This window comes from Bombus affinis, chromosome 16 (assembly GCF_024516045.1).
Source record: "Bombus affinis isolate iyBomAffi1 chromosome 16, iyBomAffi1.2, whole genome shotgun sequence".
In the NCBI taxonomy this organism is placed as follows: domain Eukaryota; kingdom Metazoa; phylum Arthropoda; class Insecta; order Hymenoptera; family Apidae; genus Bombus; species Bombus affinis.
The window spans coordinates 1,760,945-2,049,302 of NC_066359.1; the positions used below are offsets into that span (position 1 = coordinate 1,760,945).

Genomic DNA, 288,358 nt, shown 5'->3' on the forward strand with positions numbered 1-288,358 from the left:
ATAAGCGAGCTGCGTAAGAAAATGAAAATGAACTACGTGTCACGATGTAGGTCATCGTTCAAAATGAATATTTTCTCTAGAGGTGGATAAAATTTTGAATGGGAAATGCGAGAAAAGTGTGTCTGGATGTTTGAAGACTGTTAGCGCAGTGAAAAAGAGAAAGGAAGCAGAGAGTGATTAGGAAAAGTGGGTCGTGGTGTGAAATATTAAATGAGGTATACCACGGAATAAATTAAGATAATAATTGTAAATGAGCCTTTAAGCACATAGTCTTTAACAATACATTTGTCTCATTTGTGAATTTGTATTACAATTTTTCAACTTTTATATCGACGATTATTATATCAACGGTCTTCAATATATATATATATATTTATGTACAGTTTGTAATTAAAGAGCCAGCGACAGTGATAGAATTATTTATCGCTTGAAATTTTATCGGCGCTATAGTGAGACTTGAGTTATTAATCAGTTTTCGGCCGGAACATTTCACATTTGAATATAAAAAATGTAAAAGGTAGCTGGTTTCGAATACTAAGATAAGATTATCTTGACAGTTTTAGCACATGTATAGGATCTTCCTTCGAAAAATAAAATTTACATCTTTTATCGGCGCTATAGTGACACTTGTGTTATTAATCAGTTTTCGGTCGGAACATTTCACATTTGAATATAAAAAATGTAAAAGGTAGCTGGTTTCGAATACTAAGATAAGATTATCTTGACAGTTTTAGCACATGTATAGGATCTTCCTTCGAAAAATAAAATTTACATCTTTTATCGGCGCTATAGTGACACTTGTGTTATTAATCAGTTTTCGGTCGGAACATTTCACATTTGAATATAAAAAATGTAAAAGGTAGCTGGTTTCGAATACTAAGATAAGATTATCTTGACAGTTTTAGCACATGTATAGGATCTTCCTTCGAAAAATAAAATTTACATCTTACAGAATTGCGATTAACATCAAATCAAAGTTAAAGATTTAATATCCTGTCACTTTTAGATGACTTTAAATTTAGGAAATCATTCTAATGATTTTCTGCATATACAAATTACTACCTATACTCTGAAAGATATATACAATACATATTCTTATTTTCCAATGAAGTGTTTTTTTTCTTTTTTTTTTTTTTTTAAATCAGATTTTCCATTTTATTTTCGTAGAGTATCAAGTTCTTCCACTTCGAAAATGAGTTCTAAAAAATATTATTTGATATTACCTATCGGTGTAAATTAATGATTTCCCCCTTGGTATGATAAAACTAGAGTATATTCACCGAGGGGAAAACCTACTAGATATTAGACTCATAAATTTGTTTAAAATCTCCCACGTACTGTCAATTTGCTGTTCAGAACCTACATTGTATCTATTATATCTACATATAATTATACATATATATACGTAACATATACGTATACGTAAATAAATGAAAGATTACATATGATTTATTTTTATATAATTTTGTGCAAAGATTAATTACGAAACTTTAGTTATTTTATTTGCTTGTTAGTTACTTTAACTAAGCTCAAAAAAAGCTACTCATAAGAAAAAGCGAATATTAACAAGTTACCACTTTAATAACATAATATCTATATCGAATATGATACACCGGACGCCAGCCATTCTAAGCCCCACGTTTCGTAAATAATTCCACTCGATTCCTGAACGTTTTATTTGTCATTCCTAAGAGTATTATAACACGCTACACAAATAACTTACAGCGTACTACAAAAAATATTCTTTTAATACATGTATAATATTTAGTCGTGTTGATGTATAAAATGTATAACATTCTTTTAATTTAAAAGTCAAAACTTACTTTTAATAGGTAAAAATTAAGCATTTTTAGAATTGTATAAACTATAACATATTAAAAAAGAAACAGTGAATTTATAACAAAATGCAAGATATATTTGTCAATATTACCATTATATATAAAACATTTTTCCGCATTTTCAATAATTAAAGAAATAATACAGCTGTATTATCAGAATTCATTGATAATCTCAGCCAAATCGTCGACAAAAAATAGGTACTATATCTGCAATATATCCTTACACGTATTATTTTTACAAAGAAATATGTATTTCAATACATTTTTTTAATACATGATGTGTACATAATTTATGATGATGCATCCTATGAGCACATTATTAGAAATAGTTAAAAATGATCTTTTAACCCCGGGCTCTTGTTTAAAGAGCTTAGTGATGCATCTCTTTATCGTTATTTATTATTGAAGAAAGCAAAAGAAGCAGATATTCTAATTTCTAATCGAGTTGAAAGCTAATTTCCTTTAAATTTCTTGAGAAGTGAGTTTACAACGATTATTCCCGCCACTACTCTTTTATTGTAGAAAGCAAAAGAAGCAAGAATTCTGGGTTCTAAGTTAACTACGTATTGTTTGAAAATCGCATTAGTGCAGATAATACCAATACTCTAATGCAATATTTTCGCGCTGGTAAATATAGAGGAATAGTCATTCAAGCCATATGATAATAATAAAGAAAATAGGAAAGATTTCTTAAATGCTAAGACTGGTGCCTCCTACGAGACATCTGGCGACTTTTAGTTGAACTTTCGAAGACTAGTGTGCCCGCGCTTTGATATGCACTGCCGATCATAAGTATTTCAATACTTCTAAATCATTATAAATACCATTTATTGTAGCTTAAAAATACATAGAAAATTTCTTCATAATAATAACATTTAATTTTACGACAGATTTTTAACAAAAAATTATCTTATTTCGTTTGCGTTCTACAAAATTTTGAGATAATTATAAGAAGCTTTATAACGCTGATAATAATTATACTAAAATATATTGAACGATAGAAACAGAAATCTATATAGACACTGTGTAACGCCACTACCCGTCCAGAATGGTACAAATGCTTTTAAAATATTAAGGAAATGTTAATACATTACAAAAAACGACAAATAACAAATTTAATAACACTACTCTAAATAAATATAATAATCTCACGAACATTGCAATTCAATAGAGGTCATTGTACAGCGGTATGCTTAATACACGTCATTATGGATTATTTTACATATTAAACGAGTACCACGTATAATATTGATCTTTAACCTAATAATCGAACTGTTCTTTAATTAAAAGCTTTTACAATCGTGAAATTAAAAGATAATAAATGCAAACCAATTTTAAGTACCGATTGTGATTTTTCCAAATATATATAAGCATGACATAATTCATTATAAGAATTATATCATATGTGCGTATATATAAATCGAATATATCATACGTAAGTATATCGAACTTTAATCTCAAGGGAAGAGCTACAATCTTCGAATTGTGAAGGATTTGTCTTATCGAATTTTTCGAGGAACAGGGAGAAGAGACATATTCAAATTTTAGAAGTGAATTATTTACTATAGATCATAATCAAACAAATAGTCAATTAGTTTGACTTCTAAAAAGAGATGTATCAAATGTAATGTAATTTATTATTATTATAACTTTTAGTTTCCACGATACTTATACATAAGGAGCTGATTTATTTCTTTTAGCCAGAAATTATAATTCATTCGAGTGATTATTTGACGTTGAAAAGGAATACTCGAATATGTAAATAAAGTAATATTTGATAATGTACATTAATATATATGTATGCATATTCACTCGCTACTTGGACTTTCAAGAGTTATAACTCATACAACATACTTCTCTTTTTGCGTTTTACCAGTTTACCAATAGTATACTATTGCGTGATAAAACACGTACTTGACAAATTTTCATTTGTCACTCACAGGGGGTGCAAATTTTACATTTTATATTTTTTTATTTGTATGATGTATAGATAACATGAAAAAGGAAATAGTCCAGGATATTTTAATTTTACTGTGATAAATTTATCACATAAATTTATTAAATTGATATAATTTTCTAAAATGCGAAATATTATATAATAAGAGGATTTATAAATTGGACTATTTAGATTAGAATTAGAGAGTTAGATAATTGATTGATATAACAAATATTAAACTTTAACATTGAAACCAATTCTAAACCACTGAAATTGATGAATAGTAATACATATATAATAAAATATATTGTGCATGGTTATTACTGCAAATTTAATATTTGCAATGTAATTGTATAGATTCTATGTAATAAGAATTACATACAATCGGTCACAGAAATCTACATACAAATAAATTATAAAACAAATATTCCACCAATTTCGTAATTGACACTATACTTGATCAATCATTAATAAGCTGAGGATTATTTAATTTATGGCAGTATGCATAAATAAATATGCAAAGTGTTTACGTTATCAACTTAGCGCTTCTCTCATAGGTGATAAATTAGCGACAAATGTAGCGAGTAATTATTACTACGAGCTCGTATAATAAATGGGTTATGACTATAAATAGGAAAGTAATGATATTTCTTTGATATAATGTTGGTTTTTACTATGCTTTCGAGCTAGTGTTATTCTTGTCCTTATTACTACGTAGTAATTAGTATCACATTTTCCTAAACGATGGTATGCTATTTCTATGCAAATTGCTTTAATCTTCACTCCACTCTGTACAAACTAGCGAAATTTGTTTACATACTTTCCCTTTCGTTTTCATAATTTGCCTGCTGTTTTTATTTGCATATATTTTCTATTTCTATGTTCGCTATAAATTGGACAGTCCCCTTAGCATATTCCATTAATTCCGGTTTTTACTTCTCACATATTTCACACATTTTATTACCTATGTATAATGTTACTTCGCCATAAAATGTCTATATTCAACGATTCAAATTTAGACATCAATACCTCCGTGAAACGCGATAATTCTTCAATTAATCATCAATAGTATTTTTGTATTGCTTTTGAAAACTTTTATAAACTTTGTACCCTAATCTTATCTAGACGCTTATCAAATAATTATTCAGCTATATCATTAATAGAGTAATATATCTTATCAGACTCGAAGTACGTGCTGTACAACCAAAATTTATTCTGTTGTGAAAACTGATCCATGGGTATTTGATTGAAACTTCGCAAAATATTCTCTTGCGATCGACTTACTTACTAAGAATGGAAAGATGACCTTGAGAATGTCTTCGCAGCTCTCACGGTCTTCGACCAAATATTTATTTCATCTTAGCCTTATCTCAACCAAACCAAAATGCACTGGAAAATGTATATACGATCCTTAAGTACTGCGAATAACTTCTTTAAGAAAACAGGAAAAAGAGAAAAAAAAAAAACGCTTTGTCTTGCAACATCATCGTGAACCTAGCACGTGTTCTCAACAAGCGATTGCATAAGGGTTTCGACTTACGTAGAATAAGCTCCTGCCTGGTTGTATCACCTATTCTGGAACACTCTACATGTATATTTAACTAACAAACATGTGCCGATATCGATGTGTCGTCTAATTAATGAAGAAGCGGGATAATTCTTGTTGATATGGCATGTAATAATAGTAATAACTATTGTTACGCACAGATATGCTGTACTATTCACTATATAGAAAATTATACATAACAATTCATAGTTCCTTCTCATGCTCATGCCACATTGTGGATTTATGCTTTTATTCATTTATATGTTTAGGCGTTTATCTTTATCAGCCCTTTTGTTTGCTGGCAAATACTCTTTGTCAACTCCTTTATTCGGTAACAAATACTCTCTCACGCAATTGCTCTTTTGTTTGAAAATAAATATTACTAAACGAAGGAAAAGAGAGATTCAAAAGACTCAGAATCGTCAGTTGGTGGCAGTTCTCAATCATCGTAGCGAAGGCGGAATGAAAAAATCGGGGGAGTAGCCGATATTTCTTCGTATTCGTTGTAGCATCTTTGTACAGTTTATTACAATATTTTGATTTGAGTCATGAAACTTGTTCGTTCTGACGTGGTTCGTTGTAGCATACCTTACTGTAGCGTATTTATAATTTATCGTTTGCAAAATTTTTAATTTTTATTTTAATTTTCTAGATTAAAAAAATATCTTAAAGATTGTTTTCTTCTCTGTTCCAGTCAATAGGCGACGGAGGCAAGAGGAAGTGTAATTTCTTTAACTCTTCTGCGGCCAGCGGATAGAAAAAAGATACTTCAAGATGAATAAAGTGGATTATATGGAGGTCACTGTACCTAATTATTCATATGTCTTCAACTTCGAAGAGACATTCATTCATATGGATACTAAGATATGGATGACAAAGAATTGGACAAACTGTTTTTACTATTGTGGCATTTACATGATCCTAATTTTTGGAGGACAGCATTACATGTCGAATAGACCAAAGTTTGAACTGAGAGGCATACTTGCACTATGGAACACACTGCTTGCAACGTTCTCTATTATTGGATTTACTAGAACAGCACCAGAGTTGATTCATGTGTTAAGGCATTATGGGTTTTACCATAGTGTTTGCATACCTAGGTGATTTCACTTCTGTATCTTTTTCTGTAAAATATTCATAATAGTTTGAATATATAAATATTCATAATAGTATCTATAAGTTAGATATTATCATGGAACCATTTCTTATATTTGATATTTAAAGCTGTTGATATTTTAAAAGTCTTACTCAAGCGTAGAATTCAATGCTTGTATGTACTGCGATCTCGATACCCCCGACATACGAATATTTGAAAAATTTTAAAGCCGGACAGTTTGATCTAATGCTTGCATATTTTCTTTCCAGCTTCATTGAACAAGACTGTGTGTCTGGTTTCTGGACGTGGATGTTTGTCTTGTCGAAGCTTCCAGAACTTGGTGACACAATCTTCATTGTGCTACGGAAACAGCCACTAATCTTTTTACATTGGTATCATCATATAACTGTTCTTCTCTACTCGTGGTTCTCATACTCGGAATACACAGCATCAGCCAGGTGGTTTGTCGTAATGAATTACTTTGTTCACTCCATAATGTACACATATTACGCTTTGAAAGCAATGCGATATAGACCACCAAAGGGGATCGCCATGCTGATCACTACGCTACAATTAGCACAAATGGTTATTGGTTGCCTTATAAATATTTCGGCTCACCAGTACCTGGAAAGTGGCCAAATCGATTGCCACATTACGCGTGTCAACGTCAAACTTAGTCTGCTCATGTACTTCAGCTATTTCGTACTCTTCGCTAAATTTTTCCAGAAGAGTTATCTATCTAAATCTAATAACAAAGTAGGGAAGAAGGTTTACACTAATGGAACAGTGGAGTATGACAAGCTCAAGGTTAATTAAAGCACACTACAATTTTTGAATACTTTTTCTATAGACCCTTTCCAGGAACATTCCTTGAAAACGCTTTTCAATAAGATTTCTTTCAAAGGCGTTGTGGAAATGCATTTCAAGAAATGGCCCTTGAAAATTTTTTTTAGGAGTCTTTGTTAATTCAAAGTCGTAAAAACTGGTTGCAGTAGGGTGAAAGTGGTGAGAGAGATAGAGTGGAAATTACTTGAAGATATAGCACATTGAATTTTACAATAATATTAAATGTTGCACATTGAATTTAGTAATAAATTTCATGATAACTTGCTTAACGCGTGAGACGCGTTAAACACGTTATTATAGAATTAATGAAAGAAGAAGGAGCTTCTCCTTACAGACGTCTTGAAACTTTCATTTGTCTAGGAACGATTTCAAAATAAATTTCTTGGTAAACTTTTTTCTTTACGCTTCTTTATGAAGTTAGCACAAAATTTGGTAGAACGAGGATGGAGACATAATATTTAAAAACATAGTAGGAATGTATCATTTAATATTGAACTATTTAATAATGAAGAAAGAATATTAGATTTTAACGAAATTCGTCAGCAAACAATTGATATATTCTTATTACATTTAATATGTTTGACATATTTATTGTTATGGAAATGTATAAATATGTTGAGATATTATAAAGAATATATAATGATCTGCATACGTAAAGTATGGATAATATTAAAAAATATATATCGTGATCGATATATATTTCGATCTTTCGTAAGAACATCCGACATCTTTTTCCACGTTGCTCGAAAAGAAAAGAAAGCAAACATAAAGAATTGTTCCCAAGTCCTGTTCTACCGGAATAACGATAAAAAAAAAAAAAAACGAATTACTTTTGAAGAAGTCAGAAAGTATAGAGAAAGAAAACCAGAAAAGAAATTTCATTAGGCCTACCTCCAAAACGAGCTAAGATATTCTTCGTAGAAAATAGTAAAACAAGACGATAGGTAATAATCGAAGACCGAAATCGCAATCCCAATTGATGACCATTTAAGAAATGAAAGAAAATAATAAAAGAAAGAAGAGGATTTATAATTACTATTTTCTATCGTGACTATTTTGTGCTGCTAGGAATAATAAAACGGGCAGCTTGCCGACGTCTTTTTACTTTCAAAGTGCAATCAGTCTTATAGAGAGTGTTTACTTTTTTCATTTAGAAATATTTATATCGCATAATTTATTTTATATGAAACTTTTGTACAAATTGTTATTTATATATATATTGATTTATTTAAATCATTGCTAATAAAAACACTTTTGGCATGTCATAACGAACACAACTAGAATTTTTATTCAAGTCATTGGGTGTGATAAATCTTCAAATTATAAATTTAATCAAAAGAAGAAAAGCAATAGTAATGGATTCTCTTTCACATAATTTTGTATCATTAACCGTCGTGGTACGGACAACATGAGCCAATAACTAGGATTAATTGTAAAGTCAATCCACTCAAAGATGTCAAGAATTTTTATTATGTATCAAGTATGTGGTACATGGTATTGTTACGAAAAATATTAAGAGTGTAAGAGTAAGCAATATACCTAGCCACCACTGAACTTTTTCGTTAATTCTTATAAAAGGGATGATTTTTGATTTTATGTATACAATTGTTTATGTCATAGACGAGTCAATAATCTGTAAGCAAGAATTGAATGGATACTTTCTGCAGGAATGGCTGTTCTTTGAAAGATGAATTGTTGTCCGATTCTAGTCGCATAGTCAAGACGAGAGCATTTTTTAGCTGGAATGGAAATTAAATTAACGAATTCAATTTTCAAAACGATTATTCACGCCGCTGATCGACGCGCACTTTCATATTTGACATTTTTTAAACGCTTTCCTTTTCCACATTTTGTATGATACTTGATTGGATGCAACGTTTTCTTCTTTTTGTGATTTATTACATTCTTTTTAATTCCTCAAAAATCGCACAAATATTGCCAATGAAAAATTCGAAACCCTTACTTCGACTGAAGTATACACTAATTTAATGCAGAGACTTTAATTTAAAAATAAGCGTTTAGCTTGTACGAAGCGGTAATAATTATCCCAGTTTGTATATGTTCCTTTTCTAATTGTTTACTTATTCGGTTGAGAATGTCGGAAGGGAAAACCCAGGCCAACGAATAATATTTGATTTAATAGTAAATGTTGCCAAAGCGTTCTTACGTTCGATTCGAATTTGCTTATTTATTTAACAGGATAATATTAAAACGACGACAATGGTACTCGTCGAAAGGTGCGTGTTTCATTTGGTGAATAAAAAGAATTTCATTATTCGCGTTAGGTATTTAGATGCGTAAGTTATATTGTAAACATGATTACACGTGACGCAAGGTGAATAAAGACAAATACGCAAACTAATTTATAAAAAATATTTGCAATGATTAAGAATTTTAATCAAGCATAAAAATATATGTTGTAAACATATATAAAACATACGTATGATTAGATCCCATGTAAATTTTACATGCATGAAATATATTTTATTAACTACGCAATGTTATTTTCATGTATAGAAAAGAAATTAACAAAGTTTAGGTTAATATTATATATTTAAAGAATTTGTTACGCGATTGTTGAGTATTACAAAATATCGTTGAACAAAATTATTGCAAATACTTGCGTTGAAGAAATTTTTCTAGATATCGATCAAGCAGATGATCACTGTTCTTTTGTGTCGATGCTGTAATCATAATCGATTGATTATTAATTAAGATATTAGTTATTTGAGTGTTGCTTTTATTCACTGATGGCGCTGCGATCGGGTTAACTCTAGAGTTGACTTTTCCATAGATTTTTCATAGGGGAATTATAGAGAGAAGCAAAATAACGAAAGCCTCAAATATTTATACAGGTAATATTAAAATTAAGCATTACATTTACTACGTCGCAGGAAAACACTTGTAATTGCTCTATATCGCCGTTGATTGGCGGTAATCGCGTGTAACATTTCAGCGAAATTTTTTTAAACAGAATCGAAAAGAAATAGTTTTTTAGATCGTCCAGAGCTAAATACACAGAGAAGTGTAAAGATAGATTCGACGACCGACTAATTAAGTAAACAGACGAACTTCAGCTTTGAAATTTGAAACAAAAGTAAGATGATGCTTACGATTGAAACAAGTGAATGCAAGCGGAATGAAATCAAAACTTTAGAAGAAGTTCGACGTCAACAACGAAGTACGAAATGCAGAGAAACAAAAAGAGAATTCTGCATGCTTTGATATCTGTTTAAACGAATTCTAGAACCTTCAACTTCTCTCGTTAAGTTATAATTGAGGAATAAGGGGGAAGAAACAAGGAATGTCACAAAATAGCTTCTTTGAGAAAATGAAGTTTCCATATTTTAGCCAAATAGAAGGGGAACAATATTCGGTCAATTTAACTGTATTATTCGTAAAATAAAGTATACGCCTTAATTAGACGTCATAAAGGAGAATGATTAGTAAACTATTAATTATTTTTATTTGTCTTTCGCTCCAATATCTACAGACATTATTCCCTGTTTTCAACGAATATATAAAATCTTTAACGTTATCTTATGGAGAGATTTTGAACGTTGCAAGCATTATGATTTGTTAGTACTGCAGTCCGAGTTCTCACACACAAAGTATGTTACAAAATGTAAAATCACGAGAGATGAACATTCCTTGTTTTTCCTCTTCCTATTTAATGAGACCAATGGAAGATCAGTAAATCCATAGGAACAATCTAGGGAGAAAAATATTTTTTGACTCGATTCGATGTCCTTCTAATGATATAATTTAATGCGCAATGAGAAATAAAAACTGAAGTAACTCATTGAAGAAAAGAGGACGAAAGAGAGAAAAAGTTGTATGTGTGTATGTGAGAAAGGAATAAAACTAGCGTGATGCGAAAAAAAATATCATTGTATGATTTCTTTTTTTCTAAATTGATGTTCGTATAATTTTATTTGTTATTATATATGCTTTTTCTTTACTATACATAAATATTGTATATGAATAATAATAATAATTTATGATGGAAGGTGTGGAAAAGATGTTTATTTTTTAATTGTTGGATATTAAATTGAATTTTCTGATTCAATTTCTTGTCACTACACCAAACTTAATATACTTGGACCTGATCAATTACTATATAAGTGTTATAGACAAAGATACTTTGAAAGTTAACCAGTCGCAAATATGTAGTATTCGACGACCGGTGGTATATAGACCTTGTCGTACGACTCACCAATGTCGGTCCGATGGAATTCGAACTGGTTTGTTTCTTATCGCATCGCACGCACGGCGTTTGAAATTTTATTCACGCGCGCGAGGGAGGAAAATACATTTGATACATATTCGGCAGCGTACTATCGGGTTATGTGGTTGTATGGTTCAGCTGTCTGAGATGATGTGCGACAAAACCCACTAAAACCCTTGGCCACCTTTGCAGCACGGTATAAAATGTGCTACCTTGGGGAATGGATTCCACTTTGAACTAAACAAGTCCGTTTATTTGCATCGAACATTAATATTTGTCCTTCCTCTATTATTTCAGGTTTGTATCACACTGTTGTTACTTATTTTAGAAGCGCGTGCTTACGGTTCTTCATCTTCTCCTTTAACTAATTTGAATTTCCTTTTCTTACCACTCTCGATCTTTCATTATAATTATTATAGTCGTCTTGAAACGATCTCAAGAATGACTAAATTTACATACTTGTTCAAGAAAAATTGGCCAGACTTCATTTAGAATAGCACAAAATAAAATGTTCTAGTTTATCCAGCCTTTGTCCACAATTCCGGTTCGTCTCACTTTACCTGACGTCCCAACTCTTTTCCCGAACGAATCGAATATTCCGTGTCCTGTCAGAAGCAGTAGTAACCAATTTCTTACTTTATTTTTTCTAAAGAAGTATGCGACCTTGATAAACCTTCTTGTCCAGTTGTCTCGCTTGTACTGCATTTCGTTTCTATTGCCATTCATCTTCGACTTCGTTGTCAATTCTATTCCTAATTTCAGACAGGTTCGTTTCTTGATCTTCTGCTTCAGTATAGAAGAACCATGCCGATGTGCGTTTCTAAATTTTTTCGTAAGCTCGTCTTGCTTCTTTCTTATTTTCGCCTTAATATAAATGGGAATCGGTATCGGTAAAACCGAGACCATACGACCATTGGAACGACATCTGTTGCGTGATGCCCGTTGTAGAAATATGTACATATTATCGTATATCGAAAAGACGCATGTTCCTAGTGAGAGGGCTTCAATATTTCTACAACGGATGTCATACAGCGGACCTCGTTTCAACGCTCGTATGGCCTCCGCCAAAGTACGTATAAACGTCGTTCGGGCCTAGCAACCGTTTTATATCATGCTCTAAACATTAATCAGATCCCGAATACTCGAGAGCGCGATTAGTATATATAATCGTGTTCGAGAGGATCGCATAACAAAGCCGTAGATTGGGGTGTCGCATTCCAAAAACGGTAAAAAGAGTTGAAATCCTTTGTTTATCCCTTATTTTTCATCTTATTCAGTTATATGTTCGTGATCTTGTTGATACAGAATAATCAACAAAGTTTGTGTGGTTTTAACTGTGCTTATAAATAAGTTATTGGGTAATATACAGGACAAAACTGAATACATATTTAAAATCGTATAAAATTTAATAGAATTATAAAATATTTCTTTATGTTATTTCATAACTAATTATACACATTGTAATACTATTATACATATTACAGTGCCAAAGGATCGCCGGTAGATGTCCCAGCCTGCGAATCACTTGATAAACTCGAATTTTCATGAATTAACTCCTTAATTAACAAACTTTGAATTTTATTCCTAATTATTAATTTTCGAATAGGATCTAATCGTCTGAGGGACGGTACCAGCGACTTTGCAAAATGCATGTCTTCGTCATCTTGCTCGTGTCTCTCGCATAGGCCGTGTTCGACGAATGCCGGAAGTTTTTTCTTTTCCACCTCTAACATATCTCTTCCAAAGTCAGATAATGTCCTTTTTCTTCCTTTCGAATGGTGGTAGATTGGCGTATTATGGAGACGTGGAATTTCGAGGGATTCCTCAAATCTAGAGCTATGAGTATCGAAAGTCTCGAGATGACGCGGTGGCGTTATCCTTTCAGATGCTTCCGTTGTATCCGCAACTTCTTGTCCCAAATCTTCAGAGTTCGTGTCCGTTTCGGAGTTCAATGTATCCGCGCTGGGTACATTGTCGAAATTGCTCGTCAATTTTGTTAGCACCATAGTGTCTTTTAAAAAAAAGAGCATTTCGAAAAATACCCACTTCCCTTTATAATCGCTCACAGATATACTAGCAGACTCTCCAGAACGGAGCTTCTTCACTTTTTTCAGTTCTCTTTGGAACTGGTCCCTCAAATTTCGCCATTTCGACTTGGCTTCCACTTCTGAAATAAAATACCCTTTTGCCCATTTCAGACAAATTACCTCTTCGTTTGGAATATGACAAAGTGCTGTTTCAGCCATTGCTATTGAAATGTATCTTGCCATTTGGGCACAGCTTCTAGAGGCTTCTACAGACGAGTCGAATGAGTGGCGAGTGGCCAGAATCAGAAGTAACTACTCGTCTTTTTCCCGTCGCACTTCCGGAAGAAGTAGGGGAGAGCGCGATGTCCTCCGTCTTGCACGACCCGTCTGTATGAGCCTTTGAAGCTATAGGAACCAATGTTGACAGTGCGATTAATATTACACAGTATTAAACGATACTTCGAATTACAATGATATAAAGAGAAATTATTTGGGATTAAGTGAATTATCAAATTACGGAAGAACCATTGGTAGCAGCGTTCGGGATGAGAGAAAAATCGTCTACTTACATACTTTTTTAACGATATTATGTACATAAAGAAGGAAACATATTTTTTACATTTTCAAACTATCAGATAAGTACATTTAGACAACTTACTGTCTTTTTTTAATACTACTGCCACATTTTCCCATTCCTTGTCCACTAACACTCGGTTTTTGTAGTTTTCATCCCACCTATTCCATAAAACAGGCCTTTTTTGCACTTCAGAAATCAATAACTGTGCGAAAGTATGCATACTAGACGTCGTGCGTGCGATGCGACAAAGAACAAACTGGTCTGAATCGTCTGAATCTCATACAGCGCAATAGCGCAACCGACAAATACGACCACGATCGTGAATGCGACGTTGTCGCATTGCACGCGGCCGTAGAACGTGCTTCGTTTATGTATTACTACCGCGTTGGTTGATTATTCAGACGACAACAATATCTCACCGCTGTTAGATGTACGACATCAGTTAGTATGCGATTCAGTTAGTGCAGAGCTTCCAGTTATCGAAATTCAGTTGCATATGATTTATATTTTATATGTACATTAAAAGTCTGATATCTGATAAAGTTAACTGCAATATTAAGGTATTCGTAGCGCGACAATATCCCTCAAAAGTAAAGCACGCTGAAACTCGAGATCCCTGCGCTCCGCGCATGCTTGAGATTCTCCCTCCACGAATAAATTTCTTTGTTGTCTGTACTTTCTTCGTACGCATACCAATAGGTCATTTAAAAAGGGATAGTGCGGCAACTTTGGCGCAATTTCGTCGCAACTTAGGGTATAATAGATATATGGCATATTGGGCATTAAAAATACCGATATAATATACTTTTATACATACAAAACTTTCATTCGAAAACGCTGAAGTCCGAGTTGAATTTTTCTTTAATAAAGATTTTTCTAGCCATTTTACATAACATACTAGCCTTTCAACGACTTCGTAGGAACTATTTTTCCGCGATTGATCAAAAAGTCATTTTTGCAGTGGCTTCTTGTGAGGATTATGTGTTAAAACTATCAATTTTAAAAGTCATTCTATTACCCATAAAAGAACAGCAAAATTTATGTTGCCTCCTGTAATCTGACTACATACCATTATCTTTGTATCATAATCATGACCTAGCCAATCTTCATTTAGGCAATGTCTATATTAGCAATAATCTTGCAATAAGGCTATAATCTTGTTTTTTTCGTGCATAAATAAATGATTTTATAAAATTTGAAGTAACTGTTTTGATAAAATAATGTTCAATTCTTCCATTAATCCAAAGTGAGATCGAAAGGGTTAATAAAATATTTGTAAATATTCGGGATATATCAAGAATCAAAGGTTTTAAAACGCGTGATTTAAAAATTTCATGAGAGAACTTCGTGTTATTTCGTTTAAGATTACTTATGGTCATTTTTTGACCTTACGAAATTATGGTACACAAAAACGATGTTATCATATATCTAATCAGTGTGAAAAATTAATTGTATATCATTTTATTAATCTAAACAAAACTTATTATTTAAAATAAAATTGCACATTTTATAAATGAATGAATACGGAATTAAAAGACATTTATTTTACACACAGATATACTAACATAGCTATTAAACATAATAGCTTACTTTTATGAACAAACATATGTTTAACTATTTGTCTTTTAGAAGAACCACAATTAAAATAATATTTTACATTCCTTGAATAAAATTTAATATGATCAATCTTTTAGGTTTGTATATTAATAATGTACAAATATATATATACACTATATATACACAAATACAAAATGAAATATTACATTATAAATATCAGTTATTATATGACAAACCAGCAGTATAAGATTCTTCGTTTATTTTATTGTACACATTTAAAACTATCCTTTTATGACTTAATGTCAAATAATTACTTTTGTGATTTTTAGTTTTTAGTATTTCTTAGATCTTTACAGACTTCAGATTAAAAATATTTCTTAGATCTGTAAAGCTGTAAAAAATACTTTAAATCTAGAGTCTTTTTGAGTTTATATATAAATAAGACTACTTTTCTTTACCCCATTCTTCAGAGACATATCTCAGTAAATCTGTAAGGTTTTCAAATTCAGTTCTACTCTGAGGAGGATCATTTTTTGGTATTTTTGGTAAAATATTTCCAACTTTTAATCGAAACTGTTCGGCAGTTGAAGCTCCAGAAAGCTTCCAAATACCATAAAAAAGTATACCACAACCACCAACTGCCCAAGCAGAACCCCATAATAAAGCTCTTGTAGCAAGTGCTGCACCAGACTCAGGAAGGCCTTTCCCTCCCATGAAACCAATATCAAAATTTTTACTGTCTTTTTTTTTAACTGATGCTAAAGCATTGAAAAATCCAGCCATAACAGATATACCTGCTACTCCAGCCAGGAACAATGTTTCTGAAACATAAATTGATAAAATTGGTAAAAATAAAACTAGGTTATGTATGATATTTCAAACTTTATCACATGGAAATGTAAAATTGTATAAATTTGAAATTCATCTATGTTTGAATTTATTACCAGCGAACTAAACATAAATTTATTCTATACTATTTCCTTAAATTGTAAAGGGTTAATATAAGTTTTGTACTTTTCATATATATCTAATAACCTTAAAATAATATAAAATGAAACAATACAAAAAAATAATACTTTTAAATTGTATTTAAATGTGGATTACGAGTCACTTTAACTAAAGAAGTATTAATATTTGAATTATCAACAATCTAAATTTAAATACATACCATATAATTTATCTTCCTTCTTCTTTGGTACTGCCTCTGACATGATTATTTTTATATCACTTTCTATTTATTGTTGTAATATATCATAATATTGAAATAGTAGAATTAAAAAGGTTTTTCACAAAATTTCGAAGGAAACACAAATAAAACAAGATGCAGAACCGGCACAAAGTTGTTTCTTTACCGGTTACTGTATAAATTATAACTTTTAATAGACATAAATATATTTCGCATTAAATAAATGTATTGCTATTGCATAAAATGCAAAATATACAAATGAAAATTTAGAATTTAAAGAATTAATTAAGTTTAATTTTATCTAAAAGGTCTAGCTAGTTCCTTGGAGCGCTTTGCACTAACAGCACGTAATTGGTGGTTTATAGTTTATGGAGTGAACGATTTTTAAAACTTGCTTATAACTAAAAATCAGGAAGAATGTTTAGATAAAACTAATCTTAAATAATTCTTTACGTTTTAAACTTAAGGCCTTAGAAGACAAAAAGTTTTGCCTAGGAGCCAAAAAAATTTGGATCGTTTCATTTTGCCACCTGTCGATTGAACATAAATATTACATACATATACACATTTCAGACGCAAATATTTCAATACAATATCAATTTAAATTTATATTATTTGAAACTAATCCTCTATTTCTATATGATTATTCAATATCGCAATGTCACTTATTGGTAGCATGTGAAATTGCATTAAGATTCCTTTAGTTGCTACTCTACAGAAAAATGTCACTTTCTTATCTAATGATTCACAATTTATGGAAGTTTCTTTAAAAAGATGTTTCCTTCACATTAAGTAAATTGTTACTTACTTTACAAAAAAGTTCCATTTGTACAAAATTCGAAATTAAAATAAGAAAAATATGATGGAAGGTAGTGTAATAAGAACTATGTTAAATATCGTATAATCGGTGATGAATTTCCGTCTATTTTTAGCAATAATTCCAAGTTAGAGGAATATTTCATGTCAAACCTTATTGACAAGTTATTTTGTTGACAGCTTAAATTGTTTTTTTTAAAGTGCTTTTATGAAATTAATGTTAAATTGATTTTATATATTCTATAGTGTCTACAATTTTAAGAAAATATAAACTATCTGTATTATAATTATAGCGTTATAATTTAAAGATAAAATATTGTAAATTAAATATTTAAAGAAATACATTTTTTCCCTGTATACTTGACATTATTTCTATATATTATATCTGTAATATATTAAATAAAATACTTATATAAATTTGGAGCTGTCTAATATGTATTTTATGTATTTTATATATTTAATATATATGATTTATTGATTATATGTTTATGAATTATATCACTATATGTTCATAATTTTTTTAGGTGAATTGAAGGACAATATTGATAAATTAGTTGAAGAACTGCGATTCGTTGTAAAATCTGAGAAAGAAATTGAAGATATTATTCAAGTGTTAGATTCTATTGTGAATGTTAGCAAAACTTCAATTGGAGGTATTAGCTGTTTTTTGTCTTCCAGTTTCAGTTTAGACTTAAATTAATATTTGGAAAATATATATAAGAATTACTAATTATTACAAAATATAATATTTATTACTTTTGTTTCAAATTATTACTATAAATTCATGAGAAATGCTATCAACTTTGATATTTTAGTCTATAATTTATACTTCTAGTAACAGAAAAATTTTATTTGTTTTTAGAGGCTACTGAATTTACAATAGATGATGTTTTCCTAACCTTATTGCGTCATGAATCTAAAGAAATTATTGCAAAGACTGCTAAAGCAATTGCTGAGATTGCTAAAAGTGAAAGGGGAAGAGAAAAATGCACTACCACAGATCTAGTAAATGCATTAATAGATCTATTAAAAGAGGATCGCGTTGATGTATTGACACAGACTTCCAGAGCTTTGGGAAATATTTGTTACGAGAATGGTAGGGAGCTTTAATCCCTAATGATCCAAATTTTTTTCATGTATGTAGTTAACATTAAAACCATCATTATTATAATATATCACTAATAGTAGTAACACGAATGGTTTTTATCTTTTGATTAATTTATATTTATTGAATATACATTTTTAACTGCATGATGTATCATTAAAATGACTCTCATAAAAAATAAAGTTCCACAAATTAAACTTATAGCAACTTACAAGTTCAATTTATTAGAATTAAATCTATACAAAAGGAAAGACATGTTATAGGTACTGTTAAAAAATAATTAATTTGTATATTAATAAACTAATTTGTAAATTAATATTATAATATCATTATTTTGCATGAAATCTAAGATTAGATGGATATTATTATAACAATATTTACAAAATTATTATAGAAAATGGTAAAAAGTTTGTTGAGGACAAAAATGGGTTGATATCAATTTTGGCAGTATTGGAGAAAAGTATTAAATTGCAAAATGTAGAAGGTGCACCATTTCTTCGCAATGTTGCTGCAGGACTTTTGCTAAACTTTCTTATTGACCGACCGTCTCTTCATACAGAGGTATAATATTTTTATTAATATTTCTCTTGCTTGCTGTATCGTTCTACGATTGTAGCCGTATTAGTATAATTGTCAAACAGTTTACCTTACATGCTTTCTGTATATTATATAGAATATAAAATTTTCATTTAGAATAATTTTGTTTAAATACTAGTCTTTTTTTATTTTCTTCTTAGGCACTGAAACAAGAAGTAGTGCCAATTATCTGCAGTATTCTGGAAATCGATGGAATTACAGGTGGAGAGGCTGCAATGCATTCTCTTTTGGTACTAGGAATACTGAATGATGCTAACATAATATTTTTAGATGAAAGGGTTATGAAAATTTTAATAAATATCTTATCCAGTGATACATCATCAGAACTTTCTGAAATGTGTTTAGAACTTCTTCATGGACAAGCAGAAGATGGTATCATTTTATATATGTTTAATTTAATTATTTACAATAATAATGTAAAATGTTGACTAGTATTAATTCATATTGATATTTTAGAGAATGCCAAATTGATCCTTGCTAAAGCAGGAGTTTGTGAGTTACTGTTAAAGTTGTTGGAAAAACATAGTCCGTACTGTACAGATGAAGAAACAAGATCTGTCTTGAAGATCGCTTGCAACTTAATTGTTCTTATATTAACTGGAGGTATGTTAATTAAAAGGGAAGTAATAAGTACTTTAACTGTATTTTATAAGTATATTATGTGTAACGTAATATTTTAGATGACAGTATGAATTATCTATATGATGAAAGTAATGGTGTTGCATATAAAAAGCTAATTGAGTGGCTCGAAAGTGAAGATAAAGATTTACAAATTACAGCCGTCTTAGCAATGGGCAATTTTGCGCGTACCGATGCTCATTGCAAACTCATGGTTATGCAAGGTGTTCATTGCAATCTTCTGAAACTGCTGCAGAAAAATAATACGGATATAGCTGATATAAGATTTCAACATGCACTACTCAGTGCTTTGAGGAATCTTGTTATTCCCGTGGATAATAAACCTGTAATATTAAAAGATGGGTTAATAAACATTTTGTATTCTATGCTGAATGTTTCATCTTATCCAGTTGTATTTAAGCTACTGGGCACTTTAAGGATTGTTATTGATGGCCAAAGTATGTTAACAGTAGTTTTCACGAACATTTTTTTAAATACATAGAAGAAATATATATTTTGATAAAATTAGCAGATAAGTAAAAGATGTGAAGAATAGGTAGTTTACTTATTATTACAGGTGAGGCTGCCATAGAATTAGGAAAAAGGGATGGTTTAATAAAGAAAGTTGTTAATTGGTGCGAAGTCGAGGAACATCCTGGAGTTCAAGGCGAAGCAAATCGTTTAATCGCTTGGCTAATTAATAATAGCAGGTTGATTAAGTTTAATAAATACATATTTGTAAAATTTACATATCTTATGCATAAAGTTTATATATATTATATGTATGTATAATTATTAATATTTATGTTTTTCATCATTAGAAATAGAGAAATAGCACTTCTAGTAATGGAACATGGAGCTGTGAAGCACCTAGTCAAAATGTTAACAACACCACACGTTTTAATGCTAAATGAAGCTTTAATTAGCTTGATGATATTGACTACAACTTCCCTGATCGAATGTGAAAATCTTCTTCTTGAGGCTGATATAGGAGAAAAACTTTGCACACTTCTTACTACTTTAAACAGTTTAGAAGTACCAATTTTGCATAATGTTTTAAGTCTAATAGAAAATATTCTTAATTTAGGTATTATTGAAATACAATATGAAATTTAATCATATAATTAAAGACACGAAGAACTGATGAAATTTTGCTAAAGCTTTTCTTAAATTTAAATTTCAGATGCCTTAAGAGAACATCTGGGAAAAACTGAATTAATAACATTATGTCAAGGAACAAATCTAATCAAAGAAGAACCAAAACTTAATGAAAAATTGAAAAAAATTTGCAATAAAATTGTGTAATTAAGTAATTAAAGAAAGGGATATTGAAAACGTACAATCATATATATGATACAAACATCAAAAATATGAAACATTCTTTAATTGAAAGAAAATGATCCCTTTTTTGTTCCTGTTTAATGATTAAAGCGATGCCAACATAACGTATGCAGTTTATGAGCATATAGATCAGTCCCCAATTTACATTTAATGTTGAAAAATTATAAGATGTTAGAATTTTTATTATGTATGTGAGTGTATGTGCGTGTGCGTGAGCAACCAAAAATTGTGAAAAGTAACAATAACATTCATATATGTGTAATATGGATAATTAGTTTTAAATTATTTTAAAAAATTAACTTTGCTATTAGTTGTAATGTGAAAAAAATTCATTAGTATATCAGCTAGTTTATAAAATAACTAACTAAAAATAACTAAATATTATTAATTGTTTGGTACACGTATCTATGTATTATACGTGGATTATTTCTTATTTAACTTAAATGTGATAATTTTCTTGTTAGAAAGAAGAAAAGAAATATTACAAGTTTTCAAACGTATATATCAATGTATATAGTTTTAAGAAATTGACCAAACAATATATTTTATGTGATTAATTAATAATAAATCTACAGACCACAATTTCTGATACCTATATACTTTATTATAACCTTTGCTGATTTGTTAAACATATTTCTTCTATATGCAATTATATTTATCTGCTCTAAAATTATTATAGTTTGTTGACCAATACAAATTTCCCGCCATACAATATTTCAATTTCGCGCGCGGCTTCGAACGAATGAGGAACTGTTCTGCTCTAGCTAATCAGGAATCAGCTAGCTGAAGTTTTGGCGCGGAAAGTAATTATACTGTTGAAAAACGGTGTCAAGATGTATTGTCCTTTGACGTGCGTGATTTCAATTACGTAGTGTTTCTGTTACTATTCCATTGTTTTCTACTCCATTGTTTTCCATTGATATTTATCAGATATGTGTAAACAATGCGTTCTTACATAGTAAAAGTTCTATAGCGAAATTTATATCGCTCGTTTGTTGTCGACCATCTATTTAAGTATTAGTGTTATCAATTGCTTGTATTACATTTCTGAGACTGAATTGGAGTGTAATTATTGCTTTATTTTGATATAATTGGCTGAGTTTTATACATTTATTCTAAAGTTTTGGGTATTTTTTGTGTAGATTATTGGTTGATTACGAAGATGACTCCGAAAGGGGAGATACGTATAAATGTGGCAAGCAACGATGACAATTCGACATTTAATGCGAAACATTTGGTAAGGCTTGATTTATTTTAACAAAGATAGACATAAATATGTGTACGTTTATATTCTTTTTTAATTAATTCACGTATGATAGGTATCTAATTAATACACAATATGATTAAATTATAAATAACTATATATAGTTTATTAACAGTGAACGATATAGGTTCATTCAGTTTTTATTATATTTACAGTAGAAATCGAAGTAACTTTTATATTTTGACATATTTTGATCATGAATTCTTTATATAAATATCGTTGTTAAATCAGTATGGACACCTTTTATTATTTTTGTAAAAGATGAACAACACGATCAGGCATGTTTCGATTCAGAGTTAGGCATCACTTGTTGTGTGTTGTCACGACCGTCTCCGGCATGTTTACCTAACGTATTTGATTTTTTGTAAGCATTCTCAAATTTCTACACAGGCCTTGCTATCTGTTATGTAGTAGAAAGTTCCTACTAGTTACTATTAGTTATGCTCTTGCACGGGCACGGTAAATGGATTGCAAACTTTCTTAGTGTTAAGGAATGATAAAGCGGTAAAGTTTTGCTCCATCAACCCCCCAGTAGATGGTGCTTTATCAACCTGTTCCCAGGTGAACGTTCGCAGGACGCGTGCGCGTCGACCTATCACTTTGGTCGTGCGGTGCTTAAGCTTTCGTTGTCAGTAGTGGTGCGGCGGCCACAGTGAGGGCTGGTTCTTTTCGTTGTATCCCGGACAACAATACCGGTAAGCGCCTTTTCATTCTCTTTCAGATTTCCGATTCGTCCTGTAGCCGCTTCGCTACACGCTCTTAACATGCATTCTCTAATTTTTCTTTTCATCATTCACGTTTACAGTTTCCAAACTGTAATAAAATGTCGAAACTTTGGCGGGATAAGGATGCTGCATGCACGATTGTTATGTTGAGGAATTCAGGATTGCTCTTTTTTTTTTGAGGCCCTCTTGGCTCAATAAACACCCCCCACCGCCATTTTGACTCGTCCTTACCGATCGATAGGAAGAAGATAATCGGCGGTATTACCGACACGATGATTGTTTCTTCCCCGCGACGAATTAAAAAAATAATTATCACCTATCGATGGACAGGTGGCGCTTAGGTTTTTTCGTCGTAAGTTGCATCGTCTCAACGGTTCTCCCTCGCGGTCTTATCTAAGATTTAAGTAGGATCTCCTTTGAGTCCCGCTTCGGTAGCTATTTTTTCCTTTTAATTACGCGATCCACTTTGGAGATATTAGCTGCTTAATACGTTGAATATTAGAGTATCTGAATTGCGTGGAATCTCTGTTATCCTGGGAGATATGTTTTACTTAATCTTGTGAACAAACGATTTTTAAGTATTTTTTCTAATGTTCTATGTTATGTTAGTGAATTTTACATTGTATAATATTAATAGAAGATTTTTTTAGACAATTTTTCGATATTAGTTCCAATGGAATGAATTTACTATAATTGAGATTAGAAATTTTTAGTTGGAGAAAATTTTAACAAGAAGTTATTAAACTTAAGAATTTTTTTGGGAGGGAAATCTTTGCGTTTTTTTCGGCGTAATATTCATACTTAATGGGTTTGGCTTCTATATCTTTCTTATTGATTTTAATACATATATAGAACTAATTTGCTTATTAATGTGGGCTATTTTAGCAAAAAGGCAAGTTTCAGGTTCGTGCAGAGTATAAAAATGTCTTACGCTTCCAATAACTTCTCTTTTGTATATAGTAATTCTCTGTGACCAAATAATAATGTATAATAACGAGTATTATGCAGAGTAATCTATTACAATCTATTAGAAGGTAGTATTTTAACCTGGAGATTTTTGATAGCCATCGTTGTATCTATTAATATTTCAAATTATTTTTTAATTATTAATCATTATATGTAGATTTATTATCTATTATCTCCTATACATATGTACAGTATTACTGTATTTTTACAGTATTATTGTTTCAATTTCAAGTTACACACCGGTGGTAATGTAAATACAAGTTGTTTAGAATGTTACACGCGATTATTTTTAAATTTTGTTCCCTCTTGTTTGTCTCTTCAAACTGTTTTTGAAAAAGGAGCAAGACATACTTGTCGTCACTACTTTACACCATACACAAACGCATCTTTTTTTATTAAACAACAGTATAATTAACTTTTCTATGATAATAATTACAAGTTCGAATTTTTTCACTAGATTATAAAAAATATATGTAATATATATATATATATATTACAAATAAAAAAATGTATGCAATATATATTACATGCATTTTTTATAATAATTATTAATTTAGTATTATATAATATTAAGTCAGTATAATATTACTATTAGTAATTATATTTTTTATAATATATGTTATATTATAAAATATTATAAAATATATTATATATTATAAAAAATTATTTATAATATATGTGTGTGTATGTATCATTGTTGTCAATATTGGCAGACAATTTTTATTTTATTAAGGTCATAAAGGCATACAAATATGATGCAAGATTTATTGTTCAATATACTTTCTATCGATACGATGGTACAGTGGAAATTCCACGAGATTTATGTTCTATGTGTCTGTTCTATGTATGCACAGATTTTATGGTTTCGATTCTATCCTATCCTTAATACGTTCAATACCAACTATTTTATCTAATTTTTTCTTGTATTTTTTCGTTTTTTTGGCTCAGTATTTATTTTCATAGAAATTCCCCCTCTTCTTTCCTCCTTTAGTTAATCGATCTGCTTCGAACAAGTATCAGCGAAAATTTAATTATTTAATATGTCTATCTTATATAATGCAGGAAGAAGCTCGGTAGATGGCACTCGGTATAGGGAAAAGAAAAGTACCAACGAATTAACTTGTTTGGCGTTTTTAATTTATTAATGGACATGAATAGAGTTTCACATCGGTTTGCCCAGTAACGGCGGTTTTCATTAGTTCGTTTGATTAATAGGTTATTTCAGAATCAATGCATTGCGTAATGGATCTCATTCAAGGCATATCTCCTTTACCAGTAATGAGATTCACTCCACAAGGTAATTACAATTTGTCAGTTGATGATTTATAGCTCAGAGTCTCGCGGACGATAATCGTCGCTACATGAACCACGCAATATCCAAGTTTCAAAAATGGCACAGCACAAAGAAACATTCGATTTTACAATTTTGTTACAATTTTAGGACACCCTGTATTTTCTAAATAGTCGTGTGTTTGCAACTGCGCTACAGTTTGCAAAATTGTATTGGCAGACAATTGGAGGGAGAAACGAGAAACTTTATTTTCAAATTATAAAGGTAAATTCCATGCTCGAGCAATTGTTCGATTAACCGCCGTGTAATTCGAGAATGTTACAAACGCAGTTTAGGATGAATTTGCGTGAGCTTTTAAACTTTCCTCGTTGCTTTGAACTTTCGATCGAAACAACTTTCCAACTATCTCCGATGCACGCAGAAAACGTTACGTCGACGTATAACGTGATTCATTCGTATGGCCACAACGTCAGAAACGAGGAAGTGCGAAAGAGCGGCGGGAGAGCATCAGTGAAATTGGATAGTTTATGGTCAGCCGCGTCCGAAACAAACACGCTAGAAACATTATCTCTCCAGAAAACTTCTTACAGGGTAACGACCTTAAAATAATATTATTACCTTAGAATAATAAATTCAAATACAAAATAAGAATTTGTTTGTTTAACGTTTCGTTTTCCAGAAAATCGAGGGCAATGAAAATGTACCAAATTTGTACCTAAAAATTTGTACCTGAAATTCTAATAAGACACCATGTAAATATCTTAGAGTATCGCGAAAGTGCAAACATTTATGGCAAATGTGATGGCAAAGTAGTAAAAAGCGAATGAAAACTTTTTAACTTCAAACAGAAATACAAGTGCTATTTTATAAACAAAAGTCGATATTTATATAGCGTGTAGAAGCGTGTTGCTGAAATTGTTAATTAATAACGATAAAACCCGATAAATTAGGGTAAAGTATTACAATGCCAATATTCCATGAAATTGTACTATGATTTACTCTTAAAACAAGTATTTTAACTACTTCACTTACATTTTCTACAACTTTCCCATTACATTTACCACAGATGATATCCTACTTACAGAACAATGTTATATTAGAGTTTCAGGTGCGCAAAGAAGTTCAAATTTGACATTCCCTCATCATCCTCCTTTGACATTGCTGATCGAGTTGCTTTTGTGCACAGTCTGTTCTTCAATCAGTCATACCACGTATCTTAAACTCTCCAGCAACAACGCATTGAAGAATTGTAAGAGTTGCCTGTAACGAAAGAAACTGCCTTCTTCGAGGATATTTCTCTTCCTTGAGCATTTTCAAATATCCATCCTACGATGATAACCGTGTTGTACGACTTTCATTAAAGGTGGCTGCTCGTCACTGGAAACTCGAGATTATTCCAAACTATGTATAACACGCTGTCAACCCCGTAATCCAGCCGTCCAACTTTCGTTGACAGTAAAATCGACGTGCCATAAACTCGTTTCAAACTGTTCTGTCTTAAGACAGCTCTAAGGATGAGGGCGGCGTTAGCTGAGGTAATGAAGCGGTGAAGTGCTTTTCCTCAAGCTCGAAAACTGAAAAGACATTTATCACGTTCTAGATGTTCGTTCTAGACGTTCACGCTGCACCGTGCTTCCCTTTAACAATAGTTCTATGTATCTACTGTATACCTCGCGAACAATACATTAGTTAAAGAGAAGATGGTACGGGTTAATGAAAAGAACATTTGGTAATAGCGAGCACTTTGTACGATATCAATAACGTTCTTCCTTTCTATTGTTCAAACTTTAATACGTTGCAAGAGGCTACTTAACAATCCGGAGTATCGTAAAAAAATGTCACAGACAATTATAGATATTATCGTATGAAAAAACTGCTCAGGACTAAGTTAAACCACTTCGAGTGGTAGATGTATCAGTGAGAAGAATTTCTTTCTCAAGGTCATTTCTCCATGACGATTTTAAAGTCACCGGTATATTTTTTAATGGAACCCCATATTTCGTTATCGTATATATCGATACGTTTTCTTATTCTCTGTACAAAAGTATTGTACTACTGTATTATTATGTACCCTGTACTATTGTAAAGTAAGGTACTTGCTAGATTATTAAGTTTGAGGAATAATTTGCGGAATAATTCTTTGAAATTATGAGAACACACGATGATACTGAATCAAGAGACGAGGCTCTCTCTTTGCAAATATACAATTTTCCTTTTCTTTGTTAAATCGTTCTATGCAAGGTCTCTTGGTTTACGATCATTCGGAATAAAAGATAATACAAATTCGATAGCAGTATCGCGTTACAGTTAGTAGAAACTCGCGACGAGAACTGGGAAAACGATATAGGACAATTTTAGCGTGTTTCGTTTCACAGTTTCGTGCGTGCATCCGTCACGGTTCAAAATTGTTTAGAGTTTAGAAACCGTTGGCGCAGTGTTCTCGCGTGATTTGTCCCGAGCCGTTGTGATTTACAGGAAATCAGAAATCGGAAACGGACAGGAGAGGAGCCATACTTTAAGATTGACGGACCCTTTTCTTTTTTTTTCCAAACGATCACTTGCGTACACGCTGTACCCGGTGAAAAATGTCCAAACTCGTGAGAATACAGCAGTGCGTCGTAAACGCTCCATTTGATCGAATTGAACGCTTGTATTTACTTATTTCAGCCTGACGGGAATTGAACTTGGCTTTACGCGATTCGCAAGCGTACAACGAAACTACATCCGAAGGTGACAACCGGCGTAGAATAAATGTAAATTTCGAGAACTTTTAGACAACTTGATCACGCAGGCCATTTTTTGTTTCTTCGATTACGCGAGTAAATTGGACATTTTTGTTCAAAGGCCTAGATAGTTCAAGGATAAATTTGGATTACGGGCATAGAAGTAGCGTGTAAGTAATTAGTATGACAACACTATTCTCAGTAACACGATATGGTTAATACGATCGATTTAATTGGCCTATGGATGATATACGATACGAAAAGGTACACAGTGGGTACGATTTATTAATGAGGTGTCATCGAGTAACACGCGTATGTATATTTATTCACGTTCCAAATATCTTACAGCGGCGGACTGTAGATACGTTTAGCACGAATATATTTTATATTTATGGAGGAAGTAATAATTGTTTATCATCGGACATAAATTCGCCTGCGTCGTAACGAATACCAGACTCTGACGAAATTATGACGAATTATCAGGTCTTTCAATTTTCCAAGGTTGCTGGCAATTTTTCGAAACAGGATAATAATAAAAATATGGTATTTTTGTACCACAGGATTTTTAGAACGACGCCTTATTAGAATTTTAGGCGCCTCGAGGGACACAAATTTTGCACCTCTCCATCATCCTCCATCATCAGGTACACTGCAACACTGTTAATTGTTATCCTAATTGTTATCAATCATACTACGACATACATTTGAAACATTTCTGCCAAATATCTCTAAATTTTTCAGCGAGAGAAAACGGCAACAAGGAACAGCTCTTCTATGAGAAAAAGATTTTATCTTTATCCTGCGTGGTAGCGAGCGTCTAGTAAGGTGGATTTCGTGCGGGTTCTCTCGCTTTGGTCCTATGTAGCTTTCCTATTGAATGTTTGATAAGAAAGCTGAGCAGCTTGCGACCATTTCAATACGTATATACACGTATCGGGGAAATACGTGAGAAATGGTTCTATTCAGCGTGGCAACGTCAGAGAAACGTGTTGCCAGTGTTTGAAAACGTGCACGATCCGGTTTCGTGGCGAGCAAAGAGGAAAATGGAATTCAGCGGAAACGAGAAGCGTTCGTGAGATTCGACGGAACGAAAAGGTGGCCAGAGTGGCGTGTTCTTCTTTCGATTTTCGATTTCAGAGGCTTCCACGCCCGCTGAAAGTTACTTCTCCAGGAGTTGTAAGACTCGACCAAGTTGTACAATGGGCACAGCGTTTTATTGTTTGAGGTTTTAGATTGTTATTTGTTGGAAGGAAATGTGAAATAATGTCCTTTTCATGGAATAAATTTGCCTGAAATTTCCCTAAAGAATAAATTACCACTGTTCGGTGGATTTCGCTTGAAATCGAATTTACGAATTTCCATCCAAAATTTCACGAAATTCAGCAGAATTTTATAAATCACATAAGTAATTATAAAACACATAAGATCCCGATTAAAGAACCAATAAAATATAAACAATCGTTTGTTATACACAGCGTCTCGGCTAAATGAGTCCCGACCAAACAAAGCAAATATCTAGCTGATCTCATCTAGCCGAGACTCCCTGTACTTCAAAATCTCTTTGTACGTATAATATTAGGTCGTCCGAAAAGTTTCTTTCGTTTTATAAGGAAATAATGGATGCACAATATTTTCCGTTTTATATTATTTTATCGAATTACGTATGATTCATTTTATTCCATCAAAATAAAGAACACAACGTTCGACAGATTAGGTTTCATGTTTGTATAAAGCATCGTTGTGAAAGACGTGTCTGTAAAAGAAAGACACTTTTCGGACAACCTGATAATTGGCGATGGCCAGGCTTCAACGTGCCAGAGCTACTCTCGTACTTGTGTTTTCTTTCAATAAATCACAAACATATCGGAAAGGATTGGAAACTCTCTAGTGCAGTGATCCTGTAGTTTAAAATCACTTGCGCCACGTTTGCAATCGTCTTCTCTTGATGTCGGATAAAAATTTGGTCGATGCTCCGAAAGTTCCGACGATGCTCCAATTACGTAATTCTGTCGTCCTACGCGCGTTTCCATAGCGGAACGGTCGTTCATTTATTTATTCGAAAGCAATAATTAGAATCTGGTGGTTTCGCCTCGGATCGGTTTATGCGGACTTGTTACCTCGTACGAGTCTCCTGTATACGCGCTACATGTCGTATATACGTGCCATATGTGCATATTGGTTTCTGGTTTGTCGGGTCAAAAGTTCAGAGGTTCACTTGCAGCTTGCATGTGTTGCAACTGAATTAGTTGCAGTTGTTGCAACTATAAATACAGCCGGCAAGAAAAATGCTTGTAGCTTTTATTATTCCATTCTGTGCACTACTTTCTGCGTTCGTTCTCTTCGTTGTCCTTCTAGAAGAGTATTTTGTAAAGGAGAACGATAAAATCGTCCCACTCGAGATACAGCGGCTCTTATTAACATGGGGACACCAACGTGTCGCTCTTGATCTACGATTATACGAACCATTTATCGTAGCTTGGAAACACGCGAACAATTTCTTCCCAACGATATCGTCCGACCGTGCAATAGATTTTTAACATATTCCAGTTGCTGAATATTTCGATGATTTATTTCTCGTTAAAAACAGATTATACTTTGATGATTAAACGAAAGGTTTTTCGCGTTTTCCAAACCTGCTTGTCGCTTTGTAAATTTAGTTAAACCGCCCAAATCAGATTATCCTCTTATTGTTAAACGAAACGTTTTTCGTGCTTCAATTAATAAATACTTCGTTGCTTTTTTATATATCTACCTTGCGTTAAATCGTTGAAATTAAAAACCAGATTATTCTCGTTTTAAATGGATGGCTTTTTATAATCTTCTGTTTCGTTTATTTTCGCTCGTTGCAAACACATCATCGTTGTTACCATTTTTTTCGTTCAATAGGAAACGTTTCTCCCGAATTAGTTTCTAGATATTTGCATCAAGTATTAATGTAACTTAAAAAGTACCGATATAAAATTGCACAACTTTATTTTCCTCTTGAGCTTCCAAGCTGAAAAATCTTCTCCTCGTTAGAGTTCCCCCGTCACCGAAACATTTCCACCGGCGAAACTTATCTCATGGGAACGATGTTCTCGTAAAAACATCGCGCTAATTGCATACCATCGTTGGTAAAAGATTCGTTCTTTAAATTCTTCAACAGAGTTAAAGTGCCCTGAAGCTTCCTGTCGCCAATAGGAGGAATATTTCTTAAAACATCTCAAACGTTCCATCACCGTGCACCCACAGAAACACAAAAATCCTTTTCTAATTGGAACAGTTTTGAAGACCAGACGAAGTTCACGCACGACTGTTTTCTCATTTTAACGAAATTTTCTCAGTAGAGAGTTCTGTGTTTTAGCGGATTGTCAGTTAAAAATAACCAAAGACTATTCTGCGTAGATCTTAGAATTCAAAACGTTACTTAGCTATTCCAATAAACCTTCATAAGCCAAGAGTATTTGTAATAAAAGGTATACAGGTGAAATGAAAACCTACAACAGCGTTGAGATTGTGATTTTAAGGGATCATAAACTACTTTACTCAAATACGAAACGACAAAACATTTCTGTAAACGACACAGATATTAACACAGATATTGGAACACCCTTTCATCGTTCTACGTTCGTTAGACACGAAACGTGTAAACGCAACGTGGCACGAACATACTTGGTGACCTAATATTGCCATATAGAATCTGTCAGTGACTTGTCAATCTTTGATTTGAAGCTACGTCTGCAGTGTGTTTTTATTATTCGACCATAGATGGTAGAATATTCAAGGAGACGAGTTCAGCCCGTTGACGGTCTAATAAAATCTCAAATTCCAGAAAAAAAATTATATCTTTTTATGTTCTAGAATAGTTGCGTTTATGATAAAACGCGTGAGAGAACATCTACTTTGGAATAATAGCAAATTTTCGCCGACGCAGAGATTTTGTTTCATCGCAGTTGCTGACAGGAATACGCAAAAGACATAAAATCTGAGTAACGCAGTACAGCAACGTATGGGGAGCAAATTGGAAACGGTTTAAGATGAACTAATTAATTTCAATTATATATGTATATCTCAGCGTAATTAAATTAAATTATAGGTATTCCTGGAATTAATAAGCAGCGGTTCTATTTCAATAGCCGGCAACTGAAATTACTGTGTGAGACTTAGTCTGCTGGAATAGCGGAAGAAGAAACATAGAACGAACTTGTATATTTCATATTTCTGAGTTGCCGCTTGTAAAATGAATACGATACCTCGGTAATCGAAATTTAGGAAAACGACAAGGTATTGGAGTCCGGATTGCAACATGGAGCCGTGTAACCCGTGTTTCTAAATTTATCACGTACGGCGTAATTATTGAAAAAGCACTTCTAAAATACGTTTCATAAATCTCTTACCACGTGAGTTAGTATTTTAGAAAGCGAAAGATTATGTACGTATTTTTAACTGGAATTCGTAATTTTATTAGACTATAAAGTTAATACTTATATGCTAATACCGATAATATAAATACTAATACATTAGTATCACAAAAAGAAAGACATGATCTATAATGTATTATATCTAGACATGATCTATAATTATAAATTGAAAACATGAAAGTATATCTCTATATACCAACATAAAGATAACTTATACACTACAAAGAATCTGTAAACTTCATTCTAAACTCGGCGTTTTCTCCGCAAATAGCTCAGCTCTCGGATGAAATTCGTTTCAAGCAATTTTAAGATGCTTCTATACTCTGCCTCGGTTCTCGATCCATTTTCATCGATTCAGTAGCCTCTGAAAGCAGAAGAGCCCGTATCCTTTCACGGTTCAGCTTCCATAGACATTTCAATCAGGCTCAGTTTTATCCTGCTCAATTTTAATGGATTTCAAGTCCCGTGAAATGTTCCAAAGAACCCGGTTCAACGAATGTTCCGCCATGTTCGAGGGGTTCTTGTTGCTGACGTGAAGTGTTCGCCCTTGCGACGACCTGTTTCGTCCAATGCACCCTCGGGAAAAACGCTTATGTCAGCCTAGATACCGTCGATAATTAAGGAATATTAAGTTTCTTTCGAGCATCGTGAAAGCAGTGATTACACGGACGTTCTAGACGTTTTCTTGTTATCTTACACAGTTACTCGCATTAATATTGATAAAGCATAGCTCTATCTCTGTATTTATTATTCGTACAAAAGACAATGATTTAAATATCGTATTTTAAAGGCGAAAAAAGAGATTTTATTATTAGAATAATTAGTATACTCAAGTCAAGTAATATAACAATGAGTATAATATGATATAATTAAGGAATAGCCACTGTACAATATTACAAGTATTGTAGTTTATATTTATGCATATCACATTATTACTGTATATTATACTCTATATACTGTATTATACTGTATATTATTACTGTATACTATATGCAATGTTATGTTTAATGTATGTTTTAAGGCAAAGGAACCTCCTTTTAATAGACGTAAAGTCTGATATATGATAAAGTATTATTATCATTACTGTTACTATTTTATGAAAACATCAACCATTTATCGTAGCTTGGAAATATGTAAGTTTTCCATCAATAACATTTAATAGTACAGTAGATTTTTAAGCAAGAAATGGTTTTAACTAAAAGGCTCCTTCCGATCATACCTTAACTCTCTTCTATTTCTCTTTTCTTCTTCTTCTTCCTCTTTACCCCTAATTGCGATACGGCCTTCTTCTTCATATAGGTGTACAGTAATGTCTCGATAATTGCTTGAAAATCGGGATCCACGCCCAGCAATTATCGCGTACAGGACTTGGTTCTAAGTATAGATACGGCCCGGTGTTTTGCCGAACGTAAAGAAGAATAGCGCGAGTGAAAGAGAAACAGGTCTGAGAGTCGGCTTGATGGAAAGAAACATATCGTTTAAACAATACTTATTCAACGATGAGACGTTTTATTTCTAATTTTCGTTGAATAAAATTTTTACCAATGCAATCGTGAGATTTTTCTGGTTAAAGCAAAACCAAACACGATATAATTCGAAGCATATTTGCTTATTTAATCAGTTAGCTATTTTATGACGAGTATATTCGTCACGAAGAAATTGCAATATTTTGTGTTATAACGAGCCTTGTCAGTAATAGAATTAAAAGATAAAACAGTCGTTTCATCACAATTTAATTGTATATTATAATAGTCATGCATACTTCGTGTTTGACGAGTATACTCGTCTTTCTTTTAGTGATACATTTTAGGTACACGCTTTTCAATGAGTTGAAATAAAACCAAACACTATATAATTCGAAGCATATCTGCTTATTTAATCAGTTAGCTATCTTATGACGAGTATACTCGTCACGAAGAAATTGCAATATTTTGTGTTATGACGAGCCTTGTCAGTAATAGAATTAAAAGATAAAACAGTCGTTTCATCACAACTTAATTGTATATTATAATAGTCACGCATACTTCGTGTTTGACGAGTATACTCGTCTTTCTTTTAGTGATACATTTTAGGTACACGCTTTTCAATGAGTTGCAATAAAACCAAACACTATATAATTCGAAGCATATCTGCTTATTTAACTGCACATTTTAGTTAGTTATTTTATGACGAGTATATTCGTCACGAAGAAATGGCAATATTTTGTGTTATGACGAGCCTTGTCAGTAATAGAATTAAAAGATAAAACAATCGTTTCATCACAACTTAATTGTATATTATAACAGTCACGCATACTTCGTGTTTGACGAGTATACTCGTCGTCGTTTTCTTTTAGCGACACATTTTAAGTACACGCTTTTCAATGAGTTGAAATAAAACTAAACACTATATAATTCGAAGCATATCTGCTTATTTAACTGCACATTTTAGTTAGCTATTTTATGACGAGTATACTCGTCACGAAGAAATTGCAATATTTTGTGTTACGACGAGCCTTGTCAGTAATAGAATTAAAAGATAAAACAGTCGTTTCATCACAACTTAATTGTATATTATAATAGTCACGCATACTTCGTGTTTGACGAGTATACTCGTCTTTCTTTTAGTAATACATTTTAGGTACACGCATTTCAACGAGGTCGCAACAGCTAACTGGTTAATGACGCTGACTTATTTTCTTCATTAAATATATAGGTAAATGTGATTTAAGGTATATCGTGTTTGGTGTTACTTTAATCAGAAAAATCTCACAAAGACGTTGGTAAAAGTTTAATTTACAAAGTTTTGAAAACACAATATTTTCATTATCGGATTAATATCGTCTCGTGAGCGCTTGAATTCGTATTAAGTTACACTACTCGGTCCTCGAGTTTCGTGGTATGTCAAAGGGAAGACTAGGGCTCCTTGAGCGACAATAGGGCTCCTATAGCGATGGAGATGACAACCAGGTAATTGCGAGGAACGTCATGGCCGACAATTATCGAGACATTACTGTATTTCGTTTTGCTTAAATTTCGCTCCTGTTCCTCCGATATTTAAATCTTTTGTTGCGAACGACTTATGTGTATCTTGGGATTCTATTTTATTTCAGAAGCAAAATATGAAAGACGTATACAGAGGCGATGGAAGATAAATATACCTTGGCGTATCATATAAATGACGTTTCGTGTCCACAAAGTTTAGCAAATATTTTTCATATACTTCACAGTTATCAGGAAATTTCCTGCGGATATTCCGCGATGTACGTACAAACGTTTCAACGTTGAAACTTTCGTGCATTTTATCGTAATATCGTCGCGACAGCGATTAATAAATTATATCCCTTGCTGTTTCAACATTTTTGAAAATTTTATAACACAGAACGTAGATAAAAGCGTTATACAGAAACCCATTAAACACTTTGCATTATGTGTATTTTCAACGTAAGAGAAGCTTCTGAAAATATTGTAAAAATAGTTTAAGTAAACTGTATAAACGTTTATCTAACAAGGTTTTAAACTAAAATCTATTTTTTCAATTTTCAGCTGTTAAATTTAGAATAATTCCGAACTTCTAAATCATAGTGTACATAGCTCATATACGATAGGAGATTATGTTTCTTACTTAACTACACGCTATCGATATGATTGGGCTATATATCATCAGATCTGTACACTGCAGCCATATATCACAGAAGGTGTATACGTCGAGCGTAGATATCGGTGCAATTTCCACTTAACGAGTGCAGTGAAAAATATGCCATCATTATTTGAAACTTAAAAGGTGCTTTTAGCTTTTCATATCTCTCCGCGGAGACGAGGATAGCAAATGGCACGTTGGCTATAAAATATGGAAAGTAAGCGACGTGTAACTGATGGAAACAGGCTACGAGATGAAAGAAACACGTTCTTCGGTGAATTTTGTTGAAATTAATACGCAGATTGATCTGCCGCGTTCGCTGGGGAAATGTGCGATATTTGGGTCACTGATTTCGTGCAGATCTGCCACGTGTTTACGAGTATGTTAATAGAGTCAGCTTTAAATTGTAACGAGTACACTGCGAATTTTTATGCATTTTATATTGAAACGTAAAATTCCACAAGCGGACCAACTATTCAAAGTGGCCATTCAAGTTTGGATTTATAAAAGTGTAAATTATCGCATTAAAAAATCCGCAATCCGCGTAGAAATATCGAACGACAACGTATATAATCCGATTGCGGAACGTCAGATAAATTCTCTGCGGCAACGTATCGTTAAATGACTTGCGTGCTTGATTTAAATTCCAATTGAAACTTAAATATGTTACACGAGATTTCACTGGTTGTTATAGCATTCTGCGCGGTAATATCAGGCTAGCTTTATTGATGTTAAGTGCACTATATGCAAGCCCGCTGCAATCCTATGTAGAAAACGCTCTTCAGCCTGGCAACGAATTTCTCGCGTTATCGATTGTGCCTTGAAATTAAAGCCTTTGTCCTGCATGGTGCGTCACGATGAAACCATAATTAAGTGAAATTACGGCCTAGTGCGGGTGCGTGCCGCCATAATAAAAGAGCAAAAATACACAGTCAGTCACGAAAGTCTATCTATCGCTACCCAAGTCTATCTATCTGACTTATCAGAGAAACTAGAAACGCGCTTTCTCACAAAATCATTTCTATCTACCTAAAGGTACGAACGAGTTAATTTCGCGTGACCAAACTTGATTCTTAAAAGAGGCGTTTGATTTTGTTGCGAGAAGGAACGAAAGGCTGGCTTATAGAGAATCATTGTGCGTGTTATATAATCGTCATTGCACGATTACCATCCTATCAAGGAGCAAGAGGCAATGAATTAGCAGAAGCCACGTGTCGATGAACAAACAGTGAGGCGTAGCATACGAAGATATCGCGAAAGACGTAACGAAAGTAATCGAAGAAAAAGAGAAACTCGACATGGAAAAAGGGAAAATAAACGAACGTGGACAAAATCATGGGCAATGTAAATAAGAAATGACAGAGAAGTGTTCTTGGTAGAGGAGAACAAACGATTGTAACACGACTTCCAATAGGATACATAAGAATAACACACTTGTACTTAATGGAACAAAAGGATCCACCAAGATGCGAAATTTGCCACATTCCACTGGCGATCGAACGTATAATTATCCAGTGTGGAAAATATAGAAATTACTTAGATGCCTAATAAGGCAAATAAGATCCAGAACAAATCTAACAAATCGAATTTGACGCTTTACCGACTGGTAGCCGATTAATCGGTTTTTGTCGCCAACGCTTACCGATCGATAGCCTATTCATAGGCTTTTCATCGCTGACGCTTACCGACCGATAGCCTATTAATCGGTTTTTTGGTCGCCAACAATCTTTCTCATTATTTGAGCAGTAATTTGTTATTTAGTAGTTGTGTCAGTTGCGTTGCTCTGTAATCTCTCACAGTTTTATACCAATTTGAAAAACTTACCGTTCGCGATGAACGAAAAGAATAGTATTGGAGGGAGAGTCTAAACCGAAACAGAGCCAGCGACAAGGAAAATCTGCGCCTGAGCTGCCGGTCGGACGTGCGTATGCTGTTGAACCGCTAGCGGTCGGTAAAGTGTTAACCATTTTAGTGTCGCTAACAACGACATATTCGCTTCTAAACTTCGGCTAGTCTCGGGTTAAATAAAATCTAAAAAATGCAAACGACATATCGTCGTTAGCTACAGATGCGAAAACGATATCGACAGGAAGTTTGGGCTTGTGGTAACAGTTATTTAGGACAATGGTCCTCGATGACTGTTTCAAAAACCGCAATCCATGTCATCATAACTGTTTCCAGTGCCTAGCTGATTCGACCACAGCTGAATAACGTGAAGCTTCAAACGACAGTTACACGAAACAGTTTAACATGGTATTATTGGGTTGGCAACTAAGTAATTGCGGATTTTGTCAGTACCACCTAATGACAACATCCGCAATCACTTAGTTGCCAACCCAATAGTTCTCGTAAAGAGTAGTCCACTGTATAGTTTTGCCTTGTCGCTGGCTTGATACGGACTCCGGAATTGAATTATAACTATGAAATTCGCCGTTGTCAAGGAGAATCTGCGCCTGAGCTGCCGGTCGGACGTGTGTTTGCTGTTGAACCGCTAGCGATCCGTAAAATGTTAAAATGTAAAATACCAAAGATGCGATTAATGATCATAAGCGGTAGATGCGATTTAAATAGGCAGAAAAGAAATTTTCATATTGAAAATGAAACAAGAGGAAGGTTCACAAACGACAGGATTATTTTGCCGATCGGAGAGAATAATTGAAGTTATCTACGCCGGTTGATTGGCATCCGGTAACAAATTCCACTGACGACGAAAACAGCCTGGTTTTCAATAATTGGCACGAAGAAATAAAAATAAAAGGCTGCTGGATCGATGATACCGTGATTCGTTGAAAAGAGAACGAAACGGCGATCGAACGATCCGTGAATTAGCAGCGAAATGCTTGCACAACATTCCTATTCAGTGTGGTTCCAGCTTGTGCTCAATCGATTTATATTTCATTTGTAGCAACCTGCCGGAAAATGCGGTCTCTATTGAAAAACAGTTAGAGGAGAATACGCTCGTTTTTACCTTTTATCATCGCTTTCGTATTTCCATGCGCTGCAGCTAGATTGATCGAGGAAACTTTCAAGGGAAATTATACAGTATAATGGATAAATTGAGGGATAGATGGGGTAGGAATTCGATGGGAGGCAAAGTAGGTGACGAAGATATGAAAGTTTAAATGGTGATCGATATTTTAAATCGACCAATTACACTGGCTCACGAAAGTGTTTAGACGCTTACGATTAGGCTGCTGATTTTCATGCGTCTACGATAAAGATGCAACAATTCACGGAATGTGGTACGAGATACTTGATTTTAAAAGCTTCCCAGAAACAGCAACATGCTTTCTTTTCTTCGATGCGACTAACGTTGAAACGCGATAAAATCGGTAGACACCGTGCGTGTTAATAGACGACTATGCGAAAGATTAAGCGTGCCGAAGTTATGGTAAAAAATGCAATGAACGTGCAGCTGGAGAAATAGCGAAAGCAAAGAAATCTCAAGAATCTTTATTTCTACTACGACGAATTTATAGTTGTTTTGATTAAAAAAAAAGACGTGATATTATGTTTATTTAAATGAAAAATAACAAAGAAATATTTCCTGTCGTAGTATATTAATTTTCTTTGTTTTCTACTCGTTGCACATAAAGCGCATTCTTCGTGATCCCAAGGAAAACAGCGAATACATCTGACCTATTTTTTATTATCGTTGTCTCCTTTGTAATTGTCGCCACGATATATGTAGTTCTGTATCATCGTCGTCGCCAATAACAGCATCATCGACATGCTGCATATTGCTGAAACAAGTTGCAATTGCATTAAGAATGAAATAAATTCAACGGTAGGTCTCTTTCGACCACTCGGAAACAACCACGTTCAACGATAAATCATGGAAAAGTAATATTCTTCAGTTTATCTTCGCTAGAACATTTCGCTATTTAAATATCGCCTATCGAAAGCTTTCAGACACAACGATCGACTGCGTTCGACGACAGATTTCCAAGCGAAGCTGAAATGTGCTTGTCCCTTCGTTTCAACGAAATATTTTATTCTGTCGTCGATTGAGCTTCTCACATACTCGTTGAGTTTCATATTAGGTACAGTCATATATGTTATACAAAAATATGTAAAATATGCAAATTCGAGCTGTGAATTTCCATGGATTTATGGGAAATTTGAAACTGCGAAATTCCACGAAATGCACAGAGATCTGAAGTATAGTGCTGTATAATACCTGGTAGGTGAAACAATTTTTTATCGAGGTTCGATTTTTTAAATCGTATCGTCAGAAATATGAATTTGCATAAAAGTGCGCGTGTAGTGTAGTTATTAGCGAAACCAGTAACTTTTATCGATTCGCTAATGGGTCAAAGTGACCCGACTGCTGTTTCTAGCGTTAATAAATGTAAACTAATGTTTTGTTCGCTTCTTACAAGCCTCGCTAATAAATTGACAAAGTGTTATTTTTTTTGCTCGTTTACACAACCGATGAAAATGCTGCAAAGGTATAAATAGAAAGGCATGAACGAAGTATTTGAAACTTGGCTAAACTGTTGTCAAAGAAATGTATTGTTCGAAAGTTCTATCTCGCGCTTTTTGAAACTTTCTCCGGTGTAGCTTGAAAGAATAAAAAGGAAGGAAGAAAGAGACGAAGTGGGAAGAAGAACAATGAGTCCAGCTAACGGTACTAAAGACACATTCTACCGAGTTTTCTTTACCCTCTATTTCACAGTTTCTTCACTTTTCACTAGTCGACACGCTTTTTATATGCCCCCTTTTGTAGTTGTTTCGCTTTTCTTCACGCTTTTCTCATTATTACAGATTTCTTGAATTTAATATCTATTTAAAATAAGGTGTTGCATTTTCTCTAATTTCTCAGACAAAAATTAATCAACGTTGCTTTACGTATCTCTTGTAATCTATATTTCTTTATTTCGGCAACTTGAATGGGAATTTTCAAATTCCGAAAGTCTCCTCCAAACGAATATTCGCTTTAGAAAAGAGATGGTTACTGTGTACCGTGTAGGTGTAAATTGTCTGGAGTTTTTAACAGTCTTCGCGCAGCCGATTGCGAAAACATTTATTGCTTTCGAGTATTTATAGTTGCTACTATAGATACGTTCGGTTTAATCAACTACGTGAAAAAAGCACGACGCTACGAAACATCGAGTAACTAAAATTTTAATTGTTCTACGATATTCCAAGGAATAGATGGCTGTCTCCTTTTTACAGTAAACGTAGTAATATTGTTAATAGGTAATACAGAGAAAACAGTAGTCGTAACAAGAGGACAAACTTTCAGAAGATTATCATGATTTTCAATATTTGTAAGTAATGTTTATTAATTAATAATTAATTCCTCTTGTTCGTTCGTATCGCAGGCTGGCATTGTCTGGTAGCAGATCTCTCTGCGATTAACACGTTGACTGCCACTCGTGCTTTCAACGAAATCTCCTTCAGGTCACGAGTGCCGCTGTACCAAGCGTACTCTGCTGGACTCCCACTTAACTTAAAATCTCTGCCCTAATTCGTTACAATGTTGAAAAGAAAAATGGAAAACTTATTCCTTGGTGAGCCAAATAGCAGCGAAGAAGAAAGCTTTTACGAGGCTTACACAAATTCGGATAGTAGCGATGAGGAAGAAATCAGATTTCCTAGAAATAGAAATAGAAATGGAATTACATCGTTTGATTCTGATTCGGATATTGATAAATGCAATCGTAGTTATACTGAATGTAATGAAGATACTGTTGACGAGATTTTACAAGAATTGGTCATTGAGGAAGAAGGAAGAACTGATGATACCGAGGAAAGTACAATTCAATTTGGTAAATGGACTGAATTTAGTGGTCGGTAGAAGTCATTTCCTCTTCCTGAAACAGACGATCTCATTAGGCAATTACCTGGCGATGTCAATCCATATCATGTGTTTGAGTTGTTCGTCGATGACGAAATAATAAACTTGTATCAGAAAATTGCAACAAGCAAGGATGTAAATACTAGAAGATTTAGAGAATTATTAGCTGAAAAATTATTAGGGTTGTCTGAAAATACAAAAAATCCTTGCATTTGACGGAGTCAGTATAATATCGCCGTTCGGAAAAATGATTCCGAAAGAAGACACGGCAGAATTTAAAGAAAACAACTTATTGTCCAAATTGTCCCAATCAAACTCACCTTTGTATAGAATGCTTCAAGCTTTTACATTCTAAATAATTTTCTTAATAAATCATTTTCGTATTACTTTTATAACAATTCAATAGAGTTTTATTACTTCCTGTGGAATCTCTTTTCAAATACCTGCGACGATCCTTCGCAAGTAGTCAAATAAATAGTCACCCGAATACAGGTGACGCGACTCAACCAAGAACTTTAGTGTCACCCAAATACGGGTGACACGGTCATACCAAGAGCCCGCGGCCACCCGAATCTAAGTGACACGAAGCCGCCAGAATTTTTCGTCACCCATATTCGGGTGACACGGTCATGCCAAAGCCCGCTGTCACTCGAATCTAAGTGACAACGTTGTCAGAAATTTCTCCGTCACCCAAATATGGGTGACACGGTCATGCCAAAGCCAGCTGTCACTCGAATCTAAGTGACAACGTTGTCAGAAATTCCGCCGTCACCCGAATACGGGTGACGCGACAGTCGACGTGTTAAACTACATTGTCGATTAGTGGATCGCAGAGATATCTGTGCGGTAACTCAGTCGTGCAATTAAGTATCGATGAAACAACAGAGATATTACTGTTATTTGAAATGCTGCAAAGCACCAGGAATTTCCATCTTAAACGAGCCACTCGGATGTGAAACGACTCGTTTCCCTTTTTCTTCGTTGAATCTCGTTAATCAATGGATCTGATTAGAACGGATCGATTTAACCTGGTATAATTGTTCGCCAGAACTGCTCGTTAACCAAATTCCCCAGCAATCTTTCATCAGCACCCTCGAGCATAATAGACCGCCGTCTCATCTGACCTGGATTTCCGACCTCAGCGTCACTCGTGTAATCTCTTGTACTCTCGACACTGAGATCTTCTGTCCACATTTCAATTATACCGCGATAATCATGCTAATGTTCACAATACGTACCAGGCACATCGTCGCATGTCCAAGATTTATCGAAACTAGCGTTTGATACGTAACGCATTCACCGAACAGACGATTTTTCTTCTTTGTAAAATGTATTGAAACGTAGAATGAATTAAAAATGAAACACGCGAATTTATTGCGCGTATGTTTAAAAAAATAAATAATTTACGCACGCTTTGCACGATCATAACGCTCTGCTGCAGGAATTTGTCACACCACGTACTCGTGACACGCTTTTAAGGGCGAGCAGCATCTTTTTATCTTCAACAAGATACTGCACCTCCCAGCTACGCTCGTGATGCGATGGTCTATCGGCTCACGTAGTCTGAATCAGCACGACCGTCAATTTGAGCACTCGCGTTAACTACAAAAATTCCATGTCTCTCCTCTTGAATTTGCAGTTGGAATCTTGCTTCTACCTTAGTCAATGTTAGATTTATCATTCAGAGCGCGTATATACACTTGGTGTATACACTTTGGGACAGTCTGTATCAAATAGAACGACTGTTATCAACATTGGAGACCCACGGTGTTTGGAAGAGTGCAGGTACTCATAGACCTGTCGGTGTAAATGTACTTTTTCAAACTTCCCTTGCAAGGAGATATGGACACTTATTTTTCATAGAATACGCGTTAGTTAAATATATTGGGTTGGCAACTAAGTGATTGCGGATTTTGTCATTAGGTGGTATTGACAAAATCCGCAATCACTTAGTTGCCAACCCAATATATTCATGTATGTATATATATACATATATTTATGTATGTATTTCGTTTTATAAGGAAATTATAGATGCCCAACATTTTGTGTTTCAATCTATCGTTCCGATAGAACAAAACGGATCACGCATGATTCAATAAAATAGTCTAAAAGAAAATGTCGCGCGTCTATTATTTCCTCGTGAAACGAAAGAAACTTTTCGGACGACCTAATACTTATCTACTTATGGGGGTGTCCTGAATTACAATGTCCTAAAACAGTTTTTTTATGATCTTTTTTTAGAAGGGAAAGAAAGAAATGAAGTTATTGAATTTTGAGGTATGATCTTGTACATATTTAACGAATACAAAGAATTTTTTTAAAGTAAAAAAAAAAGAAATTATGACAGATTTCCAAGCCTATTTCATGGGCTGCAGTCTTCAATCGACGGGAAAGATCCACCTCGTAATTCCTGACTGAAACAAAAAACCAAAAATGGATTAAATTATTATATATTTTTCTTCTGGGCGAACTAAACAAAGGCAGAGAAAAGTTTATTTAAATAATTGTTATAGCACCGTAAAGTCTATTTAAAAAAAAAAACACATTTTTTTAAACCCATCAAAATTTTCAATTTCACATTTTTTTCTGCCTTTGTTTAGTTCACCCAGAAGAAAGATATATAATAATTTAATCCCTTTTTGGTTTTTTGTTTCAATCAAGAATTACAAGGTGGATCTTTCCCTCCGATGGAAGACTGCAGCCCATGAAATAGGCTTGGAAATCTGCTATAATTTCTTTTTTTACTTTAAAAAAATTCTTTGTATTCGTTAAATATGTATAAGAGCATACCTCAAAATTCAATAACTTCATTTCTTTCTTTCCCATCTAAAAAAATCACAGAAGACGCTTTTAGAATATTCTAATTCAGGATACACCATAAAACACATGATGCGTCGAGTTTAGCCAAATACAACAAGTGGTCAAAGAGCTGTTAAATCGTAGGTAATACGTTTAGCAGTAATAAAATTTCTTGCTAGAAACTAAATTGTCCCTTAACCATGGCGTAAGCACGTTTCTAAAGTGATTAGTGTGGCTTGCTATGCGGCAAATGGCGAAATAAGGAGAGGCGTCTCTTGCAGTTTGTATTTCTTAAGGGTAGCATTGGCAATTTTTGTTCTCTTCTTTAAGATAAATGTCGATGTAACCAGAGTTCCTTTCTACCTTTTGCTTGCTCCTCTAATTTTACATTCAGTGGAATTTTCTGTTTTTTTCACAATCCCATGGCTTGGCGTTCACGTTGCCGCGTGTGGCAAATTCTATTCAGCATAGATAAATGGAAATTGAATTGGCCAAGTGGATGAAAGAGATGCAGCGCGCATTGTTGACGTTATAAGTACAGACAGTATTATTATGGAAATTCATTTTGACCAAGTATTGCATATTAGCGCAAACTTGGCTAGCTATGCACTTTGATAAATAATTCGAATGCATCGATGGACGTGAACGTTTCTATGAAACCGTATAATTACATCCGACCATGATTATCTAATTAATTAATGAATTAATTTATTATAGCGAGTGGTAATTTTATGCGTTTCGCTGCTTTCCGATATAATACACCGAAAATTTATTATAACGAAGAGCATGACTGTACTAATAATAAATTGCAATTCAAAAGTTGAAGGACCGGCGACTTATCCTTCCTTTGAGACTTAATAATATCCGGGTGTGCGTTTCAATTAATTTCGCATTGAAATACTAAATGAAGTCTGAGCCAGCTGCTTCGTTTCTCTGTTACAGAATCACCAGAATAGCGAAAGAAGAGTAAAGAGATGGGTTCAACGTAATTAACGAGGAAGAGTCGAGCGAACAGGAGGAACATGAGTATGATATTCGTCATTTGACTAGGACCATAAATCAGCAATATAAATTCAGTACAAAGAGAAAGAGAGAGAGAGAGAGAAAAAAGAAAAGTCTAAAAAATAAGCGAAAAAAAATAATGAATGGATTAGAAATTCAGGAAGTTTTAAACTTTTAAGAAGAAAAGGGAAACGAAATCAAAGGGAATCACTTGCAAGGAAAGTACAATAAAGAGGAAGAAGATAAGCGAAGAGGAGTAAGGAACAAAGACAAAGCGAGGACAATCTAGAACAAAGTTACCTAATTAAATTAAAAACCGACATACATTGATTATTAATAGATTTAATCTATTGTACGTATTTCTATTGACGACTGAGAGTATATATATATATATATGTATTCATCTATGTATATTATATATTAAAGATTAATACGAGAGATTATTATGAATCATTGTTAATGTTAAGGGATATTCGATGTTTTAAAATATTAACGAACGAGAATTAGTACGAGCTGTGAAAAGGGAATATTTCGATTTTATGGATTGTATCGTCGATTTAATATTTAATTGAAAACATGCGGAAAAACGAAATAATTTCCTAAGGAAATTCGAAAAGGAGAAAGTATAAACAGAGAAATTATAGGCAGAATAAACGATAAACGATTAAACGATAAAACAAAAGGAAGAGATTAATCAATTTATGAAGAAACGATATTATAGGCGAATATAATTCGTTGTACTTGAGAAATATATAATTGTATATGTAGATGTTAAAAATATACTGTTGTATAGTTGTATAATATCCATGGGGGTCCATGTTTAAAGAGATTATCGAACAGAAGAAAATTTGTTTTCATTGTTATCACTGAAGATAGAAGAGAAATATTAGCAGGGAAAAGAAGAAATCTTGAGAAGGAAGAAGAATCTTTACAGATAGAGGTGATTATTTATTTAGTATAAAATATCTAATATTTCACAGGATGGTAGCTTGTTTATTGCATTATTTTACTGTTTATTATAGATTTGATTGTATAATAGTGTTCTTTAAGTTATTTTATGCCATTTTCCTGATTATTTTTTTACAATAATTTTAAATGAAAATCAATTGAATAATCGAGGCATCGTAATTCTTTTAATAAAAGGTATTTTCTTCTGATTCAATATATCTTTTTATTAATCCTATTTTTGTTAAAACAAAGCTTCGTTTAAAACGATAAATTTATGATTGCCATTGTCTCAGTTGCAAACTTATAAATATATTAAACGAGTAAAATTCAATATGTAAAATTTTAATACACATTCGTAATCGATAATTATGACTTGTGAAGAACAATTATATATATTTGAATTTTATTACTACGAACGATAATTAAGAACAATTAATAAAGTATCGTGAAAATTCCTATTTTATTATTAACATTGAAATATTCTGTTGTCATAAACTTGGATTTTTCATCATTAAAAATTTACTCTCGCAAAATATGTGCCAAGATATAAAACTTGAAATATGATGGAATTGTGTCCACGTTAAAAGTTTACCCTGCCTGCTCATACAACAACCATTTAATCCTTTAATCACTTTGCATTAGTCTGAGCTTTAGAATACCTTCACGAGGGGGAGAATGCTGCTCTGAATTGCGAGGCCAAGGCAACACCAAAATGAATTTGGAGGTGGAACTTATCGCTGGGGTGATTAAGGGTGGGCCACCCCCTAAAAATTTGCCCGCACCGAGGCTCATTAAAATCTTCATCGCTGGAGAACGGAATGGTCTTATCTGCTAATCACATTCTTTTATCGATATTCTAACTTGCTTATGTCTGTTTCCTCTTAAATGACACGTTTTTCTTTAAATACAATTACTTACGTTTTAATATCGCCACATATCACCGTCTTTGTACTTGTTGCTTTAAACAATTTTCCCCTAACTCAAACATTTAATTGTACGATCAGAGATTTGTATTTGACAAATAATTTGAAGGAGAGCAAAGAATCGGGTTGAAAGATTTTCTTGAAAAAGCAGCAGCAGAAAAATGTGTCATTTAAAAGGTACATTTATTTGTAACACGTGTATCCTCATCGTTAATTCATCAGGCACCAATATTTAAAAGATAAATGATATTCATATATTTATAAATAATGCTTCTTCTCTTTTAAAATTCCCATTTACTTGCTTAATACAGGAATGAAACATTTTTAATTCATAGAATTTGTTAATGGATTTTTAAATGAGGAAAGAAGAAGAGAAAAACGTTCACAGAAACTCTGGTCGAGTTTAATTAACAATTTCGATCACGTTTCTAACAAAATTTTTTAATGGTTAATGTGGCTGCAAATAGTAAACGAGAAAGATGGAAACAAGGGAATATTATTATTTCAGATTCTTTCTTTCCAATATTATATTAAACGAGAGAAAAGAAGCTAAATAGGAAAAGAAAAATGTTTGTTGGAAATATCTTTGGTGTCTGACGGGTTAAACCAATACAAAACGCTTTGTTTGTTAATTTATGAAATAAATCGTGCAATATATGTTGGCGTGCATATTTATTTCTGTGAGTCGATGTGACCAATTAATTATTTTCTCAGTTCGTGTGTTCGTCTTTTGATATGCTTGTGTAGCTGTCGATTTTTGTTCACAATTATTTATTGAACCTGTCTGTCGAAAGGGGCTACGTAAACCTTGGCAAGATAATAAAATACAAATTTTCATTCGAAGTATCTAAGAATAAATAATCTAAACGTCATGAATTTTTACATCGAATTTCATCTAACAATAAAACTTAGAAATACCGATAAATTTAATATTTTCATTATCATTTATTTATTGCGTTTATTTTGTTCTATTTATTACATTATTATTGTGTGATTAAGACGATTAACAAATTGAATATTTAATTCTTATAAAAATATAAAAATATGGAACCCATAGGTATACGTAGCCCATCAATTTGCTTGCGTTTTAGACGACGAATGCGTTTCTCTGTGTACATACACGTCATTTCCTTTCGATATCTGTATACTTGTCACGAATGTTGAATGTATTATACATATACGTACATGTATATACACTGGTGTGCAAAAGTATTTGGATAAACAAATGCATAGCGCTGTTCTGTTGAATAATCTGCAATCAAAGAAATTCCATTTAATTCTTTTATTTAAGCACATCTTCTATAAAAGAAAACATTATGCTGTTGTATTTAATAAATACTATTTGTTATTACATGTGTATTGTATGCACAATATGTAAGGATGCCCTCAGACAATTAATAATATTGTCAATGTTTCAAGGTTCTCACATCATTGTATAATATTGACGATACTGTATTAACAATACATATTGATCCTTTTAGTTGAGAGTGTTCAAATATTGACAATATACAGAGTGTTCACGGTATTAGTTCCCAGCGTTTTTCTTGTAAACGATAGCTATGAGGGGAAAGTGAAACCGAGTTGAGAAGAGAGGTGAAACCGAGGAAAGATAAATGCTTGAAAGTGAGCTACACACTCGCGGTAATATCTTTCTCTCAAGTGCAAGAATGCACGTGTATCTTGCAGTTGCACTGCTCTTTTATAAATGAAAACTTTCCTCTTATTTTGCATACATGGAATCCTCTCGTCGTTTTACTAAAAGAAGTCTCAGGGTAACCATGGTTGAAAACTGATTAGTGTGAAAGATATTTTGTATATACATATAATACAATACAATGAAATATAATGCAATATAATGAAATTATACAATACAATATACAATATAATGAAATTATACAATATAATATACTATATAATGAAATTATAAGATACAATATACAATATAATGAGATTATACAATACAATATACAGTATAATGAAATTATAAGATACAATATACAATATAATGAAATTATAAGATACAATATACAATATAATGAGATTATACAATACAATATACAGTATAATGAAATTATAAGATACAATATACAATATAATAAAATTATAAGATACAATATACAATATAATGAAATTAGTAGTAGAATATTATGAAAGACAAGGAAAGACATAACGCAATAATACATTTTGTATTTATGTTCACTTTGCCTTACGTATGACAAATTCTATCAAATTATAGTAAAAACATCTTTTAAACTAACCAGTTATCGACCATGATTACCCTAAGAATTTCTTTCGTAGAACAATCAGATAATTCGATGTACGTAAAAAAGAAGAAAATCTCCATTTTAAAAATTTGCTTATTTCCTGCAATTTGCTTTGCGTGTCACAATCTATCCTGTATATCGATAGTCTGACGGCTCTCTGACATGCCAAAATAAAGTATTGGAGAGAAAATGATGAAAAACTTTTGCACCACACTGTGTATATCCTGTTCGCATGAACCGGTGAAGGCAACGAGGGGAAATTAATATACTTTGTTAATCGTTGAATAAACCAGTTTGTCGATCCGTTCACTTGTTTGTCTGTTTATAAAATTGTCCATTTTTCCCTGCCAGTGCTTTCATTCGATGTTCCCACCTACTTTATTATCGTTTTATTTTATCGCACTCTTCCTTAGTTCTGTTATATGGGGTGAGCTACGAAAACTATTCTGTGCAAAGCTGTTTCAATAAACGTGGATCCGGGAGATGCTTCTTTAAAGAGTTATCGCCGGAGAATTCCCGGTTTTTCAGGATCGTTGAGCTTTTACGTGCGAAGAAAATGAAAGAATGATGTCCAGGAGTAAAGACCATAAAGAAAAAATTCTGTCCTCTACCAGCGAAGAAATAAATCTCGAAGATATTCTCTTTGCTTTTCGTAGAAATTGGCTTTTTCCATTTAAAAAGGAAATTAAATTTATTGCACAGGGATAAAAGAATTGCACAGTCTCGCAGATATTTCGCCTGATTTTTATATTAATTTACTTAGCTACACTTTTTTATGATCTTTGCGACTAGACGAACGAATAAAATCATTTTCAGAGTTAAAGATCGAATATATTATCGGAGGAATATTTCCTATTTGGGGAGAACCGAAAGCTTTATCAAATTGTTCCAAGTAAAATTATACGCGCATATGCTTCTTATCGATGTTTCTGGCTCGATATCTGTTTCACATTCTTTTTTTTTCCTTTTTGGGTCACGCCGTTATAACACTTTTTCTTTGTTTCTAATATTTCCAGAATTTATCGAAGAAAGGAAGCAATTATTGGAACTTGTCGGGCCTGAACTGCAATCGATTTACGACGACATGGGAATCGAGGTACGAAAAACAGTGGAATTTCCTTAATGAATTTTCCTTTGTAGCTCGTTAAACTCTACAATTTAATTCAGTCAACGTTCCTTTGTAGTTTTTACTACTTTTTTCCAGGTAATAGTTTAGAGCTGTTTTATTCAAAATTCATTTAAAATCAGCGTTGATTTGATCTCTAAAGTAAATCGTAACGAAACATATTATTTTCTGGAAAAATCCGCGAACGTTTCAAATAATACAAACTTTGTATTTTATAACGTTAAGGGCATTTCATTCGGAAATAAAGTTTATTATAATAAAATAGTAATAATAATAATAATATTTATTTTTTTATTTATTTTTCTGTACATTCGACTGCACGTTTATGACAAGGAGGTCCTTTCACACAGCCGATTGCTTTCCTCAGTACACATTTTCTTATTTCAGGGATAATTATTCTTCAGCTTTATAGCATACGCAAATGTAGTATACAGATAATAATAATATAATATGCTTGTATATGCTCGAACATAATATCAATATAGCATAAAGTAGTATAATAATATTCAATTGTTCTTGTGGATGTCGCTGGATATCTATTTCTTAAGGGGGTGTCCCGAATTAGATTGTTCTAAAACAGCGTCTTTTTGTGATTTTTTTTAGAAGTGAAAGAAAGATACGAAGTTATTGAATTTTGAGATATGGTTTTATATATATTTAACGAATACAAACAAATTTTTTTTAAGCTAAAAAAAGAAATTATGACAGATTTCTAAGCCTATTTCATGCGCGTCTTGTCGCTGCGGTCTTCACTCGGCGAGAAAGATCCACCCACCAATGTAATTCTTACAACAAAAAACAAAAAACCACAAAAGGATTAAATTATTATATATTTTTCTTCTGGGTGAACTAAACAACGGCAGAACAAATGTGAAACTAAAAATTTTGGCGGGTTTAAAAAAATGTGTTTTTTTTTTAAATAAACTTTTAGGTGCTATAACAATTATTTAAATAAACTTTTTTCTGCCTTTGGTTAGTTCAGCCAGAAGAAAAATATATAATAATTTAATCCCTTTTTGGTTTTTTGTTTCAGTCAAAAATTACGAGGTGGATCTTTCCCGCCGATTGAAGACTGCAGCCCATGAAATAGGCTTGGAAATCTGTTGTAATTTCTGTTTTTACTTCAAAAAAAATGTTTTTGTATTCGTTAAATATATATAAAACCATACCTCAAAATTCAATAACTTCGTTTCTTTCTTTCCCTTCTAAAAAAAATCACAGAAAACCCTGTTTTAGAACATTATAATTCAAGACACCTCCTTAATGTCATTACTATGAAATTCTTAATAAAATTAATTAAAGTCCTCGATCATTTTTCATTTATTTTCTGTTCTTCTATTTGCGTGTTCGAACGACTGATTAAAAATCGAAACACTATAGGTTCTGCTGGTGGATATGCAATACGCAACGAATGTGAATCCTGATAGAAATCCATATTTAGCTGAATACTTTTTCGACGAAATACACGCCGCTTATCAACACTCGAGGGGTTGTTTCTTATTGGTAAGCTTTTGTCAACGATAAGTTCCAAAGAAAAATTTCTTCATTTCCTGCAGAAATTTTATTTGAGACGGAGATGGAAGAGTTATTATCGTCCTTTTTTTTTTTCTTCTTTTCCACGAATCTCATTCCATCTAAGTAACACTTTCACATTGCAATTAATACCTTTTGAATGAAATGATAATTAAATGAAATACCCTTTCGTTTGAAGCTACTAATCGGTGACGAGTACAACGTAGGATGGGTGCCAACGAAGCTCACTTGCGGAACGTACGATGTTCTTTCAAGTCACTGCGACAATATGCAAGAGTACTACGAACGCGACAGCAATGATTGCTACGTTCTAAAGGCTGGCAGGCAAGTAGTTACTTTTTACTGTGCCGTTGCATTGATGTGGAATGCGCGGTTGGTGAAGGCGTGAGCGAGGACAATAAAAAAGAAAGCTGCTTTTATTACTCCGAGTTGACCCACAATTTCCACTGTCTTCATTTTCACTTTCTTCCTTTCTTCTGCTTTACCCCATATTTCCTTATTTTTCGCTTTATGAACTAATAAAATGAATAATAAATGGTAAGTTTCATTGGAAATGATTTTACTTGCAGAACATTCGACTATATCCGAGTAATAACGGAGAATAGAGAATAACAGAGGTAACAGTTTTAGAATTAAAGGGGAGATTCTGATATTAGTTGAAGCGATCTAACAGATGGGGGCGAAGCTCGATGAATCCAAGTTCCTATCACGCAAATCTGAAATCCTCTTTCACGTGTCAACAAACCTTCATCAACTCTATTCTGCGTGAAAGTTAGTTCGATAACTTCGTTTCGACTCCGACTGCCTCGTACTGATCGCGATTCCACTACCTTTACGATAATGTACCTGATACTATAGTTCAGAAAGTTAGGAACATCAGAGTTCAGGAACGATATATAGATTTGAGAATTTCATTTTTATTCGAATAGTTTGATGAAAATTCAGCAAACCCTTAAATTTGATGCTCGGCGTATGTTTATTGTTTTATAATATTTATGCGATCACTTGACAAATACAATTGCCATTTTTATAAAAATTTCGCCTTTTCCTTTCTATTTTCACCCTAACTAATTCTTTTTACCAAGCTCGCTTCGTACTTCCCCTTTTAATAGGCTTCTCGTTTGCCTTTTGTCAGCCCAGTTTTCGCATCTGCTCGAGATTTCCCTGTCGCCTTGAACTTACTTTTCCATCCGTTCCAATTTTCATCCTTCCCTTTCTTTCTTTTCCTTTTTTCCCCTAGTCGTTCCCGTCACTGCTTTCCTAAAGCTTCCACAATTACTTTTCTCTCGGCTGTTCTTTCGCTGAATTCCTGCCGCTTTCTACTGGAAATAATAGGCTCGTACCATTAGCTTCAACCGGCGATTCCATGGAAGAAACGAATAATTTTAATAGAGAAGAGTACAGAAGTTCGCGCTAGCATTTTGTTCCACGTAGCTGCATGATATCTTTCGCCAAGCTTCGGCAAATTTAGATAGAAGATAGGAGTGTGAAATAGTAATGTGAAAAATAATGGAAAATTGAATATAGTAGATATTTGATATTTATGGAGTATCGTCCACGTTGGAAAAAATGAATTAACAGATTAGGAACAGCGGAAGACGATTGGCAGAATTCGGAACCAACGATAAGGTTGGCGTTGAAGAAGGCTGCGGAAGCTGCAATTTCGCAGCAATGTGATGACGAAGAAATTAAGAATATATTGAAGAGCACTGCGGAGAGACAGCTGGAGTACGCTTTGAGTAAGCTACTGATATTAACATATATTTGTTCAATTGCTCTGGTCTGCATTGAATTAGCATCACATGCTTCCCATTGAATTAAAAATTTTAATGTGATTTTATTTTAGGTGTACAAGCGAGTGCAAATTTTTCATTGAAATTCAGTTTATTAAAAAAAAAAAAAAAAGGAAGAATACCGCAAGTTGTTCGATCAAAGTGTTCATCCTTGCTTCCTATACACCTAAGTATAGGACATCTGTTAGGCGTGTGTTAAATTCCATCAGGGAGAAATGTTGTATCTTCCAACCGAGGCTCGATCGTCAGGACATTGACAAAGGAGAATGTTCTGTGAAATTGCTGTCTGCCAACGTTACGCCACACGCTGCTTCTGCGACGGAACACATGGTAACGAATGTTGCTTGGGATGTCCCGTAGCACCAGCTTATTCACTAGATAAAATGACTCGATGATTGGATCTTGCCCGGAGACAGCATTTTTCCGTGATGGAATGCTTCACTTGCCTGATAGATGGCTGAAAGTTACAGCAAGCATTTGCTGTATTTTTTAAAAATGAAACTTGAGTTTCATTGGAAAATTTGGATTATTCGTTTGCACATCTGATAGTTGTGAAGAACCCGTGTATATGTAGTTAAAATTTTAATTTATTTTTATAAAAATAGTTTAACACGAGATATTCCACTAAAACACCCACCTGCTGTTAACGTAATTTGTCAGAAAATACGACATCTCTGCCACGTGATTCCTTTTCTCTCTGCCCTGTCACCCTAAAACAAATTTTTCCAGAGCTGGACGAAACAGGAGATGGTGTAATAGCCGTGACACGTTTGTGGAAAGGCAAGAAAGCCGCCAGAGCAGTGTCTTCGTTGACGTCTTTAGTGAACAGTCGTCTCCCACCTGACAATATAATCAACGTTGAAGTGGATCAAAAACAAGGTGGAATTAATCCTGACAATAGGTCGCACAAGGGTTACCTGGCTCATCTTTGTCGACTTGTGATGAATCGCGTGCAGAATTTGGTAAACGCCTCCATCGAGGCGGACCCGGAAATTAAAAGTAAGAAGAAGATGGTGCAGGAGATCTACGCGGAGAGTTTGATGCATTTGGCACTTCTCAGGCAAATTACACCTTACGAGGATAACGAGAACGTGGAGAAGATCAAGGAGTTTTTGATAGCTGGTGAGATTAATAATAACAATTTTGGTGTCTAATTATGAACAGAGTGGTTCATAAGCATGTCAATTGGCTTTGCTTTAATTTTAATATCATAGTTTTATTATTCGCTTAATGTTAGGTGAATTCGCTAAAACGAAATTCAAATGTAATTCATTACCATCGAATTAAGTTTCAATTTATTCCACTATACCTGCGCAAGCCTTCTAAAGCGAAAGAATTTTTTAACGCAGCAAAGTAATGGCAGAGATTTTAATTGAAACATTTAATTCGTCGTCTCACGCTATCCAGAGGCATAATCCTTTGAACGTTTGAGAATATTAAAGGCAGAGGCACGTGCACGATTCCTCGGCAGAACACTTTGATGTCTGTTTATTAAAGCAACAGCTCCCCTAACACACTTTTCTGCCTATTAATTTCTATCTTACAAGGCAGTTTGCTTTGAACAGATTCCGTATCGTATTACTCGTCTAAATTACAGTAAAGAAGGAAAAACCAAGAGGGTTATATTTTATCCGCGATTTTATGTAGCTTGGCAAGTTGCTTGAACGAGAAAATTAATTTTTTAAAGCAATGAAAAAATGTTTATTATGTTTTTCAAAGTGCATCTATTTACCTTTTACAAGCTATTTTTTTATATTTAACAGGCAAATCGCAGAAACACGGTCCGATATTGATAAAGGGTAGCAAGTATTCTGGAAAATCATCGTTATTGTCAAGAATCTATGCGGATGCCTCTTCCTGGTTGGATTGCACCACGTTTAAAGTGGTTCGACTCTGTGCTTCCACTCCTCGATCAGCGTACAGTCTCGAGTTACTTCGAGTGCTCTGTCAACATGTAGGTTTTCTTTCTGGTTTATTGGACGGGAATCTTCCTAAAGACGCCTCGTTTGATCCGCTTTACCTGAACAATTGGTTGGGCCAAATTCTGAGGCGCATCGAAGAGCAACCAATGATGGAGCAACTGGTGATTCTTCTCGACGATCTTCATCGATTACATCCTCTTGACTGCGATATCGTCGCTGCTCTGTCTTGGTTGCCCTTGAATCTTCCACCAGGTAATTGCCATTGCTAGAATTTCTGAGCGATGGTCACAAATGTTCGCAAAGTTTCAAATATATCATTATATAACGATAATATATACGATATACAATATATAAATAAATAAGAAAGCAAACAACAATCGTTGCAATGCATAAAACGAAACGTACTCTGTTCATTCACTTTAGGAGTGCACTTAATCGTGACTACGGCTCTTCCACCGGAAGTGCTGCGTCTCACCCCAATACAAAAGGAAAGACTACGCAGCAATGAAATTTTAATCGAACTGCAAGATCCGGGTACAGATTTCCACGAGACAGAGAACGTTTTCGACACGTTAGAGAAATTTATAGGTGAAAACGCGGCTAATAGAATCGGTGCCATTTTGGCTTCCACGGAGTATGGTTTATCCGAAACGGAGATTCTCGAAGTGATCATGCCAACCGGAGGCGACGGGCCATTATTTCTAAACGAAGGGCTGTTCAATTTTGGCAGCTGGTGCTTGGTGAGGAGAACCTTCAACGAATATCTCAAGGTAAGTTTCGTTTAAATTTCTCGCATAAAATTTAGAGAACAGATCTTCTCAAAAAGTGAAACGTCTCGACTCGATAATCTTCAAAGATCTTGTTCTTATTTAGAAACGAGCAGAAGAATTGACAAATCCATCATTCGCTATTCACAGGTTCGTGTAATGGGCGGAAGGCTGCTTTTCTCCTGGCGTTATCCGATTCGCGACTTAGCCCGAAAAAGGTACTTCCCCAATCAAGAAACATTGAAAAGCTACCACGGCGAGTTAGCAAATCTCTTCTTCTCCGAAGATTTCGAAGACAAGGATGACAAATCATCGCCCGAAGAGGAAACTCCGAAGAAAGAAACGCCTTTCCAGAGCAGACCGAGGTCGCAGGACACAGCGTACAATATGAGACACGTGGAAGAAGCTTGGTTACATTTATTGAGAGCCGGAGACGTAGAAAAGTTAAAGAAATTGGCAGTCTGCGCGTTTGATTTCCTCTTGGCGAGCGTACAAATGATTTCTGTTAGTTATTTGAGATGTGTTCTCGAGCATTCGAGGAAGTATCTGCTGGAGAGAGATTTGGAATTGGTTTATTATACAGTGAGAAAGTCCAGTGACATTTTGACGAGAGATCCTCTTCAACTTGGGGCGCAGCTAATCTGTTGGCTTAGACCTGTGGCTGAAGATGGCGGCGATTTGGTAAGAAATAGCTGATAATATAATTATGTACTTGAAGCTTCAATAAAATAACACCAAAATATTCTAATTCAAAATGGTAATAACAATAATTACTGCAAAATTGTTTGACCATGAATGGAAGAAAATTTTGTGATTGAAGGTCAGCAGAATGGTTACAGCAGCAATGGCGTGGTGCGATGGTTATACAGCGCCATTATTGGTGCCATTAAATGGGTGGCTCCAACCGCCTCTACCTCTTCAAATTCGCACTTTGTCTTGTCCTCAAGGTGTGAAACTCGTTGAAGCTGCTCCTTCGGGACAACACGTTATCATTATCCCTTTCCAGGGAGACGCTCAATTATGGCACGTGATGTCTGGACAATTGGTTCATACGTTTAAAGGTAACTATTTAATTACTGGTAGCTCACGAAAATATTCGAATTCATAGCACAGAATATTTTTATACATTGTATGCGTTATACGAAACTTCTTGAAATTGTCTCAATTACTTTATTATTTTCGTGCTAGGAATAATGTAGATAAAATAAATTCATATTTCTCGTTAAGATCAAACAATTTTTTCTTTCAATTAACTTCTTCAAAGGAAATGGCAAACAATGCTTCTTGAAATTGTCTCAATTATTTTATTATTTTCTTGCTAGGAATAATGTAGATAAAATAAATTCATATTTCTCGTTAAGATCAAACAATTTTTTCTTTCAATTAACTCCTTCAAAGGAAATGGCAAACAATCTACATTGTAACGTTAATTTGAGCCCTTTGAAGGAGAATAAATTTGTTTCTTTTAAGAAGATTAGCATAGCTTCTAAAGCTTAAAAGTTCTCTTATCGAGGAGGAAGGAGAAGCAACGATGAAAACTCGTCACTTTATATTCAGTTTGGTAATTTGCTGTGAAAAAGCCTCCTTTGTACGTTGTCCCTGAATCTGTATTTGACGAGCATTTAAATAGCAGCGTCGCTTTAATTTGCAATTCAAAATAGGTCAGCTTTTGTGAGAATATAGTTGCATATAATCCAGCCAACGTATATGATACTTGAAGTGCCATTTTAAGCACGCGATATTGCTATGGTATTTTCGCTTTTTCACAAAAGAACGAAGATGGAATTTAATACAAGTCTGGTATATTGATCGTGCGAAATAAGTATTCTCGTTCCAATATGTGGTATCAGCCCGCCAAAGTCAAATATCAAATAAACGGATTTTTATCTGCTACTTAATATTTTATGAGAAATATTTTTCATTTCAGGGCACACAAATCCAATTTCGTGTTTAGCCGTGACACAACATTCGCAATATCTACTGACAGGCTCTGAAGACACTTCAATTATAGTGTGGGATATGAAAGAGTTGACCTTGAAGTTAAGAATCCAAGAACACATTGCCCCAGTTCTGTGCTTGACGTCCGCGCTCAAGAATTCAGTGATTGTCAGGTTCATAGCTTTATCGTATAAAAAGCTCTTTCTTCCTAATTTTTATTAAAAAAAGTAATTGGAAAAATAGGAAAAGATTTCAATTTTCTCTGAGTATTTCTTATTTGTATTAATTATAGATTATTTCCTAAGTTATTTTGTTCCGTATTTATCAACTAACACCAAACCTTCCACTTTCCATTAGCGGTGGCGAAGACTCAAGAATAATCGTCACCAGTCTCCTAACCGGCGATGTTCTCATCAAAGTGGACCACCACAGAGGACCAGTGAAATCCATTCGCGTCGATTCTGCGGGAGAAATTCTGGTTTCCGGTTCTTCCGACTGTACAGTCTGTTTATGGTGTCTAGAAAGATTCACACTGTTAAAAAGCATCGTTTTACCATCCGCCGTGACTGTGCTCGACGTATCGGCCGATTCGGTGTTTCTATTGGCAGCCTGCGAAGATCAGAAATTATATTTGAGATCTTTGGCCACGGGAACTGAGGTTCACACGTTGAGAGGTCATCAAGGTGAAGTGAAAAGTATCTGCTTGGCAAAAGATTGCAGAAGAGCTATTGCTGGAGGAGCCAAGGGCAAGGTTTCTGTCTTCGATATGCACAGTGGACGATTGACGAGAACGTTGCTGGCGAATCCTTCGGCGGATGTTACCGCTGTCAAGGTAAATTATAGATATTGTATTTACGATTTTATATTAATAAAAAGAGGTAGAATCGAAAATGAGTAAATTACAAATAGAGAAAGATAAAGAAGAGGAACAGCGAAATATGTATAATTTTTCACTTCGATCTTTTCGAAAAGGTGACGGAGAAGGACGACTTCCTGATAACAGCCTCCGGTGATCGAGTGGCTTACTGGAGTTTCCGTGGCGAGGAGATACACGCTAAACCCCCAAAATTCGTGAAGGAGGTATCGTTGCACCCACACACTGCTCCCATATCTTGTTTGGATATATCCAGGGACGGAGCAATGGCAGTTACCGGTGGAGTCGATTCTCTCGTAAATCTGTGGCAATTGAATACTCACGAATTGCTTTCCACTTTCGAAGGACATATCGCTAGCGTCACCTGCATTGCATTCTCAGCTTCTGGTTTATTTGTTGCTTCTGGTAGGTCTGTAGATAAAATACAGTAGAGCCTCCCATACATATACGTATATAGCAGATATTACAAACAAATTTCATTTATTTCGTTTGTTTGTATGCTTTTTTTTGCAATACCAGTTTTGCAAATACTACCATAATTTTGTATTGTCTCCAAAACCGAAGAAATCCATTCTTTCTTTCAATCAAAATATAGTAAAGTATGATAGTTCAATAAGCAAGTAACAAAAAATGAAATTGATACAATACAGTAACAGGAAATTAAATTGGAAACAGGTTCTGAGGACAAAACAGTTCGTGTATGGGGTCTGACCTTAGGTTTATTGGTATCGACATTTAGACACCAAGCACCTGTTACTGCAGTCACATCTATGTTTGACGGCCGAAGAATAGTGAGTTCTGATAGAGCTGGTACAATTCGAGTTTGGGCAGCTGATACTGGCACCCTAATCCAATCAGTATGTGGGCCTGGTCGCTGTTTCACTGTTTCTTCCGATATGAGGTATGATATAGTGGCTATAATTAATAAATTGAGATACTTTACTGAAATTTGCTTTCTTCTATTAATTCTTAATATTTCTTGAGTCTTTTATAATACCAATAGTCTCTTTGTTTCAATTTTTCCTATAATGATTGTTATTTGAATAATTTCTTAATAATTAATGAGTGATTAATAATAATAATTGTAATTATAATAAATTAGCAATTGCGATATTTTTAGATTTAATTGTTCTTTTCTTTTCTAAATTTTAGATACGCGGTATGCGGAACAGGAGACAATCAATTAAGGATAGTAAGTTTAGGCGTTGGTCCTGAAGAAAAGTACCAAGTGTCGCATTCTCAAGAAATTACTTGTCTAGTTGTTACTCCAGATTCTCAGTCACTGATTACGGGCTCGAGAGACATGAGTTTGAAGGTTTGGCAGCTCGCTGGCGGCAAATTATCTCAGGTTTATACATATTATAATAATAACTTTAAATTCGTATATTTAATTTAGAAAAGTCTTTAGAAATAAAGAAAGTACAAGAAATTTTCATTCAGGTCCTCGTTGGTCACACGGATCACGTCACTTGCGTCGCAGTCTCTGTGCTCGACAAATCCATCGTAGTTTCTGGTTCCAAGGATGCGAACCTAATCGTCTGGGATATAAATACTGGCAGCGATTTGCATACTTTAAAAGGCCATTTAGGTTACGTAACTTGTGTAAAATTGTCGTGCGATGGAACTCTAGCAGCGTCTGGAAGCGAAGACAAGAGTTTGATCATTTGGGACACGAAGAAGGGCTGTTCACTGAGCAGCATAATGTTACACGTCCCTGTGCTAGGTGTTGAAGTTGCCACGGATATGTCGAGGCTCGCGTTGCATTTACTCGAACACAAATGCATGCCTATTCTATGTTTGCATAATACTCCAGCTCAATATGTGAAATTACCGGATTACGTAGCACCTTGGTGCGATACCAGAGATTTAAGGCCACCTGGACGGAAGAGACCCAATAAGAGATTATTGAAGAAAGAAGTGTCATTGGATAGCGACACGTGGCATAGGAAATATGGCCATCTCACATCAGGTATTGTTGACGAAGATCACATTATATTCAAAATTATATTTTAATTAAACTATTAATTATATTCAAAATTAAACTACTATATAATTCCAGGAGTTTTAACGTCATCGATAGAAGATGGATTACAACGACGATTCAGCGTAAGCGCTTCCATGGACGAAATCAGCAAAGTTGGATTAACGAGCAGTCCATCCGGTTTAGGACCGGAACAAGCTGCACTCGCCCAGTCGCAACACTTTGATCAACTCGAAGCACTTTGGAACAAACAGTCGCCACCTGCTAGACCTCGTGCTCATGGTAGGACTTTGTCAAAGCAAAGTTCTTTGCAAGCTACGCGAATATCAGATTCTGAGGAAGAAGGTGAGCTTAAGAGAATTATTTAATTTAATTAAGGAAAGTTTGATTATTCGTGCCAACAAAACTGTTTGCTACACCGAGGATAGAGATGATAAAATGTCATTAGAAGCTGAGATTGAATATTATTTTTCCCCAGGTGTACCAGACTAAAGCGATACTTTGTTAGAAACTAAACGGACTAAATCCTAGTCGTCGTACTTTCTTCTTTTTTCCACTGTCTTTCTAAGTAACAGAGAAAAAAAAAATAGTAAGTAGGAAAAAAATACGAGAGGAAAACGTCTCTAAGGTAAAGCTCTAAATTACAAATTTCTCGTGTCTGACGCAATAAACGTAAATATATATATATATATATAAATATAAGTACACATATGTATATCATTATTAGTAGAGAAATAAATTAACTTTATTTATTTTCATCCCCCATTCCCAACCTTTTTAGGAATCATTTTTAACAAAGATTATAAATAAATTACTTCGGTGTACCTTACTTGTATCTGACGAAATTATTGTCTTTTATAAATGAACAATAAGAATCAACCATTTTTTGTGCGGAACAGATGTTTGTATTTATCATTTTAATTAAATTATTATTAAATTTAATTTAAACAGAAAATATTTTGGTCCTTGTAAATAATTACCCTCTAGTACAAGAATTGCGGCTAACAGTAATTTAAAATTAGTTTTTCAGTTGTTTTTGATAATAATCCGAAACGATTTGCCATGCTTTTGGCGCCATGAATCCTTCTGGTGGATTTTCCCCGGATTTTGCTAAATCTGAAATAACGGTATATTAATGTTTATTAGTACTGCTTTTTTTTATTATTATTTGGATGTTTCATATAAATGCTTTTATATAAATCTTGTATTTATTTTAATGCGATATTTCGTATTTTTAATGTAATTTACATTTATAGCTGGCAATTTAATTCATTTTTTTTTTCAGACCTTTTTAAATATGAAGTGAAATAAGAAATTGTTTTTTAAAATTTCATTACTAATGATTCATTTCTAATGATTTCATTAATAAAATAGACAAGATAGGATATACAAATCAATTGCAGGAAGATTTAGAAGAAAAAGAAAAGAAACACGTACATGAAAAGAAATATAACTCACTTCGCATTTTAGTTCCTGATATGAAAATAAAATCTTGCGATCGTTCTGGCTCGAAGAAAGCCATTTTTCTTTTTCTACTGTCGTAAGCTGCTACCCTAAACGGAATGATTTCCAGATTCTGAAGACCCGGTGCCATCGACAGTACCCTCGAGCCGTGCGTTCCATCGTACAGATTTCCTAATTTTACATTTAAAGCGACCATTGATTTATCACAATAATGAAATATCAGAATTCCTTCAATATAACAATAAAATTACTTCGCACAATAAATCAAGAATAAAAGCGTACGATTTTTAATTTTTTATGTGAGTAATCTTAGGAATCAAGGGACAAGTGAAATTCGTCTTATCGGAATATTACCGTCCGGGGTTTTAGATTTGTCAGGATGCGGCAAACCCGCGGGATCACGACCAACGATGAAAAAATTTGCCCCAGCCATCATTCTTCCTTTGGCGTGCCATTGCACCTAAAATAAAAATCGCAAATTTTAAACAGTTCTCAAATTTAAAATATTTTAATTGCTCATTAATTTTTTAGGGAAATAAATAATACCTCTGTAGGCCCAGCATAAAGCATCGGGCTTGGGAAAATAGCGAGGATGGTGTCTTCGTGCAATACACCCTCTTCGAGAACACTTTGGTGTTGGTTTATCCGAACTGATAATGGTACGTCGTCTTCTTTCGTCCATCCTCCCAGAGGGTGCAGTAGAAGAACTGGTTTCTTACAACCACGTTCCTCCACGAGGTATCTTCTCGTATCCTGGTATCAATTTGAATAATAATTACATTAAAAAAGAAGAAGAATAGGAATTTTTGAGCAGGAAAAAGTAAATATCGTAATTGATCGGATTTATTGGATTTTCTTTAACCCTCAACTAGCTTGTTATCAAAATAATGAAAACTGAATTAATTTTGCTTCGTATGGAACCTCCTTTAAAGCAAATAATTTTATCTTTTATATTATACTTGAAATTTGTTGTTTTCGATGAGAACTAATCAAAAACCTGCATTAAGAGTGCGTGGCCATTGTGGATCGGATTTCTCAACTGGAAGGCGAAAACAGCATCCGCTTCCATTTCTCTGCACTTTTTACGAATTTCGTTTGGCGTGAGCCTGTACTTGTCGAGACCATCGTTCCACCTAATCCTTTCCAGAACTTCTAATTCTCCTCCAACCAACCAATCGCCCGATTCGTGGATCATTCTGACGTAAGGATGTCCAAGGTCGTTTGTACCAAATTCTCTGCTGCATCTATTGCATTACAATGTTTCCAATTTATTTTCACATAAGAGGAGAACTGGAGAATGTTTGAGAAATAAAAGTTTACTGAAAAAACATAATCGAACCTTTCTTCTTTTCGGTGAGCAAAAAACTCTGGTCTCCTCAGAATTGCGATATCTTTTCCTTTGTACTTCAAGGTCAGTGCCGGTGTATTAGTATAGCTTTCCTTTTGCTCTGTGCTAACCGCAAGCACAATAGGTATCGATTGATTAATCACGTCCCCATTTTCTTCGATAGTTTTGAAATGTTGACACTTGAAAATAACACACACACATGCACATTCTATTTGTTATCTCGTTGAAAAAATCTGCCTCTATTCTACAACTTTTTACCTTTACAAACTTAGTGTTTTATAATTAATATCGTTCAAAGATAGAACTCGTTTCTTAATGCTTAAATCTCATGCAATTCGTTAATTAAATTTTAATTACACACTTGCAAATATTGGTACTCCCTCATGAAACCTGTGAGCGGAGCAGCCCAACCTTCAGCGAGTACTTGAACCCATTGCAAGTCGACCTTACTGATGTGGATATCTTAAATCGAAACATATGGATTTAAGGAATTAGAGAATTATCAAGTACTAATGGAAATTGTTTACATAAAAGCTTATCTCTCTGTCAATTGGAAACAAAAAAAAATTGTCTCTATCTTATCTGTGTGTATTGTGGCAATAAATCTTTGACGTTTTGCACGTAAATTATTTTAGCCAGAAATGTTGCGTGTCATAACATTCTATGACACCACCAAATCTTTATATTTCCGTAATTTCGTAAGCAAATTACATGATGTTAGAAATAAAGAACCGTCCAAGTGTTCTTTAGCCACAGCGTAGTAGCCACTTGTCCAATCAACAAAAGTCAACAAAAAGTGGAATTATTTTGCAAACGAAGGCAGAAGATTAATTAAAATGCAAAATACAGAATTAAGTGAGAAAACACTTGCAACGTACTCGGAAGATTCTCCGCCTCTTTTCTCGCCTCCTCTATCCTCCTCTCGTCGACAAACAGTTCCTGAACCTGGTCTCGAGTCTTGGGAAGAATTGCCTGGGTCCTCAACAACTCGATCACCATCCTCGTCGAGGTCTGCAAATTATGAAGTTCCGTATCCACGATGAGATCAGGAGCTTTGGGCGTTTCATATTCCTGTCCGATGCCTGTGAAGCTTTTAATCATCCCTTTTCTAGCTTTCTCGTAGAGGCCTTTCACGTCTCTGGCTTCGCACGTCTCCATGGAAGCTTTCACGAAGATCTCGAAGAACTTCAAGTTAAAATCTTCGTGTATCTTCCTCGCCAGCCTTCTGTCCGCCTCGAAGGGCGAAACGAAGCTGCAAATGGTGATCACACCGCAATCAGAGAACAATTTCGCTACTTCAGCCGCTCTTCGCACGTTCTCCTCGCGATCTTCTTTTGAGAAGCCCAGGTTCCGGTTTAATCCGTGACGAAGATTATCGCCGTCCAGGCTGTAGGCTGGCAGTCCCTGCAAAAGCAAGTTTACATGATCCTGAAGCGTTTGAAAATTATGGTCCGATCAAGAGTCTGGCAATTTGCAAGTTTCGAGATATGACCATTTGAGAATTTGTAACTTTAGACGTTTGGCCGGATAAAACAAAAAGTTTACCTGAGAAACCAGGTAATTCTCCAACTCGAACGAGATGGACGTCTTGCCAGCACCGGACAGCCCTGTCAACCAAATCGTACAGCCACGGAATTCTTTGAATTTTCCACAGGCTTCCCCTCGTCTCTCCCTCGACACGTGGTGTATTTGTTCGATCACATTGGTCGCGAGAACCTGCAAATATTTCAACGCGGGACGTTTCAAGACGACGTATCTTTTATTTGCTGTTTGAAATTTTCAAGTAAATTAGGAGATCGATACACTTTATCCGACTTTTTAGAGTCATCGAAATATTATTACTGAAAATAATTCATTCGATGGTTGATTATTTTACATACGACTGGATAAATTATTAAAAATACGTATGTTATTATACCCGATTATTCCTCTGTGTATTTCGATTTTCCATCGAAGGCTTCGTATATATCCCCATTATACGCAATATTTGATCATTAAGTTTCGTGCAACGATAAGGACTCTTATAAAATACTAGACGATTGATTCCACTATTTTTAAATGTCCACTGTGCAACGATCTATTCGGTCAATTTGTTTCTTTGCGAATGAAATAAATTCAACTTAATAACGAGATCTAAAACAGAGCCAATGACGTCGTTCGGATGTTCGATTTTCTCACTCGATAAAGAACACTATCGATTGCTATCTATCCAGGCGTGTAGTTCTGCATCGACTGCGCGACTATCGAGCATTTTTGTCCAGCGAGTTCCGTCAAACGAGAAAGTGAAAAGGAAAGTTGGATCGAGTGGGGATCGGAGAATTTTTCACTCTACGTAAGATACGCTAGCGAGCCTCAAGGTTTCCACAATTAACAGATAATCCTCTTCATTTATTATTTCTTATTTATTACTATATTTTATCTGAAGCTTAATATACGACGTGAAACTGTCAGGAATATTATATTGAAAAATGGCAAAAATCTCGAAGGTAAAGAAGTACGAAGTACGTAATTCGATGAAATTTTGAATGAATGTAAGTATGCGTGCGCATAGATATGATGCTTCATAGATGCGTGTCGCGGAGATAGCGAGTTCAGTTTGCCCAAAAAGTTTTGTTTCTTTCCCCGCACGTGCTGGCGTGCGCTCTCTCGCGCTTCCGTGTGCTATATTTTTGCCAGCGACTGTACTCGGAGAAATAGCTTGAAAAATATCGGAAATGAGAAATCATAAAGGGAATTGAACTTTACGTAATACGCTTTACTGATACTTGTCCGCTTTACTTGTTTACTGATACTTGTTGTTGTTTACATTTGTTCACAGTAGAACGACTATTTGAGATTAAATTGTCCTTTAACACTCGGACGTTTTCTGCTCTAATAAAATTACGCTTTCGTCTTTTTTATTAGCATTTGCGAAATTCTAAGAAGACTCGTGCAAAATGGAGAGAAGGTAACCTGTTCTTTTTTCCTCGTTGATTTGGAAATTTAATATAATTTTTCCATTACGTAACGCTTTTTTTGCGAACTTCGTCTACGTATAATTATAACGTAACTGAAAAGAAAGACAACATTTCGGAAGTAGTTATATTATTACAATTACAGATACCGGAAAGACAAGGCGAGTTACTTCACGAAATACGAGCCCACCTGTAAGATAAGAAGTTCACTTCTACAAGCGAACACAAGATTGACCAATTACGTAACGGTTATTAGTAGTTTCATTGTAAAAGACTGTAACACAGACTTTCAAAAACTGAAATACTATGAATTATCTGTTACTTGAATCTGTGATTTAAAGTGTCGTCGCTGTTACGGTTGGCCAAAATTTCATTTACTTATTAAATGATAAATAACAAATTAAAGAAATGTTCTAATATTTTAGTTATGAATGAAAAGACTAATATTTCGGCCGTGAATAAGAATTCAATTTCTTATTTAAATAAAAGTCATCGTCTAACTCAGATATCATTCGCGATTTGTTATACACAAAGCCAGAATTTTTTCTCACGCTCGTCCTATATTCTAGATTTACATATACATATAATAATAATAACAATATATATATTATATATACATAATAACTATAATATAATAATATATACATAATAATAATAATATATATTATATATATTATTATTAATATTATTAATTATTAATTATTAATTATTATTATAAATAATAATATATATTATATGTGTCAGAGATGTAGGGACATCAGGCCTTTCTTTGGAAAGAACGTAGCCACGGTCACAGGATGAACGTTATGTCTAACAGAAGAAGTACCGACGTTGAGGGACACGCTGTATTAACAATCAAGCCCCGGCCAGGAGCAATATTGGCTTTACGCGGGACTGCCTAGTAACGGCGCTTGGAATTTTGTTGATATTCCCCATCAATATGTAATTGACAAATGTGACCGTATCTGTCTTTTATTTTTGCAATCACCTTGGAGAGTTTACTGATATCATCTAGGCAGTCAGTCTGGAAGTAACCTAGCGACTAAGCTAACGCGTCTGCGTGCTACAAAATATATTCTATTGTACAAAGAGTTTTCCCGTTGACCGTAGATTCGTTATTGAACCCAAGAACATTGTCAAAAGCATTCGTTAAATTTATTGTTCGTTAAACTAATTATTCGTTAAACTTTGTAAAGACATATTTATACATGTAAATACAATCTTTATTGTGCATCACGATGGCTAATTCTAATGAAGAATTATCACACGCCCGAAATCCTAACGAAAATTATTAATTTTATTATTATTAACTATTATTATTATATATTATATTATTATAAACTATTAAACTATTATTATTAACTATTATTAATATTAAATATTATTATTAATATAATATATATATTATATATACTATATATATATTATATATATATTATATTATATATATATTATATTATATATATTATATTACTATATTAATATAATATATATTATATATATTATATTACTATATTAATATAATATATATTATATATATTATATATATTATATTAATATAGTAATACATTATATATTATATAATTATATAATATATTATATAATAATATATATGCATTATTATATTATTATTATTATTATTTCATATACTTTTATATAATAATAATTATTGTTATTGTTATTAGACTATCTTTAAAAGATTATTATATTTATCAATGTATAATTACGTGTATTAATCATGTCTACATCGCTTAAAGTAGATTAGGCAACTTAGGCTATCGATTCAAATACGAAGTTGCTACAAACGAGTTTACAAATCATCGATTCGCGCGTGGGTTACACGTTCATTTTTCTTCGCAAATAGAAGAAAAAGAGAACGCGTGAAGAATAATTGGCGACTAGTTTCGCAATAATGCAATTAGCATATTTTCATAAAGTACGTTGATAAATGTTTCGAAATCCTATTGCTGACCGACCAATAAAAACAGGGCAAATAGGTTCGGAATACCTGTAAATGATTTAATTGCTAGAAATATCATTTTATTTAATTTTATTTATTTAATGTCAATGCGAACGTGACGATACAAATGCAATATATTCGGTGTACAAATTATTTTGTCTCTCAAGGAAAGGGAATAGCTTTGTGATCTATTTCTTGCTATCAATTTTTCTCATAATTAATTTGGGATGTTACAATAAAAATTATGTTTGTTAAATTTATGATTTAATGAGAGAAGATTAGATTTCAATTATTCTAACTATATGCAGTTCACGTTTATCCTAAATGCTTCAACGACTGTATTCTTGACAGGGCACCGTAAAATACATTGTTATCTACGTACCAGTAATCTTATTCATCATACTAATCACGTTTATGCACTGTACTTATGTGCTATGGAAAGTGAATTATGTAATAAAACTAAATATTATGTTTTATATATGTTTATAACATATATGGTATAATTAATAAATTATGTTATAATTATATTCTAATATAATTATATTATTACATATATTATGTATAATATATATTATTATATATAATTAAATAATTAAATATATGTTTTATAACAAAATATTATAACATGTTACCATGAGTTTAGATTGCAAAATCCTACAATCGGCAGAGTCGCGCAAGGTGCATGACTTAAGGGCAATGAAAAACTGCTGCTTGCGAAAAGAAAATACAAATAAAACAACGCGTAATAAGCGAATAAAACCTTCAACAATTGCACTGAAAGACATAGAAAAAATGGCAAACTACTTTAGTTTCAATGCATATTTTAATATATATATTAATATATATTATATATATATATATATATATATATAATATATATATATATTATATACGTATATTAATGCATACTTTACTTATAATGCATATTTAAACGGAATGTCCCAACGTTTTTTCGGCGAAACGCTTTGCCATTTAAAACTACAAGTAAAATGAAAACAAAAACACCATGTCAATATAGACTCTTAAACTCTTAAACTCTTATCAAAATGTGACGATAATGAACTTGTTGTTTCATCGACGCAGTATAAGAATATATTTCCATATCCGTTTGATATGTTTGCACAAACTTTAACTTGTTTACTTGTTGAGACCGTTGGTTTGATCGATTGCCCCGAAAATCATTAAGCGATCATCGCGTCAATCAAAATGTCAAGCAAGAAATGTTAGGTATCGTCAAATTAAACGATAAGCCGAGCACAATCCATTGTTTGACCCGCCGAGATCATCAAATATCGCGTCAATGGACTTTTACTCGCGGGCAATTTATACTGGTTAGGAGTTAAAACAAAGGATTCATAAAACAAACAAGGAACAAAGGATAAAGAAGATTAACGAATAAGAAAAAAGGAGCAACAACTTGAAATAGAATTATAACGTGTTAATTTATTCCTATGTAGTATCGAGCAAGAAAGCAGTCCCTTGTCATTTCCTTTTTTTTCATGTGACTTCTTGATAAAGCAAAACTCAGGAGTCTATATTCATATAACGCTTCTTTCTTTCTATTTTTAAGTGACGATAGAATATGCCGGTTAAGCGTTGCGGGAGAAAGCTGGGACCAAAACCGTATATCAAATATTGTTTATTCCTTAATTCGTTTCCTTAAAACGATGCACAAATCGTGAATATTAGAGGCAATCCCAATTGCTCAGCAATAATCTAAATCTAAATACGAATAACTCGAAGAGCAAGAACTAAGGAAAACTCACGTGATTAATTTTCCCATCGTATCCTTTGACTTCATTTTTCTGATCCATTCTTGTCCAAAAAGCTCCTCTTCTATTACTACTATATATATATATATATGAATATATATATATGTATAGTATTATTCGAATTCAACACGATATTAAAATCAAGTGAAACACCAAACTTTCATTCAGAAATCTCTTGAAAATGTAACGAATTAACGATAACGACTCGCGTGGGTGTACTGAGTACCTGGTGACACGTGTTCTTTCATATATCATCGGCAACACGTCGTATATGTATCGCTCGTGAGAGGGGAGAAACGACACATTCATACTCTCTTGCTTTCCCGTTGCTTTTTTTCTTCCACGACCCTGGATGAACGAAAAACTCGCGCCGCTGGAAAAACTCGAGGACAGTGAAATTTCTTGTTTCGTAACTGAAATAGTTCAATGATGTCGACGTTTAATTTTCAGTAGTCAGTGATGTCTGGAAGACAACTTGTAGGTTATCATAGATAAAAGAGTGAAAGTTATATAATGAGTTGAAATTATTCCGATTTATATTGAGATATCAATAATTGACGTCGATGAAACGTAAGGTCACAGTGTCTCTCGTTCTGTTCAACAAGTGGAGAGCGAAGTTGCCCACAAGTCTGTAAGTTGTTCGAACAAGTTTGACGATCTACGACGCGATGCATTTGAGATTCTATCGAAACTGGACCTGATCATTCCGAGGCCAATTTTTTTGAAGGTACGTAGCAAGCAAGGTATGTAGAAAATAAGCTGTCATTCGAAAACAAAGTCTATGCTAAGCTATATTTATACGAATTCTTCTTACTTTATTGTGCTAAATCACGCAACGTCGTTGTTACAAGACGAGCAACAGGTCCGGACGTTTATTGAGTTTCGTTCGTAGATATTCCATGTTAGAAATATTCTGATTCGGTGTAAACGCCGTGCCAGCGTTTATCGAGATTTGTAGGAATAACTGATCGCAACGAATTGGTCATACAACGTTGTTATGAAACAATAATTATTGAATTGTTACAAAGTTTCCCTTTATTTGATGAATATGAGAGGAACAAATTTGTTAGTTTTAGGTTATTTGCAATAGCTAGCAGAAAGATTTTGAATTCGTTACGGACATACTATAGCTTCGAATCTTGTTCCTATTCCAGGTATTGTGGAATATTGATATTCCACGATTGGGCGTTGTTACACGTATAATTCGTGTTAGATTGTAGCAATTACAGTTTTCTTTCATGGCTGTTCTGGGAACTGGATTGTGTGGTTACTTGCAGTATGCATTTTATGGTTCACATTAGTGCAAGTTTAAAACTCAGTTAATACTCCATATATATGATACTATATACACTATATATATTAAAGTTTGTACTCACCTTTACGAGATTATATCTATTAAAGTTTACGTAATGCCTTTAATAAATAAGCCAAGCAAGGACGATACCTATCTACTTGGGTTATTAATTAAGAAGACTTCTAAGTAAAGTTTTCCAGCTACCATACTTTTTAATCTTCTTTAAATTTTTTATTTCATTAGTATCGATGGTACCCTTCGAGAAAAAGTATAAAGTTGCTTAAAACCTGAATTAAACATCGGAAATAAATTTCTCTTTTTTATATTGATTACCGAAAAGCCACAGCAATCAAGGTACCACAAGTAGCCAGCAGCATCGATCTTCTTAGAAATAATTATATAACGCAATAAAAAATGAGATTATTTATTATAAAATAATTATATCAAACGTACTTAAAAAGAGTCTCAATAAATTAGAATAATTTAACAGCATTTTACAGTCTTGTTATTTACTTTTTCGCTGCCCAATCCCACAAAAATTCATGAAAAAACTCTAAAAATCGAAGCCGCAGAAAGATTTTCGAACATTCCTAGAAATGGCCCCATTTTTATCGACAAAATTTTGTCGAAATCTCAATTTCTCGAACTCCTGGATAATGACGTCATTTCCAAAAATTCCAAAAAATTTCATATACCTCTTATACTATTTTATTCTTCTTAGTACTTATTATATAGTTACCATATACTTACCTTAATACTTATCTTAATACTTGCCGATTTTCTCAAAGCTTTTCATCATTCTTTATAAACTTGTTTCTTAGACCAGTGAGGATTGGAAAGGATTTAAGGATCGTGAATGGAAGGATTTTAAACGATTAAACGCTTTATTCATTTGCAAATTAAGGTTAAGTTTTACTTAATTCAATTTAGAAATTTACGATAATTGTACAGTTTTACAATGAATTCATAGTTTTCTGTACAATACATAAATTGTATAATCTACTCTATACATATACATAACAAAATTAGTCAAAATCTGTAACTTTTCATATTATTCTTTTAGGCAATGTTGCTTTGTAACGCATCTAACTGGGAACGAACTTCACAGTTACGTATACTTCTATATGATATCTGTAATTCTTTTTCTAAATTTATCCGTGTTTATTGAAAAAGTGCTTGTTGTTCGACTATTTATTTCGTATTAAATGTATAAACTAAAACGTCACAGAAATTGAGTCTCATAATTTCATTTTGCTTAGGCTTTTTCAAGTTTTGACGGTTGACCATATCAAAAACCTGTCCAGGAAATGGAAGTTGTTCTTAGTTGGGGGGGGGGGGTGTGTCATAAGCGGCAAATGGGCGCAGCCATCCTAGTTTTATAATAATTCGATTTCGTTGTCCGACCGATGAAATTATAACAACTCTTCTCATGCGAAAGTGACAACGAAAAAAGTATACGTGCTCGTGGTGCACTGGTGCTTCGCATTTATTAAATAAAACTGTATATCTATAGCTTAATCTTTTAACAATAAGTTTTTCTTGAATTTAAATAATTGTCTTCGATACAAAATGTTGCCAGTTGGGCCTGCGATTTAATGTTTCCTGAATTATCATCTGCAATCTTGTTTAGATTTTTAGAAATTTTGGAAAGTATAAATTGAATTTCAGATATTAATCTAATTCAATATTCTAAGTTGCGTTTTTTAATTCTGAATCGTAGATTAGATTAAGTTACATCCGTAACTGGTCCTATAAAAAGAAGAAGATAAATTAACTTTATTAAAATAAATGCATATTCTGTGTGGGAAACGGAAGGTTTAGTGAAAAAAATATTGTAAAATATTGTAATGTAGCTGGTCCGAGAAGAGAGGAAGAGGGTTCAAGTCGATTCAGCTTTTTGAATCTTCGCGCACTTCTACAAGCAGTGCATTTAGCGTTCCATGGGCACCAATCCACGTACTTTCTCCCTGAAAAAAAAAACCCAAAATCAAAGGTAATAGCAAGTAACGGTAAATATTATATATATATATAATATTATAAATAAAAATATAATGCGAAAATAAAATTATATAAGATAAATTACATGTTTTAAAAGGTTTAATGTCATGAAGAAGGAAGAGATGAAGATGGAAATAAAACTAAATAACCAGTTAATGATAACTTCAAGTCGATGAAGAATGTTTTCGTTTAGAGTTGGTATTTGTTGAATCGGTTGAATGTAAAGACGTTATTTGCGCAAAGAAAGTTGGATCTGTTGTTATTGTTTTATCAATATATTTAAATACATAATGTCGACGAAATCCTCCGTCGATTTGCGAGCAGAACTCGCTGAATTAGTGAAAAGGAAAGCAGAAATAGCTGTGAGTACTGAAGCAATTGTCAAACTGTGCCTCCTGTAATGTATTTCTATTTTCTTATCAATTATATATTTGGTATAATTGAGATTATTGTTATTGTCACGAGACAGAACAATTTTATTTACACCCAATTACCAGCTTAAACTTTGTAATAAATTGTTTGTATTGACTTTTAGATATTGTAAGGTTATGTCGACCTCTGATTTTTTCATGTTAATAATTAATGCTTTTACTTTCTGGTTTACTTATATTCCTAAACTATCACTAATGTAAAATATTAATTGCTTGTGAATTTCTAATTCAATTTTTAAAATGTACCTAACCTCAATAGTTAATTTTCATATTAGTGAGTATATTCATCATTTGTATTTAGTATGATTTGGCGCATTATATGTTTTTGTTTATTTATCTGATCTATTGAAAAATAGAATAATAATTCTTTTATTTTATTTCATCTTTTGTTTAGTATTAAAGAAAATCTCTTTTGCTTATGTAGTATAACACACTTCTGTATTATTTAATAAACTTGCATATTGCCGGTACTTCTACCATTAAATATATCTTTTAATGTATAAAATAGTTCACACTGTGTTATATTAAAATATGAATAATGCTAATGTTTCTGTTTAATGTTTTAAATCATATTTGTAATAATATATCGATCTCCTTGTTAACATTATATAATATATTAAGAAAAAATTTATCTAAATAGTAAATTAATATTTTAAGTTTCTGATTCTTACCTATGTTACAGAAATATATTGAACACGATTTAAATGAAAATAAAATAATATAGTTATTGCGATTATTGTATAAATTGTTATCTTAACACGAAAGAAAAGCAAAGTTTAAATAAAATTTATATAAGCGTAATTACTATCTTTTTTGGAACATTAATATTACACTTTTTAAATTAAATATTAATATTAATTTGTTTTGTGTCTTTCATAAAATATTAAAATTTTACAGGACACTCTTGCCAATTTAGAACGCCAAATCTATGCATTTGAAGGTAGTTATTTGGAAGACACACAATTGTATGGTAATATAATACGTGGCTGGGACAGATATTTAGCCAGTAATAAAAATACTAACAGTAAAGCAGATAAACGAAATAGGAAATTCAAAGAAGCTGAAAGACTATTCTCAAAATCTTCTATTACCTCTATGGCTGTTAGTAATCAATATTTTATTTTATATAGTGTTGTACTTTGTCAAAATAGACAGAAATGTATTGTTCAAATTATTAATAAGAGAAAATTGTTTAAAAGCTATAGCATCTTAATAAAAGTATATATTTTACACAGAAACTATTACGTTTAATTTCAGTATTATAAAAATATGAGCTATAAAGAAAAACTAATCGCACGGGCATTTTTAAATCTTTATATTGAATGTACTGTTGATAAATTAAAAGTATTACATTTTTACAGGCAGTCAGTGGACTTGTTGAAAACACCCAGGAAAAAAGTAAGGACCTCAATGGATATTCCTGAGATAGTTAATTCTTTAAAGAAAAAAAAAGAGTACAACTTATTTTTCATCCTATCCCTCCTTCCAACTTTTCTTTTTATCCTCTCCTTGGTAATAATTCTTTTTAGTTTTTAAGTTATCCTTGATTATTATCTTTTTCTTTTCAATGTATCGATCAGACTGTCTTCCAAAAAAAAAAGAAAAGAAAGCATAATAAATATCGATTGTTGCAAAGTGCAGTTTATTACACTAACAAAGAAAGAATATTCAAAGGATATTCATTGTTGCTTCCAATTTTTGTGGAGTAATTTTCTTTTCTTATGTATTTAAGTTATAAATAAATTTTAGTTCATTTTTTCGACCTAGTTTGATAATAATTCGTTTTTGAACTTTTCGAAAGTAACTTTTTATCATACGCACTTTACATGTTGATTTTTCTCTGTCTGTTTTCATCTATATTCACCTTTTTTCTGTATCTAATTATAAATAAATTTAATATCTATTTCTCTTACCTGTTTCGAAGTTTTATAAAAAGTTATTCCTCGATTTAACAATTCTATCTGCTACCATTGTCTTGTTCTCCGTGTATGTCAGTAGTAAACTTGTAATTTGCTTTTCTCGTACATGTCGAAAGTGTAGAAGAACGTTAGCTTGAGTATTGTTATCTTTATTTTCTATATTTATCTTTTCTCTGTATCTAAGCTTTAAATAAATCCGTGTTTTCTGTATTAATGTGGGTATAACAGAAACATTTCTTTTATACTCTCAATATACAAGATAATTTTTAAAAGTAATTGTTCACAGTGATGCTTATGAAATCGATCAAAATATGGTAAAGTAACAATTATTTACATTTAAAGCGTGTTGTTTCTTTCACTTTTATGAGAACATCGTTCTTACATGGTATACTTTCATATATACTTGCTATATTTGCTTCTAGATAGCCAATTTTTTAAAGTCGCAGAATGTTAAAGAACTAAAAAATGTATGTTTTGATCGATTAAACAATTTTACACTTTAATTTTAACTTATCGTCCTATTGTTAGTTTCCAGTTTTATTGGTATTTTACTGTTTCCTTGTTAGTGTTATAACTCTAGTGAATGTTAATTGCGATTCAATCTTATGACTTATATGATACATATGAACATTATATGAACGAAGAGTATTGGCACTATAAGTATCAATGGTAATGTGAAATTATAGTGCAGAATGATTTTTCAAATAGGAAATATGAAATAAAGATTTATTTCAAAAATAGTTAGAGAAATAATAGTAACATGTAAATTAGAAATCCTATATCCTCGATGTGACTCAAATATTATAAGTTACGAATCACAACTACTTGAACTTAACTACTATTATTACTACTATTACTACTACTACTATCACATTTGTGTCTTCCAAATGTACCAATACTCTCTCTCTCACGCGTAGCCTTCGAAATTTCTCGATCTTTCCAATAGTTTAATCGATCAAGCGAAGGTATATTTTCATTAAACGACACTCGCGGTTAAACAATTCTTGACTGATTAATTGTTTGACGAATAATCGGTCAATCTGCATCTGGATAAATCATGCACAACTATCGATCGAGTAATCGACTAATTAATTCTTCAGTTCGGTCGATCGTACCACGTGCCGATCGGGGATCGCGGTTTTCCCATTATAAACTTGATTCCAGTTGACCGGTACAGTGAATCGGAGTCGCAGATCGGCAACAGCGGTAGCGAGGACAATTGCAGCCTCGTAAATTCTCATGGAACAGCTGCCAATAGCGGCAATAGCAACGGTAATAAGGAGTCGTCCGGGAAAAACCACTCTGTAACTGGTCAGTATAGCCAGAATGGATCTATCGCCTCTTCAACCGAGATTGCTAGACAATTTGCGAATGGGCACGCGAGCAATGGCAGCTTGGAGCACGTCTCCTTGAAGGAAAACACTGGAAAAGAGCCTTCGAAAAATAAGTCTGGGACCAGCGCGAAAAAGAATAGCAACAAGAGGTCCAGAAATAGGTAGAATAACCTCGAGCCGGTGTAATCTCTGGATAGTCCACGTGAGGACTATCAATGAAACATTCCTTCCTTTTATTCTCATTTGATTCTGTCGATGTACCAGATCTCACTGTTTTATACAATAAGTGCACCACGGAATACTGACTTTTTATGGGAGAGTGAACGTTATAGGCTTATTGTTAACAAATAAGAGTATTAGGATTAGTAAGTGAATAGCAGTTTGGGTAACGAAGGGTGTCGTTTTACCATCCGGATAGAATTTCTATTTCTGTTTCCATAAAGACTATGATTGTAAACCAACGTATATAGTATTGTACAAAGATAAATTTCAGGTTTAGAGATGAAATGATATCAATCGTCTTATTCGGTTAGTTGAACAGTATGTATTACGCTTAAGAGATAATGTAGAATTATGAAATCTTTAGTTCTTGAGATTTTATTTCTTATAATTCCGTGTTTCACCACAAATATCAAATCTGTTACCATTAGTTAAGCTCAGTCAAATTTTGTCATCTCCACTATTTAAGCGTTATAAGAGATCCTAATAATTCGTATTTTCTGTCCCAATTTTAACGATCCGATAGTTTGTTTTATAAAAGATTTGTGTTAGAAATAGTTGGTACATTTTGTTACTTTTATAATATATAAGGTTCCTCGAATGATTTTAATACGTATATAAAAAATAGCATAATATTTGTAGCTGTAGTGAAAATAAAACTGATAATTGCACAAAGAAATGAAGTTGGATGATCAAAGTATTATTTGTGATTACGTTGTGGTAATTTAAAGGTTCAAACTGTTTGTTTACTTTTTTAAGTCAATTTTATTTTTATTGATATTTTACGTAATATATGTTTATCTATCCTTTGCAAAATATGATTATTCACACTTGTAAAATTAAAATTTTAACAGAAAGTATAAAAAAAATTGAAAAATATTTTTTGTAACCACTGTATTTAAATAAAGCATTATTAATAAAGGATTTGAAAGTACCTAATTGAATCATAGATCCGTAGCGTAGATTTTCATTTTATTTTTTTCGACACATTTTTTTTTAATAATTTTAATTAATCAACGCTATATATTCTTATTTGTAAAATTACAAAGTACTATGTTCGTTTATTAATTAATTATTTATTTATAAAATCTTATACAATGGAGTATTTTTCTATATTTTTACTTTTTAAGTCTTGAAACGTCCATTTTCATTACCATTTATTATATTTTTCTTCCTTTTTATACGTTCAAAATATTTGCAAATATTAAGAATATTCCATTGTAATTAAATACAATTAAACAAAAGAAATGAACGCTTCGAAATTTTATCCTTATCAAATCAAGTATAAAATATCGTTTTTGTACGATTTAGATAAAATGTATATACATTACTCGTTGGAAAATTTTTATCATTTTATCCGTTACTTTCGGGTTCTTTTTTAAATGCCTTTGTATTGAACAAAGAAAAAAAAAAACAATAATTTTCAACATGAATTTTTCTCAAGTATTTTAAAGTATTGTTTATCGTTAGAAAAATGTAATTGGATCAAAAATGATCGGAAGAACGCAGTGGGATAACAACTAAATACAAATTTTTATTCGCAGAACATTCGATTTACCTTTAATGAGGATTGGAAATAACAGTTACCGGTAGAAATGCTTTCAAATTACTATCTTTTTTCACGTTCTTCGGGGGTTCGTTTCTGGTTACAACTGCGTTGAAGCCATTATGGTCATCAGCCGTGTAAGTGACTGTTCGAATTGAACCATCCGCTTCGACCACAGAATATTCACCCTTTACCGTGTCACCGTCTCTCTCTTCCCACGCTGACTTAGAATCGCCAGTATATCCATCCAGGACGCCATAATTAAACGAATATCTTGGATGAGTCTGTAGAAAAATGAGATTCTATGTGAATAAATAGAATTATACTTCTTGCGTAAATAAGATTATACTTCCTACATAGTACTAAAACTTCTTATCCTGAAATAAAAAGGTGTTGTTATTTTTATGTTCAGAGGTAGGATCACATTACTTATTACTATGTTTCACGGATAGATCCGCGCACCGCCAAGGAAAAACATTATTGCACGCACTTACTGACTAGGGGAAAAAAGGAAAACAAAAAAGTATCTAGAACTATCGATCGAATCTATTGATTGCCTCTAGAGCAATCTCCTAGTTACTGCCTTTTGTAACTAGCGTATCCGCATGTGGAGGGTGAGCACAAACTCACGTTGCTATCTTCAACAAAAGGTTTCTTATTTTATAATATCATAAGTTTGTATGACAGTTATACAGAAAAGGGCACACTTTACCGAGTCTAATGATAGTCAAATATGTTACGTTATAGAGGACAACATTCAGAATAACTTTTGCCTATACATGTTACCACCGCTTGGCCTTCGTTTCCGAGATATTCATGGAAATCTTCAATTAAATTTAGTTTCCGTTATACTTCACCCTGGCATATAGCTGGCCAAATTTTTACATAACCCAACGTTAGCACAACTTAATTTTTATTCCATACGATTTTGTAAGTGTATCGTAAATTCCAGTGTTAAACTCAGTGTTGATCTTGACAACATATTTCAAGCTCATTGAAATCGGTGATGCGTGTCCCGCTCTGTATAATTATCGTTTTTATCGTATTTCAAACAAATCTATTGTAAATAACATAGCTAAAAGTGTCCTTTACAAATTACCGTGAATTCTGCTTCTTTTTCATTTTTCGTATCGGTCGCGACAACGGCAGACGCTGTTTTAAAAATCGGTGGCGCAACGTATACCAATGATGACGTCTTCGGCAATGGTCTGTACGAGATCGGAGTGGAAACTTTCACATAAGTCGGAAGTATTGGTTCTACTTTGCCTCCGATTGATTTAAGGGCGCACGCCACTGGCACTGCTGCCCCACTCGCGGAGATTGCATCGATTGGCGCGCAAGGAAATCTTCTAAATATCAAACAATCGTTTCATTATATAAGATGATTCTAAAGCTTGATGAATTGCTAGCGGTAGTAATGAAAGTTTGTAAAACTGTAATGGATTATGAAATCTTACTGTTGTAGGACACCAGCAATGATCAGCTTCAGAAAACAACACAAAATCACGATCTGTAAGAGAAAGAAGCAAATTGGAAAGGAAAATATGAACAGAAAAAATGGGAACATCTAAATGTCTTCGTTATTTGCGTATATATGGAAAAGTTTCTTAGATGAAAGGAGTACGAAGGTTCGACGAAGTAAATATAGTGCCGAAGAGAAAGTTTTCTCACGATTACTTTTAAAAATTCTTTTTTAAGTATTCATATATTTTATTTTTATATTCGTATAATGGTGCGATATTATAATCTAAAACGAATTATAAAAATACACAAATTTTCAAATTCGATATGGTACGTTTCTTCACGTTGTCCGATTAATCTCAAATTTTACACAGGTACACAGAGAAAACAAATTCGTTTTTCGAAAAATAAGATGTATTCTAATATACATACATAATATGTGTGGGAGCGCTAAGGAGTTTAGAAAAGTTTAGAAAAATGTTTAATATCTTGGAAGTATAAATATGCGCGAAGTTGTAGCGAAGACGCCCGAGAATCGAACTATCTACCGCGCATGCGCAGATTGGATTGTCATTGCACAATGTCTACTGCAGTCTTAAGGAGTGTCGCTATTCACATTCAGTGGTTCTCGAGCAACGTTTTGAAATAAAAAAACAACCTAAATCTTAAACCTTCGAAACGATTGACCAGATGACTAATAAATCAAACAAAACAATGTAAATGTTTCTTTAACTATAAGAACGTATATCATAGGTCGAAAGAAGTCGAGTCGAACGTGGGAATTGATATTTATATACGTTTCTTGCCGATTGTGAACCGCTACATTAAGCAACCGCACTTTCAACTAGCAACCGCGGGGCCACAAAATAAAAAGTGACCGATACATTTATAAAGATTTATGGAATCGAGTCTTTTTAAGGTAGAGAAGTGCATTAAGATTACATAAGTGCGTCAAACATTTTTTTATGCTCCATTATAATCGTTATTGTGACTTGTTTCTTTTTTTTAAATTTGATAAATCAACTTTTATATCTTGTTATAAAAATATTTATGCATATTCCTTTAAAATGTTTTCTGCGCGTCTCTTCTCAAATTTAAAACGATTAACATAAATTATTCGAAATATAATATGTAAAAAGTTTTATCGAAATAATTTAGTACTTAATATCTATTATTTTTTAAAAATTAATTGTATAAATAGTAATCTTCATTTTACCTTGTCGGTAACACTTTTCGAGAACTGCGACTGCATGTTTAGAGAACTATAAAATCAGCGTTGTGTAATGAAATTTGCACCAGAGATATACTTCTTAGATTTCTTCCTGATTTTCCATTAAAGATTATCAATAAATCACATTTTTCTTGTTTCAAAGAAAAAAATATTCTTGATAATTAATTACATACACATAGAGTCTTCTCAAATATTTGCAAATATTTGTACATGTGTATGCACTTATGAATAGAACTTAAACGAAATTTTAAGGTCTACTAAAACTTTCACGGCGGTCCGTCAAAGAATAGAACTTCAGCATCCAGCTCATCTTTATATACGGCTTATATAAGGTGTTAACAATGTTAAACGATTCTTTTCGATACAAAAGTATTTGGTATAATTTTTAATAGTTGAAACAATATTTTCAAACAAATTTTGCCTTTTATTTAATTACAGATACAATAATTGAATTGTTTTAATCACTCTATATACACGCGAATTTTTATCTATATTGTTCCTATCTTTATGTAAATAAGAAAGAAAATCTAGACAACATTAATAGAGAAAATGAAATTAGAAATTCGCATGATTTATTCTTTATTATGTACAAAATATGATAAATGAGAATTATAGATACTATGGTTCTTATAATTTAATTATGTATATGATTAAATTATTTCAAACACCCGGTATGTACGAGAACATTCACTTACATTGTTTGGATCTCTCTTGATACAAGGGATGCGCAACATGCAACCGTGGGAACGTCATCACCTGTTGAAACTGATGTTCTTAAACTACCAATGCAATAGCAATAAAAAATTTACGATCTCATAATATATTTAAATTATTTTATATGTTTATCTTTACTCTTAAATATCTATTAATACTCAAGTTTGTACTTATAACTCGTTATTCGAATTACATAGAATAAATATTTTTATTTGATTATTTATCAAACCAATATGTTAAATAATATCTTTTTATAGAAAACAGATTTTCTCCTTCTAAAAAGGTGATTTTTTACGATTATTCACGTAATGCCAAACTTCAAATTAAATAACTTTTTTAAAATTAAATAACTTCCTTCAAATATGTTTGATAATTAGATAATTCCCATTTACATTCTGGAAATAATTTTGTATTATAAAATACCAAAGATAATATGAAGTAAAAATATTAATATTTTAGAAAAATTTCAATGTTTTTTAATTCTCAAGTATTTTTTCTATTTTTCAAAATACCATGTGTGCTTTACAAATTTAAAAGAATTTTCTGTATATCATAAATCTCATAAATTTTTACATTTTTTATTATTTACCAGAAACCAGTTTTGCGAAATCAGAAGTTAGATTAAAAAGATGATTAAGAAATGTAGGAAACATTTATTTATTCAATCTCTTTTGATAATTCTTCTACTTTCTTTCGTGCAGCATCAATTTGCTCTTGAGTTACAGTTGGTTCTAGGCCATACTTTTTTTCTTCTTCTAAAATATACTCCAAGTTTATAGCCTTTTGAGCGAAAAATGTCTTTTGCTGTTCTTTTAATTCAGCTTTAAATGCATTTAATTTCTGCTGAATAATACCATCGCAGTAATTTTTGGTCAATTGCCTTAGTGCATTTTTTCTCGACACTGAGCCAGGAACTCTATAATTAGTTAAAAGCTAAAGAATTCATATAATAAACAATTTATTATATACAAAAGTATGCAATATCATACTCTGGTCGAGCTATGTAAACAAGATTCAAACGTTCAAGAAGCCATTCAAACCGTCTATAATCCCATGTTCGCAAATGTGTAAGAAACTTCCTTCTTTTATCAATTAATTCTTTTAGAAATACTTTGGTTTTTACATTTTTTGGATGCTTTTCCAAATATTTTTGAAGATATTGTATTTCACTAGTCATTGCAGCAACTGAAATAATTTATTTTGTTTGAATATATAACTGGAAAACATCTAGAAATTTTTATAAAATTGTATGTGGTAAATTATATATAAATCTAAATTAACAGTAATACTTTCCAAAAATAAAACAAAAGTATATGTACTTCTAACTTCTGCAGAACCTCGATCACAAACATGCCTCTTCACAAGTCCTATCACTCTTTCTCTTTCTAAATTTTTAAATTCTCTTTTTGGTTGAAACTCCAAAGTGAACATTCTTTTTACAATTTCATCTGCACTGCGTTAATAATCAAACAATGATTAATTGTCTATATTAGTTAGACTCTTATTTTGAATAAAACACATGAGATAGGCATAACTAAAGAATATATATTTTTTAGGATACAAGAACTTTAATAAATGTAGTTTTTATTCATTTTTGTGGGATAACAAATTATCTTCTATATAGGACAATACAAATGTATAGTTATTACTTACTCTTGTAACTCTTTCGAATTCTGGTAATAGGCTTTAATATCTGTAGGTTTTACAGATACTTTTACTCCCAAATCACCGGTTTGTCGTGGATCTATGCTCGGAATTTTGGCTGGCCGTGTCCACTTAATTTTATAATCGTCGATAGTTTGAGCCATTCCGCGGCTCAAATAACCTCCAAACATATATACATTGTTCACTCTTGTACTTAATAATTTACAGCAGCTTATTAGCGAATTCATATTTATTTATAAACTAGGTATTGCAAACAATCAAATTAACTACAAATTATAAGTTAATAGATATAAGATATACAATTGCTCAAATATTGTCACTACAGGCTATACACAAATAGAACACACATTGTGCATGAACATGATCATTAGCTAAAAGCAAGTTTCCAATCAAGAATTGAAATTTTACCGTGATGTTCTAATTGAAGTTATTTTTTAAATTACAAAGAGTAGTTAGGCATTCGTATTTAAAATTACGAATAAAACTTTTAAAAATCTTTAATTATTTACATAAATATTTTAAATTCATGAAACTATTACAAATGTGTATGTAGATAAAATGTATGTAGTTAAAATTCTTTTGAAAGATTTACATTTTTACCAAAAAAAACTATATTGAACTACTTGATTATACTAGTATTTTTTACAATTATAAATACATTACATTTCCAAATTTGTGTAATTATCTTTTATAGTTTTCATACCCTCGTTTTATATGAAATTTAAATTCCCGCTTTTAAAAACTGTGTGCTTTCCACATGAGCAGTAATAATGTAAATATGTTACGTGCGTAAATGTGTTTAGTATTTATATTATTAATTATTTTATCAGTGATTAGTACAAATTTACATAAATTCATTTACTGTTAATATAAGTTACTGCATTTCCAGTTAAAATTTTATGAAAGTTTAATACAGACAAAGTATATAATTAAAAATTGTATTGTAAAAAGGTATATAGTTAAAAATTGAAAATACTATGTATTCTTCTAATTTACATGATGTGTATTAATGCAAACCAATGTATATTTTTCTATTTATTAAGCATTAAACATGAGTAATTTCTTTATATAAGTTGAGTTGTTGAGGGATTAAAAATAAAATGTAGTAAAAAAATCACTATATTTACAACGTCACTGTGTAATGAAAGTACAAAGTTTAATTACACATAAAAATTAAAATAAAATTATTTACACAAATTACTTTTATATATCAATCCTGCCTACAATCTCAAACCATTGTCTTAATGCATCACTTAACACAACAGGTAATGTATCCAAATCTCTAAGTATAATATAAAATGGGAATGGGAAATTATCCATGTAGGAACTTATACCCAATAACTTGCCATCTTTGAAAATTGGCATTCTTATATCAAGTATTGAATCCTAGAAAAAATAATACACATGATAAAGAAAGCAATTTTGAAGACTATTAGTATATAACTATAAAAACAACATATAGATATTTGAAAAAGCTTATTTAGTATCTTCAAAGTTAATGAATTTTCGTTAGATGTCTAATAGAATTTAAAGATTTTTCATTAAAAAGTTCAAATTATATCATTTTGTTTAATTATAAATTTTATTAAATGCTCACCTTATTTAAAGGATTATCAACTATTATGAAAACAAGGAAAATATTCAACAATTTAGCTTTCCTCACAGCTGCAGTTACTTTTTCTGTCCCTTCTGAAAATATGCCTCTACCATCAGATAAGATGGTTACCAACTTCGCATTGTCAGAAGAACTGTCTTGAGATGTGAACATTTCCATTATGAAATCAAGTAGTTCACCAATCATTGTCTTCTTTTGCTCAAATTTCATTTCTTGAATTAACCTAGAGGGATGTTTAACTTTAAATAATAATACATTTATTTAATTTCCTATTGCACTTACCTAGCACCACTTTCCTCTGTAAAGTTTTCCCCGAAGGGATGAAGGATATTCACTCGTTCCCCGAAATTGATAACAGCAAGTTGGCCAACCTCCAAATATGTCATAGCTTTACCAATCAACGAAAGGGATTCAAATGCTAATTCCTTTGAATGATTATCAGCCATACTACTAGAATCATCAATAGCTAACACTATTTGATAATCTCTTTTTGATGGTTTTGTGCGTCTCAACCAAATTTTGTCTTTTCGAAATTCGCTGGCGATATAGGGAATTACTTTTCTCATGTTTATACGCTTGCCAGTTCTATAGTCGCCTTTTAACCGGGAGGTTAGTGTAGGTTCTAGTACCAATCGCAATTTTTCTGATAATTCTCTAGCAGCTGATTCTGTTAGGGCACTTATTGAACTCCAAGCATTCGCTGCTTCTATCGAAGATGGTCCTTGAGACCACTGACCTAACATATTTTCGATTTCAGTTCTTCTTTGTACAATATCATCCGTAGAAAGATCATAGGATTCCGATTCCGGCAATTTTGTGTGAATAGTGGATTCGTTTCCTCGTAAAACACGACTTGTTGCCACTGTTTCACCTTCAACTTCACCTCCTATTTCAATTTGTTCCACATCATCTGATTTTTCACCCTTAACATTTGTAGATTTGTCTTTTTTCCTTTCTGATACTTTCTGAGGCTGTTCTTTCTTTATTTCTTCTTGATCTTTCGATTCCGGATCTCTATGCATCTCAATGTCATTGTCTTCCAATTTATCTTCCATCTGATCCTTTTTATCTAAATGTAATTAGGTAATTAGTTTAGACTATATACAGAATATTATCTTTAACTTATTGTTACATTAAGTAATATCAATTTTCGATTTTTTATAGTTAAAATAAAATTATCTTCTAAAAATTAGGGAAATATTAGATAGCAAGTAAATAACGAAATTTTTTCAAAAATAAATAAACTTGGGAAGAAATTTACCTTCTTCTAAATTCGATGCTTGTTTTTTAATTTGTTCTTCAGTTGCAGCATCAAAAACGTAATCATCAAATTTCTCTGTATTCTTAATATGCTCATAAGTTTCACTCTCACCGCCTCCTTCATTTCTCTCTTTTTCTTCTTGACCCTCTAGATCTTGCTGCATTGCAGTGGTTTTCAATTTCTTCACTGAAGATTTGGTATCATCATCAAGCAAACTTCGATTTTCATCGCTTTCACCTGGTTTTTTTCGTTTTGAAACAGGTTTGGGAGATTTCTCCTCGCCAGAGGTAGGAATATTCTGTTCTTGCTTAGATCCAGAATGTCCTTCACGTTCTTCTGTTTGTGATTGACCAGTTCCTTCAAAATAGAAAAACATAATTTAAGAATATATTATGTATAAGATTTAAACAGTTGCAAACTTTAAATCTTTTAAAGTTTTTACAAATATTTTATGTAAATTAAAAATAGTTACTTATAATAATTACTTTAAAGTTTTAGAAAATGGAGCAAGATTACCTTTATCTTTTTTGTCATCTGTACTATTTTCTGTAGGATCTATTTCCATTTGTTCATCATTCAATTGACTTTGTACCGCGTCTCTAGAGCCATCTTTCCTTGATTCAATTTCTTGCGAAGCATCAACTTCTTTGCTTCCTGTGTCAAAACTAGGTGGTGCCTTATCTTCCTCTGTTTGATTTTCCTCTATGTTCTGTTCTTCTGTACCATCTCCTTTATCCTCTTCAGGATTTATAACATTCTCATCCCTCTTTTTATTGGCATCTGCATTTGGATCTTCTTCTTCTTCTTCATTTTCCCCATCACTAGAATCCTGCTGATTGTCCTCTTCAGAATCGTTTCTATTTTCAGATTCTTCATCTTCTTTCTCTTCTGGAATTTTAGATTCCTTCATCTGATCAATATCAAAAGGATCTTCTTCCTCGCCCTCAGGATTATCCTCTTTCATTTCTTCATCTAAATTAATATCTTCTGGAAGTTCAAAAGGTTCTGGTTCTATTTCTGGTTGATTTTTTCCATGATAAGGATCAACCTGATCCTCATTTACTTCAGGCTCTTCAAATTCGTTAATCTCTTTTTTTTGTTCTTCTTTCCTTTCACCATCAGGTTCTTTTTCTGCATTTCCATCTTCATTCTTGTTTTCATCAGTGTCTTTAGCGCTTAATTCTTCTTGACCAGTCTTTTCACCAGTTCCTCTCTCTTCTTTCTCATTTTCTTTATCTTCATTTTCATTGTCTTCTTCTTCCTCTTCATCTTTCCAAATTTCTTCATCAAGTTTCTCTGCATTTTCATCAGTTTCGCCCATTTCTTTGTCGAGATCATCGTCTTCTTTATTATTTTCCTCTTCTTCGCGTTGTTCAAGATCTTGCATGTGACCTTCGAAATTTTCTGACATCTCTATACCTTTTTCTTCTTCCTTTGTATCCTTTTTTTCATTGTCCTTCTCTTCTTCATTTGTGCCTCTAGTTTCATCCAACTGATCCTCCGTTTCAATCCTCTCTGAAACATCTTTTTGACCTTCGCCTTCAGCCAATCCCATTCCTCCCTCGGCTGTACCACCATCTTCCTGATTATCTTCAGGTGCATCCATGTTTTCTGGCTGACAAAATCCATTTGTTGCTAAATCCAGAAAGACGTTTAACTGAAGATAGAGGAATTTGCAAGTTAGGCGGAATGATGCGACTTGTTCGTGAAGATAATAGTGAAGAAACAAAGTATATTGTTCTAGAAGAGGTAGATGTTGCAGAAGTGATCTAGAAAAATAATACAAATCATTAAACTATTTTTAGATGTTAAAAATTGCATAAAATTCTACATTGAGATAATAAAATAAAGATCCTCTATTTTAAAATTATTTTATTATTTACTTTTACCTTATAAAAATGTGGAAGGTCCACAAGCGTGATGATAAAACATACCTTATGCAATTATTTGCAGAATTGACATCACATTCATAAATAATTTGTAATAATTCTCCAAGTATCTGTGATATGGTGTTCAACCGTAAATCTGGAACAATCTTCTTTAATGGTTCTATTAATCCTTTTGTCATTAGATCCTCTTCAAAATCATCTGCAGATTCTTTCTCAGGATCAGTTGTTTCTCCAATAGACTTCTGACTATCTTGAAGTTTCTTTTGAATGACAAGCAGAATTTGTGTAATCAATTTATCCAATTTAGCTCCATATTCTGCTAAATTTTCAGATTCAAAAGAATGTTTTATCGCCGAAGTAAATGTTGATTTGAATAATTCAATACTTTTTTCAATCCTTTGAACTAAGAAATCTAAATTTTCACTGAGTGGATGATCTAACGTGAAGGTACATCTAAGATCAATTAATTTTCTTTTGATTTCATTGATTTCTTCGTAACTTGTTTGCAAAAAGTCAACGTGCTTTTGATGAAACAAGAAGACTTGGCTTGATTTCACAATCTTTCTTGAAGTTACGAGCCACGAATTTAATTTATTTGCCATATTTTTTATTAAATTTAAACTATGTCTCATAGACGCAATTGAAGTTTTCGAAATATTAGCCTCTTTTAAAACGGGAACCGCAGTTTCATTTAAATCAAGAAGATTTTCCTCTGCGAGAGATTCCATTGGACAACTCTCCAAGAAAATTATAATTTGTTTCATAGACATTTGTAATACTTCTAATAATTCCTGGAAATTGTTTATGATTATCTGTAAGTTCCTCTGTGCGGGAATATTAAGTTTTTCAAATTCTACGATTTTGGAAATATTTTCTTGCGTGTCATTTTCATTTGAAGTCTTTTCTACCATGTCTTCTACCATTAGTGCAAGGTTTGACACTTGGATTCTAAATGGAAGAAATCGTTCGAAGAAATTTGCAATCGTTTCTTTTTGCCGATGAGCTAACAATATAAGGTGAACTGAAAGGCCGCGACAACGTTCAGCATTTTGAATATCTAGATTACTTTTCCCAGAACTTAATATACCATCAAGGAAATTCAATTTAATTAAAGATTCATAATAATACTTGTTACAATCAGACCATTGTTCAAGTAATCCTTTATCTACATTTACATTTTTGTTTTTGAATTCAAATCTCTGTATTTCTTGCAGATCTAAAGGCATAGATGTGAAGTTTGTAATTTCACTTTTTCTATTTTTCCAAGTCAAAATACCAATTCTATATGAAATTCCAAGTCGATTTAATGCTTTGAAATAATTTGTCAGTGCCAACTTCTTTTGTTGAAGCATGCTCTTTAACTGAGCTTGTTGCTTACCTTTTGTCAAGGTTTTATCAACTTCCAAATTTCTCAGTCTTTTGCTTTCTTCTAGACTCTCTTCTATGAAAGTTTCAATATCCTTTCGAATTTGAGAATAATTGTTTCTTTCAATAATATTTTCACAGAACTGACGAGTTTTGTGAGTTAGTTTCTCAATCTTTTTTAGTTTTCTTGACTCCAAATTGATTAAGAAATCAGAAGATCGGAGTTCTCTTTTGGAACCTGTTTCCTCTGTCTCTGCTTTTGTCTTCAAGGTCAAATAGGATGCAACATTTAGTCGTAAACCTTTTCGGAACTCTCTGACAAATTTGTGCAATGTTCTACGTGTTTTTTCAGCAGTGTTTTTCACGGACCAATAACTTATATCATTCCATCTTATAATCTTGATGGTGTCTTTCAATTTCTTAGCTATAGGTTCTTTTAAAACTTTTATCTTATTTTGAACATCATTAAGAAATTGGCTATAATATAAATAAATATTCCAGAAAATAGCCAATAATTCTTTCTGTTTTTTTGTTTCTTGTAGATGATTAATATGTTGATAAAAAAGGTAAATTAATTGAAGTCTTGTTTCAAATTCAATCAAAGATGATTCTATCAAGAAACGTTCTAAACTTTCAATCACCTTTTCTTTTGAAACTTTATCAGATTTACTTGCATCTTCTAATTTCTCAGTTTCTTCTAACTGTTCAACATTCTCAGTATCATCTACAAGGTACTGATCTATTAAATTGAACAAAAAAAACCACCACTTTGAAGCTCCAGTTTTCAAATCATCTTCAAGTACTTCCAATGAGTCCCTCCATCTTGAAATCTCAAGTTTCCGCCAACAAAGTATCTTTTCACTAAAAGATACGATAAATTCTGCTAAACTAACATCGAAACGAGCATTTTCTTCCCACTGTTTCATCTTTGTTAGCAATAATTCCACTCCAACCAAAAATCTAGACAAGGAAGAATCGATGGAGAAACTGAGAAGTCTGTCAATTATTAGTTTGATCGAATTTAAGATGGGATTTTCAGGCCATTCTTTTAGAAACCCATTGACTTTTTCACAAAGTCTGTCAAAAAGTGGTTGACACTGCTCAATTTCTGGAATATTAGGGTCTTTATAGAAGTCATAGACTTCTCGATCACTACTTCTATTATCAAAATTGGATTTTTGTGAGATTAATACGTTTAAGCAGCATACTAATTGAGAGGACAAATTTTCAGACCAAGTTTTCACAGAGGATCCTAGCATTTCAAATCTTTGTATCAGAGGTTCAATGAAATTTGGTTCTACATTAGATTCAAAAGTTCCTAAATTATTTTTAGATCTTGAAGAAATATTCATTGAAATAGTTCTTAAATTTCTTTCATCAGGAAAACTTTTCAAGATATTCCAGTGAATTTCTTGAATTATTCTAGCATCCTTCATAGATATCAATTCAATAAAGGATTCCTTATCAGTGGAGATATTTTCTGGAAATTTTTGGAGTTCTGAAAGGTCCTGTTGAAAACCTGGGATTATTTCTGCCAACTCTAGGAATTCCTGTTGATGGCCTGGGAACATATTTTTAAAATCCAACTCCTCTTCTTCTTTCTCAGACTTTGTTTTAAACAAACTTTCTTTTTCTTTCATCTCTTCTTCTCTTTGCTTCTCTTGCTCCTTCCACAAGATTCTTATTTTGAAAAATATTTTGTTTAGTTCTTCCCACAGGGATTCTATATTATTTTTAACCAGAGACAAATTTTCAAGCTCCTTCAATGCAATTTTAGCCATTGTAAACCTGTCTCTCTGAATAGCCTTTGATTTTGATTGTTTTGTTAGAATGAACACTAGTTTTTCTGAAGAGCACAGCTTCACTAAGTTTATGTAATTCTCTTGACACAGGCCAACTACTGGAAAACGCAGCAAGTTATAACAGATGTTACTATTTACGTTTTGAAATTGCATGTTTGAGAGTTCATGAATTAAAATTGATACACCATGATGTAAACTGAAAATTGCAGACATCATTGGCGAAACCAAGTCAGGAAAACCAACCAGGAAATTCTTTTCCAATTTATGAGAGAATCTTTCCAGTGATTTCTTCCAGATTATAGCTTCATGCAACTTTTCTCTATGTGAATCTTGCAACTCCCCTTTTTTAAGTTGTTTAGCAATGTCAGTCAATTGGTATTTTTGTTTTATTATCGATTCAAACGAACCTATATTGCTAGAAAAGTTCTCTATCTCTTCTCTCAAATTTTGGAAGCTTGACATAGGTCTCACTGCCCGAAAGTTTCCAAAGTCTTTTGCTTTGTTGGATGATATTTTCAAATGATTGATTCTTGATATTTTTTGGTCTTTCGACATAGAGGTTCCAAGGATAATAGATTGCAAATTTTCAATACACATTAAATGTTCCAGTTCAGAAATATTTTCTCGTATATATTTTGATTTCAAGGCAATTTTCTGAACTGGATCAATGGATCCTAGATCACTGAAGAGAAATATTTGTAGATAGCCTAAGGTCAACCATCCACTTCCTGTTGTAATGACATTGTTTCCATTTTCTGATTCTTCTTTAAATTTTTGCAGTGAAGTTAGTGCATAAGTTGGTTTAAAGGGCCTATATCCTAAATCATTTTGTTCTTCCATGACTTTTTCCATGATAGACAGGTAATAATTTATGAGAAATCGTAATAGGATAGAGTCGTTGTTGGACATGTTGAATTCGTCCGAGTTTAAAACCAAAGAATTTTTCCATAACAATGTCTGAATCGTTTGCAAAAGTTTCTTTTGGTTCTTGTAATTTCCAAAATTGATTAATTCTCTTTTGCTTCCAGATTTTGAATTTAGAAATAATTCAAAGATTAGGTTGCAGAGGGCTGATTTGTTGACGAAATTTGTCTGAAAGTTGTATAATAAAAATAGTAGATTAGAAACTTAAAAATAGATTAATTAGGTATAAATTAATTACAATTTAATTTCAATTTAAGAATTAAAATATATACTTTTAAACGATTGTAAGATATTACCAAATAATTAAATAAGAAGAAATATACCTGGGAAATATTAAAATCGTTTTCCGTCATATCTTCTTCGTTATCATACCAATGTAAAAGAATATTTGAATTTTTAACAGCGAAAGATCTTTCTGCAAATTCCTCGACAGAGCAGAGCAACTCAGGGAACAAAGAGATCCTTCGTTTAGTTAGCATCTCATTAGCATTCAGAGCCTTCATCAAACTGATCAAACGCGTCGGTATCGTTGGAACTTGCTCGAATTTTCTAAACACGCTTTCGTCGTAAATTCTCCCAAATCCTCCGCAAGCTGTCTCAACAAAATTTCTCGATTCTTCCAAGTCCATAAGATTCTCAGAAATTTCATTGCTCTCGTTCAAATTCTTTTCAAAACTTCGACGTATTTCTTCTCCAATATCTTGCGCAAATTCGTCACAAAATTTCCTCTGGAAACGATACGCGAAGAACAAAAAGAAAAATTCGTAAATTGGCCATATTTTAGCTTCCTCGAAATTTTTATTCGTTCTAACATCACTCTCGTTGATTTCTTTAACTTCTATAATATTTTTGGCCATTTCTTCAATTTCTCCTATATCACCAATTGTATTCGCATTCTCTCGATTATTTCCGAAATTTTCGACACAAATTTCAGCGAATCTCTTTCTGAAGGGCAAATTTTCAGGGGATCCAATCGTGACGATTTTTAATTTCGTTTTCAACGAATCGATCAAATCTTCTTCGGTGATTTCGAGCTTTCTCGATATGCATCGTAATTTTTCATGGAAAGTCATCGAATTTTCGGAAAAATGAGGCGATGGAATGCACAAAACCTGCCGGACTTTCTTCCGAATTTTCCCAAATTTATCTACGTCGATCAACGAGTCTAGATATTTCTTCGAAAAGTCTGACAGATCTTCTTGCGTTTTTGAATCACATAATTTTGCATCGATCAGCGTAAATAGTTTCCTGAAAAATTTCATCAGCCATTTATAATGGACTTTCAGCGACGAGGAGATTTCACGCAGATCGAAGAATGTTCCTTGTGATTTATCGATCAATTCCATCTTTCCCATGTCATGAAATCTTTGGTACCATTTTAAACCATCTCGCAATTCTACGTAGTCCTTGTCGTTTAACGATAAGTTTTCGTTCTGAAGTATCGTTTCGATGATCTTTCCGGAATGTTCACAAATTTCTACGAATTTCGGTATTAGTAGCTCGTCCTTCAACGTAGTTGATATTCTTCCTATGAAGAGATAGGAAATATTTAATAAAATGGATTATCGAAAACTTATATGTACAGGATGATTTAAATATATTTCTTTATAAGTGAATTGAAGGGAATTAAATGTATCTCTTTATAAGAAATTTTGTATATAAAATATAATATTTATATATTTATATTATATATAAATATATAATATTAAATATATATAATAATATTATGTTTATATTATATTATTATTATGATATAAATATAATATAATATAATAATATTTTATATACAAAATATTAAATTTATATATTTATATTATATTTATATATAATATATATAAATATAACATAATACAATATAATATAATATAAATATAATATAAATATTTTTACATTTTTTAATAAATATAATATTTTAATAAGAATAATATAAATGAATTTAAAAATATTTATATTATATTTCTATATAATATAAATAAATTTAAAAATATTTATATTATATTTATGTATAATGTAGTATCGAAAAAGGATGGGATTAGGATAATTTAGATTTGTAAAATTCTCCTAATACTATTTATTAAGATAAATAGAAATAACAAGGATTAATTGGACAGAGAACGATAAATGTTCAACTTGAACTAAAACACAAAAGTCTTATTCCGCTCAAATCACTCTCTATAACTCTCGTCTTCGGCATCCGCACTCGCACGCTCTCGATTCTCAACCCATACTGCGCGCCTTTCGCGTTCGTTCTCGCCTGCGTCTTAACTAACATTGTCTTTAGCGTCTCTTTTGTTTTTTTCCCCGCCCTATAGCGCACGTGTCCCGAAAACGCTCGTGACCAGGGTCACGTAGGCCTTTTAGACGAAACTGTTCAGTTGAAAAGATCGACGATACATTGCTGTACCCAACGACACCGCGGTTCTCGCAACATTGTATACGGTTCGGCCGATATCTTAGGCCTTTTGTCCACGATACTACACTCGGCCATTCCTGACAAATCACATCTGCCCTCAGATGTGCTCATCACTGTTCTCACTATCATCACTAACACCAATGTTCCACCACTTCATGTGGTCGGCTGCGGTGGAAGTCGTGCGCGGTCCCTCGTGTTCGCCTTCTCGTTGCACTACGTAACGGTCATTTCGCAGGACTTTCACCACACGGTACGGCCCAAGGAACTTTGAATGCAGCTTTAACCCAGGACCGCCTTGCGTCCTCTCGATCGCCACCAGATCTCCTGTTTTGTAGACTGTCGCCTTCTTGCGTCTCTTGTTGAACGTTTGTCTATTGCGGGTTTGAAGCTCCTCGATCCGTCTCTTTGCTATTTCACGCAATTGATCCCGTTCTTCCTGGAACATTGCGACCCATTCATCTTCAACTAACTGCCTCATCTGCGGATCGTCCCGCATTCTCATCCGCGTGCCAAACAGCAACTGGAACGGAGTAACGCTAGTGCTTCTGCTGGGTGTTGCGTTGAGGTATTTTTGAGTTTTCTCCAGGTGCTTGAACCACTCGCCTGGCGTTGGTGCAGATAACTTCGTCAACAACGGGATAAGTATCCGGTTTACTCTTTCTACCTGACCATTGGCCCGCGGAATTCCAGTTGTAGTTCGCACGTGCTCTATGCCTTCCTCGTTACAATAGTCCTCGAAAGCACCAGCTGTGAACGCCGTCCCACGGTCAGAGATGATCCTTCGCGGATTCCCGAAACAAACAGACTGTTTTTCCAAGCGGCTGATAACCTCTGCAGAACCCGTTGATTTGGTGGGGTACAACCAGACGAACTTGGTGAAAGCATCGACCACTACGAAGATATGCCGGTAGCTTTTCTTTGTAGTGGGTAACGGTCCAATATGATCGACGTGATACGTGTCGAACGGCAATTCTCCCTTGTCGATGGTATTTAGCAACCCTTCCTTCTTCCCTTGCTTTCTCTCCGCAAGGATACAGTCGATGCAACTCCGCACCACCCTTTCCACTTTCTCGCGCATTCCCCGGAACCAGTAGTCCCTTTTTACCAACGCCTCTGTTTTGGTAACGCCGAAATGGCCACGTTCGTGAGCTCGTCGGACCACTTGGGTTTGCATCGACTTCGGCACGACCAATAGCGGTGTGTCTTCTACTTCTCGATACAAAAGTTCGTTTCTTAAGACGTACCCGTCGGCCTCGTACTGCTTTATGTTGTCTCGGATCTGTCGCAGGTCATCCTCTTGCAACTGCGCTTCTCTCAAACGTACGACTATCCCTCGTTCGTCTTCGTCTATTAGCATGACCTCGGGTAGGGGATTTCGACTCAACGCGTCGACATGCATCATACTGGTCCCGGGCCTATGCTCCACCTTATAATCGAACTCCTCTAGGAGGATTGCCCACCTCGCGACGCGCACGCACAAGTCCTTTTTCCGCATTGTTAATGCGAATGCCTGACAATCTGTAACGATTTTGAATGGAATGCCGAGCAAGTAGACACGGAATTTCTTCAGCGCTTTCACGATGGCCAAAACCTCAAGCTCGTAACTGGTGTACTTCTCTTCAGCCGGTGAAGTCTTTCCGCTCGAGTAATACACGGGGTGAAAAGCGTTGTCCTCGCTGTCGCGTTGCAGTAAGATCGCTCCGTATCCCCCGCTGCACGCATCCGTATGCAGCTGAGTCTCCGCTCCAACGCGATACAGCTTCAACAGTGGCTTCTCGCTTAACGCGGTTTTTAGGCTTCCGAACGCTTCGCGCTCGCGCGATTCGAACTTGAACGGGACATTTTTCCTTAATAGATCTGTTAATGGTCTCGCGATGACAGAATACCGGGGCACAAACTTCCTAAAGTATCCCGCTAAGCCCAGGAAACTCTGAACATCTCTAGCCGATCGGGGCTCCGGGAAATTAGCGACGGCCTTGGTTTTGCATTCAGATGGTTGAATATTACCGCCCTCGATGATGTGGCCCAAATATTCTATTTTCGTTTGTAGGAATCGACATTTACTCCAGTTTACGAGTAGTCCGTGTTCACTAGCAACACGCAGCACTGTGCTTAGTTTCTCTATCCCACTCGAAAAGTCAGTCGACGGCACGATCAGATCGTCCATGTACGTCAGCACCACCCCTGTCGCGATCAACTCTTTAAAAACTGCGTTTATATATTTCTGAAAGACGGCTGGCGAATTGCACAATCCAAAAGGCATTTTGAGGAATTCGTACTGGCCTGTGGGGACTACGAACGCTGTATACTTCCTGCTACTTTCCCCAACAGGAACATGAAAAAATCCGTTCTTAAGATCCAACGTGCTAAATACCCTCGAGCCCTGGAGCGAATCTAGTTGGTCTTCGATCAAGGGCAGTGGGTATCTATCTTTTACTACCTTTTTATTTAATTGTCTATAATCAACGCAAATTCTAGTCGAGCCGTCTTTCTTTTTTACCAAAACGATCGGACTGGCATAGTCGGAATGTGATTGGCGTATTATTCCATCCTCCAGCCACATTTTGATCTGTTTGTCGACCTCGACCTTGTCTTGTGGAGATAGTCTTCGCGGCCTTTCGTAAACCGGAATATCGTCATGCAATATTATGTTCATTTTGATTCCTACTTCGCGCGTTTTCTGTGGCCTATAATTTCGGATTAAACTCTCTACTGCCTGCTTATGGTGCACGTTTTCGATATGGGATAAATCTACTTCACGCGCCCCCGTCTCTATGTCTACTTTAAAAACTTCCGGAATCCCATCGGAGTTTTCGTCTTTTAATCTGAAAATGGAGATATCTCCCCTCCTCCTGTTCATCTCAACGGTATCCAGGAAGTCTGTGCCTATTATCAACGAACGGTGCATCATAGTGTTTGGAACTACATGCACCGTTATATGATATAACTCATCATCTATGACAATATCCGTTGAAAATTTCCCGAGCGTAAGATTGTTCTCGGATCCGATACTGCGAAACTCGATAATTTCCCGAATTAATTTGGGCGCTCCAATTTTGGCATGCTGATCCGCCCGCATCAGGGTTAATTCGCTACCGGTATCTATCAACGCGCTCAGTTCGCAATTTCCAATTCTAACACTTTTACAACCCGCTCGCAGCGACATTTGTGTATTACAAACCTCTTTAGGGGACTTACCCAGATCGCTGCATTTCGATGCGATGTGTCCGTACTCTCTACACTCGAAACACTTAGGACCCTTCGACTTGTTCGGGCAATCCGCGCTTACATGTGCTTTATCGCCGCAATTGTAGCAACGCGTCTTTCTCGCACTTCCACCTTGACTGGGACTGTTGTTTCTCTCAACTCTGGCCGGCTTCGCAACCGACTTCGTCCTTCGGCTCTTCTGCTCCTCGTACGCGATCAGCCTCTTCCTTAGCTCCTTGATGGATGCAGCACCATACAGCATAGATTTATGGACCTCTTCGTCTATTATCCCGTCTATGATGTACTCTACTTTGACTTCTTCCTCTATATCGGCATGACTGGCTATTTCCAGCATGCGATACATGTAGGCCAAGCACGCCTCGTCGCTTTTCTTTCTCGTCCCACTAAGCTTTTGGTGTACTTGCCTACTGTTGGACTTTCTGGAGAACTCTCTGATTAGTCCCTTCTTCAGCTCATGCCAAGTCCTGGCATGGCACTCGAAGCTTGCGAATATTTTCGCCGATCCCCTCAGCAGCTTCCTCGCGTAGACTGCCTTCTGACCGTCGGACCACATACACGTGTCCGCGACTTCTTCGAATGATTCGAACCATCGCTCCACGTTTTCACCTTTGTCACCGCTAAACAATTCTAATGCGTCTTCGACGTCTTTAAAGCTTAACACCGAAACGGTACCTGCCTTTTGGCGATGTTCATCACGGTCCGAGCACATCGCTCGCGTACCTCCTTCGTGTTTCATCACGTCTCTCTCATCTTTTTCATTGTCACTTTCGTCGTCGCTTTCTTCTTCCGACGATACGTTGTCTCCTTCCAGGGCCGCCTGTAGCCGTGCGCGTAGTTCAGATTTTCTCCCTGTGACCTTTAACCCCAAGCTAGCGAGGCGCGCTCTCAACTCCTTCGTCCTCAGCTTCTCGAGGTCTTCGTCTCCATCCTGATCGCGCTCAGCTCTCTGCCCACTCCTTAGGTTTCGCTGATTTACCGATTCCTCATCGCGCTTCGATTCCTTCGAAGTTGATTGACCAGCCTTATACGCTCGGTTCAGCCTGGCCATCAGCACTGACTTCGAGCCTGATATCGGCAGATTCAGACTTGCGAGCTTATTTCTTAGCTCCTCCAGCGTCGAAACCTCTTCAGTCGAAAACTGTTCCTCTTCACAATTTGCCATTTTCAACAACTCTTTTTTTTTTTTAGCACAATTAGTTCCGTTAAACGTGTCGTTCTCTGTCTGGTTTCAATCCCGGACGAGCCCCCAATTTGTAGTATCGAAAAAGGATGGGATTAGGATAATTTAGATTTGTAAAATTCTCCTAATACTATTTATTAAGATAAATAGAAATAACAAGGATTAATTGGACAGAGAACGATAAATGTTCAACTTGAACTAAAACACAAAAGTCTTATTCCGCTCAAATCACTCTCTATAACTCTCGTCTTCGGCATCCGCACTCGCACGCTCTCGATTCTCAACCCATACTGCGCGCCTTTCGCGTTCGTTCTCGCCTGCGTCTTAACTAACATTGTCTTTAGCGTCTCTTTTGTTTTTTTCCCCGCCCTATAGCGCACGTGTCCCGAAAACGCTCGTGACCAGGGTCACGTAGGCCTTTTAGACGAAACTGTTCAGTTGAAAAGATCGACGATACATTGCTGTACCCAACGACACCGCGGTTCTCGCAACATTGTATACGGTTCGGCCGATATCTTAGGCCTTTTGTCCACGATACTACAATAATATAAATAAATTTAAAAATATTTAAGATTAATATTTAATTTAGTATTATTTAAGAATAATATAAATGAATTTAAAAATATTTATATTATATTTCTATATAATATAAATAAGTTTAAAAATATTTATATTATATTTATGTACAATATAAATAAATTTAAAAATATTTATAATATATTTATATATAATATAAATATATTTCTTCCTCTAAATTCTAGTATAGATCTCTGGAAAAATTGCGTAAATTTCTTCCAAATGAATGTAACTGTATCGTAATAAGTTATATTATAATACATATTATATAACAAATATTAGAAATATGGAAATATTCGGAAAGCCTTTATCGACTAACTAAGTGGATATTGGCACAGCCAAAACTAGCAGCTACATAACAATAACAGAAGCACAAGGTACAGAATAGAAGGAAATCTGCCATGTGGAGAACGCGATACAGAAGCAACAGAAGACAGAAACCACGTATTAAGCAAGTGTGTCATAAAGAAATTGGATCAAGCATATTACAAGATAAAGAATGGCCAGAAATAGCAAAGATAAGAAGCATCGAGAAACAAGCATGAGAGCTGACAAATTTCATAAAAGGAAGTCTAAAGCTAAGGACATTATGTCTGGAAGAGTAGATCCAGCTGCAACATCAGTAGTTTCAAAGAAACCACAAACTAGCAAAAATATTGCAATACTGAGATATATTGCAATATTAGGTATTATACTATATTACAATATTATATTTATACTGCTAATAGAAACACACACACACACTATATATATATATATTCCACATACATATCATAATTAAAAATTGTGGTAATTCAAAGCACAAATATATCGCAATATAGCAATAAGTAAAATTCGATATACAAGTTACAAAAATTACATTGGAATACACAAAATATAATTGCGATACATTTGGATACAAGTAGCGCGTTAAAAAGCAAACAAAATTCTATTAAACGCGCGCTTGTATGAACGAAGCTCGAGTTTAAGTCTCACAGCAACAAATAGTATACATACGTACATAAACAACAATATAACGTTAGTGTTTTGCAGTATGGAAAAAGCAATTCCAATAAGCTTTTAATAAATATCTCGCTTCACCTGAGCAAACAGCAGCCGAATATTCCTCCAAGTACATCACACCTTCGTTTTTCTCAAGATGTCTCTCCGTTTGGCAATGCAAAGTTATCAATCGAAAGTACAACACGATAAGCAAATTGTTGGAGGACGTCGGAGGTTCGACGAGATTCAGTGGGATTTCTAGAGCAGATTTCTTCCTGAATAAAAATCCCATATTTTCAACCTGGTTGTAAAGATGCTCATTTATCTTTGCCAACTTATGGAGTTTACTTTCCGAAAAAATATCCCAACTCCAGAGTCGTCGTATCTGCAGGTCATCCAGGGAAGACCGTCCGTAAAAATCGAGTAAAATGTGTTCGAAGAATGCCATTGTGTCTGTGATGGGAGGTCGGTGGAAAAAATCTTGGAAATCAATTTGCCGCGGATCGCCGCTGAAAATGGGGCAAGTTAGAAATATTATATATACTACGCCTGTGATATTGATTTTCAGGCTTTTCGATTTTGTCTTTGATAAAACGAATGATAACGCCAACCATCTATCATATTCTTTTGTTAAATTGAAACTCGTTTACAATTATACATACGCTATCGCTCAAGAGTATTCGCAGACACTCGTGTCTTTCTCTTAGAAGACGTACACCTTTTAATGGCAAAACCACGGTCAAATAAAATTGCAACGATTTCGTTTACGTAATTGCCACAGTTTCGTACATTATAGCCAGATTAAATTGATTTTCGAAAGTCGATACTTTAATGATAAAATTACTTTTAGTTTAATAGTGCGGTTTAGTTATTTAATACTCAAATTTAGTTTAATGACAAAGCTACAGTGAAATAAAACTGCAACGATTTCGGTCTACGTAATTGCTATAGTTTCGTACATTATAGCTCGGTTAAATTGATTTTCGAAAATCGATACACGTGTAATCGCAGAACTGGTGTTTATAATTGTCTATTTCGTTACTTTCTCTATCTTATTAATTACATTAATATTTTATATACAAATATTTATTATAAATATTTATAATTAATTTGTTATAAATTAAATATAAAATTATATTTTAATTACAAGGCATATTAATATATAGGTTTTATACAAGTATATTGTATATTATATTTATTTTATTTTATTATTATTATTTTACTATTACTAATTTATATATATTATATATAGATATTAATATATAATAAATAATAGGTAGGAAGACGTTAGTATAACCAGTGATATTCAAATAGCAAATGCATTAGTCAAGTATATCAGTATATACAGTAAACACTAAAGTAAATATAAATTAAATATAAAATTATATTTTAATTACAAGGCATATTAATATATAGGTTTTATACAAGTATATTGTATATTATATTTATTTTATTTTATTATTATTATTTTACTATTACTAATTTATATATATTATATATAGATATTAATATATAATAAATAATAGGTAGGAAGACGTTAGTATAACCAGTGATATTCAAATAGCAAATGCATTAGTCAAGTATATCAGTATATACAGTAAACACTAAAGTAAATATAAATTAAATATAAAATTATATTTTAATTACAAGGCATATTAATATATAGGTTTTATACAAGTATATTGTATATTATATTTATTTTATTTTATTATTATTATTTTACTATTACTAATTTATATATATTATATATAGATATTAATATATAATAAATAATAGGCAGGAAGACGTTAGTATAACCAGTGATATTCAAATAGCAAATGCATTAGTCAAGTATATCAGTATATACAGTAAGCACTAAAATAAATATAAATTAAATATAAAATTATATTTTAATTACAAGACACATTAATATATAGGTTTTATACAAGTATATTGTATATTATATTTATATTATTTTATTATTATTATTTTATTATTACTAATTTATATATATTATATATAGATATTAATATATAATAAATAATAGGTAGGAAGACGTTAGTATAACCAGTGATATTCAAATAGCAAATGCATTAGTCAAGTACATCAGTATATACAGTAAACACTAAAATAAACTGTTGCAAATTTTAATATGTAATTTAGATTTGCATTCAATCAATTCCATAGAACGTTAGTTATAAGTATAGTTTTATAAAATTCACACATAATTATGACAAGTGGATCAAAGTGTCTGGACACTTATGAGCGATAATGTATATACATATAAGAGCTTCTTTATGTAAATTATTTTATTTATCATTTATCTACGCTTTGCTTTATTTATCAAGCGTAGATATCACATATAAAGTATTACAACGAGTGAAAAAAATAACAAAAGACGTCGACTATTTTACTCCTCCTAAAGCTATTCGTTGACTTTCCTTACCTGAGTTTCTCTAAAGTTAATTTCAAAAGGAATCCTTGTTGCTTGATCATCGCTAGTCTTGCGTTCTTCCTAAAATCGCACATTCTCAAGGTCATTGGATTTAGTTCACAGCACAGACCAGATTCCTCGTCTCCAGCAGTCTCTGACAAAATCTGGTCGACTTTTCTCAAAGCTTCGTGCTTCGACCTTGCGTCAAACGTGCCACAAAGTTCACGATACGAGTTTCTCAACGACTGCTCGAAAGCAAATCCTTTCGACATTTGTTGGACAGTGAACGATGCCACTTGCAACATTTCATTTAGCTTGTACTGTTTATCGAACAGGCTTTCGTGAATTTTTAGCAGCAACCTTTGATGGCTCACGTTCCCCATGCCACAATTGTTTAACAAAGACATCACGTCTAAGGGATTGGTTAGTGCAAAGTATTGAGGGGTCGGCACGCTGATTTCTACGCCTCTGTTTCTCATTGCTCTGTAACAACGCGCAGAAAGATGCTTTTGTACTGGTTTTACATCGGGTTATCGCAAACAAATCTACTTTTACAAAATTGCTACGGTTTGCTCAGAAAATATCGTACAAAGTGAATCTTCCATCTGATTTATCGAGTCGAAGCTTTTACTACGGGGAAATTTTGTTAATGAAAGAAACGAATGGTAACGATGCGGAACAAAGTTTGCAGAGCACAAAGGACGAGGTAGGATATGCCAATCAAATTGCAGTAGTTTGTTTCAGACGGCTGAAGATATGCGGTGCTTAGCGTTGGTGGAAACGAACGCCCACGCGTCTTTGCTAATTCCAACTGTTCCGTGGCGATTGCTATCTCAAGTTTACCTTAAACTGGACAAATTGTAAAGTAGAAATTAAATAATTAAAATAGAGAAATAGAGAAATAGCCGCGAAATAGCTAGAATTCAAGTAAGTTCGTATTAGTTTGATTAAGAAAATTTCCTCAAAAGCTCGACTCATTGGACGGTATAAAATCCCGGTTGATCAATATTTTCCGAGCAAAGCAGAGAAATTTCGGAAAAATAGCATCACAAGGCTTTGCAAGCGATGGAAGGGAGCGATAAATCAGAGTGAAACGTATATAATTCGATAATATTGTAGAGAACATGAAATATCGCACACCTAATGTCCGACGATAAAACGACAAGAACTTTTGGGGCAACCCTTGACAGAACTTAACGTTTCCAGTGCCGAACAACGATATATCGTTGTTAGCAACACTTGCGAAAAGGGCCAACGACGATATATCGTTGCGTATGCGACGGTGCTTTATTATTCGCATCGCGAGACAACTTTATCTCGGAATAAATTTGTAAAACGTTATAAATGGTTGAATTTCTCTGTGGAAGCCCTGCGTGAGATGTTCCACAAATTGAAAAAATTGCTTATGGGTTTAACTTTTTGTTATATTCCGCGATACTTGATACCCAGACTGTGTATACGCCAATGCCATAAGATAGAAATCCGATACGGGAGATTTGCTAGAGGTCGTAGTCACAGGTTTCAGATGACACTGTTTAGAACAGAATATCTCCTTATGTTTCACAAAATAATCTTGCATCGACAGGACGAGAGTACAATTTTTTGCGGGCCTGTGCGAACATGGCGCACAATTTGTAATCTGCGCAATAAAGGATTACACGGTGTTTACGTTAGTGATCATCGATGCCAAGTAAATTATTTGTGTCAGTAATAATAAGTAAATATTACACATTTTCAATAGTCGGGTAACTATAAATGTTTATAATAACGTTAGAATGTTATTTCAGTGATGTTGTACTAGCTCACTTGTTCTGAAGCAAGTAATCCTAACCTATTATTGCGCATCATGGCATTATATTTAGTTTTGTATTTTAATATTAGAAATTGTGTTCCATATAATTGAGAATACAGTATTTATACTTTATACTCTGTTCTACATCAAACTATGACCGGACCACTGTGTTTATAAAAGAAAACTGATTTCTCCATTTTTCCTAACGATTTTGAATAAGTATTATCATTATGATTTTTAACAAGTTTTCAACTACAATTGGCATTAATTTATTCTTCCTTTATCTCTAAGGGGAGAAGCGAACCTTCTCTCACAGGTGGTGTTTCCACATCATTAAATAAAGACATGACACGTAACCACTTATCGCTGCTGGGATCTACCATACTTATGTCAAAATCAGTAGTATGATACAGGCTAAGTTGACCATCCCCTTAGGAGAAGGATCCGCTAGATGTGATCACGACTGACTGTCTGTGACTAACAGTCTCGAGCCTCTGCCCATTTCCCTTTATATAGGTTGCCCCCGAAAGAGAAAGTTTTCTTTTGGGATGGGGAAACCATTCCTTTTTTTATGGAAGGCCGTTGCGCATTTTTCCAAATCCCAGGGTTTATGGCAGGTGATGTGGCCAATATATACGCTTAACCCCTGGACCTTTCTTTACGACCATATACCGCTACATTTCGTGATATGTTCCTTTATGAATTTTCTAAATATCATGTTTACCTTTTTTTGGGATATTTTTCCCAAAATTACAATTATCAAATTACATCAAATTAGTTCGGTATTCCTCGCTTAGGTACAATCTTTTCGTTCAGAAATAAAAGGGTTATTACTTACCTGGATATTTCCCCGTGACGAGGATCCATAGCGAGGAACAACCTGAAGTTCTCATGAGCTTGCACGGTAAACACATTTCCACCTTTATCGACGCCTTTCTCGCCGATCGTTAGAGCGCCGTTTGGTTCTAGCAAGCCATTCAATCGGTCCAAAATTGCTGGGCTGCAGAGATTTACCTGGTCGAGCAGTAACCACGTGCCATTTTGTAGACACTGCAATGGAGAATGGAATTCCCTTATCGGTTTCCTTTGAAGCCCAACGCTTTGATAACAGATTTCATAGAAGCCAATCATTCATATTAAAATGACAACAGAAAATTTGTATTAAAAATAGATAGAAAGCGAAGAAACTATCATTAGAAGCAAAAAGCCATGTAATATAAGAACAAATACAAATGGATATTATTTTATAATGTTTTTAGTGAATGCAACAAGTGTAACTTGGTAAATAGACGTTTTGCAAATAAATTATCTGCAACATAAGTGCTCGATATAGTAAACGTAAATTTAATTAGGTCGATGTAAATGAAAACTTTAACCAGCTACATATATACATTTATAGCTAGTTGGTAGTTTTTGAGGTTAGAGAACAAATCGTCCAGAATAACAAAGAATACACGTTATTACACGTTATTAAAGATAAAATATAAAATAATAAAATAAATGTCTCATTATGTAGTATTGCATCGTTTAGAAACTACACAAGAAACTACAAGAAGACGATAAAAGCAGAGCAACAAACTCTGCATACAGCGAGACATACGAAAGAATTTTGAATTCCACAGCGATAGAACCAACAAACTACCTGACCTTAATGTATACCACTGTCGATAAAAAGAATTATTGGATAGATTAACCGGCAAACTAGGTTGAACAACGGCGATAAGACAAGAAATGAAATATAAATTGGAAGAGAACGTATCATGTCAGCTGTGCAGCACCAGAGAAATAGAGACAGAGGATACAAAACACATAAAAATGAGACCAATCACATTGAGAAATAAGGAATGAACGGAAACAATAACAAGAACGATAGAAAAACAAATGAAAACTGGCAAACTTCGTAAAGGAAAGTACGAAGTTGAAGACCTTCTGCATGAACGAATAAAGAAACGAAAGAAAACGAACACAAACATAATATCAATGACTGACGCACAGAAGACACATAGTAACACACACAGGTTTGTATCATAGTAAACTAAGATGTAAATGGACGAAAGTAATTGTACAAACAATTAAGTAAATAGGCAGAAACCTCGGTACAACGAAGGAATAAAATTCCTTGTTGTTCTTTGTCCCTCAGAGAACGATGCGAATCGAGAGCGACTCATGTTGTTGTTTTGCCTTGGGACATTGACACCGTCTTGACGTACCAAACTTAGCGATAAACAAACTCCGGGCAAAACAATGTCGCCGCTACGTGCAACCGTCGATCGAAGTTGAATTTAAACTTTGCGCTACTCCCCCGACCAGTATAAATAACCGAGCACGATCGTTAAGACAATCAGTCTTTGGAGGAGTCGGTTATCAATTAGTTAATCAGTAGTCAGTTAGTGAGTATCGAGCAATCTTAGAGCGATCATCATTGTGTACGGCAAATAGTTTTAAATATATTGACTACACTAAGCATCAACTCGCCTCATCGCTATATACACCAACACGATTAAACGTACTCCACAAACTATTGGCTTGGCAACTAAGTGATTTTGTCAATGCCATCTAATGACAAAATCCGCAATCACTCAATTGTCAACCCAATAGAAACTCGTAGGATAATTACACGATGCGCGTTATTGAAATACAAAATGAAAGAAACAAAGAGAGAGAATGCGAATATGACTGTAGAATATGAATCTAACACAGTTTTCTGTGCTTTGGTGTCTAAATATCATCGTAAGACAGTGTGTGAATAGAGAAAAATAAAAAAGAAAAGAACTGCTTACCTTCACCAACACGCTGTCAACCCACTCGAATTTTCCACCAGCGTTCAAGCATTTGTCCTTCTCTACAGCAATCGATAGATCGGTCAGCTTTTTCTCGATCTCGTGTAATTCCTGTTCGCAGGAAACCTCGAGCTCTTTCATCGCCGACACCAGCTTCGATAATTCTTTCGTTTTACGTAGGAACTGCTTGGTCTCCGTCGACATGGTCGTTTCCATTGTTTCCTCATCCCCTGAATCCAAACAAAACATTCGTAAACCGAAAATATTTCGTTGGAACGGAGTTTGGCAAAAAAAGAAAGAAAAAGAGGAAAAAAGAGAAAATAGAAGAAAGGAGGGCAGGAACGACGTGGTTTCGTTTCTAGAAACGAATTAACGATGGATATATGGTCTAGCTATGCTTGGTAAATTTGCCTCTCGACTCATTAAAGGTTAGATCTCGATAAGCGAGTCTGGACAGCTAAAATCCCGTAATGAAGTATCATGGTGAAAGTAAAAGGAAAACAGTGATTCATGAGACTAATTCCGCGAGCGCCGCGACGTTTTAAAGACGTTTACTGTTTAAAAGTTACCAACTTAAGCAGAAACTTAAATCCTCGCTTTCCTCGAGAGTGCAAGTAACGAGGAAATAAATTTACACTTTATCAATTTACTTGGTGGTGATGCGAAGCGAGTTTCGGATTAATATTATTCGCAGATTTTCAACTGATTATAAATTAAAAGGCGAGCAATTTATTAGCAGGAAGAAAGCAGGAAGTTAAACAGGAACAAATAGAGAAATTCTAAATTATTCGCTCGTCATTAAAATTCATCTGCAGCGAACGTAGAGACCATTGCTGCCAGCGGTTAATTTCAACAACAATTTTACGCCACTTTCGTCACTACGCTGTGTTTTACAACGAAAATGACAAACCAGTCGAAACGATTTATCGTTAGAAATTGTTATCTTCGATCTTTACTCCGAACGAAATTTACTTTAGTCGAATGAACGTATGTTAAACACTTCACTAACCGCTAGCGGTTCAACAGCATACGCACGTCCGACCGGCAGCTCAGGCGCAGATTCTCCCTGGCGCCGGCACTGTTTCAGTTTAGACTCTCCGATACCATTCTTTTCGTTCATCGCGAACGGTAAGTTTTTCAAATTGGTATAAAACTGTGGGAGCTTACAAAGCAATGCAACTGACGCAACTGAGCAAGGTACCTTAGCACTAAATAACAAATTACTGCTCAAATAATGAGAAAGATTATCGGCGACAAAAAGCCGATTAATAGGCTATCGGTTGATAAGCGTCGGCGACAAAAAACCGATTAATCGGCTATCGGTCGGTAAAGCGTTAAAGTGTGAGAAAAATTTGTAGAGCTAACGTTTCCGCCACGTTTGATATTTAAAAGACAACGGTGATTCCGAATGGATAAGAAGATTTACCTGTAGATATATGTCGAACATTTTCCAAGAGAGCATGGTAACGGGCCACCTCGTCCAAGTTCTCCTTCTTCAACTTCTTTCTTAAGATGCCAATCAAAAGTGTCTGCACACGTTCCAGTAATTCCTCCAAGTGTCTATCGTAATCCGTCTGCAACAAACAAATAACACGAAATGTATCGACTGGAACGATACCAAAGAAGATAATATCCGATCCGACATACGAAATCGGTAAACGTTACTACGAGCTACGAAGTTCAAACGACGAAGATCGCAATTTTTCACCACCGTCGCAGCCTGTAACTGCAACGAATCTACGTGTTTCGTGAATCGATGAATCTCAGCGTATGTACGATTCTGACGCTCAATTTTCATTACAAACTCGGATAAAAATCTGATGAGAAATCAATCTGAAAAATGTAACTCTTATCGATTGTAGATCTTTTAAAATTCTCTTTACGCGTCGTTTGGTAAACTGATCGTAATATAGGTTGGCAACTAAGTGATTGCGGATCTTGTCATTAGGTGGTGTTGGCAAAACCCGCAATCACTTAATTTCCAACCCAATAATTGAACTTGTCAAGAAATATCATGTTGTTCGGTGCGATTTTGAAAAAGTTACATCGCTCTAACGGGTGTCTGGTGGATAATGCGAGCAACAGTAAGAAGAAACACGAACTAATAGATCAGCAGAAAGAATATACGAGCGGTTAAATATTATAACGCGAAAGTAGAGTTTCCATTGGGCAGGATAAGGTACTTAAGGTAGAATGGTACCTTCCTTTACTCTCTAGAAATTGAAAAATGCTTCTCCGCTTCCTTCATTAATTTTCTCCGCTTGCAGCTAAGTGCCTCTCCTCTATAATTGTTTTCTTCCTTTTTGTCCAAGCCACTCATCTCCGATGAACGAAGAAATCAGGAGGGGACTCAACTTTCCATTAACATCTCTGGTCACGCGAAAGGCTAAACTCGTTTCCATATTCGTTTCGATATTCACGACGAAGCAACTTTTAATTCACGTTGAAACAGAATATGCAAACGTTTCCTACTCTCTTCCATAATAAATCTCTCTGCTTATTTTCACGATTAATCAATTTTTACGTCTTTGACGGACGAACCGATTGCTTTCAACTCCTGCGAATTTTCTATTTCCTATTTTTTTGTTTAAAGTATAAATATTACATATCTTTTACACATATTTGTATAATATTTATATATTTAAAATATAAATATAACACAGGTAAATGCGTATGTATTTTTTCTATTTATTTCTATATTTAGAGGAAAATAAGAAAGAAAAACATGGCGTGCGAATAATATGAAATTTATTTATTTATTTCCAACGTTTTACCGAGCAATATGAAATTGTAAAATCCGATCAGGAGGCGTTAAAAAATTATCAGTCAAAGGATTGCTTGATAGTAGATAAAATGCTGGTATAAATTACAATATCAAATTTTCTTTGTTGCTACATTTATTTGTTACACGTTTTTCCTTTCTCTTTTTCTATTCTTTTCCAAAGTCTTCGTTTCTTTTTATCTCCACACACTTTCGTAATATGTTTCAATAAAGATTTTTGGCCGCTAGTACGCGCGGCAAGTTTTAATGGAACGACGAAAAAAACGTTAACGTAAATCGTCATTAGAGGAAAATGTTAGCGCGGGACGTCACGCGTTTCAACTTCTAACGTTGTTTTCCTCGTGCTCGTCTCTCTGCAGTGTCCATTGCAAACGGGATAAACAAGCAGTAGAACAACAGGGGGGAGAAAAGCAACGATAGGGGAAGGGAAAAACGACGGCTGTTCTATAACAGAAGAAGCAGCATGGAGAAATGGAAATGAAAGAATCAGGGAAAGTTGGAATAAAGGTGGAGGGTATAAAAGAAACAAAAAAATTTGCCGTATTAAAAAATAACAGAGGAAAATATAATCTGGAATATTCTGCTCGAAGATATCTCAAATAAAACCGGAGGTAGCGTATTCTTTTCTTTTTTTAATTGTTCGTAGTCGCAGAATACAACTGTAATAAACAACCATCTCATTGTATAAAATTTTCAAGTTTTACAGATTTACAATAAGAATTGTTGGAAAATTAATTTTTCACATAATCAATAGCATCTTTTATGTTGTGTTCGTGTTCGTAGTAGGTGGTGATATCTCTCCTGCTAATGACCATTTTATCAAATTAATGGCTCACAGAATCGTCTAAACCTGATTTGTAATACGATTTTACATACGCGTTCGACGAGTTTTTATTTGACAATTCTAATATCCCTCGGAAGATCCAACGTACATCAATAGGAACATAATGATATCTGGTTTGTCGTGCGGGCAAAAGGACGATCCTTGCAGCAAAAATGGACACGGAAAAATCCATACCATCGAGGTCGACCAGGATGCATCAATCACTTTGATTCGACCTCCTGAGGATAATACCGACGAACATCCACCCGGAAAGACACTCCCCGCTTCCCACGCTCTTCATTTCTTACATCTTCCCTTCGATTCGTTGAACAATCACTTGCGTTTTGTCTGTGACACGTGCCATTTCCATCGAATAGCGTTTCGACTGATTTGAATTTCTTCCCTCGCAAGCTTCTCGCGTGAATTTTACGAAAATTCTGTCTTCATTTTATTCATTTCAACTCGCATATGTACCTGTGTGCGTTACGATTATACAAGGTGGTCTATTCAATTTGCGTAATTGCAATTTTTTAAGGAGCGTTCAGACGATCGATGTTATCGTCGATTTAGAGTTTGACAGCCCTGTCACCCGTATTCGGGTGACAGCAAAGTTTCCGACAGCGCCGTGTCACCCGTATTCGGGTGACGATTATTTGACAACTTGCGAAAGATCGTCGTAGGTATCTGAAAAGACATTCCACAGGAAGTAATAAAACTGTTGAATTGCTATAAAAGTAATACGAAAATGGCTTATTAAGAAAATTATTTAGAATGTAAAAGTTTGAAGCATTCTATACAAAGGTGAGTTTGGTCGGGACAATTTGGATAATAAGTTGTTGTTTTCTTTAAATTCTCCCGTGTCTTTGATCGGTCCGTTCGACGTCTTTTATCTGCGTAACATAGTTCGCACGCGCGTCTAATGCTTCTTCCGGAATCATTTTTCCAAACGGCGATATTATACTGACTCCGTCGAAGACAAGGATTTTTTGTATTTTCAGACAACCCTAATAATTTTCCAGCTAATAATTCTCTAAATCTTCTAGTATTTACATTCTTGCTTGTTGCAATTTTCTGATACAAGTAAGTTTATTATTTCATCATCAACGAACAGTTCAAACACATCATATGGATTAACATCGCTAGGTAATTGCCTATGAGGCCATCTGTCTCGAAAAAAGGAAATGACTTCTGCCGACCACTAAATTCATTCCATTCGCCAAATTGAATCGTACTTTCCTCGGTATCGTCAGTTCTTCTTTCTTCCTCAATGACCAGTTCTTGTAAAATCTTGTCAACAGTATCTTCATTACATTCAGTATAACTACGATTGCATTTATCAATATCCGAATCAGAATCGCACGATGTAATTCTATTTATATTTCTATTTCTAGGAAATCTGATTTCTTCCTCATCGTTACTATCCGAATTTGTGTGAGCTTCGTAAAAGCTTTCTTTTTCACTGCTATTTCACTCACTAAGAAATAAGTTTTCCGTTTTTCTTTTCGACATTGTAACGAATTAGGGCAGAGATTTTAAGTTATCTAAAATATCGGTGGGAGTTTAGGCAGAGTACGCTTGGTACAGCGGCACTCGTGGCCTGAAGGAGATTTCGTTGAAAACACGCCCGACAGTCAATGTGCTAATATGCGTATATTGTCTCAATACGATGTTGACAATCCTTGATATTGATAATGGTGTTGTATAGAGGAATTTTTTATACGCACGCACATTGTGCAGTATTTATTTGTATTTTTGTATTTTGTATATTTATAGAGTATTTTTCATACCGGTGGAGATGTCAAGATTAATTTTATTTCAAATGGAATGCTATATCTTTTATGTAGAAATACAGAAAAATGTTGAATTCTGAGTAAACAGGTATTGACTTTTATTAGTCGTAAAGCTAAAACTAATGGAAAATGCGTAATATTAAGTTGCAGATTCAAATTCAACATTCGAAATGATATCAATTGATATTAATAAATATAATGATTAAATCTGTGGCAATTATTTAAAGAATTATGAAGCCACTTCGCCGATTTCGATGATTTTGAAATGTGTTTTATCAAAGTGGTCAAAATCGTCAAAATTAACGAATCCTGTGTTCTGGTATAAATAATTAGCGACATATTAACACTTAGCCAACTGAATAGGGAGATCTCCTTTTTTGACTTTAGCAATGCGTTTTCCTTTTTTTTTTGTTGTTATCAGTTATTGTCTACCTGCAATTGTTGCCAATTAATTGCGCCACTTTTCTGCTTGTATAAAGTACAATATATAATAAAATACAGCAATTTAGTGGTGTCAAAATTAATTAAGAAGTTAAAGTATCAGTTATGACTAAATAAAGTTATAATCGAACGATACCACACTGTAAAAAGATATTAAAATTATGAATTTTGAATTTCACCTTCAAGTCGTTTTATTTATCTTCAGTCATCTTTAATTTTTTTTAATTTTACATATATTTTTTTTTTCTTTTAATATATACTTTTAATTTCATGTTTTGTATAAACAATATGTGAAATCGTTAAATAAGATCATCCAACGGGGAAACTGCACTCTGAACATTATTTTAACACTAACACTTTACATATATCTATTTTTACCATTAAATAGACGTGTTTTTTTCGAGAGAAACTGTCAATTTATTGTAGGAAATAACGCACGACATAACTTTTAAATAATAAAATAATCAATCGCATATTTTCATTTTTGTATGTAATATAAACAGGAGATGATAGTCGAACAGATCATCCTCACTTTCAATTTGCTCATCTTCGGACGTAGAATTTCGTCCGTCTGAACATTTCTCGCTTTCGATTCGCTCGTTTTCGGACTTGGAATTTCGTTCGTCTCAACACTCCTCGCTTATATTTTCTATGTTTTTCAATAACTTTCTCACTGAACGCGGGCACATATTCTGGGATAAAAGAAAATACAAAACCAACGTAGGGAATATTATGAGATTTGGGGTTAGGTTGCTTCTTATCGTATTTCATTTCTCGTAGGCTTCGATCTGTACTCTGTGACTCTCAAAATGACACTGCCTTTAGATTTCGTTTAGCTACAGAGAACTCATCATGCAGCGAGTATATTCTCGAGAAATATTTCTCGGGAGTGTCCGACAACATTCGGTTGTGTTCATGCGTCACCTCACAAGGACTCTGTCGGACTATTCAAACGCTTACGACGAAACCAAACACATACCGCGTTCAGATGTATGCAACAATAGCTGGTTGGATGTTGTTCGAGTTCAAAGCTAAGGTCCCCGGCAGAGAACTTTAGAAGAAGATGTAAATTTGTGGACCGGTCGCGGTAAACAAGCCAGGCGATGAATTTTCCTCGGTAAAAAAAGAAGCAAAAAGAAGAATTGAGAAATTGATTAATCAGATAACAGAAGAATTTACATAAAGTTAGACGAACGAAAGAAATAACAACGAACGTACAATTTTGAATGAAATTTTGAAACAGGGCTTGATAAGATCACATGAAAATAAATTGCATATTTACGATAAAAATTGTACACTGACACGATTTTGTATGACGACTAAAAATTTGATCGGCGAGTTGCTCGCATTAGATGAAGGAATCTTACTTATTATTCTAGGAGAGTTTGCGGCGGCAGGTTTTTCGGCAATGCTGAGCGGAATGTCACGGATTTCACGAAAATTGCTTTCGAAGGAATTTCCCTTTACGAAAGTTTGAATCACCTGGAATCCCCGGAGATCAAGCTATGAATCAGAAATCACGCGTCAAGAGACAAAGTAAATAGCCTGCTAGCATCGCCACCTTAAAACGTACAAATAGAACGGTGGAATATCCATTCTCGTGAAAATCTCGCGAAAACTGTATTAAAAGCCTTCCTTCCCCTCTGCAAAATCCTTCAAATTCTCTAAGATAACATATTTGAAATTCTTTGAATTTCAAATTGCACGATTAACGGTACGTACGATTCTTACATGACAAGGAAAAACGCCTAATTACGATATGCTGGAATACGAAGGTCACAAGAGAAAATAAATTAAAATTCAATATGTTGTTATTAAACCACCTACGAAGAATCACGCGTTTAAGCAGAAAAATGCGGCAGAAAAAAAAATGTAAAATGGAAAGTTCGTCCTGAGCCGATAAGCGAAGACTGCGTATAATAAACGAAATAACAACTGGAAAAATTCGTAAGAAATATGCAAATCTCCACTTGCATAATTATTCCATCGAATGAGTACCGATCATCTATCAAATGTCCGTAAATGAATTTTTTTCGACTAAATACAATCAACCGTTCAACGTATAATACTTTGAAAAAAAAAAAAAAAAACAGTTTCGACAATCACAGGGTGGGAAAATGGCGACTAAAATTAGTTCCATATGGCGCGACTTAATAAAGTTGAACAACTCTCATATAGCACGAACGTGTCCATCACAGAGTTTTGTTTGGCTTCGACAGTGCGCGAAACGAATTAACTGCGTTGTAGAGGGAGTTGACTGTTCAACGAAGCTGCATTTTCGATATAATATTTTACAATATTAAAGTTCAGCTGGATATTCCTCGACAGCTATTGTATCACACGTGGCATTGTCTATGCTCGATTCGCCACAATAAAAAATGTCATCGGGAACCGATCCTTGCGATAACGATCCAATAAAATTATAGCTCGTACGTTGGATCTAACGCTTTTAATATCTCTTTCTGCGGGAAATTTCGAGAGACAATGTTTTGTAAAATTGTTTGAAACGCGAGAAAACACGCGTCACGTTGTTATCATCATTAAAACGAATATTATTCCGACGACACATTCTGCACAAAGTACAATATTTCCACGTGCTTTTATTTCTCAATGAAGCATCTCTATCAGACTGGAAATGCTTTGCTTTCATAATTCCTCTTTCGTTTTCAAAATTTTCGTGTGAAAATACTACAATATGATACGAAATTTACCATACTTCGATCTCATTATCAGATCGGTGCATATGAAATGTCGTTTTGTACAATAAAATTTTCATTACTTCGTCCGAAATATCGTATATCTAATCAAGATAGTAGGTCGTCCGAAAAGTTTTCATTTTATAGTAACAGAACAGAATGGATCATACGTAATTCAATAAAATAATATGAAGGAACAAATATCGCGCATCTATCATTTCCTCATGGAACAAAAGAAATTTTTCGTACGACGTGATAGAATCCAAATCGACGTTAGGATTCAACTAAAAATTACATTTATAAATCTGCTTGAAATAATCTACGCATGAGAAAGTTGCTTACATGGAAACGTCTTTAACCTTCGTCTAAATGCTAATATTATTTTTCCAGAATCCCTCGTGACATTTTTTCCAAATGTTGGAAATGTTCCCACAAGAAAATTACGTGAATATTTTGATTAACGTCACGATAACGAAGTTTCATATTTTTATTCTAAATCTCTTTAAACATCGAATGTACCGATTCGTAATAAATTTCCTTTTATTTTATCTAATTGATACTTAACGATAGAACACGATTAAACGTGCGATATTAATGCGGCAAATTTAAGTTTCAAAGAAACGTTTCATACGCAGCCAATTTCATCTGAATACGATGTAACAAATACAATGGTGTTTTCACACTTTTTGTAGCCTCTATTGAATCGTTTATGGAGCGCCGCTACGTATTGGACATCCACTTTAATACGGCAACATGAATTTTCCATGAATATTCCGTCCGGAAGAAGGAATTTCTTCGTTATTTAGACATTTGCTTTTAGATTACACACGTTCATGCGCAAAACTGTATAAGAAAAATGCACGGAATGCATACGTACAAATATTCGAGATGCATTAGAGATATCGCGTAGTAATTAAAATACGTTTACAAAAATTGTCTATAAAACGTACACATACGTGTGAACTTGTGGCAGCACTTGACAACAATGTATATCAATATGCCGAAGCAAAGTGCCTAATGAGCCATCAATGTCCCAACGGTCCTTCCGCCGAGTGTTCGAGAAGAAGACGTGCATGGCAACGGTCGCGGACGCCTAACAAACGCGTGAATAGTGGGGATATTGAGGGGCGACTAAAAGAAAAGAATGGAATCCGATCGACAGTTAGCTTCGAAATAGGAAGCGATAAAGTCGAGCTGTAACCGGACAGCGAGATTGACTAGCGAAACTGAGAGCAATACGCGACGCGATCAAAAGAAGACACTTGTTAATAAATATATTGTTGGCCTAAACATCGAGTGATTATTTAACGCACTACACCCAATAACACATCAGAGATATGGCGTAGTAATTATAATACGTTGACAAAAATTGCCTATGAATACGTGCGCACTCCTTCGTCGTTAAATTAAACCGTTAAACATAAGTAAGTGCTACAGTACTTTCGAACTATAGAGATTAGGATGTGAAAGAACAACATGCCAGATAGAGCCAGCCAAAGTTTCGGCTGGACGTGACCCGAAGTGTCCTGGAAATTGCCGTGTAATTTGTCTATATTGTGCAAGAGAGGAAATAAAATAGAAAAATAGAAAAGAAGGAAATGCGAGCAAATGAAGATATAGGATGGATCCAGCGAAGTATCCAAATTTTGTTTCGTGTTAAACCCAATTGCCGAGTTCCGTTCGAATTGATTCAATGCCAAAGTTATTCAGTTGAGAAAAACAGATAAACGATAACCAAGTCGTTATGGAAATAGTTAGGAATAGGAATAAAAAAAATTGCAGGAAACTGATGGGTACGGAGGAACGTGACAATATGAACGCGACACGCAAGTAACAACGCAGTCGTTATTTTTCATAATTATCCGGCAAAACGAATCTGTGGAAAACAAAAGTTGTGGAGCGTTAACGAGGAGGATTTTCAGTCGATCCAATGGATAATGACATTAGCTCTCTGTGCTGTCGCATTATTTTAATGGCAAATTCTTTATTTCGCTTCTCTTTCGCCGGTGTATTCAAGAGCTTTTTAAGATTTAACGAGGACGTGGCCGCCTTTCAATTTTACCGGTGCGAAAACAGCAACTGAAAAGATACAAAATATCGCCCCTGACCATAATTCCCTCTTCTCTGTTGGGTTGTCGTCGTCGCCGAATTTTCCTACCGCTAAAAACCACTCAACAGAGTGCGCAGGATCCAAGTGGCGAATATTTTTGCAATTATTTTGCTGACTTTGCAAGCACAGTGGCTCTTTATTTTTATTCTCAGTCCAAGTAGGCGTGTCTGGTCAAATCTGTTTCTGTTTTGGTTTTCAGAAGAATGGCTTGAAATATAAAATATTATACTCTCGGTTTTAATTAATGAAGACAGAACTTTCTCATTTAATAGATTTTTGTGCTGTCTATTTGGCATTTTGCGCTAGCGGCTACATTTTAAGCGAAATAAAGAGATACGCCCTTTTTACCAGAGTTATTTCTAAAAATTGTTAAGGTTCGGGTCTGAGTGAAAATCGTGGGAACAACGAGTTTCGCAGATGTAAATAACATGGTATGCTTGACATTCTAATTTTTTCGGTGGGGCGTGAGCTTCTCTGGCTGGAAATACGCGTTTCCCGCCCTTTTCCCTTCCCACCATTGATTTTCTACGGCACTGCGGAGACCGCATCTCTTTTATCTATAGCTCAGAGACAACATTCCTTCTTAATTTGTTCCGAATCACAGGATTCACGATCATCCGACGTTTATCCTGCGCTATTCAGACACGGTTGTTAGCTTTTTTCAGTGTTTATCGAGGTTTTACGTGGTTAGTCCATTTAATTAAAGGAAATTAGTTTCCAGTAATTTTTTACTTCGTTTATTTTATTATCTTCTCTATTTCTTTCTATTTTTTTTTATTTCAGGAAATGAAAGATACTATTTTATTCCATGCCAAGTATATTTTGAACTATTTTTCCAAAAAAAAAGAGGAAGTAAAATAAAAAAACAACAGGCAAGAGCTTGTAATTAAATTTCAGGGAAAACGTGAAACAAAATCAAAGTGCAGATCCAAGAGAAAAAATCAGAGAAGAAAAAAAAATCTCTTCGTGTACAAAATGTTACATTGAAATGGATATTTTTAAACATCAAAAGCGTGAAACTCGAGACACCGTTTCAACCATGTTAAGACAAATTAAATCCAAAAAAAGCGAAGAAAAGGGAAAAGCAGAAAGAGAATTGGTTTCTCTTTCTAAAGCGTTTAAGAAAATGGTAATTACACAGAAAAAAGGAACATCTTCCCGATTTCAATGGGCCTGAGATACGCTGTCAAGGACGACACTGTGAACTACTTTTTTCTACACACGCAGCCACAGCTCGGTCCTCGTTTTACCGAGACATTTCCAAAAAAACTTCAATTAAATTTGAGTTCCATTACGCTTCATTCTGGTGTATAGATAGTCGTTCAATTTTTGTATAGTTCAACCTAACCTTAACTTATCGATGCTAATCATCTTCAATATAAATAAAAAAAAAGATAAATCAATGGGTTGTAGATTATTAAATTTTAATTTAGTTAAATGTTAGTTAAATGCTAGATTAATATATTGCACAACGTTGGTACGACTTGGTATTCATTTCACTCGCTTTTGTAAGTGTTCGTAAATTCGACTACTATCGTTTATTATTATGCGCTTCTGTCTATAGCTGAAAACGTTACGCGTTAAGGGCATTTATAGACACCTGCTGACTCTAATTTATTAGTACGTGACGACAGACAAGTAAGACATAGTATAACATTTCATAGATCGATAGATTCACTGAAAATCATTCGGTTGGCAACTAAGTGATAGCGGATTTTGTCATTACCACCTAATGTGAAAATCTGCAATCACTTAGTTGCCAACCCAATAATTCACATTAGCATTATCCAGTAGCCTTCCCATTTTTTTCTTTTATCTATTTAAAGTGGTTTTCTCTCTCTCTCATTAGCTAGTTAAGTTTACATTGGATTATGTAAGGATGCAGCCACCTACTCGACAATCCGACGTAATCGTGACGTAAATTATATCGAAGGTTTCCGCTGATACAGTTTTTCCTCAAAACAATCAACTGGTTTCTCACTGAAAACAGACAACTCACTATCTTTCCATTTGAAGTTTTTTTTATTTGATTTACCGACAGAGTAAGAAATCGCAGAATGAGTAAGCGATCCGTGAAAGCGAGAAACCATCAATTTTTATGATCCAACGAACAGTGACTCGTTTCAGTAGAAGACCAATGGAATACGTACAATGCTTCCTGACTCTGGTTTAGCAATCCTCGGGTGTTACGTGCTGCTCAACCGATCGCTTTATACGATCCGTCGCTATCTCGAGTTCCTCGCTCGTTCTCCGTATTCTCGCTTGTCCCGTTCGAGAACAAAGTGAAACCGAATAGCATGCCAGACTCGTAATGAGCATCTCGTCGATCCTGAGCGTGCGGCTTATTTCCAAGCAAAATTGTATGTCGGAAACTAAGGTCGCAAGCGGCGGTAACATATACAGTAGGACAAGCGCAAGTTCGAACGGTTCGATATTCGAACAATTTCAATTCGAACGAACGTGTCAAGGGAAATCCAGCTTCTGAACTCGAAGGAAAACTGGAAGTTGGAGCAAAGAGACGGACAGTTGCTTGTCGTTGTGTAAGCGTCACGTTGTCGCCTGATCTCTCTGCTCAGGCCGGAATCGGGACAGTGAAATGCAGGTTAAGAAGAAGAAAGAGAAACAAAGGGATGTTTGTCGTTTCGACGCTCGTTCTTGCAGTCGTCGGTGTAGTTCTTCTGTGATTGTCTCAGCGAGCGTACTAAATTTATTTTCTTACCATTTATTAATACGAATTTTAGGGACAGGTATTTGCAATGTCTTATATTGAGAACATGTCGAATGGGAGGGATCGATTCAACTTACGCCATTTCAAATGGGACAATTTAATTCGATGTTCGACCAACTCGAGGCTCGAACCGTTGAACGTCTCCTGGAACGGATAGTGTTCGATGTTCGAGGATCTACTGTATGTAGAGGAAAGTTATTCGGAATGTTGATCTTAGCATGAAATTCGTATTTGAAGGTAATTGAAATCGATGAGGCGTGCCCTTTTGTCTAATTGTTTGTTTAATTACAAAGGAACGCCCGCGTAAAAGCAAAATTAATGTTAATAATATTATATATTATATATTTTATATATGTTATTATTGACATATAATATATTTTATATATTATATTTTTACATTTAATATATCATTTTTATATTTAATACATAAAATATATTTTAATATGTATATTTAAATACATTATATAAATATATTTTAATTATATATAATATTATAATAAAATATATAAAGTATATTGTACATTTTATATTTTAATATGTAATAATATTTTCTCCTATGTTTATCTCATATTTCATTATTATTTTCAGATTCTACATTATTCCATTGTTAATAAATATTTTTCAACCAAGTAACCAGTTGCAAGCTAATCAATTTTATCCGATGGCTAGAAACTCAAGTCTATATTTCATCAGACATCATGATCTCTACCTATGTCACAAAAGAGCGAATTCTTGGCAGACAGTTTCGCGTCAACAGCACTCGCTGGGTACACGTGAGAAAATTTGTCAGGCTGATTCATCGTCTTTCGTTCTTACTCTGCTGCCAGCTATTGTAAGAAAGTGGCTCTTGTTCATTGCCAAAATCCATTCTATCCATGTCCTCGATCTTATTATTATTATCCTCCTGTTTGATAACAATAACGTTATTATTTCATAGAAAATTTCCAACTTACAAACTTCCCTCTCAACTCGGTTTCTAAATTTAAAATATTTGAACAGTTTGCAATTTAAAAAATGGTGACTGGACGTTCTCCTCCTGTTTAGCACCAGAGTTGGTCATCGTTCGAATTGTTTCGAATAAATATTTTCTTACGATAATTATCCTAGGGATAAATTCATATAAGCTGAATATTTTACCTGTGATATAATTATTTCTTATCCACGTTATTTATTATCCATGTTATTAGCAAATTATGTTCTATATTTATTCGAATAACGAATAATAATGGGAATTTGTACAAATATACGCAGACTCCAATACGATTCTTATTGTTAATTTACCAAGAAACAACAAGCTTACCAATTTGGTATCTGAAAAATGTTAATTATAAAAGCCAATGCTACAAGTGGACAGTGAAGCTTGAAAATATATTTTCGTTACCAATTTTATCCTCCTTTATATACATATAATATATAATTTTGATTAAAATGAAACTTTTATTCGGATAAATTTGTACACGAATAATTTCTTATTCGGCTAAATACTTATACGATTGAATCTTTATTTTATTTTTTATCTTTATCCATCACTTGTTATTGGAACAAAATTTTCCCCATATTATTTAGCGTACACCAAAGTAGTATTTTTACTACAAGCACTGGAATATTTAGAGTTTATTGATTTTCCAGTTACAACGAAGCAGATGAAATTTTCAAGAATTCGTCGTTAAATGTTGCTGAACAAGGTGCAGCGTTAATAGCCCATTTTAGGAAGATTAATGGGCTACGTAAATTGCTACGCCATTAGACATCGGTTAGCTAAATGTGATTAATTTTATAACAATTTAATATATAATTTATTTTGATTTAAAAACGCCGGTAGAATTTGTGTAATATTCATCCTGATACTCTTTTGCTTCTGATTTACGATGACTTCAAATCGTCGTTAATTCCGGTAACGCTACGCGATCAACGCTCGATCGGAAGAAAGTAGACGGTGGAAAATTCGTTTCCAATTGGAGAAGTCGCGAGCGAAAAGCAAAAGGTAATCTGCCGATGCGTAGAATTGAAAAACACGGACTACCGGCCGAGTAACAAGGCAAACAGGAAAACGGAAACGAACCCTCGAAAACTTCATTTCCTCCGGAATGAAAATTAATTAATATCTGGCTCTTCCGCGTAACGAGATCTCCATTATCGCCTAAATACAAGTAGCTGAGGAAACTCGATCGTCTTCACGGTTCTCGTTGATCGCTCTTTAATTATTATCAATTTGTGCGACACTTCAGCGTGTCGATTACTTTGCTACATTTTCACCATATTATTACATCTATATACTTATAATTCTATAAAATTCAAATTACCCGCCAATCGACATTTTTAGTTTTGCAGTTATTTGCCAAATAGAATATTGGGTTGGCAACTAAGTGATTGCGGATTTGATCATTAGGTGGTATTGACAAAGTCCGCAATCACTTAGTTGCCAATCCAATACATCACGAGAGAAGAGCAGTAATTTAGGACTTGGAAGATCGATCCTCGATTTGCCAGATAAAATTTTTAGTAGATTTGTTATTAACTATTATTGTATTTAATTTCATTATTGCCAAAACAGACTCGATTTTGCAGAATCGATCGTCTGATTTACTCTAAGGATTTACGTTATTACATATATATATATATATATACATAAATAAATAATCCATATTTTTCAGGCAAGATCAAGATTTATTTAAAGAGAAAGTCAAACAGACTTTTTATTCAGAATAATCCCCCTTGTTTAAAAATCTCTTTAGATTTTGTGTCAATAAGTGTCAGTATATTTGAACGCTATTGACAACTGACGGTATTTCGTATTTCATCGTTACGTTCTCAATAATTTTTATTGAATAAAACTTGAAATATTTATAAACTAATAGTACGCATATATAGTAATATTTTATAATAATAATAATAATAACAAAAATTTTCGACCCTGTTTTTTCAATGATTCCTACGACTCAAACGGTTAAGTCATCATTCAGATTGCTGATGAATTTCGTTTCGAAAGAATGCCATGATCTTTTCACTCGATAAAGTCGTTCAGCTGAGGAAGCACCGTGAAATGGATACACCGGGTGATACTGCGTAGTTTCCCATCTAAGACTCGTTATGATATCTGATTAGTACGAGAAGCAATTTCACGCCACATTTCCTCCTTTTTGCATCTTTCTCGACTTATGCAGATGATTTGAAACGGTTTCTTGCGTTAGCCCGGGCTGCTCCTCGAGCTGTTCTCGCGTTTGTGCCGAATTGTCAGCTGGTTCTGGGCCTCTGGAGCGTTGCTCGTCGATCAAACCGAAGCCTTTAACACTTTGATTGCTACGTTGGTCATTGGTAATCGGAGCGCTTCAACTTCTTACAATTGTAAAAATTAAATGAAAATTGACAGTTAAAAGATTTTGAATATAAACGATAAATAGAAGATACTTTGAAATAAAAAGAGCCTATTGAACAATTACACATTTTTACTAGAACATCGATTAAAAAAGAAATGAGCACAAATCTTGCATTTTATTATAAACACACCTTAAAAAATGTTGAAAATGACAACGTGAGTTCGTGCTCGCCAACCATATGCAGTTGCGCTAGTTACAATAAATAGTAACTAGAAGATAGTTCTAGATACAATCGATAGGTTTAATCGATAGGTTTAAGATGTTTCTTTATTTTTATCCCTAGTCCATGTAAGGAAGTGCAATAAAGGTTTTTCGGCTCAGAACGGTGTGATAGATTTACCAAAGAATAAAATAACAGCTATTGTGATCTTACTTCTAAATACAGAAATAACAACAAAAAATAATCGTAAATGCTGCTTTATAATCATATAACTGAAATTAGAAGTGTGAACATACCTTATTATTATATATAGAATGAGTAAATACTGTTTACTAATATCTTCTACACGTTTCAACAATATATTCTGCACGTTTTGCTTACGATGAAATAACGAAAGCGAGTGGTTTGTTGAAATAAAGGAAGTTATAATATGTGTGCTATCAACTGTGTGAAGAATGTTGTCTTACATCATGAATTTATTATTATTTTGCCATTATATGCTTTGAATAATAAAAATACTCCCGTGGCGCCCTCAGCGAAACATGTGATTTCGGCGTAGCAGTGAAAGTGTTAACACTAGAAATACCACACTAGTCAAAGTGACTGTTTCTACAATTTTATAAACGTGCCAACCCTCGTTTAGGGATTATGGTCGCAGATGAATTAATAATACCAAAAATATATAACATGGAATTCCTTCTGTGAGAAAGTAATAAATCGATAAAAATAGAAATATTCTATTATTAGGTATTTTTTAAAGACCAATCATTTTCACTGGTTTTGGTAGAAATAGCTTCGTGTTAACTATCGGTAGTTCTAGCGTTAAACCGTTTAAAAGCGAAATGCACGCACATCGTACGATAACGATGATGCCTTCACCGAGAACACGACAAATCCACTCGCGCGTTCTCTTCAGTGTCTTTTCCTCGTTGGAATTCGTAATTGTTCGTTGCCATTATTGACGATTACGAATTGATTATTTTATTGGGATTACGTTGCACTGATCTTCGCCAAGCAAAATGTCGTTTATAACAGCAAAACGTGTGAACGAAGGCGAGTAAAGGTTAGTTAGGTTTATTTGAATTGCTCATTCGTAGGTCTGATAATTATTTTAAAAAGGATATAGAAATCACAACGCATGTAACGATAAAAAGGGATAGCTGTCGATCAAATTGAAAATAATTTATCTTCGTTTGGTTAAAAAATTCATATAATGGGCCAGATAATGGTGAAACGTGATACAACGTACAGGACACGTATAATAATAAAGCAAAGCCGAGAACGTACAGTATTTCGTATTTTTATTTTGATCTGCGGAATGAATGTACGCGGTGTACCAAAAATTATTGGCTCATTGCACGCGATGTATTCGCGTGTAAATGAACGAGATAATAAACAGCGAAGGGAAATCGTGCTCGTATATTACTCCTTTCTTTTTACGCTCTTTTCGCTTCATTCCATCTTCTTCATCCATTACAACAGCTAATTTATATCGGTCCATTATTTCATTCCATTCACTTTGTTCACCCTGAAATTATCGCTGAAATTCCGCATTATTCTGTATCTCTATCGAAATTTACGTTTATTTTCAAATAACATTATTTATCTTATTTACGTTGAAATTACGCTGTTTATTATCGTATTTGTATCGATAAATTGAATATACAAGGTGGACGAAATAAAACTGACTGATTCTAATCGTCACCAGCTAATTATAACTTTTAAACAAAACGAAATACAGTGTTTTAAATACAAGTCACTAATTAATATTTGAAAATTACGTATGCAACATAACATCAGACAGATGTTCGCCTCCAGACACTGTACAAAGTGCAGCCCTTTCAATCGCATTTTTCGCTACGTTTCACAAGTCATGTTGGCTATTGTTTCTCCAATAGCAACTTTCTTCAACTGTCGCATAGTGTTTCCTTTATCGACATACGCTTCGCGTTTAAGGAAACACCATAAAAAGAAGCGCAGTTCAATCAGGCGATCGAGATGGCCAACGTCGTCATGTCGATCACCGTCATCCACGGATTGCTTTGACGTAATGTTCGATGCAATGGTTGCGTAAAAGCGGTACAAAAGATAACGTAACGTAGAGTGGCGGAACTTTGAAATCAGTCAGTTACATATCGTCCACCCTGTACATTATATTCGAGCAGAAGCCCAAAGATAAATAAGACTTGCAGGAGGAGAAGAATAGCAAAGCAGTAGAATCAGCGAAGTATCGCGATATACAGGGTGGTTGGTAACTGGTGGTACAAGCGGAAAGGGGGTGATTCTACGCGAAAAAAGAAGTCGAAAATATAGAATAAAAATTTTTCGTTTGAGGCTTTGTTTTCGAGAAAATCAACTTTGAATTTTCGCTCGGTACGCGTGCATTTTATTGCACTCTTTCATACTTTAAAACAATCGAATACGTTAGAAAGTGTTCATAGAAATTTAATTAGAAGAGCAGAAGTATGTGTTTGGCAGAATGGACAATATTTTCAGCAATTTTTGTAATAATAAACTTTGTGATTACTTCATATTATTTCATTATGTATTCCTAATTTTCCGTTACGACAAAAACAAACTTAAACTGCGATAATATCCATCGAGACAACGATCTACAGTGAGATCCGTTATACCGAGCGAAAATTCAAAGTCGATTTTCTTGAAAACAAAGCCTCAAACGAAAAATTTTTATTCTATATTTTCGACTTCTTTTTTCGCGTAGAATCACCCCCTTTCCGCTTGTACCACCAGTTACCAACTACCCTGTATAAATGAAGAAGAACTATGCCAAGTATGCGACAGGAAAAAGTCAGAATCAATTGAATACATCCCAAAAGACTGTGCAACGTATAGTGAACCGACACTAAAAATACGCCGACATAAAGACAGCAAGCAAATTATGACAGCGAACAGAAGACCATGTGAAAAGATCGCGCTATTTCGCGCAGGCTGCACTGACAATTAGTGCAATTTGCTTAGAACGCTGAGACTCAGTTCGGGTTCGATGTGGTATAATAAATTTCAATAATAATTTAACTAATAATCTTACTTTTTGTAGCGTCTCGTCCAGCCTTATATTTCGTCTCTTAACCGAAAATGCTTCAGAATACTCCGAACTAGACCAAAGTTTCTAGACAACTGCACATTGCGATAAGAGTGGTATCAATATATTTTCCTATTGATTCGCCAAAAACTAAAGGTAGCCGCCAGCGTTGCGGGTTAAAAGTACGGAAGGAAGGTTCTATTGAAAATCTGCGAATGGTACGGAGCCTAAGGTTTCTGTTTCTCCACGTAAATTGTTCTTGAAATTTACGGCATTTTAACAGAAACGAGAAACAATTTGAATAATTTTTTAATAATAAATCTATCACTTGGTAGCGGATGGCTCGTCGACTGTCGGGCAGATTACATTTTGAAAATTGCAGAAACGATTTCTCCTCGTCGTCGTTAAAATAATACAAGCCAACTTTCAATAGCTAGCTACAAGTTTCAGAAGCTATCGTTTGATTTAAAAATGTTGTCATTCCGAAGCTCTTCGCGCGTGGTAAGTATCTTTGCAAATTAGTATCTTCTGTAATTAGTATCTTCTCAAATTAGTATCTTCTGTAAGTATCTTCGTTTATGACTATAGACGATTTATATTTAACACAACGTACGTGGCAATAATTTATTTTTGTTGCCAGGATCGACTGCATGTTAAATTTTGATTTTAAGAGTATTAATAAGTATTAATAATATAAAATAAATTTTATGTTGATTTATTAATTAGTTAAATTTATATACTTATATAAAATGATTTTATATTAAATATTAATAATAATTTAACAATTAGATTTAGCAAATTAATGAAAGTTAAATTTAGGAAATAATTTTAATAAAGATAAATTTAGTGCCAGTTAAACTTAATTTGTAAATTAATTTTCTTAATTAATATTTATTTATTGTATATAAATTTAATTAAATTCCTAACGTAAGAGCAACGCCAAGTTTTGTGTTCCGATGTACGAGCAAAGCTCCATGGCAAATGACACGCACAGATACGCGAAATCTACGACTGACATTTGAAACAGATGGTCCGCGCGAAATTACCGTTTTACCATATAAATACGTACCATAGTTCCATCGGTTTCTTTATTCGCCTAATATCTTTTGCTAATAATCTATGCACGAATTTCCAACCATTAATATCGTTTTCCTTTAGTTATTAGTATCAAGAAGGTCAACGATAAATTGTTTGAGCAAATGCTACGATATTCCCCTCGTTTTACCATTTCTTCCGTAACGCTCGCGATAAAGTCTCTTGCCTCAATGATCAATTTACGGCTATTTGGTAAATTTTGTCCATCGAATAAATTGTTATTATTGCGCGCAGAAGGCAACAATTGTGGTGTAATTATTTTACCTACACTCTATGTATATTTAATGTAAAATTGGCAAATATCATTTACAGTGCATGGTATTAGTCGAGTTTCGTATTATTCGAGGCTTAATCTGTTATGATAGGATTTAGCACGCGGCTTATGCTTATGGCGTAGGATTATGAGAACATCAGCGCACTACCATTAAATGCGTTAATTTTCGCGCCAAAATGATTCCATCAACTAATTTAACGAGTATTATATTTTACTACCATAGTTTAAAAAATTAAGTTATTCCTAGGTCGTGTGATCTTTCAGTTTTTAACGAAAATCGAAAATTGTAACTTTCAATGGATACGGAAAAATATTAAACAAGTTTAACCGTGAATTACTGCAAATCTCTCATAATTTCCTAACTAAAGTTAACGTAATGGCGTATAATTGTTACTCCGAAGCTGGCCTAATTTTGTCATAAGCTATATCCATAAATCGAAACTACATACACAGAAAACAAGCAGATAATATCCATGTTATCCAGGACATAGAATAGATGTTGTGACGTCGTTTCTACGCAAGTTCGCGTATAGTCAAGCAGGATACAATGTTCACCAGAAACTGCATACTAAGGTTCTTGCTTGTATACACAGTTTCAGCTGCTGGCCTGCCTGTTCTAGATAATGTAGATACTGCGGCCAGATTCTACTGTTATTGGTTTGCTATAACATAAACCAACGAGTAGCCTCGTATATTGCATCCAGCAAAATCGTCCTTTAACCTGTTAGCTGGACCATTTCTTACTCGTAAACTATACCACCTGACACGCGATTTACTATTCGAGGATTTAGAGTGTCAAACGACGTACCCTGAGCACAGCCACCATAATTATGTTACCGTAGAATCATAAACATTCGTTTCATTGTTATTAATTTATTGTTATTCCAACAGGAGATCTTTAAATAACTGGTACCATGGCGGAGAAAGAACTTGTTAATCGTCGACACGCGGCAAACCTAACCTATCTTACGTGGTTTTATTTTAACTTGTTCGCGAATATTTGGAATCGTTAGGATGCGCGAAATAGCCCTGTTCTTCCAACGTTAAACGGATATTTAAGGTGTACGAGTGAAGTGGGCCACCCGGTATATGGGAGGTGTGCAATTATTTTAATTTGTTCGCGAATACTCAAAATCGTTAGGATGCGCGAAATAGACCTAATCCTTCCAATGTTAAACGGATATTTAAGGTGTACGAGTGAAGTGGGCCACCCGGTATATGGGAGGTGTGCAATTATTTTAATTTGTTCGCGAATACTCAAAATCGTTAGGATGCGCGAAATAGACCTAATCCTTCCAATGTTAAAGGATATTTAAGGTGTACGAGTGAAGTGGGCCACCCGGTATATGGGAGGTGTGCAATTATTTTAATTTGTTCGCGAATACTCGAAATCGTTAGGATGCGCGAAATAGCCCTGTTCTTGCAACGTTAAACGGATATTTAAGGTGTACGAGTGAAGTGGGCCACCCGGTATATGGGAGGTGTGCAATTTTAATCAATGCACTCAAATATCCCCGAAACTAAGCGAGATCCGGTTCGTTTTTCTTCTCGCTGTGTTTTACTGTTTCAAGCGAAATCGATACCAATGTCATGTGCATTTAGTCGATGAAAGGATACCAGGCATCTCAATTTAGAAAAACACGCGGACAAAATTTTGAATATGGAACAGCTACAGAGCGTATAGATCTTTTAATTAGTTAGAAGAATTAGTTAGTTGCATATAAAAACGCCGAGGACGATTCTGTGTCTAACACAGTTTCAGGGCAAGATCGGTGCGTTCCTTCGACTGACGATGAAGCTAACTGTTGGCGAAACGTGAGAAAATCTCTTTTTATTGGATGCGGCCTGGAAGCCTGGAAAGCCTGGTATTAGACGCAGCGTTGAGCGTCCCGAGTTGCGAAAGTTAGCTAATAATGTTAGTGGAATTACAGCGAAACAGGAGGACCGAGATCGCGACTTGGCCCGGAAACTTGATTAATTCTTCATTTTTGCTCGATGAATCGTGGTCGTCGTGAACGTTGACCCCACAGCCTACAGTCTAATAATAAGACGTTCCAGATGCCTGTTCCGCTGAAAAATATCTCTCGTGCGCTGGTATCTTACGTGCCGTTAATTTTTCACGTCGACCGAGCTAAGACGAATATTTCGAGCCGCGAGCCCCCATTCTAATTCACTTGGCGCCGTTTCCACCTCTTTCGGGACAATCAGAGACCCGAGCAAAAAGTATGATCCCCTCGTGTCAGTGGCGGAAGTAACGCCGCTGGCATGTGGAACTACGCGCGATAGATCAAGTCGATTGGTCTGATAGCTTCCGCTTGGCCTTCTTCAAAATCCACGTACAGAAATTCTGCTATCCAACTGAATCATACAACGCACATGCAAATTTTCTCCGATAATTGCTCCAACACTTCCACATCCCGCCTGCAACTTCGTTTGTTCTACATATCGGAAATTTACTCAACGCCTAAAGAAGCTACAAATCGACGTACAGAAATGTTCTTACCACATCGAACAATGTCTGTGTGTGAAGCGTTTCTATATAAAATTGTAGAACGTCTTATATAACGCGCGTACTACGTACGTACATAGAAATTTTCTCTGCTAACTGTTCAAATATTTCCACGAGCCACTGCAAACCAAGTCGACGAGCAACGGCGAAAGCACGCAGCCCGAAAATCGCTCTCGTCGCTCACCTTCACCCTCGTACGTATTCACGCCGCGGTATCCTTAACAAAAGCGGATCGGCTATAACCGAAGGCGTCAGAATTTCTGGCGCAGGACGACGTCGGGTTCGAGGCCCCGAGTGCCACTCGACGAACCATCGGTATCCCTCTGCCAACCCCACTTTCCCACCCCTAAAACGCGCTCGCGAAACAACACCGAGAACACGCTCGAAATACGCGCGCGCGTCGATTCCACCGAGCGGACGCTTCCGTCGTCCCAACATCCATCTCTCTCTCTCTCGCCCTCTCTCTCTCTCTCTCTCTCGGCCTGTGCACCCTCAGTATCAGGGGCTCCATCCACTCGGAACTCAGTGCTCTCTCGCACCCCGAGCCGAGAGTACCGCAGGAGGCCAGAATCGCGATCTCTCGCTCTCTCTGCATCCTTGTTCGTGTCTATTTTCTTTCTCCTTACCCTCTTACACACCCTCGCATTTACATACTCACCTTACCACACGTTCGTATCTCTCGCGTTATCGTATAATCAATTATACATGTAAATATATACATATATATATATGAGCCGTTTAGTTACGAAATCGGTTAACTCCGCGAGGAAACAAACGGAATTATATGAGATAAGCATCGTTCACGCACCAGTGATTTGCCGTTAAAATGTAAAAAGTTTGAGAAAGAGGAGTTAACCACTTTGACCTGCGGACGGCTCGTATAAATATATATATATGCACACACACATATGTACATGTTATACAGATGACACACGGAGACAAAAGTTTCATTGACCAGTGAGAAACGTGGTGGCGGTGGTGAAGACCGGTAGTGGTGGCAAGAAAAGTGGTAGTGGTTGTGAAAGTGGTGGTGGTTGGTAGGGGGTGGTGATACTTGTCGTAGTAAATATGGTGAATTTTCACGGAGACACACCCCCGGAGAAGACGTGACACTAGGGGGATGAGAGGACCGGTGATCAGGCTCGCGGTTGGATTTAAGTCCCGCAGCAAGCGACTGGTTCTTAGACTGGACCGGGTGAGGATCCCTATGAGAACGAGTTTCGTCGCTTCTTCTCTTTCCAGCAAGATGCCAGATTGCGTGGTTATCTGGGTTAATGCTTTATTAGCGTTTTTTCTTTTTCGTTCAGGTTGCGTAGCGCCTTGTTAATTGGGACGATCAAACGCCCATCCACCCATTTTGCAGCTGGTGCTCGCTTTTAGGCGCCGCGTGTATCTATGGGATTCCGTGCACGCGTTAATGGTTCACATGTTCACTCGCGTTTTCATACAACGTTTTCATGATTCATAGAATATACTCTTTCGTGGATCAGGAAATTTTCAACAGCGCGGATCACTTGGATAAGACTGTCAGGTAGAATCGACCTAAAACCATACATTTGACAAAAACTGAACATTCTATGGCGAAATGGGTCTCGCTCTATCGCGGTTCCCAGTATTTTCGCCGAAAATACGTTCAATTTTCAAGATGGTCAACGTTATCAGTCGTTTTGGGCTGATTCAACATTCATTGTCAGCTTCTTTTGTTTACCCTTTGATTTGGGTGGCGTTTTATGCGACTCCACGCACGCGCCAAGATCCAAGGGAGTCAGTTGTTGACCTCTAATTTCATTTATTGTTAATTCTGCGTATTTTGTTTAAGGCTCAATTTGGATGCTTTTTTGATCAGAAATATCTGATCGCGTTTCGTGGACTCCAGGAGAACCGTTTACCATATTTTGAGAAACATAGAGTGACGGGATGATAGATGTTGGGCTATTTAAATGTACAGTATGGAATATTGAAATATGAGGATGTGGAAATTTAACACGTGTCTCTGATTTATCGTGGCTTATATTGTAGAGATCTGTTAGAACGACGCCACTTTCAAGAATAGTCAGTTTTATACGACTTTTACGAACAATGGTCATAAATGGTACAGTTGAATTATTTTAAAAAAATGTTTGATATGCAAATTCTTTCAATTTTACTTAAATCTCTCGACAATACGTATCTGAGTCTTTTTTCTTTCCGTTTGAAAGAATAAATCAGAGACTATGTACATGCCTAAGGGCACAAATTACTGTTGTTTGTAAAGCTGACCGTAATACGAGATTTTGTTTGCTCGAGAAAATGTTGAAAAATCTCGGTTCGTTAGGTGTTTCGTATTAATTGTAAATCCTTTCTCTTCGTCTGTGATAATAAAATACCCGGTTGATTACAGCCTCTTACAAACCGTAACCGGATTTTGGAAAATCAAGCTTCGCTGCTGTTTCGAGCGCCGACTGCAGCAACGGCGTTTCTACTTTAATAGAATTTTCTATGAAAGAATTTCCACTGAAAAGAAGGATGACAGACGATCAGCGTTTTTCACTCTGCCACGAGAAACGTAATCGAATTTTTCCCTTTTCCGTGAATATAAATCATGGTTGATTGGTGTTCCATGTTGTAGGAGATTTCTTTTTTTAACTTAATTCTTTGCAATAACGTTGATCGCTATGATTTATAGAATTAGCGACTTAGTCAAGGTCATTGGTCGAGTTTTATAATTAAAAAAACAAAAATTACTTTGTTTGGAAGAATGTAAATCTCGGAAGAAAAATTTGAAAGAAATATTCGACAATTTCACGATATGAAATATCGAAGAATTTGTAACGTTGTTGTAATTGGGATTTTGTAATTTTTGTAATTAGAAAACATTGCAACGAATGTAATTACTCGTTGTTATATAATGTAATTATTAATTTCTAATTTATCTGCTTTTCCTTTTCATAGTAAAAATAATATTTTTAGTCGGCTTTCTTGCTACCTAGCTTTCTGTATGTAAAAGTAAATTTCTCTTCTCATTCTGGTTATCTGGCTGTGATACTGTTCCTCATTTAGATAGCAAAGACGGAAAGTCTAACGGTATATATTTCTAGGTAAAATGAAACGCTGCCTCTTTCATCTTGATCACGATTCTTTCTTCAACTGTCGAATGCTTGACACGGTTTTCAATATTAAACCTACTGAATATTGGAAAATTCTCTCGTATCGACCATACGAAATTTCCTTAAACGATCGATCAAACATTGTTCTAACCAAAACGTGTTACGCTTCCTTCGCAAGATTAAAAGAATTTCATTTTTTCGCCCGCGAAAGAACGAGGAAAAGGAACGAGATTGAATCGCCTTTGGTAAAAACTAAAAGCTCCTATTTAAGGGGCAAATACCGAGGAAAGAGTCTTACGTTTCATAAATTGAAAAGAAGAATGGAATAAGTCGATTTACCCAGTCTTACGTCTGCAGTAAGAAAAAAGAATTTCTGTATTTAGAATGAAGATAGTATACGCCATTGTTTCGAATTCCTGTGAAAGCTTTTGTTACGATGGACCATCGTGGGTTGTTGACTTTGCGAAATGAATTCCCACATAAAATACATATTAATCCATATTAATTAGAGATTGGGATATATCGTTATGTACATTGCAGGCAGTGGCAAACTGTGGCTCTTCTTCTTGTTAAACTAAATTTCCGATCAGCCGAATAAAAATAAAATAAAATTCTTCAAAAAGAAATCCGAAAAACTGATATTTCGTTTGAAAATTATTTCACACTCGTCGAAACGAACATAAATACGAACATCATCGAGGTTACTAATAGTTCGAAACGAAAGTACGAACACACGAAAATAGAGTTTAGGGCTCACAAGGAAAATTATTTATACAAAAGCTGTCATCACTAATTCATTTATACTGTTCGTTGTATTAATTTGTAATCAACGTTGAAACAACTGTCTGCTTTATTTGATACTACGAAGCAGAAAAAAAATACGTGAATCCGATTACGAGCCATGGAAATGGAAATGGAGGATTTGAGAAACGCCTGGATTCGCAAATGGGCCTCGTTATCCTTTTTCTTATTTCCCTTTCAAAGTATTCAACGCCATACAGAGTTGAACCAACGTTCGATTGGTTTTTGACTTGGGAAAGTGTGTCATAGCTGGTTGGAACGCAGCTTCAGACCTTTGAAACAATTTTCCAGGCCCGCCACAAATTCGATTGCAAGAGCACTCTGCGCTAATTAGCCTTCAAATCGGACTTAAGAGAGCGAGCACGCGTTTGTCATAATTAACCCTTAACTAATAATCGTGGCGGCATTAAGCCATTAGGTCGTTGCCACTCGATATCTCCGAGCTTCAGCCATTGTGTGTTGTTTCAAGGAAGTCGATGGAATTTGATGGGCCGAGCCCATCTTTCTTGTCTATCTTCTTCTGAAACTGTTCTACACCCATTGAATAAATCAAGAATTTCTTTTCAGAAATTTTCTACCATTATAGAATTGTAGGATTACTGTAAAATATTCATTTACATTTGGTATACGTAGAACAATTAATTTCTTGTTCCAAAGAAATTGATAGTATCTGTTGGACCACGACGGATGATATTTTATTATTTTTTAGTAACTAGATGGCCAAAATAAGTTTAAAAAGGGCTAATCGAAACGTAATTGAATGTATAAAAATATCGATCGTATTATTCGAAGTGTGTGCAAGAGAATTTGAAATAGGCAGGCGCGTATGAAATGCACTTTAAAATTGGAATTAAAATAAAACGGTGAAACTTCCGCAATTTATTTGAAAGTTTTAAGTGCCCAGCCAACCCTATACCCTTTTACGCAAGTTTTCATTTTAAGTGAATTAATTCAGCAAGCCGAAAGCTTTGCATTATTTCTAGTAAAACAGAGTACGTAAAAGCGCTAACGTTCGAGTACATATTTCGCGAAATACATTTCCATGAAAAGCAAAAGGCTATCGAAACGCGAAATTTTCCAACCTTCCGATAATCAAGTGACTCTTTAGAGTTTGCTAGTTGCTTCTAACCCCAACCTAACCTAACCTAACATTACCTCATCTAATCTAACCTAACATAACATAACCTAATCTAACATAACCTAACCTAATGACAAAATTCGCAATCACTTAGTTGCCAACCCAATACGTCATCGTCCATAGGTATTGGGACTATCTAAACAATCGTTAAGAAATTATTCTGAGAATTTTAAGAATTATCATTTCGTACGAATTATTATAACAATAATTGTCAACTTTTGTTTCGATAACCTAACCTAACCTAACCTAACCTAACCTAACCTAACCTAACCTAACCTAATCTAACCTAACCTAATCTAACCTAACCTAACCTAATCTAACCTAATGACAAAATTCGCAATCACTTAGTTGCAAACCAATACGTCATCGTCCATAGGTATTGGGACTATCTAAACAATCGCTAAAAAATTATTCTGAGAATTTTAAGAATTATCATTTCGTACGAGTTATTATAACAATAATTGTCAACTTTTGTTTCGATAGTAAAATTAATTTCTTTTCTATCCACTATCTATTTCGATTAATTTTGGCATTCATTTTATCATTTCATATCATATCATGTTGTTATTCAGTTCCATGCACGCTATGAACAATTTTACGATACGGACTCAGATTTTTAGTGATTAATTTTCTTATCAAATTCATTTTGCACTTTTGATGATTAAACAATTTTCGGGAACAATATATAATTACTGCAATTTAGTATATTATTGAAATTTCTGTAAATGTGTTGCACTTTTTCTATGTACAGATATGTTGGATTGTAACTTTAGATAAACGCAAAACTCTAATCGACTGACTATTTGCTTTTGATCATTTGGGTTAATCGTTGCGTTCTACGTTTCTTACGTCGATGCATATTAAATGTCGTTAAAATTAAATTCGTCAAATCATTCAACTTTTCAAACTGTTTCAGAGACTACTTTGTTTCGTTATTCTAAACCCGCAGGACTGGATTTTAAAATTCGAGAGTCTTAAAACCGAGCTGCTACGATCCCTAACGTTTATAAATCTCTTGAAGACAATTTACGCGTGAAGAAACTGCTCAAGTGGATTAGGTCTTTAATCTTTCCCAAATGCTAATTTTACCTTTCCAGAAAGCTTCGTCGCGCTTCTTCCAAGTTGAAGTTCGCGCAAGGAAATCGCACGAATATTCCAATCGTGCGTGAACGTGGCGGTAACCAAGTTTCACGTTGCTGTGAAAAATCTTCTGAACATCGAATGTACCGATTCGTAGTAAATTTCCTCGTACTTAACAAACAAACTTAAAAAAAAGACGATATTTCACATGTAGCAATCTAATGTACGAAAGCTGAGAAATGGCCTAATAGCGGCTATAATAAAATAAACTAATGAGAGGAAGTGTACATGGAAGATACAAATGGAAAATCATTTCCCATCTGATCCATAGTTTGCCAACCAGACGAGCCGAGTGCGACGAGCTCCTTAAATAAAAACTAGTTAAATAAGAAAAAGTTTATCTCGCCGGTTGATTAAGTTCTTTCTGCCGAAAAAGTTTCTCACTTAGATGTGTTCATCACTAGGAAAACGAAGGCGAACTCAGCGAAATTGGAGGAACGATAGGATTCTTTACACCCTGTGGGTCTAATAAGCGAGGAACGCCATCAGATGGAGCTGGAGGGCGCAGTCGAGTGGCACAAGAATGTGATCTTGTCTCCTATGGCGTAGAATATCGGGCGGAATTGCTCTTTTCCATGCATAATTAAGCCGTCGCTGTTAGCGATTTTCCGCAGTTTCCACGTGTATTTTGACTTTAACATCGGCCGGTAAACAGTGCGTGTTCATTTAAAATTTGTATTTTTACACAGCAGAATAATTAATTTTAATAATTAAATTAAACGAGCAGATGCAACTTGAGCAAAGAATTATTTCACTGTGGAAATAATCGTAATCAGGCCGCGGATATTCATGCAAATTCGAGATTGAAAAAATAGAATCTCTGAGACCTGTTACGACGAGCAATATTTTTTAATTTCAACGTAATTTATTTGTGACACATTGAAATCTATTTCAGCAAATATACGAAACGTAAATATCGAAAGATTTATGTATTTTTCTATTACTAGAAAATTCCATTATCTGGACGTTTAATGCTTTTCTAAAATTTTAATAATATTATGTAACACGAAGTTAGACGAGCAAGCTTTGCACTTAACATTCTCAAGAACGTCCACGAGGAAAAATAATTCTCCGTTAAAAAGTAATCTGATATTTCACCGGCAACTAACAGGTTCGACGATTAACGAAAACCAAAAAAAAGGGGAACAACAGGAAAGTTTAACGGTTTATGGACGACGTTAGATAACGCAGACAGGAACGAAACGCAGTTAGCCATGGAAATAACCGAACCATTCGAAATTCAGAGCGAAGACGCGGCGAAATTTATGGGACGAGAATTACAACCTTGTTAGATTTAACGTTGCCGCTTTTACTGTCGCTGTTTCGCCAAACATTTCCACTTGCACCAACGTTCCAGCACATTAGAACGCTTTAATCGATTTGTAGTAACGCTGTTTCAATTTTAACGAATCGTACAAATTAGTTTAACGAATTAATGAATAAAATAGAGGCAGTAATTATTATCTTTGAACCGAATCATTTGCTTACATTATATTTTAATTATTTAGTTTTCATAATTATAATATTTTTAATATAGTTTAGGATAAACGCAACATCTTTCTTTCTAAAATTTCTTCACGTTATCTGCTTGATATTAGAAATATTCTACAAAATTTACATTGTATTTCAATTATTTAGTTTTCATAATTATAATATGTTTAATACAGTTCATCTTTCTTTCTAAAGTTTCTTCACGTTATCTGCTTGATATTAGAAATATTCTACAAAATTTACATTGTATTTCAATTATTTAGTTTTCATAATTATAATATGTTTAATACAGTTCATCTTTCTTTCTAAAATTTCTTCGCGTTATCTGCTTGATATTAGAAATATTCTACAAAATTTACATTGTATTTCAATTATTTAGTTTTCATAATTATAATATGTTTAATACAGTTCATCTTTCTTTCTAAAGTTTCTTCGCGTTATCTGCTTGATATTAGAAATATTCTACAAAATTTACATTGTATTTCAATTATTTAGTTTTCATAATTATAATATGTTTAATACAATTCAGGATAGACGCAACATCTTTCTTTCTATAGTTTCTCCACATCTGCTTGATATTATTCTACAAAATTTCTTCAAATTTCCTCAAATCTTCCTCAAATTTTCTTCATTCACAAATTCTTCAAATTTTGTCAAACGCGTCTCTTTTCACAGAGAAAAGATGTTTCCGTCGGTGTATTACGTTGCGTATTCTATTGTATCATATTACAATCTAAATTGATCGATTGAACGTAACTTTCGTACCAGACGAATATTATCAAAGATAACATTTCAACTGAACGATAAAACTTAATCTAACAATATCGTTGACACTGCAGATCCTCGTCGACCAAGCAAATAACGATTCTACCAATCTGTCTGTCTCTTTATTCACCGCGTTCCTGTTCATCGTGGTTGCAATGATTTTTCCGGTTTTCGTTTCAAGCCGGATCATGACGCCGAGAAAAAAAAAGACAGAGAGAAAAATTCGTGAAAAGGGAAAAACGAAGCACACGAAAAACGAGATCGCGGTTTATTGCGGCAGCCTTCAAATTGCGGCGCGTTAATACGTCGTGGAAATAACAACTTGGCAAGGTGAACGACAGAAGCAAACTAACGTTCCTCTCGTTAATACGACACGCAGCCATTAAATTCATGGAAAAGCGTTTCGCGTAATTTATGCCAGGCCCGTCTGTTTATTTTCCGATGATTCAATCGGAAACTGCCGTGTTCGGTGAAATTTAGTTCACAGTTTCATGCAGTTCGTCATTATTATACTTCCACCGCTGTGTCGTTTTTTCTTTTTTTTCTGTTTTTCCAATTATTCATTGGAAAGTATTGTGTATCTGTTCTGTGATTTTTCAATTGATCTTCTCTTTACAATTTTTTTTTTGTGACAATTGGAAAATATAATTCGCGACATTAATTAAGTGGATGACACTCGTGACAATGTTATATTATGTGACAACTGCTGCACTTTTGCTTCTAACGTGTTTTATTTTTTTAGAGCAATGTAAATTCACCATCTGATCTTTTAATTTGCATTTGAAAAGGAAAATTTTGTCATCATTTATCTCCATTTTGCTGTTTTCATTGATCTATCGCGTTCATACATTTTCTCGGATTTTTTAATAAAGTTGGTCCACTGAAAGGTCTGGTCAAGCAGTTTGCTGCTGTCATTTCACTGGATATATGTTTTACTTTTATTTTTTTCTTCTCGAATATTCGACGCCTCAGATTTCGTCTTGAAATTCCCTCCATTCGTTCCAATTACTACATGTTAAATCTCTCTCCAGGTACCTTTGATGCTCCTATTGTACAATTGTTCTCACAGGTATGGAATAAAGTAGAATTAAACAGTTGTATCTCTATAAAGAGATATTATATATAAAGTTCTTCTATTACATATAATATACTATACAATAAATATTATATTACATAGTATATATACTATACTGTGCAGTATATGTTATATTGTATAGTATATATACTATACTGTGCAGTATATGTTATATTGTATAGTATATATACTATACTGTACAGTATATATTATATTATATAGTATATATGATATACTACGCTGTGCAGTATATATTATTTTGTATGATATATATACAATATATACTACTATATATACCATGTATATCATACAATATAATATATATTGTATATTATATTATATTGTATGTTATTAAATTATATGTATATAGTACATATTATATTGCATAATATATTATATAGCAATATCTCTAACGTTGGCGATAGCTGATAGATGATATTGCAATAGTACACGATATTCCATACGTAATAGTACACGAGTATTGATATTGCAATAGTGATATTGCAATTGCGTACAGTACACATACTATATACTATATAGTAGTATGTATAGTATACATACTATACTATAGTATAGTATGCATAGTACAGTACACATATGTAATATACAATATATATTATATCGTACAGTACACATACTATATAGTAGTATGTATAGTATGTATACTATACTACATAGTGTATACATACTATATAGCATAGTATGTATACTATACATACTACTATATTTATACAATAATATTTATACAATTGCGTACAGTACACATACTATATAGTATATGTATACTATATACTATATTTATACAATAATATTTATACAATTGCGTACAGTACACATACTATATACTATATAGTAGTATGTATAGTATACATACTATACTATAGTATAGTATGCATAGTACAGTACACATACTATATAGTATAGTATGTATACTATACATACTACTATATAGTATATAGTATGTGTACTGTACGCAATTGTATAAATATTATTGTATAAATATAGTATATAGTATACATATACTATATAGTATGTGTACTGTACGCAATTGTATAAATATTATTGTATAAATATAGTAGTATGTATAGTATACATACTATGCTATATAGTATGTATACACTATGTAGTATAGTATACATACTATACATACTACTATATAGTATGTGTACTGTACGATATAATATATATTGTATATTACATATATTATACTATGCAATATAATATAATATATATTATATTGTATTGTGTAATATATTATAAAGTAATATCTCTAACGTTGACGACCAGTTGATAGATGACATTGCAATAAATATTATATTGTACATTGTTATATTATACAGTACAGTATATTATATAGTAATATCTCTAACGTTGGCGATAGCTGATAGATGACATTGTAATAAATATTATATTTTATAGTATACATACAATACGTATTATTATATATACAATGTATACTTTACGGTATTGTATATTACATATATTATACTATACAATATAATATATGTCATATTATATTCTATATTATATTATATTGTGTATTGTAATATATTATATAGTAATATCTAACGTTGGCGATAATCGAAGAGTGACGATATGTGAGAGAACGACGTGTCGGCCATGTAGTGACAAACTAAAAATATGAAATGAATACTTTTTTTTTTATAAAAAACATAAGATATATGACGTTAATACACATAAGATAACACAACGTAAACGCTAATTTATTTATTATCTTCCTCCGCGATATCAACCATGTACATTTCCTCTAGCTCGAATATTTTTGACGGGAAGCAGTCATAAACGGAGGATTTAATTTGCGGTTTGGATTGATGGCGTCGGAATTATTAAAACTGCGGCGTTTTTTTCTCTCATTTCGTTTTTTCCATTTTTTTTTAGATCCAATACCAGCCCATTAGCCCGTCGTTTTAATTCGTTTTTCGTTTACCAGTTTAATTGGTTTTTCGTTTACCCATTTAATTTGTTCATAATGTCCAATAATACAATTTTTGGACGAAGTAACTACTGTGCACGATAAATTTAATTTGCGGCTTAGTCGCTAATAACGGCGTTATTCGAACTGTTGCTTCTTCTCTCCTTTTGTAAATTTACTCTGTTCATTTCCTTGTTCCCTTTACGTCATCTAAAATTGTATTAATCCACTTGCGTCGTGTTTCGTACAATTTGTCGAATGTCGTACGTATCCGCGTGCTCTGCAATTCCTCGAATTATACCGTCGGTGTTAGAAAGTTTTCAAGCCACGTTCGAAATATTCGCCGGAAATTGTGGCAACTTCTTCACAAAAAACAGCATCCAAGCAACTTCGATTGGCAATCGTGGCTCTCTGGAAATTCGGTGTGCGGTTGAAATTGTTTGCAGACCCGGTAACGAAATTACAGGGGACTCGAAAGACGCGCATGCTCGCGCGCAGAACAGCGGAACCGGAAATACAGCGAAGAGAAAGCGCGTCCGATCCGCCGGGGAATTGTCGGTGATTCGATCGCGTGGGAGCTGGTAAAAGTCGTTGGTGAAACGTTTATCGCGTCGTGTAGCATCGTTACTCGCGACAAAGAGGTCTCTTTCGTAGTTGAAAATACCCTAAGCCATGGGATTCCACGGAAGGGAATAAATGGAAATACTTTTCTACGTTCCCCTTTCAGCCAGCTTTATTCTGCTCTCTTACCGAGCGCAAAACACGAAGAAACGTATTTCCAAATGTATTTTAGATTTTAGATTTCGGAATATAGCGTTTCAAAGGAATCTCGAATATCGTTTTAAATTCTGAAGAATTTTAACGTTTCATCGGTAGGCTATTATTAAAATATTATTAAATATTATAATTATAAAATATTATTAATGTTGAAGTGGTCACAACTTCTACGAAAACTCCACATTTGGTCTTTTTAGTTTTCTCAAACGCTGAAGCCATCGACAGCATATAGACAGAAGAATAGCAGGAAGGCAGACCATAAACAGTAGACAGGCGACGTTGGCTTCGGGGTTTTCAGTTATAAGAGAACACTGCTAGCGTGCGGATCTGGACCAACTCAAATTGTATTCCTACTTATTATTACACTTCTCTATTAAATTAAATATATGTATTTTGTACCTTACACTTTATCCACGCGTTTTCTCTCTTTATACATCTAATAACCTCAACAATTAAAATTAACGATAGAAGAAAATAAAGATTCCATGATATTGGCGTGACAAATTCAAACTCGAAAGAAACGACGTCTCGTGTACACCGATCTAGTGACCAAACGTTTATTACAAAATATTTCCGTAAAAATTTTTCATGAAAGAAATCACACGCAGGCTTGCGAATTATTATCCATGAAATAGGTTTGCATTTATGACACTTGTATTTTCCACTACCACCGCTCAATTTCTTCGATTGTCCGCGCCATCCATCCTTCTCCATTAACACAAATAAGCCAACCACTCGACCACAACCCCTAGCCAATTTCAATTTACCACAATGACAACAGGTGTGATAATCGTGATTCAGCCTATTGTAGGAAATTTGGTCGCGTAATATACATGGAATTGCTGGCAATTATTATTTATAGCTGCTGCAATTATTATATATAGCAGACAACGTTATCGAAATTCGTTAACACTTTGACTGCTACGTTAGTCATTGGTGACCGGAGCGCTTCAACTTCTTGAAATTGTAAAAATTGTATAAAAGTTGACAGTTAGGGCATTTCGAATATAACCGATAAATAGAAAATACTTTGAAATGAAAAGTGCCCCATTGAACAATTAAACATTTTTATTAGAACATTAATAAAAAAAAATGAGAAGAAATCTTGCATCTAACGGTGCACTGTGTTTGCATCCATATCTTTGAGAGGTAATCTACGAATATTACTATAAACACATTGTTACGCCCCGAGGCTCACTATAGCCCGTGTTCCTAACCGTCTCCCTTGGTACTACAGTATCGCAGACAGATCGTCTTACATGACCGTCGAGTATACACAAAGTAGCGATAAACGCACAGTTGCGTGAAACAGCGAGTTCTAGAAACATCGATTCGCCTTCGGACCGTTATTTTATCTACACAAAAAAGGTGGCATACGTGATCATAGGCGCGAACGGTTGCGAGACCCGAGCGTGGTGGAGGTCGTCTCCCAGAGAAGACAAAGGACAAAATCGAGGAGCAGTCAGTGGCAAATGAGAATTCAAACCGAACACATCGAGAGGTTCAGAGGAATAAAATCGAGGTCGCTTAGTCACATCGAGAAATATCATAAAATCGGGTCGAATTACAGTTAACAAACTAATTGTATCATTGTTAAACCATTTGTGACGTGTTCATTATAGTTTTAAATATTGTTAAATATACAAATTTATATTAATCCTGTTAATTCAGTGTTACAAACATTTGAACTACCTTTGTTATTCTAATCGAAACAAGGGAACGACTGATTCGCGGCGTCGATTATCAGAATCGTAACGAGAATTTACGTCTCTCGCTGACGCGTTTCCTCGCGATCGCGTCTCTCCACGAACGGTCGTACCACACACCTTAAAAAATAATCGTAAATACTGCTTTATAATCATATAATTGAAGTTAAATGTGTGAACATATCTTATTATTATATATAGAGCGAGCAAATACTGTTTACTAATATCTTCTACACGTTTCAACAATATATTCTACACGTTTTGCTCACGACGAAATAACGAAAGCGAGTGGTTTTGTTGAAATAAACGAAGCTTTGTTATGATACGTCGCTATCAACTGTTACCAAGGCGCCACGATGGTCACCTGTGACCACTAATAAGATAAACGGTCCATTGGGAAAGAATGTTGTCTTACATTATCAATTTATTATTATTTTGCCATTATATGCTTCGAATAATAAAAATACTCCCATGGCGTCCTGAGCGAAACATGTGATTTCTGCGTGGCAGTCAAAGTGTTAAACTATTTGCTCAATTATATCGTAATAATTACATCTAGCTGATTATATCTTCAAAACTCTAAAATATCTTTAACATTTGAACACCTAACGTAATAACGTTTTAACCACGAAACTTAACGGTTGACCTGTTTGAGACGTAAAATTTCTACGGGAGAACAAGCTTTGTTCCGTCTCTGAGAGAATGAAGGAAGCGCAGGGTAAAAAGTCTGCGTGAGATAGTTGTATTAAATTAAGTGCCGGTAGAGTGCTGGCCGAAATTAAGCCAGGGAAAATTAAAATGAGTAAGCAGCCGGCAAGACGAGGCGAGCGAAAAATTCCATTCGCCACTTTATTGCCGCTGTGCTTTGTTCAACAAACCGGCTCTGTTATTACGCTGTAACGCCGCTTCAAACGGCAATCCGGACGACAAATAGCAGATACGCGCGGAAATTAAAAATAGCACGCGAAGCCTACAAAAGTCGATTGACCTTGTAAATTATTGTTTTGTATCGTAAAACGTAGCGAATTTTCTTCGAAACGGACGAAACTTCGTTTCTTTGAAATTGGAATTTGCCGCGCTAGTATCAGACATTCGATTTTACCCTAAAAAGAAGAAGAAGAAGAACATCGCTGTAAATCGGCATTATATGTCAAGAAGATTTAAAAGTAACGAAACTTCGTTATACGTGTGATTTTCTTACGCGTACTTCGATCTGGAAAAAGAAGCGACACCAAGCTTTCTGCAAACATCAAATTAGCATTTAGGGAACGTTAAAGATATCCAACCTATCCAGCGAATTGTTTCAAAGAGTTTTATAAACTAAGATTCTATTAATTAATTAATTTGTATGTACGTGAGGAACAGACGGATAATACACGGTGCAACATTTGATATATCGATAGATTTATTGGAAATAAACTGTTCCAGTGCAACCCATAACCCGTTTATTTGCCTTTTCTATTTACACAAAATTAAAAGCGGTTTAGGATGCGCGGTATAAAAATGCAGCCGCCTACCGCAGAACGAATAAAAAGCATTACGCTGACTACACCGCTGAATTTTTATTTCGTCGCTATTTCAACTGTGATAGCCACATAACTACGTTTCTCTGTATTATGGTCGAAATGTCCTCAATAAACGAATAAAAATACACCATAAAATTTCGTACGAGTGTCGCATTTTAACGTATCATCTAATCCGAGACTAACCGAAATTCAGAAGCAAATTTCAGGATATGAAAACTATTTTTGTATGATATTGGATCATCCGGCAAGTTCGTTCCGATTTTTCAGCAATTTGATCGACACGAAAGACGATACGGAGAAGCTTCTCGCGAAAAAACCTGATAGGTTCTGGAAGGATGGAACATTCGAGTTGCGTGAAAAATGGAGAAAATTGTGCAAGAAAATGACACCTAAATAATTCGATAAATGTACATGGAATGGAAATGTAAATCGGAAGGAACTTTCCGGGCGTCCCAATACCTCGGAAATTAAAACCGATCAGTGGCAACGTACAGCAACAGGAAAAAAAAATCGTCCTCTGTGACATATTTGTAGCTCATTGAAATCTACTAAAAAATATAGATTTTCCTGAAAATCTCCTAAAAAATTTCCTAAAAATTTCTGTATAGTTAGCAAAAGTAACATTTGTAGCGCAGTAAAGGTAGCACGCAGACGCAAGTGAGCGCAAATATGCACAAACGAAGACAAACAAACGAGACAACACAGGGAATATCCGAACAGCATCGTTAACTCGAAGAACCGGGCGATTTCGTTTATTAGTTAACAGCAATTCCGATTCGAATGCACCGCTAAACCACAGTAACGCGTGCTAGCCGATTCTGTCGTCACTCTATCGTCTCTCCCTCCCTCCCCCACTCTGTCATCGTTTATTTCACCCAAGGGAGGGCCGATGCAATCATCCCTCCAAACAAGCCGTCACTTTTCTCGTGCGTTCCTCCGGATTGCCTAATGAATTATCGAGCCACGAGCTTTCAGCCTCCATTGTTTCGATGTCCTGGTTTCACAGAGGTTATTCTCGGCTGTTCCTCTAAAACCGCGATGATTTAAGGGATTTGCTTTGTCCATGATTTCTCCACAATGCCGACACAGTTTATGGAGTAACGGTTTTGCAATGGATAAAAAGCAAGTCGTTTGCCAGCAGGAATATCCGCAGTTTGTCGCAACTAACGCAAGCTTTTCCAATTTTAATACATATAAATTGTCGATTCTTTCGATTTGTGTTCACAACGTCCCAGTGTTTTCAATTTTATTTGAACAGTATCTTAGTCAGGATGTTACTGGCTTATCACAGATAATGTACAACGAGCTTTCTCATTGTCGATTATTCTATGTTTCTACATTTCCAACTGTTTCCATGTTTCCTTTCTCAAACCTACTACGTATACATGTAAATACATATTGAAAACGAAGTGTTCGTTATAACATGTCATAAGTAAAATTTGGAAAAATTTACCAAATATCCAGCTGGACAAATTGTAAAGTACAAATTAAATAAAAAAAAAAAAAAAAAAAAAAAAAAAAATAGGTAAAATAAGTGTTCGCGTTCATCATCCCATTTCGTTAACTGCACATAATGAAAATATAAAATTGAGCGAGAATTCAATCTAGTTATGACGTTCGATCGAAATTGAGAATCCGCCTGAAGGATAAGCCGCCTATTCAAGTTAAATCTAAAACTAAGCAACGAGTTTGAAATTTCCATTTCTTCAGAGCAAGTTCCTGGTGGACACGATCGGTGGATTCTTATCTTATGGCCCTTGACCGACCATCGATCGCGCAGCCAGTCGCCACCAGCCTCCTCTCTCTCTCTCGCTGTCTTAGCACGTTATCTCATTGCAAGAGATGCAGAGGGAGAGCTACCCTCGTAATTGGCCAGGGGAATATCCGTAAAGGTGTGCATCTTCATCAAGAGATGCTTTGACCTTGTTACCCTGTACCCTGTGTTTGCAGCTTCCCTTGCGAATTGCCTTTCTCTTCGTGGCATAAATTGTCGCTAGTAAATAGTAGCTTGTCCGAAAAGTTCTTTTTCTTTTACAAGGAAATAACAGATACACCACATTTTTCGTTTGATATTACTTTTCTGAATTATGCGTCATCCATTTTATAGCGATAGAAGAAAATAATGTAAAACGAGAAATGTCGCGCATCTGTCATTTCCTTGTAGAACGAAGGAAGAAACTTCTTGGACAATTTAACACTTTACCGACCGCTAGCGGTTCAACGCTTATACGCACGTCCGACTGGCAGCTCAGGCGCAGATTCTCCTTGGCGCCGGCTCTGTTTCGGTTTAGACTCTCCGATACCATTCTTTTCGTTCATCACGAACGGTAAGTTTTTCAAATTGGTATAAAACTGTGGGAGCTTACAAAGCAACGCAACTGAGCAAGGTACCTTAATACTAAAGAACAAATTACTACTCAAATAATGAGAAAGATTGTCGGCGACAAAAAACCGATTAATTAGTTATTGGTCGGTAAGTGTCGACGATAAAAACCGATTAATCGATTATCGGTCGGTAAAGTGTTAATACACGCCTAGATAACTGTACTTGTCTAGGACGTCACTTAACACACAACTTACATGGAAGCAACATAGTAGATTAATTGTAGAGAAAATATCGATAGAAAGAAAACTAACAACAATACTTGTCGAAATTTTAAATTCAGCATAGAAAATGAATGAGAAATATACAAGACGATAATAAAAGCAAATTTGGACGCACAGAATGCCATTATGGGGGGCAGCAGCAATGAATCACATAAACTGCAATCGAAAATATTCAGAACGATAGTCAACGCTCCATGGTATGTTAAAAACACGCAACATAGGACACACGCAAGACCTAAAAATATGTCAAAGAAGAAATCGGCAGATAAGCAACAAAATACAAGGAAATGAAATAAAAAGAAGACTAAAAAGAAAACACTCCATTGACCTCATTAAAGAAATAAAACAGACAAACTCGAAGATGGTATCCACACGTTATTTAGGAATAAAGTTAGAAAAATTTAGCAAACGTCCAGCTGGATAAATTGTAAAGTACAAATCAAATAAATAAATAAAAATTGTAGGTCGTAAAAAAAGAAGAAAAATAGTTGGACTGGCGTGAACTCGTGGAACTAACAAAAGCAATAAATACTTAATGGTGTATCGTCTTAGGAATGAACGAATACAGCGGTTCATGAAGGTATTTAAATATTTATAGGCAGTTTCTTTGTGAATATATAACGCGTGTTATATGAATCATTGAAAAATTTCATTGCCACTAGAACGAGACTTAACTGTTATGATCGAGATGCTGAAGTTCCAGATGAACGAACCTGAAAATGTACGCAGACGCTACAAAATATTCGATGCTACTATGAAGATCATACGTAGAGATTTTACAAAGATCATAAACGTATTTAAACTGCCAATTGTTCATTGTATCGACGAGTAATCTTCAGTGAGACTATCTTTCAAGGTCCTCGTGTCCAAATACTCTCGTGATCCAGTGTAAGTAGTATAAAGGAGCGTATAAGGGAACAAGTAGTATAGATAGACGTAGTACGAGAAAAGTAGTATAAATGGATGTATAAAGAAACCAGTAGCGTTTATCAGGATTTATAGTTAAATATAGCAACAAACAATATATACGAACATCACATGTGAGTTTCACCGTGCCACGTCCTTCCCGCGATCCAATTGTATCTTTTCCGCGTTAAAAAATATCTAGTGAACCATGAAAGTCTCTTACAAACAATGAAAAAACACTTCCCAGAACAAATCCACCAGTTACTCAAATCATACCTAAGCAACAGAACCTTTGTAGTAAAAATAAAGGATGTATACTCTGAGGTAAAAGACATTAAGGTAGGGGCACCGCAAGGAAGCGTCTTAACCTATTAGCATCCAAGCGCGGATTAATCCGCGCGCTGTGACTGTCTTCTATCACCATGCGCAGATTATTACGCGATCTGCAACTGTCTTCTATCACCAAGTGCGGATTATTACGCGATTATCACCAACGACCGACCGCGCGCGGTCATAGGGACCAATCAGTTGAACGCCGCAGATGTCTTCAAATGTCTCCTTAAGTAGGGCCATGATGCAAATGGGTTGACCAATATTATACATACTATTCACGGCCGACGTACCAACAACTACTAACAGCAAAATACTGACATTCGCGGACGACACAGTTGTATTAGTCAGGCACACTAATCCAGAAACAGTAGTCACATTACTACAAGAGCGCATCAGAAAAAATAAAAAAATGTCTGCAAGATAAAGAAATAGAAGCCTAGTAAATGCAACCATATTACATTTACGTTAAGAAAACGGAAACCACTAAATGTCCAATTGAATGGTATGCACATAACACAAACAAGGCAAGTTAAATACCCAGGACTCCACTTAGACACACAACTTACATGGAAGCAACATACTAAATCAATTATAAGCAAAATACGGATAAAAAGAAAACGAATGTACTGGTTAACTAGTCGAAGTTCTAAACTCAGCATAGAAAATAAATTAAAAATCTACAAAACGATAATAAAACCAATTTGGGCGTACGGAATACCATTATGGGGGACAGCAGTAATGAGCCACATAAATAAACTAGAGTCGCTACAATCGAAGATACTGAGAACAATAGTGAACGCCTCACGGAATATCAGAAACGAAGATAAACGCAAAGACTTAAAAATACCAACGGTCAAAAAAGAAATCGGCAGGTACGCAGAAAAGTACAAGAACGGCAATTCTCGCAAACCAGGTGGCTACTAAAGCGAGCAAAACTCTTATAGAAAGAAGATTAAAAAGAAAACACTCCACTGACTTCACTAAAGAAATAAAATAGTCAAACTCGAAGATGGTATCCCGCTGGGCGTAGCCATTCGCATGTTTTCTTTTTTATTTGGAATTAATTTACAATCAATTCTCATTGAGAATTATAAATCAATTATTCTGGCATAGTACTATAACGTGAATAATAAATGATTATCGTATGTTTGATTGTAGCCGAATCTAATGTTAAAATCTGGAAGATAATGTCTTTTTAGTCTACGGATCTGATCCGTCGTGTCAAGTAATTGAGTAACTAGCAGGTTTTGGTAGTTGTTAATTCTTATGTTACATCTATTACTGAATTTCTTCTTTAACTGTAGGTATCTTAAGGTCGTGATGTATTGTTTCATTGGTAACATATCAACAAGGTGCATCTATTAAGAATCTTAGTTTTTGATTGGAATCGTTGAAGAATTTCTATGTTGGAATTACTCGCTGTTCCCCATAGTTGGATCCCATAGGTCCAAACAGGTTTTAATATGGCTTTATATAGCATTATTGTAGGATCTTATACTACAATTAGTTTATTTACAATAAACAGATTGTACAGATGTTGATTAATCAGGAAACGATGGTTGTTTAACGTGAACTGATCACAATAACGTATTATAATTAAGACAACTAGATAGTTAATTTGCAACACTCGTCACCACGGATCCAACGCTCTCTCTCACGCGAACCACACTCTCTCGACAACACAATTCGCACTCCCTGACTTCTCAACTGACACTGACTGTTAATTCGTCTTTCTCCCTTAGCGTCCCTTTGTCCTTTGCTTAGCCCCACCACGCACGTGTTCCGCAACCGCTCGTGGCCAGGGTCACGTAGGCCTTTTCCACGAAACTGTTCGATTGACCGACGGCACACTTGGGCTTTCTCGCGACATTATTTATGGTTTAATTTACCTATAATTCTCAATGAGAATTGATCGTGAAAATTCTACCAAATAAAAAAAAATTGTTTATGATTCACCCCATATCTCTTAGGCCTTTTGTCCACGATACTACATTATTTTACTCTGCACGCTTCAGTTGCAACGTCTGCCAATGAGCCAGTAGAATTTTTAAAATTTTAATTTAATCCACATGTTATTTAGCAATTAAGTTAAAAAAATTTACCAAATGTCCAGCTGGATAAATTGTAAAGTACAAATTAAACAATAATAAAAAAAAAAAAAAAATATCTCACGTGTCCAAAGAAAACGAGAAGAATTTGTTATCGGTTTTGTTCGAACCGATACGATGACAATCGTGTCTCGCTAAAATTCCTCTTTTTGTCAAGATGAAAAGAAATATTGGAATATAACAATTCGAAACTCTTGGCAAGTACATATTATATCACAATTCAAATATTCAAATCAAGATTATTCTATTAAAACAAAAAGACAAAAGGAAAAAAAGAAGGATGTTTCGTACTCTGTCTCCTCTCTAATCAGTCTTGGAACTTCATCCTTTAATTCGTCCTTTTGACGAGCAAATTGACGAAGGATTAACTCGGCGCTTCTTTCGTGTGTTAATCCCGAGGGATCGGTCGTTTGGGAGGTTCGCTTTAATTATTTTTCGCGCGTCCCGCTGCGCTCACTTTAAATTAGCAGCGCGGCAACCACTTTTGCCATCACACAGTTTTTACTTCCCCCTCTCTGTCTGTCTCTCTCGCTCTTATGTTTCTGTTTTCCACATCGTCAACATTTTCCCTCGTGAGTGTACACATTTTTAAAGTGAAAAGCCTGTTTGCAGAATTCCAACATTTCCTCGTCGCCTCGGCTTCTCTCTATCAGCTTTCAGCCTCGTGTTTTCGGCGCACCGTTAATTAATTAAAATTGAGCCGGAATCAGTGGCAGAATTAGTCGTTGATAACAGTGAAACTTATACATCTTACTTTTCCTTTTTCACCGCATAGTTACACGTGGAATTTCCTTTTTTCATCAATATTTAGTTTTACGATCTTCACGATGTTTCCCGTTTTCTTCTTTCTCTTCTTCTTCACTTCAGGAAAGAGACATGAATTTGGGAAAAGTGGCACGAAGGCTTGCGGAAACGTGAACCTAACATTAGATACTCGTTGCATTTCGTTATTTTTACGATTTATTGTTTATTCATTCAATTATTTTGAGGAGAATTTTTATTCGCGAAAGAAATTATGAAGAAGAGATGATGAAGATATAAAATATAGAAATAGAATAATTCTAACAGAGAAAAATAAAGGAAGAAATAAATAGGTGTAGAATAATAAAAATTACGGAAGAAGAAAGAAGAAATATATCAAACAAATAAATATATGAAGAAATTCAGGGGCGAACGAAAAGTGGGAAAGAGGACAGTTTTCGTCCATCTTCTTCTCCCTATTTCTGCCGATTCAATTTAAAAACTGACTGGTTTTTTTTATGTGACTCCGCGCCGCAAAATGATCGATGCCACGCGAGCTGCGGATGCGAGCAATTGATACGCAAACAGGTGTTGAAATTGTCAGCTGCTCGTCCCTGTACAAATTTCATCGAAATGATTGCGAAAGAGCGTTAAAAACAATTGCACTGTGATTTTTATTCTCCTCTTCGAGAGCTATCGCGAAAATGAACATACGCTTTCATCGATTAGTATTGACAGCGGCGAATTTCGTCGTTATAACTCAATTGGGGGTCCGTATCAAGCCAGCGACAAGGCAAAACTATACAGTGGACTACTCTTTACGAGAACTATTGGGTTGGCAATTAAGTGATTGCGGATGTTATCATTAGGTGGTACTGACAAAAGCCGCAATCACTTAGTTGCCAACCCAATAATACCATGTTAAACTGTCTTTGTGCAAGTGTAGTTTGAAACTGCACTTCGCGTTACTTAGCTGTGGTCGAATCAGCTAGGCACTGAAAACGGTTATAATGGCATGGATGCTGTATAGTTTTTGAAACAGTTATCGAGGACCATTATCCTAAATAACTGTTACCATAAGCCCAAACTTCCTGTCGATATCGTTTTCGCAACTGTAGCTAACGACGATATGTCGTTTGCATTTTTTATGTTTTATTTAACCCGAGACTAGCCAAAGTTTAGAAGCGAATATGTCGTTGTTAGCGACACTAAAATGGTTAACACTTTACCGACCGCTAGCGGTTCAACAGTATACGAACGTCCGATCGGCAGCTCATGCGCAGATTCTCCCTGGCGTCGGCTCTGTTTCTGTTTAGACTCTCGAATACCATTCTTCTCGTTCATCACGAACGGTAAGTTTTTCAAATTGGTATAAAACTGTGGGAACTAACAAAGCAACGCAACTGAGCAAAGTACCTCAATACTAAATAACAAATTACTGCTCAAATAATGAGAAAGATTGTCGGCGACAAAAAGCCGATTAACAGGCTATCAGTCGGTAAGCATCGATGACAAAAAACCGATTAATAAGGTATCGGTCGGTAAACGTCAGCGCCAAAACCGATTAACTAGCTATCGGTCGGTAAAGTGTTAAGTGTTACATTCGGCACCGTTTCAAGCTCCGTGGCAGGAGAATCAGTCAACGGTCGTCTGTCGACTGATTCGAAGTCCTTAGGTCGAACAGCAACCAAACACAGAGCTGCGGAAACAAAGACTTTGGAGCGAGCCGAAGTGTCGTGCAGATTTTATCGCTGGAAAATTCCAACACACACAGGAAGAAACAATTTACGTATTCTCAAGCTATGAAGTAGAAGAAGCAACGCGATATGTAAATAAGCAAGAAATAGATAGAGAGTGGTGTTACTGTGCGGAATATTAATGAAATTGTATTTAGGCGATGTCGTTTGGCTGAGATATCTGTACCACCCTGTATATCTGTAGCACGGAAGAAGCGCTGAGAATTCAGCAGGAAGAAAGCTACTTTCAAGAAAGTTTAAACGGCGAGTAGCGGCCGAAGACGTCGTCGATAAGACCGGTTGCTATCTGCAACTGTCCAGTCCTCGTGAAAGTTCGCGACTATGCATAGAAGGAGACTTTTCCACCGAAACTCCGCTATTTTTCATCCTCTCAATTCAGGAATAATTTGACGAAAGTTCAGCTATTCGCAAGCACTCGCTACACTTCCGTTGAATCTTCTCACGCGTCGTGAAAACCATGCGCCGTCACAGAAAGAAAGTTGAAGAAATCCTCATTATCGTTTATCTTCGAGTTATTGAGTTTGATCGTACGAAAGCAAGAACCTTATAATCCCATGATATTGAGAATCCGGACGCTGGCAAAGCTTCGATTCGACACGCTCAGTAATTTTGATGGAGAATTAAATAAATTAAAATATTCTTCCCTTATTAGACGTTAAAATTCTTTCTCGTCTTCAGTCAGTTCGCGACAGACAAACGTTTGACATTCTGAAGCTGTTCTCACGCGTCTTTGCCAACGTTTAAACGATGCTGTACCGAAGCACCGATGAAAATGGTTACACAGCTTGCTGATAAAAAGGAAAGGAGATACGTAAGAGACGGGAAAATACTGGTCTCGCGATAGAACACTGGCTTAATTACTTCACCGTGAAGGAATAGACTGCTTTTTATTTCATTTCAACGTTTGAATCAACGTTTCACTCCGGCCAGGATAAGTAAGTTTTTCCTCGACCAAGCGAAGATTATTTTTCTTGCAGAACCCGAGTGGCCGAGACTCGGGTGATTAGGGTGAATTCAGCAGGAATTCGAAACTGCCCGCTCCCATTGAAGATAAACGAGAGCCAACTTCGTTCCCATTATTATCCAACTTGGCCTGAAAGTGTCGGTTTCCTTCTGTTTCCTTCGTTTGCCCTCTAGGGGTTACGAAAATAGCCATTGTCTGCCGATGAGTCTTGGGCAAACGGGCCAACTGTAGCCCGATGACCTCTACAAGTCAAACACCACGAGTTCAGCTTCCAAACGAACGATCGGTAGGATTTTGGCTAATGACGACATCGGATTTAACACATTTTTGGCCACGTGCGATCGTTAACGAGAATATTCCAACAATGATTATTACAGAATCTCCGTTTACGAATATGTATCGGTAGATATGCAAAAAAATACAAGGAAATGATGCAAACCTGCTGGCTACTGAAACGAGCAAAACGCATATAAAAAGAAGACTAAAAAGAAAACATCTCACTGAAACTCAAAGATGATATTCACATGTTATTTAGCAATAAAGTTAGACAAATTTATCAGATGTTCAAGTGGACAAATTGTAAAGTACAAATTATATGAATAAAAAAGAAAAGGAACATGTTAGAAGTAATTCAAATTTTTGAGAAAAGCTCAAAGATGATTTATAAAAAAAAAGAAGAAGAAGGTACCACAAGATGTTCGATCAAAGTATTCCTCGTTGCTTCCTACAACTTGAAGACAAAATGTTGTAGATAAAATTCAATTGTCTGGATACTGACAAAGGAAAACGTCGCTAAAACACACATTGTTCCTGTTGAGGTTGAGGTTGACTGATTGAAGAACGAGTGGATGAATTTGTAATAGAAAAGTATATTGAAATAATTAAAGGTATAATGTATAAGGTAAGCTGATTCAGATCCTTACTCTCTCAGTGTTACTAAACAATGCAACGATAGGGATCAGGTTCATATATTTATAGCAAAAGGACATTACCAAAAAAGTTAAGCTTATAGCTTTGACTAGAGGCTACAGGGAATATAAATAGAAATCTGTTTATTAGTTCCTTTGTTCCCAGACCTTGCAACCCAAAACATAATGTATACTCAACGGTACAATAATGTACACCGCTCCTTATTTAGAATATTTCCGCGTAATAGCAGTCTGCAGGTCATGGATGTACATAAATAAAGATGTAGAGTTTTTCTTGAAGTAGTTACTTCAACAGTTTTACCTTACTCGCCTTATCCGATACCAATGAGATACTAAAGTAATTCGACGATCTTGTCTGAAGACGCAGCATTTTCCTAATATGAAATAAATCAGTTAGCTGATAGATGGCTTAAAGTTAGTTAAAAACCAGCGCCGCGTACTTTGATCGCTGTATTTCCTTTAAAAATAAGGTTTCAGTTTCGCTGAAAAACCGAAACTCGGCAGACACGCTCCTGCGTATAATTTCGAAAATATCAGACTGACAAGAAACGAATGAAACTTACAGATTCACAATTCGGACGGATCACATAGCTTTCGAACATCTTTGAACATTTTTTTTTTTACGTGGTCCCATCTGTTCCGGAATAAAAGTAACATTACACGCGTTAGGCAAAATTTTTGGAAATCTCGTCGGTATCGATACGACTATCGTGATTAGGATTTTCGTAGGCCACAGTACACTTTTTGCGTCTCACGATTCCATTCTGCCGTTTCGATAAGCTCGTCATTATCAGCATGGTTAATCGATTAACGCTCGATTCACCTCACTTCAATCGGAAAGCGTGGCGCCCTTTGTTTGAACACGTGTACTCCTCTGTTCGACGTGCACACTTGTGCACACCGGCCACAGTCGCTGAGCATAATGTTGTTTTTACTTGACCTGAATCCCCTAACGAGTGAACGTTTCGAGCAGAGACCGAGCGTGAAAATTGAATTGATCCTGAAACGGGACGGTTCCGTATTGCCCTTGTTGAGGATCGTGGATCTTAATCGCCGAAATGAAAGTAAAGGAACACTAAGATCACACTTAGAATTTATATTAACCCTTTGAGTGCTGGATACTCGCGGCCTATGCCGTCCGTACGGACGGCGCGCGTCTAGCGCTGACGATCGCTGTGGACGGAATACTTTTTCGTTAGACTGAACTCTGTCGATTGACTATTCAAAGCGCAAATCGTAATAAGTTATAGTAATTCTTTTGCGCGAGATTAAATAATTCAAGAGCGTTATTTTTTAGTTATTTTTAATTATTTATTGTAAACATTGAAATTTACAGTTAACTAGAATTTGGGTAATAAACTAGAAAACAATAAACTAGAAAACTAAATTTAGTAAATATAACACAAGTTAATAATTTAGTTGTGTGTGAAAAATTCAGTGCTTGAGAAAACTAAAAAAACCAGATGTAGAGTTTTCTTACAAGTGGTAACTATTTCAACAATAACAAGGCACTATTGGCATTTGTTTACTGCCGTAAGGAATGCATTTATATTTATTTCACACAAACGTAATAGTATTACTTCTGCGTAGGTGTTCGGAAAAATTGAAAAACCCATACATGCGTCCTTAGTCCATGCTGGGCACTTACAGAACAAGCATATATATGTCCTTAGTCCACACCGATAGCTTTCGCCAGACACCTATATGCGCCCACAGCACTCAAAGGGTTAAAATAGTTTTATATTTATTTAATAAATGATTCACAGGTCTTCGTCGATATATATTTGCACGCGCCTCAGTACTCTCTTTGTCTCACCATCTTCTATACCACACTGCTAACGGAACAGTTGCATTCATCTGTTTTTCGAGACGCTCTACACGCATATACTTCCATACACTTATACTCACATACGTGTGTCACTACTACGCGGCTAATCTAGTCTAACACACAAAAGTATACATATGTGGCAGCAGTTGGCAACAATGCGAAATGCCTAATGAGTCATTAATGTCCCAACGGTCCTTCCGCCGAATGTTCGAGAAGAAAGCGTGCATGGCAACGGTTGCGGACGCCTAATAAACGCGTGGATAGTGGGGATATTGAGGGGCGACTAAAGGAAGAGAATCGAATCCGATCGACAGTTAGGTTCGAACCAAAAAGCGATAAAGTTGAGTTGTAACCGGGCAGCGAGATTGACTAGCGAAATCAAGAGCGATACGCGACGCGATCAAAAGAAGACTCTTGTTAATAAATATGTTGTTGACCTAAACACCGAGTGATTATTTAACGCACTATACCCAATAACACCTCAGATATCTCGATAGCTCCATAAGATTGTTGATTTTCTATGACTTCGGAGAGCGTTCCTGGTCGCACGACTATTTTCATAACCACACTTTTCTACGATTTCTATCATTCACCGTGAACGTTCGTGACTGACTGTGGAATAAAATTTGTTCGACAACGAGTTGTCGAACACGAAAAATGAAAACTTTCGATAGCTGTTTATTTTTGCGACACGCTTGGCTCGCTAGCGCGAGAAAAAGTGCAGGGTTTTCCTTTTCCTACTATACTATACTATTGATTTCATGAATTAACGATCGAATAACAGCAAAATGTGAAGTGTCATCGAAAAGCCAAAAACGTTCAAGGATCAAAATGGAAAAAAGGAGTCTTAAACTGGAGGAACAGTAAAAAGAAGGAGCGATGAAGGTAAAATTCAACCTGATCCGTTTCAGCGGTTTTAAAATAAATATACAGAGTATAGCTTTATAAAAGAGGGAATCTGTGTCCTGAGATTCTTTTTTCATGAACAATTTCACCCGATACGGGTAAGCGTAGAGACAAGGACAATTTTTGTCTGACGATTTTTTTCACAAAGCACCGAGGAAATTGAACTGCGAGAGGCCGTCTTGAATTTCTGTGTACCGGCTTCAAAAAGGATCCGATATCTTCCTGCTCTTAAGGTCTTTTCAGAGTCCTTCAAAAGGACCATAATCGATTCCAGCTCGTTCTTTTTCCCCTCGTTGCATACGACCGGTAACTTCCCGCGATCTTCGATCGTTCGTGTTTAAGCCGATTTCCAATTTACCAGTGCAGTTATTATTTACACACTCGTACACAATAACAATTTTTTATAATAACTATGTATAGGTCCCATTCATGTTACCCAAGCTAAACCTGGTTTCGCGAGGAAAATTAAGTATTTCCGGAATTCTTTCATCGTCGGTTGTAGTACAGTTCGAAATATTTTCTCTTGCATGGCCGCAAATAACAGAGAAACAGTAGGTTGCATTACGCAGGACACCCTGTATATAAATAGTGTAGTGTCGAGAAGGTGGTTCCTTACGTACGATAATGTCGAGAAACCCAAGTATCGACGATAATAGAATCGAAAAATGCGTATTTTAAATGCAAATGTACAGTGCTCGACGCGAAAGTTAGGGAAACGTTGTTGAGGCAAGTTAGGAATCTGTAAATTTTCCATTGCGAACATTACGGAAAGCAAACAATTGGTAAACACTGAAAATGTTAAATTAGACGACAGGTAAATAAAAAGATGTTATTGGCTCGAGAAATGGCGAATGACGAAAGGTAACCATTTCTGAATGTTGTCTTAAACAATATAAGATAACGAAGAAAAGACCGTATGAAGGCGTAAAAGTTTCAGAGTATCGAAACTGCGGCTCGATCTCTCCAAGCCATAGAGACTCGGGGTTGCAGCAAGTTCGCAAGATTGGAAAATTCTGTCAGTCGCGAAATTGCATACTTCGACGAAAGAACAGCGCAACTTTCTATTCCAATGCATTTTCTTCGCTCGTTTCGTTCTGAAAAGAGTTTATTACGATATTTATTTTGCGCCAACTGTACTTTCCAGCGTTGACGAATTTTACAAGATGAAGAGGAATCGTCGGCACCGACACTCGACTCTAAACAAACGTCGCGATTTCTGGCTATAACCGGTTTATTTATCTCTTTGTTTACTATGTAAGATCCTACTGTATTTTTAATTTTCTTTACACTTTGACTGCCACGTCGAAATCACGTGTTTCCCTCGGGACACCACAGGAGTATTTTTATTATTCAAAGCATATAATGGAAAAATAATAATAAATTCATGATGTAAGACAACATTCGTAAACAAAACGTGTAGGATATATTATTGAAACGTGTAGAAGATATTAGTAAACAGTACTATGATTATTTTTATGATTTCGACGAAACATTCGGCTGAAATGGTAGAGGTTCGCAAAGAAAATTATGTTTATGATAAAACAATGGTAGTGGTAGATTACAAGAAAGAAAAATGTGCTGTAGATTTATCAGATCAAATGATAGCATATTCTACACCACGTAGAAGAACCTTCAAGTGGTATATAAAATTAGCTTTAGAGTTATTGTTAAATACATGAATTTCAAACGCGATGATACTCTCTAAACAAGCAACAAAAACAAAGTTCAAGGTATCAGATTTTAGAATGGCACTGGCAATGCACCTTACACAGAGCCATTCACCAGAACAGTCAAATATACTTATTCGACAAAGATTGCCACAGGAAATACAGAAAAAAGAAGGGCAAGCGTACCTGGCACGAAAATTTTGCAGAGAGTGGTATAAAAAAAATGTTAAACAATTAGGATCAAAAATTGCTAAGAATCGGAGGAAAAAGGTGACCACCTATTGTCCAGATTGTATTGATGAGCCACATTTATGTTTAAAGTATTTTAACACAGTGCACCGTTAGATGCAAGATTTCTTCTCATTTTTTTTTATTGATGTTCTAATAAAAATGTTTAATTGTTCACTGGGGCGCTTTTCATTTCAAAGCATCTTCTATTTTTCGGCTATATTCAAAAAGCCCTAACTGTCAATTTTCATTCAATTTTTACAATTGTAAGAAGTTAAAACGTTCCGGTCACCGATGACCACCGCGGCGCCACAGGAGAAACCGTGGCCGGTCATATATGACCAACGTGGCAGTCAAAATGTTAACACTAGAACTACCGATAGTTAATACGAAGCTATTTCTACCAAAACCAATGAAAATGACTGGTCGTTAAAAAATACCTAATAATAGAATATTTTTATATTTATCGATTTATTACTTTCTTACAGAAGCAATTCCATGTTATGTAGTATATTTTTGGTATTATTAATCCGTCTGCGACCATGATCCCTAAACGGGTTGGCACGTTTATAAAATTGTAGAAACAGTCATTTTGACTAGTGTGGTATTTCTAGTGTTAGCATCTAGCGATCTAGCTATCGACCCGGAATTTTCCTGATAACTGATATCGTCATATCGAATGATACGCAGTAAAAATTTGAAAAACGCGCGGCAAGTTGTAGAAAACGAGGAAACTGGTTAATTGGGGTTCGATAAACAAATTGCAGCACCCTTTTACACTTTGACAAGTACCAGTCATTTTCACTGGTATTGGTATAAGCAGCCTTGATGCAAAATTATTTTCAGTTTGAATACATAAAAAAACAAAATAAAATTCAGTATATTATTCTTTTAGTTATCGTTTGCGAAAGTCGCTACATCATTGTGGAAAAAAGATATAACATGAAGTAAAAATTTGAAGATAAAATTGTAAAACCAGTCAATTTGACTGGTGTGGTAGTTCTAGTGTTAACAAATTTAAATTTATATTTATACTCGACGCAAAAGCCCAGTTCTTAAGGGATGAAGCGCTCAATTTCAAGGAAAGTTTGTTCAAGTTTATACAGAGAAATAAATCCGCAAAGCGGTCGACGACCGTCACAAGTAGACGTGTGGCCTTTTCCCATCGTCACGAGAGCTGTCTCAGTCGCCCTGGGCGTAAACTCTCGCGCCGCCCTAGCTGTTTTGTTTCCGATTTAGATGTTTCTGCCTGTGAATACGGAAACTAGAGAGAAAGCCCCGTAAACATTACCCTATGTCGTTACTCGTGAAACGATGGCAGCTAATGGGAAACCTTGTATAAAAAAAAAACTTGTGCCAAAGTAGACAGACGATGGAATAGATTACTATAGCGATAACTAGGCTATTTCTTTTTTTATTTATGCATTTATGGGAAATTTGAAAATATATGTATCAGGTTGCCCCAAAAGCTTCTTTCATTTCGTAAGGGAATGATAAATGCGCAATATTTCTTGTTTTATATTATTTTATTGAATGTATACCATCTATTTCGTTCTATTAAGACGTAGACCACAACGTTTGATACATTAGGTTTCGCGTTTGTGTAAAGACGCATTGTTGCAAAAGACACGAAGTAAAATGTAAAAGAAGATTCATAGTAAAAACGTCCAATACTATAGTCTACTATATTTCATTTAATTTAATAATGCCTTGGTTACTTTCAATAATTTTTTACATTTCCATTTGCCATAAGTGACTCCTCGTACGAGTTTTGAATTTGTGAAAAGGCTATGGAAGCTGTTGGAAACGTAAGTTTGACACTTTGGGAAGGTTAAAGACTTTCGTTTCGCTGGGACAATTTTTTAGTGCGTAAATTATTCAAAAAATTCCAGAAAAATAGATCAAGAACAAGGAGAACGGAAGAAAAAATACTCAGAGAAAATAGATCGAATCCTCAAGCAAAAAGAAGACTTGTCCACGTCGACTTACCATTTTATTAATTCATCTGCTCACAGTTCACGCACGACGATTTATCAGGCCGCGATCCTATTTATTTTATCTTCGACAGACGTTGGTGGGTAAACTAACCGTGGCATCTCCTCTAATTTACATTTCATTTATTCCACGAACGTGGACAATTAACCGTCTGCCGCATGATCTACTCGAAGCAAGTCCACATTCTCGTTATCCAAGTTTGTTATACCTTGTCCTAATGAATTATCCTGAACAAGACACAATTTCAAAAAATACTATCGCCACGTCACACCACGGATTCTTATGCATTTTGCGTCATTATATATTACACAATGCACATAAGACATAATTAGCGTCATTTTATAGATTTCTCGTTACATAATACAACGACGAAAACGAAGAGGAGAAACAACGAAGAAGACGAAGAATGGTATTCTATTCTGAAATATCTTCACAGAAATTTGCCTACTTTGCAAAAGTTAGATTCATAGCAATACACGCGACGATAAAAGTAGCGAATAAGCAAATGGAAGTTCGATGACAAACCTCGGCATTTGCCAATGATCTGGCGTGTGTCACACCATCTATAACCGCAATTGGAGCGTGCAATGTCACCGCGTATCCGGTAATTTGCTCTGGGACATGGCGTAACGTAAATTTTTTAGCATCTCGGCGCATAAAACGGGTCATTCTACGTCCTTCGTCACACACTGACCGCGATTACGGCTCTTACATCAAAGATTATGGATCAATCATCGTCATGGAAATACGCAGTAGCAAGTAACATCATATTTCTCTTTTAAAACAATAACACATCTCATCGAATTTCGCACGATATTGAAATTCAATAAAATCCATTTAACTTTTCCATTTAGATTCCGTTTCGTTAGATAAAAATCTAAAAATGCATAGAAATCGCCAGTCAATTAACGAAAGTGTTACAATTTCCATACATTCGACAATGCAAACATTCGCTTTGCGAACACTATACCTGCGCGATAAAACACACCGTTTTCGTCCCCATACGTCTCATTGGAATGTGTAAATATTTAAATTCCGTTTGTTGCACATTTCTCCTGCATTTTATCGATTCTTGCCCGGCAATCCACTTTGCAGAAATTTTCTACGACCGACTCTAAGCTTGTTTTTCGCTCCGTCGTTAGATGAGCTGGTAGAATGGATTTGCTGAACAGTCATCAAGGATAACTCGCCGGGCACTCTAAAGTAGAATTCATTTAATTCATTGTCTCATATTGCTAATTAAAATTGATGGAATATTCAAATCATGCGACCAAGTCTCCTACGAAATTCCTTTTGCATTAGGATCTTGATTATGCGAGCTAATTATGGCACACGCTGTTTGAATACTAATCGGTTAACCTTGTTTCGCGTTAATTAAAATCATAGTAGCATAGTCTTCAAAGTGTCGAAAGTTCACTGGTGCAAAAATTCTACTGCAACTTTCCAAAGAAGCTGTGAATAAAATATTGCGTTAACGTAACGCTGCTCCTCCACGGGCCGATAGTGAGATCGATCGAACATTGAAGATTTACGTTCAAGATACTAAAGTCTCGCGTTGAAATAACGCTATTAGTACTTTGCTGTTTGTAGTATTTTTGGATTTTCTATAAAAGGAAAAAACGGGAAATGTAAAAGATACGGCGAATTTGAATGGCCGAAATAATGTACATTGAAGTAATTTGCTTAGACAAGCAAATGTGAATAGGAAGATGGAAGTCTTAAAGATTATGTCAGTAAAATTTGAAAAGGATTCAGCAACGTAGATAGGAGTTATGATACATTTGTAAGAAACACGCATTGTAAGTGACTGACAAAGGTATTTGAAGGCGACATATATTATTAAATTATTTGATATTAATATTTTGTTAAACCACTTTTAGTAGCAATAGTGTGTCTCAATCGACGTTCCATACTGTAAACCAATGATTTTGTAAAACTACACTCAACGGAATTCCATATTTCTATAATTTCATCTTTCAATACTTGCTTTTAGATTATCTGGAATTTATTTTATCTTTTTCCTATTTCAGCTTATAAATTTTCAATCGGATTTATGTCTGGACTTTGCTGTGAAGTAATTAACATGTACGGCGTGTTATATACGATCCATTCTTTCACAATTCTAGCAGTATGCTTAGGATCATTATTTTGTTGGAAGTAGAAATCTTCCAATAATCCTAATTTACGGCCACTTTCTTTAACATTATTTTTTAAAATATTTATACACTTATATTTATCAAGTATTTCATCAATAAATGTCAAATTTCCGGTGCCACTGGCAGCCATGCACTCACACAACATGACCGATCCACCTCCATGTTTCACTGTTTGATGTAAATGTCGAATTTCCAATTCCGTATTTGGTTCTCTTCACACATAATGTAGGATCTTATACTACAATTAGTTTATTTACAATAAACAGATTGTACAGATGTTGATTGATCAGGAAACGATGGTTATTTAACGTAAACTAAATACAACAACGTGCTACAATTAAGACAACTAAATAGTTAATTTGCAACTCTCGTCACCACGGATCAAACGCTCTCTCTCACGCAGACCACACTCTCTCGACAACGCTAGCAACACTCTCGACAACGCAATTCGCACTCCCTAACTTCTCAACTAATACTGACTGTTAATTCGCCTTTCTCCCTTAGCGTCCTTTTGTCCTTTGTCTTAGCCCCACCACACAAGTGTCCGCAACCGTTCGTGGCCAGAGTCACGTAGGCCTTTTCCACGAAACTATTCGATAGAAGAACCGACGACACATTGATGGACCTGTCGGCACCTCGACTTTCTCGCGACATTGTTTATGGTTTACCTAATATCTTTTAGGCCTTTTATCTACGATACTACAATAATTTTGACCATCCGAGCCAGAAATGTTGAACTTCGACTCGTCCGAAAAAATGACTTTGTCTCAAAAAGAATTATCTTTATTAATATAGGTTTTTGCAGAAGTCAATCTTTTTTTATGATTTACCACATTCATATATGACTCGTTTCGCGGTAATCTGCCATGAAAATCATTGTTTCATAAGATTCGTCGACGTAATTCCGGGTGAACTTCTTTATGAAACATATCAGCTACCATACTTACGAGTTGAGTAGCGGATGTAGTAGGTTTTTTTTTAATTCGCTAATGATAACCTTTTCCTCTCTTCTAGTCAATTTCTTTGCTCGACCTGATCGAGCTTTGTTTCCAAGTGTTCTCTCATTCTTTCACTTTTTTATCATATAATGTATCGTGCTCTTACTTCTGTTCACAATTCTGGCAATCTCGTTATGTGATTTGCCGTCCTCGTGTAATCGGAATATTATTTCTCTTTCTCACTTTTCTTTCAGACTTTTTGGTATTCGTTTTAAATACTATTGTGCATATTTTTACGTTACTGTTACTGAAACGAATCCTAACATCAAGGGAACGTACCAATATTTTCATTTATCAACGATGTTTACATTCGGTGCAAAGGAAGATAGAAAACTATCAACAGTGTTACAGCATTCGAATACTTTTGTGAGACACTTAACATGAATGTTTCTAGTAAATGTATCATAACTCCTGTCTATATTATTGAATCGTTTTCAAATTTTACTCATGTAATCTTGAGACGTTTCAATCACTATAGATATCAAATTGTTTTAACAAATTAGTTTAGTATACCTCATTTTATTAATTGAAATTTGTAAGTGTAAGCGTTTGAATACTTTCGTGTGCCACTGTATGTATAGTGCAGATAGCAAGACAATTTCTCAAATCTGTTTTCGACATTTTCTCGCGTTACTCGTTCCAAGGTGCGAGCTTCGCACCTAAAAAAGCGTGTTATTTGTCGTTTCGACGAATTTAGTGACGCGATGCCCAAAAGAGACACGATGCTTGTTGGCTCGCGCGCTCCATTTCTATTCAGCCAAATTATCGATTTCATATTTTCCTCCTTTTCTATCGTCGTCCGTCTTGATATTTTTATCTTTGCTTACTTTTTATCACTGAAGAGTCACGTCATATTTTACTTCGTACGAGAAATACAGTTTAGGAAGAATCTTACTTTCTGCAGGTTCCTCCACGCTTTCTATTTTCCTATTGCACTCTGCTGTTTCATTTTTCTATACTTTTCTCCTTTCTTTCTTTCTTTCTTTCTTTGTAGTTCACTCTTTCATCCAATGGATTAATCTTTATAGTCTTTCATGCAGATATCCTGCTTCATCTCTTGTATCTACCTCCTCGTCGCTCTGTTTCCTCTTATTAGTTTCTTCGCTGCTTTAATTAAATTTTATATCCTGCTTCCGCTTGTCTCGTTCCCATCTACCGCTCTATATTATTCGCGTTTCCTTCTCTTCTCTTCGACTTCTCAATCCAAACTGTTACTTTCCTTCCTTATTGTACAGGACATAGCGGTATTGTCAGAAATATCGTCTTTTCTTTGTTAGTTGGCAGATTCCCTACGATACAACCACCTACCACTGAAACTATTATTCTCTTTCAGTAAAAATTCACTCACCTAGCAGCTCTAACTTCAATTTAACTTTGTAATTATTTAATATTATGTTTAATATTGATTTGGCAACTAAGTGATTGCGGATTTTGTCAATACCACCCAATGACAAAATATTAAATTCCTATATTCACGTAATTATATAATGATATAAAATATAAAATGAAAATTATATAACTTAAGAAGATATATATATTAATTAAGATATATAAGATATAATTATATTAAAATATTGGGTTGGAAACTAAGTGATCGCGGATTTTGTCATTGGGTGGTATTAATATAATTATATCTTAATTAATATAATTTAATATATTTAATATATAAATTAATAATATATATTAATATATATTATTATTAATATATAATATATATTAATTTATAATATTAATTTAATATATAAATTAATATAATATAATATTATATAATTATATCTTAATTAATATATATATCTTTTTAAGTTATATAATTTTCGTTTTATGTTTTGTATGATTATATAATTAATTGAATGTAGAAATTTAATATTTTTAACCGCATATACACGGCGTTAACATTAACAATAAATTACAAATATATGAATTTATCGTGGCCACATAATTCAGAAAAATGTGGCGCACCGTTATCAAACGAAGAAACCGAAGTTTGTTGGACAAAGTTCAGAATTTTCACATCGTCTGACCTGAATAGTCAGCAAACATAAATCTAACTGTTTTTGGGCAACACAGAAATTAGTTTCTAACTACTGTGGCAGCAACGACGGTTCTTCCTCGACAATCTTCAACGACGCGATGCAAAAAGCAATATCGTATTACTGTTTATCGAGAAAATCTCGCGACTTACAACAGTTTGCATAGAAAAACAGCATACGGTGTTTTGGTCATTCAAATTCGGTAGAATCGCGGCGCAGAATAAACACGACTGTTAAAAGTACCATTTTCCAACTTTCGGTTTTTCAGCTCTCCACACAGTTATGGATGAGCATTTTTACAAGAAATTTCCTGTTCTTTGTAGAATATAACACTTTAGAATAATCCTTGCCATTCTTATCATTCTAACCTTTATCCTTTTTTTGAAGATAAATATTGTTATTAGCTTGTTTACATCTAATATTGTTATCCAATACTTATATATTAAAATTTCCACTATACAGAATGTATTTGAAATAGATTTAAAAAAACGCAGAGTTAGTTAGATAATTATTTGGAATAGAAATTTCGTAGGAAGACATGTCTGAAAACATTCCATTATCGGTACTTGGGTAGTTGTACCTAAATTGAAATACCAAAAATTCATCAACTAAATTAGATACTAAAAAGTCATGTATTTTATTTGGAACGACTTCGAAGAAGAATTTTGCCAAATTTTGTTACACTAGTTCTGAGACACCCTATGTAAGGTTACGAGCTGTATTAAACCTGGCACTGGCACGGGATAGAGCAAAGGAATTTGGAAGAACGATCGAACCGTGCAGTGGGGGAAGTTCGCGATAGCCTTGAAGATCCAGAACACGTGCTATCCACTTTAGTTAATCAAAAAGTTTCGCAGCGATCGGTAAACGACAACTCATTAGCGTTACCGAGTGTACTCATTTTTTAGTTACAAATACTCGAAACTCTAACTAGACGTTACGTGTATCTTTCTCATTAGTACAGCCATATTACCTCTGGGATTATCCTATCATTTTGTTTATTAAATCACTGTACGCCGCAAGAAATAAAAGTTATTAGATCGGTGCGTATGAAAGTTTCTTTAAAGTTTGAATTTGCCGCACCAATTATCAACTGTATTAAAGAAGAAATTTACCATAAATCGGTAAAAACACGAACCTTCATTATCGCGACATCAACGTATAACCGTAATATCCGTGTGATTTTCGTACGAACCGTTTCACATAGTTCCTTTCTTAATATCGTTAGAAGGCAACATAAATTTCCAATCAAGCTGATGGAAACTAAGTATAGCCGGTAATAATAATCACGTGGTTGGAACCTGTTAACAGGAATCTAACCTTCCAGTTAATAGTAAATCAGTCTTAGAACCAGTCAAGCCTTTAACAGTCGCTTAACTGGCAAGCACCTGGGCTTCAGTCGGATTAGAGGTTGATCAGGTTAGCGATATACACACAGCCAGATAATTATTAATTTCCCCGTTGCCACCTGTGCTCTTTGTTTATTCAATTTCCCTCTATTCCTAAGATATTTAAATAAACTAACGAATATACGTATCACAAGAGAATCGAAAATATTTAAACCATTCTAAATTCTACAAACTTAAAGAAATAATTTTATAATTTTTGTCACACTCGATAAGAGTAATTTGATATTAACGTTTCTTTTTCGATTATTCCTTTTTTCGCACAAAATATAAATATCGAAATAGTATTTACATGCTTAATTTGCTACAATTACCTTATTTATGGCTATTAGTTGGTGACCATTATTTATTTAATTTACTATTAATTAGAAATAATTAGACAATTAATATAGCTGCGTATACTTTTACAGGCCATGCGAAAGATCTATTTCTCTTAGGAAACTTTCTTTTTCTTTTTTTTCCCGAGCTTTTTACGGTGTGTTCTACTAATTGGAAATTTTTTCTTTTATTATTTAATTTGTACTTTACAATTTGTTCAGCTGAATATTTGGTAATAACATGTGAATGGCAACCCCCAGCGGCATACCATCTTCAAGTTTGACTATTTTGCTAATTAGATGTGATTATACATTGTTAGCCATTTTTAAGACACGTCTTGTATCTTGTAATTTGACGAAGTAGCAAAAGTAGACGTTCCATGGTGTTGCGATATTCACTGACTTCAGGACTCTGCTAATACTAGCTACCATCGGTGACCTTCGACGCAGTTCTTATTAAATTATTATTATTATTTAAAAAATACCCCGATACTCCTGTATATTAAAGTAGAAACTTACGGGACATCCTATATATATTCCAAACAAAGTTTGGGTAAACAGAACGGGTAGAATCACAGAAGCATGAAGTTCGTGGAGAGTACGACAAAGTTGCAGCTAAGTCACACCTCGGTTTCGAGAAACTACCCTTGGCGAACGCTACGAATATATCGCCATAGCTGCCCCTGGTTATTGCATCCTCTACGGAGATGTGATAATTAAATAATAAATTGTTTTATCGTCTAACCAACGAATCTGATACGCAATGAGTCAGAAAACTTCTCGAGGATATGTCACAGTGGAATATAGAAAGCGCGTCGTATAAAACTTTCTGATATTTCATTAATTAACATCGTAATAAGATATCACGAATTTCTGTCTAAATCGCATTTATATGAATTCGCATAAATATCCGCTACTTGTAATATTTTTCTACAAATTTCCCATTTACACCTATCGTGCAAAAAAAAAAAAAAAAAAAAAAATCGTACACAAAAAGCAAACACGTCCTTCGCACATTGTTATATCTCCCGTGTTTTAACGCATTTCATCGCAATACGTAAACGTTTTTAAAAGCTTTCGTACAGAAAAATATTACACTCTCTGCTGTTATCTTTCATAGAAAGAAGACTGAAAAGAAAACACTCCACTGACCTCTCTAAAGAAACAAAATAGTCAAACTCGAAGATGGTACCCTCTGGGGGTAGCCATTCACATGATATTTAGCAATTAATACTTTACCGACTGATAGCCGATTAATCGCTTTTTTTGCCGCCGACGCTTACCGACCGATAGCCTATTAATCGGCTTTTTGTCTCCGACAATCTTTCTCATTATTTGAGCAGTAATTTGTTATTTAGTACCAAGGTACCTTGCTCAGTTACGTCAGTTGCGTTGCTTTGTAAGCTCCCACAGTTTTATAGCAATTTGAAAAACGCACCATTCGCGATGAACAAAAAGAATGGTATTGGAGAGTCTAAACCGAAACAGAGCCAGCGCCAGGGAGAATCTGCGCCTGAAATGCCGGTCGGACGAGCGTATGGTGTTGGACCGCTAGCGGTCGGTAAAGTGTTAAATAGTTTAAAGACTATCGATGAAGAGATCAAAGGTGTAGTTACGAGCGCTATGACGATTTCGATAGAAAATCGTTGGTTATGTCGCGGAACAGAGATGCGGCGAATGATTGGGAAAGACGCCACTAACTCGAAACAAGCCGCAACAATTAGATACTGAAGAATAACTGACATGAATAACTATAGTGGATAGGATAGAAACCGCCTTTTGAATAGCTGAACAATGAGATGTGGCGCGTGTAATAGGGACAAGCCAGTGGACGACAATCGGTGCGGCTTTTGTACAAGTAAATGAAATATTCATGGTGAGATGCACGTGAAAGCCAACGTGTCGTATAGCATGGCGCAAAAGAGAATTTATGATATGTTTTCTTAAAGCGAGCGAAACGTTTAATTCGGACAATGGTACAGCGGATTTGTTGTATAAATCGATTCTGGATTAACCAACGCTTCGTTAATAACTTGAAACCGTTTACATACATTAAAATTCCGATAATCGAAACCGATTATTAAAATAAGCTTACGCGCAAGAGTTGTCGATAATAACGCTAATTTCATTGTAAACTGGCAAACTTTATTTAATAAAAACGCTAAAATATTTCATGATAACGAAAGATACCAAGTAATATAGATAAATGAAAGAATAAATAAAACAATAGAACATATGCTAGAATATCTACAAAAAAAAAAAAAAAAAAAAAATAAAAGAGAAAGAGATCAAAAGTTAACAGCACAGGCAAAACGTGGAAATTGGGAAATTCGGGACAAACACTAGGAAATATAATATCACAGAACAGATCCGGCAATCGAAAGCACTTAACAAGGGGCTGCAGGGAAACCGAAAGAAGCGTCAGGTTGGCGATGAGTGGAAGCTAGAGAATAGGAGGATCGTGGAGTGGCTGGAGAAGCTGGAAGAGAAAAGAAAAGCCAGGCTATAAGCAGACCAAAGACAGCTTTAAAGGAAACGAAAGAGTGCGATAAGTAAGGTAATTAGTCAGCAGAGTAAGACAGAGTGTGAATGAGGAGAAGTAGCTTTGGAACTATAGGTTTTTGCAAACCATGTGCAATTCTTGGCTGTCAGGATGAATAAACATATTCTATACTACTAGATATCCCATTTTTCTTCTTTCCCAATTTATCTTCCCTTTTTATCTTTTTCGTCGACAGTCTACCTTATAAGTAACAACCCTTTCTGATTCCCACATTCTCTTGCTCGAAATTTCCTTATTTATCCTCTATCGATTCCCATCTTATTTGTGTCAATAAAGGTACACATCTAGCAACGTAATTAAATTAGTTAATAATAACAAAGTCGTTTGGCTTATTTAGAACGACGAACAGGTAGACTGACAAATGTTTAGTAACCGCTTCAAGGGATATACCAGACGTTAATAAATACAGAAATATATTTATTTCGAGGATGAAAAACAAGAAGTGAGAAAGAGAGCATAGGACAGAAACAAAGTAAAGCAGAAAAATAGGCGCAGGCTGATAGTAAATATGAACGTCCGATATCATCGGCGGAGGAACTAAATTTAGAAAAGCTGAAGCATCTGTTTGGATGTTTCTGGGCAAAAAGTACTGGCTGGAAGCTGGAACATGGCCAGAGATGGCGATCGTACAGAGGTACTGGTTTAAACCGATTTCTTGTCGCAGCCAATCCAATTTTCATTCGTTCGCCAGAAGTTAAACGTATGTACGCGTGTATTTTTAAGATCCGCTCTAAATGGATGAGAATCGAGTTTACTTTTTAATTAACAGGGTATCTTTGGGTTGTTGCTCCAATTACAAAGCGTTTCAAGTTTTAATTATTCTCATCGATCCTCTCTCCGAGGTTATTCCACTTTACGTAAAGGAATACAGCGAATTTAAACCATTGACCGTTTGCTTTTCGCATGTTACATTTTTATGTGAGAATTATCCATATTTTAATATGAAGATAATTCATTATTTAGATTTATGAGATATTAATATTTTAATATGAAATTAATATCTCATTGATACATTCGAAGAAAGATGGAAAGACGAAGAAAATTTTGAGAAACAAAATTTCACTACCGCAAAATATTATTTCTTTTCACGATAGCATCACAAATCTTGCAGATTACATTCGCTATTTTCTCCGTGAACGTGACTTCCTATCTGGCAAAACGGTTCTATCGAATCTAAATCGAAATCTGATGCACGCCCATGTAAGCTACAAGAAAACAAGTGCGCGTGTAAAAAATTCACCGAGTATATTTCACGTTCTAAGTAAACCGACGCTTAACTCGTGCAATTTTACCAGCTATCGTTCGAAATGTTTTCCTCGTACGGATATCAGCGACACATTCGGTAATAACACACGAAGATCATAAAATCAGTCAGACGCAGTCACGTTCCAAATGCAGAAACTTTTGCTCGTCGTTTATTTTACGACACTTTTCCACTTTACTGTGTAAACTTTTCCACGTATCTGTCTATTCTATGCATTTGCTCCTGTCACTTGGCCACATCTGCATCGCCGCATCCTATTAATATTGATAAGACAGATCTACATTTTATCCATCTATGTGTATCCGATGTGTAGTTTCGAATTACCAGCCTCTGATAACAACGCATACATTTGCATGACATAAACTATACTAATAGCTGTCACATACCGATTAGTCCTTTATTATAGCTGGCGTTCGTAATTTGCTTATGATCCAAGTGTTCCACCAACTATTCAAGTAATAGGAAACATACGAAATTATAGAAAGGACATCCAACGATAAAGGATACGTAAACGAGAGATATCGTTCGGTTAACACAAGGTTTATGTAGCGAAACGTTCGGTTAACACAAGGTTTATGTAGCGAAACGTCCGGACAATAGAACATCCGGATAATAAGTCTTCGAATATTTCACTTCACTTCCAAATGATATGAAACTTATTTCGCACGTTGAATGCCATAGGGGTCACCGGTGACCGGCACTCAACTTGGCCATGGGGGTCACCGGTGACCGGCACTCAACTTGGCCATGGGGATCACCGGCGACCGGCACTCAATTTGGCCGCGGTGCAGTGGGGGTCACCGGTGACCGGCACGCAATCTGGCCGTGGCGCAGTGGGGTCACCGGTGACCGGCACGCAATCTGGCCGTGGCGCAGTGGGGTCACCGGTGACCGGCACGCAATCTTGCCGTGGTGCCGTGGGAGTCTCCAATGACCGGTATCCGACGTCCATGGCACCGTGGGGGTCACCGGTGACCGGCGCACCAAGATTAGTAGAAATACATAATTTGAACAAATGTCAATAGTTATAAATTTTGTATTATTACCATTGTTACCACAATGGTGTGACGAAATTAATGCAGTATAAAACATAGAAAAATAGTTTTGTTTATACATGAAATATAAATCTATTATGTGCGCCCCCCACCAGTGGCTGTCGAACATGGGAAAACCCGCTTTTCCCGCGTTTTACATTAACGAAGAATAACCGTAAGAAACGTTTCGACTTGAAAGATGTTTGATGGCAATTAAGGGCCTTGACGGTAAAGTAAAAAATGCTAAATCTTGTGTTCTCTAGGATTATTGAGAGTTCGAATAAGTATGACCGAGGGGACAGTAGGTATCGAGACGTAACAACATAGAACAATTATCTTCGCAACGCGAAGAAACAATATGAGACAATTGATAATCGCAAAAAATAAGTAAATCGAGCGAAATTGCAGTACAGCGCCATGGGGGTCACCGGTGACCTCAGTGAGATAAATTTATTAATGATGATTATACACCGTAGTATATCTTTTGTAGCTAATATTTCAACATTATATGTATCATATAATAAAAAAATTCATCAAACCTTGTAAAACTGGCATGGAATTCAACATGTTAAAAATTGAAAAATCATACGAATCTTAATTTGACCTAATTAATCCGCGTACGAATACTGTGATATATAGAATAGCGTAGGAACGCTGTCACTGTGTATGGGTAGGAAAGTAAAATTCTTCACGAGGTTGCAATTTGATTCACTCGGAGAATGCGAGTATGCTTGCGAATATTAATGCGAATAAGCTGTATAAATTTTGGACACGGCGGTGATTCAAAATTAGACGGTGACATTCGATGAATCGAAAAGAGGGCGTGGCGAAGCCGAGGGAAAGGTTCATTGTCTATTTCGGCAAAGGAACTGACGGAACTGGAGCTATTTAAAATTTTAAAGAGAGCAGCCCACTTTCGCCGGCCAAGTGCCATTTTAAACTTCCCACTTTACTTTCCACGGAATTCCTCTTCCTGGCCCGCCGCTTTCTTGCCCTTTTCCACGGCGAAAAAAACGCCCTATATAAACCAGGAATTTTCTTCTCCTCGCCAAGCGGAAATTTCTTCCTTTCTCGCGGTTACAACCAGCTCTCAAATAAGCTAAGTTCGTCAATGTTTTTCAAAGCGTTCAAAGAACCAGGAATTCTTTTGTTAAACGAGATATGCCATATATACAGTAGCTGCGCAAGCTATTGACACACCACTGCGTTTAATACGACATTTACATACTAATTAATTACGGTATATACATCTAATTACAGTGGAACTCGTCATTATGAGAATATTTCAAGACCCGAAGCTTCAATTGGGTTTCTATTGGGTTGGCAACTAAGTGATTGCGAATTTTGTCATTAGGTGATACTGACAAAATTCGCAATCACTTAGTTGCCAACCCAATAATAATTCTAAAATTCTCAGATCGGAAAATTCTGCAAACGCGTTAATATGAAATGAATGAGCGTAATTATTGTTAGCTGGTGGACAAATAAACAATAAATCTACGATAGATAATATTAAATATACAGTGTATTATGATGTACACGATGTTTAAAAACATGAATATAACGCAGGATGACATACACAGTGAACATTATTGACACGTAAATTCCAGTGAAATTCAATTTCAACTGCGAAATCATGAATCGCGAGTCAGAAATAAATTTTCAAAAATTAACACGTCCCTCCTCCATCCGCATGATTTATCGTCATCCGTAATTTATTTCCCTTTCCCCTTCCCCGTTCATTGTTTATCGTTCCCTGTTCCCGCTGTCATATCGTCTTTCATTATTTATAACATTTGATTATTAGTTACAACATTGAAAACTTGTCTGTTTTTAACAGCCCGATAATTTCTTTCACAGAAAATAATAATCTCTTTAATCCAACAGAGCAATAGAGACGCAGGAATCATCGTGTAAAAATAGAAATCGAATTTCCCGTGAATAGAAATTATTAGATCCCACTTTTATCCTCTTCTTTTATTCATTTCTACGACAAGGTGGCTTTATAAAACGAGTGAAGGGCACCAGAAGGGCTTAAATTCATTCGCCATCGTTCTAAAATCATGGAAGCCATACGACAGTATCCATTCAATTATGCAGTTATCGAATAAAGCAGTCGATCGGCGAGATTCACTCCATTCTCATCGTCATCCTTTTACGAAAATCTCATCTGAAACGTACAAGGTGTCTGAAAATGAACGTAAAAATCTATTGAAACAAGATAACCTTGGGAAATCTAGTTTGTCGAAAATCTAAACGTGATTTACACGATGGTGTATAAAATTTCTTCAAACTTCTTCAAAGGAAACAGAGAGACTTACGGTCAGTTTTCTGACGAGAAATTCTCCTGATTATTAAATATGCCATACGTGTTCTTTACACAATTAAAAAAATATATTGTGTAAATTTACACAGTTTGGGGATGAAAAAATATGCTGTTGGATGACCAGCTCCTTATTCATACCGCAACAAACATCATAGACTTATGCTGCAACAAACAGCCTAATCTCTGTTTCTCCTTCCTCAATCATCCCGAACTTTGACCCTGTTTTCTCGTCATTTCTCCCTCACCGTGTCCTCATCCTCGCCACTAAGCTACAAGAACCACTTCTCCATGGAGAATTGTCCAAGGAAAATTTCGGTACCTCTGAATAAAACCTCTAATTTCGTTGTCAAATTCTCATCATCCGGAATCCAACAATAGGCTGCTTAGATGTCAAAACAAACGAACGGAGGACGATGAGAAGGTAGCTCTTCAGACACCTAAGATTCTAATAAAACGTCATTCCATAAGTTTGCCATCAAATGTGCCACGAACAATTGTACTTTAACACCTTAGGACTTACAGAACGATAGTGAGAATTTTAAGAATATAATACAGATTATGATAACACCGAAGGAATATGATACAAATGTGGCACTTGATGAATTCATAGTCATTTGAACATGCTCCTTAGATGTCAGAACAAACGAACGGAGGACGATGAGAAGGTAGCTCTTCAGACACCTAAGATTCTAATAAAACGTCATTCCATAAGTTTGCCATCAAATGTGCCACGAACAATTGTACTTTAACACCTTAGGACTTACAGGACGATGTTCAGAATTTTAAGAACATAATACAGATTATGATAAAACCAAAGGAATATGATACAAATGTGGCACTTGATGAATTCATAGTCATTTGAACATGCTCCTTAGATGTCAGAACAAACGAACGGAGGACGATGAGAAGGTAGCTCTTCAGACACCTAAGATTCTAATAAGACGTTATTCCATAAGTTTGCCATGAAATATGCCACGAACAATTGTACTTTAACACCTTAGGACTTACAGGACGATGGTGAGAATTTTAAGAATATAATACAGATTGTGATAACACCGAAGGAATATGATACAAATGTGACACCTCTAATTTCGTTGTCAAATTCTCATCATTCGGAATCCAACAATAGGCTGCTTAGATGTCAAAACAAACGAACGGAGGACGATGAGAAGGTAGCTCTTCAGACACCTAAGATTCTAATAAAACGTCATCCCATAAGTTTGCCATCAAATGTGCCACGAACAATTGTACTTGAACATCTTAGGATTGAGGTGGATATGTCGTGATAGGTACTGCTGGTGTATCAGATTTTTGTCTTCATCTGAGTTGCCTTCTTCCCAGTTAGGAATTGTGTAAAAAACCAAACTATGAAACGCGGGATTCGAACCTGGTCTTGAGCGTTCGTAACCAACTGCGCTAACCACAGTTCTACCTTCGTCCGGTCGAAGTTAGGGTCTTTGTGTAGCAAGCCATGGGACACAGAACCCGTTGGAAAGTTTTGCTGTTGAGTGTCGCTACAGGACTTATAGAACAATCGTGAGAATTTTAAGAATATAATACAGAATGTGATGAAACCGAAGGAATGTGATACAAATGTGGCACCTGATGAGTTCATGGTCATTTGAACATGCTACTTTAATACGAGGAAAATGATCTAATGTTCGAAAACGATCTGTGATTCTATTATTAAAGTTAATGATATGAAAACTTAACATGGTGAAGAGGCGCTTCATTGCACGCAGCAGCGTGTGTACGGATACTTTTCCTATGTAGCTTATGTAAGGATTTGTTTGTCGTAGAATCGATGGAAGGCAGGCGATGTAAGAGCTCTAGAGACAAGAGGAGGAAAATCCTGGTATACGGGAATTTTCATGGCTAGCTGTAAAAGCTAGTTGAGACTGTGCATCGGAAAATAGACTCGTAAAAGAGATATCGAAGGTAGAAGACCCGTGTGTGCTGCTGCGTTGTATTTTTCTTTTATGCATGAAAGACGAAAATTCGCAGATGGCACAAGTTTCGAGAAATTCGCGATGCTAGCTGCAAGCTGCGACTCGAGATGATCGGCAACGGGACAACTACGAATTTCTATTTCTATTTCGTCTATTTGCCATGGTAGTCGCGCTCCATGTTTTATCCTAACAATTCATTGATTCCTACAAATTATTAAATAAAATAATTTCCATCGACAAAGTAGTTTGTTAATCCATAAACGTAATACAAATAATGTAATATATGAAATGAAGAGGAAATTTCTAATACATAACATAATTCATGCTCACCCATAAATAATGTAAAATAAAATAAAAGAAGGCAAAACCTTTTTGTAACAAATATTTATTACTTGTAATTTGTAATAAACAATATAATTCATCCTCACTCATAAATAATGTAAAATACCAAATAGAAAGAGACAAAACCCTTTTATAATAAATATTTATTATTTGTAATTTGTAATAAACAATATAATTCATCCTCACCCACAAATAATGTAAAATAAAATAAAAGAAGACAAAACCTTTTTGTAATAAATATTTATTACTTGTAATTTGTAATAAACAATATAATTCATCCTCACCCATAAATAATGTAAAATAAAATAAAAGAAGACAAAACCTTTTTGTAATAAATATTTATTATTTGTAATTTGTAATAAACAATATAATTCATACTCACCCACAAATAATATAAAATGCCAAATAAAAGAAGACACAACCTTTTTGTAACAAATATTTATTACTTTAATTTGTAATAAATAACATAATTCATCCTCACCCACAAATAATATAAAATGCCAAATAAAAGAAGACAAAAGCTTCCGACAAATGTATAACGTTTTACACAATTCGTTAAACTATTTGGCACCATCTAGACGTTTCGGTACTTTCAATCGAAACATGGAACACGTACAACATAGAAAAAAGAGAACGAGCGAATAAACGAATGAAAGGAATAAATCAAAGGAACGAGCAGGCGAATAAATAAAAATTGCTATCTGGCAGCGAGCATTGATCGCAGCTGCACGCGAATATACTCGCGTTAATCGAAGCATTCCGGTTACCTATCGGAGAAGTAATAATCCCGCGAATATTCGTCGAACATCACACAGAGATTTTATCTCCGCCTTATCACCGCACCGCGTTCGGTAGCTAAATGTTGAGGTCGACTGATAGAAGAACGAGTGGACCAATTTGTAATAGAAAAATATACTGAAATAAGTATAGGTGTAGCGTATGCTGATCCAAATCCTCACTCTTACAGTGTTACAGTACGATAGGAAGAAGAAGATATGATAGGAAGCACGTTCACATATTTGTAACAAAGGACATAATCAAAAAGTTAACCTTGGCGTGTGGCTCTAGCTGAAGGCTACAAGAAACAGCAATAGTAATCTACTTATAACTCTTTTGTCTCTAGACCTTGTAATCGAAAAGAAAATTGATATTCAAGGCCACGATAATATGCACCTCTCCTTATTTTGAATCTTTTCACTAAATTCTATTCTCTTCGTAATAGCTGTCTCCAGGTCAATTACAAAAGAAAAGGTGTAGAGTTTTTGCTAAAATAATTATTTCAACGTTAAATATCGTTTCACAACGAGAAGGTAAATCGTCGATTTATTGAAACTACCATCGATAATGGCAGCATGTCAGTAGTCATAGTAGTAGCGTGGTTTATTTTAAAAGTAACTCGATTCGCAATTATTTTCCTTCACTGTCTAATGTCTGTCCAATAATTAGCAAAGGAGGGATGATAAATAATTGCAAATTGTCGGCAATTTGTTCTCCACTACAGAGCTCATACAGATGAATCACACGAGAGCTGAACGAGATACAAATACGAAGCTCTTTGTACTCGCAGAATTCTTTCGGTTCAAACGAGAAGCCGTAAGGGTGGAAGCCCGAGCAGCATCGATGTAACGATCAGAAGGGCGCAAGAAATTTAATCAAAGTAACCGAGACACGTCTTGGCGAGAAATAGAAACCTTAAGAAAGTTTCGTTCGCGGGCAAACTTCTTTTCCAAGTCGTTAACGCAGCCGCTGATTTCCATTGAGAAGGTGCATACCTTGTTGCAAGCTTAAACACCTTTGCATACATTGAACAGTAATTTATGGCGCGGTACAGAAAGCACGCAGCAGTTGGAAATAAACGATATTCTTTCTTATTTCATCAAAGTAAGCTTCTTCGCTGGAAATATTTCTTTGCATAATAAATACGGTTCACGAGATGACTGCGTGTACCACATGGAATGGGTCTGTTGCAAGGGAAAATTATAAGAAAAATCTTCTTCGTAGAAATGCTTCCTCAGGTTGAACATTCATTCGACGACGTGAAAAGCCGAATCTCGAGCAATTCGCCGGATTTTGCGCATGACTCGGAAGTTCTGCAGGTGCTCGGGCCAAGGACGATGCACGTGTCCTTAATTTGCTAGAACCGCAATCCTAAATTATGGTTGGACAGGCTCCCTTGGGTTTATGCCTTTGCTACGGCCATTTATGTCATTGCCATGGTCGCGTTACAACGAAAGTGATCTCCGGATCTCTCAACTCGCTAATTAGGCTTTTGCCTTCTCGTCGACTTTAGGACGAGAAAATTGCAAGATGGAACGCGTATACTGGCGTTTATCTGATCTACAGGAATTCTTTCTACAGAGTTTTTGAAATCACGGAACTCTGAAATTTAGAAACTTGATAGAACAGAGATTCGAATATTTGAGATTTTTGAGATCGTGGAATTTCTCGGATTTCAGTTTTACGATCGCAGATCCTGAGAAACCGAGAATCTTTCGACTTTTTGGAACATGGGAATTCTGCAATCTTGGAATCTTTCCCAAACTTATTATTATTTTATTATATTTCATTTACTCTACTTCCAAACGTTTGTCTTATTTTTCAAAAAGTATTGACTTTCCGAGGAAAGTTAGTCTTCGAACGAAACATGCGGTTCTATCGTAACAGCGAACCATGTTTCAGCAAGAATTTCCTAGTACAGAGCACGGTACAACGAAGTTTAAAGGCTGAAACGTTGAATATGTAACACTAAGCGCGACTACCGTGCAACTTGACGTGTTCCCGTCTTCGAATAGACCGGATGTCGACTACAGTTTCCGTCGGGAATTTCTGAAAAAGCCGTTGCTACGTGAAGAGAAGACGAATAATTGACTTAATCCTTCGATGATATCGCTGACCGAATAAAGCAACGACGTGACTGCAAATTTGAAAATACCAAAATCTTCCGCTGTAAAAGATTTAACACGTTGGTCGCCCAGCGTAATTCGGCTAAGTTCCCCGCGGGACCCAAATCTGACCGACGGCTTTTCGGCTAAAGTATTCCGAGGGATCTCACGGCAGATATCCTAGATCTCTCATTTAGTCGAGAAGCATACTTCTTGTGAGACGCACATCAGTGATTTTTTCATCCTCAAACTGTTCAGTAGACAGCGTGGAAATAAATAAAAAGAATGGAATAATGGAAAAACTGGTATCGACAGAAATGACCAGATGGTCTCATATGCCACTACGATATGGAAAAGCATCAAGTGGTATTCGAAATTAGCTCTACATTTACTCTTAGGAACAAGTATAGTAAATGCTCATATTGTGTATCAAACAGCCACAAACAAAAAGATACAGATAAGAAAATTTCGAGAAATTCTCGTTTCCCAATTGTACGGTGCGTTCTCAGAAAACACTGTGTCTGACAACCATCGGAAGAAAACGAAGAAGGTGTCCCACCATTTGGAGATTCGTAAGAATAAGCAGGATAAGTCTATAAGAAGAATGTACATCCTAGGTTACGAGAAGAAGAGGCAAATTGTCGCACGCCAAGAAGCGAGAGAAAACGTAAAAAAAATTAAAACATATTGTTCGAAGTGTCCAAAATCGCCTCAAATGTGTTTGCAATGTTTTAACGAGTCTACTACGGGCTATGCTCGTAATATTTACGTTTGGCCCGATCATCGTGCTACGGGCTATGCCCGTAACATTTACGTTTTGAACGATCACCGTACTACGGGCTATGACCGTAACGTTTACGTTTGGCCCGATCGTCGTGCTACGGGCTATGCCCGTAACATTTACGTTCGGCCCGATCATCGTGCTACGGGCTATGTCCGTAATTGTAGGTTAAGGGGTTAATTAACTCGAACAAGAAGAGCGTCAGCCGTATTTGGGTTACGGGCGGCCCACGGAAGCAGACCCGTCACATAGATATGGGTGACGTGGCGACTAACGTGTTAACAAAACTTTTACGGTGTCGTGGAAACACGTGCGAAGAAAGCGATACGTTTGGTTAGACGCGGCATTAAAAGTGATGTTGGCTGCGCAAGTGTACGTCGTAATAAATAATTCATAGTGATTTATACGAGTAAATCCATTGCTATTGTATGATATAAATATTTATAGGAGAAGGAGAACGTGTCGTTGCAATGGAATTCAAATACTGTAAATTATTACAACGCTGAGATTGGCCAAATGCGCACGCTGTACCTGCTCTCTAATTATTCTGTTTACGCTTCTCGATGATTGCACAGCCGCAACCACATCACACGTCAGCTTACGTTCGCATCGCTATCATCCATGCGAAGCAAATTTAATTACTTTCAATCGTATTAATCATGCGCAAATAAACTAATCCCTAATCACGTAGATATTAGTAGTACGTGGAATTTTCATTGGGAGCGTGAATTTTTATATGGAAAATATTGAACGTCGCAAGAGGATGCCGATCTGTCGCGACCTTCTCCCAACAACTTGCAATATTTTTGTCAAATTTACAGTTTTCTCCGGCTTCTAAAAAAAAAATCAAATCTGAACGATTTTAAGCTAGTTCTGCTTACTGAAAATTCGTGAAACAGGTTAACTGATGGCGATGATCGGGGCCAATCTAAGATTCGGCATCGGCGCGTCGGGAAACGGGTCGTCGAACGCGACCAAGGTGTTCCAGTGTCATCCAGGTGGTGCAACCGAGGCCACTCTCATCTTCAGCCTCGGCGCCCTCGGCATGGGCGCCAACTTCCTGCTGATGGCGCTGATCCTGGCCAAACGCCAGTTGCGCAGGTAATTCCGATAACACCAACAGCAAACTTTCTAAAAACTCGATGAAAATACGTTTACTAGCGCAACAAAACAGACGGTTTATGAGGAAAAAACGCGCGATCGACCAACGTACGAGGTTCAGCTGCGTCATGAAGTTGCCACATGTTGAGTGGAGAAAAACGTCCTCTCTTTTGTAATAATTAAACAATGTTTACAAAGAAGAAAAAAGGCGCGCGTGATATACCGTGGTTGCTAACGTTAATATTTGGATGACGTTATCTGTGTAATTTGTTGCTTCGCGTAAGAGAAGATGATTTGTGCTGTTTATTCTACGAGAATGTGCAGCATTCGTCGTAGCTTGAAAATACACCAGCAATTGCTTCCTGCGAGAGTTTATCATCTCGACAAATTAATATTTGGACGCTGATATTTACTGCCACTTGTGCAAATGTAGGGACAGCGACAGGCTGAATATCGATGTTGATAAACGTACGTCCAGTCGATGTGGGAAAAACAGAGGAGACGAAAATGTTTCATGCGTTTCAGATGGTCACAGGGGTTGCTGTTTCACCAAGCGATGGTGGATTGCGCTCGAGCTGCGATTTTATTGCCCCTCGGATCGAGCATACTCAACTGTCAGCCGATGACCAAGTGTTCCCTGGTGGAGACAGCGTTTCTGCTGCTGGTGACAGTCTCGACGGTGAATATGTTGACGACAGTACTGAACGACAGTCCGATTTTCCCGGAAACCGACGAGGAGGCAGACCTAGCGGCTCCTTTGCTCATGGATTCGCCTCAGGCAAGTGTTCTTCGACCCTTTTACCCACACGTTTAACTATACATCGTCTAAATTATTATGCATAGGATAGTGTTTGCTTTGAATAATAACGTCACAGTTTACTCCTCTGCGATCTTCCATCTTCTACATTCTACACTCGAACGTAATCGTACGTAAAGTTGTACAATTTGGACGATAAAAATTGACAGAAGATTCGAAGAATTCGAAGCTCCTAAATCCTGATGAATGATAATTAGCACTTAAGTGCTAAGAACGTAACGAAATTCTGGAAAACGTTAATTTCACTTTCAAACTTTCCCTCATTAGTTGCTTAACACTTTACCGACCGATAGCCGATTAATCGGTTTTTTGTTTCCGACGCTAACCGACGGATAGCTTATTAATCGGCTTTCTATCGCCGACGCGTATCGACCGATAGCCTATTAATCGGCTTTTTGTCGCCGACAATCTCTCTCGTTATTTAAGCAGTAAGTTGTTATTTTGTACTAAGGTACCTTTCTCAGTTGCGTTGCTTTGTAAGCTCCCACAGATTTATACCAATTTGAAAAACTTACGTGCGTATGCTGTTGAACCGCTAACGGTCGGTAAAGTGTTAAACTGCAAGTTAGGAAAGAGCGTAGAGTAACAAAGGATAATAAAGAAAAATCGGAGAAAACGAAAGGGAAACAGGTGTCTTGTAATTACGAAGCAATTTGTTGAACGATAAAAGAGGTTCGATGGTAGGAAACTGCCGACGGAAATTCCGATGCAAAGGCACGCGCTCTGGTAATGAAGAAACTTCTGCTGGACAAGTACATTCTAGCGAGGGAAGATTTACAATAGAACGATCATCCGTGGTAATCGGATGACGCGCCGCGCACCCACGCTCCATCGATCGTATCATTCAAACAATCGTAGCGTAGCCGAATCTGTGAATTATCCTACTTGGACGTACGTATCGGTTACTTGTGAATTCAACGCTTCATTACGGAACAGTCGAATTACTTAGATATAAGAAATATATATGTTCGTCATTAAAAATTAAAAAATTAATTTCAAAAAAAAAAAAACTAAACGACTACGAAAAAGAAATTATCATTTAACGATGAAACAATCGATTGCAAACGAACAAGGGAACATCTCCAACTCGGAAATTCTAAGAATTACAAGTCTTATTACGTAATATTTTTGGGGGTTGTTCAAATTCACTCCAAGGGTGAACACTTGGGTGGACACATGACAACTCGTTATAGCGTCGATAAATTTTTTCATCAAAAATAGCTTTCGCCTGAAAACTTTTTTTCTGTCTCTTAGAGTCGAGAAGTTTTAACGGAAAATCGGAAAATAATTGGATTTTCAGAGTTCAACACTTGTATATCGTCTACGATTTCTATGGTTCTATGATTCCCAAAGTCGTATAATTTTTTAAATTTGGCTATCTTTCCTTGCAAGTGAATATTTAATAAAAGAAGGTAAATTGATATTGATAAAATATGTTAATAATATCATTGACAACGTGGCTGATTTCCTAATGACCGAAGCGCAACGCAACATACGTTGAGTCATCATCCTTTAAACTAGTTTAGGAGTTGTGCAAACTTGGAAACCGTGTAATCTCTGGTCTACGTTATCTTCACAGGGGACGCTACTAATACGAGTATTTAAACGAGTTTACAAATCTTCACCAATAATTGGAGCGAAGCATGAAATTTAGATTAATATCTGGGTAGTTGAACGAAACTTTCAACCTCTCCCTTCCTTTGCATTTGTACTAATTCGCACAAATTGCTGATTTCATTCGATGGATAATATTTCCTGCATCACTAGAAACGTTACAAAAGACAAAGAATACTAAAAATTTCTAAAGGTTAGAAATTAAGAATACAAATTATTATTAAAGAATAAATAGGAAAGAATAAAGTGGAAACGTTACCAAAAATACGAAACGCTTGAAATTTCCAAATTTCCAAGTTCCAAACTCGCTGTTACACCCCGAGGCTTATACTATAGGCCGTGTTCCTAACTGTCTCCCTTGGTACTACAGTGTCGCGGACAGATCGTCTTACATGACCGGCGAGATATACACAATGTAGCGATAAGCGCATAGTTATCGTCAAGCAGCGAGTTCTAAAAACATCAATTCGCCTTCGGTCCGTTATTTTACCTACGCAAAAAATGTAACACACGCGATCATAGGCGCGAACGGTTGCGAGACCCGAGCGTGGTGGGGATCGTCTCCAAGAGAAGACAAAGGAAAAAATGGAAGGGCAGTCAGTAGCATACGAGGATTCAAACCGAATGCATCGAGAGGTTCAGAGAAATAAAATCAAGATCGCTTAGTTAAACGAATATGTCGAGGAATATCATAAAGTCGAGTGGAATTATAATAATAAACTAGTTGTATTATCGTTAAATCATTTGTAACGTGTCAATTATAATTTTAAATATTGTTAAAAATAGTAGCTTATATTAACCCTGTTAATTCAGTGTTACAATCATTTGAACTACCTCTGTTATCCTAATCGAAACAGGGGAACGACTGTTTCGCGACGTCGACTATCAGAATCGTAGCGAGAATTTACGCCTCTCGCTGACGCGTTTCTTCGCGAACGGTCGTAATACTCGCAGATCTCTCAATATTCAAATTGTCGAGTCGTTAAATCCCTAAATGTGCACCTAAACTGCCGAACAAGCTCTAATAGAATTATTCCAATAGAATAAATAAAAATTCCAAATTTCCAAACATCTAAACGATCAAATATAGTGAAGTTGGCGAATCTCCAGATTGCGAAACTCCTGGATTCGTAAACACTTGAACAAGTTGCGGAATACCCTTGAGATACAACAGGATCCTTACACGTGTCTCGACGCGTTTTTACCTGGAACCATTCGATAAAGCGAAGCACGAGGTTCAAAGAGCTTTTTCTCCTACAGCCCACAAAATCGAATTCCGCGGATCTTTGGAAGAATTACGCGTTTTCTCCTGTGCATTTTCACAGTCGTGTCTCGTTTAACTCGATCACGGCCTTAAGTGACGACCGGCTGCCTTTGAGGCGGCTTCAAGTTTCTGATCGATTTTAACGAGCGCATATAGCACGTAGGGAAAAGTGTAGAACGCGATTCTCACCATCGAACTTGAAAGCACTGTGACAAAGTGGCACTGGAAAAATTATTTATAGATTTCTGAGTGGATTCTGTCGCGTTTAACGATTAAAACCCTTGCGAATTTATTTGCTAGAGCGTGAAATGAAAAAATCCAGTCAATCTCGGTCGCTGTATTTCTTCTCTCGGAAACAATTGCCAATTTGATTGTACATATCGAAAAATATTGCTCTTTTAGTTGTGTTTTGTTTTATCGCTGCCGTATTTGTGTACAGCGTTAGTCGTAGATATACAGATGATTTTCACACTTTCACGCTTGCTTTTTCTAACTTTTATACAGGGCGTCCCACGTAATTGGGGCAAGCTTAACTCCGAAACGAAAAAAATAGGTGTTTTTCTTATAAAATAATTAATTTAATTTCACGCTATAAGAGACCTGGATATGTATTAGAAAAATATACAGGGTGTCTCAACTGAATATCTGGCTCACGTATCGTTGCATGAAAAAGTTTCTCGAGACAAAGTTACGTGGTTTCAAGCGACACATGTGTGTCCAGCAGTGGAAAGAATCTTTTGTCCATTTTACTTTCTCTACAAGTATCTCGGTATTTTTCTTAAATAGAACTTTATATATTTTTTAGACCAATCGATGTGATTTTTTATTCTCTGTACAAAGATATTACGTTTCTTGTCTTTCATACGCCAAGCTTTGCAAAATAAAGATCAAAACATCTTAGAAACTAAACATTTTGATACTTTTGTACAAAGAAGACAAGATCGATGGATATTAAAATACAGGTTTACGTTTAAATTAATATACCGATGACTTTCAAATCTCGTGAAAAGATGGCCACGAGAAAAAGTTCTTTCCATCGTGACACGTGCCCTTCGAAGTAGTCGCCCCGAGAGGCTATTCCGTACAATCGTCGATAAGGCAAATACTTAGGTGGTCCCGCTTGATTGAGTCACCCTGTATACTTTGCAAAGAACAACGACGATCGCACCTGAAACCTCGGCAGAAATTTAAAAATCAACAATTTAGAATAAGCTTAATAGTTTTTCTATATACATAGGACCTGTTCTTGACATTAAAGTCGATTATGCAAAGTTCGTAATTAAGAAACGAGGTCGAAACGATAACGATAACGAGCGATCGGAATCAATGGCTACGGGATATTGGAATAATTAAAAGTTTGATTAATAGGAGCGATCGTCGGGTCGAATCGGGTTAATCGAGGCGTCGCACGTCGGCAAAAGGTCGCCTCGAATAAACGAGACACGTGGCGATTAATCCCGACACGCCAGCATTCCGTTGCGGACAGTTTACACCGCACTTGTCCGCTGGTTAATTCGTTCTAACAATACGTGTCATGGTTCTATTATATTCTCGGGAACCTTCGTCTTTCTGTCTGCACGAGCCTCTTCCTATTTGCGCTTCCATTCGTTAAATAAGAATCGTTCGATCATGCACAATCTCGTTCGATAGCCTCGGGATATCATCGCTTCACAATATATTGGGTCGCCCGGAAAGTTCGTTCCGATCTACATTTCCATTCGATATACATTTACCGAATTATATAGGTGCCATTTTTGCTTCATTTTTCACGCAATTTGAATATTCCATCCTTCCGTAATCTCTCAGGTTCTTCGGCCAAGAACTTTCCAATATGATTTTTTTATGCCGGCTAAAGAATTAAAAATCGGAATGAACTTTCCGAGCAGCGTTTGACAAGTGTAATATTTTATTAAAAATCGACAAGAATATTTCAAGATGCTTTTAGTAACGTTTTTTAGTGCGATACACTTGAAAACAACTTTCCTAATAGAGAGGTACAAAGCAAAATTTATTGTTTTATTAAATTCCCCAAAAATCGAAACGAACTTTCCGGACAGCGTTTGACAAGTGTAATATTTTATTAAAAATCGACAAGAATATTTCAAGATGCTTTTAGTAACGTTTTTTAGTGCGATACACTTGAAAACAACTTTCCTAATAGAGAGGTACAAAGCAAAATTTATTGTTTTATTAAATTCCCCAAAAATCGGAACTAACTTTCCGGACAGCGTTTGACAAGTGTAATATTTTGTTAAAAATGGAAGAGCATGTTTGAAGATGCTTCTAGTAACGTTTTTTATTGCCATACGTTTGAAAACAACTTTCCTAATAGAGAGGTACAAAGCAAAATTTATTGTTTTATTAAATTCTCCAAAAATCGGAACGAATTTTCCGAGCGACCCAATAGATGCTATTTTAGTTGACCCATCATTCATGGAAACAAAAAATGTCATGAAAGAAGCGCTGAGTGTCATTTTAACAATAGATGCAGCAAGCACGGTTTTATTTAATCGAACCACGCCTCGTAGAAGTCACATACGACGAACGCAGATTATTTTCAACTTTCTAGTCACGTTTATGAATAAAATCTAGTCTTTAAACCATTGGAATTAATATTTCTATTCTCTACTTTTCAGCTAATTTTCAAATAAAATAACTTTTCAATCAAATTCATTTAACTCATAATTATTGTCGTTACGCAACGCTCTTGAACGTCTCTTGGCTACTTTAATGAACTATCTGGAACGTGCTACAGAATTTAATAACGCGTTTTTAATATAGCAATATTAGCTTCTAACATAAAACGCGAAATTTAATAAGACAAAGTGCGTTAGATTGTTCTGCGCGCAGAATTGTTCTGGAATTCCACTCGAAACCTATGCATACAGTGAGGAAAATTTGAAATAAACCAAGTCGTTCTTACGTTCATTTTCCTTTCATATCCTAACAATTCTCTTCCCATTGATTTCTTTCTTTGTCATCCAACACGAGTCTGACTACAAAGTTCGAAGAAAACTGGCGACAAGTAGAAGCGTGTGAAAAATCACACGCCACATTTCACAGCATCCAACAGACGTATCGAGTAGCACAAAGCCTCGTAAAGACGCGCTCTGTTTCAGTGCGTGTTATTCGGCACGTTCATGATATGGTTCGCGAGCATCACCATCAACCTGGGCCCGACATTTTTAAGCGGAGCGCTAGCCGCGAACACGGAATCGGGCCACAATGCACCGAGCTGCCCTCTGGTACATGGCCCATTCCGCCATTACATCCTAAACGTCCTCTGGATCGCCATCAATATGATTTGCGTCGCTCTCACCCTCATCCATCTTCGAAAACTGCACAAAGACCTGACCAAGGCGAACGTTGAAGCGGTACGTATCACTTTTCGCGTTTATTCTTCCAAATAAATGAGCTACTTCCACGCATGCTTCATCCCTTTTGCTCGCTAAATCGCTGCACGAGATCACGTGTTCGCCATTTTCGCGAATTATTGCGATTACACCGGAGAATTGGGTCAAAGTGTTCCTCGGGGAATTATGATGTTTCGCAGATTCGTTTCAGGTATAAAGAGAAAGATTACGCTGCTTTACATCTTTATATCGGGGTTTTGCTTTATGGGTTTTGATTATGGTTATACAGGGTGACTTGAAAGTGCATGTTCATACTCTGGAGGATGGTGCGTGAAGGTTATTAAAACATTTTGACCGCCATGCCGAAATCACATGTTCCGCTGAGGGCGCCACGGGAGTATTTTTATTATTCAAAGCATATAATGGCAAAATAATAATAAATTGAAGATGTAAGACAACATTCTTCCCCAATGGACCGTTTATCTTATTAGTAACAAGCACCTTGGTAACAGTTGATAGCGACATATTTAGCTTCGTTTATTTCAACAAACCATACGCTTTCGTTATTTCGTCGTGAACAAAACGTGCAGAATATATTGTTGAAACGTGTAGAAGATATCAGTAAACAGTATTATGATCATTTTTATGATTTCGACGAAACATTCGGCTGAAATGGTAGAGGTTCGCAAAGAAAATTATGTTTGTGATAAACCAATGATAGTGGTAGATTACAAAAGAAGAAAATGTGCTGCAGATTTATCAGATCAAATGATAGCATATTTTACACCACATAGAAGAACCCTCAAGTGTTATATAAAATTAGCTTTAGAGTTATTGTTAAATACATGAATTTCAAAGGCGATGATACTCTCTAAACAAGCAACAAAAACATAAATCAAGGTATCAGATTTTAGAATGGCACTGGCAATGCACCTTACACAGTGCCATTCACCAGAGCAGTCAAATATACTTATTCGACAAAGATTGCCACAGGAAATACAGAAAAAAGAAGGGCAAGCGTACCTGGCACGAAAATTTTGCAGAGAGTGGTATAAAAAAAATGTTAAACAATTAGGATCAAAAATTGCTAAGAATCGGAGGAAAAAGGTGACCACCTATTGTCCAGATTATATTGATGAATCACATTTATGTTTAAAGTATTTTAACACAGTGCACCGTTAGATGCAAGATTTCTTCTCATTTTTTTTTTTATTAATATTCTAATAAAAATGTTTATTTGTTCAATAGGGCACTTTTTATTTCTATTTATCGGTTACATTCAAAATACCCTAACTGTCAATTTTCATACAATTTTTACAATTATAAGAAATTGAAGCGTTCCGGTCACCAATGGCCAGCGTGGCGTCACAAGAGAAACCGTGATGGGCCATATATGACCCACGTGGCAGTCAAAGTGTAGAAATGTAGAAATCAGTAAACGAAGCGGCGATACATCGATAACTTGCTGAAGTTGCGAACAATTACCGCGTGATGTCTAGGTGATGCATAGCGAATATCATTTTTCGAATACAAGAGAGAAATCCAAACGGCACAATCTCCTCCACAGCACTTTACAACGAAGGATAAATGGAATTCCGATTTTTTCGTAACATCAACGTCTCTTCTTTATTTTGGCTATTTGTGTTAACACTTAGCCAACCGAATAGGCAGATCCCCCCTCTGTGAAGAACATCGCTGCGCGACCAAACATGAAGATCTCCCTTTTTTGACTTTAGCAACGCGTTTTCCTTTTTTTTTTGTTGTTTTGTTATTATCAGTTATTGTTTACCTGGAATTGTTGCCAATTAATTACGTCACCTTTTCTGCTTTTATAAAGTACAGTATATAACAAAATACACCACTTTAGTGGTGTTAAAATTAATTAAAAAGTTACACAACAAGTTATGACTAAATAAAGTTATAATCGAACGATACCACACTATAAACAAATATTAAAATGCATTATGAATGTTATTTTCATCTTCAAGTCCTGTTATTTATCTTTAGCCATCTTAAATGGTTTTAATTTCACCTATATCTTTTTATATTTTTAGTTTGATGTTTTGTATAAACAATATGTAAACTTCTTTGTTTTTTTGATAGTCCTAGATTAATACTAATTATGTTGAGTCCTAATATTAGTCCACGATGCTTGGAAAAATGCGCGATGGACAACGTCGTATAAGTTGGCTTGTCCGAGCGCGGTGCAAACGTATAGCTCGCTGTGGCGCACGCGGTTGGCTAAGTGTTAACACTTACCACTTTTGCATTGTTTTTGGTAAACGACTAAAACAAATCTGACAAGTAAACGCTTCATCGAGAGACAAGAGCTTGCACAGATACCTTTTTTTCGTAGCCGCTTTAAGCGAACGATTTAAAAGAATAGCGTACGCTTTTGTTGTTTGGAAAATAATCCATCGATATAACATGTGTGTTACAGAAATATTACGATAACACAAGTAGAGAATTTGACGTATTGAACGCAATCCATGTCTGACTACAGAGAAACCAAGCTAGCGCCGTTCGTCAGTTCCTCTCTCTCTCTCCTTCTCTTTCACTTCCCGTCATTAATTTCGCGTATCTGCCTCGTAAAGGAACGATACGAAGCGTTACGTACGCGTTGATTTCGGCGCAGCTTTGGTGCACCGATCGCAAAGCGAAAAATATTCGAACGATCCTTTATCGTAGGTAAATACGTAGCTAAAAACGATGCTACGGATGAAAATGTTTGATAATAGCCCAGAGCAGTGTATTTCATTCAACTTTCATGAGTTTCTAAATTCGTTCGTTTCCAAGCTTCGTAATCCTCAAATATCAAAATTTCAAAGTTGCTCGATTCCGCACGATTTACGTCTATAAATTCCCATAACGTGGAAAGCCCGTATAAAGTCGTACAGGGCAGAATAAAACCATAAACCATGTATTATATAAAAATTGCAATATTTTACAATTTAGTCGGATTTACCTGCGATCTTTTCCAACTTCGATATACTGGAGAGGACCATTTAAAAAAATGTAAAACGCCATAAAAAAAAAGTATATCTTAAAAGTATAATATCTTAATCCCATATTAAAATTAAACCTAAAACTCGTATTGGATTTTCTCACTTTACGTGGAAACTCGTTTACGATGCGAGCAAGTGCTTTCACGCTTAAACCAAAGTTTAGTTATAATACAAAATTAAAAGTACAGAAGCGACACTCTGTTTGATGGCATTTTACCTTCTTAACACTTTACCGACCGATAGTCAAATTAACCGGTTTTTTGTCGCCGACGCTTACCGACCGATAGTCTATTCATCGGTTTCTGATCGCCGACAATCTTTCTTATTATTTGAGCAGTAATTTGTTATTTACATAACTTGCTCAATTGCGTCAGTTGCGTTGCTTTGCAAGCTCCCACAGTTTTATACCAATTCGAAAAACTTACTGTTCGCGACGAACAAAAAGAATCGGTATTGGAGAGTCTAAACCGAAACAGAACCGGCGCCTGAGTTGCCGGTCGGATGTGCGTATGCTGTTGAACCGCTAGAGGTCGGTAAAATGTTAAATAGCCCTTTTCGATATGTTGGAGTTTGAGAACAATCGCAGATGTACAGCGTTGCCAGACAATTCTTCCAGAAAGACGAGAATTCTCTGCATTTATTTCTGACTCGCGCACTTTCTTTTCATCTTTCACTGCATTCACCATGGCCCGGAAGAAATATTTTTACACTAGTTCATGAACGTGCAGAAAGAAGCCGACCAAAGTCTAATAAATTTCATCGATAGGAATCTATTAGGCGGTGTAGAACGCTGATAAAACTTCAAAACGTTCTGTATAACACATAAAATACTTTCGCAAGACAGTGTACATGCTAAGTTCTACGAAACGTTGACTCAGAGCAAACACAAAGAATACTACGTCCTCTATAACTGAAACACGGTTTCCTGGCGACTTAACAGGTAGTTTGCTTTATTAACGCAAACGTCAGACACGGTGGCGACTGATTAGGCTGTAATTAGTAGCCACTAATTTCATTTTGTTCGGCAAATTTGCCAATCCGCTTAGCAGTTGAGGAAGTTGTAAGTCAATATTAATAGAAATGAGCGTTCGTTAAAACACCGATGAACAGCGATGACTTGAAGCTGACAGTGGCTTGAAAAGCTAGAATTTTTATTCTCTTCGGTGCAGTGTCAACGGAATTTTTTTTCTTATTATTATCATTATTACTTTTTTCTTTTTATTTTATTTTAGTGTAGTAGTTTTTAAGCGTAATTTTTAAATTCGATTAGATTTACTGCTAAATTTAGAGAACGATTATTTGAATGGTAATGATTAATTTATCATTTTTCTCGTAATTAGCAAAATAGGTAAAGAGGAAGTAATTAAGTTAGTGAAGTAATTAGATTTTCTATAATTTGAAATTTTTGGCTTTAACTTGCTGTCGAAGTAGAATCGTTTTAGTGGAACCAGCAATTCGAAGCATAATTTTCCTTTTCTCTTGTGGTTTTCATAATTTGCATTTTTTTTAATTTTGCGACGAGGAAAAAGTAGTCATTTTCTTTTAACCATGGAATTTCATTTCTCATCCTCTTAGTATTAAATATGAAAGTCGTTTTAGCGTGTAAATTAGAATTTTTTTCGTAGTTACTAAATTCTTTTATATAGCATGATATAGCGTATATAGTATACTAAAGTGTTTAAGTATAATTTGTTTATACAATTTAAACGATTAATTTACAATCTTCTTTTTATGTAACTAACAATCGTAGTAGAATTTTTTCTTCGTCCTTTTGCGAATGAACATATCTCTCGAAATTCTTAACTTTTTTCTCATAATCAATACGATTAATTCTCGTTTATTATTAACAATTTTATTAAATTATTCAGAGTTTGATCGCACTGTGTACAAATATATTTCAGGGATTTGAGATAGAAAACACAAGGATTTTTGCTATCAATCGCACCAACGTAATTTTCCTTCATTTTCTACTGAAAATAATCGATTTTTGTATCAGGTAAAGGTAGCACTACTAACGATTCTCGTGAATACAACGGGTAACCAACAAACGAACGCGGTTCCTGAAAATTCTGCCGCATCTACGAATGGTGGCACGCCCAAGGTAATAACGAACAATAAATCACTCGCTATGAATCTGCTTCTCTTAAAAAAAAAAAAAAAAAAGAAAAAAACGCTGTTATTACGTGTCTCTTCGTAAAACAGTTCCTTAAAAATATGGACTCGCGTATTCAAGATACCATTCGTTGAAGATTCAATTATTTCGAAGAAATTTCTGTTCAGAATGTTTCTTTGCGAATTATCTAGCGTACGATTTTCTCTCTTGTAGAAAGCTTGCCGCATTGAAAACTTTAGAAAAAAAACAAAAAATTCATGCGTTATCCGTTTCTCAAAATGCTATATGAACGTTTGAAAGAAACAACACATAACCTCACATATTCTGGAAATAAAGAACAGACAGAGAAACACGATCGACAATTTTATTCTCCCGCAGATTAAAAATTCCAAACAACTCGCCACATTTCGATAGATCCGGCATCTCCGACATGTAACACAACATTTAAGAAAAGAGAGGATCTTACGATCGTATTCTCTACAAATCAGAGTGATAAAGAAAGAAAAAAAAAAAAAAATAAAAGCAACACCATGCAGAATATTATTTTTGCTTAGATTAAAACCCTGACACCCAATGTTGTACGCACGGCCGGTTCATTTCTCCTGGTAACCTCATTTGCATTGTTCAACCGAGCCACCTCATTATCACAGACAGCCTCTGCAATACGTTTGACAATCGCGAGATATGCTCGAAAGGCAGCTCTAACCTGAGGATGGCTGCAGACGGGTCGACCGACAAGAAATTTTACCAAGTCGCTTCGTGTACATGCAAATTTACAGTCGACTAGCTTAATCGACTAATTGTAAGCGGTCGTTCGGCAAGCAGCGCCAGACGAAGAATCCGAAGGGAGCGGAAGATCGAAAAAGTTGAGTTCGCTGGTCGAACCTGCCACTGAACCACCAGGTCCGGTCAAACGACCGCTTTCAAAATCTAATTCGAACTTGTACGTTCACTGTCGTTTTTTTCGCTCATCTGACTTTATATTATATCAATTTCTCAACTTTACTTAACATGTTGACTGCCGCGTCACCCGCATTCGGGCGACAGCAAAGTTTCTAATGGGGCCGCGTCACCCGTATTCGGGTGACGATTATTTGACTACTTGCGAAGGATCGTCGTAGATATTTGAAAAGATATTCCACTGGAAATAATAAAACTATAGAATTATTATAAAAGTAATGCGAAAATGGTTTATTAAGAAAATTATTTAGAATGTAAAACTTTGAAGCATTCTATACAAAGCTGAGGTTGGTCGGGACGATTTGGACAATAAGTTGTTGTTTTCTTTAAATTCTCCCGTGTCTCTGATCGGTCCGTTCGACGTCTTTTATCTGCATAACATAGTTTGCACGCGCGTCTAATGCTTCTTCCGGAATCATTTTTCCAAACGGCGATATTATGCTGACTCTGTCGAAGACAAGGATTTTTTGTATTTTCAGACAACCCTAATAATTTTCCAGCTAATAATTCTCTAAATTTTCTAATATTTACATCCTTCCTTGTTGCAATTTTCTGATACAAGTAAGTTTATTATTTTGTCATCTACGAACAGCTCAAACACATCATATGGATTAACATCGCCAGGTAATTGCCTAATGAGGCCGTCTGTCTCGGAAAAAGGAAATGACTTCTGCCGACCACTAAATTCATCCCATTCACCAAATTGAATCGTACTTTCCTCGGTATCATCAGTTCTTCTTTCTTCCTCAATGACCAGTTCTTGTAAGATCTCGTCAACAGTATCTTCATTACATTCAGTATCACTACGATTACACTTATCAATATCCAAATCAGAATCAGACGATGTAATTCTATTTCTATTTCTAGGAAATCTGATTTCTTTCTCATCGCTGCTATTCGAATTTGTGTAAGCCTCGTAAAAGCTTTCTTCTTCACTGCTATTTGACTCACTAAGAAATAAGTTTTCCATCTTTCTTTTCGACATTTTAACGAATCAGGACAGAGATTTTAAATTATCTAAAATATCGATGGGAGTACCTAGTAGAGAACGCTTGGTACTGTGGCACGCGTAGCCTGAAGAAGATTTCATTGAAGACACGCGTGCCAGTCAACGTGTTAATATAAGAATTTACATGTATATATATACAATGTGTGTGTATGTTGATATGTCAATGATCGAGCCACTCGACGCCAAATTTCCATTGACACGAGACGACTCGCTAAAATTTCTCGCCGGTCTAACACCTGAGTCGATCCCTCTGCGGCCGCCCTGAAAGAGGAACAGCGTCGACCGGCACAAAACGCTCTTCTAATGTCAGCGCATCTGATTTCGTCGATCCGCTAAAAGGGAAGTATTGCTTCAGAGGAGCGGAGCGGCGGAGGAGCACCGGAAAATGAGGAATTACTTAAAGAGGATGGAGAGGGAGGGCGTGCAGAGGGTGAAGATGTTTCTGGTGGTCACCGCCGCGTACGTTATCTTTTGGGGACCACTGTTCTTCGTCACTCTGGTGAATCATCCTATCATCGGCAATCCAACTGGTTACGAGGTAATTGCGAAATCGCCCGCTAAATGACAGTTTTATGAAAATTCACGCCAACAAGTTCAAAAGACAAAAAGGCCGCACGAAAACAGGTAAAACTGACTCTATTGGTGTTGTTGCGTGACTCTTCACGCTCTCTCCGTTCAGTCAGTTAAACCTCGTTTACATTGCACTGCTACTTTTAGTTGAAATAATGAAACGATCCAACTGATCGAATCCAGCCGTGTAAATTACAATTTGAAACGATTTCTGCACGTTGGACCAGAAATAGCCGATTCTTCTATCTCTGGTCGAACGATCAGAACGTTAATTCTTCCGAGGTAACGCGCTCTTTTTCGCCTTTTTTCGAGATTCCTATCTTTTTACTGGTTTCTCTTATCTCTCAGTCGCCGAGATTAAAGAAACATTATGTTGCTTTTAGTATTAGGGCCGTCTACTTATATCCAGGTGTGTTATGTCGCGGGTTTATGACACCGTGTAGGTGGTTTACTTAAGATTTTAGTTTTAGTTTTATGTTAGCTTCGAGGACGCTCGAGTACTATGCGACTGCCCCTTCTTCGCTGTTCTAAAACTGAAGATATCGAGGTTACGAGGGCTCATTGAATTTCCTGGCAGAAGTGGCGTAACATTTTAAACAACGAATAAACGTCTGAACAACTTATTACAGTCAAAGACATCACTTACAATCTACAGCGTCCTTTTTTCTTATATCCAGACGAAATTCAAATTTTCTACGATTCTTTTTAAGCGTCGTTCACGGTAGACAAATAATCGTACATATTGGGTTGGCAACTAAGTGACTGCGGATTTTGTCAATACCACCTAATGACAAAATCCGCAGTCCCTTAGTTGCCAAGCCAATAATTCGATACAACACTACTGTACACGTTGTAGCTGTTTGCTTAAATGGAACTTCGCGAGAAAGCAAAGAGTAAGACAATTTCGTCATTTATGGATTCTGATTTAACGTCGAAGTCGTGTTTTCATAATTAAATGGATTCAAGTTGGACGAATTTCTGCAGGAACAAGGGCCTCGTTAATTCAACACAGCTGCAATTAAGGCCACCTAACGGTATATCGAATCGCCAAGATTCAACATCTTTAATTGCCGATGATTCTTTGCCTTCGATACGAAATATCGAATTTTTCTTAACGATTCTTCTCGCTAACGATTAACATCTTCCACTCTAATTTCTATTTCCACACGCAGACTAACCGAACGTATAGGAAACGCGTACATTGAAAAACCAGATTTCTCAAAGAATTGGACAAGGGATCGTTTCACAAAGCTACGTAGAATTTCACCAGAGAATCTGGTTTCTGGTTGATCAGTTCACGTTTAGGTAGCCAAGAGCAGGCGAAATTTGATTTCAGAATTAGAAGAAAAATTACTGAAAAATCCTCCGACTCGAACAATGCTACGACACTGTTCTACTGCACTTCTCCTGTGTTTCACGCGAGCAAGCGTCAGTTTCTTTCAAACATCGACGCACAAGCTTTTCTAACGTGACAACCATTCACGAACAACGGATACGCGCTGTCATTTCGCTTCCTGGATGCACAATACGAATTCAAGTTCCATCTTCTCGCTCTTCTGTTCCAGTCACAAAGACCTCCATCTTCTTCTTCTTCCTCTTTTTTTCGCGCGTTTCTCGTCTTTCCACAACGAGATGCAAGAATAAGTTCGCCAGATCAAAGGCATTGATTAATAGCAAACGCGAATGCAGTCAAAGTGAGAGATTATTCGTTGATCGTCAACTGTATCGAAAAAGAGGAAATTTACTGTAAATCGAGTACATTCAAGGTGAAGTAGATCTACGATAAAAATATGAAACACGTTATTTCATACGTATCGTACGAGAATTTCTAAGAACAAAGAAGTAACATTGCGCAAGAGTTCAGAACTGCCATAAGTCAGGACAATGTCGTCCGCCTCATTTACGCGAACACGATCGATTCAGTAACACCCCGTTAAGTGTCTACTTTCCTCTTGCGAGTATTTTTATTCAAAAGCAAGTCGTTTGATCAGTTTCTCTATCAGTTTCCAGTCTTAACCCTTTGAGTGCTGAATACTCACGGCCTATACCGTCCGTACGGACGGCGCGCGTCTAGCGCTGACAATCGCTGTGGACGGAATACTTTTTCGTTAGACCGAACTCTGTTGATTGACTATTCAAAGCGCAAATCGTAATAAGTTATAGTAATTCTTTTGCACGAGATTAAATGATTCAAGAGCGTTTTATTTTTAGTTATTTTTAATTATTTATTGTAAACATTGAAATTTACAGTTAACTAGAATTTGGGTAATAAACTAGAAAACAATAAACTAGAAAACTAAATTTAGTAAATATAACGCAAGTTAATCATTTAGTTGTGTGTGAAAAATTCAGTGCTTGAGAAAACTAAAAAAACCAGATGTAGAGTTTTCTTACAAGTGGTGACCACTTCAATAATAACGAGGCACTATTGGCATTTGTTTACTGCCGTAAGGAATGCATTTATATTTATTTCACACAAACGTAATAGTATTACTTCTGCGTAGGTATTCGGAAAAATTGAAAAACCCATACATGCGTCCTTAGTCCATACCGGGCACTTACAGAAAACGCATATATATGTCCTTAGCCCACACCGATAGCTTTCGCCAGACACCTATATGCGCCCACAGCACTCAAAGGGTATCGTCGTTAGTACAAAACACTGATAAACTGCCCTCAGACTAATTTCAGTTCTTCCCTCGAATCCAAGATATTTCTAATACGAGACACTTGAGAAAAGACGAAAGTAGCTCACGAGTATTCGTAAGAGAAGACAGTGCTGAATTCTTCTTTTATTCGTGAGACAATTTACCGGTGAGCAATGAACTGAATGCATCGAGCGACAGATGAATATGGTCGATGAAATTGTCTCAAACAGCCGAAATTGATCTGGCCAAATTGTCTCAAACAGACAAAAATACAAATTTCTCTAGTCTTCTGATAAATAACACTTCTTCTTCGACTTTCTCACGCCACAAAAGCATTTAGCTTCTTCCCTTCCCATCACTCGATGAATGGCACCTGACATTCTCTGACGTTACTCTAACGTCTACGTAATTGGAATATTCGAGCGATCTTCTCATACGAGCTTAAGTTTGGAGACAGTTTCACGAAGCTTTCCGGGAATATAAATTCAGCAAAAGTTTTAGAAAAAGTTTCAATTTGTTTGCTGATCTACCTAACGAATCCTCGACGCGTCAATTAGCCTAAAGATATTTGTAAACGCACAAACTAGAGCAGCTGCGTTCTAAGATCATGCGAGTTGATAGAAATCGATCGTTTTTACAAACGTGGGCCAACGAAAATTCCAGGTGACTCTACATATCGCGTACGTCCACGCATTCGTGAACCCGGTGCTCTTCCTCAGCATGCACCGCGGCCTACGTCAAGGCCTGTCGGAGTTCTTCTGCGGCTGCTGCGAGGTGATCGCCAGCTGGATTCTGGGTCCAAGCATCCCCGTGGAAAGCGTGCAGCCACCACGATACCACGAACCCATGGAGGCGGTGCCATCGCCGCCGGAACCACCGCTGGTGCAACCCGATGCGTGTCCGGATCTAACCGACGTGGCACTGCTCAAACCACCTTTGCCACCCACTGGCAAACATTTACTGGTATTTCAAAGAAACGCTTTCTCGCCACTTTCTACGTTTTCTATGACAGTCATCGTAGAATAGCATCGCGGAAAGAAGGTCACGTTGCTTTACGAGCTGCTGATACAACTTTGTTGCTTACGAAACGATCAAAGAACTGGCTGCTATGCAAAAATTGTAGCTTTTCGCTTGTTAGAGAAGCTCTGCGCTCATTTTCTCTGCTTATTCGCGTAGACTACCGTGGATTTTCATCTGTTCGTGGGAAATTTGTTGATGCAAAAATACGCGTAAAATGTCGAAAACACGGTACTCGTTGTAATATTCGCATAATTCGGTCGGCTTACACGACGTTTCGTTTCTGTTGATCTATTGGATTGGCAACTAAGTGATTGCGGATTTTCTCATTAGGTGGTATTGACAAATCCCGCAATCACTTAGTTGCCAGCCTAATAAATATGAGTTTGCGCAAAGGAGTATTCAATTTTCCTTTATTTCTTATCTTTGTGTCAAATGATTAAAAGTTTGTCGAGTATTAGGTACACAAACAGACGATTGCAAGCTTCCAGCGAAACTGCAAGTTTATTTAAAAGAAAATACAGCAAGTTCTTCTCGATCAAAGTATTCGCCATTGGTTTCTTCCCTAACTTCGAACCATCCATCAGCCAAGTGATGGATTTATATCGGAGAAATGCTGCGTCTTCCGGCCGGGATCCGATCATCGAATTACTTTAGTATCTGATCCATTAATTGGAGATAGGTATTTGATAAGGAGAGTAATGTCTGGCGACTAAAGTAGCTGCTGCAACGCGTCTCCAACAACATTCATTACGATTTTTCATCGCAGAAGCAGCGTGCGATCCAACGTTGCAATGGTTTATTGAGTTGGCAACTAAGTGATTGCGGATTTTGTCAATACCACCTAATGACAAAATCCGCAATCATTTAGTTGCCAGCCCAATAACAGACGGTTCAAAGTTACAGAAAACGACAAACAAATACTTTGATCGAACGATTTGCGGTATCCCATTTTTTAAATAAACTTTGAGTTTCGCTGAAAATACTTGGATTGTTCATTCGTATAGCTAATAAACGATTTTTCAAAAATAATTTCGTTCTAATTTCGTAGTACAGCAATCGTTTAAGAAGAAAAAATATTAGAAAAAAGTAGCGATAGTAGCAAGATACGTACACTCCTCGCGAAAAAGATAGCCCGGGTGTGTTGTCTTTAATTTCTCAACGACGCGTGTCAAGTTTTTCGTCTGTGACGTATAATATGAAAACATTCTGAGCTGAGAATATGCGGTTCGTTGAAAATAATTAAAAATATTACGAGGTTTAGTGTGTAACAAAAAAATTGTTTTATTCTAAGAACGAAATGATAGCACACTCTGTTAATACGTTTAGAAATTGCTCAGTAGATCATGATCTATCAACGAGTAAAGATTATAGTACAATATTATACAAATGTGTAAGTATGGGAGGCGGAAAAAAAATTAAACGAGTCTGAAAAAAAGCAAATTCTTGAACTAAAACAGCAACAGTTATTAGTAGCAGAAATATCGAAAGTAATAAGAAGAAGTCGTAAAGTAATACAGAATTCCTTAAAAAAAGTTAAAGATTATGGCAAAAAAGAAAAATACTGGTCGGCCGTCATCGTTATCTGATCGTGATAAGCGAGCAATTATGAGCGTAGCTTCCAACTGGCAGTTAACGACGAAGCAAATAATGAAAAAATCTAGTGTTAGTGCCGGTGTTTCGAGTGTTCGTCGAGTTCCACTATCCTGCAAAGATATTAAGAGACTAAAACTGAAAAAGGAACCTTCCTTAACAACGAAACACAAAGTAGAAGGTTTACGCTTTGCAAAAGAAATAGTGCGTTGGAAAAAGAAACGGAGAAGGGTACTATTTTCAGGCGAAAAAAGATTCAACTTGGATAGTCCTGATGGGTTGCAATATTATTTTCATGACATAAGAAAAGAGACAATGTCAGCAATTCAACGACAAATGGGAGGAGGCAGCGTGATGGTTTGGGCGGGTGTCGGTTATTTCGCCAAGACAAGTATCAAGTTCATCAATGTTAGAATGAATAGTGTCCGACACATAAATTTAATCAAAGAACAAATAAATAATCATGCAGAAAGCATTTCTGGATCTGATTACCTGACCTGAGCTCATAATGTTTTCATATTATACGTTACAGATGAAAAACTTGACACGCGCCATTAAGAAATTAAAGATAGCACACTTGGCCTATCTTTTTGGCGAGCAATGTATCTGCTGTATGCACAATTTCGAGCACAATTGCAAGCACGAGAACAGCATGCAAAGCAAACCACCGGTGACTCTATGATGTTCGTCATTAATAAAGGTGTCCTTCTCTACACTTTCTGTTTAAGATTAACTAATCGTAATTAATCGCGGAATTAAACCGTACAGGACGACGTTATGATCGTACCGCCGGATCCGTGGACTCTGGTTTCAAGGTCGAAAAGCACGTCAAGCGTTTACGAGGAAGACATTAGTAGAAGATCGAGCATTTTGTTACCGCCGGCCCCGAAAATAACCGACTCGGAAGTGAACGTCAGCCCAACTAGCAGCGATCTACCTAGTGAATAAACTTTCTTAACATGCTTCCTTAAACCAGCAAGATTCAATTACAGAATTCCCTTTCTTTCGCGAACTTGGTTCATTGCTTTGCTTATTATGCATATCATTTGGAAAGTTTCAACGAGAAAATTTCGAAACAATTTCATTACGAATTACGTAAACGTTCGTCCATAGTTTGTACGTTATTTTATTTTATAAAGCAGAAAATTCCTGTTAGATGGAAAAAGACAAATTTTCCTTGCAGTTGTTTCAAATTATACTAACGAGTTTTTCAACAATTTCCCTGGAAAATTCGATCAAATTATGTTGGAAATAGGAATACGATATTTTTGAGATTTGAGGGAAGATACGTTAAAAATTGTTTAACAAATGCTTCTTCCAACAGAGAACAAAGTGTAACACGTTAACAATTCGAAGATTTTCGAACGACAAGAAGAAGAATGTTTCGAGAATTTTATGTAAATTCTTGTTTCAATTATTTTTAAATCTAATCGAGGATAGATTGTGCGTGATGTTATTATTATATTAAAAATTAATAATTAATTTTTTAATGTTAAAATGTTTGTAAAGAGCTCTGTAAATTTGTGTAAAAATGTCTTTGATTGAAGTTGATCCATCGCATGTTACACTACGCACGCACAATTGCGCGATCGATTGTCGCGAAATCTGCGAAACTAATCTATAATTTACATTTAAACAAATCTCTAATTTATAAATTCCTCGCGTTACAAAATTAATAATAATTCGAGTATCGATGAAAAATCGATAACTAAACGGAAGAAAATAAAAATTTGTATGTCGCTAGTTGCATTGTCGTAAAATCTCTTCGATCGAATTATTCGATTCTTATTGTCGTGACCATACTTGGCGTATCTTTAGTCGTACGAGTAATATAATCATTAAAAAATCAAGAAACAGTATACAGTAGATATTAAATGTCAGTTAGATGAAAAATAAATACTTGGTGTATAAGAAGACGATGGAAGAAATTTTTATCAATTTTCAGAAGATACTTGTCATTCGTTTTTAATCGATGGTATTGCGAGATAATTTTGTAAAATGATCATATTCGTCAGCGATGATGAATTTGATGAAAGAGCAATTTAATGTTTGTAATGTACGAAAAGCTGCAATAAACGTTCAATTCGTCCTTTGAAAGAAATATCGAAAAAATGCTGAATAGTATACGTTTAATATTAAAAAGATACTTAGAATTTCTATAAATTCCTATGAATTCTCCGAAGCCGTTCCAAAAACGACCAAAGATATTTCCAAAATGAAATTTGTCCAATTTACTAAAGAGATATGCACGTACGCGCGATATCTTCGCAGCGCTGAAGAGTAGAACTCCATGATGTCGATCGACTGACAGAAGATTGCAAATGGACAACAACCGAGAAACTGAGTTGTCCACTTGCAAATTCCTCTTCATAGGCTAGGAATCCTCTTCGAAACACGCAAACTTTCCAAGACACGCGCGAAAATGAAAAGAAGAAAAAGAAGACAAATCCGCGGGACGTTCACTTTCCGGTCGTAACAAGCAACCTGCATCTCGTAACGAGATACAGGCGCGTAGAAACAAGCGAAGAGATGGAAAGACAAAGGAAAATCGTTGCCAAAGAGGTTCTGTAAAGAACCGTTCAAACAATAATCTTCGAAGATTGCCAAAACTCGAGAAGAAGAGATAGGAGAATGATCGTTTCGCCAACGTTAAGCACGTTTCCATGTAAAACTTCGCTTTCTAGACGACTCTGTTTAGATAACGCTTTATTCAATGAAACTAAAAAATCAATGAAAATAAAATAAAACGAAGTAAAGTAATGGTAAAATGAAACGAAGCAGAAGCGAAAGCGACGCGAAGAAACAAGCTAGGGATTATTTAAGAAAAGTAGAAAAGCGCAGAATGTCACCGACAAAACATAAATAGTTCCTTAAATTGTGAATCGAACAGAGCATTAGCTGCACCAATTAGCGATCAATTAAGCGATTAATTAGGGATACGTTAGATAGTCTGCACCTTCGAATGAGCTTTCCATTAAACTGGGGACTCAAAGTGATCGAGATTTTGCCTCGATTATTACTATTATTATATATATATATTATTTACTATTACGATTATCCTTATTATACACGTATTATACAGATAATTATATACAGAAGGGGAGTCGCATGTGCGCATATACAGGGTGTCCGATAATTAAACGCTGTTCGTAGCGGTGTCGAGCGTGAAATTGTTCGATATACGATGTATAATGGTGAAACTGTAACATGATTTTCGTTGTAATTAGACTCTTCGTTTAACGGATATTTGATATATATATATTGTAAGATCTTATACTACAATTAGTTTATTTATAATAAATGGACTAAACAGATGTTGATTAAACAGGAAACGATCGTTGTTTAACGTGAACTAACCACAATAACGTATTATAATTAAGACAACTAGATAGTTAATTTGCAACACTCGTCAATGCTCTCACTCACGCGAACCACACTCTCTCGACAACACATCTCGCACTCCCTGACTTCTCAACTAACACTGACTGTTAATTCGTCTTTCTCCCTTAGCGTCCCTTTGTCCTTTGCTTAGCCCCACCACGCACGTGTTTCGCAACCGTTTGTGGTCAGGGTCACGTAGGCCTTTTCCACGAAACTATTCGATTGACCAATGGCACACTTGGGCTTTCTCGCGACATTGTTTATAGTTCGCCCGATATCCCTTAGGCCTCTCGTCCACGATACTACAATATATATATATATATACTGTACTGTCTGTTTTCGTTTGAAATATTCTTCAGCCATGAATAAATGTTTAATTCGTGAATAATGGAATTATGTATTGGAATAAAAGACTGTACGACTCTGTATTGACAACTTCTCATTTACTTTTTTCGATGGTAAGAAATTAACACGTTCGTGACTGTCGAGAATATAATGATGACAGAAATTCGATATAAAAATTTCAGTTCACGGTATATCGAAATCTATTTATCAAATGAAATTTATGAAAATTAGTAAAATTTTAGATTTGTCAAATATCTGCAAGAAACGACACTTTTCGAGAAATGTTGTCAAAGTGAAACGTGTTGTCAAAATGAAAACGTAATGAGAATAAACTAGTCACTCTGTATATGTGTATATGCAGATAAATATATACCTATACATATGTATATATGTATATGTATGTATATATTATATATTTTCTATGCAAAAATTTAGGGATTTCCGGACGTGCGTTCTCTGAGCTATTTTTTCTTGTAACAAAAAAAAAAAAAAAAAAAAAAAAAAAAGAATACATGTTTTAATGCATGAATTTCTCGTTTGTGATTAAAGATATCTTTTTTTCACTTTTCTCCAGTAAATAAAAATGTTTGGAGTTTGCTGAGAAGGAAATAGAAAAACAGCGGTGGTTTTAATTTAATGGAAAATTTACCAGATATTTGTACGCGAGTTCTAAACAATTTCCATCGAAAATGAGAACGAAGCGTTTTATTGGGTTGGCAACTAAGTGATTGCGGATTTTGTCAATACCACCTAATGACAACATCCGCAATCACTTAGTTACCAAGCCAATATTTGGTATACGACCTTGCATAACGTGTCTGAGAATTTTGTAGATTTGTATTATATTTAATTTTATATTACTTGTATTGTAATTGAATTTTATAGAAATATTATGGTCGACGTTTTTTCCATTTTTTAACGTTGCCAAACGTATATTTCCTACTTCTAATAAACAGTTGAGACAAAACCAACTGTATTTTCCCTCATTTGCTGTATTATTCATACCAGGAGCAACTAAATCTTTAGTAACTGACGCTGATCGAAATTATTAACGACGACTGTTCGACGAAAATTTAAACAAATATTCACCTAATCGTTGCAAATTCTAATTTGAAAAAAAAAATCTTGGAACAGTACAAGCCACGATATATTTCACTATAATTAACAGTTGATAAGCGTAAAAAACCTTTTTGATCGAAATCTCCTAAAGTACTCAAAATATACAAAACTTTAAAAGCATACGAAAATCAGCAACATCGGTTCATCCTCAAAAAATTAGAAAAATTAACGATCAATTTCTACGATACAAAAATCACGAAAGCTTCTCATTCTGCACGAATAATTTTCGTAGATGATTTTAAGAATTTGCATAAATTGTATCGCAAGAACCACCTAACCGCCAAGAAATGAATAAATCGTTGAAATATCTAAGAATTGCGATAATGAAGGAACGGTAGAACACGACTCCAAATATTTCGTTACTGCGATTATTATTTTATTTTAATATTACTAATATTATAATTATTATTTTATAAATTTTATATATTATATATAATAAATTATTTATAATTTAGCAATATTTACGTGGCCAACTGCTGCTTCTTACGATGTAAACTGCGAAAAATCGGTATCATTCGGAACGCAATTCTAGCAATTGCGCGTCATCGCGTTGAATATTTCGATAATGGATCGAACGTAATACAGAATTCATAATATAATTACCACGCAACGCTGAGAATCCGTGCATTCGATCTACGAATGCAAACTGCGATAACTAGAACGTTTATCGGTCGAAATCCTCGAATATAAACTCCATCTGCCTTGCGATAGCGTCTTCACATTTCCAGCTTCCTATACACAACAGTGTCGATGCTAACAAGAGAAAGAGAGAAGAGAATTGCACAACTCGTGACAGTTATAGACCTCTGGTGGGATAATTTCTCACCCAACTATAGCAATAGATCGAGAAATTGTGGCTTGCAGATTATATCACGTGGGTAGAACAATTACAGAAACAAACTGGTTCCAGTGAGAACAGTTTGCAATTTCGATCGAAATCATCTGCCGCTCTTTCGTTTGTGGTAGAAAAAGAAGAAAAGAAATAAAAGCGAAATTGAAAACCGTAATATTTATTGGGAAAGTTTGCAGGATGAAAATTTCTTTATTATCCGTTATATTTCTCTGTTTCTATAATTCGTCACGTAGTTCTTGCTTTGGAAAGAAATTTTCCTTTTTTTTCGTCGATGCCGTCGATCGATACGCGTGGAAGGAAATTTAAAAGCGAGAAACGCTGGATATACGCGAGCTGAGCCGTAATCCAGCAACATTCGAAAGACGAAAGAAATAAAGTCCGGAAAATCCCTGAAACAATGTCAATTTCTCTGGAAAGACTTTCGTAGGAGAAGGCGGAGTAAACTTACGAACATTACTCGTAAAGTATGTCTTTTAAAAATTATTAGAACGTGAGTGTTAGCCAGAACGACGATAGCGTTAAGGATAATTAGTTTAAGTTGATGGATAAACGGTGCCTGGCAGATCGATAGATATTACGCGAAGATCGTGTGAAAACATTGATTGCGATATTTGTATCGTTGATTATACAACAATTATTTGCGTTTATAATATTATAATATTACGACATCGATGTTACTAAGCGTGTAAATAAAGATAGGTTATCTTTGACAATGGCGATATTTTTTAATCTTCCTCCATTTTAGAAACTTCACAAAGGTTGTGATGGTATTGGTGGAACAAAATAATTGTTTAAAAATAATTATTTAATTGATACGTCATGTTGCTCGCGCTAGCTGCACACGTTATTTTGATATTTCGTTGGATTTAAATAGAAGAGGCCCGAGTGGCAATGAGCAACAGGAAAAGTTGCCCGAAGCGAGACTAAAAGCTAGAAGCACTTCAAGTCGTCGGGTACAGACGTTATATTCCAGCTTCTGCGAAAGAAATCTCATTGATCCTTTGGTGGCGTGCGATTACCTGGCCTCTCGAGTCTGACAATGGTGCTCGTCCATCAACTTATAACAGTAAAGACTCCCTTTGGGGCGTTTAATTTCAGTTCTTCAAGAATAACATTAGTTATACGACGAATAGAAAGAAAATAGTACGCCAGATACAGAGCCAATGGAAGAATAGAAGAACTGAGATGAAACGACTAAACAAATGGTACAAGCAAATCGAGTAGAACGTTAACGACGCGACCATAAGAAGATAAATGATAAAGAAAATAAAGAAACAGAGTAAATAAATTTTCTCAATGCGATTGTAATAGATTTGAACGCGCAAGCAAATTAATTCAAAAAATTCAAACACGCCGTTTGAATATTTATTAGAGGATGTAACGTGAAATGCATTGTAAATTAAATTAAATTCTTCCACGGCTATACCATACTCCGTCATTCGTAAAATCGTGTTGAAAAATCGATTTGTACGAAAAAGTCGCAATTTCAGTTTCGGCTCAAAGGGAAAAGTTCCATTACACTACTGCGGACGAATCGATGCACCCATAAAAAAATCCTGTCGGCGGAGAACGGAACTCATTAAACCATGCAAATTTTCCCCCTTTTATTTTTTCCTTATTTTTATTCGAAACGGAGTTGGTCCGGTTGCTGAGATCGCTCTGTGCATAAACGAGTTTAGAAAATTTCGGTCAGATCGCTACTACTTCTACTTAAGCAAGATTGCTGCAGCAAATTTGTAAGCAAGAAGCTTACTTGATTTAATTAAAAATTTCAATGTTATCGCTTGATACATTTCCCCTCCTTGTATGTAGTAAATGTATAGTTTTGTTTTTTTAAAAATGATATAGTTTGAATAAAGTTTATGTCACATTGATTGTAAAGTTATTAGACAATAAAAAGCAATGAAACCTGAATTTGATATATTACCAATTACATTTTATGTCATAAATCTACTTCATGATCGCGCATGAAGTAATGTAAATGTCAAGAGCTCATTTATTTTAATTATCTTGTCTACCAGAGCTGAATTTACTGAATGTTAGTTTATTAGTTATAAGGTATTGCTATTTAACATCTACGCTGGAAGCAATGTTGCTTCTCTTCCTAACATTACTAATTAAATTTCAAAATATTTTTTCATACCGTATTCGCATAGTTGCGATTAATGGACAGAATTTTCTGTCTTACGAGAGATACATTAAACGTGCAATAAAAAAACATATTACTTTTATAAAATAACTTACCTGTTCGAAGCCGCCTAAAATTTCCGTAGTATCCATCGCAGAATTGACGACGATCGATTTCAGCTTCCGCCCGGCCAGATTTGCAAGAAGATGTACGAGACTGGTCTTTCCGGTTCCAGATCCACCGATCTGTTACAGAATTGATACATATATTAGTTAACAAAATGGTATATAATTAATATTTGTAGCATTACGTAATTATATAAATTGTATAAGAATTATTTAAAAGAGCAGATAAGTCGCAAATAATTACTCGATAGTTTGTTCGAGGAAGTTAAATCAGTTTGCAAACTACTTACGAGAATGGCCATCCAATTCATGTTAACACACTGCGCGAGTCCCTTGAGGACAGTTTTCTGCTCCCTCAGGAGTAATAAATCATCGTTCTCGTACACTGCAGAATCGCTGCGATCCAATATTTCGTCTCCTAAAAAGACCTTTTCTCTCGTCAAGTGGACTGAGTACTCTGGATCTGGTAAAGGCCAATCATTTTGTAAGAAAATCTTATTGTATATCTCGATCACCTGTAATTAAAAAACATTTAAAAGTTAGATAGAAGTTTATTTCATCATATATTGTAAGAAATACATTGTAGGATTGTAAAGACATGAAATTTAATTACACAGCAAATAATATTCTCGTGAATTAAAATTATTGATATTATAAATATTAAAAACATTACGTTATATATGTCTTACATTTTTTTTATCTTCATTTGTCCTCATTCTATCAACGTAAATCAGTTGAGCGCCATTTCCGGGATTGAAAATCTTTTTTGAACTCTTTTTGAAAGCTGCCATGGTTATTTCACACCACCTAGTGACATCTCTAAGGTTCATTTCCCAAGGTGATCCCGAATGGCCCCAAGTAGTTCCAACTTGAGAGCTCAATTCTTCGTTAAACTGAATCATCTTATCGAGTAAATCTTCTGGTAGCTCCGGAAATTGAACATTTAAAATGAATTTTAGATCCCTCTGTTCCAGAGCATCTACAAAAACCTAAAACAGCAAAAGAAGCAAAATCATGAACTGATATATCTGATAACTCTACATTTAATGATCAAGAAAAGATGGATCATTATATTTTTATACGACTTTTTCCTAATATTATTTATTATCATTCCCTTATTATAGCAATATATTTGTTCTTCTATTACTCTTTTGTTTTGAATATAAAAAGAACTTACTTGTGTAAAACGGTTCAAGAATGACTTTGGAAGCCCTCTTCTAGCTCCACCTTGACGAAGAGGATTTTGACAACCAAATAATCGAGTTCCTGGCTTTACGATGAAAGACATTCCTAATTCCGGGATGTAAACTTCACCACGATGATCGAGACATGCGTTTAATCCTTCAAGAACCGATTGGGATGCAAGATTCAATTCATCCAGAAGAATCCAATCCCCATTTTTTAGAGCTCTTAAGAAAGGACCATCCCTCCATGAGAATTCACCAGGCTTCCCTCCTTCCACTGGTAAATCCGCTCCGAATAAATCCGAAATATCCTACGTAATATTTAAAAATTTTATAATAATAATAAGTTTTAACATTTTGGTTCAATTGAATTCTTTTCTTCTTTTTTTTTACAAAAGACTCATAAACGACATTTTAAGTTTTATAAAATAAATGCAATACATTAAAGCTGATGATACTATAAAATTGCAAATTTAATATTCCAGTATATAGAAATAGCAAATCATCTTATTTTATTCAGTTGAATTACTTAATAAATTATATAATAAAGAAAGAAGAAGGAATAGTTACCGTTTGATCGCTTAAATTTAATCTAAGAAGACGATGTCCAGATGCTCTGGCAAGTGCAGAGACTAAACTAGTTTTGCCAACTCCTGGACTACCTTCCAATAGTATTGGTTTCTTTAATTGCAAAGCACGTAAAACTTTCAGAGTATTCATTTTTGTAGTTGGGCTTGCAAAAGCAAATCCTACATTGCTTGGAATTTGTACATTTCCCTTCTTAATATAAAATGGATGTATTCCAAATTTATCCTTATAATTGTCGACATCAAATTCTTCATTGTTTAATATTAATTCAGATTTTAATGTACTCTGTATTTGTTGTTTAATAAATTTCAATGCAGAATCCTTAAAACTTTTCAACTTCTTTGAACTAAAATAATTTAAAATATTTCAGTAAAAAACTAATCAATATAATTATAATTAACTAATATGTAATGATTCATTAAAATAGAATTTGATTAAAATTTTATAAAATCTAATTGATAATAATTCATAGCACTTACTTTTCTGCTGCAGTTAAACCAGATCCAAGCCCATCGATATAGCTTAAAGCTGCACCATGGAAAAAAGCATCCCCTACCCCTAAATCTTGACAAGAATTAATAAAATTCACCCATGTAAGGATATCTCTGACACTAACGACAAGCTTTTTTCCTATTTCTGTAGTTTGTATCCACTTTATGAATTCTATTATTGCTGCAGGAACAGTTTCCTTGTATTCTTTATGTAGATTGTGTACCATAATACACTTGAGATCATCCAATGAAACACAACCTTCGCACCAAATTTCCGTGAATCTATTCCTAAGAGCTGGTGAAAGTTCTTTTTTGCCATAATCACCACCAGGATTCATTGTACCAACGAAAATGAAATTTTCATGTGCAGTAACTGTTGCATTTTCTTCAGTTGATGGCTTTTCAGCAATTAAAAGTTTACGTTCAGGTTCTAGAAAAAATTAATTAATTCTAATATTATTTAAATAAAACAATCCTAATTAAATACCTGTTATGTGATTAAAAACAATTCAAGATAATAAATTACCTAGAAGAGAGTTCAGTCTTTCAAGTACGCTATCGTCCGCCAAAGAGATTTCATCTACTAAAAAGAAGCCTCCATCTTTCATAGATTTCACTAAAGGACCATCAACCCATTCGAACAATTTCTGATTTTCTCTATGTTCTCTAACTGGACGGAGACTTCCAAGAAAATCAGAAGCTTCTGTATGCATATGGCAGTTGACAATACTAAGTTCTTGTTGTCTAATTACAGACAATAGTTGACAAACTGTAGTTTTTCCACCTCCTGTTTCACCAATTAAAAGAACTGGCTCTTTAAAGTCACAGGCTTTCGAGAGAAGTACTGCCATTTTGCGCATTTGATATGTCCAGACTACATGTTCAAATCCTGGAATCTTCTTTGACAAAAGAGATTCCAAGATTGGCTTAGTCACAGTAGAAGTTTTTTCAGAGAGTGAAAATAGAGCATCTGGACTAACATCTCTTTTTAAATGTTTCTTTAGCACTTCTATGATTTCTAAACATTCTTCTGAGTGACGAACTTTTGAAGAGAGAACCAAATATCCTTCGTCCGCTAAATGTTGACTCCAATCATACAAAGTGCCTACAATATCGGGTGCCAGGTGATATCTTTCTGCCCAGCGAAACAAATCTCTAAGGGTTATGAACCCTACAAAAAATGGAAAAATTACCTTCTTAATATTTACTTCTTAAAAATATTTACTAATAAATAATGCCTTAAGACAATAATATACCTCTTTTTCCCGCAAAAGTTGCAGTACCCTTTCTTCGTACTTGAAGTTCTGTCATTACATTGATTACTTGCTTGCAATATGTTTCTGGCATCTTACACCTTTTGTGTAGAATTATTTGGAGCTCTTTAGGTGGAATTTCATCAAAATGTAACTCGACAAATCGATTTCTAAATGCACGTGATAATACCTAGTAAGAAATAGAAATAAAAAATCACATGAAATACTAACAAGAAATTATTTGTTATAGACCAATACATTTATTTAAATTGGATTATTTGTTTATAAAATATTACCTTTCTTCCACCATATAAACCTGGAGGGTTTTGCGTAGCAAAAAGCATGAAATTATCATGTGCTTTTACAATTTGTTGAGTTTCAGGAATAAACAACTCTCTATTATCATCAAGAACTCTATTCAAAGCTTCTAAAACATCACTAGGTGCTAAATTTAACTCGTCCAAAATTATCCAATATCCTGAAGAATATTAAATTATTTCAGAGGTATAAAAGTAAATAATTGAAACATATAATATCATAATAAAAAGGATAATCAAAAATTAAATTCATCGTACCTCTTCGCATAGCGTCTACTAGAATACCCTCTTTAAAAACTAACTTTCCTGAAGAATCAGCTACATAGGTACCAACGTATTCCTGCAGGTCTGTGTGTTCATGATTATTAATTCGCACACAGGTATGTCCAGAAGCCTTCGCTAAGTATGTTATCAAACTGGTCTTTCCTACTGAAGTATCCCCTTGCAGTAATACAGGCATTTTACCAATAGACACTACTCGCACTAAGTCTTTCAAATTTTGCTTCACTGTTTCTGTGAGGATATACTAAAATCAAAGAAGATATTAAAGTTTTACTTATTTTATCTTTATCTTACTTTGCCTACAAAATCTGTTTTTTTTGTATATACATATTTAACATACTGCTTAATTTTTATAGCAATGAAAGCTAAAAACTTCTTAATAGTAAAATTCTCTTTAAAAGAATACAAACTTACATTTTCTGGAATCTGTGGCTCAATATCACCTCTAGAGATCCAATAACCCTCAAAGCATATAAAACTCTCAGCATGACCACGTGGCCTTGGAATTGGAGTTCCAATAACAGCACTGGCAGCTTTTTCTCCTAAGATAGCCTTTACAATCATTCTTTGTACTATTGGGTAAGATTTACTATCTAACTGTGTTAGAAAACTTAAACAAAATGCTTCATATAAGGATCTCATTATATTTCCACAAGGATTCTGTGCAGATACACTTAGAGCACGACATAGTGTTCTCAAACTGTAATGTGGCTTATGCCCAATTCCATCAAGAAGACTGGTTTCTGCTTCTTTCCTGACACTTAAGTAAAATTTGACAATATTTTCAATCTTTTCTGGTGGCAGATTTAAATCATTCAGATATGAACTTATTAGAAGTTGTAAGTCTGATTTTTCTGTGAGTTCATCAACAAAGAATTCTGTAAATCTATTCCTCAGACCCATGGGAAGATCTTTTTTCCCAACATCTGTTGCAGGATTCATACAAGCAAAAATTGCAAAGTCTTTGTGCCTTTTAATTGGTTCTTTGTCTCCACGCTCTAATAAAGATAGAGATCCGCAAGATCCTTCTAATAAACCAGAAAGACATTCTAATGTTTCTGCAGTAGCTAAATTTATCTCATCTAACAAAACCCAATCTCCATTTTTCAGTGCTTTGACTAGACTACCCTCTACAAATGAAAATGCTAAAGAAAACTGACTTTGCACTTGAGACTGAAGTTTTTCTAATTTCTCTGCTAGTTTCTCCCATTTCTTTAAAACTTCTACCTCATTTTGATTTTTTGTAGACGTCTTCAGTCTTTTCAAAGCAGCACTAGTGCTATGAATCATTAAAGTAATCAACATCTTCCACTTTCTTCCTTCAAAGCAACGCCCAATATGATTTAAATATTTTAAATTTGGTTCAATTGCAAAATAAGATCGAAATAAAATCTCGAATTCTTCGCGAATTGGGAGAATCAAAAGTTTAAGATCTACCGGTTTGTAGCCACCAAGTAAATCTGTACTTTCACTCTGTTGGTTCATATTTATTACTATCAACTTGTGGCCTGTTATCTGCGCAAGGTATTGTACGCAACTTGTTTTCCCTGTGCCAGTTTCTCCAACTAGAAGAACTGGCTCTTTCTGTACAATACAGCTAGCTATTCTTTCCAAAAGACATACAGATGGTCTTGTATAAGAAAAATTGGAACTTCTAGACTCTATTTTAACTCTATCAGCTTTTTTTATCTCTAACTTTGCTCTACCAACAATAAGACATTCTTTGTGGAGATTTACAGATGGTTTATGTACTTGAGAAAAAAATTCTGCTTTTGTTTTTACAATACCTAATTTATGTGCCACAGCTATTGCCAACTTTAAACGTTGTACTGAAATAAAAAAATAACAACATGATTCATCACTTATGAAATTTCTTTATAAGCATTTAATTAATCATTAATCATTCAGCAATAATAGATATTTTTATAAAGTATACTTTACATACCAGAATTAGGTACAGAGCAGCAAAAAACATCTAAAGCATCTTGAAAAATCTTCAGGCCTGAAGCAGGTGAGGATACATCAAAATCAACTACAGCTCTAAAGCACCACTTAATCAAATCCCTGGTAGAAATTTGTCTAGTATTCCTTACACTATTCACAATGTCATCTTCATGGTTTCCAGCAGAAAACAATAAAAACACATCAACCATTTTTACAGCTACTGTATGCAATATTGGAAATAAGGTTTGGACAATTGTAATGAGTTCTTTCTTTGATAACGACTCTATGTTAACACATGACCACTGTTTCTGCATTGGCATTTGAAATGATTTTTGTGTTCCTCCAGAACTCAATCTTCTAGTAACAAATAACTGAAACCCACTTTTCACGTGTATCAAGTCTCTGTATCCAGGGACTGATAATGTTTTAGTTTCTATAAGTTGTCCGATAACGCTAATAACATCTGTCGCAGCGCAGTCAATATCTTCTAAAAGCAGCCATTTGCCAGATGATACAGCTTCAGTCAATACTCCTGGTTGCCATAAAAATTCTCCAGGAATATCAGTACATCTGTACATTCCTAATAACATTTTAGAATCTGTTTGATCACCTAATTGCACTTTTGCAAATTTCTGTGCATCGTGACCAGTAGCTTGAGCTAAAAACTCTATTAATGCAGTCTTTCCAGAACCAACTGCACCTTGTAAACATACACATTTATTGGAAGAGACTGCCAAAGCTAAATTTCGTAAATTTTGCCGTGTAGATGGTACAGGAATTAGATTTAATTCATTTCTATTTCCAGATTTTTCAAATATTGGAAGTAAAATTCCTCCAATGGAAACTACAGAAGGTACATCAGGAATTCCATCTATTTCTTTGGTATCTTCACAAGTTATATTATTTCGATTAACTTCTTTACTTTTAACAAAGTACTCTTGATTGTTAGAAACAAAATCACTCACATGAGATAGATAACAAGATTCTGACATTCCTAATACAATAGCAATACAATTTATTGCTACCCTGAAAGATAATTAAAAATTATTCTTGTATATTTTGTTTTGACTTAAGACACTTTTTTATTTTACTTATTTAAAACGGAATTTTATCAAATTTATTCCCAAACAACTACTCCATTTAATAAAAATCATTGGATTAAAATCTTTTCCTATTAGTAATTTTATTGAAAATATTAAAAGGAGATATCATATTTTTTAGTTTCATATCTTACCATCTAACACCTTCATCTTCATGAGTCAAATATTTATAAAATTTAGACCAATTCCACGCATATTTAAAGTGTATTGGTGCACTACATAGAATATCATAACAAGCAGTTACTAAATCATAATCAGATACTTTTGTGACAGATATTACTCTTTGCCTATTACGTCTCTTTAAAGGAGGACCACGGTCAACTTCTATAAATTCAAATGGAGCTGGATTTACATCAAAATAATGTAGAACAAATCTGTAATAAAACAATATTCATTTACAAATCAATTTCAAATTTTATATCATTTAAATATATCTTATAATTATTTTCAATAGAGAACTGTTGGCAATAATTATTTTTTAAATAATTAATAATTTTTTATTTTTCCGTAATTGTATATTTGATTCGTAGAAAACATATTTTACACTACTGAATATTGCTATAAAATAAACAAGACTTTCCCAAACACACTTTTCAACGTTACAGTTTAATATAATTATGCTATAAAGTATACAAATTTACATACTACTAAACATAGACGACTATGCTTATATATTTACGAAATAAGAAAAAGATTACTTGTATATGTCTGCACTAAATTAATAATACAACTAAGAAAACAACACAGAATACTGTGTTACAAACACCTTTAATTTTTTCCAAATATATTTTACATTTATTACACATTTCATCAATTGATAATTCTAAATTTAAGTAATAAAAAAAGTATAATACACAGAGTATCAGAAAAATATTGTTTGTATCCTGTAGGATATTCTCCAACCTGAAAGATTCAACCTAAAATGTTATGGAATATGAAAGAATTATAATGTTGAATAAAGTACTATTCAACCTAAAATATATTGCCTATAAGTAAGAGAATATAATTTCATGATAATATTTTCGCTGTTAATAATCACATATTAGTGTAAAAGAAATATATATATATACATACAAAATAACATAAAATATAAAGTATTCTATGTAACATTAAAAATACATACACTAATATATCCCGATTCTTGGAAAGTAATTTGGCTAAGATAACTGAATTTAATTTATGAATCAAATCTTCGTCATCAAAGGAAATTTTATCCATTGAAATGCTTTTCATAATTAATGCTGACAATAATTGTGGGAAACATTCTGCTACATCCTCTGTTGTTTCTGGATTCATTAAGAATTCACATAAAATGTCTAAAATTTGTTTATGCTCATCCTCGCTTGGTTCCTACAATAAAATTACACAATGTTATGAAATAAGATTAATGAAATATATTTTGAAGAATATAACATTATTAAATAATGAAAAAGTAAGACACGTGATACATTTTAATCAAAACTCAATTTAAAAATAAACAGTAATTAAAGCATTAGAAAAAGTTTTGCATTTTCTATAAATTTTGTCATGTTTATTTCGCGTATAAAATTAAATGAATGAATAAAATGAACATTGTATGTGTTACAAATAAACACAGTTTGAAGGTACATTATTTTCATCCATTTATTATATATTAAAAATTAGATGAAAATATTACTAAAATTCATAATTACTAACAGTAACCTACAATGTGAAATTTATACAATAAGAAATAGTAATAGCAGGGAAAAATAAGAACACAGATATTGATAATTGTGATATTAACAAACGAAAAGAGGATATTTAAAATATTTCAAAAAGATGTTTCTTACTTACTTTGTCAATTCTAAAAAATGAGAGTTTCTGCACATACTTTTCGTTTCGTTTAATAAACACTGACAAACTTTGTGAAAACATATTTGAAAAACTAGAAATCAAGTTACACGTGCAGTGCCGGATAAATATTGAAATCAATGCGTAAGCAACCACGTGCTTACAATCAGTAGCCAATGTTCGGATGTTCCTTTTTAAGGCGTACAATTCCTCGACTCATAACAAAAAAATTCCCTAAATTACTTGCGGTTTCTTAAAGCTAAAAACCTACCTATCATATGTTTGCTATCATTATGAAATATAAGATCAAGTATGTAGTTAAAATTTGAAGCTAAAAAATAATTGCAATGATTTCAATCGTAAATTACGTATCATTAATATAATTTGCTACAGGTAGAAATAATTTCATATAAGCAGATATTAAGAATTTCATGATTTATAAATTACCAATGAAAAGTTAAATATTAACTTTATTTCCAAAATTCAAATAATATACATTTTTTAAATGTATATAAATGTTTTTTCATATGTCTTTATTGTAAAAGAAGAAAAGATGTCCATTAAGTTGCTTTAACAGAAATAAAAATAGTATCTTTATATATATAATAGTATGTTATAGATGATTTTGAGTATTATTTTGTTATAGTGCTTAAAATAAGTGCTATTATTATTATGTATTTGATATATGAAAAGTGGCAATTTTAATTAATTTAGTTTTTCTAATAAAATTGATATGTTTTGTTATAATATTATAGTATAAATCTTATCATCATATATATGTAACATTGTTATAATACAATTAATATTTTCAACTTATAGATCATCTTCAGACTATATAACAAGAATTATGCATAACTATTTGAAACAATTAGATGAAACAATAATAAAAGGTAATAATATGTAATCTTTTAACCACTTGCAATGAAATTGTTTTTATATATATATAAATTGGCAATTTAGACGATGAAATTCAAATTAATTCTTTTATCATATGATAAAATGTAAAATTATTTTATTTGCAAGAATAAATATTTGTTTCTGTGAAATTTTCAAACCACGCTTAGTACTTATTACACAATTTAAAATTTAAGATACTTAAAATAAATAAGAATACCTATTTTATATATAAATCAAGTTTAATAAAAAATATACAAGGCTTAACTGTAAACACATGTTCTGGACAGTACAAAAGTTGTACTTTTAGAATGTCTCTGTACAACTTAATAATATAAATCAGAAAATCTCAGGATGTGAGTTAAATTCATCTCGTAACCTCCTCTCAATTGCAGGTAGAGATAGGTTATCAACCTGAACGTTAAAGCTGACATAAACAGCTATTGAAAGTTTCTTTGAAAGTCTCTTGGCAAGACTGGTTGAAAATTCATTGGCAATTGATCCCATAATCTTCGTTGTAAGTGGTTCCTTTTCGTATGGTGATTTGATTGCGAATGACAAATCATTCATGGCATTCTCATTATAATCACCTACCCACAAATAGAGGGAATTTTCCATTTTAATTACATGACATGAGATTGACAAGTCACCGACTTTTGCCACAAAATCGTGAAACTTAACGTCACAATCGCTATTCGTTATTTCTTCTACTTCTGACTGATTTTCCATGTTTTAACTATTGTTCAGCTCGTTTGTTTTTGATTTCAGATCTGCTGACTACGAGTCTATTTACTCTACAGGCGAATCAGTGGAACTAACACGAAGTACAATTTTCAACCGATAGATAACGCTACCATGCCCAAAATAGCGCATTTTACATTAAACGAATGTAATTAATTAATTAAATAATTAGAACAAAATATATATATATTTTCACACTGTATACATAAAAGACTTTTCCATAAGGGGGATATACTTTGAAGAATTTTCCCTGTTATCAATTGAATAAAAAAGTTAGAATTAAAAGTTAAATTAATTAAATTTTGCCAGCGATAACTACCCTAACAATTATATTTTACTCGTTAATTTATAATTTAATTTGCGATTCTTTTTAAATATAAACACATACGCCTTTTTGCTATATGAAAAATTGAAAAATTAACAGGGTTTCAGAATTGAAATAAAAATAATATCTCATTTCTACAGCAGTCTACGCTTGGTATAATAAAAAAGTCAACGATTATGATAATTACAATATCTACGCAAGAATGAATTCTAAAATTAATTCTAAACTATGACTTTAAAATGTTTTCCCATATGTTCGTACCATAAGACAGAAGACACAAGAGGTGAGTGTTTTTAAGTCACCCGTTATATCTAGCGAAGCTTATTGATATACCTGCAGCAGAATCACCTGCATGTGCAGTGAGCTGTATACCTAAGCCTCTAAACGGTCGCGGCGCGTATAATTTATGAATTATTATTTTGTACTATAATGTTGGCCCCACTGTACGCGCGGCTGTTTCAAGCCGCACCAATGGGGAGTCCCATCTTGTTGGAAACTGAGATAAAAAGCACCGCCATTGGCGTAATCTCTTCAAAAACCAGAAGTTTAGGATAAATCTACTAAAACGATACATCTTTACCTTGAAATTGAATTTTTTTTTTTTTGCCAAATATGTACATTGTTTTAAATGTTATACGAATATTATAATTATTCCGATTTCCGGTATTTCCATTTATTTTACCTAGTGGTTTCAGTATCTTTTCATAATATGGATATTTCTTCGCTTCTCAGAAAAAAAGAAAGATCTATCCTTGCGAAATAATTCTTATATTCAGCAAGATAAGAAGTTCTGTTTAAATCCTGTATTATAATCATCCATCACGAATAATGTGATGTCCAATTAATTCTGAATTAATTAAACAGTCGCACGTTTCAACCGATATAACTAATTCACGATTTCAGTAATTGATTTTGAGTTTATTAATAACCTCGAGGATCGTATTTAATTAGAAATGTATTATGTACATTGACTCAGCAGAAGTAGTCTCTAATTTATTACGTATTTTACATGAAACAGACTCTACATTGTGTTACATAAATTGCATATAATTACGGCAATCTTATCTAATTATCCAAGATCCATAAAGTTGTTTATTCGTATCACGACGAAGGAACTAGGGAGAAGGAGATTGTAAAACACAGGAGGAAAGAAAGGAAATTATTTGAATTCCCTTTTTTTTTTTGTCATTTCTACGAGGTATTTGTCATTTCAGATAAAATTCATAGCTTCCATACGAAATCCGTATGAAATGTATCTGGATAACAGAAAAATTTTATTTTCCTTATAACAGTAAATTCCGTATTATATTTTATTTCGAAGTAAGAAATCAATGATCATTAACACTTCTACCTTTGGATATTATGCTTATAATACGAACGGTATTCGATTCTATTTATCGACTTAAGTTACAGGTAATTTAATTAATATCTTTGCTTGTATATCTTATACATGGCAGAATCAAAGTATTGATTTAAAAAGATATTCATGCTTGTTACGTCGTACAATTAATTTCCTTATTGCTCTTGTTAACTGGTAATTTTCGATGTTCCACGGTGTTTCCCTTTATTATTAGTAGACATAAAACGTTAGCGTCGATAGAACATAGAAGCTCAAAGCAAATAATTATCTACGTGGGATACATATAATTACATATATGTATTCTACTTTCTTTTTTATGTATACTTCCTTACTGTGTTTTTTTATCTACCAACTTTTTCCCATTGAAGATAGATGGTCTCCCGAACATTTCTACTTTTTTCCTTATCTTTGTCCTACAAGGCCTGTATTTATGGAAATGGGAAGTGCTATATCAGATCTTTACAAGTACTATGCTTTTGTATCTTTCTATCCTTTATGTTATCATTGAAAGAAACGAAATAATTCTCCAACAAATCGTTAATAATATATATCTTCTCATAGTTAATTATATTCTATCCATATTTTATGAAACATATGTACACGTATACGTAGACATTTAAAACTGTATTTTCTGGCAATGGAAAAGCCAATAAAATTGATTAAAATTATTTTCATTTAACTTAACATTCATCTTAAGTTTTATCAAACTGTGTCGTTGATATTGCTAAAAAAACATACAAATTGCGCCAACGACGAAAGCGCGCTGAAAACGCTGGTTTTCGTCCGATCTCCAACGTTAAGCAGCGCGTGACACGGCGAAGTACTAAGATGGGTGATCGTCGCCCCTTAGGAATTCTGTGCGTCGTTGGTACCACAAAAATAACATTTTACTTCTTTTTAGCAGATATTAGAAAATGTAAACAAAGAAGAAAGACCCGTTTTTCTGTTGAAAAGAAATCGTTCGCGTATTTTCAAGGTACGCTAGGTTCATATCATAAGCAACGCGTTATTCAAGTCACTCCCTCTGTTGCAGTGAGTTGTCGGCTATTCAAATTTCAAGTATTCTAATCTGTCTTCTCACCTACGTACATATATCTACGTACATCGCATCTCGTTTCGATAACGAGAGCAACGTTTGTCTAGCGAAGAAGTTGGAACTGTGCGTATCAAGAGAATTAAATGACAATAAGTCGCAAGAACCGTGAGTATAATTCGTTTCCTTGCTCATGTTCTCTCTAACTGCAGCATTCCGTCAGCTCCATCTGTAAGTGTCTAAACAAAACACCCTCTTGTAGAAACCAATAAACTGACTGTCTTAGAGAGTTCTTCATAGAGTGCGTATATCAAGGCGAGTAACAGCATATCGCTTCTGACCCAAGCCAAGTGGTTGTCCGACGATAGAGGGGAGGATGGGCCCCTGGTGCTGCTCGTTGCCCCACCCGTGGATATTCCGGTCTAACCAAACAAGTATCGCCTCTGTCGGTCGGTATCTCGACCCGTAGATCGGATCGCGATCGATAGTTACGCCAATGGGTTGAAACGAGGCAGCAGAGAGAGAAAGAGAAAGGAGAAGAAGAGAGGAGAGCGGCGGCCGATGGCGCGGCAGGTAGAGGCGAGGGTCTCGGCCCGTGTATACTATAATTACGAGTAACTCAGCCACATTTGCGTTGATCCGACACCTTAAAGATAACATTTAGCGGCCCCTTTTATCTCCGCGGCAAACAAACCAATTTATACCTCAGCTCGCTTTGTGCCTGGCTCTGTCTTTGTTTTACCAACGCTCAGTCTCGCTCTCCTCCTCTCTATCGCCGAAAAAAACCCCGCCCCGAACTACGAATTAGGAGCATCCTTCTCCTCCTTTTACCATCTTGCTTGCTCTCGTGCCTCTCCTTTGCTTCCCTTTGTGCTGCTTTCTTTCCTTGCATCTTCCTCCTCTTCGTCTTCGCCTGTTTCTTCCTCCGCTATTTTCCTCTTCTTCTTGTTCTTCGCTGATTTTCGTCTTCTTCTTCGCCGGCTATTTTGCTCGTGTCCTTGATCCTATTCTAGGGTCTTCGTCGCCTTCTCGCGCTGCTGCCTTGGCCGCTCGTTCGTCCTGGTTTGTCGGTGGTCGTTAGATTTTGGTACGAGCGTCTTGATGTAACTCTTGATGTCCCGCTGTTCTTCTGTTTCTTTTTTGTTTTCTGGTATTTCGCGGAGGAATTTCAATTTTGGTAGCAATTACGGCGGAGTTTCTTTCAACCGGTCTTTATGCGACCTCAACTGGATGAATGAGTGACCGGTTAATCCAAGGATACGCGTATATTCCAGATACGCGCCAGATGACACCTGGAAGAAAAGACGCTTAAACACAGACTCCTTTCACTTCCTAAACACCGTAAGTATTACGTTGACATACCGTAGAAATATTTTTCACAATTTCTATACATTGATGCACACGATTAAACTTTCCAGTCAAAATTCGCAAGTACATGAACATCGGTATCTCGTTGATTTTTTAATCGTCTCAATAACGTTTACGTATACCGTTACCAGAGAAGAAGAAAAAGAAGAAGAAGAAGAAGCGAAATTTGGACGAAGAAAACCGATAGAGTGGCAGATTGTACGGAGAGGCGTGCAGTGGAAGATTGAAATTAATCAGCTCTTGGACGGATCATTATTTCTATTATCCTGCGTTTCGCTCTCAGCAAGTTTCACAGCGAAGGACAGCGGACTTTCTCAAATTTCACGTGTATTATTTACTCAATTGGTCACGGTTCTTCCCTCTCGCTGGCCTTCTTAATAGACGGCCAGATGGAGTTAGTCAATGCCTAATGAATTACTTATCGCTGAGGGAGGATCGGGGCAGCGAGAAAAGGGCGAGGGAGATTTGATTAATGATTATAGTTGTTCGGTTAACATCTGAGATTCCGCTTTTTTCTCCCCTGCTGTATTATTGGCTTCTACTGTAAACTTATTAACCTTACGTTTTCATCCGTCCTTCCTTTTGTATGTTTTCTTTGTGAATGATTATATATGGGAGGCAGGCTCGGGTAAATTTGATTTCTAATACAAATAAAAAATAACTACTCGAAAGAAGGGATCGTTCGTTGCTTTTAACTGAAGAAACGACAGAGGGAAAAATATCAATCGTTTTGTAGCGAGCTATTTAATAGCGACATAATTATAGAAGCAAAAGCAAGAGCAACATGAACAGGCAAATTTATATAAGCGAAAATTTATCGTGGCTTTTTTTAACAAGAAGATGCATAATTTATACTGATTATGTAGTTTGATGCTGCGCACAGAAGGATAAGGAAGAGGAAGGAGGAAAAATTAAAGAGCCGATCGAGGTCGTTAGAGATACAATCTCCGGAATTGCCGATCAAAAGCTTGAAATCAGATCCCACGGTTGTGATTATGGCGTCATGAGCGGTAATGGGATCGTATCAACCTGAAATTTTATTACTTTCAATATTTGCCACGTCCGCAATCCCACGTATCCCAATTTCCCATTTATTTTCATCTTTCGTGCATATTTTCCATTTTTAAGATACACGTCGCTGCCTTTCCAATTCCATGATATTCCAAAATATTCGTAAGATAAAACGACGCTATAATAATAAACACGGAGTGTTGTAACGCGCTCCCTTCCTGCCGTGACATAAAACGATAATAAAATGTAAGATAGTTTATCGATCGACAGGTTGGCGCTTCTTAGATGCCCATCTTTTCGCTGCCCTTCAACAACAAATTTTATCTCGCGATATACCGCGATAGGATTCTCATGCCGAGCCTTCCCACTTGCAATTTTCTAACCGATTTATATTCCGTGAAAAACAATTAAGTGGCTGTATATTTCTCAACGACAACCGTAAATTTCAACACGTCGCTACGAGGATAGATGGATTCACACTGCTACACAGTTTTGTACTGCGTGTTCGTTGTTGCGGTAGATACGCAGAATATACTTAGCTGCGCGTCGCAAGTTACCTGTTTAATGTGAAGAAATATCTACTACGTGGCCGAATCACAAGATCACGATGTATTAGGATGGCAACTAAGTGGTTGCGGATTTTGCCATTAGGTGGTAATGACAAACCTCGCAATCACTTAGTTGCCAACCCAATATAAATATGTAGGGCGCGATCTGTACGAGTCAGGCGGACAAAAAGAAACGGAAGCTCCGGCGTATTATCATGGAGCGCTGCAGCTTCCTAAACCCTCGCCAAAGAAACCAGCGAAGGAGGAAACGCAGAGCGTGGCGGTAGGCAGAAAAACCTTCGAAACGAGGAGTGAAACAGGTGCCAAGAAAACACGTTCGCTCGTGCGCTCGCGCGTGCAGACATTAGTCGCCACTGTCGGCAGTCGCGCGCCCTCGTGAAGGTGCGTTTTCACCGACTTCTGCGGGCGCCTTTTTTCCCTCCGCTTTGCGAATATTCAAGCGCGGACGAGCGTTGTTTCGTTGCCCGGCGATCGCACGTCGAACCGGAAATCCAACGTCCGAGTGCTGTAAAGGCTGGTTCATACACGGCTACAGGTTTAATCGAGCAAGGCGGGCGAGCGGAGCTGAATTTAGGCTGTTGATTCGCAGAAAAGTAACGTTTTCGTCTTCGTCCACGGCGATCCTGCAACGCGAAAAGCGTCAATTCAACTCGCTGCTTGAACTTACTTAAACTACTGGCCGTGTGTGAATCAGCCTTAAGGGCGCTGCAATCGCGCGATTGGGGACCAGACCGAGTTTAGATGACTTTGGAATCGTTGTAGACGAGTTTGCGAACAGATTCGTGAAATTCGATAACTGTTTACGGTATAACGCTATCGCCGCTTTGGTGTAAACTCGGCCTGAGAAACCTTTGGATGTGGAGAAGTCGCTGAAACACAGCAACGAACTGCTACACGTAGCGAGAAACACGTCGATGAACCATCGAAAACAGTGTTCTCCTCTTATGTGATCCAAGCTCGAACGAACGAAAGCAAATGAAAAAGACAAAAAGCGAGCAAGAAGAGAAGAAAAAAGAGAAGAGATATATAAGAACCTTCGAAGAGACTGAAGAGTAGAGCGAACAGATAGAAACAGAGTAAATGCTACAGCTTAGAGCGAAGAAGGATAGGACGAGGCCAAGGGATAAAAAAAGAAAAAGGAAGAGCGTGTTTTCGAGCGGAGAAAAGGATCAAAGGAGGCTGAGAAGAGAGCAAGAGGCGAGAGACTGGAGGATCGAAGGTGTTTTTCGGGGCGTGGCGAGGGCCGCGTGATTACCAGGAGGATCGGTTAGCGCGGTGAGAGTTCAAAGCATCAAAGAGGCCCGACCAGCGAGAAATTGCTTAGGATTCATCTGCCGGCACGGGACCCTCCGGACGCGTTTCGTTCTCTTCTCTTCTCTTCTCTCCTCGTTCTCTATCTGTTCTGCGGCCGGGGTATTGTGTGCGTACCAGGCGTCGGGGGAACCTTCCCCTGCGCCTCTCTGCACCTTTAACGGATTGCCCTTTAACTAACGATCGAATGCCTTTGCAGGAATACGCCTGGCACCTTGGACCGCGATCCGACTCTGCTCGAGAGCACGACTCCTTCACCGTGATGGGCCTCGCAGCACTCGCGGCGGCAATATTTTTGGAGATCGCTGGATGGATGGATGGAGTTTGTATAGACCATCGATATTGCCACTTGGTTCGCTTAGGGGCGATCGTTAGGTAAGACGAGATGATGGTTTGCTTCGTGACACTTTGCGGTCGCGATTCTTGGTGAGAAACTCAGATTCAGAAAAAGGACGATTAGCGATGAAGTTGACCCGATGAGTGATGAAGGATTTTAAAGGCAGAGGATACGTATGACAACGTTGTGAAGCTTTCGATGGAATTGCACCAGGTGGTCAACCAACCCAGATGTTACAACTTATTTTTCAGAGAGCGTAGGTTAGCTAGGAAATTGAAAATATTCAGCCGTTGACGAATCGTTGAAGAGACTTTCAACGCCGAGGAAGCAAAAAGAAGCAAGTGTTCTTATAAATATGAAAACGTGGCCGTTCATTAGCAGTGCCACCTAGCGGCTAATTTTATGAAACTGCGTAGACAAAATAATAAAACCATTGAAAATATTGCAAGATTCCATACTAATTCTAATTCTATAATTCTTGTAAGTGTCACACAAGTATACGATAAATTACAATTTATCTATTAAACTGTCATAAGTTACTATGAAGAGATACTGTTTGAACTTCTACACGTAAACATTGCGCACAGAGCTGTCAATATGCGAAAATACAATGTTCATTGACAGTTACAAAATACAAAACCAAAGTATAATACTTTTTACGATACAAGGACATTTCGATCGGCATTCCATCGCTGATATTTCGATTCAGCGACTATTCTCGTCGCAGGGAATACGAGTACCACACGACCGCATTCTCATGTTGAAAAATTACGACACATCAAACGGAAGCTGCACGCTAAGCGCTCGTAACTGACGAAGAGTGTCATCTCGACATCGAAATGAAAGAAATTCGTTTCAGCGTCGGAAGGTTAATTTCGAATTTGGTATAGAATGCAAGAAGCCTGTTGCAACGCTAAATTAGCGAATTTTTCGGAAATAGCTACGCTTTAAATTAGAAAAAAAGCAACAGGTTGCAGGAAAACTTCGGGCGTTTTAATCTTTCAATTTTTAAAAAGTTCAATTTTCCAGTCATTCGAAAAAAAAAAAAATAAAACGAAAATAATTCGACGAATTCCGGTGATTATCGCCATCAAATTATCCTCAACTGTGTTACTTTCGTCTCAGTCAAAATATTTCGATCTGTCGATCACATACGAATTTTCTCCATATGCTTTACAAATGCTTTCCACTGTTCCCGTACCTGTAATTCCTCTACGACACTTTTAAAGCACGGCCACGTGACGAACACGCGTCTTATTGATAGACATTTTCGCTTTTAACAATAGTTTTAGCAACTAAGATACGCAGAGCGCTTGAAATTTACCTACTCGCGAGTACGACAAATGTACTAAATAAAGTTAGGGAACTAAAGAACAAGGGACTAACCGAGTAAGAATTATGAGCGAAACGATACAGAGACATCTGTTCAAAAACGCACGAATTTTCCATTCAACGCGATATACGTAAATGGATCGTTCAAGTGAAACACTTGTTTGCGTAAATTCAGACAAATAGTTTCTACAAAGACTAATTTTCTTACACGTAACGATCAATAATTTTTCCATTGTTCGAGTCTCTAAGAATCTTGACAACTTCTCGACGATTTTTTCACATCAACTGGGGTTTGCAAAAATTTTCACGAGACCCAAACGCTTGTGTACGAATGTGCGCTAAAAGAGGGCGCTGTTTCGTTTCGAGGATCACTGGGATTTCGGTCGAAATCTGCTATATGCCAGAGGATGCTCACTTATTAGGTGCTTTATATTCTCGCGAGGATTTGCCGACGTGCTTTAAAACGGTAATCAAATTTCATTATTGGCTTCTTTACGTTGCCTGTTTTATTTTCGGACGGCTACTCTTTAGGCTACGTGGAAACTGGCAATAGTAGGACTTTGCTGATGGAATGGAATCTTCCATTGCTTGATCTCTGATTTATTTTACTGTTCGTAGAAATGTTTGAAGAAGCGAACTTTTTATGGAAATGGACGAACCGTAATTGAAAATGAGAATGTTTAGCGGTATAATAAAATCCTTACGTTTATTTTTTCCTCCAACTCTTTATGTTCGTTTATTTTTTTCGCGTCTTTTATTGATCTTAAATTAACGAAGAATTGATCGATAGAATTCTCTCTCGTTTGCTTCGAACGTTTTTCATACGACTCGGTAAATTCAGCCAGAGAAATCGATTCTTGGAATATAAACGATTTCGAAATTAAAGATACGCGTTAAACGAAATAGCGTCGTTTATTCTCCTTACAAGGCAGATGTTTCAAAAGAATAACCTACGATTAATACGAATATTTGAGGAGTTTTATTGATTTCATATTTCGCGAATGTGCTGAAACGATAAGAAAGAAGGCTGGAATTCTCAGGGTATTAATTACGTTCAATTAAGCCCGAGGATTCATTACTTTGTTGCATTCACACGACAGATTCTAATTACGCGAAACTTTTCCCAATTTAATCGCTCGAGCAGGAGCTGGCCTCTTCTTTAAACACCTTGTAATTATATACCGAAAATAAAATCTAAAAATCGTCCGTTAATTATCGTCATTCCACTTGAAAGTGTTTTTAGCGACATGACAGTTACGTAATTAATACGATTAATTAAATATCAAAACGAACGTTTTCTTAATTATACCTTTGATACCGTACGACCACGATCAAATATTTTCTCTTTAATTTCTCTTATTCGTATCCTCCGAGAAAAGGACGAAATTAGAATTCCTAAATTTCAAGTAACTTCACGTTCTCTCTGTGTGTGTTTACTTTCAGAGTTTCAAGGTACCTCATCAAAGTTATAAAACTACACTTGTACCTGATAGATTTTCAAATTCGATTTTCCCGAAACCGAGACTGCAATTGGGACAAATTTTCTGCCACGTTCTCCACTCGTTTCAATTTCACAAGTTTAAAAAAACAGAAAACAAGAAACGTTTCTGTTGTTATTTCTTTATTTAGCTTTTCAGCACTTAAACTCGCCCTGCTCGATATTACTATATTCTTTTGATAACTGTATCATCACGTAAGCGTTTATTATATATTCGATAAAGCGCCTTCTTTATGATATTCAACACTGGTAACAACATCGATCGCGCTTTTTTTTTGGTTTTTAGGTTATCTTCTGCGCTCCTCGATATTATTACTTTTAATAATATTTTCAATAAAATAATAACTATTTATCGTACCTGAACTCATAACCTATTGTTATTTCTGTATTTAGAGGTAGGACTACAATAGCTATTAGTTTATTCTTCGGATAAATCTATCACACCACTCTGAGCTGAATAATCTTTATTACACATTCTTACATGGACTAGGAATAAAAAGAAAAGAATATCTTAAATCTATCGATTATATCTAGAACAATCTTCTAGTTACTATTTATTGTAACTAGCGCATCTGCATACAGATGGCGAGCGCGAATGCACGCTGTCATTTTTAACAGTTTCTCATGTAATCGACGAATCTGTGTCGTACGATCGAGCTATTATTGGGTTGGCAACTAAGTGATTACAAATTTTATCGCTAGGTGGTATGACAACATCCGCAATCACTTAGTTGCCAACCCAATATTATCGCGTTACGTTTAGATCGACCTTTGGTTGTGCGTGCTTTTTTAATGACTTTCTATTTGCCTGACTTTTAATAGATTGATATCGATACACTGAAAATACTCTGTAACATGGTATTTGGAATAGCAATAACAGATAGACACGTTGCTCGATATGATTGATTTATTCATAGGAAAGAATCGGTTTGCAGAAGCAAGTGTTAATTTGGAAAACATCAGCGTGACGTTGACACGCTATAAAACACTTTATAGTTGAGGAAGCTCGAAAGTCGTGAGTAACGGTGAATTGCAAGAGCCGGCTGAGTTTAATTCACGTCACAGTTTTCACGACTTTAAATAACCTACCTTGCAGCCTGAAACCTCACAACCTACCGTCTGACGTCGTGTAAGTTGGACCGAGCAAACGAGAAAATCAAACAAACCGATACTCGTGGAAATATTTTTTCTGCTTGTGTAAATCTAAAATAACGTGTACATTTATTTCGGAAAGATTAATCACAGTCGTGGATACTTTTTAAAATAGAACAATTCTTTTCAAATTGGACCAAACGACCGACGTGTTCCTCGAAACTACGAGCATCAGTTTGCTGGATGACGCGTAGGAAAAACATTCTGAGAAAATTGCGATCGATCGGAATCGTAAAGATCGTTCTTTATTTTAAAATTTAAGCAACGCATTTTACACAATTATGTCGCGATTCGCGGATTACAGATCGGCGGATAATTCTCTTCCGATCGATGTTTAAAACCCTTTGAGTGCTGTGGGCGCATATAGGTGTCTGACGAAAGCTATCGGTGTGGACTAAGGACATATATATGCGCTTTCTGTAAGTGCCCGGCATGGGCTAAGGACGCATGTATGGGTTTTTCAATTTTTCCGAACACCTACGCAGAAGTAATACTATTACGTTTGTGTGAAATAAATATAAATGCATTCCTTACGGCAGTAAACAAATGCCAATGGTGCCTCGTTATTCTTGAAGTGGTCACCACTTGTAAGAAAACTCTACATCTGGTTTTTTTAGTTTTCTCAAGCACTGAATTTTTCACACACAACTAAATTATTAACTTGTGTTATATTTACTAAATTTAGTTTTCTAGTTTATTGTTTTCTAGTTTATTACCCAAATTCTAGTTAACTGTAAATTTCAATGTTTACAATAAATAATTAAAAATAACTAAAAAATAACGCTCTTGAATCATTTAATCTCGTGCAAAAGAATTACTATAACTTATTACGATTTGCGCTTTGAATAGTCAATCGACAGAGTTCAGTCTAACGAAAAAGTATTCCGTCCACAGCGATCGTCAGCGCTAGACGCGCGCCGTCCGTACGGACGACATAGGCCGCGAGTAGTCAGCACTCAAAGGGTTAACCCCTTGAATAGAATAAGACAGAGAGAATATGCTGAGAAAAACGAGCTTGAAAATTTCTCGCGTACGTCTGAACTTGGCTAAGTAGCGCAAACTACTCTTTCATCAACTGGAGATTGTTCTAGGTACGAAAAAAAGCTAGATAATAACATTTACTTGTTTAAGGCCTCATTTTCGAGAAGATAAAGTTCGATGGACGATACATTTAAAAATTTGTTTTTCTCGAAAACAAAGAATTTTATAAAAGAATTTTATTCTGAATTTTCGATTTGTTCCAAGTTTCAAGTATACTCGTCACATGCTTAAGTTCGATTTTCTCGGAAATTGAATTTTCCCGTCCTACGAAAAAATTGTTTTCTCTCTTTTTGACTCATTTTTACATCATCAGTCGCGACATAACTCTTGAAAACGCGTTGTTTAAGTTTCCCTTACAGGCTAGAAAAGTTGTAAAGAAAATTATCCCTTGTTTTTCTCTTCGCCATCTCGATCAATCGGAATTTTCTGAAAATTATTTTATCCAGTAAAACAATTGTTCTAACTTCTGAAAAACAGCACGTCGTTTGATCCGATTTCAAAAAATTTTTTTATTTATTTTTGTCATCTTAAAAAAGTATAATACAACAGCTTAATTCTATGCCATGAAATGTTGTCAAATTCAACCACCGTGCGCACTGAACATTTGTTTAAATTAAATGCACGTGTTTTCGTTAATTAGACGAGTGCACGTTATCTGGTTATCAGCGTCCGGTAGCCATCGCCCGGGATCCTCGTGTCGAATTTAAATGGCCGGTTCTCTTCTTTCAAGCGTCTGTTTACGGCTGTTGTACACGGCTCGTGCTCGCCAGATGAAAAACCGATAGATCTAGCGGTAAACGAGTGAGGAAAAAACGGAATACATACAAATACACAGAACATAGATATCTGTTTTGAAAATCAGAGAACGCAGCCAACGATTCGTTGTTCCTCGGGCTTCCTGTTTGTTTGTTTGCCCGTTCCGCGTGCCTGTTTGTCTAATTAATATTAATAAGTTCTTATCTTTCTTTTTTCTTGATCCTCTAGCGATAGCTATATTTAGAACACACAGGAGTTTTGTTCCAAGTTAAAATGTAAGGTATTACGTGGGAAGAATATTTAACATGTACACTGTGTATATATAGACATCTCGGAATAGCGTTGCCTGTTAAATTACTTAACTTTAATCATTTTTCATCATCCATAATTCATCGAATTTCTCGAAACGTAATCCACCGTCTAAGAATTGTTATTTCAGTTTCTACGTCAAAGATTTTTCTAATTTTCCCTGGCTATATATAACATCTGTTTCTTCACGGTCGTTGAACATTTAGGACGATATTGCGATGCTCTTATTAAGTCTGTGTTAAATGGATTTCTTCGCACTGCACTCGGGTTAAGAACAGCTATTTACGTGATATAATTGAAAAGAACGATAGTTTGATGTCGTGTTGTATGCTGTGATTTCTTCCGATACCAGCGCGATCTTATGTACACACGCATTAACCTATGATCATTGTAATCGGGAAACAATCAACTTTGCTCGTGCTAACTGGTAAGATCGTAGAAAATTTTATTGTTAGGTTATTCATTTTCATCGTTCCGAGTATTTCTAAACACGCGATCATCTGTTTTTCTATGCAAAGTTTTTGTTGAAAATGACAACGTGAGTTCGCGCTCGCCCTCTACATGCGGATGCGCTAGTTACAAAAAGCAGTAACTAGAAGATCGTTCTAGATGCAATCGATAGACTCGATCGATAGTTTTTAGATGCTCCTTTGTTTTTTCCTAGACCATGTAAACGTGTGCAACAAAGGTTTTTTCGGCTCAGAACGGTGTGATAGATTTATCCGTGCAATATTGTAATAACTATTGTGATCCTATCTCTGAATATAGAAATAACAACAGTTTTCTATGTAAGTTTGTCGAGATTTTCTCGATAAATAGTAATATTGCTTTTTGCATTGCGTCGTTGAAAATTGTCAAGGAAGAACCGTCGTTGCTGCCACAGCAGTTGGAAACTAATTTCTGTGTTGTCCAAAAACAGTTGGATTTATGTTTGCTGACTATTCAGGTCAAACGAAGTGAAAATCCTGAACTTTGTCCAACAAACTTCGGTTTCTTCGTTTGATAACGGTGCGCCATATTTTTCTGAATTATGTGGCCATGATAAATTCATATATTCGTAATTTATTGTTAACATTAACGCCGTTTATATGTGTTTAGAAATATTAAATTTCTATATTCACGTAATTATATAATAATACAAAATATAAAATGGAAATTATATAACTTATAAAGATATATAAGATATAATTATATTAAAATATTGAGTTGGAAACTAAGTGATTGCGGCTTTTGTCAATACCACCCAATGACAAAATCCGCAATCACTTAGTTGCCAAGCCAATATTAAACGTCGAACTTTTTGGATAATAATTACAAACTTAAATTAAAGTTAGAATCGTTAGGTGAGCGAATTTTTACTGAAAGAGAATAATATATATAAGATATAATTATATTAAAATATTGGGTTGGAAACTAAGTGATTGCGGCTTTTGTCAATACCACCCAATGACAAAATCCGCAATCACTTAGTTGCCAAGCCAATATTAAACGTCGAACTTTTTGGATAATAATTACAAACTTAAATTAAAGTTAGAATCGTTAGGTGAGCGAATTTTTACTGAAAGAGAATAATATATATAAGGTATAATTATATTAAAATATTGGGTTGGAAACTAAGTGATTGCGGCTTTTGTCAGTACCACCCAATGACAAAATCCGCAATCACTTAGTTGCCAAGTCAATATTAAACGTCGAACTTTTTGGATAATAATTACAAACTTAAATTAAAGTTAGAATCGTTAGGTGAGCGAATTTTTACTGAAAGAGAATAATATATATAAGGTATAATTATATTAAAATATTGGGTTGGAAACTAAGTGATTGCAGCTTTTGTCAGTACCACCCAATGACAAAATCCGCAATCACTTAGTTGCCAAGCCAATATTAAACGTCGAACTTTTTGGATAATAATTACAAACTTAAATTGAAGTTAGAGTCGTTAGGTGAGCGAATTTTTACTGAAAGAGAATAATATATATAAGATATAATTATATTAAAATATTGGGTTGGAAACTAAGTGATTGCGGCTTTTGTCAATACCACCCAATGAGAAAATCCGCAATCACTTAGTTGCCAAACGAATACAACGAGTTCGACGTAGAGAACAACGTACAGCGATTATGAACGTACGCTTGATCTATCAAACGATCGATTTTATATTATGCACTTGGAAGGTTCGTTGAAAAGTAGATCGTGCGGAGGCGTATTTTTATAGAAAGTTGATAGCAAGGTAGAGTCTAATTACAGAGAAATTTGTTTCCGATTTAAGAAGATGTTAAATATTTACCTTTTGCTATCTCGCCTGCCGAGCAAATTATCTTCAAGCGCGCAGTAAATTATATTCTCCGTTTGCGACTTCTTTTTTCGTGTTTCTTATCTCGAGAAGCCTCATAACGAAAGAGCGTTAGCTTCGAGGCAAACCGACGAACAGGATGGCCGATGGTCAGTTACCAAGGCAATGAGCGTTGTCCGCAAACATAGCAAAGTAAATGCATATATTTATTTAATAAAAAAAAAAAGATTGACGCGTATAAACGTGCAATTAGCGTTAAAAAATAATAATAAAAAAATCTGCAACTCTTGGACACTTCGTACTTAGAAGAAAATCGAAAAGTATTGGGATAAGATCGAGATGCTGATAATCGTGGAAATTTAATTTAATTTAACAAATTAATTTCAAACATTAAAGCAGCAAATTATCAGAGTAGAAATACTTGTACAAATGTTTTGTACAAATTTCTACTTGACGAGTACTGTCGCATCTCAATGTGTAGACACTCGGCTAATCGCGTTCTCGCTACCAATAAACCACAAATTCATTGAAACGTTAGAATCAATAACAGCTGTGGATAACGTTTTATACGCGCGTTATCGTATGCGCTTTGCATATTTTTCCGTATTTTACGTGCACGAATATCGCATGTATCGCGCGCATAAGCATTTACGATCTAATGGTAACAAGGATATCGACGTAATTCGTGTGTTTCGTTACGAGCCAGCCCTTGTTCCCAACCGTCGGTGTTTTCTTTCCTCTTTACAGCTCCACGTGAATATACGTACGTATAGAGTACCGATCCATCGATAACGAGAATAAAACAAATATCGGAAACGAGCATGTTTATTTTAGCTTATTATTTCTAATAATCGAAGTCAATTTCCTGACTGGAACTCCTCGCAGCTCTCGTTTTATTTAGAATTTTGCGTTTTCATTTGTATATTTTATTTCTGATATTCTAATGTTTCTTACTGAATTTATATTTTCTTATTATTTGTTGCTATTATTATTGTGTTAACTAAGTAATAAGCGGTAGTACAGAAGCATAGATAAGACGTATTATAGTAATCTTTCTTTGATACAGTGTTGATTCGTGTTATTTGTACTATTTCTTTGAGTCTCACTGCTAGCACTTTACGTTACATGGTCCCAAACGAAGACACGCTATCTCAGTTCTCTCGACAAATTACTCCAATTCTCACTGCGCTCTGTACGAACCAGTGTTTTTACAACCTCGTCCAACTTAGCTTCCGTGATTTTCTATTTTTCTTATTTTTATTTCTATATATCTTTAGTTCAGGTTTGCTACACAGTGTTTTCTTCTGAATTTTTCCTGTCACAAATTTGCCACAGTTCTCTTTCATTTGTGTATTTGTCTACCTTATTCATTCTACTGATTTTCATTGCTCCAATTGTCATTGCACTCTGTGCTAAATGGTACATATGTTATTTTTATTTCTATGTATCTTTGGTCCAGGTTTGCTACACAGTGTTTTCTTCTAAATTTTTCCTGTCACAAATTTGCCACAGTTCTTCTTCATCTGTGTATTTGTCTACTTTTTCATTTTGCTGATTTTCATTGCTCCAATTGTCATTGCACTCTGTGCCAAATGGTACATGGTACCATCTTTGGTCCAGGTTTGCTACACAGTGTTTTCTTCTGAATTTTTCCTGTCACAAATTTGCCACAGTTCTTCTTCATCTGTGTATTTGTCTACTTTTTCATTTTGCTGATTTTCATTGCTCCAATTGTCATTGCACTCTGTGCCAAATGGTACATGGTACCATCTTTGGTCCAGGTTTGCTACACAGTGTTTTCTTCTGAATTTTTCCTGTCACAAATTTGCCACAGTTCTTCTTCATCTGTGTATTTGTCTACTTTTTCATTTTGCTGATTTTCATTGCTCCAATTGTCATTGCACTCTGTGCCAAATGGTACATGGTACCATCTTTGGTCCAGTTTCGCCATACAGTGTTTTCTTCTGAATTTTTCCTGTCACAAATTTGCCACAGTTCTCTTTCATTTGTGTATTTGTCTACCTCATTCATTCTGCTGATTTTCATTGCTCCAATTGTCGTTGCACTCTGTGCCAAGTGGTGCAGTCTATTATTTTTGCCACAATTCGCCTGTTATTTTTATTTTTAAATATCTTTGGTCCAGACTAGCTATTCATTGAACAGTGTTTTAGCAGTGTTTAGCGGATTTTTGCCTGTCATATACTTGCCACAGTTCTCCTTCATCTGTGTATTTGTCTACCTCATTCATTCTGCTGATTTTCATTGCCCCAATTGTCATTGCACTCTGTGCTAAATGGTACATATGTTATTTTTATTTCTATGTATCTTTGGTCCAGTTTCGCTATACAGTGTTTTCTTCTGAATTTTTCCTGTCACAAATTTGCCACAGTTCTCTTTCATTTGTGTATTTGTCTACCTCATTCATTCTGCTGATTTTCATTGCTCCAATTGTCGTTGCACTCTGTGCCAAGTGGCGCAGTCTATTATTTTTGCCACAATTTGCCTGTTATTTTTATTTTCAAATATCTTTGGTCCAGACTAGAACATTCATTTAACATTGTGTTTGCACGTGTTTCATCCATTCTGACTTTTTCACATATTTGCCACAGTTCTCCTTCATCTGTGTATTTATCTACCTTATTTAGCCTATTGATCTTCCATTGCTATCTTCTTACCTTCTCAACGTCATTGTGTAATATTGACAATGTTATATCAACAAGACATATCGATCTGTTTCTAGTTGAGAAACTTGAAATATCGACAATCCAAAGGTATCCTTATTTGTGCTTCCTGTTGCATTTATTGGGTTGGCAACTAAGTGACAACTTTCTCAATACCACCTAATGACAAAATCCGCAATCACTTAGTTGCCAAGCCAATACCTCCAGTTGAGCATCATCGATCATCAGGCTTGGAAAATGATCGAGAAAGGAAGAAATCATTTCGACTATGTTGTAATCTTCATTTTATCAGAACAACACGGTAGAGAAAGTAATTTCATAGAAATACAGTACATTGTCGATGAAATAAATTAACACGGAGCGAAACCAATGGAACATTTTCACGATGTCAGCGATCGAATTCTCCATCCGTCGGACTCGGTTTCTTATCGAGACAACCAGCAAAATTTAGAAATCTCTTTGCTGTAAAAAGCACTCGTGTCGTAGCAAACCGCGTGAAAGGTTTTTCGAAAAATATTCAACGCTGTCGCCCAGTAAAACGATCGTAAGTTTAACAAAAATAATAGTCAACTGGTGGAATTTTCTTGTCCGACGGCTGCTTTCACCGCGATATCGTTGCGTAAGCGAACAAATGGAACTTCTTTCAAAGGAATAGTCGTGATACGACAAGAAATATTCGATAAATCGATGCTCAGCCGATTAAAACGATTTTAATCTTCTGCACTTACTTCGTTACATCCACGTATTCTCACGTTTCGCGAAGCTTCCCTCGAATAAATAACCATCGTTATGTCTGCTTTCCATTGAATTGCTGTTCGTTTAACTTTATGCAAATTTGAAAATAATTACTTTTGTCTAGCGCGTTAATCAGGATTATCATTAAGTATAGAATCAATGGTTTTAATTTTTCATTATAGCGTCACGTTATTTTTATACAATTATCATACATTTACATGAATTCTATGCTATTTGTTATTTATAAACGTATTATTTATAAATGATACATTTACAATTTATTTCTCTTCGTTCGTATAACTTTTTCTCGCTCGTACAGTATTCTAACGACGAAAAAGTGATTTTTAAAAAGTATTTCCTCCAAATATCGCCATGCAAAGTATAAGCCAAATAAAGCAAATTAACAAGTATACAGTTTCAAGCCGAATGAAAATGTGTGAAAGATAAAATACCGAAATGAGAATAGGAAACTTCTAAGTAAAACGACAAGCTCGAAGGAAAAGTGGTGGTTTTATTTTGAAAAAGAAAATACGAGCAAGGGGAAATGATCATCTTGGAATATTCAAACTAACGTTCCGCGATAAAGCCATACAATTATAAAGAATAAATAATTCTAGTAGAAGAAATCCCCTTGGAATATTAGAGTTTCTAGCATATTATAATATTATTTTTAGAATGTTCAATATAATGTAGAAACTATACGAAATAACAGTGTACGATGAGAAACGAAACAAAAAGCGTCGATTTTATTGGAAAATTCACCCCTTTAGAATATCGCCATTTCTCACGTGATTAACAAGTTTCTCTCGCAGAAATATTTTTATCGCGACTAATTACACCACCTGGTACAAAAAAAAAAAAAAGAAAAAAGGAAAAACGAGTATGGTAAATGTTTATTACGATAAGTTTAGCGATATCCACAGTTTTCCTTTATTTTTCAAGCCGATGATTCAAGCGACTGGTTATCCAACACACAGGGTGTCTCGTCCTTAGAAACTAAGCTCTGATAACACGCAGCTGACGTACGTTACCACTCGAACATCTATGGACGCTTATTTATTTCTCACCGCGTATAAATCGATTAGAAAATTGGGAATTAGAAGGATTTTCCTTACGGCAGCTACCGTACAATATCACGACGCGATCAAATTTCACTTTCCCTGGCCAGATTGTGTCTCTTTGTATTTACAAAGCGTGTTGCGCTAAGAAATTAAAGTATTTAGCACTGGAACTGCCGATAGTTAACACGAAGCTACTTCTACCAAAACCAGTGAAAATGAAAATCTGGTTTTTAAAAATACCTAATAATAGAATATTTTTATATTTATCTGTTACTTTCTTACAGAAGCAATTCCATGTTATGTAGTATATTTTTGGTATTACTAATCCATCTGCGATTATGATCCCTAAACGAGAGTTGGAACGTTTATAAAATTGTGGAAACAGTCATTTTGAATGCTGTGGTATTTCTAGCGTTAGCATCCAGCGATCGATCCGGGATTTTCCTGATAACTGATATCGTCATGTCGAATGATACGCAGCAAAAATTTGAAAAACGCGTGGCAAGTTGTAGAAAACGAGGAAATTGGTTAATTGGGGTTTGATAAACAGATTGCAGGATCCTTTTACACTTTGACAAATACCAGTCATCTTCACTGGTATTGGTATAAGTAGCCTTGATACAAAGTTATTTTCAGTTTGAATACATGAAAAACAAAATAAAATTCGTTATGTTATTCTTCTAGTTATCGTTGCGAAGTTCATTACATCGTTGTAATTGAGATTGTAACTAAAATAAAATTGTAAACCCAGTCAATTTGACTGGCGTGGGAGTTCTAGTGTTAATCTTCGCGAATATTTATCGGTGAAAGATTGCTGAAAATATTCCTGGCGTTGCTGCGCGTAGAAAAAGGAAGTGTTATTTTCTAAAACAGCTACAGGGCGTCACAGAAGAGGCGATACGTATTTCTTTCACCGCCGTTTCTTTTCATCTAGTTGCATCGATCATCGATTAACAGACGTGCAATGTGACCGTAAAATTTTACTATGGCTCGTTCCACGCCTCAACAACGTGTGGCTGTGGCGAAAGTGTATTATTCGTTGCTGAAACAGAAACTGGCTGGCGAGAAATTTTCCGTCGAAGACGACCATTTTTCGCGCGATTGAAAATTTGCAACTATTTTTACCGTAGTTGACGTACCAAAGAATTTTCGTGGCGAGGTCTCTTGGCTAGAAAACGAGTGAAAATGTCAGGGAAAATGGTTCGAAAGAGCGGGCATCTTTAAAGCAGCCAGAGCATTTCATTTGCCCTATGTGATATTCCGTACATAATTTAACAAAGACTCGAGAAATTGTTAACAAAAAGTATATCTGTATGCTACTTTCATGACACCCTTTATAAGTTGCAACATACGCTACACACTTCAAATATATTCCACGCTTCGTATAATTCGAAATTCTTGTCCCCGTGCAGCCACCTCGCTCTACGTTTCGTCCCATTTCCAACCATTAGCTAAGCAAGTTAAAGAAGAAACAGTTGGCTATAAATCACGCTTATCGAACGATTAATCGCAGCACGTGCGTGATTTTCTTATAGGAGTTTCAGTTTGCGAAAGATCCGACGTGAAAATCACCCAACAACAGCCGAATATAAATTTGAACAGTGGCCAGCTAAGGCTCCTAATGTTTCGTACAAATTGGATGCTCCTTTCCTACTTTACTTTACCACCGCGTGTTATCTCATTCGCGTTACGTGTATTTTCTAACGCGAAGTATTAACCGAAGCAAAATTTCAGTGTTTTAATAAACGTGAAAGCGCCCTAATTCTAAGAATCAGTTAAAAATTCTTGCAAATGTGACCGACTGATAACGTGATAAAACATTGCTTGCGCTGGTAATCGACACGACGTGGCGAGATCGAATGCCCCGGAAACTCTAAGCGAAAGTTAAAAAGTAAATTAAAGAGTTGGTTTTGCAAGGTACGCGGGATGGAAAATTCGAAGAGCGAGCAGCGGCAGGTCGAAAACGGGCCTTTTCTTGCACCGACTTCCGGCCGATGGTGCAATTTGTTTTGCCACGTTTCGTTGGCCCTTCGATGGCAACAAATGTTACACCCTGTTCTCGGCGAAAAAACCGTGTTGAGCTTAAATCAGGCGAGCAGGGTGGCCGCTTTACACGAAGCCATTTATTTCGATACGTTTCTTACGGGCAAATTCGTCCTAATTGGTAAGTTATGAAGCGTACTTTGCAGAAGAACGGAGGAAGAAGCGCGCCGGAAGCGGTGGTTTTATATCAAATGGAATAAGAACCTGACGTTTCTTTAGCCCCGTGAAACCTTATGATCAAATCATACGCGAATCGTAGGAAACATTACGTGCACACAGCTTCGTCAAAGTATTGCAACAACAACTCGTGGAAACATTTTACGAGTATATTACGTGTTTTATGCGAAACGTTTTGAAATTTCATTAGCACAGCGATCGGACACGACTAATAAGATTTGAAAGCGATCTGAAAATCTATACGCGTGCAAGTTACGAGATGTTTATGGCGAACATACGCTTGTCGCTGGTGAAAAATTAGTATACGCTATGAATAATAGTCTTAAACACGTAATTAGCGTGGATGATGGTCTTGCTAAATTTTATGGCTTATCGATATGGCGAGTAGTTGACTGTTCAAATACGTCGGTGATGTTTGCCGAGTGTATTTTGGTAAATAATAATACGTACAATAATAGTAATTATAAATATATAAATAAGAATGATAATTATAAGTATATAAATAACAATGGTAATTATAAATATACGTTGTATATTGTTATAAATAAGAATGGTAATTATAAGTATATAAATAACAATGGTAATTATAAATATACGTTGCATATTGTTATAAATAAGAATGGTAATTATAAATATATAAATAAGAATGGTAATTATAAATATATAAATAAGAGTGGTAATTATAAATATATAAGTAAGAATGGTAATTATAAATATATAAGTAAGAATGGTAATTATAAATATATAAATAAGAATGGTAATTATAAATATATAAATAAGAATGGTAATTATAAATATATAAATAAGAGTGGTAATTATAAATATATAAGTAAGAATGGTAATTATAAATATATAAGTAAGAATGGTAATTATAAATATATAAATAAGAATGGTAATTATAAATATATAAATAAGAATGGTAATTATAGATATATAAGTAATAATGGTAATTGTAAATATATAAGTAATAATGGTAATTATAAATATATAAATAACAATGGTAATTATAGATATATAAATAACAATGGTGATTATAAATATATAAATAATAATGGTAATTATAAATATATAAATAACAATGGTAATTATAAATATATAAATAACAATGTTAATTATAAATATATAAATAACAATGGTAATTATAAATATATAAGTAATAGTGGTAATTATAAATATATAAGTAATAATGCTAATTATAAATATATAAATAATAATGGTAATGGTAATGGTAAAATTTGGTAATACTTTTACGTACAATATCAAATCAGTTGCAAATTTCATTGTAATAATCACGTGTCTGGTTGCAGCGTTAATGAGATTTCAAAGCGTTTCGCGTAACAAACCTGATTACACACGAAAGTTCTCCGCGTTTTAGCGACCAAAGAGAAATAAAAATCGAATTTTTGTATATTGCGTTGGCAACTAAGTGATTGCGGATTTTGTCAATACAACCTATTGACAAAATCCGCAATCACTTAGTTGCCAATGAAATAAATATAACTTGGGTTTTAGAAATTGATAAATAAAATAAACAGAAATTGCTGAAGACTTGAAGTTTAAAGGAAAGTTGAAATTTGCTTTGAATCTGTTTCACGTTTGTACCATACTATTGCGTTAATAATTAATTAAAAAATCACTTAGTTGCAAACGCGATAAATATAACTTGGGTTTTAGAAATTGATAAATAAAATGAACAGAAATTGCTGAAGATTCAAAGTTTAAAGGAAAGTTGAGATCTGCGTTTGAATGTGTTTTACGTTTGTACCGAACTATTGCGTTAATAAAGTTCAAATCGATAGACAGCGTTCGAAATGAATTTTTGAAATGTATTCTCAGCTAATTTGTTTATTTGCCAGATTGTATAACCTAGTTGTCTGGAAGTTAATGCTTCGTGCCACCGTTCTCTTTACACGTCACGCATAAGAATCAGAAACTTTTCTTTCTTGTTCTGTTGCCGGTATAAAGGTGCTCCTATAGGCTCATCAATTATTTGCCTGTGTAGAAATCTTCAACAAAGGGGCGAAAGATTTATGCGTGATTTAAAAGGAACGTTTGGTCTCGTCCACGATAGCGTATTGTAAGCACAGCTTTAATGTATTCTACCACTGTATAATTTTCATTTCGCGGCTTTGTTACTTCCTTCTCCGCGAGAATATTTAACTTTGTTGAAGTTTCGTTGCATCCACGTACAATGTGTTTTTCCCTCACAAAACACGATGCTTGGAAAAATATCAAAATATTATTTTACGTATAATACGACGAATTTGTCGATATCGATCTATTTCGAAAATTTCAATTTAACGATCGACAATAATTGATATGGATAAAAAAAGTGTAGTTGAATTATTTTCGAATTTAAAATTACGTCAGGCTTCGAAAGTATCAAGTCGAGTAGATAAGCTTTGACGATATCGATTTATTTCGAAAATTTCAATTTAACAATCGACAATATTTCATATGGATAAAAAAAAGTGTACTTGAATTATTTTCGAATTTAAAATTACGCCAAGCTTCGAAAGTATCAAGACGAGTAGATAAGCTTTGACAACCTTTAAATGCTTCGCGTTTTATTTTTTAATACGTACATTACCGCTCAACTAACTGTAGCCACGTACAACCTGTTAATTAAGGACAGCGTTGGACAATTCTTCCAGCGATCACGATCTCTAGCTTTGACGTCGGTAGATTACTTCCTACGGAGCACAATGAAACAACCAAGCGTATTGCGAGTGACGACAGCAGCAGCGATGAAAAATCGAACGGTAGAAACTTGCAACATTTGCCGTAGAAACAATCGCATTTGCTGCTATTAGCAATTAACAATTTGCGCAATTACACGAAAGTCAACACACACGATTTTCATTGTTCATTGTGTATTAGATTTATATATATATAAAAATAGAATAGAAATAGAATAAAATAGAATACAATAGAAAAAAGATATATATTTATATAAATAGAATAGAAATAGAATAGAATAGAATAGAATAAAAAAAAAATATATTTACATATCTTAAATATCTAAAACACAAATCTAAAACACAATGAGCAATCAAAATCGTGTGTGTTGACTTATATAAAAATATACAATACACATCGCATTAATATGTTCGATCATCTCTAAGCTGGTCAATTCTACTTCCAATAAATTTCTCCATCTAATTACACAGATTCAGAGTTAAGGCTTTGTATTCAGTTATACCGTTCGCTGTAAAAATGTTGTTCAACCGCTTCTTTTATTCCCACACGCGTTCCTTCAAGAGCCATACTACGGTGGAACTGCGTTTGTCCAAACTTGTCGGGGAACAAACAGTTTCTAGTAAAACGTGGCTTCTACGAACCCATACACAAGCTTGTTGATGTAATCAGAGATACAAGGTGTTCTCATCAGCGATGATTTTTCGTTCAGTTGATAGGAGTTCGTGTAAGAGAATTGCACGAAACATTTGTTCTTAAATACGTAACAAGTAATGTTTCGAGGTTGTATCGATCGCGAAGCGTGACAGCGTGTCCTTGCTGTTTGCGTCTTATTGTTAGATCTGTTCGCGCAGTAGTATTTACTACGCAGTAGTACTTACACCCCATATAGTAATCGCAGTTGATGTAATAGAAGCTGACCAATTATTGCTGTTACCCGATATGTTTCGTTCGTGCGAAAGCAGCTAAGATTCGGGCGAACGACTCGAAGCAAAAAAAGTTCGCTCGATCGGAAGTTGACTGACGTGTCGTTTGGGTAAAGCGAGTTCGCGTCGGCAAACGAAGTTCTAACGTGGCCTGGAAATACGCGTACACTGTTTACTTTCGCCACTTGCCACCGCAAATTGCAGCGCATCGATCGGTAACTTGGAATTCCATTGCCATCGATTCGGTTAGCAAACCGCCATATTCGAGACGTTGCGCTGCTCATCTTCACGTGACAACGTCCGCTCCGTTCGACATCCGTGACATCGAGTTGCCTGGCGTCAAGAAACCTGTAATTCTCGTGTATAAGCGATGAAACCCATGTGCAACAGAAGGAAACGGGGCAGAACGTGGCCGAGTGCGTATCCTGACGGGTTGAATGGTATTTCACGACCGTTGAAAGAAGCCGATGACATTCCTTGAGCAAATAAGGGGCTAATAACAACATTTCAAGCGTCGCGTGTTTCTCGGCCGACCGGAAGTCGGCCATTATTCGGTCGCTCGGCAATCACGTAATACGAACCGTCCAAGAAGTTTCAATTCGAAGAGAACCGACGCGCGGCTTTCCAGCTGTTGGAAACTGTTGAGGTTAAGGTTGACTAATTGAGGAACGAGTGGATGAATTTGTAATAGAAAAGTATATTGAAATAATTAAAGGTATAAGTATAAGTTTATGCTGATTCAGATATTTACTCTCTTAGTGTTATTAGACAATGCAATGATAAGGAGCACGTTCATATATTTATAGCAAAAGGATTTTACTAAAAAAGTTAAGCTTATAGCTTTGTTTAGAGACTACAGGGAACATAAATAGAAATCTGTTTATCAGTTCCTTTATTCCTAGACCTTGCAACCCAAAACACAATGTATACTCAACGGTACAATAATATACACCGCTTCTTATTTAGAATATTTCTGCGTAATAGCAGTCTGCAGGTTACGGATATACATAAATAAAGATGTGGAGTTTTTCTTGAAGTAGTTACTTCGACAGAAACGAGTCGCGATTGCCAGATCCATGTGTCGAAATTATTGCGAAATATACGAGGATCAGAGGCAGAAACACGATAAATATCTGCGTATCGTCGTTGCGGTGCGATAACGACGTAACTGGAAATTTGAGAATTTTTAGATAAATGCGTCGTATCCGATCTCCCCGTTGTAAAGAATTTCATAATTTTCCCAACATCGTAACGTTCTTGTGGAAATTGTATCGGTTGTTGGCTATGGCGTTTAGTGTTAGTAGTTTACTTATATTTTTACTTATGTTTTTATTTGTGTAATGTAAACTAATTAATAAACTGATAGTTATATATGGTATAATAAATTAATAGTATAAACTAATAGTTATAGTCAGGGCCGGCGCAAGGCAGGTTCAGCGTTAATTACCCAATTAAAAAACACCGATTTTGATTAACTTTTTACAGAACCATGATGCTATTAACAGATGCAAAATATTTTTTTAGTAGCGATGATTCGGTTTAAAGGAGCGACAAAAATCGTCAAAGTTCAGTGTAACTCCATAAAGTCCTCATATCCTGGAAACTACTTTAGATAAACAAAATTCAGGCGCTTTCAGTGAAATGTACCTTTTAGAGAAATTAAACTACATGAATAGTTCTTTGGAAAGGTCATACATGATTACAGATTTTGTACTTTCATTGAATTTTTTCTCCTTTGAAAGCGAATTACGGATGCTGAAAAATATTACTTGGATTTATTTAAAAAAACTGCTTATATAAAATATATAATATGTAACAGCATTTGCAAATAAATAATTCCTCGTTGTAAAATTTAAGTAGAAATTTCCGTAAATTTTAAGTAATTTTTAAGTTAAAAATTTAGAATTTGAATGTGTATTCAGGCCACGCAAAAGGTCACGCCGGCCCTGGTTATAGTATATATATATACTAATATAAACTAATATCCAACTACAGTATATATTAGTTTAGTATGTATATTATTATTTTTAATTATAATTATTATTTTATTTTTATTTATATATATTTACATTATATTATTATTATTATTATATATTATTATTTTTTATCATAATTATAATTTTATTTTTATTTATATATATTATTATTTTTAATTATAATTAGTAGCAATAACGACGCAAGTGTTAGTGGCGTCGCAGACGAGCTTGAAAATACCTGAAGGATGCAAACAACGTTGTTCGTCCTAATGCATTTTCTTCCTAATTTAACTAAACTAAGGTTCACCACATGAAACTGGTCTCCTTCGTCTGTTGAAAAGTCACCTTTTCACACTTGCGTCGGATATATTTCCATCGTTTAACTTAGAACGATAATTGGAAGAACTTCGAAGAAAACTTAGAATATTTGCAAGCTCTCAATGGATCCTGGCCATTCGTCTGATTGCCACATTCCGACGTAAGAGACACGACACCGAAAAGCGTCCTCAGCAACTGAAGAATCACAGAATAAAAACATCGAATACGACGACAAATTATTAGAAGGCCGGTCGGAATGGTTCGTATCCTGCGCATCTCTGCAGCTTTTTAAATTTCCCACGAGTCCGTGAAAATGCTACGTGAAAGAAAATTGAAGCGAACCAGCGAAAAGAGAAGATTCTCGTCCAGCAGGACCATTAGCCGAAAAACAATTAGCAAAATAACCGTTGCACCGAGCAGCTTTGATTCGAGAAACGACATTTCGTGGTGCGTCACGTTGCTAAGTTTAATTTGGTGGTCGGCGACGTGGCGTGGAGAGCAGCCAGCTCGCTATTAAGGCTGAAAAACAAAGAAAGACAGAGATAAAGGTAGGGAGGGTGAAAAGGGTCAAAGGAAGGGGGAACCATAACGAGTCTTATTATTTACGCGGATCATTATTGTGACGGCGCTGATCGGTCATCGTCCATCACTTTCCTTAATCCTTTCCAGCTCCTTCCGGCCTTTTATTATCCTTAAAGTTTCGATAAGTGCCGTGGCCGATATCATAAATCAGACCTGCTCTCGTGGAACAAAGAAAAAACGGGGCTCCGCAGTTATTAATTATGCCAGGCCTGATCTAATTACCCCATCTACGTGCTTTCGTTCCAATTTCTACCCCTACGCTTTTTCCACCCTCTCTAAGTGCCATCTCGCCTCTAGTTCCCTCGATATTTCGATTATCAACCTTTACGACTAATATTAACTCTACTTACCGATTTTAAAAACGCGATGTTTAAATATAGAAATGGACATAGCAAACACGACGATACTTTGTCACATCTTTCATCATCCAGCTTCTATGTTATGCGACCCATAAACCTTGCGATACGTACTAACTGATAAATACCATAAGAAATGAACTTGTAGGTTGGAAGCGGCGTGTATGCATAATCTATATAAACGCGTAAAATCCGCTTGTAAATCAGCGGCTGGTTTGTTAATACGTAACAAAATCAGCTGGTCATTTGACAATAAATATCATAAATAACGGTTACAGCGTGACACGCTGCGAGAATCGGCCCGTACAATTTACAGTAATTACGCTTTATGCAGCAATTTGAATCGGCCGATTTATCGCTTCAGGCCTGCAACTTTAATTATGGCGTTATAAATTGTGTATTTATATGCCGTAATAAACAAGCCGTTTCGCAAAAGTATATTTTAGTCTCGTGTTTATCAGCTACGTGTTTTACGCTCTCGCATCTGCCCAACGATGCGCTGTAATTTAGTTAAATCTGGCCGCGTGTTTGAATATCCCGCGCAGATTAACCGCGAATATTTCAAATATTTCACGCTAAAAACGAATGTTTCTGTAAAATTGCGAATCCCTGGGTCGAAGGTCGATCTTTCGATTCTCGTATCTCAGATCGTAGCGACAAACTGTGGCAAAATTTCCATCCTACGATTTTGCAACCCAATTTTGTGCCCAATGCAATTTTACCAAATTACCAAGTTACGTCGACAACTATTGGATTGGCAACTAAGTGATTGCGGATTTTGTCATTAGGTGGTATTGATAAAATCAGCAATCACTTAGTTGCCAACCCAATAGTTTCTGGGATGTAGGAAGCTGATAAAGCGAAGCTTCATTAACGCGATTTGACGCATCAGTTTGATAATTTGACATTATTCATGGAGCTTCTACTGACTGTTAACGACAAATTGGAGCGTGGATTTTGAAAATTCACGATGGCAGATTCGACTTGGTGGATGTTACATTTAAAAAATCGCCTCTCAGCGACATTTACTTTTCTCGATTTTGATCAAAATCTTATCTCAAGAATCTGACCATATCCAAAGAAGCTGACAACTGTCATAACTTGAATGCAACAGCCAATAGTTGGAGCGATATCCTGCAATTGATTCTCATCCAGTTCTTCTCGACAAGCGCAGAAGTGCGGTGTTGCTTACCACGGTGAAATAAATTATTATCCACGAAAGCCGTGACAAATGTTAGATACTTTGGTTTTGAAAATTCACTTTCCAGCTGTCGCTTTATCTGTTACCCTGCGTTACGAACGTCAAACCAAAATTTTGTTCATCCGGTTGACATTTGCAAAGCTTCTAGCGACAATTTCTTCAAATTCAATTCGAAATTGTCTCGTCACGAGGAAGACCAAAAACGTGCGATTTTCTGCGTCACTCTTCTTTACGCGAACAATCTCAATTATTATCGTCGTATATATCTCGACGATCGAATTTCAGACTCGACTGTTTATTTCTTTATTTTATCTTCCTGTTTGCATAATTTTGTCGCACACGGGGAAAACACGAGGGGAAAAAAGTTACGAGAACCAAGGAGGAATAAAAGAGAAGCAAAGAAAGATAGAAAGAAAGAGAGAAATTTGTAAGAAACGCGTTATTATATGGGAGTCGCGCAGAAAGAGGAAGCCAGCGTAGAAACGTGGCGTCTTACCCACGGTTCAGGCCAGATCCTCGACCCGGCCCATCAAATGCCAATAATTAATGCCGAAGGTAGGAAGCAAGGGACCGCTTATTTCGCGGTTCCAGGTCGTTTCAGCCGCGCATTACTGAAATTAATGCGCCGCGATATGCCATTCCGATGCAATTGCGCGTGCACTTTTCGCCAGGGAACCGTACCACCTCCTCCTCCTCTTACTGTGCTTACGTACTTCTGCATCGTTTTCTTCTTCTTCTTATTCTTCGTTTGTTGCTTTGGTTGGTCGAGCAGCTACCGCGGGACAACGCATTGTTCCTCCCAGAACTCTTCTTCCTCTATGGCTGTGCCCTGTGATGGCTCTGAACGCTTGTTTCTAGGCTACACTTGCACACAAAAGGATAATGCACGTGCTAGAAACTTAACGTCTCTGCCATTTGCGCGTAATAAATGCATCTAACTTTAGCGATTAACGGCTTTTATTGTACAGCGAGGTCTGCTATGGTAAAAAATTGAACAGGAGAGAGTCTTAACACTTTGACTGCCACGTGGGTCATATATGGCCCATCACGGTTTCTCCTGTGACGCCACGCTGGTCATTGGTGACCGGAACGATTCAACTTCTTACGTTTGTAAAAATTGAACGAAAATTGACAGTTAGGGTATTTTGAATATAACACATAAATAGAAAATATTTTGAAATGAAAATTGCCCATTGAACGATTAAACATTTTTATTGGAACATCAATAAAAAAAATAAGAAGGAACGTTGCATCTAACGGTGCACTGTGTTAAAATACATTAAACATAAATGTGGCTCATTGATACAATCTGGACAATAGGTGGTCACCTTTTTCCTTCGATTCTTAGCAATTTTTGTTCCTAATTGTTTAACATTTTTTTATACCACTCTCTGGAAAATTTTCGTGCCAGCTACGCTTGCCCTTCTTTCTTCTGTATTTCCTATGGCAATCTTTGTCGAATAAGTATATTTGACTGCCCTGGTGAATGACACTGTGTAAGGTGCATTGCCAGTGCCATTTTAAAATCTGATACCTTGATTTTTGTTTTTGTTGCTTGTTTAGAGAGTATCATCGCCTTTGAAATTCATGTATTTAACAATAACTCTAAAGCTAATTTTATATAACACTTGAGGGTTCTTCTATGTGGTGTAGAATATGCCATCATTTGATCTGACAAGTCTACAGCACATTTTCCTCTCTTGTAATCTACCACTACCATTGTTTTATAGCAAACATAATTTTCTTTGCGGATATCTACCATTTCAGCCGAATGTTTCGTCGAAATCATAAAAATAATCCTAATACTGTTTACTGATATCTTCTACACGTTTCAACAATATATTCTGCACGTTTTGTTGACGACGAAATAACGAAAGCGTATGGTTTGTCGAAATAAACGAGGCCTTGTTATAATATGTCACTATTAATTGTTACCAAGATACCACGGTGCTCACCCGTGACCATTAATAAGATAAACTGTCCATTGGGGAAGAATGTTGTCTTACTTCATCAATTTATTATTATTTTACCATTATATGTTTTCGTTGTGAATTATGGATCTTAATTGCCTAAATAAAAGTAAAGGAACATCAAGGTTACGCTTAGAATTTATATTAAAATAGTTTTAGATTTATTTAATAAACACATTTGCACGCGTCTCAGCATTTTCTTTGTCTCGCCATCTTCCATATCACGTTGCCAACGGAACAGTTGTATTCGTGTGTTTTTCGAGACGCTATGCACACACATACTTCCATACACTCATATTCACATACGTGTGTCACTACTACGCGGCTGATCTTGTCTAGCACACAAAATTATACATATTTCAATAGCTTTGAATAATAAAAATACTCCCGTGGCGCCCTCAGCGAAACATGTGATTTCGGCGTAGCAGTCAAAGTTTTAATAAAAGCAACCGGAAATCGATAGCTTCCTATATATTGTGCAGAACGAAGTTATTGCGAAGCTTCCGCGTGTTCGAGCTAATCTCGTTCGACAATCACTGCACATGAATTTTGGCACGGTTTTCATCGTATTGGTAAAACATGAAGTTGCGGCGAAAGGAAGCAAAAGTGGAAAGCACGAGCCAGAGACTGTTTACAGACAAAGACAATTTTTCGTTTCGTCTGGAATGGCTGCCGCGAACGATGTCTTTCCCTTTTTGGCGCGTGGCATGTCACAGGCTTTACAATGTCGTGGCGCAACAATCGATGTTGTTCCACGGACTACGCAACGTCTACCGAGCCAATAGAAATTCACAAAACCGTCAGCCGTGTTATTACGAGAGATGATTGGACAAGGATCGCTATATCAGCGAATTACAGAAATATAGCGCATCTTAGAAACTTAATGTTTCTGCAATTTGTGGTAATAGATGCATCCTATTTTAACGACCAATGATTTTCGTTATAATGTAGCGCAGTCTATTATCGTAAACAGTCGAGCGAAAGAGTCTTACCATTTAAGCGCATTACAAAGTAACCGAAAATCAATATAACAGAAGTATAGCGCATCTTAGAAATTTGATATTTCTGTAATTTATGTCTAATAGATGCATCCAATTTTAATGACCAATGATTTTCGTTATAATACAACGCAGTATATTATCGAAAAAAGTCGAGCGAAACAATTCTTGTTATTTAACCCTTTGCACTGCGAATTTTATTTCAATTTCGTTAGTAGCATCTCGCAATGCTTTTAAGTGTTCTATTTGTAATTTACTTGAACTAAAAAATAACACAATTTAAATAAATAAAGGAAGAAAGAAATTCACTTAAATACCAGTTTTATTCACACTATTGTTGTATTTTCTAATTTTTAAGTGTACGATATATCTTGAAACTATTTCTAGAATGCAATTCTGCTTTTCTCTCGCACGTTCCACAAAAAAACGTGAGACTGGACAAAGCAGCTGCTGAGATAAAAACTGATGTCGAGTCACACTCTACATACGAATGCAAAGGGTTTAGCATATGACAAAACCAAATTACAAGTTGTCAAATTCTCAAATATCCAAACCTGTGAATCCCAAAATTCCTCAACCGCTAAACTCTTCCACCTAACTGTCAAATTTCTAAACCCAACTCTCAACTATTTCCATCTATTGGCCAATCCAACATATACAGTCTATCTATACATTTCAAATACAACGCTGCAATAAACGTTTGAAATCCCGCAAAAGGTGAAAATTTCTTATTCAGAAAGTGTAAAGAACAGTTGTTGGAACTAACGTTCGGGCGCAGCACGATCTCGATATTTGTTGCTTTCTACAAGACGATCGAAATATCGCGCCATTTGACGCGAAATGAGCGCTCGCACGTCTCTGAATAGACGTCTAGATAAATATCTATGTACAGATGTATGGACGAAAAGGAAGAAATAAAAAGAAACGGACCAACATTAACACTTTCCATCGCGATACCGACAACCGAACAGATTTACCGACAGATCGGTAATTAGTCTACCGATGTAAAAGTTGGATCACTCGCGGCAGTCAATTAGCTAGACGCGTATTAAAATCGCACACGTGGTATTTTCACGTGAAACGGCGCGTTATTAAGTGAAAGTGAAAACACTGCCTCTAGGAAACGCAGCTTACAATGGGCTTTTATTGATAAATGGCGTACGCACTTGGACAAATAGAGGACTTTAGTTTAAAGAGAGAAATCGAACGTTATCGAAAAAAACTGGAAGTAACGCTGGTTAACAAGGTTTTTGCGACGGTGAATATTTGCATTGACTAGTTATCTTCGATCTAACTACGCTTTTACTGACTTTTTATCTTCATATTAATTAACGAAACGAGTTTTTCTACGATCGCGTGTTTTAATATTTAACATCACACCGATCTTTCCACCTTCACGTTTCAATCTTGTTCTCGCTTCAGCAAAAACGAACAACTTTCTGATCCACTTATTACGTACGTTTTTTCCCCTCTGATATATACAGGGTGTATCGTAATATATGACATCCATCCGACCCTCTTTCAAATTTAGAGCCATTTCGGTGTTTCGATAATCCACTCGTCAAGTGGATCCCACGTATTACGATACACTTTGTATGTATTTATTTACTTATTTCTCGGCTTCAGAAATGTATTTGGTTTGCGTACTTGTAATTGCCACTCGTTACGTTTGGCTCGCAGTCAGTTGGCTATCTATTCTTGCGCCTTTTCTCCGTAAGTCTTAATCCAAGCTTACCACCGCTTCGCTCATCCTACCTTCTTAACACTTTGACAGCCACGTGGGTCATAGATGACCCATCACGATTTCTCCTGTAACGCCACGGTGGTCATTGGTGACCGGAACGCTTCAACTTCTTACAATTGTAAAAATTGTATGAAAATTGACAATTAGGGTATTTTTAATATAACAGATAAATAGAAAATACTTTGAAATGAAAAGTACCCCATTGAACGATTAAACATTTTTATTGGAACATCAATAAAAAGAAATGAGAAGAAATCTTGCATCTAACGGTTCACTGTGTTAAAATACATTAAACATAAATGTGGCTCATTGATACAATTTGGAAAATAGGTGGTCACTTTTTTCCTCTGATTCTTAGCAATTTTTCATCCTAATTGTTTAACATTTTTTTATACCACTCTCTGCAAAATTTTCGTGCCAGGTACGCTTGCCCTTCTTTCTTCTGTATTTCCTGTGGCAATCTTTGTCGAATAAGTATATTTGACTGCTCTGGTGAATGACACTGTGTAAGGTGCATTGCCAGTACCATTTTAAAATCTGTTACCTTGATTTTTGTTTTTGTTGCTTGTTTAGAGAGTATCATCGCCTTTGAAATTCATGTATTTAACAATAACTCTAAAGCTAATTTTATATACCACTTGAGGGTTCTTCTATGTGGTGTAGAATATGCTATCATTTGATCTGACAAGTCTACAGCACATTTTCCTCTCTTGTAATCTACCATTACCATTGGTTTATCGCAAACATAATTTTCTTTGCGGACCTCTACCATTTCAGCCGAATGTTTTATCGAAATCATAAAAATAATCATAATACTGTTTACTGATATCTTCTACACGTTTCAGCAATATATTCTGCACGTTTTGTTCACGACGAAATAACGAAAGCGTATGGTTCGTCGAAATAAACGAAGCTATTGTTATAATATGTCGCTATCAATTGTTACCAAGGCGCAACGATGGTCATTCGTGATTACCAATAAGATAAACTGTCCTTTGGGAAGAATGTTGTCTTACCATCATCAATTTATTATTATTTTGTCATGATATGCTTTTGTTGCGAATTGTGGATCTTAATCGGCGAAATAATAGTAAAGGAACTTTAAGGTTACACTTGGAATTCATATTAAAATAGTTTTAGATTTATTTAATAAAGGATTTCCAGGATCTTCGTCGATACACATTTGCACGCATCTCAATACTTTCTTTGTCTCGCCATCTTCCATATCACATTACCAACGGAACAGTTGTATTCGTCTGTTTTTCGAGACGCTGCGCACGCATATACCTCTATACACTCATATTCACATACGTGTGTCACTACTCGCGACTAATCTAGTCTAGCACACAAAATTATACATATCTCAATAGCTTCGAATAACAAAAATATTCCCGTAGCGTCCTCAGCGAAACACGTGATTTCGGTGTGGCAGTCAGTGTTAACGCGTTACAATCGTATCGCTTGTCTCGCCTGTTTCCTTCTTACGCGATATTCGTCTTGTTTCACTTGAAGCAGCCTGACGCGTTTCTAAAGCGTAGCAACCTAACGTTACCACCAATTTACGATGGCTTCGCGTACAACCTAGAAACGTAGAATTGCAAAAGTGTGACACGGTTGCGCGTCTCGAATCGACCGATCCAACTGAAAGCAAAGCAGAGAAACGGAAGATGATAGAGAGGAAAGAAAGAAAAAGAAAGAAAATTGGACAAAAGAGAAGTGAAAAGTTTTCCGTGAAACCGATCGAGAAATCAGTGGCTGTGCTCGGTTGGATGGCATTCACGGCGATTATCTGTATAATAGCTGGCAGAGAAGGTTCGGTGGCCCTTCTGCTTCGTTGTTGGGCCAACAAGATCGCAGCTTTCCTCCAGCAGAAATGATTCACGGTCTGGCCGTCGACAAAGCGCCAACTCGGCGGTTCGCAAGAAAAACGAGCCACGGGCAATTTATTTTAAATATAACCGCCCGATTCGCCGGCTACGATTTGTTCTGGGCATTAAAGGGCCGCCTGCCTCCCCAATGTACAACGTTACCCCCGAAAACACGTCTGTAATTCGAATATAATGCACTACGGCTCGCGCCCTTCTCTTTCCATTATTCCCATTCTTCACCCTACGACGTCGCTCTAAGGGTGGCTAGACGTGTGTTTGGGGTTGATAGGCAGCGCGATGGAACGCTATCACAGCGTTCGCCAACATTTCGCTAGTTTTCGTATTTACAGTGACTGCAGAAAGTATCGGCTTTTATCTTTCGGTTTACTTTCTTATGCCAAATTGTCGTAATCGTCGCGAGACCATTGAACCATAATTAATATAATTCGAGTGTTAATTAATAATACGAGGAAACCGAATGAAATTGCGTGAAATAGTAAGAGGAAATATTCAGGTTTCTTAATCCCTCGATCTATAACTACGGGCATAGCCCGTGGTACGATGATCCCAAACGTAAATATTATGGTCATAGCCCTTAGTAGGTGATTGAGCCGAACGTAAATATCTCGGGCATAGCCCGTAGTATATAATAGGACCAAACGTAAATATTTAGGGCATAGCCCGTAGTAGATGTTCGGACCAAACGCAAATATTACGGGCACACCCCGCAGTAAATGATCGGGTCAAACGTAAATATTACGGGCATAGCCCGTAGTACATACTACACAAGTAGTGCGAGTGGCTCGAAAGCTGCGCGAGCTTGTTTACGTTTTCGGCTCAAAATTCTCGAACGTAAATCGTAGGTTAAGGGGTTAATTTTACACATTGTAGTTTCGTCTGCACGAGATAGCGTTAAATATTTGATGTATCGGTTAAGAAGAGCGATACTTTATCGATTTCTAAGCGCAAGGTTTACGCGTTTTATCATTTTACAAACAATAGGCTTCAATTGTTCGAACGTTGTCTCTTCTGTGATGAATTAAAATATTAGGTTGGCAACTAAGTGACTGCGGATTTTGTCATTACCATCTAATGACAAAGTCCGCAGTCACTTAGTTGCCAAGCCAATATTAATTTCGCCGTTTCGTCTTTCTTTCTCTTCGTAACACGAAGATTATGTAAATCGCTTGGATAATACGGATGATTTTGTACGGAGGCAAATGGAATCCGAGGCTGAGGATTTCAATAAACGCGAATGGATAGTAAGCGGCGCGGTTATGGCTGATAAAAACGCAGAAGGTTGGAAGGAAGAAAGGACAAGGATAATCCAACTCCATTATTCTCAAATTATAGGCTCGTTTGAAGATAATAGCGCAGCAACCGCATAGTCTTATCGAGATGTTCGCGCCTCGTGCGTTATACGATTGCTCTGATTCCGATTCCTTTCTGGTAATCGTTTCCCTTACACTGCTTTACAGGAAAATCCTTTACCACCATTATTTTCCTATTTTCTTACACGTCCATTCTTCTCGTTTCTTACTCGACTATTTCCATCGATTTTATCCCACTCCATCGAATTACTCGTATTTACGAAGAATAATTCCTATTTTATTTTCTATTAATTATATTGCAAAATACGTTTTCTTTCTGACAATGATCGGACAACAGACTTTTGATAAGAAAAAAAGAAAAAATGAAGATTATGTCTACTACATTATCTTCGAGAAGTCGCAGTTTATGGTTTTCATCCCTCTTAATGTGTTCTGTGGTCTACGAACGAGTATTTCTCACAGTGTCGTTTCGACTTTACGATCGTTGGCCATTTACGAGGGTATTGCTAGACGCTGCAGATAGAATAAGCGAATACTTGATAAAACTCACTGTTTATGATTTAATAAAGACTAACTGAAAACATTTCCCTAGCTCGTACTTTCTCATGTTCCAACGATTCTACGTTTACGACAGCTTTCGATCGACCAAGCTTCGCAATTCGCAGCTTTACGTCGTCTTGCAAATGCTGCGTCTCGGAAACGAGACGATGTTTCTTCGTTTCATAGTTTCACGTACATCGCGTGTCGTCTGCATCCTTTTGGTAGCCTTGCGCAGCCACTGCAATTGTCGCAGTCCTTTTGTATCTGCTATTGTTTATCGCGTTACGTACAACGAGAGGAAAAAGCAGAGTCGAAGAGTGTACGTAATATGAGAAAGAAAAAACAGCGTGAAATTTGCGAAATAGAACATTCGTTAGCAATATTTCGTGAGCGAGGTAAATCGTCACTTAGCGAGGCATTTCGTCCAGCACGTTAACGAAACAGTGAGATTGCGCGAATGTCTATCGCAGTAAGTTGCAAGCTTTTCTAGGATCGTTTCAGATAAAAGAAGAAACAAACAGAGCACATGAACTTTCGTTCTTCGTTAACCAAACACGTCTCGAAGCGAATTCCTTTCACGTGTCTTTCAACTTCACGCGTGTTCGTGCGCTACGCAGGCTGCTCCTTATGGCTGGCAGCAAGCGGCAAATTGGATCACTCAAAATATCGGGGAGATTCTCCACGGTCGAGCGAAGCCCGCAGTTTGAAAAATATCGTCCTAAAAGGGCGTCACTTTTTTCTCAGTTGACGGGATTTCGTGACGCGGCGGCCAACTCCGGGGAACGTCGTGTGAACGATTTTGAACAGACGTCAAGCGATGACATCGGAGAATCAATGTACTTCTATGTGTTTCAAATTAACGTAAATTTATTATCACAAATTAAAATAAAAAATTGAAAATTAAATTAAATATCCAAAATATGGTAGTCGTTAAGGTAGCATAAGAGGAGCGCTGATTTTATTGGAAAATAAATTTGAAATAAAGCCAGATACTACAGGGTGTGACCGAATAACGTGCAAGCGAGCACGAGACCATTTCTTGTGACAAAACAAGAACAAATTTGTTCATCGAAGGTTTAGTTAACGAAAAAATCGAGTTTGAAAATTCATCAGGTATACCTGAACTAATCGATAGGAAGTTGTTCTACGTGTAAAGATAAGTGGAAAATGTAGAATAAGATTTTTCCACCATTTTCAAGAAAATAAAGTTCCAACGTGTTTCGTAGATATTCAAATTTATTTTTCTCGGAAACAAAGCGTCTTGAGAGAAAATTTTATTCTACGTTTTCCACTTATTTTCACGCGTACCACAATCTTCTGTTGATTATTTAGTCCCGTCTAGTCCGCAATTAACAATCTTCCATGTACTTGATAAATTTTCAAACTCGGTTTTCTCGTAAACTGAGCCTTAAATGAACGAAATTTCTTGTTATTTTCATATAAATAACGAATTAGCTCGTGCCCTGTTGTCTGCACCCTTCTCTCAACGATTTATCGATCATCTTTCCAATCTTAATTCTACGTTACAACAGCTACACGTAGTCTGTGTCTGACGAGTATACTCGTCGTCGCATACTTTTCCTCGCACACTTCAGGTGCACACTTTCAGAGCTCTGAAAGAGATCGCAACAACTAACCGGTTCGCAAAATCATCAAAAATGTTCTCTTTCTATTTACTTCGATTGGACGACCGATTTTGATAATAATTTTGTTGTTGGTGCGTCTAAAGATGATAATAAAATTGCATGATCCACGACTGTTGACCACAATGATCGATATAACCTCAAGAAAAAGCGACGTGGAAAGAAAAAGATACACCCTGTAGCGTTTTGCGAGCGGCACAATTTTCTGCTTTAGGTTCCATCTGTTCAGTTGTGTTCGTAAAATATCTTCAGCCTATCGACGATCAATTTCTCGTTGATTCGTCTATTTTGCAAAATAAACGTAATTGTCGTTTCGCTTCTACAAATTGGAAAATCTGAACGATCGCGTTACGGTTCCACCCTGTATAGAGAAAGCAGGGAAGGTGAGCGAGGGAAGGAAAAAGAAGCGGAGGAGCAAGCCGGATCCTAATTTAGCGAAAGAGCTTGTAAAAGGGTCCGGCCACGTGCCGCGTGGAATGTCGATGATTTAATGAATTCAGTAAAGAACAACGTTGGTCGCGGTTCCACGTGAAAGGGGGTGGCACGGGGTGGCAGACCCGTGACAAGCTTACGCTCTTAGTGCACAGCCAGGCCACACGCTGAATTAATAACAATGGCCCCGAAATAATAAAGCCAGAGGGCTTTAGTCACCGCCAATTTCGTTTCACTCCACTTGCTTTTGCTACTGTGGTTCGACAAGGTCGACTCGCTGTCTCCACGTACAAACAGACTCTTTTCTTTGCTTCTTCGATCCCTTAGCGCGCCATTTTTCTCCGCTCCACCGCTCAAACGTTTCTCACGTCTCAGTCAAAATAAATTCCATCCATTTGCATATTATTTACAATTTTGTCGTGGCAGATGAAACGAGCGAATATTTGGTTGGCAACTAAGTGATTGCGGCTTTTACCAATACTACCTTATGGCAAAACCCGCAATCACTTAGTTGCAAATCCAATAGAACAGAACGCTGCTTGCATTAGGTTGTCCGGAAAGTTTCTTTCGTTTCATAAGGAAACAACAGATAGACACAATGGTCTTTGTTTTATATTTGTTTATTGAATTATGCAGGAACATAATAATAGAAACAGAACGAAATTCATTAAAATAATATAAAACAGAAATTGTTCATCTATCATCACCTCATGAAACTTTTCTTTGAAAAGAAACTTTTCGGACAACCTGACGAAAGACAGCTGCTGTTGGCTCAGCGACGTAACCAGCAACCGAGGAAAGCCAGCAGAAGAAGGAGACGAATTTTCGGAATAAAATCAATGCGGAACGGTGGAGGCAGCAAGATCGTAATCCGCCAGAAACACGAAAGAATAACGCGGATCGATGAATCTGCAGTATTCATCCTTGTTAGATCGCGTGCATCGGGTTTCAATAATTTATGAAGCACGTTAACCGTGCGAAATGGCCAAAGATGGCCATGGAAAACAATGAAAAATGATTCTATCGTCGGTTTAGAAATTCAATCACGTGAGAAGCGTTGGCAAGTATCGGTCAGTTGGTAAGTTCTCTATAGCAACCAGGTTCTAACTCGATCGAAGCTTGCAAAGTTTAAACAAAGAAGCAGCTGGAAGATTACTCGTCCAGGAAACCTTATTCGCTGCTCCTTTCTAGATTGTTAATTTAGATTGCGTATGAAAAGATAGAAGATTCGCTGACGAAAGCGAATACGAACACATAGCTACGTGTACGACAGTAAGAAAACAAGAGGCGAAGAAAGAGAGAAGTCGAGGGGTGGCTCGACAAAATGGCCTCTCGAACTGGCTCCTAATGGCCGGCACGGGCCGTTTGCGCCGCCATGTTACATAACTCTGCCACGGAGAGCGTAAATACGCTCGGTTAAGGAGCGTTACGAGGCGTGCTGGCTCGCTTCGTGCTGCATTACGCTACGAGCACCGCGTACGCTTTTACGAGCGCCGCTAATGCGCCCTTTGCCGACCAGTGCCTTCCTTGCTGCACCCTCTTCGTCTCGGCCACCTTCTTCTCCGGCTCCATCGATGGTCTTTCTCACTTTTCCATCATCGATTTCGATCCCAACGATTGGAGAACAATAGACGGCGAACCGAGACACAGTCGCGTTATATCGCGCGATTTTTCGTTGTCGCGCGTGGTATTGCGTTGTGGAAACGTAGAAGCAGGTGTATGAGAGGAGATGGGGAGATGAGAGATTTTTGTCGAGTAATTTTATTAATTAATCGGCTGAAATTACGAGAATGGTTTTTGATAAAGGTAGATTAGGACAGTTAAGATACCTGATTGCGATAATTAGGATACCACTTGATTTGATAGAAGAAGCTTCTGGAAAGAGAAACGTGTTTGTTGAAAAGAGGAAGTTAATGTTAAAATTAATGATAAATTAGGTATTCGTGTTGCTGATAGATGACTATGAGAGATAGTTGACTATATGGAAGAGATGGAAGAAATTTACAGAAGAAAAATACATATTTAGTTAAGTAAAGAAGAGGAATAAGATAACATCTTCCACTTTTCAACTTGTATTATATTTATTGATTTTCTTCCTCTTCTACGTCTACGTTGGACACGAGAATGACAAAAAAGAGACAATTTTTATTGCGAAAAATACATAGTTAGTTAAATGAAGAAAACGAGAAAATAAACATCTAAACCTAACTGCAACATAACCTCAATCTACGTTGAACAATGACACGCGTGAAGCAAGGAATCTCAAGAACTCAACTTTTACTGTCACAAATACACACTTAGTTAAATAAAGAAAACGAGTAAACAAACATCTTCCACTTTTCAACTTGTATTATGTTCATTAATAGTCTTCCTCTTCTACGTCTACGTTGAACACGAGAATGACAAAAGAAATTCAACTTTTACTGTGACAAATACACATTTAGTTAAATAAAGAAAACGAGTAAACAAACATCTTCCAATTTTCAATTCGTATTATGTTCATTAATAGTCTTCCTCTTCTACGTCTACGATGGACACGAGAATGACAAAAAAGAGACAATTTTTATTGCGAAAAATACATAGTTAGTTAAATGAAGAAAACGAGAAAATAAACATCTAAACCTAACCCCAACCTAACCTCAATCTACTTTGAACACGACAATGACACGCATGAAGCAAGGAATCTCAAGAACTCAATATTTACTGTGACAAATACACACTTAGTTAAATAAAGAAAACGAGTAAACAAACATCTTCCACTTTTCAACTCGTATTATGTTCCATTAATTTTCACGCTCTTCGATCTCAACGAAAACAGTGAATGCGTTTGCAGTGTCGTTCAAAATGAATAGGATTCTGTATCATCGTCGTCATCTCTGGCATGTTCCATATCGCGTACGTTGAACGTGCGCCATACTTGGTACACGCGTACGTAATAATTACACTAATTGTAAGAAGGAAATCAATCTAACGGTAAATTTCATTGGAACGCTCGAACGGTGTTTAATCGTTTAGGAAATAAATCATGCGAAAGCGATACTTTTTCACAACTCTCCTCTCAAACACTCTTTTTATACATTTTCAAACGCAACAACTCAGCAACAGATCAGCTACGTTCGACGACAGATCGCCATGCGAAGCTAAAATCTCAATATACTTGCGATTTTCTTTTAACGAAATATTCGATTCTCTTGCCGATTGATTTTCTCAGCCATTTGCCAAGATATATCGCAACGTTTCTCATCAGCCACAACTTCGCCGTGGCGGAAATTTCAAAAGCTACAGTACAAGCACAACATAATTAACAAGCACCTCTCGGTTCGAACGATTTCGATCGGCAACAAGCTGACCGAGAATAAATTATTACGCTGGCGCTCGGACGATGTTGCGGATGACACGTTATTTCTCGCTTAACGCGTTAAGAAGTTGAGAAATCGGAAGATCGGATACGTTGAGCGGTTTCTCGAGTCGCGCGTAATTCACCGGATTTTTTCCACCGGCATCTTTACGAACCGATCTTTATCCGTTCCACTGAGACGAAAGAAACACGCATTGTGTGATAATGAAGCGCAAGCCTTCGAGCTATCGATGAATCAGCAAGGCACGCGTGCACGCGCCCGTCTATCCATTAAAATCTGAATTCAATCGTAAACGAATCTGCTTGCGTCGATTTACCGTGACGAAACAACACTCGCACGAATTTTTTCTATTTTAACACGCTCGATATTTTCCCGTCGTATCGAATTTATACATTCGACGATAAGAGGTTTCTTGCTTTCGTCGTTCCGCCTCCACGTTATTCTCAACGTTCGGATTCTCCGTAGAAAATCTTCTGCGCGATATATTGCATTGGCAACTAAATGACTGCGGATTTTGTCATTAGGTGGTAATGGCAAAATCCGCAATCACTTAGTTCCCAACCCGATACACGGTACAGTATGCTCTTCCATCGTTTTTAGCTCGTGCAGTGCGATCATCCGGCGAGACGAATCGCACGTGTTCTTTTACATCCTGTCACACTGTATATGATCGTTCCACCGTGTGGAAAATCGTAAATGTTGACAATAATATCGATGGATCGTTTTTATATTAATTTGCTTGAAGAATAATCGTAGAGAAAACACTGGTTACGTGATTTTCATGGCTGCGGTGAAATAATTATAATAATATGGTGTACTTATAATTTTAATAATATAAATTAGCGCGTAAGATACGCGTACAGGAGGTCGGGAAAAATGACGAAACACCAGTGTTCCTTCATTTACATGCTCATCAGGCTTGCAAGATCGTATCTCGGGGATGTTTTTTCTTGAACGTAAGAGCAAACGGGGTTAAGTTTTAGTGGCATCGTGAAGATTAATAACCCGAGGAATATCGCAACGATTAGATCGCTGCGACGTGTGAAAATAATTCACGCGCCTCTCGTATATTGTACATATAATTCAATTAGCAATCGGAATTAATCGAACATCTGGCGCGATATCAATCCGTCGATTACTTGAAAAGAAAAATTCCTCGAGTTGGCAACTTTCGCGAGATCAACGCGTTCCAACGTCTTTTAAACCGATCAACCTTCGATGATTTTTTACGGACAATACGAAATTCCATCGATTCGACTTTACGTACGAAAATTTGCGTTTTTGTTTCGAGATATTCGAAACGCCGCTTTTCGAGGTATTAGGTTGTTTTCTATCACAGACACGTCTTTTACAACGACGCATCTGTATACAAACATGAAACCTAACCTAATCTGTCGAACGTTGTGATCTTTATTTCGATAGAACAAAATGGATCATGCGATAAAATAACAATGAACAAAAAATGTTGCGCGTCTATGATTTCCTCATAAAACGAAAGAAACTATCCCAGGTGTGTTATCTTTAATTTCTCAATGACGCGTGTCAAGTTTTTCGTCTGTAAACCCGATATCGGCCCAAACCATCACGCTGCCTCCTCCCATTTGTCGTCGAATTGCTGACTTTGTCTCTTTTCTTATGTCATGAAAATAATATTGCAACCCATCAGGACCATCCAAGTTGAATCTTTCTCCGTCTGAAAATAGTACCCTTTTTCGTTTCTTTTTCCAATGCACTGTTTCTTTTGCAAACAGTAAATGTCCTACTTTGTGTTTCGTTGTTAAGGAAGATTCCTTTTTCAATTTTAGCCTCTTAATATCATTGCGGGTAGTAGAGCTCGCCGAACACTGGAAACACTGGCATTAACATTAGATTTTTCCATTATTTGCTTCCTTGTTAACTGCCAGTTGGAAGCTACACTCAAAATTACTCGCTTATCACGATCGGATAACCAGTACTTTTCTTTTTCCCATAATCTTCAACATGTTTTAAGAAATTCTCCATTACTTTACGACCTCTTCTTATTACTTTCCATATTTCTGCTACTGATAACTGTTCCACCGTGACCTCAAGATACCTACAGTCAAAGATGAAATACACAAGTTCAGAAGCAGATATAACACAAGAGTCAACAACCACCACAATCCATTAGTCGCCCAACTACTGGACACGACGGACCAGATCCGCAGACTAAAAAGAAAATACCCTCTAGATTAAATCCTTAGTTTCTACTAGAACCAACAATATAAAACTATTATAATCCATGTCATTGTATCACGCCAAATTAAGTTACTGAAAATTCTCAACGAGAATTGATTGTAAATGTTCTAATAAATAAAAAAAAAAAACTGATAACTGTTGCTGTTTCAGTTCAAGAATTTGCTTTTTTTCAGACTCGTTTAATTTTTTTCCGCGTCCCATACTTACACATTTGTATAATATTGTACTGTAATCTTTACTCGTTGATAGATCATGAACTACTGAGCAATTTCTAAACGTATTAACACAGTGTGCTTTCATTTCGTTCTTAGAATAAAACAATTTTTTTGTTACACACTAAACCTCGTAATATTTTTAATTATTTTCAACGAACCGAATATTTTCAGCTCAGAATGTTTTCATATCATACGTTACAGACGAAAAACCTGACACGCGTCATTGAGAAATTAAAGATAGCGCACCTGGACTATCTCTTAGGCGAGGAGTGTACACTGGATGGTAGTACGTCGTTCGAAATGTAATGAAATTCTTTTCTATGTTCTAGCTATAACTTGTCCCGGTTGCGTGGGATGCGGATCACGAAAGCGTTTAAACAGCCAATTATCCATTATGTTATTAGACTTGAGCTATTCAGTGGAAGCGTATTTAACACTTACACCGTGGGTCATAATTCTATCAACGTAGCTCGTATTCTTTAGCAAACACGAACACGGTCGCCAGAGTGCTCTGAGACTGGCTCAGAATATCGATATATATATCGTCAATATATCAAGGTTGTCTCAACTAAAGCGATCAATATTTATCATCAATACGATATTGCGGATATTTATCAACATACCGCACTTCCCTCGTACGTTCGATAAATTTGTTGACGAAGCGGTCAGTTTCCACTTAGCGTTCGTTCGACCACGTCCAGTAGAAAGAAAGCTCGTTCGACTATTATTAGGTTGTCCGAAAAGTTTCTTTCGTTTTATAATAGACGCACAATGTTTTTTGTTTTGTATCAGTTTATTGAATTATGCAGGAACATAATAGAAATAGAACGAAATAGATGATACCTAATTCAATAAAATAATATAAAACAGAAATTGTTGTTCATCTATCATCACCTTATGAAACGAAAAAAACTTTTCGGATAACCTAATGTTTCAGCATCGACGAAGAAACCGAAGAAGAAATTAGTGCGAAATAGCTGAACCCTTTGAGTGCTGACTACTCGCGGCCTATGTCGTCCGTACGGACAGCGCGCGTCTAGCGCTGACGATCGCTGTGGACGGAATACTTTTTCGTTAGACTGAACTCTGTTGATTGACTATTCAAAGCGCAAATCGTAATAAGTTATAGTAATTCTTTTGCACGAGATTAAATGATTCAAGAGCGTTATTTTTTAGTTATTTTTAATTATTTATTATAAACATTGAAATTTACAGTTAACTAGAATTTGGGTAATAAACTAGAAAACAATAAACTAGAAAACTAAATTTAGTAAATATAACACAAGTTAATAATTTAGTTGTGTGTGAAAAATTCAGTGCTTGAGAAAACTAAAAAAACCAGATGTAGAGTTTTCTTACAAGTGGTAACTATTTCAACAATAACAAGGCACTATTGGCATTTGTTTACTGCCGTAAGGAATGCATTTATATTTATTTCACACAAACGTAATAGTATTACTTCTGCGTAGGTGTTCGGAAAAATTGAAAAACCCATACATGCGTCCTTAGCCCATGCCGGGCACTTACAGAAAGCGCATATATATGTTCTTAGTCTACACCGATAGCTTTCGCCAGACACCTATATGCGCCCACAGCACTCAAAGGATTAAGAAAACATACGTTTTCACGTATAAGCCGGCTTATACCTCTGTTCGAACGCATAAAATACGAGAGATGAAAACGTTTGGGTCCTCGTCGACCCACGTCGTAAACGTTCCAAATATCGTCAACAGGTCGATCTGTTCCCTCTACGTATCGACGACAATTCCTTTATAACGTACAACGATGTGGAGAACCTTGAAATATCGACCGTGCACATTGTACGAGATCAACGTAAGATGCGAAGATCATCGTCTTAGAAAAGGCACACTGTAAGATCCGAAATGACTGCGGAACCGAAAGCAAACAGTAGTAGCGAAGCTACTAATCCGAATACACGCGTCACAGACGGAAAGAAGCTATTACCGTGTCCCGTGGCGACGCGAGAAGTCAAAGCGCGATTATCTTGGTCGATAAGTCCGCTTACTCACAAAGGCCAATCCTCTACACGTTAGGGTCGAAACGATTACTTTCTAACACATGTTTCGAGGTTAATGCGACGAGAATATTAGATTGTCGAGGGTGAAGCCTCTCAATACGAGGGATGAAACGCAGATGTTCGTCTATAGGCTCGTTTCTCCCCTTTTCTGCGTTCCACGTGGTCGAGGTTGTAAGCTAAGTACGTAAAGTAGTTGGAGTTTATTAACAGTTTACCGACCGATAGCCGGTTAATCGGATTTTTGTCATCGACGCTTACCGACCGATAGCCTATTAATCGGCTTTTTGTCGGTGGACAATCTTTCTCATTATTTGAGCAGTAATTTGTTATTTAGTACTAAGGTACCTTGCCTAGTTGCGTCAGTCGCGTTGCTTTGCAAACTCCCACAGCTTTATAACAATTTGAAAAACGTACCGTTCGCGATGAACAAAAAAAAATGGTATTGGAGAGTCTAAACTGAAACAGAGCCGGCGCTAGGGAGAATCTGCGCCTGAGATGTCGGTCGGACGTGCGTATGTTGTTGAACCGCTAGCGGTCGGTAAAGTGTTAACATTAAAACTACCGATAGTTAACACGAAGCTATTTCTACCAAAACCAGTCAAAATGATTGGTCTTTAAAAAATACCTAATGTAGTATCGTGGACAAGAGGCCTAAGAGATATCGGATGAACCATAAACAATGTCGCGAGAAAGCCTAAGTGCCGACAGGCCCATCATTGTATCGTTGGTCCTTCGATCGAACAGTTTCGCGGAAAAGGCCTGAGCGACCCTGGCCACGAGCGGTTGCGGAACACTTTCTTGGTGGGGAGAAAAGACAAAGGGAAGCTAAGGGAGAAAGACGAATTAACAATCAGTGTAAAGAGAGAGACTGTTGCTAGTGTCACACATTCAAGAAGGTCACACGCTCAGAAACAGTAATACGATAGGGTAAACATCCTGCATGCCACAGCTATCGAAACACCAACCAAATAGTAACGGAATAGCCACCTTTGATATATACACGATGATAACCTCTCCAGGGGGACTAAACCTTCAGTATAAAAACACTCTCAAATTAGCGCTCGAGATCATTCTGTTGTAACGCTTTGAACCGTCACTCTGTCGCATTCGCATAATAAACTCTATACAAAGTTTAATTTCTTCATCTTATTTGTGAAACGTTTGAACTGCGACGCGAGATCACCGGTGATCTATCATTTTCGTGATTTCTTGTGTCTCCGACGTGACACTAGCGCTGTCGAGAGAGTGTGGTCCGCGTTGGAACTGTGGTGACGAGAGTTGCAAATTAACTATTTAATTGTCTTAATTATAGTACGTTATTGTATTTAGTTCACGTTAAACAACCATTGCTTTCTGTTTAACCAACACCTGTTTAATCCATTTGTAATAAATAAAGGAATTGTGGTAAGATCCTACACTAATAATAGAATATTTTTATATTTATTGATTTATTAATTTCTTACGGAAGGAATTCCATGTTATGTAGTACATTATTATTAATCCATCTGAGGTCATGATCCCTAAACGAGGGTTGACACATTTATAAAATTGTAGAACCAGTCATTTTGACTTGTGTGGTGTTTTTAGTGTTAGCATCTAATGATCTAACGATCGATCCGGAATTTTCCTGATAACTGATATTATCATATCGAATGATACGCGGTAAAAGTTTGAAAAACGTGTAGCAAGTTGTAGAAAACGAGAAAACTGGTTAATTGGGGTTCGATAAACAGATTGCAGGATCCTTTTACACTTTGACAAGTACCAATCATTTTGACTGATATTGGTATAAGTAGCCTTGACACAAAATTATTTTCAGTTTGAATACATAAAAAACAAAATAAAATTTATTATATTATTCTTTTAGTTATCGTTGCGAAAGTTATTACATCATTGTAATTGGGAAAAAATATAATATGAAGTAGGAATTCTAAAATGAAATTGTAAAACCAGTCAATGTGACTGGTATGGTAGTTCTAGTGTTAAGATGTTTCGGGGTGTTTCAATCGAGTTAAGCTAAGGTTTGCCCTGTAATTTGACAAATTCGATTTTTATCATGGAAAAGGTAAACGTTTATTCGGGGAGAAGAGTATTTTTTCGACGTGGCGGCCAATCGAACCCCTTTCGAACAACGTAGTCGATTAACCGGTGGCGGAGGAATCGCCGACGCGGCGGATTTTCATTCCGCTCGGCGGGTTATTAAAAGCATGCTCCATTTTCGAGAATTATAAGGGGCCGCCGACTATAAATCCGACACGCTCGTGACAATACTCGCGAAATTCAATTTATGAAACTAATACGACGAGGGATACGCGTTGTAAATTACACGACAAACGATTAGCCCTCTGCGTTACTCGCGTTTCTGACATTTCTACTCACATTCAAAGAGAGAAATTTGTTAACACATTGTTGACCGGGTTCACGAGTTAACTCGTATTTTCATAGCCAAACGTTGCCAACCGACCACGAGTTAACTCGTAATGCGATTCTTTTTTCGCATGAACGTCGTTTAGCTTTAAAGTGGTGGAAAAAATTAGCATTTTTTCTGATAAATTGCAGCTTGTTCAATGCATATAAAATGTACTCTACCTATCCGCTAGAAAATAAAACAAGATACAAATAATTTCTATTGGAAGTAGCTAGAGAATGGATAACCGTGGATTCCAAAGAATGAGGCATTGCACTTGACACTTCTCGAATTTCTAAAACAGCTGCTTATAATGATGCACTCTAAGAGATCAGATCTTAGAAAAAATAGTCACTGGCAGAAAAACAAATCCGACTAGAGCGTGTAGAGTATGCTGTTCAAAATGAAAACGCAGCGAAACCAGATACATTTGCAAAAGCTGCTGTATAGCATTACACGTAGGTGATTGTTACACTGTTTATCATAGGAAAAAGAAATATTAAAAGTTGAATAATAAATAGAATTTATTAAAGTCTATTTATATTGTTTTAATATTAAATTGCAGATTCAATTTCAACATTCGAAATGATATCAATTGATATTAATAAATACAATGATTAAATCCGTGGCAACTATTTAAAGAATTGTGGAGACACCTCGCCGATTTCGATGACTTTGAAATGTGTTTTGTCAAAGTGGTGAATGTCGTCAAAATCGACGAGGTGTGTCCTGGTGTAAATAATTAGCGATATATTAACACTTAGCCAACCGAATAGGGAGATCTTCCTTTTTGATTTTAGCAACGCGTTTTCCTCTTTTTTTTGTTATCATCACTTATTGTTTACCTGGAATTATTGCCAATTAATTGCGCCACTTTCTCTGCTTTTATAAAGTACAATATATAATAAAATACAGGAATTTAGTGGTGTCAAAATTAATTAAGAAGTTAAAGTATCGGTTATGATTAAATAAAGTTATAATCGAACGATACCACACTGTAAAAAGATATTAAAATGCATTATGAATTTTTAATTTCACCTTCAAGTCGTCTTATTTATCTTCAGTCATCTTTAACGTTTTTAATTTTACCTATATTTTTTTATATTTTCAATGTATACTTTGAATTTGACGTTTTGTATGAACAATATGTGAAATGGTTAAATAAAATCATCCAACGAGGAAATTGCACTCTGAACATTATTGTAACACTAACACTTCACATATACCTATTTTTACTGTTAAATAGACGTATTTTTTTCGAGAGAAACTGTCAATTTATTGTATTGTATGACATAACTTTTAAAAAATAAAATAATCAATCACATATTTTCATTTTTGTATGTAATATAAACAAGAGATGATAGTCGAACAGATCATCCTCACTTTCAGTCTCCTCATCTTCGGACGTAGAATTTCATCCGTCTGAATATTTCTCGCTTTCGATTCGCTCGTTTTCGGACTTGGAATTTCGTTCGTCTCAACACTCCTCGCTTATATTTTCTATGTTTTTCAATAACTTTCTCACTGAACGCGTGCACATATCCTGGGATAAAAGAAAATACAAACCAACGTAGGGAATATTATGAGATTTGTTCGCTCCTTGTCGTATTTCATTTCTCGTAGGCTTCGATCTGTACTCCGTGACTCTCAAAATGGTACTGCTTTAGATTTCGTTTAGCTATAGAGAACTTATCATGCAGCGAGTATATTCTCGAGAAATATTTCTCGAGAGTGTCCGACAACACTCGGTTGTGTTCATGCGTCACCTCACAAGGACTCTGTCGGACTATTCAAGCGCTTACGACGAAGCCAAACACATACCGCGTTTAGATGTATACAACTATAGCTGGTTGCTCGAGTTCAGAGCTAAGGTCCCAGGCAGAGAATTTTAGAAGAAGACGTATATTTGCCGACCGGTTGCGGTAAACAAGCCAGGTGATGAATTTTCCTCGGTAAAAAAGAAGCAAAAAGGAGAATTGAGAAATTAATCAATCAGATAACAGAAGAATTTTCACAAAGTTGGACGAACGAAAGAAATAACAAAGAACGTACAATTTGAAATGAAATTTTGAAACCGGGCCTGGTAAGGTCAGTGTTAACGTCGGCAGCTGCAAATGTCAAAATGCATGCGACAATACGAAGAATATCCAAGAAACAAATTTCTATTAGCAATTCTATTTCTTTAGTTCAGTCTGTGATTGGGTAAATCAATAAAATAAATGAAAGAAGAAAAATGAAAGCGCAAGAAAAAAAAAGAAAAAATATAGAGAAGCGAGAGATACGTAGAACGAAAGAGAAAAGTACGTGAAAAAAGGAAGGAAAGAAGAAACGAAAAATTGAAAGACAAAAGAAAAGCAAGGCTGCTGCGAGGAAAAGGAAGGTTAAAAAAAGATGGAAATAAAAGGGAAGATAAAACAAGCGGCGAGCAAAGGTGTAAGGAAAGAAAGGCGATGGAATGCGGAGGGTGCAATTTGGCAAAGCACCGTGACGGAAAAATCGTATCAACGATCCGCGCGAGCAGCCTGCCCGAAGGCGTAATAACCGCTGCGAAAGCTGGGAATTTCGGCGGGTTTTGATTACTAGGCGGCGAACAGGCCGAGGCCCGGGCTCCTACAAATAAAAAGCCATCCCTGCCTGTCTAAATGCCGACACGCCGAAAATCATTTATTTATTTATTCGCCGCGGCAACTCTTTCTCCCTTTTTTTAAACCACGTGGGATGAGAGCCTCGTTTCTTTCCAATACACGTTGCGCTTGCAGCCCATTTTTTCCCCTCGTGTTTACTATTTTGCTCGTTCGTTTGTTTGCTTCGCTTAACTTTGTTATTAAACACGAAGCATAGCTTCCCTTAATTTCTTGAACTGATAAAGAGACGAAACTGTTCGAACGATGGAATTTTCGATATAACGTGTTGTTTTTCCGATATAAAATTTCACTTGTTCAAACACATATTAACGTTGATCGATAGATTCTTCGAATATTTATGCGTCCCATAGCTCTTTGGTTACTAACACAGGTATTTCTTTCAGCGTAAGTAATATAATATTAGAGTCATATTCGTCGTTCTTTTCCGTCGTTCGTCGGACAAAATCGTCGGTGTTATCGTCTTCGTTGTAACGAAGCTATTTCGTTGCATCGATACATTTGATGTATCCGATGCTGTTGTCAGCACTGTTATCGAACGAGATCTCTGTTATTGAAAGAAACTGGTTTTAGTGATTCTTAAATCAATTTGCCAAATTTCAGTAATGTTCTCTCTCTTCTGGCTCGCAATTTTTTCCCCATAAATGCAACCAACGCCGTTTCGCGAGCATCGTATTCGCCCGATATGGCTCCCTGTGACTTTTTCTCACTTCCTCGGCTAAAATTACGGTTTCACGCACGCAGTTTTCAGTCGATAGACGCGATAGATGAGAATACGCTACGCGTTCCGAAAGCCGGTTATATTGGGTTGGCAACTAAGTGATTGCGGCTTTTGTCAATACCACCTAATGACAAAATCCGGAATCACTTAGTTGCCAACCCAATAAAAGGTGGTTCAAGGAAAAATACAAAAACTTGGTTGGCGCAAACGCATTGTAATAAATTCACAGTGTACGTTTTATCGGACCAGCCGCTGTATCGGCACTTTCTGGCCGCGTTAGTAGAAAAACACGTCTCTTACAGAATGAAACGCGATCGTGATACAAATTACATCGAAGCTTGTTGCGAATATCTCGGAAACTAAGGCCGAGCGTCGGTGATCTGTACATGGAAGAGGTGCTCGGGATGTTGACCTTGAGACAGCATATTTCATGCTCGTTAAAATCGGCCAGCTACGCTCTTTTCTATATAACTATCATCTCTTTTCTAATAACCATCTCCAAACTCCATGTTATATACACAAAGACGATGGATCGTGAAAATTCAATTTGTTTTATCACCTACAAATTGCAGAAACATCGGATTTCTATCGCGCTCCATCTTTTTGTCTTGCCAAGTGTAAACGCAAAACCGAGACGAGCTACCGTTTCGAAAACAGGTTCCACCGAGTGCACGCGATTTGCATGGCGTTCCGTTTTTCGACCGTGCCGCCGTCCACGACACGCACCATAGGTCCCTCTTACCATAGGTTCCGGTCTCCAACAACGCAACACTCTCGTCTTCTTCTCCTTCTTCTTCTTCTTCTTCTTCTTCTTCTTCTTCTTCTTCTTCCTCCTCCTTCTCTTCTTCTTCTACTTTTTCTTCGACTTCTCACAACGACTCGTAACCGCTCGATGAGTTATCGCGGTTTAAAGCCGCGAGCAGCGGGAAAGATGAAATTTGCCGTCGGCTGAATAGGCGGTTCATTACGAGAGCCAGAGGGAACGATACTCTGTGCTGTACGCGGTCTCGGGTGTTCTCGAAGAAATTCGGTGCCACACACGAGACCCTTCGCTCTAATCCATCATGTCGACGATTCGTTCGTCTTCGTCGGTTAAGGGAAGGAGGGGGAATGGGTGGAGGGGGTGGACCAAGAGATCCGAGCTGTTGGATCATTTGTCGAATTTACGCATGGTTTAATTTATTAGCGGAAGGATCAAGACCGCTACTACGATTTTTATATTTCAATTTTGCCCCGGTTTCAGCGAACAGCAGGAATTTGTAATGTTGTGAGAAGATGCGTGACACGTGCACCGAAACGTTCATCATCATCGATGTGCTATATCTTTGGGGATAATTGAAACGCAAGGATGAAGGACAGTGCGAGGAAAACGCTGATTCTTGCACCTGCATAGCACTGGAACTACCGATAGTTAACACGAAGCTATTTCTACCAAAACCAGTGAAAATGACTGGTCTTTAAAAAATACCTAATAATAGAATATTTTTATATTTATTGATTTATTAATTTCTTACGGAAGGAATTCCATTTTATGTAATACATTATTATTAATCCATCTGAGGTCATGATCCCTAAACGAGGGTTGACACATTTATAAAATTGTAGAACCAGTCATTTTGACTTGTGTGGTGTTTTTAGTGTTAGTATCTAATGATCTAACGATCGATCCGGAATTTTCCTGGTAACTGATATTATCATATCGAATGATACGCGGTAAAAGTTTGAAAAACGTGTGGCAAGTTGTAGAAAACGAGGAAACTGGTTAATTAGGGTTCGATAAACAGATTGCAGGATCCTTTTACACTTTGACAAATACCAGCCATCTTCACTGGTATTGGTGTAAGTAGCCTTGATACAAAGTTATTTTCAGTTTGAATACATAAAAGACAAAATAAAATTCGTTATGTTATTCTTTTAGTTATCGTTGCGAAAGTTATTACATCATTGTAATTGAAAAAAATATAACATGAAGTAGGAATTTTTAAATAAAATTGTAAAGCCAGTCAATTTGACTGGTGTGGTAGTTCTAGTGTTAAGGATGAGGATGAGACTTCACGCAGAATTGGTGCGCACCTACTGTTGTTCGTACGTGACAAAGATCTTACGGTACTTTGGATTTGCTCGATTTCAAATTGATTCGTCCGATTTACCGGAATTTCCAAAGCATCGTTTCGTAAATGGGCCACTATGAGAAAAAGACGAAAACTAAGTGTAATGAATGGGTAAGTTTGACCGCGGCCACTTTCTCATCCTTGCAAACATCTTCTTTAACACTTTTGCTATTTATGGCATTTAATTGTATTTATATAAACATCATATAAATGCTAATTGCTCCTGGAGAGATGCTGCCAAATATCTTGGAAGAATTTTTCGATCGCCAGTGGATTCGAAAGTGGCCATTTCTTAACGTCCTCCTTTCATAAACTAAAAGATAGAAATTGTAAAATATAGGATGGCTCCTGTGCATCTGAAATATGCGATGGAGCATAGTAAACCGGCACAGGGCAAATCACATACAATAAAGGTGAAATCGTATGTCTGCTTCGTATTAGCAGTCAGAGAACACGTACATATGACGCTTGAAATAACGTTGCACGACCAATTTCAATTCGTGAGCTGAGATCCTCAGATTAAGAGAGAAAGGTATAACTCGTCAAATACGGGGAAAATCGTAGAGAAATTTAGTCGAAAGTGGTGAATCCATAGGTCATGGTGTTTTACCAATTCAAACTGATAAAGTGCAAGATGGGACACTTAACAAGGATTATGAACCGAAAGCTTGAAGAAAGTGTTCCAACAATTGTGGACACATGTACAGTACAGACAAACATGGTATAAAATTGTAGGGAAATTTAGTCGAAAGTGGTGAATCCATAGGTCATGGTGTTTTACCAATTCAAACTGATAAAGTGCAAGATAAAACATTTAAAAACCATGAGGAACCGAAAGCTTGAAGAAAGTGTTCCAACAATTGTGGACACATGTACAGTACAGACAAACATGGTATAAAATTGTAGGGAAATTTAGTCGAAAGTGGTGAATCCATAGGTCATGGTGTTTTACCAATTCAAACTGATAAAGTGCAAGATAAAACATTTAAAAACCATGAGGAACCGAAAGCTTGAAGAAAGTGTTCCAACAATTGTGGACACATGTACAGTACAGACAAATATAGTAGAATATTGTAGAGAAATTTAGTCAAAAGTGGTGAATCCATAGGTCATGGTGTTTTACCAATCCAAATTGATAAAGTGCAAGATAAAACATTTAATAACAATTATGAACTGAAAACTTGAAGAAAGTGTCCCAACAGTCGTTTACACGCTTATGATATGGCAACATATTATGCGAGTTAGGCGAAATATTTGAAATTCCATAAAAATTTCAGGACTCTTGTGAGACTATGTAAAACGAATTTTGGCTCAGGTTGCGCCTGTACCGATCTATCTATAAAAATATCAATGTGCATAAACGTCGGCGTTCTATTTATTACATCATATCGTTATCGTATTGTTGTACCGTATTAACAGCGGGTCAAAATCGACCCATCGCTTCGACGCCCTAAAACCACGCTCCACTCAAACCCACACGCTCGAACGCGAACGCACGTTCGATAGAATAAAGAGAATAAGAGAAGGAATAAAGAGAGAGAGAGAGACAAAGGACAAAAGATATGGAACAAAATGGTTATCGGAGATCATCGTCGATGATCCTGAAGGAAAGAAGTTAGAAGGGTGGTATAGCTGGACGAAAAGAGAGTAGAACGATCCACGAGACGAACAGTGGAGAGGAGAGGGTGGTGATGTTCCCATGATGGTAGGTGTGCGGGTTCTGGTTCCCTCGGTCGAAGATGAAAAGATGAAAGGCATCCCGGCGGTGAAGCCACCGCTCTGCTTCTACCTCCCCTAACCCACCAACTGGACCTAACCATCCTGTCTGGTCATCAACACCTGACCATCTTGCAACATCGTACGACGTCTTCTCCTTCTTCAACGCCTATTATCTTTCTTCGTCCCTCTGCCATACTGTCACTCGTCACTATACTGGCCACGTTTCGGTCCATTTTTGCTAACATAACGTCTATTTGTTAGGATATACATTAGGACTGTTAGGATTTAGTATGTTCCTCTAGAAGACAATCCAACGATCTTGTGAAATTTAAATCGTTTATTTACAATCCCGTGGATGGAGTGTCGTACGTTCAAACCAGATACGATGCTTCTAAATATAGTGATTCGTATCAATCGAAATAGTCTGACGATCGATTTGCAAAATCATTTTCTATCTTATTTGCATATATTAGCTGGACAACCGATAACGAACTCATTGAACAAAAATAGTGGATATCTACCTCACAATGCTTGACGCTTAGAGTTATAGACGCCAATATCTTCGCTGCACATTTTCCAACATTTAAAAACAGATTCCATCGCGTGATTTTGCGATAGGTCTGACAGAGGATAAATTCGTTCGGAATTCTCCTCGTGACCATGTAATTTCTTTAAATTCCATTTATGTTTTGTCGAAAGTAACTAAGTGTCCAGATATGTCTTCGAACGGTAACATATACGTCAATAAACCAACAGATTCTTCAAACTTTTCCACGTATAAAATAAAATGATCGCTCGTAACGTTCAATTGTTATGGCAAAATTGTGCAATTAATTTCGTTTCGAGACTTGATTATACCCGCTACGTTGGAAAGGAAGTGTCCGTATTCGAATATTATGGTATTCGCGTAACTCGATCTCTTACAATTAGCTATCCCCGCAAAAGAAACATCACTTAATTACCAAAGTTCGCACGATTAACAAGGTGATCAATCTAACATGAAATCAGCTCTGTTCCGTACGTTGCGCCCCATTATATCCAAAAAACCCTCGTAAGCCTGCAGAGGCCTGGATAAAAACACGATTTCAAAAGGAAACAAAATATCAACAGGCAGATATTAATCATCGGGAACAATTAAAAGAAGCAATTTAAGGGCTGCATGTACACTTTTCTGACTCTCTGTATGTATACACACAACAGGCTTTTCGTTAGTCAAATCAATCATCATACGTTGTATAAGCTTCTACTTTCGCCATTTACCCTCGACCTTACGTTTCGCTTCGCCATTAAACTGTAAAATATGTCTATTAATTAAAAAATAGAGGGATTTAGGGCAGATGGGCAAGTTAATGGATATTTAGCGATGACTTGCAAGCTTTTCACGCGTTCCAACATGCTTTTCAAGATCGGTAGATGTTTATGCGTGTGTGAAGAATTTATCTAATGGTAGAAAATAACCATATGCAAATATGGTAATTTCCTATTTTTTAATGAAATTAATTTACTGTCCGTAAACCAAGGAAAGAATCTAATCTATTTTTTAGTTTCTTATATCCAATCCTTATTGGCCATTTATTCGCCCTTTTCCCTTCTTATTCTGGCTATTCTTCTTATTTGTTGCTGTATCTCTCTTTCTTTTCTTATCAGATCGTCATCTATGTATATCCCCTTTCCCAGTTTTCTTTTCTCCTTCATTACCCTTATTTTTTCCTTCATTGATTTCATCGTCGCCACTATTATCATATGTGTTCTTTCATAGTTCTTTCTAAAATAGGGATTCTCATTTTTTCTCTTATGAACTCCTTTACTGTTCCTTCATTGCCTCCTTCGTTCCAATCTACTCCTTTGATTACTATGTGAAAGAATCTGATCTATGTGTACGCGTACGCATATTTTAGGATTACATATTACGCGCATATTCATATATTTTACTTTCTTATTTCAGGTATTTTATTTGCAAGTTTCGGTATATTTTAACTACGCAAACATCCGTGCTGTATCTAATTACATATTCATTATTCCTATTTTATCGGCCATTCCTGTATTTAATTATCGATTATCAGTAACTACGTTTAATTAGAAATAACAGTAATTACATTTGCTTTAGATTAATTGAACAATCGAAAGTGGTAGAGTAAATTCAAGCGTGAGTTACATACATCGCGTGATTTATTCAAACTGATACATATCTGATAAGCTTCTTTATAATCGTCGTATGAATATTCTATCGAATCGCAAGATCATATATAGGGTGTAACATATAGAAACACCGATATTCGAAAGATACTAGCTTGCGTGAGTGATAAATTTCCAAATGTATTTTTCTCTCTTTTTTCGCTACAATCTATCGATCGTTCGCTTCTGTCTCTACTATCAGCAATTACCAACGTCCAAGTACACGTGCTTGATAAATTCTTCAAGTACATTTTCTCGAAAACGAAGCATCGCACCATGCAATCCTTATTTTTTCATAAGAAATCGCCTCGTGCTCGCTCGTACGCGTTATTCGGCCGAACCCCGTATAGCCCGGAGCTGTGGAGTCGGCTGGAACACAGTCTCTCACACGGTCGCTCCCTACTTTGTTCGCTGGCTCGTTTGACGGACGGAATTCCTTCGGCGCGGTGGAAACGCGACGTGGACGCGATTCAATTTCGCCTTTAATCCTGGCCCGCGCCTCTCCGCAAACATCTTAACGCTTTGACTGCCACGTGGGTCCATCACGATTTCTCCTGTAACGCCACGCTGGTCATTGGTGACCGGAGCGCTTCAACTTCTTATAATTGTAAAAATTGAATGAAAATTGACAGTTAGGGTATTTTGAATATAACCGATAAATAGAAAATACTTTGAAATGAAAAGTGCCCCATTGAACGATTAAGCATTTTTATTGGAACATCAATAAAAAGAAATGAGAAGAAATCTTGCATCTAACGGTGCACTGTGTTAAAACACGTTAAACATAAATGTGGCTCATCAATACAATCTGGACAATAGGTGGCCACCTTTTTGGTCCGATTCTTAACAATTTTTGATCCTAATTGTTTAACATTTTTTTATACCACTTTCTGCAAAATTGTCGTGCCAGCTACGCTTGCCCTTCTTCCTTCTGTATTTCCTGTGGCAATCTTTGTCGAATAAGTATATTTGACTGCTCTGGTGAATGGCTCTGTGTAAGGTGCATTGCCAGTGCCATTCTAAAATCTGATACCTTGATTTTTGTTTTTGTTGCTTGTTTAGAGAGTATCATCGCCTTTGAAATTCATGTATTTAACAATTACTCTAAAGCTATTTTTATATAACACTTGAGGGTTCTTCTACGTGGTGTAGAATATGCTATCATTTGATCTGACAAGTCTACAGCACATTTTCCTCTCTTGTAATCTACCACTACCAGTGGTTTATCGCAAACATAATTTTCTTTGCGGACCTCTACCATTTCAGCCGAATGTTTTATCGAAATCATAAAAATAATCATAATACTGTTTACTAATATCTTCTACACGTTTCAACAATATATCCTGCACGTTTTGCTCACGACGAAATAACGAATGCGAATGGTTTGTTAAAATAAACGAGGCCTTGTTATAATATGTCGCTATCAATTGTTACCAAGGCGCAACGATGGTCATCCGTGACTACCAATAAGATAAACTGTCCATTGGGAAAAATGTTGTCTTACGATCATGAATTTATTATTATTTTGCCATTATATCCTTTGAATAAGAAAAATATTCCCGTGGCGTCCTCAGCGAAACATGTGATTTCCGCGTTGCAGTCAAAGTGTTAACAGAGTATAATTCATTTGTCCAACCTCCTCAAACGCTTAAAAATGAACGTTCACAGATTGTGCGCTCGAGAGCCAGACCGAAACGAGTCTATTTTTCTTCGAAAGCAAATAACTTATGCTATGATTATTAACGTTGCTATGATTAAAAGAACGAACAGGCAAAGAGCGAATGTGATTTCGACCAGCGAACAACGACATTTCGTTGAAAAGAAAAGACTGAATAGGAGCATGTTGCGAATGGTACTTTGTATGAGGACGAATAATATGAAGCAATTTTGACACGTCCGTTTTAAGATAGAAGCTTCTAGTCTGAGACCATCTGAGGGCATCTATTATTCGTAAGCAAACATAAGAAAAAGGTAGATAATTATTTGTTTGTACAGAAAGAGAGGAACGACAGGCGGAAATCAGGATTCAAAGAATTAATTAGCGGCGTTTCTGGAAATTCCATTGAGTTAGAAGATAAAAGGGGCTCGGTGTTTCGACACGCAACGGTCGCCACGCCGATCCATTCAGCTCTCACGCAAACGACACGTTTCGAGTTGCGACTAATCGCGCTTCCTCTTTCCCTCTCTTCCTTCTGTTCCTTTTTCTTCGCACTGGCCGTCCATCTTCTTTGTGTATTTTCTCCGTGTAGATTGTTGGTACTTTTGGGCCAATTTTGGTCCATAGATGAGATGTACGATGGTAGAATTTGTAATATTCTTCATATTCAGAGTAGAATTCGCTTGCTTTGGAATAGGCCAACGAGTTAGTAAATT

The 288,358-nt window shown here is 35.5% G+C and overlaps 11 protein-coding genes and 8 long non-coding RNA genes across 26 annotated transcripts; 9 read left to right on the plus strand and 10 right to left on the minus strand.

Annotated features, from left to right (window-relative positions):
- Positions 1-3,380: 3,380 nt before the first annotated feature.
- Positions 3,381-6,686, minus strand: LOC126925282 (uncharacterized). The gene is made up of 3 exons (XR_007713857.1): positions 6,569-6,686; positions 5,315-6,444; positions 3,381-5,163 (listed from the first exon to the last, which is right to left on the minus strand). It is a non-coding gene; the product is annotated as an uncharacterized LOC126925282 (long non-coding RNA).
- LOC126925257 (elongation of very long chain fatty acids protein 6) lies at positions 6,095-11,282 on the plus strand. Its single transcript, XM_050740626.1, has 2 exons — positions 6,095-6,420; positions 6,686-11,282. Exons 1-2 carry the CDS (start codon positions 6,095-6,097, stop codon positions 7,230-7,232), a joined length of 873 nt encoding a protein of 290 aa, XP_050596583.1. The 3' UTR covers positions 7,233-11,282.
- LOC126925259 (uncharacterized) lies at positions 10,073-14,491 on the minus strand. 2 transcript variants are annotated; one of them, XM_050740628.1, is made up of 2 exons: positions 14,176-14,491; positions 10,073-13,657 (listed from the first exon to the last, which is right to left on the minus strand). In XM_050740628.1, exons 1-2 carry the CDS (start codon positions 14,312-14,314, stop codon positions 12,969-12,971), a joined length of 828 nt encoding a protein of 275 aa, XP_050596585.1. In that variant the 5' UTR covers positions 14,315-14,491; the 3' UTR covers positions 10,073-12,968. The 2 variants fall into 2 exon arrangements, with proteins under 2 accessions (XP_050596585.1, XP_050596586.1); XM_050740629.1 differs by having other exon boundaries at positions 10,073-13,922; positions 14,176-14,324.
- Positions 14,492-15,616: 1,125 nt separating this feature from the next.
- Positions 15,617-17,265, minus strand: LOC126925272 (transmembrane protein 242). The gene is made up of 2 exons (XM_050740646.1): positions 16,820-17,265; positions 15,617-16,472 (listed from the first exon to the last, which is right to left on the minus strand). Exons 1-2 carry the CDS (start codon positions 16,860-16,862, stop codon positions 16,096-16,098), a joined length of 420 nt encoding a protein of 139 aa, XP_050596603.1. The 5' UTR covers positions 16,863-17,265; the 3' UTR covers positions 15,617-16,095.
- A 277-nt stretch (positions 17,266-17,542) lies between these two features.
- LOC126925233 (GTPase-GDP dissociation stimulator vimar) lies at positions 17,543-21,896 on the plus strand. Its single transcript, XM_050740577.1, has 10 exons — positions 17,543-17,706; positions 18,178-18,306; positions 18,516-18,749; positions 19,153-19,319; positions 19,496-19,727; positions 19,812-19,958; positions 20,036-20,431; positions 20,551-20,683; positions 20,795-21,060; positions 21,157-21,896. Exons 1-10 carry the CDS (start codon positions 17,697-17,699, stop codon positions 21,276-21,278), a joined length of 1,836 nt encoding a protein of 611 aa, XP_050596534.1. The 5' UTR covers positions 17,543-17,696; the 3' UTR covers positions 21,279-21,896.
- A 1,229-nt stretch (positions 21,897-23,125) lies between these two features.
- Positions 23,126-62,929, plus strand: LOC126925222 (protein qui-1). The gene is made up of 20 exons (XM_050740547.1): positions 23,126-23,273; positions 45,846-46,845; positions 47,496-47,674; positions 51,057-51,136; positions 52,547-52,669; positions 52,878-53,023; positions 54,281-54,438; positions 55,222-55,614; positions 56,256-56,666; positions 56,838-57,184; positions 57,332-57,862; positions 58,002-58,242; positions 59,109-59,292; positions 59,477-59,951; positions 60,092-60,398; positions 60,669-60,894; positions 61,146-61,341; positions 61,434-61,962; positions 62,053-62,319; positions 62,453-62,929. Exons 3-20 carry the CDS (start codon positions 47,566-47,568, stop codon positions 62,464-62,466), a joined length of 4,737 nt encoding a protein of 1,578 aa, XP_050596504.1. The 5' UTR covers positions 23,126-23,273; positions 45,846-46,845; positions 47,496-47,565; the 3' UTR covers positions 62,467-62,929.
- On the minus strand, positions 62,813-72,346 carry LOC126925232 (bifunctional 3'-phosphoadenosine 5'-phosphosulfate synthase-like). 2 transcript variants are annotated; one of them, XM_050740576.1, is made up of 10 exons: positions 71,467-72,346; positions 66,332-66,502; positions 65,665-66,190; positions 65,148-65,248; positions 64,778-64,965; positions 64,436-64,682; positions 63,985-64,191; positions 63,793-63,898; positions 63,433-63,609; positions 62,813-63,090 (listed from the first exon to the last, which is right to left on the minus strand). In XM_050740576.1, the coding sequence occupies exons 1-10, from the start codon at positions 71,512-71,514 to the stop codon at positions 62,993-62,995; spliced, it is 1,869 nt and encodes a 622-aa protein (XP_050596533.1). In that variant the 5' UTR covers positions 71,515-72,346; the 3' UTR covers positions 62,813-62,992. The 2 variants fall into 2 exon arrangements, with proteins under 2 accessions (XP_050596533.1, XP_050596532.1); XM_050740575.1 differs by lacking the exon at positions 71,467-72,346 and adding an exon at positions 66,705-67,004.
- On the plus strand, positions 67,014-68,976 carry LOC126925279 (uncharacterized). Of its 2 annotated transcripts, XR_007713854.1 has the most exons (3): positions 67,014-67,143; positions 67,212-67,733; positions 67,886-68,976. It is a non-coding gene; the product is annotated as an uncharacterized LOC126925279 (long non-coding RNA). The 2 variants fall into 2 exon arrangements; XR_007713853.1 differs by having other exon boundaries at positions 67,058-67,733.
- A 2,498-nt stretch (positions 72,347-74,844) lies between the features above and the next one.
- On the plus strand, positions 74,845-79,601 carry LOC126925264 (chromatin modification-related protein MEAF6). Its single transcript, XM_050740635.1, has 4 exons — positions 74,845-75,126; positions 76,093-76,296; positions 76,557-76,593; positions 78,279-79,601. Exons 1-4 carry the CDS (start codon positions 75,055-75,057, stop codon positions 78,611-78,613), a joined length of 648 nt encoding a protein of 215 aa, XP_050596592.1. The 5' UTR covers positions 74,845-75,054; the 3' UTR covers positions 78,614-79,601.
- A 580-nt stretch (positions 79,602-80,181) lies between these two features.
- Positions 80,182-84,014, minus strand: LOC126925269 (cuticle protein 19-like). Its single transcript, XM_050740642.1, has 4 exons — positions 82,891-84,014; positions 81,671-81,723; positions 81,313-81,562; positions 80,182-80,497 (listed from the first exon to the last, which is right to left on the minus strand). The coding sequence occupies exons 1-4, from the start codon at positions 82,924-82,926 to the stop codon at positions 80,228-80,230; spliced, it is 609 nt and encodes a 202-aa protein (XP_050596599.1). The 5' UTR covers positions 82,927-84,014; the 3' UTR covers positions 80,182-80,227.
- A 238-nt stretch (positions 84,015-84,252) lies between these two features.
- On the minus strand, positions 84,253-85,655 carry LOC126925258 (28S ribosomal protein S15, mitochondrial). Its single transcript, XM_050740627.1, has 4 exons — positions 85,273-85,655; positions 84,939-85,072; positions 84,609-84,804; positions 84,253-84,535 (listed from the first exon to the last, which is right to left on the minus strand). The coding sequence occupies exons 1-4, from the start codon at positions 85,509-85,511 to the stop codon at positions 84,277-84,279; spliced, it is 828 nt and encodes a 275-aa protein (XP_050596584.1). The 5' UTR covers positions 85,512-85,655; the 3' UTR covers positions 84,253-84,276.
- Positions 85,656-86,387: 732 nt separating this feature from the next.
- On the minus strand, positions 86,388-224,414 carry LOC126925219 (midasin). Its single transcript, XM_050740530.1, has 27 exons — positions 223,776-224,414; positions 223,084-223,310; positions 222,095-222,334; positions 220,862-221,886; positions 219,331-220,745; positions 218,893-219,160; positions 218,614-218,795; positions 218,321-218,507; positions 217,591-218,235; positions 217,053-217,494; positions 216,556-216,919; positions 215,979-216,296; positions 215,491-215,790; positions 215,092-215,316; positions 214,793-214,921; positions 110,930-111,077; positions 109,504-109,733; positions 107,562-107,773; positions 104,944-105,414; positions 102,618-103,027; positions 94,464-95,668; positions 90,095-94,308; positions 88,677-89,929; positions 88,161-88,517; positions 87,182-87,968; positions 86,882-87,122; positions 86,388-86,670 (listed from the first exon to the last, which is right to left on the minus strand). The coding sequence occupies exons 1-27, from the start codon at positions 223,854-223,856 to the stop codon at positions 86,488-86,490; spliced, it is 15,759 nt and encodes a 5,252-aa protein (XP_050596487.1). The 5' UTR covers positions 223,857-224,414; the 3' UTR covers positions 86,388-86,487.
- LOC126925276 (uncharacterized) lies at positions 119,083-124,136 on the plus strand. Its single transcript, XR_007713850.1, has 3 exons — positions 119,083-120,831; positions 120,929-123,110; positions 123,462-124,136. It is a non-coding gene; the product is annotated as an uncharacterized LOC126925276 (long non-coding RNA).
- On the plus strand, positions 133,818-213,261 carry LOC126925240 (uncharacterized). Of its 5 annotated transcripts, none has more exons than XM_050740592.1 (9): positions 133,818-133,999; positions 134,257-134,526; positions 186,686-186,887; positions 187,413-187,665; positions 193,702-193,956; positions 198,937-199,041; positions 201,378-201,560; positions 204,904-205,203; positions 207,579-207,711. In XM_050740592.1, exons 3-9 carry the CDS (start codon positions 186,694-186,696, stop codon positions 207,585-207,587), a joined length of 1,299 nt encoding a protein of 432 aa, XP_050596549.1. In that variant the 5' UTR covers positions 133,818-133,999; positions 134,257-134,526; positions 186,686-186,693; the 3' UTR covers positions 207,588-207,711. The 5 variants fall into 5 exon arrangements, with proteins under 5 accessions (XP_050596549.1, XP_050596546.1, XP_050596545.1 ...); XM_050740589.1 differs by having other exon boundaries at positions 133,820-134,038; positions 207,619-213,261; XM_050740588.1 differs by having other exon boundaries at positions 133,820-133,999; positions 207,619-213,261.
- Positions 165,686-170,419, minus strand: LOC126925287 (uncharacterized). The gene is made up of 2 exons (XR_007713863.1): positions 166,709-170,419; positions 165,686-166,615 (listed from the first exon to the last, which is right to left on the minus strand). It is a non-coding gene; the product is annotated as an uncharacterized LOC126925287 (long non-coding RNA).
- A 2,614-nt stretch (positions 224,415-227,028) lies between the features above and the next one.
- On the minus strand, positions 227,029-241,342 carry LOC126925961 (uncharacterized). The gene is made up of 2 exons (XR_007714196.1): positions 241,097-241,342; positions 227,029-229,417 (listed from the first exon to the last, which is right to left on the minus strand). It is a non-coding gene; the product is annotated as an uncharacterized LOC126925961 (long non-coding RNA).
- Positions 228,550-230,974, plus strand: LOC126925960 (uncharacterized). Its single transcript, XR_007714195.1, has 3 exons — positions 228,550-228,698; positions 229,400-229,466; positions 229,544-230,974. It is a non-coding gene; the product is annotated as an uncharacterized LOC126925960 (long non-coding RNA).
- Positions 230,980-235,416, plus strand: LOC126925959 (uncharacterized). The gene is made up of 2 exons (XR_007714194.1): positions 230,980-232,493; positions 232,584-235,416. It is a non-coding gene; the product is annotated as an uncharacterized LOC126925959 (long non-coding RNA).
- Positions 241,343-277,123: 35,781 nt separating the features above from the next.
- On the minus strand, positions 277,124-279,781 carry LOC126925862 (uncharacterized). The gene is made up of 2 exons (XR_007714159.1): positions 277,656-279,781; positions 277,124-277,462 (listed from the first exon to the last, which is right to left on the minus strand). It is a non-coding gene; the product is annotated as an uncharacterized LOC126925862 (long non-coding RNA).
- Between the last annotated feature and the right edge of the window lie 8,577 nt (positions 279,782-288,358).

Excerpts from the sequence above, each read along its gene's own strand:
- LOC126925259 (XM_050740628.1), bottom strand. The coding sequence starts at position 14,314 with ATGCATACTTTCGCACAGTTATTGATTTCTGAAGTGCAAAAAAGGCCT. Across the intron at positions 13,658-14,175 it reads AGTAGTATTAAAAAAAGACA|AAGTGGAAGCCAAGTCGAAA; the intron begins GTAAGTTGTCTA and ends ATTTTATTTCAG.
- LOC126925272 (XM_050740646.1), bottom strand. The coding sequence starts at position 16,862 with ATGTCAGAGGCAGTACCAAAGAAGAAGGAAGATAAATTATATG. Across the intron at positions 16,473-16,819 it reads GAAGGAAGATAAATTATATG|AAACATTGTTCCTGGCTGGA; the intron begins GTATGTATTTAA and ends TTTATGTTTCAG.
- LOC126925232 (XM_050740575.1), bottom strand. The coding sequence starts at position 66,761 with ATGGGGATATATACGAAGCCTTCGATGGAAAATCGAAATACACAGAGG. Across the intron at positions 64,192-64,435 it reads GCCACGCACTCTTAATGCAG|GATACGAGAAGATACCTCGT; the intron begins GTTTTTGATTAG and ends AATTGATACCAG. Across the intron at positions 63,610-63,792 it reads CAAATCTAAAACCCCGGACG|GAAATCTGTACGATGGAACG; the intron begins GTAATATTCCGA and ends ATGTAAAATTAG.
- LOC126925219 (XM_050740530.1), bottom strand. The coding sequence starts at position 223,856 with ATGTTTTCACAAAGTTTGTCAGTGTTTATTAAACGAAACGAAAAGTAT. Across the intron at positions 215,317-215,490 it reads CAAATGAAGATAAAAAAAAT|GTGATCGAGATATACAATAA; the intron begins GTAAGACATATA and ends TTTTAATTACAG. Across the intron at positions 86,671-86,881 it reads TTGATAATCCTTTAAATAAG|GATTCAATACTTGATATAAG; the intron begins GTGAGCATTTAA and ends TATTTTTTCTAG.
- LOC126925264 (XM_050740635.1), top strand. The coding sequence starts at position 75,055 with ATGTCGACGAAATCCTCCGTCGATTTGCGAGCAGAACTCGCTGAATTA. Across the intron at positions 75,127-76,092 it reads AAAGGAAAGCAGAAATAGCT|GACACTCTTGCCAATTTAGA; the intron begins GTGAGTACTGAA and ends AAAATTTTACAG. Across the intron at positions 76,594-78,278 it reads TGAAAACACCCAGGAAAAAA|TTGACCGGTACAGTGAATCG; the intron begins GTAAGGACCTCA and ends ACTTGATTCCAG.
- LOC126925269 (XM_050740642.1), bottom strand. The coding sequence starts at position 82,926 with ATGCAGTCGCAGTTCTCGAAAAGTGTTACCGACAAG. Across the intron at positions 81,563-81,670 it reads ATTGCTGGTGTCCTACAACA|AAGATTTCCTTGCGCGCCAA; the intron begins GTAAGATTTCAT and ends TTTGATATTTAG. Across the intron at positions 80,498-81,312 it reads AAAAAGAAGCAGAATTCACG|ACTCATCCAAGATATTCGTT; the intron begins GTAATTTGTAAA and ends ATTTTTCTACAG.
- LOC126925257 (XM_050740626.1), top strand. The coding sequence starts at position 6,095 with ATGAATAAAGTGGATTATATGGAGGTCACTGTACCTAATTATTCATAT. Across the intron at positions 6,421-6,685 it reads CATAGTGTTTGCATACCTAG|CTTCATTGAACAAGACTGTG; the intron begins GTGATTTCACTT and ends TTTTCTTTCCAG.
- LOC126925233 (XM_050740577.1), top strand. Across the intron at positions 18,750-19,152 it reads AAATATTTGTTACGAGAATG|AAAATGGTAAAAAGTTTGTT; the intron begins GTAGGGAGCTTT and ends AAATTATTATAG. Across the intron at positions 19,959-20,035 it reads TGTTCTTATATTAACTGGAG|ATGACAGTATGAATTATCTA; the intron begins GTATGTTAATTA and ends GTAATATTTTAG.
- LOC126925258 (XM_050740627.1), bottom strand. The coding sequence starts at position 85,511 with ATGAATTCGCTAATAAGCTGCTGTAAATTATTAAGTACAAGAGTGAAC. Across the intron at positions 85,073-85,272 it reads AATTCGAAAGAGTTACAAGA|TGCAGATGAAATTGTAAAAA; the intron begins GTAAGTAATAAC and ends TTATTAACGCAG. Across the intron at positions 84,805-84,938 it reads AGGTTCTGCAGAAGTTAGAA|TTGCTGCAATGACTAGTGAA; the intron begins GTACATATACTT and ends AAATTATTTCAG.
- LOC126925222 (XM_050740547.1), top strand. The coding sequence starts at position 47,566 with ATGAATTTGGAGGTGGAACTTATCGCTGGGGTGATTAAGGGTGGGCCA. Across the intron at positions 56,667-56,837 it reads GCCCTTGAATCTTCCACCAG|GAGTGCACTTAATCGTGACT; the intron begins GTAATTGCCATT and ends CATTCACTTTAG. Across the intron at positions 60,895-61,145 it reads ACTGTTTCTTCCGATATGAG|ATACGCGGTATGCGGAACAG; the intron begins GTATGATATAGT and ends TCTAAATTTTAG.
- LOC126925240 (XM_050740589.1), top strand. The coding sequence starts at position 186,694 with ATGGCGATGATCGGGGCCAATCTAAGATTCGGCATCGGCGCGTCGGGA. Across the intron at positions 187,666-193,701 it reads TGCTCATGGATTCGCCTCAG|TGCGTGTTATTCGGCACGTT; the intron begins GCAAGTGTTCTT and ends GCTCTGTTTCAG. Across the intron at positions 205,204-207,618 it reads CCACTGGCAAACATTTACTG|GACGACGTTATGATCGTACC; the intron begins GTATTTCAAAGA and ends TAAACCGTACAG.